The sequence below is a fragment of the Macrotis lagotis genome, chromosome 5, assembly GCF_037893015.1.
Source record: "Macrotis lagotis isolate mMagLag1 chromosome 5, bilby.v1.9.chrom.fasta, whole genome shotgun sequence".
Classification (NCBI taxonomy): Eukaryota; Metazoa; Chordata; class Mammalia; order Peramelemorphia; family Peramelidae; genus Macrotis; species Macrotis lagotis.
The window spans coordinates 225,042,091-225,291,490 of NC_133662.1; the positions used below are offsets into that span (position 1 = coordinate 225,042,091).

Below are 249,400 nucleotides of genomic sequence, written 5' to 3' on the forward strand. Positions count from 1 at the left end.
CTTTCCCCTCTCTGACTTCCTATGTCATAGATAACATTCAAAAACTTCTAATGAAATCAGAAACTAGGGCTACAAATATTTTCAAGAAGAAAGAGGACTTGAAACCACAGAAGAGGGAAGTAGAAGGAGAGAACAGTTTCTGATGACACGTATTGGTGTGAATGCAAGTAAAGGAAAGAATGTTCCTGAAACAACATGAAAAAGGTGGAGAATAAAAGACCAAATTTTCTATTAGTGTTTTTTTAATGTGATCCCTGAGCCTAGAGAATGATTACTTCTTGAAAGAAGTTTCCCAAGTTTTCATTTTCCATCTAAGTGCAGGGCAATTGCATCACGAGGCAAAGATTCTTATTACAAGAGGAAGGAGGTTTAAGAAGTGGTGAAGTCAATATGGTGGTAGAGGAGAGTAAGGGGGTAGGTATCAGAGTGCAAGGAGGGGTGGACCAAGGCTTTGGTTGAGACTGAATCCAAATCTAAATGATTCCTATCTGATCAAAAATGACCACTTTGTGAAATACATCAAGAAAAATTCCTTCCTCGAAGAGGCTTCTGCAGACATTCATGACAGCTGTTGAAAGAGGAGAGAGAGAGAGAAAGATAGGAGGGAGGAGACAATAAACATTTATAAGGCACCTACTGTTTACCAGGTACTAAGTGCTTTACAAATCTTATCTCATTTGATCTTTACAGGTACCCAAGGAGGTAGATAATTTTATTAACTCTATTTTGCATATGAAGAAACTGAGGCAAACAAGTTAAGTGACTTGCCTTGGGCAACATAACTGGTGTCTGAGATTATATTTAATTCCAGTCTTATGCAATAATAATAATTATTATTATGCAATAATATATAATATATAATAATTATGCAATAATAATACATTTAAAAATCCCTGTTCCCATGGAATTTGTAGTCTATCTGTGAAAATAGCAAGTACATACCTAGATAAATACAAAGATGACAAACATATGTAGAATAAATACACAATAACTTCAGTCTCAGTTTAATCATTTTTCTGTTGTGTACAACTCTTTGTGACCCCATTTGGAGTTTCCTTGGCAAAGCTGCTGGAGCATTTTGCCATTTTCTTCTTCAACTCATTTTGCAGATGAGGAAACTGAGGCAAACAAGGTTAAGTGATTTGCCCAAGATCACAGAGCAAGTGAGTATCTGAGGCTAGACTTGATTGAACTCAGGAATATGAATCATCCTGGTTCCAGATCCAGTACTGCATGCATTAAGACACCACCTAGTAGCCCCTAATAAATACAGTATACAATATTTTTGTATATTAACTAATAACTATTTAATTATAAGTCTATTCAATTACAAGGTATTTCTGAGGGAGGATTGGGAATAGAAATTTGGTTGAGAAGGTGGTATTTGTGCTACAGCTTGAAGGAAGTGAGGGATTTGGTGAAGTAAAGGCAAGGAGGGTATACATTCCAGAAATGGTGGACACGTGTATTAGAAATGACACGTGTATTAGAAATGGAGGTCTTCATGTAAGGAAAGAAAGAAGGTAAATTGACTGGATCACAGAGAGCCCAAGAGACTTAATGTGTGACAAAGCTAGAAAAATGAGAATGGGAAATCCCAGATTAGAAGTGTTTTAAAAGCTAGAGTTTCTATTTTTCCTAGGAACACTAGAGAGCCAATGGAGTTGAATAAGGGTATGACAAAACCATATATGAATCTGAGGAAAATCACAGGACAGATTTCTCTAAGGTCTAAAATCTTCTTGCCCGTCACCTGATAATAATATACATTTGTCAGTGAATATGTTTATTTAGGGAATGGTTGATGAATATGTTTTTGACATTTTATATTTCATTATTTTATCCAATTAAATGCCTTTGTTTATTCTAAGCTGTTGAAGCCTGCAGTTTTCATGATAATTGGCCTGTGTCCTGATTAGAGCTCAAAGAATGTGTGGTGAAAGTAGTACTTTGTGAAGGAGAGACTTCTGGGTTGGGCCATTGGAAAGTAAATTATGAGAAACAAAATGTTTCTTTTTGCCACATGTTGGACAAATATAAAGTCATTGACAAGATCATAGTTCTCATCAATTGTCCCTCACCCCCATCCCCCCCAAAAGACAATTGTCATGATCAGACTCCAGAAATTCCTAGCTGCTACAATCAGTATATTGTAAAAGGTCATATCCCCTCAGAAGCAAGGTGAATGGGCTACCTGACTGGCATCACTGGTGCCACAGAAACAATTCCTTTAGAATCTTGAGGTTGGCGTGTGTGGAAGTCTTACAGGATCTTATATGACCTTGGTTATATAGATAACTTATATTTGATTCAACAGGCAGTAAACTTGTGTGATTAACAATGAATTCATAAATGTCTTATCTAAAACAACCAAAAAATTAGTTCTCTAAGAGACTATCACCGTTGAATTTATTTTAGCAATGCTTATATTTGTAATGGGAAGAACCATTCCCACTTTGCAAATAATGCTATATCTGTTATCTTTTCTTTACGACCCTTAGAACCCAAGGATTTCATAGAGAAGCAATTTTCCTATGTTGCCAAATCTAATAACACCCTCATAAAATGTATAACTTTTAAAAACTATTTACACATATCTTTGACCTCTTGTCTATTGAAAAATAGTTTTCTCCTTCTCCTCCTCCTCCTCCTCCTTCTCTTTCTGCTCCCCCTCCCCTCTTCCTCTTTCTGTTCTTCCTCCTTCTTCCTCCTTCCCCGCCTTCTGAACTATCAAACAAATAAAATAAGGTAATGAGGACCATCACCACTTGTGTATTCTGCCTTATTGAACTGAGTTGTGCTGAAATACTTCAGGATGATGTGGCAACCTCGTAGCTCTCATGATAGCAGCAGAGGTGGGTGTTAGATCAAAGAGGACTGGATAATGAGCCAGAAAGAGAGATTCTTTCACCAGAACTTAGGAGTGACCCTGTCCTCTGGTACTCTCTCTCTTCCCATCTGTTAAGAGACTAGAGGAGGCCCTTCCTCAGACTTCCCATAAGGAAAGTGAGATGGGCCCCTCTCCCTCACCTCAGCCTCGATGATGCCTGCTTATACTTGGCAACACTCCCATGGGCTACCTATCAAATGAGATAAAATTTGTAAAGCACTTAGTACCTGGTAAACAGTAGGTGCCTTATAAATGTTTATTGTCTCCTCCCTCCTATCTTTCTCCCACTCTCTCTCTCCTCTTTCGACAGCTGTCATGAATGTCTGCAGAAGCCTCTTTGGGACTCAAGCAATCTAACTACCTCTTCTTTATGTTCATTTCCCAGAATGTAGGTGATCAAACAAAGATCTTGAGATGGTTATTTCTAGCCTATATGGGCAACCTTATGAGTTCAAGATATTCTTAGTACCTCCAGTTCATTAGGACTAACCATCAGCAGGGAGAATTTTCTGAATTTTCATTGTTTTTGGAGAAGGTGAGTCCAGGAAGATGAAGTGAGGTTGAGACCTGCCTTGTCAAAAAACTTGGACCTTGAGGGAGGTATCTGGAAAATGTACATCTGAGGTAAAGCTGGCTGTTCAGCATCTCATGAAAATGCATCACATTTTGATGTTTTGAGTATAATATGAACAACATAAGTTATTATTTCATAATTTAAGGCTCTGCCAATGCAAACTCATTTGTTTTATGATTTTTTTCTTACAGCAGAAATCAATAGCTGTCATATGTCTATCCACACTGTAAAATGAGAAACCCTCTGTTCCCCTTTGATAAAACTCAAGACTGAAGTCCTCAAACTTAAGTTGTCTTTAAGTGATTTTCCCTGGGGTAGTAGTTGGCTGTAGGAGAATAAAGAGTCAGAGGAAATGAGGAAATGATTCTGACCCTTTTCTTTAGAAGCCAGACTCCCCCCAGGACTGAACATGGTTCACACATGAGCAGTGCCCTTATCTCCAGGCATTACTGATCTATTATTAATAGAAAATGTTCATCAAAAATGGAAAATTGGTAATGTCAATGATATAAATACTGAACAAAAATTTTACATATACGTAAAATAAATGGAAATTAATTGCCACATAAGACTAAAAGAGAAGACAACCTGGTCAGCAAATATCTTACTTACCTAACAGAGGGAGATAACTTGTCAAAAGCTTGGAAAAAAAAAATCTCTGACCCTATTATTATCATCCCCCAAAAAGTTAGCAAGAGAATATTAGTAAAAACTGACTCACATGCCTATTTTTCCATCTAATACAATTTTTATGAGAATAATCTATGCTGCTGAGTGCAGGTGGAGATGCAAATTATAGAAAAACATATACCATATTCCATGAACCTTCAAGTCTAGAAATGGAATAAGATTCAAAGTATTTAAATGTTTGTTGATTCAGTAACATCAATAGGGAGACAAACTGAATAATAGTAGTTGACCAGTCTCTCCTGAAAGGTACTGAGGAAGATATTTGTAAAATAATAAAAATGTTAGGCATCTAGAGTCTTCCCTGGATGCTCATCTAAAATAAGACAGTTCCAGGATTGTCAAATTATGACAACTTCAATGCAGGGATTGATTTGAGCATGAATTACATACAGAAAGGTAGAAATTTTCTAAATAACAAAAACCTCAAAGTCTTGGATAGAGGGAATGTTTTTATGATTACTGCCTACTGAAGTCAGTGGCAGATTTAGGAGGTAAGCAAGTGATTAAGAAAATTATTTCTGAAAATAGGATCTGGATCTCTGGATTTACAATTGAAGATGACAGATGGATAAGTAGATAGACATATAAAAAAGATGGATGGATGGATGGATGGATGGATGGATGGATGGATGGATGGATGGATGATGGATAGGTAGCTAGATAGATACATAGAGGGATGATAGATAGATATATGATGGATGGATGGATAGATAGATAATGATAAATTGGTAGACAAGATAGATAGATAGATAGATAGATAGATAGATAGATAGATTGATGATAGATGGATAGATGGATAGATAGGTAGATAGATAGATAGATAGATAGATGATAGAGCATTTGAGTATTTATTATATGTCAGACAAGGTACTAAGACCTAGAGATAAAGAAGGAAATAGAAATGAAAGAAAGAAAGGGAAGGAGGGAGAGAGGAAGAAAGAAAAAAAGAAAGTTCTTTATCCCTCTCAAGAAGATTATTCTCAAAAGAAAAGCAAAAGTATAAAAGGAAGCTACAAAGGTGGAGGGTACCCATGTCAATACAAGGTAGTTAGTGTGGAGGTCAAACAGATCTGAGAGAAAACATGAAGTGGGCTGGAGTTCCTCAAAATATGAACTGTCCTGACCAGGGATTCCATAATGAAAGAACATCCCTCTGAATATAAGAAATATAAAAGACAAAAATTCAGGCCAGGGATGGAGTGCATCTAGTATTGGTAATACACATACACACATGTACATCTATAACTCTATATGGAATACTCTTGACTAGAGTATTCCAAGTCCAATAAAAAGACTTTACACTGAAAATGACAGGGAAGGGGGAAAATTGCTTATGTATATCCACCAAAGTGGATATATGAAGAATATATAATGATATATAAAGAATAGCAGAAAACATGTCCCAAAACTCCGCAGAAGACAAAAATCCAAGAAAAGATTCAATGATAAGAACTATCACCTCAAATATCTATACTTGAATACATAGCATGTGAATATCAAGCAACGTGAGCTAGCCTTCTTAACTCAAGGAGATTTCTCTGATCTCACGTGTATCTGAAAGTTGAGCGGATAAAACCCAAGACGGGAATAAGGCTCTCCTGGAGAAGCATATTATATTGAAAAGAAATAAAATGGGGTAAAAGGGAATAGGGTAGAGTGCACCATATTTTAAGAAATTCTCCTGGGAGTAAATCCAGAAACCAGGATTCCTCTTCAGGATATACTATTGATTTATCTCCACTTTATCTCCTTTGCCATTAAAAATTTCTTCACCTTTGGCAGCCTGCTCCACCTCTGTACTACTTCTCATACTGGACATAGCCTGTGACTTTTCCATTTGGTTACTGGTTCCTCCCGGCACCCCTATTCTTCTTCAAGTTTCACTCTTGACTCAGCTCCACAAGACTTTGTCTGCTGCATCCGTGAACTCAATCCTGCAATTTTCCCCAATTTCCCCCTTCCCCCTTTCAGCTTTCTTTGAGGCTTAACTTCACCGATTATAATGTAAACTCTTCTCTTTCTTTCAGCTTATATTTTTATTCCCAGCACTTAACACGTCAAATGGCTTATATGCTTTTTTGATTATTGATTGACTGACTGAATAACTGAAATGGTGGAGAGAACCAGAATTTGAGTCAAGAATAATTAAAGCAGAAATATTGTCATTGCAATAGACTAAAGATGATCATGACAGAAAGAGGAAGTATGGGAGGGATCTGGGAGACAAATCCCAAATCTGACTAAGGCTGTGGTTGCAATGAGAAATTTTAATCATTCAAAAATCTGTTCTCTCTCTCTCTCTCTCTCTCTCTCTCTCTCTCTCTCTCTCTCTCTCTCTCTCTCTCTCTCTCTTTCTGCCTGTCTCTCTATGTCTCTGTCTGTGTCTCTCTGTGTCTGTGTCTCTGTGTCTCTGTCTGTGTCTCTGTGTCTGTGTCTGTGTCTGTCTGTCTGTCTGTCTGTCTGTCTGTCTGTCTGTCTGTCTGTCTCTCTGTCTCTCTCTCTCTCTCTCTCCCTCCCTCTCTCCCTCCCTCCCTCCCTCTCTCTCTTTCTCCCTCTCTCTGCCTCCACCACTCACCTAAAACGGTTCTCTGCAAGGTTACTAATGCTCTGTCTCTTAACTTCTAAATCCAATGACTTTTCTTTCTCAATCATCATTCTTCTTGACCTTTCTTGCAGCTTTCAGCACAATCACCTCCTTTGTCTTCTCACACTGTTTTTTTCCTAGAATCTTCTCCTATCTATTCTTTTCATTCTCCATTGGGATATCATCCTTCTACTGCCAACATAGGAGTTTACTCTTTATTTTACTCCTTTAAGCCTTCATTTCTCCATCTGCAAAATGAGATGAATAAACCCTGGATTCTTGAACTCATAGAATTATTGCAAGTAAAGTGCTTTGCAAACCTTAATCAGTCAATCACGATGCCATCTGGTGTTGTGTTCTAATCAATAAGCATACTGGGAGGCAGCCATTATGCGAGGCATCAAGCATAAATATAAACTGATGAGAAACAAATATATCAAAAATAGCTAAATACAAGATACTTTGGGAGCACAAAACTAGTTGCTGGAGGGATCAGAAAAGGTTTTATATAGTATTTGATATGCATCTTAAGGGAAGAGAAGGACTCTGAATCAAAGGTGAAGAGGAAATGCATTCCACACATTGAGGATGGCCAGTGAAAAGTCACCAAAACAAATGCCAATATTTCCAGAACATTGCTAGGGGTGGGACAGTAATGTCCAAATGACACTTGAAAGGTCAATTGGGGCCAGCTTGTGAAGGACTTTATAAAGTAAACAGAAGGTTTCACATTTTAGTAGGCAGCAATGCAGATAGATCTACACTTTAAAAAGAAAGCACTTTAATGATAGTTAACATTTATAAGCAATTTACAATTACAAGAAAATTATCCCATTTGATCCTCAGAACAATCCTGGGAGGAGATGTTATTACTCTCCTTTTGCAGATAAGAAAACTGAGCCAAACTGCAGTTCAGTGACTTGGCCAGTGTAACACAGCTAGTAAGAGTCTGAGACTAGATTTGAACTCAGGTCTTCTTTGGTCATAAATTTCTCCCCTTTCCATAGATCTGACAAAGTATTTCTTTTTTTTCCCTGACAGTATTTTGATCTGTTAATTGGTCTTTGGTATCACCCTTTATATCTAAATCCTAAACTCACTTTGACCTTATTTTATTTTTATTTTATTTTAAGGATTTTGCAAGGCAAATGGGGTTAAGTAGCTTGCCCAAAGCCACACAGCTAAGTAATTATTAAGTGTCTGAGGTCTGATTTGAACTCAGGTACTCCTGACTCCAGGACCAGTGCTCTATCCACTGTACCACCTAGCCACCCCTGATCTTATTTTAGTATAGGGTGTGAGATGCGGGTCTATGCATAGGTTTTGCCATACGATTTTCCAGGTTTCTTAACAATTTTTGTCAAATAATGAGTTCTTATCCAAGAAGCTAATGTTTTAATGTTTTTTCAAACAATATATTACTGTAGCAATTTACTACTGTTTCTTTTGTTCCTATCCTAATTTACTAGTCCATTACTCTATTTCTTAACCAATATCAGGCAGTTTTGATGATTGTCACTTTATTTTTTTTACATTTGCAAAAAATGTATAATTTTATTTAATCAGTTTTCATATTCTAGATCCTTGAGGGATAGAGCATCACTCGGATCCTGTGTCCAATGGCCTTAGCAGGAAGATTACTTCTGAATTTGGTTCAAACCATTCCACTATTTCCATGAGCTCAAGTAACTTTTCCCCAGATAATTCTTGTTTTGTTGAGCTTCCCACCAGGAGTCACTGTGTTGTTTTTGGCTTTGTATACATAAGCACATCTCTTGCCCAAATAGAATTCAGTTTCATCCCAGGCATAGACTCCTTCAATTTTCAGAAGAGCTGTGTGTTCTCTCTGATTTCATAGGCCTCTCTTGTAGCCAGCAAAAATGGCCTTGGACCACAGCCTTCCAGACATTGTGCTGTTGTAGAAGTCCTGTTTCCAGCAGGCCTTTCCAGCTCTAAGATGGCGGAAAGAGGAAATTGATTGTCACTTTATAGTATAACTTTAGATCTGGTACAACTAGGCTACCTTCCTTTACATTTTTTTTTTCATCTATTCCCTTGATATTCTTGACATTTTGTTGCTCCAGATGAATTTTGTTACTATTTTTTCTAGCTTGGTAAAATAATTATTTGGTAGTTTGATTAGTATGGCACTAAATACGTTATTTGAGTAGAATTGCCATTTTTATTCTATTAATTCGATCTAACCATGTGTAAATGACATTTTCCCAGTTGTTTAGATTTTACTGTGTATGAAAAGTGTTTTGTAATGGTGTTTATGCAGTTTCTGGATTAGTCTTGGGAGTAGATTCCCAAGTATTTTATGTTGTCTACAGTTACTTTAAACAGGATTTCTCTTTCCTATGTCTAGTCCTTGGGCTTTGGTGTTCATATACATATAGGAATGCTGATGATTTATGTGGGTTTATTTTATATTCTGTTACTTAGCTGAATTTCTTATTTGTTTCAAATAGTTTTTAAGATGATTTTCTAGGGTTCTTTAAGTATAATATTCTATCATCTGCAATGAGTGAGTTTTCTTCCTCATTGCCTATTCTAATTCCTTCAATTTCTTTTTCTTCTCTTATTGCTGAATATTTCTAATATATATTGAATAATGATGGTGATAATGGGTATCCTGGTTTCACCCATGATTTTATTGAAAATGATCCTATTTTATCCACATTATAAATAATATTTATTGATTGTTTAGGAAAAGTTTATTTATTCCTATGCTTTCCAGAGTTTTCAATAAGAATGGATGTTGTATTTTGTCAAAGACTTTTTCAGCATCTATTGAGATAATTATGTGACATGTTGGTTTTGTTATTGATGTGTTCAATTATGTTGAATGTTTTCCTTAATGTTGAACCATCCCTGCCTATTTAGTATAAATCCTAACTGATCATGGTGTATTATCTTAGTAATAACTTGCTGTAATCTCTTTGCTAAAATTTTATTTAAGATTTTTACATCGGGGGGTGGCTAGGTGGTGTAGTGGATAAAGCACCAGCCTTGGAGTCAGGAGTACCTGGGTTCAAATCCAGTCTCAGACACTTAATAATTACTTAGTTGTGTGGCCTTGGGCAAGCCATTTAACCCCATTTGCCTTGCAAAAACCTAAAAAGAAAAGATTTTTACATCAATATTCATTAGGAAGATTGATTTATATTTTTGCGTTTGACTGTTTTGATACTTCCTGGTTTAGGTATCAGCATCATATTGGTGTCATAAAAGGAATTTGGCAGAACTCTTTTTTCTCTTATTTTTTAAATGGTTTATGTAGAATTGGAATTAATTGTTCCTTAAATGTTTAGTAGAATTCACTTGTAAATCTATCTAGTTCTGGAGACTTTTTCTTAGGGATTTTATTGATGGTTTCTTCAGTTTCTTTTTCTGAAAGGGGGGTAGGTTATTTAAACATTTTATTTTCTCTTCTGTTAATCTGTGTAGCTTGTATTTTTGTAAATATTCATCCATTTTACTCAAGTCATCAAATTTGTTGACACGTAGATGGACAAAATAGCTCCAAATTATCTCTTTAATTTCCTCCTCATTGGTGATGAGTATTTTTGATACTGGTATTTGGTTTTCTTCTTTCATTTTAAAATCATATTAACCAAAGATTTGTCTATTTTATTGTGTTTTTAAAAATAAAACCAGCTCTTAGTTTTATTTATTAGATTGACAGTTTTCTTGCTTTTAATATTATTAATCTCTCTTTTGATTTTCAGAATTTCTAATTTAGTATTTAATTGGGGATCTTTAATTTGTTCTTTTTCTAGCTTTTTTTAGTTGCATACCTAATTCATTGTTCTCCTCTTTCTCAATTTTATTCATAAACACATCTAGAGATATAAAATTTCCCCTAAAAACTGCTTTGGCTGCATTTTGTAAATTTTGGTATGATGTCTTATTGCTATCATTTTCTTGTTAATTATTTCTGGAAATGATTGAACATTTCTATGATTTGTTGTTTGATCCACCCATTCTTTAAAATTAAGTTATTTAGCTTCCAATTACTTTTTGGTTTATCTTTCCAAGACCCTTTGTTATATGTAATTTTTAATTGCATCTTGATCTGAAAATTGTGCATTTATTATTTCTGCCTTTCTGCATTTCATTATAAGATTTTTATGCCCAAGTACATGGTTAGTTTTGGTATAGATGCTATATACTGTAGAGAAAAAGGTCTATCATATCTAAGTTTTCTATGATTTTATTCACCTTCTAAACTTCCTTCTTGTTTATTTTGTGGTAAGATTTATCGAGAGAGAATGAGAGGGGGGGGTGTTGAGGTCCCCCACTATTAATTCATTCAGCTTCTCCTCTAAGAATCTGGATGCTATTCCACTAGGTATTTATAGGCTTAATAAGAATATAACTTCATTGTCTATGGTGCCTTTTAAGAAGATGTAGTTTCCTTCCTTATCCCTTTTAATGAGATCTATTTTTGCTTTTACTTTGTCTGAGATCAGGATCACTACCCCCAATTTTTTAAAATTTCTGCTGAAACATGTTTTTCGCTCCAGCCTTTTACTTTTACCCTATGTATAACTCTCTGCTTCAAATTTATTTCTTGTAAACAATATATTGCAGAATTTGGGTTTTTAATTCGTTCTGATATCTGCTTCTATTTTATAGGAGAGTTCATTCCATTTGTATTTACAGTTAAGATTACCATCCTCTATTTCCTTTGATGCTTTCTTTCTCCTTTTGTATTTTTTCTCTTTCCTTTCCTCTTATTCCTCCTCACCAATGTTTTGCTCCCTTTCCCCTTTAACTTTTCTTTCAAATTTTAACTTTGTTAGTTTTCACTTATAATCTTTATTTATACCTTCCCTTTTATCAGTTTCTTCTTCCCATTTCCTTCCCTCCCCCCCTCCCCACTTCCCTATAGGGTAGGTTAACTTTTTAAATCCAATTGGGAATCTATGTTATTCCCTCTCTGGGTCAAATCTATTGAGTAGGATTTACTCAGTTTTCACACCCTCCCATCTTTTCCTCTCCTTTAAGAGTCTTTGTGACTCTTCACCTGGTGTTATCCACTAATGCCTAGCCTTCTCCTAGTATAGTCCTTCTTTTAATGTTTTTTTTATTGTTTTAACTATGTCTTCTATTTACATCCTCTTTGTCAAAATATACTCCTTTTAACTAATAGAAGTACTATTCTCAAGGGTTGCTGGATTGATAAGCAGCTTTGCCTGATAGTCATTTAGTACCCTTCTTTCTTCTCTCATTAGCAACATGCTTCTCAAGAGTCATGAATCACATCAAATTATAATCACGTTATACCTTACCCCCTTTTCAAGTACCTTCCATGGACACACAAACCTCATGAGCCAAAGTATCAGGCAAAGCCAAATCATTTCATGAACCATTTATACCACCCTCCCAAGCAATTGTGTTCAGTCCATGTCCAGTTCTTCTAAGTATACTCTCTCCCTCCATCTCTACAGTACTCTAACCATAGCCTACAGCCCTTCCAATCAAAGTACAGGGTATACTCTTGCCCACTATCCCTTTGGTACCCCAACCATGATACTAAAACTCATTAACCCTCATGGATAAAGGTAAGATAAGATCACTTCCTGATCTCTTGATGTTCAACCCTTCTACATATGCTCCCACTCTTGCCTCTTTTGTAGTACAAACCTCTAGGTATCAAGTAAAGCCACTTCTGATTTAATTATGCAAAGAGTCTCTAAATACTCTTAAGTACTGAGATATCCTGAAGGTCTCCCTTAACTTTAGAACTGATTGTAAGGCATGGAAAACACTGACACAGGACTACCCAACAAAGGGTGCAGTCATCTGAGAAAGTGCTGAGTTCTATGAGCAAGGCACAACTAAAGTAGCTCAAAGGAAATGTGAGATCTAAAAGTTTAGAGTAAATACCCTAGATGTTCACTTGGACTATTTGTGTCCAACGTGTGGAAGAGCATTCTGAGCTCATATTGGTCTGAGCAGTCTAATGCACTGTAATTTGTCTCAAACATAGTGATATCATTTTAGTCTTCTTCAATAAGGAAATACAAGAACCATTAATACCCCTATCCTTTAAGCACAATCTCTTCAACTATATTCAACCCTTTAACTATCCTAAGAGAAATACAATTCATAAGAGTTAAGTGTCATCTTCCCTAGGAGGGTTGTAAACTATTTAATGATTTTAATTAACATTTGGTTTTGTCCCCCTTTCTATTTGCCTTTTTTTTGTATCTCTTGAGTCTTGTATTTGAAGATGGAATTCTCTGTTCAGTTATGATATTTCCTAGGAAATTTTGGAAATTCTCTATTTCATGAATATCCATCTTGTTCCCTGACAGAATATGCTGAATTTTGTAGGGTAGTAAATTCTTGGTTTTAATCCAAGGTCCTTTGCCCTCTGAAATATCATATTCCAGGCCCTCTGATCCTTTAATTTGAGGCTGAGTCTGGTATAATTTGATTTTGCTTCCTAAGTATTTAAATTGCTTCTTTTTGGCTGCTTGCCATATTTTCTCCTTTATTTGAGAATTCTGGAATTTGATTATGATCATCCCTGGAGGCTTTTATCCTGGGTCTCTTTCTGAAAGTGTTCTGTGTTTTCTTTCAAGGACTATCTTGTCTTCTTGATCTGGTATATTGGGACAGTTTTCCCTGATAATTTCCTGAAAGATATTTTCCAGGCTCTTTTTTTTTTTGATCCAGGGTTTCTGATAGACCAATAATTCATAAATTTTTTTCCTGGATCTATTTTCCAGGTCATTTGTTATTCCTAAAATCTACATTACATTTTCTTCAGTTTTTTTAGCCAATTGATTTTGTTTAATGGAATCTTGGTGTCTTATAGATTCATTAGTTTCTGTTTGTTCAATTCTAATTTTTAAGGTTTTATTTTCTTCATTTAGCTTTTGGGTTTCCTTTTCTAGTTGGTTACTCTTACTTTCTGCTGAGGTACATAACTTTTCCAGTTGGAGATTTTATTTTTTCTTTATATTTTTCTTTTTCCAGTTGGTTATTTTTACTTTTAAAGAAGTTGATTCTTTGGTCAATTTTTCATAATTTTCCTGCATGACTCTCATTTCTTTTTTCCATTTTTCTTCTTCGCTTCTTTGGTTTTTAAATTCTTTTTTTTTTTAAACTCTTCTATGAGTTTTTGGATTTGAGTAAATTCATAGACTCTTTTGAGACTCCCCCGTAGGTAATTTTTCACTGTTTTCTACTTCTGAGGTGGCATTGTTTTCATCTTTATCTGCACAGTCACTTTCTATAGTGAGCACTCTTTTAGCTTTTTTACTCATGTTGAAATGTCTAAGCTCTAATCCTGGGGTATAGGGACTATAGACCCAAGCTTTTCATGCTGGGACTGGGGTCTGATGCCTGACTTGTTGTTGGCCAAGATGATGCCTATGCATCCCAGGCATTGTCTATACAGAGGTTTATTTCCTCTTTTATGTTCAGGTTCTGCCAATGTAGTGGTTCCCAACCCAGTCCTGTCCTTTGCTTCAGTGTTCTCAGGGTTCAGACATTATCTGGGATTGGAATCCTCCCTGCTGACTTGTTCTCTGGCTGCCAGGACCTGGGTTGCACTATGGCTAAAAGTCTCTCACTGGCCTTCCCACTCTCCCACCTAGCTGGGCTTTACTTCCCCTTTTCCCCCAAAGAGACAGACCTTCACAGAAGATTCTTCATGATGCCTACAGTTGAAAACTTATTTTGATCCTTTTTTGTGAGATCTGTAGCATCAATGTCTGTGTAGAGGTTTCATTTAATGTTGCGTGGGAAAAGCTCTAAGAGCATGCTAGCTTCCTACTACCATCTTGGCTCCCTCCATGACTTTTCACTGGCCATTCTCAATGCCTGAAGAGTCAGTAGTAGAGAGAAACCTGAGCCAGAAAGACCAGTTGGAAGGCTAATGGGATAATCTGAGAGGTAATGAAAGCTGTACTAAGGTCACAACTGGGTGAATAAAGAGAAAGTATTGGCTATAAGATGTTGCCAAGGTATCTTAAAGCTCTCTTCGTTATCCTTTATTGCATTTAAACATAGTCTCATCAAATCCTCTCCACATGAACTGTCATCATTAGGTGGACGTTCTTAAAAGAGAAGCCAAGTAAGCATTAAGAAGAGATAGAAATAAAGGTCAAACTCCAAGAGGATCAGGGGAGGCTCTGTCCCAAATGGCTCAAGATCTTATCAGTGTTCTATGATCTGCAGGCAGCAGTTATACACAAATACTTTCCCCACCCATTCCTGCTTCTAAGAACAGTCAACCAGCTGGGATTCATTTGATGAAAGAACATAAGGTATAGATGCAAAGGTCATGCCAGCCTTCCCAACCTGCCTAATCATCATCATCATCATCATCATCATCATCATCATCATCACCAGGTAACTCTCTTTTTGAGAAGTCAAGGTTTTCTAGGCCAGGGAGGTGGAGTAAGAAACAGGGCAATAGGAAGAGAAATTCATTGGGCACTAACCAAAATATTATATAACATGAATAGATTTCAAAGAGTAGTCCTTATGGTATAGAATTTTTAAAAATTTTTTATTTGTACCTTTTAATAGTATATTATCTTGATTGGATTGTGAGCTCCTTGAGGAAAGGAAAATTTTGGCCACTTTTTATGTCTCCAACACTGAATACAGTGCCTAGCCCATAACAGATACTTAATAAATGTTTAGAGTAACTAGGTGATTTTAATTAATGATGAATGTTGCAAAATTACAATGACCATGCATAACCCCACAGCAGAGATATGAGAAAATCCCCTCTCCCAACTCCTTTGCAAAGAAGAAAGTTTTATGGATATAGAATGTTCCATATATGTTCAGATTTTTTTCAATATATTGAATATACTTGATATATCAATATTCTCAATATTTTTCAATATATTTTAATACATTTCAATTTATCAGTTTTTCTTTGTCCTCATTTTCTTTTTCTTTGAAAAATTGTTTGTTATATCAAATGGCTCTCTTAGACAAGGAGAGTTATAGAAGGAAATTTAAGCCATGTAAAAAAAATAAGTAAAATTAAAAAAGGAAAGCCATCATTTATAACTATATAAACACTCAAATTTTTATAGAAGTAAATGATTGGCATATAGGTGAGGAATTTATGACATCTTCTGAAATACCATCTTTTGGTAATAATATTTTTGTGCTTTTAACCCCAAATTTTCAGTATCTTTAAGATGCTTTACAAAATAGACCTCTTAATGATTTCAGAATTATATTACTTCTGACACAAATTTCTTCAATATACAGTTGACCCCATTCAATCATTCTTTGCCAACTTCATTTTCTTGACATCTATTTCTTGACATCATTTTCTTGACATCTTATTTATTTGGCACACAGGTCTACTGAGTTGTCAGAGTTCACATATCCTCAATGATGTAAATAGATGACTATAGTATGCAGATGAAATATAAGCTATTTTTTCAAATATTTGTGTTTCATGTATAAAGTTCTTGAAATTTCATGATATTGGGGTGGCTAGGTGCTATAGTGGATAGAGCACCATCCCTGGAGTCAGGAGTACCTGAGTTCAAATCCAGCCTCAGACACTTAATAATTACCTCATTGTGTGGCCTTGGGCAAGCCACTTAACCCCATTGCCTTGCAAAAACCTAAAAAAAAATTTTATGATATCTTATGATAATAGGTTCATTTCTCTCTCCACCAATTTTCATTATTTTCCAAGGTAATTTTCCAAGCTCAGTTATCTTTTTATTCTTCTGAAACATTTTCTAAATGAACCGCCACATAAATAGTTTGGCAAGTTTGGCAAGAAAATCTAATGTTTGACCACCAAAGCAGTTTCTAGATAATGTAAATCCTTTTAAATGATGACTGTGGGGCAGCTAGGTGGTGAAGTGGATAGAGCACCGACCCTGAAGTCAGGTGGACCTGAGTTCAAATCTGATCTCAGACATTTAATGATTACCTAGCTGTGTGGCCTTGGGCAAGCCACTTAACCCCATTGCCTTGCCAAAAAAAATGATGACTGTGATATAAGGTATTTTGGTGTAGAGGGAGAACTAGCACTTCTAGTGTGAGGACTGCTGAGTTCTTTTTCAGCCTTAGTTTTGATTCATTCAATTCTCACCAGTGGCTCCAAGAAGCTGTAGCATGTATAGTAACTATACCTTCTAACATACTTTTGGCAGACAAACTAAACTGGTTTACAGGTAACTGGTTCTCAAACTTACCCATGAGGTAGAGTGAAGACTTTCCAGTGAAATAGGCAAATGTAAACAATTTGTTCCAACGGACCATGAAGGATGTGAAAGTTGTGGATCACCTAGACTTAGAGGTTGGGCAGACATTGGAGATGCCATGGTCATCCACTGCACCCCAAGTCATCACCAGTAGTCATGACTTTTACCTTGTCACTGGATTCCAATTACTCTGGAAGAGGGAGCAAAACCAACAACTTCCCACAACTCTGCCTCACTTAAATCCAAGTTATGCCTGAGTCAAGAGATCACCCATGTCATTTTATCATTTTACCTTACCTTGAAGTCCTCTGTCAATGTGAAGCAGCAAGAGCAGATACACAGAGAACTAAAGTCACAATCCCTGCACACAGGCGGCTCAGACTCTAGGGTCTGATAATCTTCTCACTGGACTGAAGGAGCAGTAGAACTTGGTATGCTCACCTTCTGGCATGAGGGAGGGGCAAAAAGGTGCCCTAAATTATCTACTTTGCCTAATTCTGGCTTACTGAGGGATTCTCACCCTGAGGTCAGCCTAATATTATGCACTTGGTATCATAGTGAAAAGAGAATGGGGCCAGGACTCAGGAGTTCAAATCCAGCTGTGTGATTCTAGACTTAATCTCTGTTTATCTCAGTTTCATCACCTGTAAAATGAGGATAATCAGAGTACCAACTTGTCAGGATTGTTGCAAGAATCATGACATAATTTATAAATAGCCTCCTTAACATTGCATTTGACATAATAATAAATACTTGATAAATGATTTACTCCCTTCTTCCTCCCCTTCTAATATCAATTTTTTTCATTCTCCCTGATCTATCATATTCAAGTTATGGTGATGTGGTAGAGAGCTAGACCAGAAGTCAGAAAGAAATGAGGTTAAATCTGGCCTGGAATTTTATTTGCTTTGTAACCCTGGACAAGTAACAACTTCTCTGTGCCTCAGTTTCCCCATATGTAGAATTAGGATTATAAAAAACACTTCTCTCCCAAGATTAGTGAGAGGGTAAAATTTGATAATATTTGTACAGTGAAATGCAAATTCTACAGCACTATTTAAGTTCCAGTAGTAGTGGTCATGGTGGTGGTAGTATTAGTAGTATATGTTGTTATGGTTTAGAGTAGGGGTCCACTGATCCTTTCCAATGAGTTTATGATGGAAAAATATTACATATTTATTTCAATATGATTTCTTTCCATTACAATCCCAAGTGTTTTCTAAAAACATTCTTAAAAGAGATGCATAGGTTTTTTCAGTATATCATAGGAATAACAACACAAAAAAGACTGAGAACCCCTAGTTTAGAAAGGAAATCTTGCTATGTTCCTATAATTTCACTAATTCTACATCAATATCTTGGTGTGAAAACATGCTGAGTATTCACTATATTCCTTCTTTAAGTTACATATTACAAAATGTTAGTAGTATAGACTGAAGCCCTTCATATAATCTGAATGAAAAACCTTTCTCTTTAAATTATCAGTTCTGAAAAAAAATTTCCTACTCTAAATAGTTTTTCTCTCATACCAACAATATAATCATTGTTTATGAGTTGGTAAAAAGTACAAGCAGAAACTCTAAATTCCTGGAAAATGGATTAGGTAGTAGATTTATGGAGAACTTCATTACTCTTAATTCATCTCTACCCTTGATCCAAAGATAGTTTAGGAAAAAAATATTCTCAAGGATTCAAAGCCATAAATGACTACTGTTTTGCTTAATGAATTGAAACTGTTAACTGAACTTACACCTGAGTTTTTAACTGTCATTTATCTTGTGAAATTTTGTTCAGGATTACTAGAAAATATAACTCAAAAATTATTTCTTTCAGAGATTTTCAAAAACAAGAGGGATCCTTTTGGGAGAGTTTCTCCTTCTGGGATTTCAGATTTTTATGATCCTGTTTTTCTCTTCTTAGCTATCTGACCTGTCTTTTATCCTTATTTATCTCATGGTTTATTACCAATTTACTAATGACCCTACTCAGACGAGGAAAATTCACTGGACATTGGCAAAGAAAATTTCGGGATCATAGAATTAAAGAACTAGAAGAGGCATAAAAGATCATTTGTTCCAAACCCTTCATTCTTTAGATGAAAAAACTACCAGAGATGCCCATGCATGGAATTTAGAGTTATGGGTTTCTCTAGAACATAGGTTTCCCTATTCAAGTGCATTAATGCTAGATTTCTGCAAGTTTGTGTTCACTTACTCCATTCACTCAAACACTGAGTATATTGGTAAAACAGTGATCCAAGTTTATGGGTTGATTTATGCTCTTATTATCCCTATTTTTGCTTTCATTAAATAAGTTATGTTATAGGGGCAGCTAGGTGGCACAGTGGATAAAGCACCAGCCCTGGAGTCAGGAGTACCTGGGTTCAAATCCAGTCTCAGACACTTATTACCTAGCTGTGTGGCCTTGGGCAAGCCACTTAACCCCATTTGCCTTGCAAAAAAATATAAAAAATTAAGTTATGTTATAATCTTTTTTTCCTTGCCTTCTCATTTGGTAATTTCATAATTAAAGTCATGCAGGTCATTGAGATTGATTTTTATAAATGAAAAGCACACTAATTGGGCTCAGAAACTATAGTTGCCTGTGTAGGTTGAATGTGACTTGAAGTCAATCCCTACCTCCACTCTGGGAGGAAAAAACCTGACACCTGCCAGAATGAATTCAAATTAGAGTCTGTGTGTCAACCCAGAAAGACACAAATAGAGTGGAGATACCATATCGTTTGGTGTTGAGACAGAATTCCAATGGAACTAGGGAGACTTGAGTTAACTCCCATTCCGGTGACATTAACCAGAGCTATTGTGAACCAAGATATCAAGAATATAGTGTGTGTGGGGGGGGGGGGTTCTGAACCAAACTAACATTCAAACTGATGTTGATAAAGGAAAGCTTTCTCTAATGTATTCTTGGAATTTTCTGATAAATCTATTAATTTGGAGGTTTGACAGGCAAATTGGATTCCTTATTGTTATTAGTTATAGGACAAAGAGAATATGCATGGGCAAGCCACTTAACCCCATTTGCCTTGCAAAAATCTAAAACAAAAAGAGAGAATATGCAGAAAGTGGGACAAATAGCCACATTTCCCATTTTAAAATGTTTATTTTCCAATAAAAGAAAATAAACTGAGAACATCTATCTCTGCAAAGTAAATATGTGAGATGATCTTGTCTGTAATTGCTCAAGGAAGGCCCAAGTTATTCTCTCTCTGTTCCCTTTGATGATAATTCTTTGCCTTTTTAAAATGTTGAACTATTTACTTGTTTTTAGGAGACCAGTATCCACTGACACAATGCCACAAAGGATGCAAGAAAAGCAAATTGATTCCACTTTAGCTCCCTGGGCCCCTCCCATTTTGAGGGAGGTCCACTATCAATGCTTCCTCCATAGCCAGGCTCTGAGCAGAATGGAGGGGTCCATCCAAGGAAACAATGGCAATTCCTCCTGTTATTGCACACCCCTTGATGATTGCACTTCTGTGGGACACAGTCATAATTGAGAAGTGAACTACTCTGACAAGACTTGTTAATACAGATGAGTCCCTTGCCACAAATAGTCCCATCTTTGACCTCCCCCATATCAGGTAAATTAATAGTTGCCATTGCAGCATGATAGTCTGCTCCCCAGCATATAATATTGCCTATTTGGGTCTGAACTATTGAAGTGTGATCAGGCATAGAGGGAATACCCCCTACATTGACACACTGCACTCTTCCACACATTATGTCCTGAGGTTTACATCGTTTATATTTAATGTCCTTGAACCCACAATTGCCAAAGCGGTCACCTCGGTTGATTTGTGAATAGCAGCAAGCTGGGCCATTCTGGGCTCTACGGCCAAAAAGTCTTCTACATTGTTGGAGATGAGAATGACAACTACTATGGTAACAAAGACCTGTCTCATTATAACCACATGGAGTGCCATCTTGTTTATAGAAGTCATCTGGGCAAAGATTGGTGGTCCCATTGCAGAACTCATCAAGGTCACACTCAGTCCTCTTGGGTCTACATACATTTCCAGATGGAAGAAAATGGCAGTGTTTACAGCAAAGACCAGAAGTACATTGGGCCTTTTGTTTAAATTTGCAAGTTGGCCAACAACATTTGTCATACCTACATTCTGCTTCAGAGCCACAGTCGCAATCTTCTCCCCGCTCCACCACTTTATTGCCACACTTCTCTATCCTGTACACTGTGTCTGGGATGTTATAGAGACATTTTCCTTTCTTGGTAACAAAATCAAAGTAACTGTCAAAGCTACAATTACTGAACATCTGTCCTCCTGGGGAAGCTTCCATGAGGCACCTTTTTGCTCCACAAACACAGAACTCTGAATCGTGAGCCATGCCAAAGCCATGACCCATTTCATGAACAAATGCTGAAGCATAATCAAGACTGATTTCCCAGGGTAGGCTGCTTACCGAAGATGCTGTAAATGCGTTACAAGCACCGGAAACCCAAGCCCATCCTGCAGCATCCCCAAACTGCTTGCCAACAAATAAGTGAGTCCAATCCGGGGAGATCCGAGGATAAAGAACATGTTTTTTATAGAAAGAAAATAATTGCAAAACTTGTATTAATCTGTCCCCATTTTCATCAATTTTATTTCTGTCTGTCCAAATTTCAATGGCAATAAGACGAATGTGAGCATTTAGGGTCTTAAAGCTTGTGTCTGCTATTCCTGTCAAGGTAAGGCAATCAACAATTGTCTGGGTCATATTGGAGTCTCTAGTCAGATACCTGTTGTGGTCCATCACAAGCATCAACTCTATATACTTTAGGTGTATAGAAGACTGAGAAAAATCTGTCTTGCTGAGGATCTCCAGGCCCTGGCTCTGGTCTAACTGGCGGGCTATTTCTTGGTTAGTTAAGCCACAGGTCTGGTTTGTGATCCCCTCTTTCATCAGGTGATATAATATGTGTTCAAATTTGGTCGAGGCTTTCAAGGGCTCCACTTGGTAAAAATTTCCATTCGTATTCAGTATCCCTTGGAGTCCCCCAAAGCAGGTGCTTAGGGTAACCTGGGAGTCTGGAGAGCCCTCCACGTAACCCCCATAGATACAGTCTTCAGGGATGTAAGGTTGGTCCTCCAGTCTGGCCCCCTGCTCTGTGAAGGAGAAAACCCGCAGGTGTCTAGACAACAGAAGCTTCTTGACGCGCAAACGAACAATGTGCTTCTTGCCCTCCATGCGCATGAGGTAGGACACCTGAGCCGCCACCTCGGGGTGCCGTCTGCGGGGCGCCAGCTTCCTAGGGATGATCACTTCGTAGGAGGAGAAGGCCCTTTCTGAAGGAAAAATGAAGTCCTGAATGAGGCAGGAGAGGCCAGGGAGGAGCATCACCAGGCGGAGGGGTAGAAGCGAGTCGTCCAGGGAGAACACAGCGCTCGTGGTCCACATCCCGTGGTCCTCGCCGCTCTCAATCTGTAGCTTCAGTCATGGAAATAAGAGCCAGAGGGAGCCACAGATGCTCTTGACCGCCACAGCAGCCAGTAGTAGAAGGAGCAGGGAAAGCAGAACCGAGGTTATCACTGTCTTGTCTGCGAAAACGCAGTGGTAGTGAACTTGTCCAGGAGACTGGGAGGTAGCGGGGGTGGACTGGTGGATAGGGGTCCAAACCAGACCAGGGAAGAACCCCAAATCAAGAGCTAAGGAACTACAGCGGTAAAGACTGCCTCTCTATAGGCTGGAGGGGATTGGAACCCGGGCAGGAATTCAAGTCTAGTCTTCTCCTTTATTACGCAAGTGACAAAGGTAGGTGATAATGCAGCATCTAATAATGACCTGAGAGGCTGTGTGGTATAGTGTATAGTATAACTGGATTCAAATCCTGCCTCCTGCACATTCGGGCTTGGAGTCCCTAGGCAAGTCTCTTAACTTCTCCAGGAGTCAAACAACTCCTAAGACTATAAGTCCCTAATCTTCATCAATAGAGGGAGTTTCCCACACTAAAAATTATTCCAAAAAATAATAATATAGCAACAGCTTAGTGAGGGGGGGTACATCATCCCTCTTTATAAGAAGATATTACTGATATCTCTCATTTGATTGGTTTTTGAATTTTTTTATTAAATATTTTGTTTGTTTTTCCAACTACATGCAACAGTAGTTTTTTACCAATCATTTTTACAAGGTTTTGAGTTTTACATTTTCCCCCTTCCTCCCTTCCCTCTTCCCTCCCCCTGACAGAAAGCAAGCTGATATAGGCTCTATATTTATAACCATGTTAAAATTAGATCCATATTGATCATGTTGTGATAGAAGAATCAGATCCAAATTGAAAAAAGAAAACAGAGGGGGGAAATGACATAATACATAAGGCAACTTTTAAAAATTGAGAATAAGCTTTGATATTCACTTAAACTCCACAGTTATGGATGGTATTTTAGATTTTTTTAAATTGCCTTTGATTATTGTATTGCTGAAATGAACAGGTCCATTAAGGTTGATCATCACCCCATGTTGTTAGGGTGTACAATGTTCTTCTGGTTCTGCTCATTTCACTCAGCATCAATTCATGCAAGTCTTTCCAGGCATTTCTGAAATTCCATCAGAAAGTAGATTATTTGTAATGTACCTACCTAGTAGAATCCAGCTAAATTTTCGGTGTCCTTGTTAAAATGTCTATCTTCCTGTGAAGGTTTGTCAAATCAACTATGCTCTGAGAGGAGTTATAACTGAATTGGGACTTGCAGAAATTTTTCTTTCCTCCTCTATATTTCTGCTCTAAGATAACCCTTTATATTGCAGCTATACCTACTGCTACTTTACCTTAAGCCTTTGGAACTGCAGTAACATTAATGTGTCCTTCATTGTCTTGGCCAGCTGAGTACTGACATAACAGTGAGGTACTGCCCAAATAGTTCATCAGAGGTCTATAAATACACTCCCTCAACCTAGGTTATTTACATTTCTGCAAAGGAAAAAAGGTAATGTTTGAATGAAGCAAAGAAAAAGCTTTAAATGTAGAATTAATACTCCAGAAGGTAGAGTTTTAGAAAGGGGAAAACGATAGAGAGAGAGGAACTTTCCTCCTGAGTTACACCTACTCATAGAGGCTTTCTGCTGGCTTTCCCCACCATGTCTGGAATTTTCTTCTTCCTCCTCTCCATCCCCTAGCTTCCTTAGCTTCCTTTGAGTTCAATATAAAACTATCTTCTACAAGAAGCCTTTCCCTTTCCCTTTAGTGCTAGTGATTTCTCTCTTGTTTCTCTCCAATTTATATGTATTTGTTTGTAAATATATTGCCTTCTCCAATATAATATGAGTTCCTTGAATAGTTTATCTATCAGATCTATGGAGAGGGAAGGAGTTTATGACCTAACAGATGGTGAACATTGTAAAATACAAAATGGATAATTTTGATTACATTAAATTAAAAATATTTGTGCTAATAAAACCAATGCAACCAAGACTAAAAGGAATGCAAAAAGTTGGGAAACAATTTTAACAAGTGGCATTTCTTTTTTAAAAAAAATTTAGAAAGGTTTTATTTCTTTTGAGTTTTCAAGTTTGACAATTTTCCCCCTGATAAAGGACTCATTTCTTAAATTTATAAAGATTAGAATCAAATTTAAGGATACAAGTCATTCCCCAATATGAACAGGCAATTTTCAAATGAACAAATTAAGGCTATCTATAGTCATATGAAAAAATACTCTAAATCATTTTTGATTAGAGAAATGCAAATTAAAACAACTCTGGGATAACACTTCATACCTATCAGATTGATCAATAAGACAAAAAAGGGAAATAATGTTGGAGGGGATGTGGGAAAATTGAGATTGTAATGCATTGCTGGTGGAGTTGCAAACTGTTCTGGAGAACAAACCCCAAAGGGCAAAAAAATGTGCATACCCTTTGATCCAACAACTAGATCTATAGTCCAAAGTTATCGTAAAAATGGAGGAAAGACCCATATGTTCAAAAATATTTATAGCAGCTCTTTTTTGAAGAGCAAAGAATTGGAAATTGAAATGATGCTCATCAGTTGGGGAATGGCTGAAAAAATTGTGATATATGAATGTGATGGACTACTATTGTTCTATAGGAAATCATGAATGGCAGACTTCAGAAAAACCTGAAAAGACTTAGATGAACTGATGCTAAGTGAAGTGAGCCAGAACCAGGAGAGCATTGTACAAAATAACAACAGCATTATGAACAAAGGCAATTCTAAAGGACTTGTGATGAAAAATATAATCCAAATCCAGAGAAGGAACTATGGAGTCTGAATGCACACTAAAATTTACTATTTTCCATTTTTAAAATTTATTTTATGCTTTAAGTATTTTCTCTTATTGTTTTTTCTTTTTATTCTGCTTCTTCTTTCACAACCTATGTTTGACATGATTATACCTATAACCTGTATCTGATGATTCACTGTCAAGGGGAAAGGAAGAAGGGGAGGGAGAAAATGTAGAATTCAAAAATCTTACAAAAAATGAATGTTGAAAATGCAGGTAGTTGGAAAAATAAATTTATATTTTAAAAAATAATACTAACTCCTTGGAAACAGGATCCATCTTTTCTATTCCTTTGTATCCCCAATGCTTAGACAATGTTTGGAACAAAGAGGTACCTAATAAATGCTTGTTGATTAACATATATGTGTGTGTATATATATATATATATATATATATATATATATATATATATAAGTATATAGTGATCATTAAGAGGAATCTTTTATAACATCCATTTCTTCTACCTGGAATATCTCTTTTTCACAGAAATTCTATCTGTCCCTCAAGTCTTAAATGAGATGTCACAATCTTTCATGAAACCTTCCCTGGTTGTCACACTCAGAATTGATCTCCCCCTTATCATAACTCCTTTCTTCCCCTTCTGTACTCTTAGGGAGTACCCAGAGAGAATCAAATAGCAAGTATGTGAGAGGATTCCTACAGGGGCAGCTAGATGACAAAATGGATAAAGCACCAGTCCTGGAGTCAGGAGGACCTGAGTTCAAATCCAACCTCAGACACTTAATAATTGCCTAGCTGTATAACCTTGGACAAGTCACTTAACCCCATTGCCCTAAATAAAAATTAAAAATTAAAAAAAGAATCCTCATACAATATCCCTAAGTGATTCACCTTCTTTCCCTTGAATATCTGTAGTGATACAGAACTCATCCTCTCCTAAAGCTACCCCCTTTTATATTTGAATGGGTCTGAATTTGTAACTTTTTAAAAATTAGAATCTTTACAATTTCTACTAATTATTTCTAATTCTATCCTTTGGTTTCAAGAAAACAAATGCATAAGGTCTCAGAGAACCGTTTTGAAGTTCTATGATTCTTTTCCTCTCCTAGATTTTCTAGGCAATTCTTTTTTTAATTTTATTTATTTTAGGCCATGGGGTTAAATGACTTGCCTAAGGTCACACAGCTAGGAAATTTTTAAGTGTCTGAGGCTGAATTTGAAATCAAGCCCTCCTGACTCAAGGGCTGGTGCTCTATTCACTATGCCACCTAACTCCCTCTAGGAAATTCTTAAAAAACATTCTGAGGTATAATGGCTAACACTCAGATAACAACTACCAAGGGTCTCAGTCAAATAAACATCAAGTACCTACTATGTGCAAAGGAGTATAATAGAAGTTAGAGAAGGAAAAAAGACACCAATCAAACAATTTCTGTGAAAAGCTTTATTCTTCTAATGATATACCATGTGCACAAATATATAAATTTGAAGCATTTTGAGAAGATAAAGAACCCTAATCCTAGAGGAGTTTAGGAAAGATTTTCTAGAGTAAGTGACACCTTGAGCTGAATATGTTTTTAGATGATGCATGGTTAAGCAGCAGAATGTACTCCCACCGGGGCTAATTCCCATAATTGGGAATTCCTGCTAATTGGAAAATTTTACTCACTTCCACTGGGGAGTTGGATTTAAAGAGGGCAGCTAATTACTTCTTTCCCCAATAGGCTTTTTAGGGGTCAAAATAAAGGACTGAGATTTTTAATACTATCACTCTTAGGGGAGTAGGATTAAACTTAAAGATCCCATGTGTCCAAAGGGTAAACTCACTGTGCTTTTTTTACTAGAAGTTATTTTCTCCCTTCCTGGAGTCCCTATTAAATTCTCCTTAGACATCATTCTCTTCTAGGCTTCAAGGGAGTTGATTCTATGTCCTCACAGAATACTAAAACTGACTTTTGTTATTATGTTGTAAGTTTTTAATATATCTCTCAAATCCCAACCAATACAGATATAGTAGAAACCTGGTTTAGGAGTAACCTGGTTTATGTATGCTTCACTGGACCAGAAAAATTTTTTCGCAACATTTATCCTGCAGAACAAACAAAAAATCTGAAGTACAAACATCATGTTTGGACTAGAATGACTTGTAAAGAAATGACACTTAACTAGAGCAATGTTTGTTAGTTTTTTTTAATTTGGTTTTTTTTGCTTTCATATTTTTTTAATTTATTTTTTATTCTCATTTTGTACAAATATTTTTACATTAATAAAATATTCTTGTTTACAAGTAAACAAAATACCCCTCCTCCCCCATGAATATAAATAGACTTGCTTAGGCGAAAAAAGTAAAGGGGAGAGAAAAAAATTAAAATAAAAAAATAATAGTAATAATTGTAGGTATGGCCAGGTGGCACAATGGACGAAGCACCAGCCCTGGAGCCATGAGCACCTGAGCCCATATCCAGCATCATAAACCTAATCATCACCCAGCCATGTGACATGCAAGCCACCCGATCCCCACTGCCTTGCAAAAACCAAAAAGAAGAAAAAAAAAGACCCAAAATAAAATAAAATAGTAATGATAGTAGGGGTGGCTGGGTGGCAGACAGAGCATTGGCCCTTGAGCCAGGAGCACCTGGGTCCAAATCCGGCCCCAGACACCCAAAGATCACCCTGCTATGTGGCCCTAGGCAGGCCACCCAGCCCCACTTGCCCTGCACCCTCCCCCAAATAATAATAACAAAAAATGTGCTTCAGTCTTTGTTCCAACACCAACAACTCTGTCATGGGTGGATCTCATTCTTTATGATAAGTCCATCACAGAAGTTACTTCCATATTTTTCCACCATTGCCATTGCTGATCGCAACTCCCTCCTTTCTTATTTCTCCACTACCATGTACTCTATTTTCTCTCTCCTTTCATTCTGACTCTGCTGTAGGGTCATTGACTGGCTCAGCAGACAGATACCTAGTCCTGGGGCCAAGAAGCCCTGAGCCCCCATACCACCCCTTAGGCCCAGAATCCACCTGGCCCTATGGTCCTGGGCAGGCCTTCCAATCCAAGGCCCTTGCATGAAGTAAGAAAGAAAATGTGTTATATCTGGCCACTCTCCCCCCCATGGTCCATCCTCTCCTCCTTTATTCACATCCCCACCCCTTCCCCCTGCTCCCCGCTCCTTCTTACTCCAGATGTCTATACCCCATTGAGTATATTTGCTGTTTCCTCTCCTAGCCATCTCTGATGAGAGCAAAGTTTCCCTCATTCCCCCTTGCCTCCCCCTTCCATATCATTGCAATAGCTCATTGTAATAAAAAAAATCTTAAGTGAAATATCTTGGACTATTCCCCCTCTCCTTTTTCTTTCTCCCATTCCATTTCCCTTTTTTTCTATTGACTCCATTTTTACACCATATTTTATCTTCGAATTCATCTTTCTCCTGTGCTTCAACTATAAAACCTCTCTCTACCTGCTCTATTAACTGAGAAAGTTAATAAGAGTATTATCAGTGTCATTTTTCTATGCAGGAATACATGCAGTTCATCATCATTAGGTCCCTCATATTTCCCCCCTCTCCTCCAATCTCCATGCTTCACCCGAGTCCTGTATCTGAAGATCAAAACTTCTGTTCAGCTCTGGCCATTCCAAAAGGAACATTTGAAATTCCCCTGGTTCATTGAAAGGCCATCTTTTTTTCCCTGGAAGAGGACATTCAGCCTTGCTGGGTAGCTTGGCTGCATTCTAAGTTCTCTTGCCTTCCAGTATATTGTATTCCAAGCCCTACAAGCTTCCAATGTAGTTGCTGCTAAGTCCTGTGTGATCCTGACTGCAGCTTCACGATATTTGAACTGTGTCCTTCTGGCTGCTTGTAATATTTTCTCTTTAACTTGGGAGTTCTGGAACTTGGCTATAATATTCCTAGGGGTTGGTTTTTGGGTATCTCTTTCTCGGGGGGGAGGGAATCAGTGGATTCTCTTCATTTCTATTTTGTCCTCTGCTTCTAGAATATCAGGGCAATTTTCCTGTAGTAATTCTTTGAGAATGATGTCAAGGCTCTTTTCCTGATCATGACCTTCAGGTATTCCAATAATTTTTAAATTATCTTTCCTTAGTCTGTTTTCCATATTATTTGATTTTTCAATGAGATATTTCACATTTTCTTCTAATTTTTCATTTTTTTTCTTTTGAAGTATTGATTCCTGATTTCTGGTAAATTCATCAGTCTCCCTGAATTCTATACTTTGTCTGAAGGATTTGTTCTCCTCAGAGAGTTTTCTTATCTCTTTTTCCATCTGGCCAATTTTGCTTTTTAAAGCATTCTTCTCCTCAATAACTTTTTGAACTGTTTTATCCATTTGACCTAAGCTGGTTTTTAGGATGCTATTTTCTTCAGCATTTTTTGGATTTCCTTGACTAAGCTGCTGACTTCATTTTCATGTTTTTCCTGCATCTCTCTCGTTTCTTTTCCCAGTTTTTCTTCCAACTCCCTCATTTGATTTTCAAGGTCTTTTTTTGAGCTCTGTCATAGCTTGAGCCCAATTTCTGTTTTTCTTGGAGTCTTTAGATGCAGGAGCTTGTGCTTCCTCATCTTCAGACTAAGTATTTTGATCCTTCTTGGGTTCATTTGCAAAATATTTCTCAATAGTCTTCCTTTTGTTTCTCTGCTTGCTCATTTTCCCAACCTAAGCCTGTTTTGGGGGGTGCTTCCTGTGCTTTTTGGGACACTCCCACAAGGGTCTCAGTGTGTGAGGCTCTGTCCTCCCTCCTGGTCTGTGAATGACCATAAGCACCCCCCTCTGCCATGGGGCTGGGGGGGGGGGCTGCTGTTCTATGGGTGGGCCTAGGCTGCGATCAGGATCTGAATGTGGTCAGAGCCCCAGAGTCCTGTTCCAGGGGCAGAGGACCGAAGTGGCAGTTTCTCTTCACTCCCCTCCCTCAGCTCAATGGGCTCATGCCCTGGGGTCTCCTGCTTAGGGCACCGCCTGCTTCTGTTTCCGGCTCTGGGCTGCAGAAAGACCAACCTGCTCCCTGTGTGCCCTGAGGGCTGGGCTCCACATGCTCACTCTGGCAGAGGTCCCCCGCTGTTCCCCCACTTTGTGCCCGGTGCTCCTCAGGGTGCAGCTCAGGAGACTCCCCTGCTGCTGTGAGCTGAGACTCCCAGCGCCCTGGGGCTGCCTGTGGGAGGCTGATGTTCTTTGGCTCTGGCGAACCACCCCTCTGGCAGGCCGCCTCTCTGATCCTGGGGAGCAGAGCCTTTCTGCTCTTTTCCAGGTTACCTTGAGTAGGAAAACTGCCTCACTGGGTCCCTCTGTGGGTTCTGTCTCTCAAAAGTTTAGATCTTAGCTGATGAGTTTTATCAGAGAGCTCCTAAGACTCGATCCCTTCTTGTGGCCATCTTGGCTCTCCCCCTCAAAACTTGCTTTCATATTTCAAACAAAAGAACTTCACTCAACACACATTGTCCATTTCTACTTCAATACTAACTCCATGGACAGCCCCCTTCTAATTATTCACAATCTTCCCATTTGCTAATGCTCTCATCAACTCTTACCTAGACTGTTGCATAGCCTCCTAATTGGTCTACCTGTTTCAAGTACCTCCCCTCTGCAATTTACTTCGAAGTGAATGTAAAGGGAAAAAAATCAGTGAGTCAAAACATGAAAGTGATTCTAAAAAACAAAAAATCAGTGAGACAGTAGTGTTAGTCTTACTATTAGTGGAAGTAGCATAAGAGAGAACACTCCCCACATTGAAATCCCCAATGTTCTTATGGAAGGAGATTCTCTTTCCAAGCAATAATCTTTCCTCCTCCTCCTCCCCCCTCTTGTTTCCCTAACCTCTTCTCAAAGGTAAAGTGCAGATTAATTTGTTTTATTTTCGATTGGTATCATGTACTAATCAATGCCATCGTATTTCAAGTGCATTAGGGACAAAAAAACTCCCTTAACATTATAAATAATTATTTTATATGAATATTTTGCAGATGTGGTACCAATCATCCAACTTTATATTACTTCTTATGGGAACATTCACTTTGCAATATAAACAAATCACAAGATAAATAGAATCTCAGAACAAATTAAATGTGAAAATTGAAGTTCTACTGTACTTCCAACAGTAGTGCTGCACCTAGGACACTGCCACAAAGATCATCATATTAGTGCCAGACTTGATGTGAAAAATCTAACTTCTGAACTCAAACAATCCATCAGTCTCATCTTCTCCAACAGCAGGGATTATAGATATGCAAGAGTATTCCCAACCTTTCATTATTTCAATGCATGAGATACTTAGAAAGGAAGGGAGGATGTTTTCCATTATTTATTTATTTTAGCATTCATTTTCTTAAAAATTTGATTTTCAAATTCTCTTTGTCCTTTCTGTCCCTCCTCCACCCACTGAGAAGATGAGCAATATAATAACAATTATACATGTGAAGTCATGAAAAATATATGTCCTTATTAACTGTGTTAAAAATAAATTAAATGAAAAATTTATGCTTCTGTTCATTTATCTCTAGATGTATACATTTTTTTCATTTCTTGCAATTATCTTCGATTATCATACTGACTAGAGTAAATAAGTTTTTAATCATATTGCAATATTACTATGTATAATTTCTCATCATTCGACTTACTTGACTTTTCATCAATTCACATTGTCTCCCTAGATTTTTGAAACTATTCCCCTAGTCATCCTATATAGCACAATCCATCACAAACATCTACCAATAGCCTGTTCCAACACTTCCCAATTTTCAATTCTTTGCTACCACAAAAAGAGCTGTTATGAATATTCATGTACATATAGGTCTTTTTCCTTTTTCTTTCATCTCTTTGGGACACACCCTTAGCAGTGCTATTGCTGGGTCAAAGGGTCTGCATAATTTTAAAGACTTTTGGGCATAGTTCTAATTTGTTCTCCAGAATTGGATTAGTTCACAACTCCACCAACAATGGATTAGTGTACCTTTTTTCCCATATGTCCTCCAGCATTTGTCATTTTCTTTTTCTGTCATGATAGCCAATCTGATTGATATTAAGTGATACTTCAGAATTAGTTAAATTTTCATTTTTTCTAATTAGTAGTGATTGAGAGCATTTTCATATGAACATTCAAAGTTTTGGTTTCTTCTTTTGAAAATTGCCTATTCATATCCCTTGACTTCTTTAATCAATTGAGGAATAGAACTTATTTTTTAAATTTGCCTCAGATTCATATATATTTGAGAATTGAGGCCCTTATCAAAGAAATTTGTTATATACTTTTCCTATTTTCTGCTTTCCTTCTAATTTTGACTACATGATTTTGTTTGTTATATGAAACTTTTAATTTTCATTTAACATCACATTCATAGATCCTGACAAGAAGCTAAGGCATACAAGGAACATACCTTCAGAATTCCAAAAAATTATGCTATAAAAATCCTTGTAAAAGATAGTACTTTTCTTTATTGATAACACTTTCAAAATATACTAATAACAATGAAATTATTAGATCAAAGGGTCCAATTACCTTTATAATTTTTATCACATCCTACCAGATTGCTTTCCATTAAGTTTCTACTAGCTTGCCCTTCTACCAGCAAGAAATGAATATATACCATTTCAGCAAAGCCCTTCTGCTAACGAATTTGATTGATTTTAATAGTTTTTTGCCAATTTGTGGATTGTGACTTAATATTTCTGAATAGTCTCAATTTGCTTCTCTTGGATAATTGGTGAGATTGAGCCCTTTCTCAAATGTTTATTTAAAATTTTTATTCCATTTTCTGCAAAGAATCTGTTTATGCCCCTTGACCATCATCCATTACAGGCTGAGTTGCTTTTTAAACTTTTTAAATTTCTCATGTATTTTAGATATCAGAGTTTTCTGACATATTTATCATAAATACTTTTATAAACTTTTTTTATTTAATCATGATGCTCTTTGTTTAACATGTTTTTCTTTGTGGAAATCAAACATTCTGTCTTTACCCCTTTTAGAATCTGTTTCTCTTGATTTAATAGGAATAAAATTATCTTAATTCCATAATTGAGATAATAAATATCTTATTTAATGAACACTGGCTATCCTGGAGAGCTAAGTTTTTAAAGAGAGCCTCAGGAGGGAAGAGGATCATAGAAAGAGCCAAGCAGGATTTTTCTGCAGGAAAGAGGGGTGAGAGAGCTGCAGGATGAGGGGTGAGAGATCAATAAATATAATTATAAAACTCTAAATACTGAAATAAAGAAAATCCTAAATAGAGTGGTCTGATGTGGCCCAATAAGATCAATATAGTAAAAATGAAAATTTGTTCAAAATTAATTTATTTATGAACACAATATCAATAAAGACAGCAAAAGATTTCCTCTTAGAACTGAATGAAACTATAATGAAATTTATGCAGAAAAACAAAATGTCAAAAATATCAAAGGGTAGCATATAAAAAAGAAAGTACAAAAAGAGCTGATGATGGAAAACTTTTACTTCTAGATTCTGAAACATATTAGAAATAAGTTATTAAAACCTAATATTGGGCCCAAAAAATGAACAAATGCACATAGTGCAGCTATGGTGAGCATCTAACTAAAAATATACAAAAAGGATTTAATTAACCTAAAAAAGCAAAACCTGGGAAAAAAACATTCATTACTTCTTTTATATTCAATTCAATAAATTATTTCATTATTCATTCGTTTCAGTCATGTCCTACTTTTTGTAACCCCATTTTGAGTTTTCTTGGCAAAGATACTGGAGTGATTTGCCATTTCTTTCTCCACTTCATTTTACAGATGAGGAAAATAAAGCCAATAAAGTCAATAGCCTATGGTCACACAGTTAGTGATGCCTAAGACCAGATGTGAACTCAGGAAGATGAGCCTTCCTAACTCTAGACCTGATACTCTCTATCCACTGTACCACATAGTTGCCCTAAACAGTTTAATGGAGAGGTGGGGAGAAGATGCAAATATCTATATAGTCAGCTATAAAAAGGATAAATAGGAAATAATTAACAGAGAGAAGGCATAAGAATGAAGAGAGGTTGTGAAGTCTTCCTGTAGAGAGTAGGATTTTAGTTGGAACATAAAGGACGCCAATGAGGATCAGTAGATGATGGAAAAGGGAAAGCATTCCAGGCATAAGGGACACTCAGAGAAAAAGCCCAGAGTCAAGAGATGAAATTTCTTGTTTGTGGAATAGCCAAGAGGCCAGGTCACTGCATCGAAGAGTACAGGTTGGAGAGTAAGGTAAAAGAAGATAGGAAAAATCGGTCTTTCAATGCCAAACAGAGCTTTTTTGTATTATTAATTCTTCAGTTACTAACTCCCTGTTTTTTGTCAATCACTCTGTATGGTTTTGATTCCCTGAGTATCCATGGCTCCCCATCACCTGAAATCGCATCACCAGCAGATTGAGCTAGCTACGATTCTTTATACCTTCTCAGCATTCTCAGTTGCCTCTGTCTTCTAATTGGAAGACAGTAGAATGAAGCAACCAACTCCTCTCAAAGCCTTCTCTTACAGAGGGCTCAGAACCTTGCAGAACCTTTCATTCTCCATCAGTGTTTCTACGCCACAAACTTCATGGCTTTCATCAGTCAATGGGTCACATATTGATTGTCTTTGGGGGCAATAATGCCATCTGTGATTTTGCACTCATTTTATAGCTTTTCCTTTTCAAAATGTCTTGAGTTCAGTTCATGTGTCACATTCTATAGGATGCTCATTCTCCTAGTTGTCAGTGTTCTCTCTCTGCCAGGATTATAATGCTACTATTTTTCTTTTCAAGTTGTAACTATCATAGATGCAAGGTACTTGAATGCAGAAACTGTTTCTTTTTATGTGTATCTCCATAGTACCTTATGTGGTCACTTAATAAATATATATTGGGTATAAGAACAATGTCTATTCCTTCAAATTTGTGCCATTTTCAGTATGGTTATCTTCCATGCATACTTGGTCTTGTCCAGCTGTTCATCCCTTCTTTTCTTTTAAAGTAACACTTCCACTGCTTCACATCACGTTAGATGCTGGCATATTAGAATCCAGTATTCTAAATCTTCTTTGATAAGAATATTGTGTTATCAAAATGTAGGCAAATCCATTTCATCTTACATCTTGTAGTCATCCTCCTTCTTTTCTCTGTGATCAAAACTTTTTTGGATGATGTGGTTTAGTTCTCACATCAATTTGTTTGCAGATTTACTTTCCTTCCCACTGCTTTTTACTATTTTGTCAGATGAAACTGCTAATTATTTCTATCCTTCTCCCTGTTCCAAAAATGAATCTGTATTTTGAAATGGTACAACTTTGACCATCATATCTTTTTGAGCTCTTTTGTTTTCCTTTCGTGGTAATCACTTTATATCAATTTACCTTAATGGTAATAATCAGAGGAAATGTATTTCCTATTTTAATATTAATAGTTTTTTAAAAGGCCAAGTTGGTGCCATTTTAATTGTCCATGTCATCACCATCTTATCTTAATGTTCTTCTAGTTTGGTGTTAATTTTTACCTTTGCTGCCATGCATCAGTGGTTTAAATGTACACAAACAGCAAATATGGAAACCAGTCATTTCCTGCCTGAGTAAACTTTATGTAAAGGGTTTTTTTTTAACTTTATGAAGTGCAAATATGATTTTATTTCAATAGTATTCAGTTCCCTCATTTGACAGGTGAAGATAAATGACCTGCTCACAGTCACATAGTCGTAGATCACAACCTTCCATTGTTATAGATCACAACCTCATCATACATGAGTAAAGGATTTAATGTGTTGCTGAGGTAAAAACCAAAACCAAAATAAAATCTTCCCTGAATAGCTAACCCTCTTGTCACTGAATACGGTTCCAAACTGGAAATCTTTCTAGCTCAGAAGGACCTACCAACACATCTGATCAGCTAGTGTCCAAAATCACAGGGTGATGTCTCTACCGTGAAGAGGAATCAGTGGAGGGCCCTAGCAAGAGAGTTGCTTTAAGAACCTCCCCAAAAGACAGTGATGATGATGATGATGATGATGATGATGGTGATGACGATAATTCATATCATTAACAACTCTGTGAGATAGAGATAGTACAATGTTATTATCCCCAGTTTATGACTGAATGATGTAAGAGGAGTTAAATAAACTATCCCATGGTAATCCAACTAATATGGACCAGCATGGAAGAATAAGCAAAACAAGAAAACAGGCCATCACCTTACAAAATTGTGAAAAGCAGTGGAGGGGAAAATAAGTCTGTAAGCAGGTTGATATGAGAACTAACTAAGCCACACCATCCAAATAGTATTGATTTAGGGAACTCAATGGAAGGTGACCAAAAGGTGCTGGCCTAAATGGAGTAGAAAGAAATAACAGAACCATACGAAGAAAGAAAATAAACAAACGGACAGAAAAAATATTAAAATTAAAAAGGAAATATTTTTGAAAATAAAGTAGAAACTAATGCAAGAGTTTAGTTGGAGGCTGTGAATAAACAAAATCCAAGGCATATTGAGTTTTCTACCTACAGAATAGGCACTCCCAAGGAATCAGATAAATTATATCACTAAAGGATTTTGCAAACATCTAATATTTTAAAACACTGTTTGATGTCATCAAGCAGGGTGGTTTTCTTGTTTATTCAGTCTAGCTATCTCTCTTCTATGAATTACAACTTAAAACAAATAGCTAAGACCCAAGTAAGTCTGGAACAAGCATCAATTTAGTGATTTTGTGACTCATCCTCCCAAGTTTCCTGTTATCTTTAGATACCTCTGCAGTCTACCCGAATTCCACCTGGTGGGAATTTGGGACATACCAGCCACAAACTGGTGAAAGAGTGGCAAGTAGGGGACCTTCCTGTATTGCTCAAGCTACATTCCACATACATTCTTTTATTCTGCTCACAATTAATAATTATTCATTAAGCATTTATTAAGGGTTTTATAAATGTTATTTCATTTGAACCTCCCAACCCACATTTTACTTAAGTAGACAGAGAATTAAGTGTTTTGACCAAGGTCATACAACTAATAAATCTCTAAGGCCAGATTCAGATTCACTGTAACCACCGGGTCACTTAGCTGTCTCTGTGATAAGTACTAAGAACTAGAAATACCAAAAAACCCCTAAAATAAACATGGTACCTCCTCCTTTCATATAGCTTATATTGGAAGGGATGAGACACCATTCAAACAACCATGTAACAAACAAATTATATGCAGTGTGACTAGGAGGTAACCCCAAGGAAAGTTTCAGGTGGAGAGGAGGAGAGGACTGGAAAAGGCTTCTGCAGAAAGGGGGATTTGAATCAAGTAAGTCAAGTATTGAAGATGGCCAGGCAAGCCCAGGGGACAGAGATGAAGAAAGAGACCATTTCAGGCATGATGAACCAAAAAAACCCCCACTAAATCAAGTTATGTTGTTTCATATATGAGAAATAGCAAGGCAATTGGTGTCATAGATCTTTGAGTATATAAAGAGTAAATTGTAAGAAGACAGGGAAGGAATAATGGGAACAGTTCAAAAAGAATCTTAAAAGTCAAACAGAGGATTTTATATTAGATTCTGGAGGTAATAGGGAGTTTATGGAGGGATGTAGCAGAGAGGCAAGAATAGAGCCATTCCTAGGTCTTTCTCATGAATTTGAGGGCAGCATAATATTTTAAAAATCCTATGGGTCTTTTTATAGAGAAAAGGGGAAAGAAAGGACAAAGTAAGAAGGTTGAAAAGAAATAAGGAAAGAAAATGGACAGAGCACCTGTCCTGGAGTCAGGAGGACCCGAGTTCAAATATAACCTCAGACACTTAATAATTACCTAGCTATGTGACCTTGGGCAAGTCACTGAATCCTATTGCCTTAAATAAATACATTTTTTTTAAAAAATGGATTTATAATCATTGCATGAGGGATAGATTTGAGAGCATAAGAAGATACTTCCCCCACACACACACATTCCTCAGACCCAAGTTGGGATGTGCTGGGGCCAACTGCAACTTGTCAAAAATTGATTCTTAATTTTTTGAGTGAGGAGGTATACCTCTGAAATCAACAAATTGCAAATCAGGTCTTGATTTATTGTTTCATTGAATATCAGACTTAAGAACTTGAGAAAATATTAATAATGAGGATTAAACTGAAAAATGTGTCCTGGTACATTTTTTTCATTCAGAAAGTGGGTTTTTAGAAATTTCCCATGGGCTAAAAGGTCTTGAAGAAAAACAATCTCAAATACAACTCTGTTTGCAAAGTAGGAGTGGCTCTTCCTCTGTCTGACATACACAAGGTTTATATAAATTAATCATCAATCTTCCCCCAGGATCTCAGAAAAATCTTTAGATAAGTTTTTTATGGATGCACTGTTAATTATAAACAGGTTTACTGTTTTCTGAGTAAAATAAAGATCATCACACCTGGAACAGAAGGTTTATAAGAATCAATGAATGGGACACACTTTCCAACTTCAAGAGGCCCTTAGGGAGAGGACAGACAGAGCTTTTGATACCACACAGGTAGGTAATTCCCATGTACCATGAGAACAATAGCAGCTCCCTTTGAGCAGTACCTAATTCAATAGCTGTTCACATATTCTGAGAGTTTAACCTGTTAGCTAGAGGTTATTTTCTAGAGTGGACAGTTTTGTTTCTGAGCTTAACTAGAGCCTTTGTAGGGACTGAAATTCAGTGTAAGGGAGTTTTCTCAAACTAAAATAAGTTGCAGCTGATAGTAAGAACATAGAGCTCAAAGAACTAATTTATCTCCCAAATTGAAAGATTGAAGATTGCACCATTCTTTGGAATTTGGATGATACATGACTTTCTACTATAATGGGTGGGAGTGGGGGGTGGGAGGCTAAAGTCTAAGCATATGAATGATGATCCCTTCTCCCAGGTCTACCACAATGCTACCTTACTGTCATCTCCTCTTAGACTATGTAAGGCCTTTCACTGTTATTCTCTGAGCAAAGTTTCGGAAAACCTTTCATTTCCCCCCATTAAAAGGCACAAATGTCAGCAAATGATAAATATACCTAGATCTGTGCTTCATATCAATTCAATTCAATAAATATTTATTAAGGAGCCACTGTAAGCCAGGCAGTGGGGCTGCAATGGCAAATTGAAATAAGTCTGGCCTTCAAGGAGTCTATCTGGTTCAGAGAAGTTATAACATTTATTGAAATATGCATAGTAAGAAGTAATTTAAGGAGAAAGGGGAGCATTTCTGAGGTAGGAGAAGACCCATGCATGACTTTCAGTAGGGATTTAAAATAAATGACAAATTAGTTCCAGAGGAGATGAACACAAAAACAAGATAAAGATTTTGAGAGACAGAAGCATGAGGAAATGGTACATGCCATTGACTGAGCAAAGCTAATAGCTGAGGCTATGGGGAATGAGAGAAAAAGAAGAGGCAAAGATGACTGAGGTTGGAAATCTGGGTAATTAAAAAGATATAAAATTAAAAAGCAGAAATAGCAATGTGTTGAGGAAGGACTTATTTGGTGGAAAGATTGTCAATTTTGTCTTGGACAGTATTGAGTTTGATGTGCTAATAAGACATCCAATTAGAGATGTTCATCAGGCATTTGACAATGTCAACCTTCACTGTAAAATAAATTAAGGGGCAGAAAGAAAAATTGGGAAGTCATCTGTATAAAGATGATCATTGACACTATGGATTCCAAGGAGCTGGCTTAATGAAGAACCTCAAAGAGCCTCCAGATTAACAATAAATATTTATTAAGTATCTTCTATGTGCCAGGTTCTATGCTAAGTATTGGAGATACAAAGAAAGTCAAAAGATAATCCATAAACTTGCAATCTAATGGGGAGGAAAAAATACATAAGAAGTTAAAAGTGGGAAGGACAGGAAGGCAAAGAAAGAGATCCAGCATGGCATTCTATTGAAAAGTCCAGAAGAGAGCACCTATGTGGAAAAGAAATGATTGACCAGAGCCCTTTCTTAGATGGAAATTCTGGAGGGTCTAAGATTATAGCTTACAGAGAAGGTGCTTATCAGTATTGATATATGGAATTTCCTCTTTGGGAATTCCCAATATTAGTAATATCAAGGTCTAATCCAATCCAATCCAACCTAAGATTTAAAAGGAAAAAAAAAACTTTTTGTTTTAGTGCCATGTCATTGTCTACTAAAATTCCCAGATTTTTTTGCATGACTTATTGTCTTGCCATACCTCCTCCCTAGTTATATCTTGTAAAGCTGATATTTTAAACCTAAATGAAAGACCACTTATCCCTATTAAATTTCATCTTAATAGATTTGGCTCATCTTTCTTGCCTATGAAGATCTTTTCAGGATACCAATTCTACTTTCTACCATGTCAGCTAGCTCCCCTAAGTTTATGTTATCTACCAGAATTAAATTAATCACGTCTCACTAAAATTTCAATTTCTAGCTAGGTTTGAGGCCATATGATTTTGACAATGTCTTTTTCCATGATTTAATCAGAACTCAAAGCTGAGTTGTGACCTGCATCTTCTTCCCATATAGCTCATTTGTAGGTATGTAATAAAAGAAAACCTCCCAGTCATTGTTGCATACAAATGATTTTTCTTGGTCGGTCTCAAGCACTCAGACCACAATCTCTTTGTCTTGCTATTGCCACTAGTAATAATAATAATAATAATAATCCCTCGTTCACTAATCTCCATGAGAGAATGGAAGAGACTCAGGATTTTAAAACTGGGAATTGGGAAATCATAAACTCTAAAGCTCCTTAGGCATTATTGATTTCCCCCAGAAATTAAAATTGAGATGTATTTGGAATGCTTATTATGAATTGCAATGGGGTTGCCCATGAGGACCTCAAGTCTAATGACCAGGAAGTATACTTCAAAGAAAAGATTGTTGAAGCTAGTGTGGAGAACCCTTCTCTTTGTGTACATGACTGAGAAACTCTTGTAGTCAAGGTGAGAAGCTTCACAATACAGTAATCAAAGACAATTCTAAAAAGACCTGTGTTGTAAAATGACATCCACATCCAGAAAAAGAACTATGGGATCAGAATGGAGATCAAAACATACTATTTTCACTTTTTAAAATTTACTTTTCCTTTTATCCTTCATGTGGTTTTCCCTTTTGTTCTGATTTTTCTTTCACAGCATGATTGGAAATATGTGTAACATGATTGTACATACATAACCTATATCAGATGGCTTGCTATCCTAGGGTGGGGAGAGGAAATGATGGAAAGGAGAAAACTTTACAAAATGTAGGGATTCTTTACCTGTGATTTTATGGAATATGGAACACAGAGTACATTGAACTTACCATAATTGTCCCCCCAAGGAAACCACTCTCTAACTTGGGGTAATGAATGAGAGTTTGCTAGTCAGAACCAGGAATCAAGAGACCCTATTCAAGTCTCAGTTCTACCACTAACTAACTCTATGACTTGGTCTCCACTTGCATGAGCCTTATTTCAGTTAGCAATGAAATGGTGGGGCTGGTCTATATCTTGTCTAAAGCTCTTTTAGGTTCTAATACCCCGAGATTAATTGTTAAGGGGCTCAGAGTTCTGGGATATTCATTGTCCATTGGGTGGTCATGGCACACCCCCCCCCCCCCCGCACTGGTTCTTGTGAAACTGCATGGGGAGTGGACATCTGTCAAAGAGAAGCACCTACACATATAACAAAGGATTTATTTATAAAGCCTAGAGTTTGGGTCTCTGGTCATTTCTCTAATCCTGAGAGGTCAAGTGTCTGTGATACAAGTTAGGAAATATGGAAGATAGCCTTGTTCTCAGCTATGATCTCCCTCTCCCAATCTCTCTCATCTAACAAATGACCAAGTCCTGTTCATTCCATCTATGTAAAATCTATTGAATCTTTCCCCTCTCACTACCTAGATGGATGTACTTCTGATCTTGTCTTCTCTGAGGCATGCCCTCCCTTCCACTGCCCTTCATACTGCAACTGAATTAACCTTCTACTATTGTCTCTCTTCCACTCAAGATCTTCAATGGATCCTTATTATCTTTAGAATAAAGTCCAAACTTCTTACCCTGGCATTCAATGTTCTCCATAACTTGGATTTAAGCTATCTTTGTGGGCATTCTGTTGTTCCTCTGTTCTCCCAAGCTGCTGTCAAACTGCACTCCTTAGTATTCCATAGACAAAACCTATGCCACCCACCCTGTATTTAGGCTTACTTACATTATTTCCTCATATTTGAAATGTTCTCTTTTCATCTCAGTGGTTAAAATCCAACCATCCTTCAATACCCAGGTAAAATACTGCCTCTTCCATTCCACCTATTCTACCCAGTCTTAAATTCTTTCCAATGAATTCAGTTTGTACCTTTCAGAATTCTAGCATCTGTATTATTGATTTCCCCCAGAAATTAAAATTTGGAGGGGAATCTCAAAGAGCATCTAGTCTTAACCTGTGCCTAAACAGGAATCCCCTTTCCAACATTTCCAACAATTAGTCATCCAATTTTGCTTGAAAAGTCTCCACTGAGGGGGAATTCATGACCTCCATCTTTTGTATAGCCTAAGTGCATGGGCAGCAGCTCTGCATTTAATATCTATTTAGCATTACAATTGTTTTTCATGCCTTTCTTATCTTCCCCCCTTAGACTCTGAGTTCCTTAAGGACAAAGTTCAGGTATTACTTATCCTGATATCTACCTCCTGCACCTGTCCCTTCCATAGTTAACATGTTGCTTTGCATGGATATGTATGCTGAATGAATGAAAAATAAATGGATGAATGAATAAATGAAAGAATTTTGAATGGGAATTTACTATTCTTCAGAACAAGGGATTCTCTAGTTCAGCAGGTCCAAATAGAAGATGACATACTTCCTTGCCCTTGGAAAAATCCTGAAAGAAGCTGGCTCCTTCACATCTCAACAAATATGCTTACATTGCAGACTTTCAGAATCTACAAGGACATAAGAGGATCCTTTGATCCTGTGAGGAGAGGAAGAAGATGCCTTCCCCAAACTGGCTGCTCCTGCTCCTGAGCTGCGCCTCAGTCACAAGCATCCTAGGAGGTAAGCTGCATCTCTCCAAGTATAACTATTTACAGCTTCAAAGATCAAAGCCTCTCTCGAAGTGACCCCCACAGAGGCTGACTAAAGAGAAGACCTCAGAAGCAAATAAAAAAGCCAATGAATACGGGATGAGGTAGCCAAGTGATAAAAGAGTACAAAACAGATCAAGTCTAAAAGAAAAGGGTCCAAGTGGAGGCTCAGAAATAGAAACTAGTAAACAGGAAGGAAGATATTGACCAAATAGGAATTATACTTTTTATTTTTGAGAAAGATTTTATTTATTGTGAGTTTTACAATTTTTCCCCTACTCTTGCTTCCCTCCCCCCACCCCCCACAAAAGGTAGTCTGTCAGCCTTTACATTGTTTCCAAGGTATACATTGATCCAAATTGAATGTGATGAGAGAGATATCAAATCCTTAAGAAATAAACATAAAGTATAAGAGGTGGCAAAATTACATAATAAGATAACAGGTTTTTTTTTAAATTAAAGATAATAGTCTTTAGTCTTTGTTCAAACTCCACAAATATTTATCAGGATACAGTTGGTATTCTCCACTGCAGGCAGCTCAAAATTGTCACTGATTGTTGCACTGATGGAATGAGCAAGTCCATCAAGGTTGATCATCAACCCCCTGTTGCTCTTAGGGTGTACAATGTTTTTCTGGTTCTGCTCATCTCACTCAGCATCAGTTCATGCAAATCCCTACAGGTTTCTCTGAATTCCCATCCCTCCTGGTTTCTAATAGAACAATAGTGTTCCATGACATACATATACCACATTTTGTTCAGCCATTCCCCAATTGAAGGACATTCACTCAGTTTCCAATTCTTTGACACCACAAACAGGCCTACTATGAATATTTTTTTACAAGTGATGTTTTTACCCTTTTTCATCATCTCTTCAGGGTATAGACCCAGTAGTGGTATTGCTGGATCAAAGGGTATGTACATTTTTGCTACCCTTTGGACATAGGGAATTATACTTTTAAAAATCTTTCTGGGATTCTCTTTTTAATGCACAGATGAAAACATGAAAGTACTGGAGAGGACAGAGACTAATAGAGTGGTTGCATAGTTGTTATTCAATAGAGATTCTCAATATATAAATGAGTGTTGATTAAACTCAATCTGTATTGTGGCACTGTGCTAAGCGCTGGAGTTACAAAAAAGGGAAAGACAATCTCTGCTTTCAATAAACACATTCTAATGAAGGAGACAACATGTAAATAGATGTATGTATGTACAAGATATGTTTGGTGTCAGTGGAAAGTCATTTCAGAGGGAAGACATCTATGGAGGCAAGATGAGGGGAGGTGGGGGCAGAAGACTGGGGATGATCTCTTGCAGAAGGTGAAATATGATCTTAGTTTTAAAGGGTAAGTAAGGAGAGAAAGCATTCCAGCTTTAAGGGATAATCAGTGGAAAGGCATGGAGTGGTGTGTGTGTGTGTGTGTGTGTGTGTGTGTGTGTGTGTGTGTGTGTGTGTGACAGACAGACAGACAGAGACATACAGAGAGAGAGAGAGAGAGAGAGAGAGAGAGAGAGAGAGAGAGAGAGAGAGCTGGAAGGAACCCTAAGAAAACTAGTATGTCTGGATCATATTGTACATGGAGGGGAATAAAGTATAAGAAAACCAGAAAAGTAAGATGAGGTCATCTCTAAAGGACTCTAAAAGCCAAACACAGAATAAGAATCGGACCTGGGCTTTTATCAGTATAGGAAAAATTCCAGATAAAGAAAATATCTCCACTAATGTAGGCCTGGGGTGACCAGGTGGTTCAGTAGATAGAGCACTGAGCATGGAGTTAAGAAGATCTGAGTTCAGATCTTGCCTCATACGCTTACTAATTGCAAGTCACTTAACTCACTGGGAAAGAACATGGCAGGTCACTTCAATATCTTTACCAAGAAAACCCCATGGAGAATATTGGCATGATATAGCTAATCAGGGTTGAATAGCAACAACCATGCAAGTCTCTGCAACTAGTCTAGATCATGGAAAGGTTAAATCATTTCATCAGATTACATGGAAGAAAGGCATCAGTAGCAAAATTGGAACCTCTCTCTACATGTATTTCTATGTATATGTTTATATATATATATATATATATATATACATATATATGTGTGTGTGTGTGTGTGTGTGTGTATTTGTGTGTGTGTGTGCCTTGTAGTTAAGTCAGTAATAAGCATCTAGTAAAAATTTCTTGTGAGCCAAACACTGACAAAACAAATACAAACAGAAAGACAGACCCCTGCCTTCAAGGAACTTACACTCTGACTGATACATGCCAGACTCTCAGAGTTGGAAAGCACCTCAAAAATCATTTCCTGAATATGAATGCCTCTGTCTACAATATACCATCCAGTCCCTATTTAAACACCCATTCTACTTCTTAATAATTTAATTATCAGGGGTGGCTAGGTGGTACAGTGGATAGAGCACCAGCCCTGGAGTCAGGAGTACCTGAGTCCAAATCCGGCTTCAGACACTTAATAATGACCTAGCTGTGTGGCCTTGGGCAAGCCACTTAACCCCATTTGCCTTGCCAAAAAACCTAAAAAAAAATTTAATTATCAAGACTTTTTGAAAATTGGTCTGAATCTGCTTCTGTTTCTTCTACCCCCTTATGTCTATTTTTATCTTATGGGGTGGTAAAGGTGAAAAAGAAGCTTCAGATGGATAAATCATGATTATAGATATAGAAACCTAGTTCCTTGAGAGTCGGGGGCTGTCTTTTGATTTTCCTGGTCCTCCCCTGTGCCTGACCCTTTTGCAGATATCTATTTGTATTGAATTAATGGTCATTTCTTTTGACAATCCATTTGTTTTTTCATCATTGTTCCTAACTATAAACAGGAATGTCCAGGAGGTAAAAGACCTTTAAAGATCTTAGAGAGATGTAGGGTGACTGGGACAGCACTGTAAGGTAGAAAGAAAGTAGGGTAACAAGAAACCAGCGTTTCAGACCTCCCACAAATTTTTCATGATGGAAACTATTTTATCAGAAACAAGGGGAGAGAGAGAAAGATAGAACTAAGACAAAAGAGAATAAGAGAATGCCAAAGGACTCATCTTTAGGGACCAGACTCTACCCCCAATAGAGGCTCAGATGTTAACAGTACCTTGCCCAGTCTGGACATATTAGGACTTGAGCCCTTGACCTAACCCCACTGTGGATTGCAAGTAAACATTTGACAGGTTACATTAGGGAATTCATTCCTTTTCTGATTAGACTGCCCTGATGTTCTCAGCTTAATAAATATTAATCTGCTCTGAACACTATGACCTTATGTCCATATTGGAGTTTCTGAATGTTCTATTTGGGAATCAGAGGACATCAAGAGGAATAATTCTACCTAACATTTTTTCTTGTCAATGGAGGGCCTCACACAGACTTCATTGGAATTATTATATTAAGTATGCTAACTGTGAAGCAATGATTTCTTCATTTTTTTTTGGCAAGGCAATGGGGTTAGAGTGACTTGCCCATGGTCACACAGTTAGGTAATTATTGTCTGAGACCAGATTTAAACTCAGGTCCTCCTGGCTCCAGGGCTGGTGCTCTATCCATTGTACCGCCTAGCCATCCTCAATGATTTCATTATAATAATCCTTCAGCAATCTCTAAGGTCAGTGATAAATGCCTGTTTCAACATCAAATCACTTAGGTTGGCTAACCCAAAAGAAATTCTTCATCAACACCAAATAAACTGGGTTTTTTTGGTTGAAAATCACTCATTTGTAAGCCATCTTTTATAAAAATGAATAGTTCACACACTCCTTTAAAGTCCTAAAAATGACCCATTCATACTTAAATATTTGTTAATACTGCAAGGACCAGACATTTCAATTAATATGGAACTATAATTTTACTTTGAAATAAAAATTCTCATCCAACTAGCTAAATTTTCTTTACATCATGAATTAAATAAAACAATAATTCACTGTGTCGATTGACACAGATTTGTCCTTTCTAGTGTTAAGCTTCCCTCTACCTTTTCATCTCCAAATTGAATAACCTCATAGGACTTCAATTCTTTAATCAACCAGATTTCCATTTCTCCTTGTCAGAAATCAAAGATGAAGGCCAAAACTGACATAAACTTGTGAATATAGAGGAAGGATTACTTCTTGAAACTAATGGGCCATACTTATATGAATATAGTCAAAGACTATTTCCTAGATGGTTAAATGATTTTTATAATAAATATTAAATTCAGTGACAAGAGCAAATGATGAATTTAACACAACTATCAAATAAATAAAAGATATTATGTATAAAAAACTGAACATTTTAATAAAGTAAAACCAAATTAGCAATATAAAATTATTTTATTTTATGGTACACCTCCCCAGTCTGTCTAAAATCTCCTTCCCTTTGTATTCTGTGTATTCTGATTCTGATTGAGCATTGCATCACTTCATATCAATCTTTACAGTGTCTAAAATTAGATTTTTAATTAATAATTCTCATTGTATAGTGATTAGTGTTTATAAGTTCTTCTCAACAACCCTATGAGATTAGAAGTACACATATTATCCCTGTTTTATATATTAGAAAACTGAGACTTTTAAAAAGATTACCCAAGGTTGCCCAAGTCAGAACAGAGTCACGACTTAATTAAACCAAAACACAGATTTCAAATCCAGTGTTCTTTCTACTGTTATGCCACCCTTTGACTATCTTGACAAAATAATTTGCTTAAGATATCTATGATCCCTATGATATTTTTCTTCCATAGTTGTGCTAAATTCATCATTTTCTACCATTGGCCCATGTCAGAGACCCCTCCTGAGGTGAGAGGGCTGAGTGTAATCTGAAGTCTTCTTTTCTGTAGCTCATTGTCTCTAGCCAGATAATTTAATAACTGAAATGCCCCAACTCCTCTTATAAGCTGTCAAGGTACAAAAATGAATTTTTTTTCATTTCTTTTTGTTGGAGGAACAAGCAAGCATCACAACTGAATCCATAAAAAAACCACAATTCTTCTCAGAGACCTATATAGGTTTAAAGTCATTATTTTTGATAATCAGGAACTATTTGTATAACAATTAAACCTCTATAAGAAATGATATTGACCAAAATCAACATAAAAATGTCCAATTTGGAAGTTAATAGTTATAAGGATAAATGTAAATTTTGACATACTTTCAAGTACAGGATAAAGGTAGATTGCTGCTAGACAGTTTATGCAAAAATGACCTGGGCCTTTTAAGAAATTTCAAATTGGAGGGCAGCTAGGTGGCGTAGTGGATAAAGCACCGGCCTGGAGTCAGGAGTACCTGGGTTCAAATCTGGTCTCAGACACTTAATAATTACCTAGTCGTGTGGCCTTGGGCAAGCCACTTAACCCCATTGCTTTGCAAAAACCTAAAAAATAAAATTTCAAATTGAATAGGAGCCAATAAGGCGATATAAAACTAAATAGAATAATATAGAAAATGATAAATTAAATCGGCATTGGCCTCAGGGTGAATAGCCAAAAGCAATGAGTAGAAGTCAGAGATAGATTGCATTTTAATTTAAGGGTATATATTTAATATTTGTGGTGGTTGTTGAGTTCTTTCAGTCTTGTCTAACTCTCCATGACCCCATTTGGAATTTTCTTGCCAAAGATACCAGAGTGGTTTATTATTTCCTTTTCCAGCTCATTTTACAGATAAGAAAACTGAGATAAACTAAGTGAAGTGACTTGCCCAGGATCATATGGCTAGTAAGTGTCTCAGGTTGGATTTAAGTCCCCCTGATTCCAGGACCAGAGTTCTATGCATTACACCATATAAGGGTCTTGTATTTATTTGAGAATATGCAATACTTAAGAGATGTTCAAAAGTGGAATAGAGAAGGGGATGGATAATCAGGAAGAAATGGGAGACCCCAGCCTCCAAGCTTTACTTTCATGATGATTAATGACAATCTTTTATTTACATGAAGACATCATCTTGAGACCCAGCTGCAGCACAGGATGGTTTTACTTCAGATCTCATTGTTACGGATATTTTCGCAAACCTCAAACTTGGTCCGATGCTGAGGTAAGAAATTTATGTAACTTTAGGACAATTTCTCCAGTGTCCTTTGGAATAGTTCCAGGCAATTTGCCTTAAGCATTGGGTTCTCTAAAGGACCTTGAGAGAAAAATGCAATGTTGATTATGTGTGTTTCAACATAGAGAGGAGACAGCTGTTTGGAAAAGAAAGTCAGGATCACAAAATATCAGAGCTGGAAGGGACCTCAGATGTGATTTAGCACACTCATCATCTCAGAAAGAGTTCCCTACTACAATACAACCAACAAGTCATAATCCAGCCTTTGCTTAAGAAGCGTGTGGTGATGAGGGAAATCCCACTTTAGAACTGGAAGGTGGGGGTCTTTGTTTACTTTAATGTCACATATCCTGTATTACAATTTCCAGTTTCCATTGTTTTTAGCTTTGTTCAGAATAAGGACTGGAGGCTAAATATCCCCAGTTTTTTCAATCCATTCTCAAATACCATGACCTTGAAGGTCCTTCAACATTCTGGTGGTGTAAATTCTTCTGGTCTCAGTTTAGTTTACCCATGTTCTTATATGGAGTGCCAAAAATTGAAAATAATATTCCAATTGTAGTTGGATGAGGCATAATATAGCAAGACTGTCTATCACCTCCTTAGTTCTGGAATTGCACTTTTCCATACAGATAAAGTTCACATAAGTTTTTTTGCCTGTTATATCACATTGTTTCTTGACACCAAGCTTGCACCCCATTAAAATTTCTAGACTTTCTTTAGAACAGCTGCTATCTAGTCAGACTTCTATCCTTTATTTGTTAGTGTTGATTTTTCAATTCAAGGGTAAGACTTTTTTTATTCCTATTAAATTTCATCAGTCTATCAAGGTCTTTTTTAGATCATCCTGCTAATCATTCCTTCCAACTTGGCATCATCCAAATTGGATAAGCATGCCTTTATTCAAGTCACTAATAAAAATGTTAACTAGTAGAAGACCAACTCCAGACCTTCAACACTCCATTGGAAACATCCCTCTCTCATGTTGACAATGGAATTCTTTGAGTCAGGGTATCAAGCCAGTTTTGAATCAACTCAACTGTATTATTAGTGCCTAATTCATCTCTCTCCATCATGTTTACTAAATTGTGTAATTTTTTTCCAAATGATTTGTTAAAATCTAAGTAAATTGTGTCACAATATTTCCTTGATCATTCACTTCAAGAAATCAAAATGGGGTTAGTCCAATGAGGTCTGTTCTTTAGGAAACTATTCAACAACTATGTTGACTCCTTGAAATGTTTACTATTTCTCTCTCTCTCTCTCTCTCTCTCTCTCTCTCTCTCTCTCTCTCTCTCTCTCTCTCTCTCTGGCTTTTGCAAGGCAATGGGGTTAAGTGGCTTATCCAAGGCCACACAGCTAGGTCATTATTAAGTGTCTGAGGCTGGATTTGAACTCAGGTACTCCTGACTCCAAGGCTGGTGCTCTATCCACTGTGCCACTTAACTGCCCCTTCTAGTCCATTTTTTTAAAACAAATCAGGACACAGTTTGACCCTGTCTCCACCATTCTAAGATCTTTCACAGATGACTCAGGGTGTACCTGAGTCTTTCCATATTTGAGGATGTAATTCATCTGAGCCTTCTGACTTAGAATCTTTAAAGGCCTGTAGATTTTTGTTGTTGTTCAGTAGTTTTCAATCTTGTCTTTCTCTTCGTGACCCCATTTAGGGTTTTATTGGCAAAGATACTGGAGTGTTTTGCCATTCTCTTCTCAAGTTCATTTTACAGATAAAGAAAACAGAGACACACAGTGCTAATGACTTGTCCAGTGTCTGGATTTGAATCAGGTCTTCCTAACTCCAGACCTGGTACTCTGTCTATTGCATACCCTAGGTACCCAAGAAAGGCAGATTGGTGCTTTCTTACTAATTTCTTACTTTATCCTTTCCAGTCTAAAAATACTTCTCTTTTGCAAACAAAAATAATAATTAAGCCTTTCTGCCTTCCATTATCATTATCTCACCCACACCAAATGGTGGCCCTGTCCCTACTTTGATGCTTCATCTTTTTCCAAATATTTTTTTAAAAACAGCTTTTTTTTTGTTTTTAATCTTTTTCTTAACACCCCAACTTTTTCTGAGTTTTTTTTTACTTTCTCATACTGTTCTTACAGAGCATGCATTTTAACTTGAGCTTGTTCCTGATATAACCACACTAATCTCTTTAACCAATATCCATTCATCAGAATTGCTTCTCTACATGTCTTTTGGAATTTCATTCTTAAAAATTTTCCGATCCCTACTGGACTGACATCCCTCCTAACTATACTAGTTAGATGACCTTGGTCTAGTCACACACACACACACACACACACACACACACACACAGACACAAAACATGTGTTCCAGTGCCCCTAGGTAACTCTCTACAATTATGAGTTCTATAGGTGAATTACCTCAACAGAAGTAGTTTCTGATTTTCATCAATGAAACCACAGATAGGAATTAAACCACAAAATGAAAGCTCAATCATTTCTAATGTTCTGCATTGTCCTTGAGGCATATAAAATTTTATATATGATCTATTATTCAGGACACAGAAAAATTGATTGTATCTTTAGTGCAGATACTTCTTCCACCACCATAGACCCCAACTATGCACATGTTAGCAGATGGTGTCATGTATTACTATGGTAAAAAATATTTGCCAACTAGTGGTCAGTTTTCTGGTGGTGAGAATTACCTGACTTGGCTAAGACAAAGTTTGTTGGATGATCTCCAGTGGACATAGCTATGCACGTTTTATAGGAGTGAGAACTATGAAAAATGCAATGAGAGATAGGAACTTAATTTTTAAGTGGTAACACATGCACAAGTTGCACACCCCCTCTTGCTGTCACTAAATTGGAAAAATTATCTCTATTTCAAGTTCAAAGTCCATCACTGCTGAGGAAAAACAAAGAACAACCAACAAATATTTGTCTTAGATATACTTTTCTTAAAGGCGACCTGAAAATATGGTGGGCCACATTGTCTACCCCCAGTAAGAAGATATTCCTATTCTCCTGTTAGGTCCAATCCTCTATTGGGAGGGCATTCTTTGAGTTAAGCACCTTTATCTTCCTTTGGGCTCAAGGTCATTTTTTGGTCTATGGTTCTAATAAATCCTAATTTTCTGTGTGTGAATTAAAACTGTTGAAACACAACTTCATAGTTGGGAACCTGAGGTTTCAGTGATGACTAATGGAAATTTCCTTCCCTGCAGCTGGAATGCCAGGCCTTTGGCAATGGGGCCCACCTGGCCTCTGTCCTGGATCAAAAGGAAGCCAGAATCATAGCCAAGCACATCAAGGGCTATCAACGAAACCAGCCTGTCTGGATCGGTCTCAATGACCCCCAAAAGGTAATCTTTGAAGGGGATTTTTCACTGCCTTCTTAGAAATGGCTTCAACCCTCAATCTAGAAACTGGCCAGGTTTCCCTCTGAGAAGGTGAATAACCACCGGTTTACCTTGGTAAGTTTGCAGGGATGTTCTGGGAAATGATTAACAGTGAGCCCTTGAACAGAAAAAAAAAAAGTACCTACAACATGCATACTTTTAAGTTTAATTTGCATTCTTGAATAGACAATCCACAAAATAAAAAAACCAGCCCTAATTCATTTGCTGATTCTGGGGTCTAAATGCTCACTCTGAAAAATGTAATAAGCCCTGAGCTAATGTATAATTCACATAGAATACAATGAGTAGGATGTTGACGTCCATGTATGAGAAGCTTATTCAACTCTGGGAAGGAATGGTAAGTTGTGAGTAGAACATCTCTGAGGGCAGGGGAAATTTTACTTTTTGTAGTCTCCGGGTTTATTACAGGGCTTAGTTTATAATAAGTACTTACTTCTTCTTGTAACAACAAGAATTGATCCTATTTGGGGCTTTCGTGACAAAGATACCAGAGTGGTTTGCCTTTCCTTCTTTACTTCATTTGATAAAATTGGAAATTGAAGCAAACAGGGTTAAATGACTTGTCTAGGGTTACAAAGCAAGGACCAGATATGAACTCATGAAGGTGAGTCTTCTTGACACTGGGCCCAGCACTCTATCCACTTTGCTACCTAACTGTCCCAATGATTAATATTTATTATTTGAATGAATCCAGTAGAAAAATAGAGCTTCAAAAGAGGACTGGTGATTAGACATGATGTTTCTGGGTTCAGTGGAGGTCAAGGTTCCAATGAGACACAGATACACACAAAAGCTTGCAAACACAAACACACACACACACACACATATACATATATATATAAAGATTTGACTCTCCTTTTTTATTGACTCACTATATCCAAGAATGTACTAAGGACCAGATATACAAAGAAAAAGCAAAACATATCTACCTTAGGGCTGACATTCTCTGGGAGAGGAGATTGCTTAGGTAAATCAGACATCTTAATAATAGGAAACATTTATATACTGCTTCAAGATTTGAAAAACACTTCATATATGTTCATTCCTTTGATTATCCCTAGAGCTCTGTTATTCTGTTTTTGCATGTGAAGAAAGTGAGACACAGAAAGATTGAGTAATTTGCTTGGGGTTACAGACCTCTGTCTGGGATAGGATTCAAAATCAATTTTTCTGATTCCAAGTCTGCATTATATCCACTGTGCCACCAGTCTGTCCCCATAAGACAACAGTCAACCAATGAAGATTTATTAAGCGACTTCTAGGGTTTTGACACTGTGCTAAGCACAGGATATACAAAAAGAGAAAAGACAGTCCTTAAGGAGCTTACCATATAGGAGTGGATGGAAGGTGAATAGTCTCCCAGAGGAGATGTTGTTTGAGATTGAAATGGGGAGAAAAATATGATTAAAAAAGAAAAGAAAGATTGAGAGAAGAGTTCTTATAAAGCCTTATGCTTTTGGTTGGGTCCCAGAATAGATATAGTCAATAAACAGCTTTTCATTGAAAATTTGCATGTTCCTGGTTCAATGCTCCATGATAGAAATTGAATGAGTAACACATGTTTCAAATGTCATTCAAATCTCCTTGGTGGAGATCAGTTATTCAGTATTGTCCATTTGCCTGAGGACTAGAGCCAGTGAGTTTAAGAGGAAGGAGATCCTGTCTTCTGACTTTTAGTTTCAAGATAGAAGACAGGATATTCTGGGCTCTCTTCAGGTCCCTAGGAAGAAGCTGACTTGTAGTCTTTGATCCACAGGTTACTTATATGTGAATAGCTGGGACTGAGATCTAGGAGATGGAGGCAGGAGGGTGCAGATCTAATATTTTCTCGTTTACTTTATCCTTACCTTTCTTTTAGACATTCAAAGGCAGACTGGGATTACTAGGATCTCAAGTCACCTTCACTTTCCAGTCTCCTTATCACAACAGGGAGTAATGAAAGTAGAAAATAGAATGATTCCATCCCAGAATCACCAAATTTATGTAAACCATGGGAGGCAGTGGTCTCAAATTATAGGTGCTCAAATACTATTTGTTGATTTGATTAAATAAAAGGTACAAGGACTCCAGCCAAACAAAACAAACAGCATCCGAAATGAAAAAAAAAATACCATTTAAATAAGGAAAGGCATCAGGGGCCTTATTCAGTTACTACCAAGTTGTACCCAACAGTTTCTAGTTAAACGGTATGAGAGACTGACTGCATGAGGACATGATGATAAATACATATGAGAAAGCACAAGAAGAGTTGGAAACAAGGGGCAGCTAGGTGATGCAGTGGATAAAGCACTGGTCCTGGAGTCAGGTGTACCTGGGTTCAAATCTGGTCTCAGATACTTAATAGTTACCTAGCTGTGTGGCCTTGGGCAAGCCACTTAACCCTGTTTGGCTTACAAAAATGAGCTTGGTCTGTTGAAATTATCCTAATTAGAAACAGACATTCTCTTTGCTACCTCTGTGCCTTCAGTCACCACATCCAATCAGTTGATGAGTCTTATTTACTCTATTTCCTCAATATTTCTCATCCTTCCCCCTTCCCCATCACCTACACTACTTCCACTCTGATATATTCCTCACCTTCCTCACCTTTAGCCTCCTAATAGCTCTCTCTGCCTTCAAACTCTCCCTTCTTCCTTTACACAATTGCCCAAATAGCTTCCTGTCACATAGGCCTGACCCATCATCATTCCCCTACTCAAATACCTTCAAGGACTCCCTATTAGTTATTCTAAAAATTGTTTGACTATTCTACTATTTTAAAAATTGTTTGACAGTGTAAAGGAAAAGAAATATAGGAAGTCAATTTAAGGGAAAACTGGAGTCAAGGCCAGGTGATCTTTCATTTGGGTGTTTAAGACAATAGTAGTACCTATCTAACACTTGAAGGTTGGCAAAGTACTTTACAAATATTACCTTATTTCTCTTTACAACATTTCTGGCAGGCAGATGCCGTTATTTATCCACATTTTATAGTTGAGGTAACTAGTGAAGTCATTTTCCCAGAGTTCCCTCATCTAATCAGTATGAGGCTAGATTTGAACTCAGGTTTTGGTGACTCAAGTCCAACTAGCTCTGTTCCTGGAGTCAGGAAGGCCTGACACTTAGTAGTTGTGTGACCCTGGGAAAGTCACTTAAGCCTACTTGTCTCAGTTTCCTCATCTGTAATATGAACTAGAGAAGGAAATGGCAAACCACATCCTTTAGTTGCCATGGGAAGATCTGAGAATGCTTGTATGCATAATGGAAGGAGCCAGATAATGCAAGCTATTGATTTATAGAGTAAGGTCCCAGAGGAGACAGGAAAGGATGAGACTCAAGGACTCTGAGGGAAGGATCAGTCTTGGCAAAGATGCAAATCACTTCACTCTAAGATGGGAGAGAACAAAATGTTTGAAGACATTTTTATCTGTTGCTTACAGAACAATCAATGGAAATGGATTGATGGAGGCATATTTCTCTACAGAGCCTGGACTGACAAGTCTTATCAGAGAAATAAGTCTTGTGCTGAGATGGCTTTTGAGAACAGTAAGTACCAATGATCATCTAAATCAGCTTTTCATAGTTGTTAGTTCTTCCCTTATGGGCAGTTAGACGGTATAGATAGGATGCTAGATTTGAAATCTGGAAGATTCATCTTCCAAAATTCAAATTTAGCCTCAGACACTTACTGGCTATGAGGCCCTGGGCAAATCATTTAATGGTGCTTGCCTCAGTTTCCTCATCTGTAAAATAAGTTAGAGAAGGAAATGGCAAACCACTCCACTATCTCTGCCAAGAAAATTCCAAATGGTATTTGAAAGAGTCAGACATGACTGAAATGATTGAACAACAACTAAAACTTCTAATAAAAAAACAGTGGAGACAGCTAAGTGGTAAAGTGGATGGAGCACTGGTCTTGGAGTCAGGAGGACCTGAGTTCAAATGTGGCCTCAGACACCTACTAGAGGACTGATGTTTGGGTGTGTGGTAGGAGATGGAGGCATGTGTTTGTGTGTGGCCCAAGAGTAGGGGTTTGGGGATGTTTTTATGTAAGGCAATCATGGTTAAGTGACTTACCCAACTAAGTCCTTTCTCTCAGAAGAAAGGAAGCACATTTCATCACTAGTCCACTGCATTGATCAGATTTCCTAAGTCTTTCAAAACTGTCTTTACAGTATTGTTACTATTTTATAATAGTTCTCATCACTTCACTCTCTATCATTTCATAGAAGTCTTCCCAGATAACTTTGAATTTCTTCCTTCATAATTTCTCCCAACATCATAGCATTCCATTATTTCCATATTCTATGATGTGTTTCCCAAATGATGAATAAGCCCTTACTTTCCAGTTCTTTACCACTACCAAAAAACTATCTCACTGTGCTATTGTTGCTTCCCTTTCCAGTAACACTAAATACCTAAATCTCCCATGTGAATCAACATAAAAAATTTCATCTCTCCATACATCTTCCCTTAAATTGGGAAATATATATATATATATATTATGTGCATGCCCTCCAGGTTTTTCTACCAGTAGTGGTGGCTTTATTGAAAGCAAAAGAACGATAAGTACATGGATAAGGTGCTCTCCACAAATGTCCTCTAAACCTGAAGAGTCGCATTTCACTGTCCCCTAGACATGGTCATAGTGATGACTAGAAAAGACTTCTCTGAGGGGAATTGAAGGGCTTTCCCTTCTACTTCCCACCAGTTTAAGATATTACTGACCTCACAATCTAAAATTACTATTCCAGAATGATGATTTTTAAAAAAAAATAATTGAGCTGGGGGTGGCTAGGTGGTGCAGTGGATAAGAGCACTGGCCTTGGAGTCAGGAGGTACCTGAGTTCAAATCTGGCCTCAGACACTTAATAATTACCTAGCCATGTGGCCTTGGGCAAGCCACTTAGCCCTATTGCCTTGAAAAAAATCTAAAAAAAATAATTGGGCTTATATCAATGAAACAACAAAATAAGCAATCTTTTTTTTTTTTTGGTTAGAAGGGAGAAGGAGCAGCACAAGCAAAAAGAATATTTTATAATTGATTAGTTACTTCAGTTAGCATTTAAAAGTAGAGATTGAAATTCAGTGTCTCTCCCCATAGACCAGTGGTATTACCCCCCCCCCCAAAAAAAAACCCCACACATGTGAGATACTTCCACTCTGTTAGGCAAGGAGCAAGGCTTTGTGGTCATTCAGTAAACAATATAGAGGCAGAACTGATATTTTTGAGATTTTTCTCTCTACTTTTGATGATATAGGGTCAATGGTAGGACTGATATATGAAGGTGTGATAGAGTTTATGTGTTTATGTGTGTCCCAAGAAAGGGTTTGGGGATGCTCTCTCTTTTTTTAAATGGAAGTCAATGGTAGGTATCAGGATTCTTACCATTCCTATCCATTGTCTCCAGGTCCCTAATTTATTAAGGAAGAAAGGCCAAAGAGATTAGAATTAACCTTACAGGGACTTGTCAGTAGGTTTAAGGCAGAGGGGAAAAAAAGGAGTGTTTTTATGTTTCTTTGCAGATTTCTTAACCTGGAATAGAAGTGAGTGTACCAAGCGACAACATTTCATATGCAAGTATCGACCTTAGAAGCAAGGCTAAGTCCCCACACCAGCCTGATGTTCTTTTTCATCTCTGTCTTATTGGGAACATCTCATGAGCTACCAGAAAGTCCTTTCCCTCTTCAGCCTTTTTTGGCTAGTTTTTATTAGCAATATATCAGTTGTGATGCCAAATGGTTTCTGAAGAATGAACTTCTCAATTCTCATGTTCTCCCCTTTCCTCCCTCATACCCTTATCTTTAGTCTTTGGGCTGAAGCTAGGGAGAGAAGGAAAGACACAATCCACCCATCCCCCCAAAAAAGATGTAGGATGATTTTGACTTTAAGAAGTAGAAGATACAGAAGTGGAGAAAAAAGTTTTCTGAGTGGATGGACTGCTTACGCCAGCTCTATGGGATCTTCCTTCTCTAGGTTCACTTACCCTGACCCTTGTACTCTGACATAGCCTCCCAACTCTTGTCAGGAGGATATGTATCCAATGTAAAGCACAGACTGTCCTCTAGCATGCTACATCTAGATCATGAGCTCTGCTATTTTCTTTTAATAAATAGCTGTGTGCATGAAAACCGACTTTGTTTCATTTGGGGTTGTTGAGGGTTCAAAGACCACACTCAGACTTTTATGTTACAAACCTTTCCTCACAGGCCATCTTTCAAGTGCCAAGTGTGGATATAGACATTTGAATATATGTGTGGACATACATGTACGTGTGATATGTATGGATATGAGTATGTGTATATACATATATAATACACATACACATAAAGAAATAAAATTGTTTTTGTCTTTTGGGTGTGAATTCCTTGAAAGCAAGGACAGGTTTTTTTATGTCTTTCAATCCATGGCATCTGGCATGGTGATTGATCTACAATAAGTGCCTAATAAATACTTCATGATTGATTTATTGCCGAGTCCCTTTCTGGTTCTAACATTCTAGTACTCTACTGGCCCAGGCCACATAAAGATGGCAATTGATTGAGATTTTAAAATTGTCTCAAGATTTTATATTACTTAGAGGAAACGCATTTAATTTGCAAAGCTTCTCTCTCAGTCTTTCTCTGTGGATTTGTTAGAAATAAGCCTATTTGGCATTTTGCTTGATTAGAATTTTAGAATTACAAGAACATTTTATCCCAGGGCTCAAGCAACATGAAGACTTGAAAGAGCATTGCCTCATTTGTACCATCTCAACTAGAAGGACCTTACATTTCTTTGTCTACATCACTCATAACTATTTCTGGTATTTTATTTGAAAAAAATTTCTGTATTAGGTCTGACAGAGTTCATCTTTGAATACAGTTTTGTCCTGGAGAGAAATGGAATTTCCTGTCTACCCCATCCTCCAATGAACATATCAGTATTAGCCAAAGGCACTGGTTGCTAGGGATATAGCAGGAAAATCTCTGTCTTCATGTTATTTTCATTCCATATGCATAAAATTATAAATAAAACAAACAGAAAAGAATGGGAGTGGAGCAGAGTCACCAACAACTGCAAGATTTGGGCAATGGAGTTTGAACTGGGTTTTTAAGGAAGCTCTGGAGTACAAGAGAGAGAGGTGAGGCAAACATTTCAGAGTGGGTGAAGAGTAGGGGGAGCTAAGCAAAGGTATGAAGAAGGAAAATGGGACATACGTGGTGCTACACTATGCCCTCTGTCCAAGCACAAAATAAACATTGTTGGAATCAAAATGAGCTGGAGTTCTTTCCTTAAGTAAGACAGTACAAAAAAATAGAAAGCTGAACTTTGGAAGCAAGAAAACCTGGGTTTGTATCCTGCTTCAGACACTTTTTGTAATTGTGTGACATTGGACAAATTATTCTAGCCTCTGTTTGCCTCAGTTTCCTGCTCTATAAAAATGGGGACAATAATAGCCCTGACTTCCCCAGGGTTGTTGTGAGAATCAATGAGGTAACATAGAGAAAGTGGTTTCAAACCTCTAAGTCCTAGAGAAATACAAGCTATTATTATTTTGGAATCATTGCTTCACCACCCAAGAAGAAATGCAGAACAGACTTTGTTCTAATTTAATGGTTTGCTTAATCAGAAAGAGAGACACAATGTACCCTTTCATAAGCTCCTGATAATACACACCAGGTTACATAGCCCAGAGATTCAGGGTAGCATTACCCCAAAAAATGTTGCAATAATTTTCACATTAATTCAATGACTGTTAAATGGATTTCAATGTTGTTTTTCTATGCATTAAACAATACAATGAATCTGCTATAAAATACAGATGCAGTTTGAAGGAGGTAGAGATAATGTCTTTATGACTCTTTAGAGATATCAGAAATCATCCTGTGCTTTCCAGACAGGCCACATTCTTAATGATGACAAGCCCAACTCCAAGGAGATGCAAGAAGAGATTTTTGGTCCTTTGTTTCTATTCGTTCCTGTGAAAAATGCAGAGGAATATCAACCTGCAAGAAAATCCCCTGATCCTGCATATATTTTCTTATAAAAATAAAGTGTTTAAAAGAATGATAGAGGAAACCTCCAATAATGAGGTTACCTAATAGCAATGATGTCATCATGCATTTCACTCTCAACATTTCATTCTTTGCCTTTTGGATGAGTTGGTAATAGTGGAATGGATGCATTTCATGGAAAATACAATATTGATATCATCTCTCTTCGATGAATATGTCAAAGTGTTAAAGGTGCCAACAAGATCAGACACCTCTCAAATAGCCAATCCAAGGTAGACTGACCAAACTTCTGACTCTTGAAATGCTTCCCAAAAGGAAGAATTGGTATCTTCTTACTGACTTTTCTGGGTGGCCCTGTAGCTGTCATTATCAAATTTCAAAATTACTAAAGATGACTCAGGTTCAACTTGAAAGTTGTATTTACTGAATTTCTACTATTGTTACAAAATGATTCCTGTTAAAAACATGAATACAAAAGTATAAAGGTTAACCTTACAGCAGGCTTCTATTCTCTAATAGTTCATGTCTCCAAACCAATTCTAGCAACAGGGTCATTTGGGATCGTCCAGATTTGAGTTTGTTATCGATTGAAATTGGTATAGGATAAAGGAGAAAGAGAGGCAACTCTTTGGTTCCCAGTCTCTTCCTCCCTGCACCTACTCCCAAGCTCTTTTGGAACATAAAGGGGAAAGGTGTGGGCTCTTTGAAAGAGCTCCTCAGTTACTGAGAATCAATCCCTCTTGGCCCTGGAGACCTTGAGTATGGTCATGAAAATTGGTTTTATTCAGTATAACTCAGTAGAAAAGCAATCTTAGGTTAATTCCTTATTATGCTGCCTGGTACCAGATTAGAGGCAGAATATAGAATCTTCCCCTTTGCCATATCTGAGGGAATTAGAGCTGTAGACATCAGAGAACCAAGGTAACTTTTAAACTTGACCATCATCAAGTGTAGAGTTCCTCCCCATCTTCAAACTGAAAACATTTATTGGAACACAGTCTCACAGGAGGATTAAAATTTTCCTTAGAGACTCACTGAGTTCTCCAACAGATTGACAGTTTTGCTGGAATGAATCCATTCAGGAGTAGGTGTCATTTGCTGGTAGAACTTCATGCACTACAAATAATCATTAGCTTGTTTTAGGGGACTGGTGGATTAAATGGTGACTTTTAATTATTTATATCTTGAAAATGTTAGGCATGGAATTTAAAATTAATTTGACTTAGCATAGCAAAAGGACGTGTTACATTTGTCTTTTTGGTAAAAATGAACAGCTGCCTGGTTACTAATTTACAGTTTTTAAAAATGATTAATAGAATTAAAATGAGCTTAAAAAAGAAAAAAAACTAAAGCTAAAACATTGACTGAAGAATGTGGGGGAGTTAATAGAATGAAAGAGATTGAGTCCCATAAAAATGAAATGATAAAAAAAAGGTTGCCTTAAACTCAGAAAAGTATATTTGCAGAGGAAATTAGCAAAATTTTGCAGCAGAAGCTTTCTCTCATGTCTTATGGATACAAGATGGTAAATATATATATATATATATATATATATATATATATATATATATATATATATATATATATATATATGGGATCTTTCACAGTCAAACCATCAAGTCTTGTCTGACTTTTTCTTGTTATAAATGAGTCTTTCTGTCTCTTCACTAAGATCTTTTTTTAAAAAAATATGCCTTTTAATGTAACCCTACAGCATACTTAAACAGTTTGAACTACTGTTTCTACCGTGTAAAATTTTTATCCTCAGTAAAGTTCTTATTTTTATGTGAAATTTTTCTGTCTTAAAAACAACTTTGTCTGTGAGAAGAAAACAACCAATTCAGCAGAGGGAAAAGTTACAGTTAATTGGTTTCAGGCAGAATCAAGGACATTAGTATCAGGAAGAAGAAACCAGTGACTGCAAGGCTTCCTATCTAGGAAGATAAGGAGGATGGCAGCCTCACTACTCCAGCCTTGGCACTTCTCTGCCCCTACTGATATCTCATTTCTGGCCCTATACTCTCCTCTACAACCTTCTCTAGCAACATCAGTATTTTATTTTCAGAATTCCAAACCTTTTCCTTGGCTTTCTTTTGTTGATCCTACAGCCCCCCAGAAATTGTCCTTTGGTGAGCCTTGTCAAAACATTATTGTTGTTTGTCCTTCATTCTCTTTTTAAATTTTTTTAGGTTTTTTTTGCAAGGCAATGGGCTTAAGTGACTTGTCCAAGGTCACACAGCTAGGTAATTATTGAGTGTTTGAGGTCAGATTTGAACTCAGGTCCCCTGACTCCAGGGCCGGTACTCTATCCACCTAGCTGCCCCTTGCCCTTCATTCTCAAAGAGGACCATGACATCAGGGATGTGATGCCACGGCATGCAAGTGATTTAGATTTAAATGAGGGAAAGATGGCAATCATAAAGAGGCAAATAATTGATGTCAGATAGGGCAATTAGGGATACAGTGGATAGAGCGCTAGCCCTGAAGTCAGAAACATGTGAGCTGAAAATCTGGCCCCAAGTATTTACTAACTGTGTGACCCTGCACAAGTCACGTAACCCTAGTTGCCTCAGTTTCTTCCTCTGTTAAATGATCTGGAGAAGGGAATGGCAAAGCACTCCAGTATCTCTATCAAGAAAACCCAAAAAAAGGATCATAAGCAACTAGGACCTGGTTTGAGCTGAAATTCCTCTCTCCAGTGTTTCCAATGATCTCTTCAATGTCAAATTTGATTACCTTTTATCATCCTCATCCTTCTGGAATTCTCTCATCATTTAATGCTTTTACCTGACCCCCTCCTCCTAGATTTCCCTTCTCCTTGAATTTTGGTGACACTAACCTCTCTTGTCTATCCTCTTATCTGTCTGGCTGATTCTTATTAGCCTTCTTTGTCACAGCCTCCATGGCTGATCCTGAGTATTGTCTCCCTGTTCCCTCCTCTATTTTTTTGGTGATCTCATCAGCTTCTATGGGTCCAACCACTATTCCTATGCAGAGACTCAATCTTGTGTCATAAATCCCCTATTAAACATTTCCATATGGCTGTCTCTTAGGCATTTAAAAATCAACACATCTAAAACAAAACTTTATCTTTCTTCCTAAAACCTTACTCTCTTTTGAACTTCCATATTTCTTTTTAAGATAGAACTGTTCTTTCAGTCACCCCTTTTTGTATCCTCCAGATCATCTAATAGCATAAGGTCCTTAAGAGGACAGACTCCTACACTGTTTTGTCTTTGAATCCCAGGTGCTAGTTCAGTGTGCAGCACCTAAGAGGACCTTAATAAATGCTTATTGGTTGATTCATCTTTCACTTGAGCCATCTCTAATTTCTCATAGGCAACCAGGTACTAAATCACAGTTGTACTTCCACCATCTATCTCATATCTGCCCTTTCTGTCTGCTCATCCAACCATCAGTCACTCTGGCTCATGCAATTGTTGCTTCTTGCCTGGACTTGGCCAAAATCCTCTTCACTAGTCTCCCTGCATTCACTCTCCCTCCTCTCTAATCCATTCTCTATGCAGCTGTAAGATTGATATTCCCAAAGCACAGGTTTGTCCATGTTCCTTCTCTGTTTAAGAGGCTTCAGAGGATCCCTCTTTCCTCAGGACTAAAATACAAAGATGTCTGTTGAACTTTTAAAGTCTTTCCTACTCAGTCTCTGACCTACCCAGATTTATTGCATATGACTTTCCCCTACCACCACTGGCCTCCTCAACTTACCTCATTTACAACATTTTTTTTGTGCCTGAAACGCTAATCTTCAAAAGGACTCCTTCCACTTTTAATGAAATCCCTAGCTCCCTCCAGGGCTCAGCTCTGGATCTGCTAACAAAGCCCATCTTGATCCCAACCATATCCTAATTGCCAATATCCTCTCCAAATAAATTACTACATATTTCAGTTTGTATTGTCACCTTGAGAAGGTAGTGTTTCTCTCACCTTGAAGAAAGGATTGTTTTATTTTTCATCAGTACATAGAGTTTGAGAAATACTTTTCTAATGAATTATTGAAAACAACTGAAGAAGCCACATCCCCTCGTTCTTTCCCTTCCCCATATCATTCTTGACATCAGTTTCCTAATCTAACATGTAGGAACAAGAGTAGCCCATCTTTAAGGTCCTTTCAGTTCCAAATCATGTGAACACACACGTGCTTCCATATTACTTGGCATAGAACTTTAGGGTCCTTATGGCCTAGAGAATAGGGAGAAAAGAATAAACATTTATAAAGTGACTACAGCTTGTAGGCTAAGCACTCCTCAAATACTATCTCATTTGATCTTTACAACAACCTTGCAAAGTAGATGCTGCTATTATATCTGTTTTATACCTCAGAAAACAGGTTAAGAAACTTGTCCAGGAGCACATAACTAGTGTCTGAGACTAGATTTCAACTCTATTGTTCCTGACATTAGATTGAAAACTCCTTGAAGACAGGAACTGTCTTTGCCTCTTTTTATATCAGTACAGTACCTGTAAATTCCTAATCAGTGCTAATTGATTGATTACCTCCAGGACCAGTGATCCATCCACAGCACTCCCTAAAGGAAAAGGTTTTAAATGAAACATGATTGTTTTCAAGTATTTCCATGCTGGGTCCTAAGTGCTGAGAGCTTAGTCAGACATGCATTAAAGACTCCAAGGTCCTCCCCTACAGCCTAGACCATTGCCAGTTATCTTGGCTTTTGTCCTACCACTGAACTTTGAAGACTCTGGAAGAGAGAATGAGGCTGACTATGCATAATTCTACTTCTTTAATCTAATTTATGCAAGGAAAGATATTTCCCATGATGTTATTGGTCCTCTTAAAAAACAAAGGACAAATAGCAACAATCCAGGTCCAGTGTTCTATGTCTCTATATGAAGGACTATCATGTGGAAGAAAGACCTGACTTCTTTTGCTTGATGTCTTCAGGACAGAGCAAGGACCAATGGGCAGAAATTATGAAAAGTTTTTATATTCTAGTGCTGGGCAGGATTTAATGAGAAACAATGCCTATAAGAATGAAACCATATCACTGAATTACTGAAAAGTGATAGTGATACCTCCCCCATAGAAGGTAAAGCTCTTTGAGGACAATGACTGTTCTATTTTTGGCTTTGAATTGCTAGCAAAGTGATTTAAGTACCTTACAATAAATACTTTTTGATGAATTAATTGATGATAGCTTACAAAAATAATGGACAACAAAACATTTCATGCCAGCAAGAATATCCTATGTAAAAGAATTCTGTTACCTCTTATTTCTACCCAGCTGATTTGTTTGAGCTTAAATTAAAGCCTTTGAGTTAATGCTGAAAAGATATAGCTTGCGAAACATCAGGAAACCAGAACAGTCTGTTTTTCATGAAGCTCCCAGGACAATGGTTTGCCCTTTCCCCTAGTTTATTCTGAAACCTCTCACCTAGCTGGAAAGTGATCTATGGAGGTTGGGGATTGGGTAGAGGTGGAGGGGGTGGGGAGAGAATGAGACTCTCTAGTCTTCCCTCCATGAAAATTCTGACTCTTTGGAATTATCTTTTGCATATCTCATGAGGCAATCACAAAAACATGAATTAACAAGAGAAGCTTTGGCCTGACACCAAGATAGCAATATATGTTAGCCTTCTCCACCCACTCCAGAGGACCACAGCCAACTCACAGATAAATAAAAGGTTCTTCTCTAAAAAAGTGGAGATTTGCTCCTAGGTCTGCCCTTACCTGGAGAAATGTCTACCCCTTTCCTTCTAGCTCTACCCCAACCCTTTGCCCTTACCCAAAATTTTACAATGATAGCTTTAATCCTTTGTATTAATGTTGGAAACTTTGTTAAAAAGCAATTATTTTGGGGAAATGAAAAAATAACTGTTGAATTCAAAATGAACTGGAGAAATGGAAGTTATAAGACATCATAGAGAAAGAGATTCTTTCTTCTTAGATTTCCTGATCAGACATTTACTATAGAAAAGTAGCCTTTCAAAAATCCAAACAAAAGATTTCCCCATGATGAGACACTAGAAAAGTGAAGATAGTTGAAGACAAATTGGAGGTACTCAAATATGAAAAATTCCGACCATAAAATTAGAATTTATCCAGATGAGAAAGAAAAAGAAATAGCAGCAATAGGAAAAATGTGACTGCACAGGGAGCTCTCAAATAAGTTCATATTTAAAAAGTCATATAAAAGAGATTGTGAAAGGGGGCATATAACTAAAAATGATTATTTTCAACCTAAAGCTAAAGTCCAGAATGAGTTCAAGACAAAGGGATAAGGGCCATTGATAAAAAAAAAAAAATTCCCATAAATATAGAAAAATGTTTATGAGTACTTTTTGTTTATAGCACAACATGAATTGAAAACAAAGTAGATGTCTATCAGTTGGAGAATGGCTAAATGAATTGTGAGCAGTTAGATGACACAGTGGATAGAGTATGGGGCCTGAAGTCTGGAAGACTCATCTTCCATAGTTCAAATCCAACCTCATTAGTGGTGTGACCCTGGGCAAGTTATTTAACTCTATTTGCCTCAGTTTCTTTATCTGTAATATGAACTGGAGAAGGAAATGGCAAATCACTCCAATATCTTTGCCAAAAAAAATCACAAATGGGATCACAAAGCATTGGATATAACTGGAATGACCAAACAGCAACACATGAATGTATTGGAATATAACTACTCTACAAGAAATGATCAATATAAAGTGGCCTAAAATCTTAGCAGATATTTATACTTCAATAGCTTAAATCTAGAAAAGCATACAAAGAACTTTATGAACTAATGCAGAGTAAAGTAAGCATTTGCAATGCTACCATCAGGTAAATAGAATTAACATAATCACACATACAGGTTCAAATATGAATGCTACACAATTATAAAGAACAAATATAACTTGAAAGAAGAGACAGAAGATATTTCCAGTTCATTGCTTTTCAATGGTGGGAAGTCCACAAGAGTAGTACATTGCATTTATTTTCACTTTTTCAATGTATGAATTAGTTATGACTTTTTTTCCTTATTGTTTTTTCATTCCCTATCTTTGGGGGTAAAAACCAATAAAATACCAGATGAATGTTTGTTGATGTCAGGAGGTCGCATAAGGAAAGCTACCACCAGACTTGATACCTGGGAAACCAGAAAAGGTCCAAAGGGCCTACCTGCTAGTTTCAGGGAGTTTGCCTTTTACCAAGATGACTCCTGCCTTCTTATATAAACACACCTAGTCTTATGCACAAGCTCTGCAAGCAACCAGTGGTCATCTCTAGCCCAGAAGCAGCTTTGAAAGCATTTGGGATGGGTCTGTTCAGTATGATCAACTTTTGGTGCAGTGGAGCAAGAGTGAGTGAAGAGATGACTGTTAACTTATATGAAAGGGTATGTGTGGAAATGTGCAATGAAGTGCTTAAACAAACTTAGTTACAGACAATAGGTGTTGCCTCCTTGGCTTGATGCATGAGATCTGAAGTATTACCTCTAGGATAAAATATTATCCCTGTGTGGCATTTAAGCATAGCATCTTATTTCTGCAGTCTTCTTAGATTCTGTTTCCCTCAATATACTCTACAATCCAACCATATTGACCTATTTCTTATTCCTCAAAGGCAACTCTTTAATTTCAGTGGCAGTTTCCCATTTCTGGAATGTTTTCCCTCTTCACTTCTACCTTTTTTGATTCCTTGAATTCCTAAAAAACCAAGTACTGCTTCATGATTGCAAAGTTATTGTTTTTATTCCTGAATATATAATGTGTTTAGGTCTAGGGTCTTAAGTTCATTTAAAGTGGCAGGATTATTACTATCTCCTTATGAATCTCTGATTTTAATTTTTTCCTAACCGTGTTTAGTCTACTCTTTTAAATCTAAATCAGATCCTTGATAGTAAATTAGTTTCAATTTCTTTTTTTGGCTGTTAACATTATACCATATGTCTAAGCAATGTTTGTTCTTCCTCTAGAAACAACAGTAATAAATTCTGATATTTTATATCTGCCTATTAGCTACAGAGTGAGAGGTATACTTTAATGTTCAGGATGGTAATAGATAAACCCCCAAATAGGAGACAAACTAGAGCTCGCAGTTTAAAATGGCACGACTATAAAATGATTATAAAGGTGGGAGATTTCCCAAAGGAACAGGAAGATGGAGTTTGTGGCTGTGGGAGCAGGAGAGAACAGAACAAAAGAAACTGATTTTTTGAATTTTTTGAATTTTACTTAGCAGAAAACTTCTTTTCTTCCTACCACCTTCCTCTCCTATTGAAAAGGAAATAGAAAAATAAAACCCATATAACAAATTTGCTTAATCAAACAAAACAAATTCCGATGTTCAAAATCAATGTCTCATTCTGTACACTGAGTCCATCATCACCTCTCTGCCTGGTGAAGGGAGAGTAATATACGTCATCATGTGACCTCTGGAATCCTGGCTGGTCATTACATTGATCATAGTTCCTAAGTCTTTCAAAGTTGTTTTTCCTTTTTCCTTTTTTTTTTTTGATATTTTCTTTTTATTTTTCTAACTACATGTCATGAAAGTCTTTCAACATTCATCGACCTGCAAATTCATGTTACATATTTTCCCGCCATCTCACCTCAGCAACAAGCAGTCCAGTAAAAAGTTGTGCATGTACACACATTGTTCGACATAGCCACATATTAAGTCATTTTGTGCATGAGGAATTAGGACCAAGATGGGGGATAGAAAACCACTTGGTTGGAAAGAAAAATATGATGTTTTTACAAAGTGAACTTAGCATCCATTTAGATTCTGTAGTTTTGTTGTTGTTTTCCTCTGGATGTGGATGGCATTGTCCACAACAGATCTCCCAGGAGCCGCATTCATTATAGTTGATCAACTCACAATGTTGTTGTTAATGTGTACGATATTCTTTTGATTCTGCTCCTTTTGCCCAGCATCAGTTTGCGTAATTCTTTCCATTCTTCTCTAAAGTTCTACCATTCATTGTTTCTTATAGAAGAATAGTACTCCGTAACATTCATGTACCATCATTTGTTCAGTCATTTCTCAACTGTTGGCTATCCTCTCAATTCCCAATTCTTTGCCACTACAAAAAGAGATGCTATAAAGATTTTTGAACATTTGGGACTTTCCCCATTTTTAAATGATTTGGTATTGCTGGATCAAAAGGAGTGATCATTTACTGTCCTTTGGGCATAGTTCCATATTGCTCTCCAGAATGCTTGGATTAGTTCACAACTCCACCAACAATGCATCAAAGTCCCAGTTTCCCACACCCTTTCCAATATTGATCATTTTTCCTTTTTTGTCATCTTAACCAATCTGATAAGTGTGAAGTAATTTTAATTGCTTTTCTCTTGTTTTAATTTGCATTTCTCTAATCAGTAATGATTTGGGGCATTTTTTCATATGATTGTATAAAGCTTTAATTTCTTTGTTTGAAAACTGCCTGTTCAAATCCTTCGATCACTTATCAGTTGGGGAATGACAAAGTTGCTTTTCTTTTATAATATTGTTGTTCTTGTATAAACTTTTTTCCCTGGTTCTACTCACTTCATTCTATGTCAATTCACAAAAGTATTTCCAGATTTCTCTAAAAATATCCCTTTCAACATTTCTTTTGCCACAATCCTCTTCCATTAGACTCATAATTTGCTTAGTTATTTCCCAATTAATGGGTATTCCTTTAGTATTCAACTGCAGAAAGAGGAGAGAGAAAAACAGAAAAAGAGAGAAAGAGAGAGAGAGAGAGAGAATATATACAAACATGCAAATTTGTACTTATATATACATAAATACATATAGGTGTAAATAGGTATTTATACATACATGTGTGCCTACTTATATAAATATATACAAATATATACATATACACATACAAATATAAATATACATATATACTTATAAATATAATATACATACTTATATATAAATATATACAAATCAATAGAAATATATATATATGTACACAAATGACTTCTTTTTCTTCTTTTTTTTTTGATCTCTTTGAGGATAGAGTCCTAGGAGAGCTATCACGGGGATGAAAGGAATGAATAGCTTAATATTTTCTCAGGGTTAGTTCAAAATCACTTTCCAGAATGACTGGACTAATTCACAATCCACCAACAGAACATTAATGGCTGTATTTTGTATGGGACAGCTTAGGAATTAGGGAAACCTGTTTTCAAACCTTGCCTCTGACTAATACTATTGATCATGAATAAGTTGATAAACTTTTCAATGTACAAGATAATTCTCTAAGCCCATATGTGTCAAAGTAAATGTTTATCTGGTGGAGGGAATTTTCTATTAGGCATTCTAAGTGCTAATGAAAGCACACAGCTGAGTCCTTTCCTTCTTCCCTTTACCCCACCAACCAAAAATAAATTTTAACTGAGGAAAAAAGCAAAATAGAATAGTTCAATGACTTGCTCATACTGTGTGATGATCAACTATGGCAGACTTAGCTCTTCTCAGTAAAACAGTAATCTAAGACAATTCTAAAAGACTTGCGATGGAAAATGCTATCCACACCCACAAAAAGAACTATGGAGTCTGAATGAGAATCAAAGCATACTGTTTTAATTTTTTTAATTTGTTTTTTGTCTTTTCTTTCTCAAGGTTCTCTTCTTTTGTTCTGATTCTTCTTTCATAGCATGACTAATCTGGAAATATTTGTAACATGATTATATATATAACCTATATCAGATTACTTGCTATCTTAAAGTGGTGGGGGTGGAGGGTGGTAGGAGGGAGAAAACTTTATATAAATAAATTCTGAAACTAACTTTACATATGATTGGAAAAATAAATAAATTTTTAAAAACAAACAAAATAAAGTGGAGTACAGGAAAAAAAAATGAATGACTTCCTCATAGCCACATAAAACTAGGTGCTGTAGTCAAAATTTGAAACCAGGTTTCTTATTCCAAATCCAGTTCTCTCTTTTCAGCCAAACTATACCACTAAAACTCAAAAGATGTCCATCAATTTAGGGAATGTCTGGACAAGCTATGGTAAGTAAATGTGGCAAGATGCTAATGTGCTTTAAGAAATGATGGAGGAATTACCTAGCCGTGTGACCTTGGGCAAGTCACTCAGTCCCATTGCCTTGCAAAAGCAAGCAAACAAACAAAAAAGACAAGCATGTGCTACCTAATAATAAAATTGTGTGACTTATCTAATGTCCAAAAATGTATTGAGAAGTCATGTGTGTGACTCCACAATTTAGCTTTCACCCTTGTATGCTAATGTTGGCTTTCAATAATTTGTTTAGTCTAATTATTTAATTATGCTCTGTACTTCAAGGATCCAAAATTTCATTTTTGGGGAGTCTCTCTTGATGCAGATCACAAACCAACCCCTATGCAAGCCTTAGTAGATGGTTTCATAAATTGTACTCTCTTCCCCTCCTTCTCAAGAATGCATACATTGGTCAACTTTCTAGCATTTTGTCCCTCCGATTAGATAGGCTCATGTCTTAGCAACAGAGAGACATTGTCTCCAGATCCATTCTTGGAGCCTTTTTAGCTTGTTATGGCTAGAGTTTGGACTCTTGCTGGTATGACTTTGAGGGACTACAGTCTTCATCAAATCACAATAAAGCATTGAAGGAAGAAGTTCTATTCTGTATTACATATTTAATTCAGTTTAATGATGCTCATAAATATCCTGCAATAAAGTAATTTTTCCCAGATTTAAAAAAAGAAAAGAAATGATGGGGGGGAGGGGATAGTTTCAGAGAAACCTGAGAAGATTCCCATGAATTGATGCAAAAGGAAGAGAACATAAGTAGGTGAACAATTTATGCATTACTAACAAAACTATAACTGCAAACAACTTTTTTTTTAGATTTTTCAAGGCAATGGGGTTAAGTAGCTTGCCCAAGGCCACACAGCTACGTAATTATTAAGTGTCTGAGGTCTGATTTGAACCCAGGTACTCCCGACTCCAAGGCCGGTGCTCTATTCACTGAGCCACCTAGCTGCCCCTTGGAAACAACTTTAAAAGACTTAGGAACCTACTTCTCAACGGAGAGGTAATGGACTCACAGAGCACATTGAAAATATTTGGGAATGGGGGGAAGATATGATCAGTGTGGGAATTTGTTTAGTTTGTGTACACATATTTGTTTTCCAAGGGTTTTGTTTTTCTTTCCTTTTCAAGAGTTTAGGAAGATTTTTTTCTTAATTAAATGGAAACAAAATTACTGAAGGAAATTGTACTATTAGATACCTGATGTCTTTCTTCATCACTTTCTTTGATGCACTCATTACTTACCTTCACTTCCATTAGAATTCTTCTCTATCTTCAAGGCTTAACTCAAATACTTCTCCTATATTAAATGCTTCCCTGGGGTGACTAGGTGGGGTGGTGGTCTGACCTGGATTTAGGAAGACCCATTTTCCTAAGTTAAAATCCAGCCTCAGACATTGACTAGCAGTATGACCCTGGGCAAGTCATTTTACTATGTTTGCCTCAGTTTCCTCATCTGTAAAATGCAAACTACTCCAGTATTTTTGTCAAGAAAACCCCAAATGGGGTTATGAGTCAAATATTTCTTAAATGAATGAACAATAAAAAAGTCATCCCTGAAGCATCTCCACCTTATCCTACCAATTAAAAATATCTTTCTCTTCTTCTGTTTTCCTAATGAACACCATGGCTACATGTCTTTTGTCATTATTACTGTATCTTGTATTATACTTATTCATGCATTTTTTTGAAATCCTCCCCTTTTTATGCCATAGTTTCCTTTGGCAGTCAAGTAAAACCTATTCTTAGAATCATATTTTCAATGAATAAAGTAAAATGCATAGGAACACAAAAGAAACCAATTCTATTGAAATAAAAGTCCAAGTTCATGAGCTGAACTGAAATCTAGATGAAGAACCTTTGCGCTTGAAAGCTCCTGTAGTCTTGGACTGGGCTGTAAGTCACTTTTGGAACTCCCTCCCCACCCTCAACCCCAGCAGCCTTCATGCAGAATTGGTACTAAACCAATGTTTGTGAGTTGAGTTGAATTTCCTCCTGACCAGATATGAGACCAAATGGTTTATGGAAAAACAAGTTCTGACTAGAAGTTCAATTCCAGAGTTGTGAAAGAAGCAGAAACTTGTGTTTATTGTCATGCTAGACTATTTGGAGCTATATATCCCAGAGCAAAGAAAATGAAAGAATCTACTGCAGACAAATATACCTCCCTAACTAGATGATAAGACCCATGGCCCACAAAGCTCCCTGTCCAACTCCAATTTGCCACATTGCAAGAATTTTCCTATTAGAGATTCATTCATTTGGATTTTAAAATCTTCTCATTCCTCAAGAAACTGGATGACAAAGGAGATGGGAGAATATTCTCTCTTGCCCAACTGTTTTCTCAGGGTCTCTCCTATCTTACAAATTTCTGTTTTGTTTTGTTTTGTTTTGTTTTTTTGAGGAGTGGGTTCCCCCCCTCCTATGACTGCATTGCTAAAAAAGGAAAGGGGAGCCAGGAAGGATTCTCCAGGTTCTGCTTAGGTGAGTAAATCCCAAAAGTAACCTCTGTCTTCCTTTCCCCACACCACCAGACAAACAAAAAACTCCAAAGACCAGCACCTTGATACCTATGGGAGACAACGTTTTATTTAGATGCCTCATTTTTGGCTCCGGTACAGTGAGACCTTTGATCCAGTTTTAGAAAATGAAGAGGTTTTATTCTTGATAAACATGGGGTGGAGCTTCCCTAGGGCAGCAGTCTGAGAAGTCTATATAAGACCTATCTAACAGAAACAGGAGCACCCCCCAGCTGTCCTGTGAGCTGAAAATTTTCATCTCTCTTTCGGAAAATGTTTCGGCTACTCAGGACCGTGAAGCAGACCTTGCACATGAAATCAGTGCTGCAGAGGCAGAAGACCCTCAGTCCAACATCTCTCCATCCCACTGTCCACCAGAGGTGAGTCAGACCCTCCTGGAAGAATCTCCTGGGCTTTCCCTTCTCCCCTGTTTCAGATACACGTTCCCTGCCATCTTGGTTCAGGAAGTCTTCAACTGATTCCCTGTTATGAACTAGTTAACTATGTATGTGCCTTTGAGTAGGTCACTATCTTCAGTTTCCTCATATATAAAATGAAGGAATCTCTAAGGCCTCCTCCTTAGGGATTGTAAAAAAATCAGCTTGTGAAAAATCTTGTGATTCTAAATCAAGACTATGATGTACTCCATGGAGAAGAGATTCTTAATCTAAGGATGGTGAATGTGTTTTTTCAAAATATATTGATAATTATATTTCAATATGATGAGGCAGTGGACAGAGTATCGACCTGGATCAGAAAGACTTCTTTGTGAATTCAAATTCAACCTCAGACACTTACTAGCCATATGATCCTGGTCATTTAACTGTTTGTCTCAGTTTCCTCATCTGTAAAATGAGCTTGAAAAGGAAATGACAAACCACTGTCAAGACTCCAAAGGGGTTCACAAAGAGTCAGACACGACTGAAGAACTGAACAACAAAAATAACAAAATTTCCTAAGTTCATAGACATTCTTAAACAACTGAGCAAAATACTGCAATATAATGGACCTCCTTTGTCATCCTACATATTTTTATTTTATGACTTTAAAAACATCTTTCTGAGAAGGGGTCTATGGGCTTCACTAGACTGCTGAAGGAGAGGAAAATGGGACACAGAGAAAGTGAAAGACCCTTGCATTAGAGGGTACTGTTCTCGTTTTTGTTCTATTTACTTTATAAGCACAATTGTGTTCTTTGGGTTCAATATTTTAGATAAAGTTGATTGAGAAGAATCAATAAAATCAAGAATCAATAAAATCAATGATGCTGATTCTTTAATCCTTGAACTAAGTTTATGTCATCTAGGGGGATTAGGAGTGGGGAGTAGCTAAGGGTTCTCCTTTCCGAAGAAATAAAATGATGCCTATACATTGACCTCACATATGGTGAGAAAGTAGGGCTGCAGCTGAGCAAGAAATCTGAACCCCCTCTAGGCATCTATAGGATGGTACCAAATTGGCTGTCAGAACTTGAAATAGATTGAGCCTTATCAATTGTATGTGTAAGATTATGCTAATGTATCATATTATAGAATGTGTTGTTTATGCATCAATAGGTCAACCCAGGATGGAAAATGTTATCCATCTCGAGAGAGAGAGAGAACCAAGGAACTCTAAGTGCAGATTGAAGCAGGCTTTTTTTCAGGTTCTTTATGTTTCTGGTTATTTTTATTATTTTTCTGTAAGGTGGTTTATATGGAAATGTTTTACATGACTTCATATGTATGAATGATATCACGTTGTTTGCCTTCTCAATGGGTGGGGAAGGAGCAAGAAGGCATGAGAGAAAGTGGAATTCAAAAAGAATTTTAATGTTATAAATAAATATTTTTAAAAAATCAGATTGGCGGGGCAGCTAGGTGGTGCAGTGGATAGAGCACTGGCCCTGGAGTCAGGAGGACCTGAGTTCAAATCTGACCTCAGACAGTTAATAATTACTTAGATATGTGACCTGGGTCAAGTCACTTAACCCCACTGCCTTGCAAAAACGAAAAAAGAAAAAAAATCAGATTGGCTATGAGTGCATAATATAGGCACCCAAAAGCAGGGTGATATGTGGAAAGAACACTGGCAGGAACAGCTAGTGGAGCAGTGGATAGAGCACTGGCCCTGGAGTCAGGAGGATCTGAGTTCAACTATGACCACATATAACCAAATATATATCCCTAATTGGATGACCATGGGAAAAATCACTTAACTCAGATAGTTAAAAGAGAGACAGTCAGACAGAGAAGGAGGGAAGGAGTGACAGAGACAAAGAAAGAAAGATTTAAAGGTTGCAGTTTCACCCTGGCATTCATCCTGGGAAAACCTCCCTAAGACTCAATTTTACCATTTATTGAATTTGATGAGAGGAGAAGAGAGGAGAACAATTCATGAATTACCTATTTTAAAGAACTTTTGTGAGAAAAGTGATTTAATAAATTATGGCATACCCTAGAAATTTGAGCTGTAATTATTATTACAGGGGACTCTGGCAAAGAGGATAGTGGCTACCCTTAATGGAAAAACCACAAATCCTGTTGAATGACATAGTAGGTGGGGTATTGCCTTAGAGTCCAGATAGTATAGGTGACCATCAACAAGTCCCTAAGCCTCAATTTCTCATCCATAAAAATGGAATCAGGGAATCCTAGATCTAGGAGGGCCATGACTATGCTGCTAAGGGAGAACACACTAAAAGAACCAGGTGCCTTCTCTTCCACAAAACCATGCTGCTGCTGCTAGACGGCCTCACAGGTTGTTTATATATAACATAAGATAATATTTAACAAGCTCTTTGCAACCTTAAAGCACTCTATAGAGATTGGCTATTATTATTTACCAAGGACACTGTTTGACAGAATGAGATTTTAAACTAGTCCAGGGTCCAGCAGGTATGGATATAGGACAGGAAGTCATCTGACCTATTAAGTCTTTCTCATTTCTCCTAATCCCCCCCTTTCCAGACCTTGTTAAATAATCATTTCTTTAAACATTACAGAAAATAAGAATTTGGATTCTCCCCACCTACCACCATAGAGTCACTCCCTACCACGACCTTGAACTCACCAGAGCTCAAAAAGGGGAGTACATGAGAAAGAATCCAAAGAGACATTGGGTTTGGGAAAGTGGTTTATTAGGAGACATTGGCTGAGCTAAAAAAAATCATATTTTGACTAGCCATTGATTCATTGATGAGTGTGTGTGTGTGTGTCTATATATGTGTATGTGAGTGTGTGTTCACACAATTATCCCTTCTACATCATAGTAGTTAGGCTTTCTCTGTTTACCAGAAAAAAGTCTAAATTATTTTTTCTCTTATGGGATATTTATAGTACCTTATTGTAAAATTTGGGTTAAATATTTGCAAGCTTTGTATCATCTTGCTGGCCTTCTCATGTCATCTGTGACTTATACAAAACTCCCCCCGCAAAATTCCCATTTAGTTTCTATGCCAACCCATGATATATCCATTGCATGGATACCTCGATGGGGAAAGACACAATGTGGAAAAAAGAACTGAATATACACATACATACATACATACATACATACTTTATTTTCACATATGTGTGTTCATATATACTTATATACACATAAGTATATATTTAAGTCTATTTAATATCTATTTTATACATACATTGTCTTTAAACATCTGAAATTGCAAGCTAATGAGAAGTAGAATTATTATTTTTTTTAGGTTTTTGCAAGGCAAATGGGGTTAAGTGGCTTGCCCAAGGCCAAACAGCTAGGTACTTATTAAGCATCTGAGACCAGACCGGATTTGAACCCAGGTACTCCTGACTCCAAGGCCGGTGCTTTATCCACTACACCACCTAGCTGCCCCAAAGTAGAATTATTTTCAAAAATTCTTTATACCCCAGGACATCAGGCAAACTTAATCACTGCTTTTCAATCATTTTATGCCTTTTCCCTTCACACAGATATGAGTTGAAGAGGGTATCTCAAGGTTCACAGTACAATGCAAAGTGGGCTAAATATGAAGTCAGAGAAACTAGGTTTCATTTAAATTCAGTTAAATTCATTTGAATCCAGTTGAATTTTTAACTTATTTTTACTTTTACCTTCTATTCTTCCATGAATCTAGCCCCCTCTCCTTCCCTTCCCATTAAGTGATACTCCATCTCTCAACAGCCTGTTTTCCCATGCATGGACTGGCTCTTCCTCCTCACCTCTTCTTTTGATTTCTTTAAAGAGTCAACTCAAATGCCCTATATGCTAGAAGCCTTTTCCATCACTCCCTTCCTCTCTCCCTCACTGCTAGAACCTTCCATTTATACTGTATTTATCTTGTTGCTCAGTTTGGGGTTTTTTTTTTTGTTTTTTTTGTTATTTTTACAAGATGTCTCCCTCAGTATAAAGTAGGCTTCTTGGGGGTACTGTTTCTGTGTTTCTTGGTTTACCCCGTGGTTTGCATAGTGTTTAATAAATATTTGTTTACCAACTGACTGAAAGAGAAGGGAAGTGAGATAGCAGTTCAGCAAAATTAACCTTCAATATTGGGGAAACAAAAGCAAAGTGGGCTTACTCTCAAGTGGCTTACATTCTAATGGGTGGAGATGGTTCACATATGTCTAGGTCTGGACAAGACATATTCAGAACAACACAAGATAATCTTGGAAGAGAATTCATTAGTAATGGGGAGGGATCAAAAGTAGCCTTATGCAAAAGGTGTCAGAGGAGCCTTGAAGGAAAGGAGATGTTCTATGAGAAAAAAAGGAAAGGAGGTATCTGCCAAATGTGGGGCTCTGCCAGAGCAAAGACACAGAGGCTAGGGAAGATGGGGAGAGAAACAGGGAGAAGGACCAGCAAGTAGTCTGGTTACACATTAACTGTAGCTGAATTGTAATGGCTGGAATTAACCTAATAAATAGAATCTCAATAAGCAAGAAAAAGGGCAACTATATGGCACAATGGATAAAAAGCCAGGCCTGGATTCAGGAAGACTTATCTGAACTCAAACACTTACTAGCTGTGTGACCTTAAGCAAGTCAGTTAACTGCTGATTGCCTCAGGTTCCTCATCTATTAAAATGGCACTTCCTTCCCGGGGTTGTATAGGTTTGTTGTAAGGCTCAAATAAGATATTTGTAAAGTCCTCAGTATAATATCTGGCAAATGGGGAGGCTTAATAAGGCTTGTTCTCTTCCTTCCTACTCTTTTTCATGTAAGTCTATCTTCCAGTTAATCCAGACCATCATCTGTTTTTCTTTCTTGTTCCTCATTCCACACAATTTCTATCATCCATTCCTCTTGCTTAGAGTCAACTTAAACTAGTAAAATTCCTTCCTTTTTCATGGCTCAATTCAGGTACCTTCTTCTCCATGAAACACCTAGAGTCATCTCCAGCCATCCTGATTCATATCTGGCCACTGGACTGAGATGGATCTGGAGGAGAAAGTGAGACTGGTGACTTAGAATAGCATCCCCTCACTCAGATCCAGTTCAATTGCACTTGCTGTTATTATGGTCTTCCTTGAGAAGAAAGGACAAACATCATCATCATCATCATCTCCATGAAGCCCTCATTTTTCTCTATTCCCCACCATCACAAATTGGTTGAAAGAGATACTTTCTTAACTAATTACCTAGCTATGTGACCTTAGGCAAGTCACACAACCCCATTGCTTTGCAAAAATAAAAAAAGTAATTTATCAGAGATACTTTCCCTAAAAATTTTCACAGCATCTTACCTAGACCTATCTTTTATACTTTATCATAAAATCTTAGGAGTTTAGAGGTCAGAGTTATAAGTAGTCAGATTGTTACTATTCTTTAGTTGTGTCCAACTCTTTGTGTTTCTATTGGGGATTTTCTTAGCAAATACACTGGAGACCAAATTTGAACTCAGGGCCTCCTGTCTCCAGGACAGGCATCTCTAGTCACTCCACCACCAAGATCCTTAATTAATCAGATAATAACCATTAAGGAAATTTAATGATATTAGATATTTAGCTATCATTCTGGATATCTAAAGATTAAATTTAGTTGTTTCTATGTTTCTGTCAATACCCATCTAAATTTTACTGCCTTGAAGCACAGTCCCAGCCAACCTGCCCTAGATACACCTTTTTTATAGACTATCTACTTCATACATCTATTTTATTTGCCTACCTTATTTGCAGTGATTGAGTTGGATTGCATTGGGTTCATTCTTTTTACCTCTCATTAGATTTGGGAGACAAACAAAGATGGATGAAAACTGAATGGTAGCAAATTGGATAAAATGTGGGACCTGGAACCAGAAAGATCTGAATTCAAATGTGACCTCAGACCCTAACTAGTGGTGTGTCCCTGGGCAAGTTACTTACTGCTGTCTCAATTTACTCAACTATAAAATAGATTACCTCCCAGGGTTGTGGTGAGAGTGAAATGAGATAATATTTGTCAAGTGCTTAGAATAATGCTTAGCATGCATTAGGAGCTGTATAAATGCTTATTTCCTCCCACCTCTGTCCTCTACCACATCCCCCCCCCTCCAAAAGGAACATTATGAAATTCATCAAATGAATACAAATGTTATCTTTTATAGACTAAATAAACTTGATAAATAAGAGGCATTCTAATTGTTTTCTCTACTACAGATTTTTCACAGCCTCTGCTGTTCCCCTGGCAAAAACGGATGCTTGGCCAAAAGATGTGGGCATCCTTGCCCTGGAGGTCTACTTCCCTGCCCAGTATGTGGACCAGACTGAATTGGAGAAATATGACAGTGTGGAAGCTGGCAAATACACAATAGGCTTAGGCCAGACCCAAATGGGTTTCTGCACTCTTCAAGAGGACATTAACTCCCTGTGTCTGACAGTGGTGCAGCGGCTGATGGAGCGTACCAAGCTCCCTTGGAACAATGTGGGGCGACTGGAAGTGGGCACAGAGACTATCATTGATAAGTCGAAGGCTGTCAAGACAGTACTCATGGAGCTCTTCCAAGAATCAGGGAACACAGACATAGAAGGCATTGATACCACCAATGCCTGCTATGGAGGCACTGCCTCCCTCTTCAATGCTGCCAACTGGGTGGAATCCAGCTCCTGGGATGGTACGTACTAATAGCTGTCCTGGATCTGTTACTGACTACCTGTATGTTCTCAAGAGAGTTTCTTCACCTGTTTTAGCATCCATTTCTTTATCTGTAAAATAAGAGAGTTGAACTAAATAATCTGTGAAGTTAACCAGTAGGATCTCTTCTTATTAATGGATACAAATGAAGAAGAAACAAGAGAGAGAGAGAGACAGAGAGAGACAGAAACAGAGAGACAGACAGAGACAGAGACAGAGAAACAGAGACAAACAAGTAGAAGGAGGAGGAGAGGAGATGAGACTGGAGAGGAAGGGAAGGAAGGAAGGAAAGAAGGAAGAAATGAGATTCCCTCTCCCTAATCATCAACATTTAAATGATAGCATAGGGTTTTGTATTAAGGACACTGCCTCTAGTGGGTGTAGTGAGACAAAAAAAATAGTAAAATGATCCATGTCTTCAGTGAACTTTCATTCTACTGGAATGGCAACTCTTCTGCCATTTATAGTCTTAGAGAGCTTCCTGGAGCATCAAAAAGATAGACAGAAGACTTTCCTAAGATGATCACATAGTCAATAGGCATCAAAGCCAGATCTCAAATTCAGGTTCCTGAGAGAGGTCCTCTACCTGTCTATGGGGCCAGGCTGCTTCATTATCATAATTATTAAAATTCTAATTCTAATTAATATTTCTATGTGAGCTATAGTTATATGTATTTATATGTTAGTTTAAGGTTTACAAATAGCATACATTACCTTTACACCCAGTATCTCAATGGATCATCATTAAAAACCCTATGAGATGTTGTCTAAGTGTTTTATAGGTAAGGAAACAGAAGCCCAGAGGGTTTCCAAGAAAAATATGCTTAATGCTAGAAGAAACCTTATCTCAACCCCTTTTTTTATACATGAAGGAACTGAGAACCAAGAAGGATGATTGCCCCAGATCCCATAGGTTATAGGTACTATGGCAGAATATGAACCCAAGATCTCTGATGGTGCTGTTTCCACTTTATCTACAAACTTTCAAGTTAACTTGACCAAGAGGGTTTTTCTACTCTACAGAAAGCATTCACTTTCCAAATGTATTTAACAAGCACTGTCTATCTACGCAAATGATAGGTTGATAATGATTTGAAAGGAACACCTGAACAAAGTGGGAGGGGGTGTGGAGAGAGGGGAAAAAGAAAAGGGAAACTCTGAAAGAAAAACAGTAAGAGGATAGCCAGGAACCTACAGAATTCACCTCTATTCTCAGTCACACCACGTCCTAAGCTCAACCACTGAAGCATTGTCCAATGAGGGCTGAGGGAAAGGAACAAGCATTTTATTAAGTATCTACTATATTTCAGAAACTTTACTAAGTCCACAAATTCTGATCTCAAAGAATTAAAATAATATCTCATCTCCTATGCATATATAGAGATAAAGCAGCCCTTTTATTAGTTAATGGAATAAACTTCATTGCATTATGGGCTACCTTGGATCAGGAAGAAAAGCATTGACTTGTAAGGGTAGTGTGACCCCGGACAAATTGATTCATCTCAGAATTCCAGTCTTTATGCTTGTGTTGGTGCTGGTGTTGTTACAGATCTTGGTCTTGGTTTTGATGTCAGTGCTGATCTTGGTCTTGGTGCTGGTATTGGTTTTGGTCTTGGTCTTGGTCTTGGAATTGGTACTTGTCTTGGTCTTTGTGCTGATACTGGTCTTGGTCTTAGTGCTGGACTTGGTCTTGGTCTTGTTGTTGGTGCTGGTCTTGGCCTTGGTGCTAGTACTAGTTTGGGTCTTGGTACTGGTCTTGGTACTGGTCTTGGTGCTGGTCTTGGTGCTGGTATTGGTCTTGGTCTTTGTGCTGAAACTGATCTTGATCTTGGTCTTGGTCTTGATCTTGGCCTTGGTCTTGGTGCTAGTGTTGGTTCTTCATTCTCTAAGAGGATCAATGACATCACAAAAATGATATCTTGACTAGCATGTGAATTGGATTTGAGTAAGGCAGGACTGTGTAAAATCATCAACCCCAATCTCTCTTCCAGAGTCATCAGAGTCCAATGACAAGACAAAAGTTAAGAATGGTAATGTTTTAAGACTAAGTTTCAGGATAGCTACCAATCTGAATCCTTGAAAGAAGTTTTCTCATTGATTTCTCAGGATTTAATTCCTTTTTAGCCATTTTTATTTTGCTCTGTACCTCCCAACCAAAAGATGGTTTTCCTTAATGAAGAAAAAAAGCCAAAGCATAAGATAAGCAATTTAATGTTTTGGCTATAACATTGTCTAGCTAGTAATATTATAGAATGTAATGAATAACATGAGCTAGTCAAGACTGGTCAGAAAATATCAGGTTGTTCAAAGAATGTGATGCTATCCAAAAATTAATAATAATGGAAGGATTTCAAATGAAATTCAAGCCTGGGAGAAAAAAAGATAAGCAGTTTTGCTTTCTGTTACCATTTTTTTCTTTTATCCAAAGTCATCTTCATGTCATGATTTAGCATCAGAGCAGGAGATTAGGATAGACATGTTATAATCACAAATAAATAATATTTGACTACTTTTAAAAAATCTTATGAGGCATCTACTTACAAAAAGAGTTATGGTTAGTATTGTGCACTTTACTTTTATAATATCATTTCATCCTCATAATAGAGATAGACTCTCTTATTATCCCTATTTTCATTTGAAGAAACTATGATAGACAGAGGTTAAGTGACTTGCCCAGGGTCACTCAGCTAGTAAGTGCCTGAGGTTAAATTTGAACTGGGATCTTCCTGACTCCCAGAGTACTATCCATTATGCTAACAAAATGATGAGCCAGATGCTATGAGTAAAAGAAAAGACTCTAGATGATAATCTGATCCTTTCCAGAGGCCTTCAAAGTTTCCATTTACTCTTTTTTATTTCCCCTTATAGGGCGCTATGCTATGGTGGTATGTGGTGACATTGCTGTCTATGCCAGTGGGAATGCACGCTCTACCGGTGGAGCAGGGGCTGTAGCCATGCTGGTTGGACCCAATTCTCCTCTGGTCCTAGAACGAGGTGAGTAAATAAGCAATGTATGGGGGCAGGGGATGGCGGAAAGGCATAAATAAGGACTCTTCTCACTTAGAGGGGATCATATTATTTATCTACAGGACAGCTTAAACAGACAAATAGAGAACAAAAAAAAAAGATGAGGGCTAATGGAACTTGATACTGGCTCATAGGATCAGAGATTTAAAAGAGGGGATCTTAAGGGGATCCTTCCTTTTACATCCAAGGAAACCGAGACCTGGAGAGGTTCAGTGACTTGTATTTTTAACATGGCTTCTCTGACTCCAAATTCACTATTTGTGATGAAGGATAACAAAATAGGAATTGAGTAATATAAATGCTTTGGGGGATTTCTGGGGAACTGAATGGTTAAAATCAGAGGGAAATAAATTTCTAAGCTTATAGTGAATTTTTTGAGACTTATTTGAGACTTCATTGAGGGATAAGGAAGAGTCCCTGTGAATAGAATCTATGTATTGATAAGAGGGAAGAATTTTTTCATTCTCCTTGGAACATGAGCAAGCTTGGTTTAGGGATAGATAGCAGCCAATGTCGCCTTAGTATCCTGCCATCCTTTCTCTCCATCTCTGCCCTGTGTCCCTCACACTGTCCTTTCTCAGACTTCCTTCCATTGAATCTTTCTAGGACTTAGAGGAACCCATATGGAGAATGTATATGATTTCTATAAACCTGACCTGGCCTCAGAGTACCCTGTGGTGGATGGGAAGCTCTCAATTGAGTGTTACCTTCGAGCCTTAGATCGATGCTATGCCAGTTATCGAAAGAAAATCCAGAATCAGTGGAAACAAGGTAAGGGGTCTTAAGGGCAGATAGTATAGAATATATATGTGTGTGTATGTGTGTGTGTGTGTGTGTGTGTGTGTGTGTGTGTGTGTGTGTGTGTGTATATATATATATATATATATATATATATATATATATATAAAGTTTCTCCTTAATAAAGATATAAAAAGAAATAAAAAGTTTCTTCTTAAATGGTCGTTTCTCTTTCACAGAATCACAGTATCTCAGTATCAAGAGGAACCTCAGCCAATTAATCCAACTCATATACAAATTCAGTTTATAATGCTCTGTCCCTTAGGCTTCTCTTCTCCAAAATATACACCCCCAGTTCTTTCAACTAATCCTAGTAATACTTGTTTTGAGGACTAAGATCTTTCTCTAATTTGTCAATATTCTTCCTAATGTCAAAACTCTTCCTTCCTGGAGCCACCATGTCAGAAAATGCTCAGGACACCCATACCCACTTCTCTCTCCATTCTATTTCTGACTCTCCAGACTTCTAGTCCTTGCCCCTATTGGAAAGTAGGTCCTCTCTCCTCCTACAACAACCTCTTTTCAATAATACCCTTTTAGGCATTATCTTTCCCCATTCAAATGTAAACAACTTCAGGGAAGAAACTGTCTTCTGTCCTTGTTCCCAGCTCTTCAAACTGACTTTGGAACATGGAAAGCAATTAATAAATACTTCATCTATTAATTTATATAATCAATAACCATTTGTTAAGTATCCATTACAGATACATCCATATATAGTAGTATATATACCATATATAGTAAGATAGATAGATATAGTAGTATATAGCATAGTACTTAGTAAAAATAATGTTCAGTGATTATATCCAGCATTTTGTTTAGTGATAGATAGTTCCTTGCCCTCCATTGAGAGTAGTCAAAATGTACAAATAAATATAAACTATGTGGGAAATAAATATAAGGTTTTTGTACTCGCTGTATCCTTCCCAAACCCTAACTCTTATGTAAAATATAAGCTTCTTGAGGGCTTTGTCTTTGCATACCTAGTACCTTATAGAGAGTAGGGACTTAGCAAAAATTTATTGAATTGAATTCAATGTTATTTTCTTCTCCCTCAATATTCATTCAACATATTCAATCAAAATGTATTAATTGCTACAGGGTGCTCCTCTGACATCCAATAGTTCTTTGTACTACTTGATATAATCTACATCCATTATAATTATTCATATGCAACTTTCTCTCCTACAAAATTATAAGTTCCTGAGAGTCGAGAACCATGAGTTATTGATGATTGTACCCCTCATAGCACTTTGCATAGTGACTTTCACGTACGAAGTGATCTGCAGACTCAAGTAACTAATCCCTCTCACATTTTTCTCTCTCCCAGCTGGCATTGAGCGACCTTTCACTCTGGATGATTTCCAGTTCATGATTTTCCATACACCTTTCTGCAAGCTCGTCCAGAAGTCTGTGGCACGCTTATTGTTTAACGACTTCCTATCAGCCAAGAGTGATGTTCAGAATAGCCGCTACAAGGGGCTAGAGACCTTCAGGTAAACTTTCATTAATGAGAAACCTATTGATCTTGGAGAGAGCAGGGATAAGGGATAGGAATCCTCATCTCCAAAGAAACACTTGTTTCACATGGGAACTAAAAATGGAAAGGCAGGTGAGTGGCCAATAGCTACACAAGTGCAGTCCCTGCATTGGGACCAGGTGGCACTCTTGGATGGATTTATGAAGAACCCTAACCTGTCCATCCACTGCTTCCAGAATGAGTCCTTCACCTTTGGGCTTGTAATGGGCTGGGCTCCCCCTTGGCTCCCATGGTACTAGGGACACAAAAATCAATCCATTATCAATATGGTTTCATTTAATCAGAGGTTAAAAAAGTAAAACTTATAATAGCTTATTCCATAACTTCTTAAACAAGCTCAGTCTCTTATATTAAGATACTCATCTCCTTCCCAACATTCAAATTGCTTAGTAAAGTCATTCTGGTAAAAGCATGAAATTTCCACTTCCCAGTGGTGGCAGGCCTTAACCCCCATTGAAATGGAATTTGGAAGTATAGAATCATAGACTTGGAGATAGAAGGAACCACTGGAGTCACTTTACAGTTGAGAAAACTAAGGAGTTAAATGACTTGACCAAAGTCCCACAGTGGCAGATGGAACTTAGGGTCTCTGATTCCAAATCCAGTTCAACTGGTCCAGTACAGGAAGACCCAAATTCGAATCCAACCTCAATCTTACTTACTGTGAGATCATGGGCAAATTACTTAAACTCTCTCTGCCTCAGTCTCCTCATCTGTAAAATGGAATCATAGCACCCGTGTCCCAGGTTGGTTACAACAATAAAATGAAATATGCTTAAAGTGTTTTGCAAGCCTTAATGTACTAGATCAATGATATGCATTATTAGTAGTAATAGTAATAGTAGTAGTAGTAGTAGTAATAGCAGTAGTAGTAGCAGTAGCTGTAGCTATAGTAATAGTGCTATAGTAGTGGTAATAGCAGCAGTAATTAGTAGTAGTGGTAGTAGTAGTAGCAGAAGCAGTAACAGTAGCAGTGGTAGTAGTAGTAGTAGTAGTGCAGCTGTAGTAGTGGTGGTAGTGGTAGTAGTACAGTAATAGCAGCAGCATTAGTAGTAGGAGTAATAGCAGCAGTAATAGCTGTACTAGTAATAGTAGTAGCAGCAGTAGTAGTTGTAGTAGTAGTAGTAGTAGTAGTAGTAGCAGCAGCAGTAGCAGTAGTAGCTGCAGTAGTAATAGTGGTACAGTTGTAGTAGTAGTAGCAGCAGCAATAGTGCAGTAGTAGCAGTAGTAGTAGTAGTGGCAGTAGCAATAGAAGAAGCTGTGGTAGTAGTAGTAGTAACAGCAGAGTAGCAGTAGCAGCAGCATCAGGAATAATAGAAGTAATAGTAGTAGCAACATCAGCAATAGTTGTTCTTGCTGTTGTTGCTGTCATGTCATCATCATCATCATCATCATCTCCCCTTGCCCAGGCCCTACCAACTGTCTGAGGATGGGCATCTTCACCCTGCTCTCTACCTCTCTTCAGTATCTCTCTCCCTTTGATTCCTTATTCATCTTTTAGGGATTTGAAGCTGGAAGATACCTACTTCAACAAGGAGGTAGAGAAAGCTTTTCAAAAAGCCTCTCTTGATATATTCAACCAGAAAACCAAATCCTCGCTCAACCTCTCCACTCTAAATGGGAACATGTACACCTCTTCCCTGTACGGGTGCCTGGCCTCCCTTCTTTCCCAGTGAGTATTTTTTTTCTAAGAAACATGCTCTTCCCCCAAATGCTATTGCCCTGGGTTGAATTCCATCTCTGGTCTTTGAAAGAATACCCAGTGATTCTATCCTGAGCTATCTTTCCACACTATTCTCTTTAAAAAGAATAGTTTGTGTAGATCCAGAAGCAGACTGCAAGCTTTCTGAGGATAGGAGTCATATCATAGATCTTTTTTTGCTGTCTAGCAAAATGCCTAATAAATATTGTTTGGTTTCTAGCTGGAAACAGGAGAAGGAATTATTGAGTTTAATATTAATGTATGGAAAAACACCAAGGAAGTAATTAGATATCATTTAAAGAAAGAATAGCTCCCATAATAGTATGTTCTCAATAAATAATCATTTATTAAGCCCCTACTGTGTAACACGCACTGTCCTAGATACTGGGTATGAGAAGACAAGAGTGAAAGACTTTCCCATCGACGACCTTGTATTCTATAAGAGAAAACAATATGTATATTTCTACATGCTTGTCTGTATAGATGTGTGCATGAATACATTTAGGTATTGTGTACATACAAAATGGGAAAAGAAGGTATTAGTCATTGGGAAGATCAGAAAAGACTCTTCCCATGTTCAAATCTGGCCTCAGATACTTACTAGCTGTGAGACCCTAGGCAAGTCACTTATTTTTGCCTCAGTTTCCTCATCTGAAAATGGGCTGGAGAATGAAATGGCAAACTACTCCAAGGAAAATCCCAAATGGGTTCATAAAGAGTCAGATACTTGTGATCTTGGACAGTTAGCTATGGGAAGGAAGTACATTGCAAGCAAGATGAATAGCAGTTCAGTTTGACCAAAAGAACAAAGCATTGAATTCATTTCAATTCTACAAATTTAATGAAGTTTCTGTTATGTGCAAAGTACTGGGCTTCCGAATCCACATTACCTTCTTTTCCCAAGGCAGCAAATGTACAAAGACAAAACTAAAGACAGTCTTGACTATCAAGGAGCTTATAGACTAGAAGGTGGGCAGAGATATGAGAGGGTCACAGGTGAGTAAATACAAGAAAAGAATTCTTATTCCAGGCTAATCAGAAAATGCTTCCCATTGAAGGTGGTGTGTATGAGTTCAGTCTCGAAATAAGCTAGGGACATTTAGAGACTCAGATGAGAACAGAGTATATTGAGACTCCAGGCAGGAGTGATATAATCTATGCAAAGGGTAAAGACAGAGGGACAGAAGGACTACCAGCATTACCAAGTAAATGAGGTTGACTTAAACATCAAATATAGGGATGAAGAGTAATGTGGACTGTGTATAACTGATTTCATATGGACTGCCTTCTCAGTGAGGGAAAGAAAAGAATTTGGAACTCAAAATGTAAAAACAAAAGAATACAAAAATAAATAAATAATAAATCCAAATGTTAAAGGCAGGGGGGGAGAATAATGTGAAATAGCTTCAAAAGAAACCAAAGTCAGATTGTGAATGTTTTTAAGTTCCAAGCCTTGAAGGTTGGGTCAGAAGCAATAGGAAACCCATTCTGGAATGGGAGAGTGACATGTGATAAAGGTTCATGATAAAAAAAAATTTATATATACACACACATAAATATGGGCACATAAATGCCTTGACCTTGAGAGAGACTACTTTGCCTTTGTTCCTCTCATTCTAATGCTCTCCCATTTCCTCTGTTTCTTGGGGACATAATGCAGTTTTTAAAATATGAGATAACTGGGGTTAAGTGACACATCCAGGGTCTAACAACTAGTAAGAGTCAAGTGTTTGAGGCAGGATTTGAACTCAGGTCTTCCTGACCCTGGAGGCAGTGCTTTATCCGTTGTGGTACAAAGCTGCCTCAACATAATACCTTTGCTGCTCCCCTCAGCACTGTCCAGTCCCTGGGTTTGTCTCCTGACTTCATATCTAATTAATTAGGAAGGGCAAGTGAGTTTGGGCAGGAGCAGAGGCCTGAGGGGGCATGAGTCCAGGGGATTAAATGTTAGTACTTGCCTGAAGGTAATTTCTTTTTTTATGGAAGGCATACTCCCCAGCAGTTGGCTGGGACCAGGATTGGTGCCTTCTCCTATGGCTCTGGCTTGGCAGCAAGTTTATTTTCAATCCAAGTTTCCCAGGATGCCAGTTCAGGTAAGTCTCACTTTTCCATCAAGTCATACCCCTGGCAAAACATAATTTTGAATAAAAAATAATAGTTCTTATGTTTTTAGCATTTTGAGATTTGCAAAGTACTTTCCCCACAAGTATTATTTATCTCAAAATAAGCCAAAGTAATAGATGAAGAAACTGAGTGTCAGAGAAATGAAATGTTGTACCATGTGCTGGTCCTTATTGCCCTGCTTAACACTAAGTTAACATACTATTGAAAAACTACTATGTGCTGGATGCTATGAGGTATTCATATTATTTAACTTCGTAGAGAAAAGTAGCATGACATTATAGAGAGAGGACCAGCTTAGGAATCAAAAAGACTTGGGGCCAGGTGCTGCCTCTGACACACACTGACTATAGGGACCTGAACAAATCACTCTTAATCACTTGATGCCCCATATTAGAAAAGAGTGTTCAATCTTCATAGGTGGAGAGACTTTCCCCCAAAATGAAGCAATTACAAGTCCAAACAAAACAAATGGAACTTCGTGTTTACAGACTTGTTTTTAGGATTAAAAAACATTTTCACATACACTAATTATCTCCTTTGATGCTTACAACAACCAATTAACAAGTTTTTATTAAGGGCATATCACAATGATCCAGACACTGTTGAAATCCCTGCCCTTAAGAAGAGATAGCCAAGGGAGATGTTACAAGGTATATGGACATACACACATATATGTATATACTAGATAGATACAAAGATAGACATAGATAAATGTATGGAAGGACAGATGAATAGAAAGATAGAGACAGAGATACACAGAGACAGATAGACAAATTAGATCTATAGCTAAATAAGACAGACAGACATATATACAAAGAAAGAGATAGAAAGATAAATGGATGGATGAATGGACAGATAAATAGAGAGATGGACATACAGATAGAGACAAACAAATAGAGAGAGAGAGAGAGAGAGAGAGAGAGAGAGAGAGAGAGAGAGAGAGTTGAATGATGGGCTGATCCCTTCCAGCTCTAAATTCTATCATATAATTATGAGTGAAATGTAAGTTCCTCAAGGGCAAGGACTTTCTTTTTTCTTATAATTGTAATCCCAATTCTGGGATATAGCAAACAATAAATGATTCCTGACTTGACTTGATAATGATGTTACAATCTGGGTTTAGGTTTTGTTTCTGCTTCTTATTAGTTATGTGATCATTTAACTTCTCTGAGATTCCATTTATTCATCCATAAGATGGAGATGATAATATCTGTCTGACCCACCTCAGAGTTGTTATGAGGTTCAAATAAGTAAATAGATGTATGCACATTTATTGTGATCACCAGGCTAACTTAAATAAGTGTAATCTGTGATTATGCTAGTATGGTAGAACCCTGGTACACAAGTCATTGCCATGAACACTGTAGTCTCTTTCCAATAGCTAGTAGAGTTCCCCATAATAGGTTTTCTCTCCCCAATTTTTTCTCTCAGGTTCCCCCTTGGAGAAATTAATGTCTAGTATATCAGACTTGCCAAAACGCCTGGCCTCCCGCAAGCGTATGTCACCTGAGGAATTTTCTGAAGTCATGATGCAGAGAGAGAAATATTCTCATGAAGGTGAGGGAAAAGGGCAGGGGAAGAAGAAAAGAAGAAAGAAGTACCTCAATAACCTGTGTTGGGTCGGGGAGAGAGCTGGGACATATGCGAGTGTGATTATGTCAGGGCAGAAGAGTTTTTAGTTGGAGAGAGTTGGTTGGGGTTTTAAGCTTCTGCAGGTTGTGGTTGAGAAGGGAACTCGTTGGGGGTCTAGGAAGATAGGAGGGACAAGTAAGCAAATCAAGACACAGAAAGGAAGACATGTGAATGTGGGAAAATGAGAACTGATGTGGTCCAGAGTAGAGGCAATATAGAACTTCCCAAAGAAGTCAGCATCAAGGCCTTGGGAGATTGTTTTAATAGACTTGATCCCAAGGAAACCAACGGTGAAAAACCCAGGACAAGGTCAAGAGCAGAAACTGAAAGCCAAGGGAAGGAAAGAATGCAGCAGAGATCTATAGGGTATCAATCTCACCTAGTGAAGTGACAGTTTAGAACACACTGAAAAAATAATGGAGCCTTCAAAATGAAGGGAAAATGTTTTCCTCAGAGCAAGTCTCTCAAGGGTCACATGAAATCACTGTTAAATGCGAAAATTAAGAAAGCAAAAGTCATATAGAGGGGAAAAAAGGAAATACAAAGGAATCTCAACCTAGAAACACTAGCAATGAGTGCAACGACTTTTGGTGGAGGAAGAGAACAATTAATCAGAGATAACGGCCAGATTCTAGGACATTTTTCAAGTAACTAAACCACAACAGCAACAGCCTACTACTGGGCTCCCTGTGGACAGTACAGTTAGGTGACAAAGTAGATAGACATTGAACACAGAATCAGTGAGATTCATTTTCATGAGTTCCAATATGGCCTCAAATCTGACCCTGGTCAACACGGTCTCAGTTTTCTGTAAAATAAGTTGAAGAAAAAAATCTTTGCCAAGTAAACCCCAAATGGGGTCATAAGAGTTGGACATGATTGAAATGAATGAATAGCAATAACAACCAACTATATGATCTCCAAAATATCTTCTACCTTAAAATCTAAGACCATAAGAATGAAGATACTTCAGAGGTCATCATGATGATGATGATGATGATGATGTTTGTCCTTGGTTCTCAAAGAAGAACATAACATCAGGGAGGTGATGCCATGACAAGCAGATGAATTAGATTTGAGTGATGGGGTGCTGTGCTGTCACCAGCCTCATTTTCTCCTCCAGAGTAGCCACATATGGATCAGGATGACTGGAGATGACCCTGGATTTGAGGCAATCAAAGTTAAGTGACTTACCCAAGGCCACATGGCTAGGAAGTGTCTGAGGTTAGATTTGAACTCCAGGACTGGTGCTCTATCCACTGCACCAAGTAACTGCCCCAAGATTAAGTGATTAAGAGATCATCCAGGTGGTACCTTCAATACAGACAGCATCAGGGAAAACTGAGTTGAAATCCTGTCTCAGACACTTATTAACTATGTGACTATGAGGAAGACACTTGACCTCTCTCGACCTCAGTTTCCTCATCCATAAATGAGGATAGTGTACCTACTTCATAGGGTTATTGTAAGGATCATTGAGTTAATATATGACTTTGTAGACCTTTATAAATGGTAACTATCATTGTTATTAAAATTCTCTTACTTTACAGTTGAGGAAAGGCCTAAGGGATTAAGTGACTTTCCCCTAGCACAGTACCTTGTTTGTTTTTGTTGTTCAGTTGTGTCCAAATCTTCACGACCCATTTGGGATTTTCTTGGTAAAGATAGTGGAATGGTTTGGCATTTCCTTCTTTAGCTCATTTTACAGATGAGGAAACTGAGGTAAACAAAATTAGATGACTTACCCAGGGCCACACAATTAGTGTCTAAGGCCAGATTTGAACTCAGGAAGATGAATGAACCTTCCTGACTCCAAGCCCATGTCTCTATCTACTGTGCCACCTAACATGTATAGTATTACTTAATAAATGATGGCTGAGTTGAATTGAAATACCAAAGTCCTTTCGCAAGATCCTGGCACATTGCAGAGGCTTAATAAATGTATATTGATTGACTAGTAAGAGGTCAATATTTGAACCCACCCCTTCTGACTCCAAACACAATGTTTTTTGTACCACAGCACCCAATGATAGAGCCAGTGCTTTGGTTCCTTCATTAAATAGTCAATCAACAAACATTTATTGGGCACTTTCTTGCCAAGTTCTAGAGAGACAAAGAATAGTTTAAAAAACTGTCCCTGCCCTCAAGAAGCTTCCATTCTAATGCAAGAGAAAACAGGTAAACTTCCACTTTGAGTTTATAACAAATTCTTAATCCTTCCTATTCCCATAATTCCCCTTTGATAGTGTTTTGTGTGAATGTTTCCTTTCTTTCTCCCCTCAGTGAATTTCTCTCCTCCTGGAGACATAAACAGTCTCTTCCCAGGTACATGGTACCTGGAGCGAGTGGATGGAATGTACCGCCGGAAGTATGCACGGCGGCCTCTCTAAGGGGACACAGATGGACCAAGCTGCTCATGGTGAATCATCAGGTTTGTTGGAAAATCCATGGTCTAGAGCCCCCTAGGATTCTATATCCTAGTTTGGTCACTGCCCCTCAAGAAGTCATGATAGTGCTGAAGAAAGGGAATGGCTAAGATATGGAAGTATAGAACAAAATCTGGGACTCTTCATCCTAGAAAAAGGTCTGTGAAGGGATATGTTCAAAGTCTATAAGCTGACAAAGGGAATGGACAAGCTGGCCCCCATCTTCTTTAGAGTGAAGGCTACTTTCCATGATCACTATCCTAGGAAATACAGTTAAACAGCTTCCCAAAAAGGTCTGAATGCATTCAGAATGTGCCAGATTCATGAGTGAAACAAGGCCATTTGATGTATTCCTATCTCTGTCATATTCTAACTGTATATTATAAAGTCACAGACTTTCAATATTCTAAGATTAAAAGTTGTAGAGAAGGTGCCAGGAGTTCTCTGAACCAAGGAAATCACAGGTCCAATCTTACTTCCTATCCAAATCCTTTGACATTGACTTTGTGAGGAGTAAACAGACTTTTCTATAACACATCTCTTGATGGCACTGTCAGAGACAGAAACTTGGGTGAGGTAGACGTGGGGCTGACTAATCTGAAATATTGTGACATCACTAATAACTAGGACTTTGTATCAATGTACTGAATTTAAGGGGGAATAACAGAAGTTGCTTCCCTTCATCAAAAATTAGTTTAGTATTTAGTTGGCAATAATTGGTAAAACTAGGTAATCATGAGACCACCTCTTACTGCCCTGCCCTCCTCTGCTGTTCCAGTGTCTCACCCCACCACCCTATAGTGCCTCAACATGTCATCCATCCACCCACACTGAGAATGTGTTTCCTGCTTTTTTTCAGATAGTTTGTGGAGGACACTCCAAGTATCTGTATTCCTAATTATAGTTCTGCTGATAGGTCAAGACTAAGGGCAGTCAGATGGTGAAATGGATAGAGTACTGGGAAGGGAGTCAAAAAGATGAGTCCTTATGAGTTCAGATCTGACCTCAGATACCTGCTAGTTGTGTGACCCTAGACAAATCACCCAACTCCATTTGCCTCAGTTTCCTCATTTGTAAAATGAGCTTCAGAAGGAAATGGCAAACCAATCCAGTATTTCTGCTGAGAAAACCCCAAATGGAATCGTTAAAAAGCTAGGTACAACTGAAAACAACTCAACCACCACAATACTCTTGCAATACCCTGTGTTTTCCAAAAGAAAAATGAAAGAATTGGAGAAATTCTTGGGAACAGCACAAGCGTAACTTAGCTGCATTTGCCCTGGAGACAAAGTTGCTTGAGAATGATAGTATCGGGTGTTAGTAAAATTAATGTGTTTTCCATTCAAAAAGCAAAATAGACTATAAGGACTTCTAATAAAAATGATCTAAAACTATTTCCATACTAAGATATTTTCAGTCCTACTCCACTCCTTTATAAATTGAAAGATAAATCAGCTTCCTCAATCCAATGATAACAAGGTTGGTCGGGTGGTACTGATGGAGAAAGGAAAGAGGATTTGAACAACTAGCCCTTGAACAGTTGAACACTAGCTCTTTAGGAGCCAGGTGATTATCAGCAGAGGTTTTAGCTAAAGTGTGGTATAGGGCAGTGGTTCTCAAAGTGTGGTTCTGCTAACCCAAGGATCGTCAAGTTTTTCTCAAAGGTTCCTGAAGGTCAAAACTATTTTCATACTAATAATACTAAGACATTTTCATTCTAATATAGTAAAAATATATCTATATATTCTTGTGTTTATATTATATATCTATATAGATATATAGATATATATTTCTATACAAACACACACATATATGTATGTATATCTGTCTATATCTCCCCTTCTGGACCTTCTGGACCTTGTCATGACAAAGGAGCTTGCATAGCTCAGTTAAACTATGAGCTCTGCCATGCAGGGTTGTCCAAGACAGATAAGTAATAGATGAAAGTTCTGACAAAAGGTGAACCAGTAAAAAAGGAAATGGTGAAAACCTCCAGTATCTTTGCCAAGAAAACCCTATGGAAAAGCCTGGCATGCTATGGTTCACAGGGTAATGAAGAGTTAGACATAACTGAACCTCTGGAGAACAACAATGGATATATATGGAACTAGTTATCTATATAGATGTGTATGTATATATGTAAATATATATACACACATATAGGTGTAAATAGATATATTTACATATGAAAAGGATGTACAATAATTTTTAATAGTGTAAAGAAGTCCTAAGACCAGCAAAAGTTGGAGAACTGTTGTTTTAGGGTGTCTTAGAGGTCTCTAGAAACACTGTATGTATGATTGAATTGTAGACCCTAAGACCTTACCTTACAGAGATTTTTGTGTATCCTTTGTCAGAGCTGATATAACCCCAAAACACCCAACCCATTTGCCACTGGCCACTGTTATATCTGATGTCCCAAATCTGGGCTATTATCGAGGCAAATCCACTTTTAAGGACTATGGAAATCCACCCCTACCCTACTCTATTCTACAGAATTAGTGGTAGTTGCATGGATCCATTTTATGGAATCTGCCATTTTGGCCAGTTTTGAGAAAGAGTATGAATCAAACAGGTAACTAATCTTCGATTCCTATTTGACATAGGGTAGGAAGATAGAAATCTCTATAGACAAACTCAGGATGAGACTGGGCAATGCCCAGGTGAAAATCAGTTCCAGAGTTCTGTTATTCTGCCTTCTAAGAAGGCTGAGGCTTCATGGATGGTGACTGGTGGAGACAACATGGCTAAAGTTTCTTCCTTCTATTTCTCCAGACTTATCCAGGCACAGGGTGAAGTGGACTCCAGGAGACACTGGCCATGAGCAATGCAGAAAATCCATAGCAAATACCTACAACTCAACTGTCAAAGCACCATATGGGCTGGACAAATGGTCAACATGAGCTCATGGCACGGAGCTTACCCTAGCAATGCATCCCAGTGATGAACTGTTTCCAGAGTCTTCCCCACCTTAAAAGACAACCAGCACCATTCCAGATGCACACACACACACACACACACACACACACACACACACACAGAGCAGCCTGGCATATGAAGCACATTTATGAAGATGAGTATAAAGGACCTCTTGGTGAAGGGGATAAAGATGGAAGACAAAGTGACATCTACCATTTACTCCCAGGAGAGTAATTTGGGGAAACCTTTACTGTACTCAATTTGATTCAACAAGCATTAAGTATATACCCATGTGCCAGGTAACCAGACTAGGATTAGAAAGATTTTCAAATAAAAAACATGCTTTGCCCTCCAGGAACTTACTCTCTAATGGAGAGAGGAGATGTTTACAAATAAATACATTATTAGTTAGAATGAGGGCAGAGTAGGAGTCTCAGCAAATAATAATGCATTTATACAGTGATTTAAGATTCACAGAATGCTTTCCCTATAATAGCCATGTGAGGAAACAGGCATTAGAAAAAAATACGAGATATAGGGAAAGAGAATAGAAAGCATGACTAAGGAAGCAATCTCAAAATCAGAGAATCGTAGAACCAAAGGGACCCAATTCAAGCCCTAGCCCACCAAAGAATCCCCACTACATCATATCTGTCATAGTTGGACTTCTACATCCAAGGTTTCCAATGTGACACCCACAGTGCCAAAGTGAATTCATAGGGCACAAAGGGATTTTTGACATAACTATTTAATGCATGGAACTGTAAGTATTTACTTGAAAAATTTACATGAAAAATTTACCTGAAAAATATTACCAAGGCATTGAGGGTTCTATGAACATAGGAAGTTTGGAAATCCATGGAGACTTTTGTAGAGAGACCCCATACCACCAACTTCCCAGGTTTCCTATTCCATTTGAGGATACCTCTCATTGGTAGGTGATATTGACTGAGATCACACCTAAATTTGCCTCTCTGTAATTTCTATTATTGCTCTTGGTTCTTCCCTTGAGCTTCAAACCAAATGAGTCTAATCCCTACCCAATATGGCATCCCTTAAATCCCTGAAGATATCTATCATGATGGAGAAGGGGCCTTGAAAGAAGTGAAGAAGTTGAGGAAGGAAATTCCAGGTATAGGAGATTAGATGTATGAAGAATCAAGAGAAGCCAGGGCAAAGATTCAGGTATAACTAACAGATCTAGGGATTCATCTCACAAATATGTCTCACTGGTCTGAAATTCCACCATTTTCTTTTTTGTTATTTGATCACATCCAACTTCTTGTGATTCTTGGCAAAGATCCTGGATTGATTTACCATTCCCTTTTACAGCTCATTTTACAGATAAGGAAACTGAGGTAAACAGGATTTAAGTGACTTGCCCAGCATCAGACAGTGTCTGGGGACAGAGTTGAAATCTGATTCTAATCGCTGAAACCCAATTCTACTATTAGAGATCTGCCATTCTAGGTAAAATTGTTGCCTTCCAAAATGCCAATATCCAAGAGAAACTGAAGTAGCATCAATATGCTGATGTCAGATGTGTGAATTAATTTATCAGATACACTTATTCTAAGAAAGTAGAAAGATGGGTCCAAAAAAATGAGTTTCATTGAGGAGAAAGAAGGTTTGGGGATATTCAGCACTCATGGCCAAGGTAGGTGGATATGAGCAGGCATCATAATAAGCATAAAACCAACCCTGAATTTCTAGATGTCTATGACAATAGGGAGAAGAGAGCCATCGCCAATTGCACATTTTTGATAAAAACTGATCCTATCTTTGGGTTGAGATGACACTAGGCAAGGCTTGTTGTGTTGGAGCCACTAAACCAAAACAAACTAGTTATTGTAATCTCTAATCTGAGATCAGTTGACCTTTATTCTACTGAGGGACTCTGGAGGGGGGGCTCATAATTCTAACTAGCCTCACTGGTTATGGCTTGTCTGCCTATCTGTATTACAAGCCTACCTAGAAACTTCTTTTCAGTGGTACCTCTCTCAACCTCCTCCTTCAAGTAGACTGTTCAAGGGCACTCAGGTCTAATTGACTTCCCCAAGTGAGGCAGCACAGGCAGCTAAGTGGTATAATGGATAGAAAACCATGTCTGCAATCAGGAAGACCTAAGCTCAAATCCAGTCTCATGATGTGTAACCCTGGGCAAGTCACTTAACCCTGTTGCCTCAGTTTCCTAGTCTATAAAATGAGATGGAGAAAGAAATGGCAAACCATTTTAGTATCTTTTGTCAAGAAAATCCCAAAAGGGCTTCATGGAGAGCTGTTCATGACTGAAAAGAACCAAACAAGAAGTAAAGCAGTGTATGTTGCACTCTGTCCATTCCTCCTCCTCCTCCTCTGTTTCATTCTATCCTTTCTTCTATCCTTCTATTCCTCTCCTTCATGCTATTCCTCATCTCTTTCTCTCTTCATTCCTTTCTTTCTCCTTCCCTCTTTACCTAGTTCCATTGCTTCCTTTTCCCTTTTTGTATTATGAAAATTAGCAATTAGAAAAAAAGCAGCATTATCTAAATTCAGAGCATTTCAGATCTGGAAAATAATTGAAATCACGTAGTTCAGTCCCCTATTTCTAAAATTCTTGAAGGTCTACAAATGAAAATTCTTGAGGTTGGAGTATATTTTGACAACAGAAACTCCAAGAACAAGAAAGCAGGGATATTTCCAAAAATCCACTCATTCCAACTTCTCACACAAAGTATTGATTCTTTTGCTCTTTGCTTCCTTCCCTGTGCAGGTGACGAGTGCCTCTAAGTACTTGGGGACCAGTCCACTTATCACCAAAAGGGCAAACTAGGTTGTATCCTCTCTAGATTTTGCAGCGATTCCTATGGTTTTTCTTCTTTCCTGGAGAAGAAACTTTAAAGATGCCACCTGATCATTGAGAAAAGGATATTAAAGAAGGTCTGTCCCATGCTGAATATCAATGTCTGTGTCTCAGGGTCAAGCATCTCTTCCTGGAGCTCTGCTTCTCCTCTGTATCTCTCTTCCATCTGTCCTTTCTCTTCACCTTCCTTTTCTTGCTTTGTCCTTAGTTCCTTCTCTCTTACCTACATCTTAGAACTGCCTTTGGAATTACTGGGCACGGCTTTACCCCAATGACAAGCACCAAGGGATAAAAAGGCTAAACTGAGGATCATGTGTCTCATGGACCTCAATCTATTAACTTGAAGCTCCAGTCTAAGAAAGGTTTTTTGGATCCCAAAAGTCATCAGCCAGCATTTTACCACTTGATCACAAATACATACAAGCGGATGGTTTGTAGTGACCATACACAGATAGAGGAAGCATTACTCGTTCCTCCTAAAAGTCTAAATAAGAAGTGTAAAAAGAAAAGGAGGGAGCAGGGGTACTAGAAGTCAGGAGAAGCAAATGAATGATCCCAATATCAGTGAGTTCAAATATTCTCTAAAAGGACTCATGTCCATGGGTCGCTGATAATAAATAGTACCATTTCATAAATCAAGGTAGCAAAAAAAATTCCCCAGCTTCACACTGGTTGGAAATTAGTCTTACTTTCAACATTTCCATTCTTCCATTCTCATTGTAAATACACAAAGCATAGTAATCAGACCAATATAACAAATAAGGAGACTTCTTGTTTGAACCTTTATGATATCCTTAGAGACTCTCCTAGAGATATGTAGAAGAGATGGCAATACAAGAATACAGATTTGGAATAGGAAGGAATCCGGTCTTAAACAATTCAAAGAGCATCATGTGAAAGTAGAGTTAGTTGTTTGACACCAGAAGTTATGAAATCTAAGACTTAGGTTCAGAAAAAGAGCAAAACTTTTTAACATCTAAATCAATCCAAAAGGGGTATGGTCTGTCTTGGAAGGTAGTGAGTTGCCTGACAATGGAGATAGTCAAGCAAATAAATTCCCTTATAGTTTCATGCTGGTCTATGTGGCCTCCCAAGCTCCTTCCAGCTCTGTATATGTTTCTATGACAGGGTCAATATGCATTTGATTCCCAGATGCCACAAACCATGAACATAATAGCAAGGCTGCCCTTCAGCCTTTTCTGCAATGGGAACCTCTCCTCATTTACCTTGTAAACTAGCACAGATCAGATAGATTTTTACCTCACTGGTAGCACATTACATTTGGTGCCAGGAAGTCTTGGGCTGGATTTCTACCTCCCACTTACTAGCTGTGTGACCCTAGGCAAGTCACTTAATCCTGTTTGCCTCAGTTTCCTCATCTGTCAAATGAGAGTAGCAGCAGCACCGCCTACCTCCAAGACTATGAGGATCACATCAGCTAATATATATAAAGCATTTTGCAAGTCTAAAAAAGCCCTAAACACATGTCAGCTGTTATTATCTTAAATTAGTGTGGGAGAGGACATGTAAAAAGCCTTTGGAGAGAAAGCACAGTACCTTGTTTTATATGTCCTCATCTCTGGATAGTATCTAGAAAAAAATATATTTAAGTGCTTAATAAATAAGATCTCATTACCTGCCACAAATCTCTGGTTTTGGGGGAAAAACACCATTTCCCAAAGCATAAGAAGAAGGTATGCTCAGAACTGAGACAACTAAGTGAAACAATGGATAGAGCACAAGACTTGGAGTGAGGGAGACCTGAGTATAAATCTGACCTCAGACTCACGCTGTGGGATCCTTGGCAAGTCACTTAACCCTGCTGGCCTCAATTTCCTCATCTGTACATTAAGTTGGAGAAGGAAATGGCAAACCACTCCCATTTCTCTGCCAAGAAAAGCCCAAATGGGGTCACAAAGAGTCAGACATGACGAAAATGACTGAACAACCAATACTCAGAGTATCCTTCCTCACCATCATTCCCTGCCCTCATGAGTAGTCTTGCCCTATTGAGTGGGGGGAAAATATCTACCATAATTGGGAGGAATAATTAGGTCAGTGACAGAGGCAAAATCAATTCACTAGACTCGGGTTCTTCTTTGCAATTCATCACACTCATCCTTCCTTTCAGGAACACTCCATTTATTCATGAACCACAATTTATTCAGCAGTTCTCTAATAGATGGACTTCTTTGTTTCCCATCATTTTCTATCACCAAAAGTACTGCTATAAGTATTTTGTTTCATGGAGACTTTCTCAGTACAAGCCTAGTGGTAGACTATCAGAATCAAAAGATAAGGGTCTCTATTTGTATTACAGTAGCCTTCTAATTGATCTCCCTGCTTCAAGTCTATCTCCACTCCAATGCATCTTCCATTCAGCTGAAGAGCAGATCCCATCATGCCATGTACCCTACTCCTTTTCAATAAACTTCAATAACTCCCTATTACCTCCAGGATCAAAAATAAAAATCTCATTTGGCTTTCAAACCTCTTTACAATCTGGTCCTTTACTGTCTTTTGAAACTTCTAATACCTTCTTCCCCTCTATGTATACATCAGGTTACTAACATTGGCCTTCCTGTGGATCACATGTCTCTCCATTTCCTATGTCCATGTTCTGGCTACCCTCCATGCTTGGAATACTTTCCTCCCTTCTACTTCCTGGATTCTCTGGCTTCTTTCCAGATTCTACTTAAATCCAATCTTCCCTTAAGATTAAGGGACTTTATCATAAGAGGACTTCCCTTGTGCCCATTTACAAACACACACACACACAAACACACACACAGTTACACACACACACACACACACACACACACACACACACAAATATGACTGTTTCAGTGAAGGACCATATGGAGTTCAATAACAATATTTTGCAATGTACCTACTCAATACAATTGTAGACTTTATCCAACTCTCTTCTCCCATTCTCATTTCAAAATCTCTTTACTAAGACTAATCTGATATTACTATAATTGCTGTGAAACAATATTTGGATCCTGGATGTGGGGGGGGTGGGGGTTGCAAAGGGGATGTACTCACTAAAAGGCTTGGGGGCTGAGGAGAGACAATGTGGAAATAGTATATACAATGCATACCTGTACATACTATAAATATATGTGGAAATTGCATACATTATGCATGTGTGCATTTCCTTTGAAATATAATGGCTCTAGAGAAATGGTTCTTAACCATAAATCCATGGACCCTTAGGGTCTATGGATTTTAGGGATTCTTGGAAACTTGGGTAGGAAAGAGAACTCCATCTTTACTTCAATATAATTGATTTCCTTTGTAATCCTAGTATTTTATACAATCAATCAAGCAAGCCATATGCATTTATTAAGTTCTTAGTATGTTCTAGGCACTCAGGATATAAATACAAGTAAAGACAGGGCCTGCCCTCAAGGAGCTTACATACTAACGGAAAAAGGAAATACATAAAAGGGAGCTGAAAATGGGTGGTGTACCCACAAGGTATGGTGTCATGATGAAGACTAATATGTGTCCTTCTGCAAAATGGAGGTTCAGGGAGAAACTAATAGGAAAAGGAGAGGACAAGGGTAGGATAAGTCAGGAGAAGCAAAGTAAACATATAAAGATGATTTGGAAAAAGAGTCCGTAGTACTCCAATCTAGGGTTGCAAAAGAGGTTCATAACAAAAATGGGTATGAACCTCTGCTCTAGAATACAATAAAGAATGTGAGGCAGAAAGACAAGTCACTTCAAAATCTCCACCTACCTTCCTCCACTCTCTTACCAAGACAAGATTGTTCCCCCACCATAGGTTCAAAAGAAAGAGGATTTATAATAAGAGCTCCTGATTTCAAATCCAGGTTCTACCATTTACTATCTATGGAACCTTGGATAACCTACTTTATCTCTCTTGGCCTATTTCTTTATGAGTATGGAAGGGCATTAAATTAGATAGCCATCCTTTCCAGCTTAATTCATAGTCTATGACCTTTCCAATGTTTTGGAAGCACAAGGACACTTGACTAACTTCTAACCAAATGATTTATTTCATGATTACTTCCAAACTACACTGAAGGTCACATTTGGGAGTGTGTGCAATGATGGAAACCATTATCAGAGCCCAGGGGAAACAGTCCAACTCATGAGATGAGCTTGAGCTTATCTTCTTTCCAAGTTATTCAGAAGAAGCCAAATATGATGGCAAAAGGGAGCAAGTTAAACAGAGATGAACTGGAAGGCTTCTGTCACGTGCTGCCTCCATGCATCAAGGTTGGAGGGGGAAGAAGAGATGCCCATCACATGCCAGAATTCCCCATCCAACAAGCTGGCAAAATAGTGTTACTGAACTTCAATAGCAGCTGTACCCCTTCCTTTGCCAAGAGTTCTGGGGAAAAGAAACAAGAAACTTCATTGACCTGGGGAGGGGATGCACTTATTTGGATATATTTCCTGGGGGATCCAGCCTCACTGATGTTTTTTATCATGCTAAGTCACTTGGTCACCATGGTCCTTAGTTTTCCCCTCTGTAAAAAAGTGGGGCCTTCCTTTCTTCCCTCAGAGGGTTTCTGGAAAGATGAAATGAGATCCATGGATCCATGAAAGCATTATTACAATATATAGCTAATATGAATGCATAGTTTGCCTCAAAGCTAAGAAATACAGGAGACCAAAGCCAACAAGGAACAACATACATTGTCCAGCCTCTTGCATCAGAAGCTTCACATTCACCAAATTTACTTTTGTCTGGGAAGTTGTTTCCTTCATCAAGCTGACAATGACTACAGGGCTCAGAGAGCTCTCTGCATTCTTCAGAGATGATCCTAAAAACAAAGGAGGGAAAAACTGTTCTCTCTTAAGTTGTGGATGCATCTCAAGTCAATGGCAGCTGTCATTCCAGGGAAATATGAGGCAAGGGGAAAAACCCTGTGCCAGGGCTATCCCTAGGAATTTCTGTGTTGGGAGCAAGGGATGGTGAGAGAGAAGGGAAGAGGTTCCCCCAAAAGAGAGAGTATACCCCAGGTCACCATGAAGTTCTAAACTGCTAAAAGATATACTACTATTACAAGGTTACCCCTGCTGCAGAGTGGGATGAAGCAGAGCAGATCCCTCTATGCTTTCTGCTCTAGGGCAAAGCTCTGTACACTTTACTGTAGTCTTAGTAGAGTGGATGTTGCTCTGATGAATGACAACTTCTGAGAAGAAGCAAATCCTTGTCACAACAACTGGTGACCCAGACTAGAGGCCATGCAACTCCCTAAAATTTCCAACATCATTTCTTTCAAAAATATCTTTTCCTCCCCTTCCTCCTAAAGTTTCAAAACCAGGTCTGGAGACAAACATAAATCTTGGTCTAAGCCACAAAGCTTATGATCTCCTAATCCCATTCTCTAAAAAAAGTAACATAAGAATCATGAGGACTTACAGCTTGCTGCCATTGGCTTTGGTTCTGCCATGGTAACCAATCAGACAAGCCATTGGTCATTTAAGAGCCTGAGAAAGAAGTGTCCATCAGATCACCCCATTGACCAGGTCTTGATTCTCCCCAAAGGGCCATCAAAAGGCACAGACAGGGAACAGGTCTGAGTAAGAGAAGACTCAGGGGCATTGTCATAGCTGCTTTCAAATATTAGAGTATTGCTATACGGAAAGGGAATTAAATTAGAATTTTTCAGCGTAGATTTCACAGTGGAAACCAATGGACTGAAGTATTCAGAAGGTATATTTTGGCTCAAGAGAACTTTCTAACCCATCAGTGAATTAAATGGTCCCCATACTACATAGAAGGGAAGAAATTCACCAAATAATCATCTTTGTCAAGGATAGCACACACCCCTGCAATCAATTCAAGAGATATTTATGAATATTGAACTGTGTAAAGAAAATTATGCCAGGCTCTTGGAAGACTGTATATAAAATAGACAATCCTTGACTTCATGAAAGGTAGTCTAATAAGTGGTTCAGACAAAAACTGAAACTATTCTATATAACACTGCATACATTCATTTGAGAGTTGTTCAACAAAAAGTGCTAGAGCTTAGAAGATCCTAAATGTCAGGTTAGAGAGAGAACTTCGAATTCCAGGAAAGGAAATTGAAATTTTAATTGAAAAGCAATACATAAAGGGGCAGCTAGGTGGTGCAGTGGATAGAGAACCAGCCCTAGAGTCAGGAGTACCTGAGTTCAAATCCAGCCTCAGACACTTAATAATTACCTAGCTGTGTGGCCTTGGGCAAGCCACTTAACCCCCATTGCCTTGCAAAAACTAAAATAAAAAAAAGCACTACATAGAGAAGATTATTTTCTCCCTCAAAGAATGAATAGATATGTATTACTCAACTAAATAGATCAGAATAGATACCTATTTACATAGGTTTTTAGCAGAGCATTTATCAAAGAGTTTATTAATATTGAAGTCCTCATCCCCTCTCTTCTGAACTAATAATATCACCTTGCTAATAGATCTGCTTAATTCAAGTCTCTACTCACTCTTATCTATTCTTCACACAGATGCCTAGCTCTTACCATGTCTCCTTCCTACTCAATCAACTTCAATGGTTTCCTACTTTAGCATGACTTAATTATTTTTTTCATCTTCAACTCAGTTTTTAAAAAATTATTTATTTTTGCATGCAAATTGAAGTATAATATTCTCACTTTATTTTTTTGCTTTTTTGTATGGGTGATATGGCTAATATGGCAAAGTCTTCTCAGTAAGTAGGTCAGGGTGTGGAGGGAGGGAGAGAATTTGAAAAAATTTAGGGGTGTTAAAAATAAATAATATGTGATAAATATGATAAATAAGTAAATAGTAAATGAAGTGTAATAAATAATAAAACTAACAAATAATAAAATAAAAAATAAATTTTTAGACTATAGATAAATCTGGTTTTGTATAGATTTTATAACATTTATTAGTATAAAAGTACATTCTATAACATATATAAGAATACATACATATATTATTATATGTATATACATATATTTGAACATTACTTCTATACATATATACAAAAATATGTGTATGTATGCATGTTTTTAAGACATGCTCTAAGAAATATATTTTAGTGAGAGCAGTACATCATGAAAAAACTTTAAAGCCATTAAGCCAAAGATGCCCACAATCCTACATTCTTCCCTAACATGATGACCAAGTGCATTGACCCAGTCACTCCTTCCTTAGGTGGACACTCCAGGTATTTGTTGAAGGAGAGGGGAAGTTCAAGGATTGTTTTTTCCCAGTTGGAATCAGGATTTCTTTATAAGCAGTACTTAGAGAAACCAGGTAGGTGACTGCTGCCCTCTGTTGGGGCTAACAAATTCCAGAGGCTCATTGTCACCCAGCTCCACCCTAATCAATCCTAGTCAATCTGCTGTGCTGCAATACCCCACCTCCACTAGATGCAATGCCTCCTTCCCCGAAAGATACAAATACATCACAAAGACTTCCATGACTGTCATTCAGTTATGATCCCTGCCACCCGATCCCTCTAACACATGGAGGCCACCAAGAATCAAATGTTCAATATTACCAACACTAGATTCGTTTCACTCCACAGTTCCTTGATTAGTTATAAAATGGATTATTCTCTCACCACCAAAATCAAGCTCAGGTTCCCCACCAGAAATCCTTTCAATAATCCCCCAGAAGCAAGCCCACCTTAATCTTGAAGTCCAGCCTTTGTCTTGCATTGCTTGTTAGATCACAGAGATGTTAAGTATTTTAGACAGTTTACAGTAATGAATAGACTTCTAGATTTGAGAATCTACAAGACCTAAGTTCCAATCCCACTTCATATACTTCCTAGCTGTGTCACCCTGGGTAAGTCATATAAACTCCATCTGCCTCATTTTTCTCATCTATAAAATGAGGTTAATAATAGCATCTACCTCACTGAGTTATTGAGGATCAAATGAGCTAATGACTGTAAGGTGCTTTGCAAACCCTGGAGTCCTACATAAAATGTTACTATTGTGGGTGTTACAGTTGTATTAAAAGCCCATTTCAGTATCATAAGAAGAGAATTGTTCTACCAAGAGTCTTCTGAAACACAAAGGAAAACAAAAGTACACATCTCAAGGATTTTAAATCTCCCTCCAACTTCTAAAAGTTCACATTCATGATTCCATTGATTGCCTCATTTCTCCACTCTCCAGAAGTAGTCAAGGGGAATTTAAATCCCACACCACTGGATTCCATTTATAATTCTCTGCCTTCCACATATCACACTGGGGCTCAATACTCTGCCATGATTCTGTTCCTTTGGGGCTATTGGTTACCTCCCCTAACTGAGCTATGGGAATTTAAAGAAAGAAGGGAAGAGAATAAATATTTATTTTAAAAAACTATTACGGGGGGCAGCTAGGTGGCATAGTGGATAAAGCACCAGCCTTGGAGTCAGGAGTATCTGGGTTCAAATCCGGTCTCAGACACTTAAAAATTACGTAGCTGTGTGGCCTTGGGCAAGCCACTTAACCCCCATTTGCCTTGTAAAAAAAAAAAAAACTATTACGTAATGGGTACTGTCCAGTCACTTTATAAATATCTCATCAGATCCTCACAGCAGTCCTGAAAGGTGGGTGCTGTTCTCCCCATTTTTAAAGCTGAGGTAACTGAGGCAAGCAGCATTTTTAGCCCTGGGTCATATGGCTATGAAGTGTCAAAGTCAGATTTGAAATTAGGTCTTTCTGACTTCCCGGACCAACACTTTATTTGAAACTAGGTTCACTTGATCTGGCCCTCATCTCTTATTAGACTTTTTCATCTAGTTAGGTTATTCTTGGAGAGTAGAAAGTTAGTTCTCCCCCCCCCACTTCTTAGAAGTCACTAGATTCCTTTCCCTAGTCTTTGAGAAGGGCTTGACCCCATTCATTTTCCTATATGTTCATGGAGTGAGGCTCTGCACCATTGGTTTCGAAAGGGTCTACTATAATTTCAGGACCATGGACATCAGTACATCAACACTTCAAGGAATTCAGCGTGGGGGGGAGAGGTTCTCCTTGCTCTTGGGGACCCCTGCCATGGTAGACAATCCTCCAGAATTATCCTTAGCAACAACCCCATCTCCCAGTCTGCCTCTCCAATTCAGCTACAGTCAGCACTCATTACTAATCTCTCTACCTCAGGAGGACCTGATAAACAAATCATTAATATCTCCAACCAGGTCACCAATATGTTAAATGTAACAAGGCTACAGAATTCATTAGCAAACTCCCTCAAGGCTGACATCCCAATTAGAGCTCTTTCATAAAGCTGAGCTGTCCCCTAACCCATCTGTTCTAAGCCACAATTTTTATATGGGAGTTTTTTATGGGGGGGGGCGGGAGACTATAACTGGAACAGACCAAGGATTGGCCTTCCCCTCCTTCTTTACTATGACCCTTATTTCTTTACCAGCTATAGACAAAGCAGAATCTAGGCTCACCCTATGTCACTACTGGGATGGTTCCTTTGGGTGACACAGCCCAGGCTCAAATCAATGCGTCAAACCAATCCAGGGCCTGATGTTGGGGGGAGCAGGAAGACACTAGTGAGGTACTGGGCATTCACCTGTAAAGAGAAAAGACAAGCAACTGAGGTTGGCCTCTGGCAAGTTAGGAACCCAACCCACCAAGTTCAGATCTCTAGTCATTGCCTCCTCAATAGAGGCAATTAAGTCATACAGTAGAGAGAACACTGGAACTGAACTCAAGAAGAATTGAGTTCAAATCCAGTTTCAAACACATAGTGGCTATGTGACCCTGGATAAGTCATTTAACCTTTGTCTCAGTTTCCTTATTTTAATGGGAGGAGGGGTCATCATCATTATTATAGCCCTGTCTTCCAAGGTTGTTATGAGGAATAAATAAGATAATCACTGTAAAATGCTAGTAGAGTGCCTGGAATGTAAGTACTCTATAAATGTTAACTATCATCATCATTTTCATTCCTGGTAGCGGCAGTTAGGTGGTGCAGTGGAAAGAATGGCCATATTTGAAGTCAGAAAGATCACAGTTCATATCCTACTTCAAACATTTAATTAGCCAGGTAACCCTGGGAAAGTTTCTTAAATCTCTCAGTGCCTCAATTTCCTCATCTGTAAAATGGGACTAATAATGATAAGAATAAAATAATAATAGCCTCTACTTCACAGAGTTGTTGGGAGGATGAAATGAGATAAGACGTATGAAACTCTTCACAAATATTAAAGTACAATATAAATACTAGCTAGTATTCAAGATGAGAAATGGTTAGTTATTCTTCTCAATGGGAGTCAGGTCCACCTAGAAAGGTGGGAGTAATAATCCCTGATTCAGAAGGACTTATTTGGCATGCAATCACTCACCAGTTGTGGTCAGATGGGATCATAGGCTCAGAAATCTAGAGCTGGACTTCAGAGATATTATTTTACAGATAGGGAAACTGAGGCACAGGAAGGATAAATGACTGAACCAAGGGACACAGAAGTAGCTTCAAAGACAGAATGTGCCAGGAGTCTTTATACTGTACTAACACCCTCTCCTTGGAGTATTCCTTACCAGTAGTTTTGGAGGATCCAGGCTATTGAGAGAACATAACTTAGGTCATAAGAGTTATATGAATAGAAGAAAACCCTTTTCTACACTCCACAGAAGGGTCTTCAAACAAGCCCTGGTTCCCCTGTACTGAGAAGATGGCAAGATTTGCCAAGGACCAAACTAAATGTCCTCTTGGGTCTGACCAGCTGTCTTTCAGAGGGTTCTTCAAGAAAAATCACTTATTCTCTTTTCTATACATTCCTTTGAATTTGTTTTGGTTTGGGTTTTTTTTTTTGCAGGGCAATGGGATGAAGTGACTTTCCCAAGGTCACACAGCTAGGCAATTATTAAGTGTCTGATGCCAAATTTGAACCCAGGTACTCCTGACTCCAGGGTCAATGCTCTATCCACTGCTCCACCTAGCTGCCCCTATTCCCTTGAATTTAAGGGATCAGGTCCTTTCAACTAAAACCACTGGTCAAAGAATAACAAGTTCCTAGCAAGAGCTGCAGTTGCTCCATTCTACTTTCTTATGATGGCATTTATCAATCAATCAATACTGATTAAGGACACTGCATGCAAAGCAATGTACTCACACTCTGCCTTGTATTACATTGCTTCTTCATGCCTGTGTCTTACCTGCCCCATACCCACTAGGCTGTAAGCTCTTTGAGGGTAGGGATATCCCCCCCATACATAAGCATAGAATTTGCTGACAATGAACTCTCCATTCTCCCTACACAAAAAGAGACTCCCAGTCTCTACACCTTCTCATTCAGAACAAGAAGTATTTGCATGAATAGAATAAAACCCAGAAAATTAGATATTTCTGGAATTAGATCCCCTGGCCTGTAGCCATGAAGACTCTAGCCAAAGTTCACCCAATACAGTCTTCTGGCCCTAAGGGAGACAGAGAATTGGAGAAGGGTTTTTCATAGAGAACTGTCAGGTCTTAGAAAATGGCACCCATTCTGTGTCTTGAAAGACAATGTAGCAGGAATGTACCTGCCGCTGCCTCCTTCCAGTCCCAAATCTAATATACAACATTTCCCAATTCATGGCCCCAACTCAAGGAAGGAGACAATCTCCACTTTCAGTGGCCAGGCAGTTTCCCCAAATTTTGGGGAGGTGTTTCAGTTACCCCAGACTCAGCATTTGTTCCAGGTCAGTCTATCTCTTCTACTACCCCCATCTCTCCTCTCCCTACTGCTCCTAAGTTCAGATTCTTTTGTTGTTCCACCTCTTGGTTCCCCTTCCCTCTGATCTCCACTTCCCCAGGTAAGGTGATACCTACAATCCCAGACACCTTCATAATGTCCACTGGACTGCGATTTCTTCCCCACAATGACCCTGGGCTTCCTTGGTACATGCACCAAAGTGGGAGCAGCTGATGACATTCTCGTGGTTCACCAGGGCCAGGTCTTGAGGGGGCTTCTACATAGAAAAGCCATTTCCATCAAAAATAGCTTGTGGTGGGCTCTCACATGAGCTCATATATAGAACAGCAAAGGAACAGCAGGCATCCTGTACCACCCCAAGCCCCATAGTAGGCCCCCAAAAAGGAGATATATATATGTGTGTGTGTGTGTGTGTGTGTGTGTGTGTGTGTGTGTGTGTGTGCATTTACTGCATTGAACAGTTGAGTGACCTGCCTGAGAAAAGTATCTGGTTGCACCCACTGGAATCACAGACATACTGCCCATAGACCTAGAGAACACCACAAAGTAGTGCGTGTGTATAGAACATTGTCCTTTCCGGTCATATAGGCCAGTCTGAGAGGTGTGAGGTAGTACCTCAGAGATGCTTTAATTTGCATTTCTCTAATAAGTAGTGATTTAGAGCAATTTTTCATATGACTATGGATTGCTTTGATTTCCTCATCTGTAAATAGCCTCCACATATTCTTTGACCATTTGTCAATTGGAGAATTTTTAAATTATAATTTTGACCCAGTTCTCTATATATATTTTAGATATGAGTCCTTTGTCAAAAATGCTAGTTGTAAAAATTGTTTCCCAATTTAATACCTTTATTTTGATCTTGGTTACAGTGGTTTTGTCTGTGCAAAAGCTTTTTAATTTAATGTAATCAAAATTATCTAGTTTGTGGGGTGGCTGGGTAGCACAACGGATAGAGCACCGGCCCTGGAGTCAGGACTACCTGGGTTCAAATCTGGTGTCAGACACTTAATAATTACCTAGCCGTGTGGCCTTGGGCAAGCCACTTAACCCCATTGCCTTGCAAAAACTAAAAAAAACAAAATATCTAGTTTGTTTTTAATGATATTCTCCATCTATTCCTTGGTCAAAAACTGCTTCCCTTTCCATAGAACTGATAGGTAGTTTGCTTATAATATTGTCTTTTATGTCTAAATCCTGTACCCAATATGATCTTGTCTTGTATGAGGTGTTGGCCTAATCTAAGTTTCTGCCACACTACCAATTTTCCCAATAGTTTTTATCGAAGATATAGTTTTTATCCCCAAACCTGGACTCTTTGGGTTTATCAAACAGCAGATTACTATAATCATTTACTGCTTTTGCACCTAGTCTATTCCACTGATCCACCACTCTGTTTCTTAACCAATACCAGACAGTTTTGATGACTGATGCTTTATAATATAAGTGTAGATCTGGAAAAGCAAGGCCAACTTCTTTTGCACTTTTTTTTTCATTAAATCCCTAGATATTCTTGACTTTTTATTTCTCCCTTTGAATTTACTTATAATTTTTTCTAACTCATTAAAGTAGTTTTTGGGGATTTTGATTGGTAGGGCACTAAATAAGTAGTTTAATTTAGCTAGAATTGTTGCTTTTATTATATTCGCACAGCCTTTCTGTGAGCAGTTGATATTTGCCCAGTTTTTAAATCTGACTTTGTGAGAGAAGTGTTTTACAGTTATTTTCATAGAGTTTTTGAGTCTGCCTTGACAAGTATTTTACATTGTCTGAAGTTATTTTGAATGGGATTTCTCTTTCTAGCTCTTGCTGCTGTATCTCGCTGTTAATATATAGAAATGCTGAGGATTTGTGAGGATTTATTTTCTATCCTACAACTTTCTAAAGTTGCTAATTCTTTCTAGTATTTTAGATGAGTTTTTTAGGATTCTCTAGGTATACCATTATGTCATCTGCAAAGAGTGAGAGTTTTATTTCTTCCTTCCCAATTCTAATTCCTTCCATTTCTTTCTCTTCTCTTACTGCTGAAGCTAACATTTCTAACACAATATTGAATAGTGGTGATAATGGGCAACCTTGTTTCACCCTTGATCTTATTGGGAATACCTCTAGCTTATCCCTATTGCATATAATACTTGTTGATGGTTTAGGTAGCTACTGCTTGTCATTCTAAGGAACAATCCATTTATTCCTATGCTCTCTAGGGTTTTTAGTAGGGATGAGTGTTGTATTTTGTCAAAGGCTTTTTCAGCATCTATTGTTATAATCATGATTTCTGATAGATTTGTTATTGATACAGTTAATTAAACTAACAGTTTTCCTAATATTAAACCAATCTTACATTCCTGGGATAAATCCTACTTGGTCATAGTGTATTATCTGAGTGATAACTTGCTGTAATCGTATTGCTAAGATTTTTTTTGTTACTCTTCTGTTTTTTTAATTTATTTTTATTCTCATTTTGTACAAATTTTTTTTACATTAATAAAATATTCTTGTTTACAAGTAAACAAAATACCCCTCCCCCCATGAATATAGATAGACTTGCTTGGGTGAAAAAAGTAAAGGGGAGAAAAAAATTAAAATTAAAAAAATAATAGTAATAATTGTAGGTATGGCCAGGTGGCGCAATGGACAAAGCACCAGCCCTGGAGCCATGAGCACCTAAGTCCATATCCAGCCTCATAAACCCAACAATCACCCAGCCATGTGACATGCAAGCCACCCGATCCTCACTGCCTTGCAAAAACCAAAAAGAAGAAAAAAAAAGACCCAAAATAAAATAAAATAGTAATAATAGTAGGGGTGACAGGGTGGCAGACAGAGCATTGGCCCTTGAGCCAGGAGCACCTGGGTCCAAATCCGGCCCCAGACACCCAAAGATCACCCTGCTATGTGGCCCCAGGCAGGCCACCCAGCCCCACTTGCCCTGCACCCTTCGCCAAATAATAATAATTTAGTAATGTTTAAATAAAAAATAAATAAAATGTTTCTTAAAAAAGAAAGAAAATAAACAAGTGTCAAATAAAAAAATTATTAGCATACAGTTGGGCAAAATATTTCCTCATTGTTACTTTAATATCCTCATCATTGGTGGTGAGTTCTCCTTTTTCATTTATGATACCGGTTATTTGGTTTTCTACTTCCTTTTTTTAAATCAAATTAACCAGAGATTTATCAATTTTATTGGTTTTTTTCATAAAACTAACTCTTGGTTTTATTTATTAATTCTATAGTTTTCTTAATTTTGATTTTATTAATTTCTCCTGTAATTTTTAGAATTTCTAATTTGATTGGGGGTTTTCAATTTCTTTCAATAATTTTTAGTTGCATGTTTAATTCATTGATTTTCTCTTTCTCCAATTTATTCATGTAAGCATTTAAAGATATAATATATTCCCTGACAACTGCCTTGGCTGTATCCTATAAGTTTTGGAATATTGGCTCATTATTATTTTTATGTAGGATGAAATCCTACATTGATTCTTTCTATAATTTGTTGTTTGATCCACTCATTCTTTAAAAAGAGCTTATTTAAGTTAGCAATTAGTTCTAGGTCTATCTTGTCCTGGCCCATTATGGCATGTAATTTTTATTGTATTATGATCTAAGAAGGATGTATTCACTATTTCTGCCTTTCTGCATTTGATTTTAGGTTTTTATGGCCTAGTGGAAGGTAAGTTTTTGTAAGTGCTATGTACCGAGGGAAAAAAAGTATATTCCTTCCTATCCTCATTCAACTTTCTCCAAAGGTCTATCATATTTAAGTTTTCTAACATTCCTTTTACCTCCTTAATTTCCTTCTTATTTATTTTATGGTTAGATTTATCTAAATCTGAGAGTGCGAGGTTGAGGTCTCCCACCAGTAGAGTTTTGCTGTTTATGTCATCCTGTAACTCATTCAACTTCTCTAAAAATTTGGATGCTATACCACTTGGTACACACATATTTAGTATTGAAATTGCTTCATTACCTTTTAGGAGGATATATTTTCCTTCCTTATCTCTTTTAATGAGATCTATTTTGCAGCTGCTTTGCCTGAGATAAGGATTGCTACCCCACTTTTTTCACTTCAGCTGAAGCAAAATATATTGTGTTCCAACCTTTTACCTTTACTCTGTATGTATCTCTCTGCTTCAAATGACTTTCTTGTAAGCAATATATTGTAGGATTCTGGTTTTTAATCCAGTCTGCTATTTGATTAAGTTTTATGGGAGAGTTCATCCCATTCACATTCAGAGTTTTAATTACCACCTCTTTATTGCCCTCCATTCTATCTTCCCTCAGTTTGTATTTTTCCCCTTTTTTCACTTTATCCATATTCTCCAGTATTTTGTTTCTGAATACCACCACCACCATCAGTATATTTTCCCCCTTGTATCCAACCCCTCCCCTTTCTTTTCCCTTTCCCTTTGCCCTTTCCTCCTTCTGTTACTTCCTCTTTTCCTCCCCCTCCCCCTTTCCCCTTTTAAAACTTGAAAGGTAAGATAAGTTTCTCAACTTAACTGAGTGTGTGTATGTTAACTTTAGGCCTAATGTGATGAGAGTGAGATTCAGACTGTTCTCATCTCCTCCCTTCTTCCCCTCTATTACAATAGGTCCTTTGTACCTCTTTATGTAATGTGATTTACCCTATTCACTCTCCTCCATCCTTCCATCTCTTTACTGTCCCCTCTTTCTAATGAGATATTGTTTTTACATCATTCTATCAAAGTCAAGGATAAGTCATGAATGTCCATCACTTCTGGCTAAGTATATTCTCTCTAATAGAGTTTCAATTCTCAAGAGTTATGAGGAGCTTTCTCCCAGTTGGGGATATAGCCAATTTCATCTTATTGGACAACAGTTTTTTAACCCTTTTTTAACCTTTTCACATGTCTGTTGAGTACCCTGTTTGATGTCCAAATTTTCTGTTTAGCTTTGATGTTTTCATCAGGAAGAGATGTTATATGTCCATCTTTTCCTCTGGTAGAGAAGGCTCAGTTTTGCCAGATAGTGGATTCTTGGCTGCATTCCAAGCTCTCTTACTCTTCAGAATATCTCATTCCAAGCCCTTTGATTCCTTAATATTGATGCAGCCAGGTCCTGTGTAATCCTTACAGTGGCTCCTTGGTACCTAAATTGTTTCTTTCTGGCTGCTTGCAGGACTTTCTCTTTTATCTGAGTTCTGGAATTTGGCTACAACATTCCTTGGTGTTTTCACTTTGGGATCCCTTGCTGGAGGGGATCAATGTATTCTTTCAATAACTATTTTTGACCTCTGGTTCCATGATATCAGGGCAGTTTTCAACATTAAATCCTGTAATATTAATTCCAGGCTTGTTTTTCTCTTCAATGTTTTCAGGAAGCCCAGTGATTCTTAGGTCAGTGGTTTTTGCCAATGAGGTATTTTACTTCTATTTTTTTCAATTTTTTGGCTTTGTATAACAGATTCTTGTTGTTTCATGAGGTCATTAGTTTCCACAGATTCCATTTTTTTAGAAAAGAATTTTCTTCATTTACCTTTTGTAACTCCTTTTCCAATTGGTCAGTTCTATTTTTGAAGTTTTCCATTTTTCAAGCTTAATTTTGAAAGAATTATTTTCTTTTTGCATTTGCCTGGTTGAGGATTTTAGAGAATTATTTTCTTTTTTTACTTGTCCAAGGATTTGTTTTCTTGTTTCAAGATGTAAATTTTCTCTTGCAAAGTGTTAATTTTCTCTTGAGATTCTTTTTCTAATTCTTCCTATTTATTTCCAAACTCCTTCCTGATCTCTTCTAGGAAGTCTTCCTAGGCTGGAAACCATTTCATATTCTCCTTAGAAGTGCTAGATCTCTCTGAGTCAGGATCTTTGTCTTCAGGGTAATTTTCTATGGACCCCCTTTTCCACTGGCTTTTTTTTATTTTCCTAGTATCTTGTGTTGGGGAAGGGGCTGGCTCACAGAAGTTTGTTTTTGAAACTCCATGTGAGCCAGCCAGTAGAGGGTGCTGGTTGCTTCTAGAGTGTCTGTGGTCTTGATTTGACACCCTCTCCCTAGGCCTGGAGTGGTTGAGGGGTGGCAGCAGGATCTGAATTATCCTTGAACAATGTGGGCTGGGCCCTGGTGAGAATGTTAATCTCCCTATTCAACTGAAGGAGTTCTGTTGTCCAAATCCAAGTTGGGGGGGGGGGGTGACTGTGTTTGTTCTGGGAAGAGGACTCAGGTAAAAGTATGGAGCTCACACCCAGAGATGTCCAGTCTCACTCTGCAACTGTCTGTGCTGGGGCTCCCCAGACCTCTGCTCCCATGTTCAAAGCCTCTGTGGCCTTGGACCCTGGCTCCCACAGAAAAGCCTCCATGGCTGATCCTAGACTAATCTGGCTCTTCCCCATCCCTGCTGGCTCTCTGTCCCCAGTTTACCTGGGATCCCAGGAGACAGATCTTTTGGTAGATGTTCTCCTAGCTTCTCTTTCATGGTTTTGTTGATAGTATTTCTGTTAAGAGGTTCGTTTCATGTTATTTGTGAGGGGAAAGTAGTGGGCCTTCACTCAGTGCCTGTCTTCTCTCCACCATCTTGGTCAGAAGTCCTGATTTATCTTCTTGATTGAAAGGCAATCTATGATTTGAACAAGACCCTATGCAATGGAAATAGCTCCCCTGGGTCCTCAGGGGCTTCTCTCCCACCAAATTCTCAGGATCCAGGTTTGAAAACAGATGTAACAGAAGAAAAAGGATAACTGATTTCAATGTTGGGGACACAGAAAGTGCCCAGGAGCCCAGTACTTTTTCCTAATATCAAATCACAAAGGGAGAAGTAATTTGAAAGTTGAATGGTGGTAAATAGGTATGGATATAGGACTTTCAATTCACCCCCTAGTGGCCAGTCCACTTGGAGTTACTAAACCCGGTCAGCAAAGCCTCTAGGGCTCTCAAAACCAAACTTCTGTGAGTTAGCCCCTCCCCCAACACAAGATCCTAGGAAAATGAAGAAAGGCCAGAGAAGAGGGGGGTCTATAGAAAACTACCCCAAAGACAAAGACCCTGACTCAGAGAGATGCAGAACCTCTGAGGAGAATATGAATTGGTCTCCAGCCTAGAAAGACTTCCTAGAAGAAATCAGGAAGGGGTTGGGAAATCAGTTGGAAAAACTGGAAAAAGAAACTCAACAGAAAATTAACATTTTGCAACTAGGGTATAGATGATTGAAATCAAAACCTCTATTAAGTATAGGGTTTAATTGGGTTGGAGGGAATAGAGAAGTGAGAGAAAAATTTCCTGATTGTGACACTTTGACCTAGCCACAGCCATTCATTTTGGGAATGTCCATGCACTCCTTGATATCTCTGTCAAAGTTTTATGATGCGCTGTCAAGTCCTCTTTAAGGATGGACCTCAAGACTTTAAGAGGTCTGGAGCACTCAGTCCACTTGTCTCTCTGGATATATCCACCTGGTTCTGATTTAGTGAATCATTTAATCTAGTTATTTTTCTAATCCTTACTGTGTGCTACAGATACCACTGTGACTAAAGATAGCCTACAGTAGCCAATACTCGATTTATGAAGGAGTATATATTTCTACTTACCTGCTGTGGAAGGTAGGAGAGGTATGTGTACTGTGAGGAAATCACAGAGAGGCCACATCTGCTCCAGGGGCAGCTGCTGAACCCCAAAGGATGTTGAGGCCTCTGGAAGGATGATAGGATCAAATCTCTTGATTTGATTCAGGGATCAAAGTAGCACAAACTGATGAAATCAAAATAGTGCTCACCAGTGTCACCAAACAGAACAAGCGATGAGAAACAGTTCTTGGGCACCCACAGATAAATCTGAACCCCAAATAATCTGTCATCAATCAACAAGCCTTTTGAAGCTTTTTTTATACCCAAAGCACAATGATAGGCAGTAGGGTTAAAGAAAAAAAAGATGTAAGAGCCTTCACATTCTTTATATTGTCCAAGTAGATACAAAAGTACAAAGACTAAAAAAAGGAAAAGGAACCTCTATGTACAAATATTTATAGCAGTTCTTTCTGTGATTGCAAAGAATTAGAAGTCAAGTAGATTTCTATCAATTGAGAATGTCTAAACAAGTCACAGTATGTTATATGATTATGCTGTAAGAATGATGATGATGTTTCAGAGAAATTTGTAAAGACTTGTATGAACTGACACAGAATGAAGTAAACACTTTATATAATTAACAATAACATTTGGCACCTATTAAAAATTGACCATGTATTAGGGCATTTAAAAAACTTCACAATAATATGCAGAAACATTAAATACATCTTTCTCAGACCATGATGCAATAAAAATTACATATAATAAAGGGCCATGAAAAGATTAATTGGACTAAAAATTAATTGGAAAAAATAACCTAATCTTAAAGAGTGAATGGGTCAAATAACAAATCATAGAAATAATCAATAATTTCATCCAAGAGAATGACAATAATGAGACATGCCAAAACATATGAAATGTCACCAAAACAGATCTTAAGGGAAATTTTATAATTCTAAATGAATACATAAATAAAATTGAGAAAAAAGAGATCAATGATTTGTGTGTGCAACTAAAAATAGCTACAAAGAGAACAAATTAAAAGTCCCCAAATAGGGATGGCTAGGTGGCGCAGTGGATAGAGCACTGGCCCTGTAGTCAGGAGTACCTGATTCAAATCCAGCTTCACACACTTAATAATTACCTACCTGTGTGGCCTTGGGCAAGCTACTTAACCCCATTTGCCTTGCCTTTACCAAATTACTAGTATCAAAAATTAAAAGGGTGAATTTACTATCAATGAAAAGGAAATTAAAGCATTAATTCAGAGCTATTTTGTCCAACTACATGCCAATAAATCTGAAAATCTAAGTGAAATGGATGAATATCTACAAAAATACAAATTGCCCAGATTAACAGAAGAGGAAATAAAATACTTAAACAATCCCATTTCAGAAAAAAGAAATTGAAAAAGCTATCAATGAACTCCCTAAGAAAAAATTCTCCAGGACCAGGCAAATTCACAAATGAATTCTACCAAACATTTAAAGAATAATTAGAGGCAACTGGGTGGCACAGTAGATAGAGCACCAGCCCTGGAGTCAGGAAGACCTGAGTTCAACTCCAACCTCATACACTTAATAATTACCTAACTGTGGCCTTGGGCAAGTCACTTAACCCCATTGCTTTGCAAAAACTAAAGAACAATTAATTCTAATACTATTTAAGTTATTCAGAAAAAATACCAAATTCCATTTATGACGCATATATGGTACTGATACATAAACCAGGAAGAGCCAAAACCCAGAAAGAAAATTATAGACCAATTACCTGAACAAATATTGGTTCAAAAAGTTTAAATAAAATATTAGAAAAAAGAATACAGGATAATTCACATGACCAGGTGGGATTTATATCAGAAATGAAGGATTGGTTCAATATTAGGCAAACTGTTAGCATAACCAACCACATCAGTAACAAAATCATTAGAAATCATAGGATTATCTCAATAGATGCTGAAAAGGCTTTTGAAAAAATACAGCAGCTATTCCTAAAAACACTAGAGAGCATAGGGAATTAATAGATTTTTTTCTTAAAATGATAAATAGTATCCATCTAAAACCATCAGCAAGTATCATATGCAATGGAGATAAGCTGAAAGCCTTCACAGAGGTGAAACACATATGCCCATTATCACCATTATTATTCAATATTGTATTAGATATGTTAGCTTTAGCAATTCTGTTACTTCATAATAGGTGAAAAAAAGGAAATTAAAGGAAATGAACCAATGAGGAAATAATAACATAAATAAATTTCAACAAATATGAAAGACTTGGGAACTCTGATCCATTCAGTGTGACCACTTTCAATTCCATAAGACTCGTGATGACATCTCTAGATAAAAAAATTGAAGTATAGATCAAAGCATCTATTTTTATTTTGGATATGACTGATATTGGACTTTGTTTCGCTTGACCATATGTGTTTTGTTGTAGAGCAGTTATCAATCTGTATTGGTAAAAGATGATTCCTCACTAAGGAGTTCCCTATTTCAATGAATTCATAGGTCCAAACAAAAGCAAGATAAATTCAGGGTTCAATATTAAGTAAACCATTAAAATATTGGGGGTGGGGAAGAGAGGAGGAACTGGGAAGGCACTAACATCCAGCCAATTAAGTTGGGCTTTCAAGGAGACTCTAAAAAGCAGGATTGAGAAGAGAAAGTATTTTAGTTATGGAGGCCAGTCTGGTAAAGGTACAAAGAGATTTAGGCAAGTTTGACTGATCTATTGAGTGTTTGAGGAGTAAAGTATATTATATCTGTAATGGAAGACTGAAACTAAAGTAAGATGAACACAGAGTGATGATGCATAGGAAGAAATTTTAGCTAAAGATTTATCCAGAAAGGTGGGACCTTAACTGGAAGTAGCAATGGCTTAGATTAAGTCATGGTTACTTTAGGATTAAGGAGAAAAAAATTCTCTTCTTTTCCAGGGAAACATAGAGCTTGACTGAAAGGGACCATATTAGGGGTGACTAGGTGGTGCAGTGGATAAAGCCCTGGCCCTGGAGTCAGGAGTACCTGGGTTCAAATCCGGTCTCAGACACTTAATAATTACCTAGCTGTGTGGCCTTGGGCAAACCACTTAACCCCATTTGCCTTGCCAAAAAAACCTAAAAAAAAGGGGGACCATACTGACTCCTTTATTTTGTCCCCCGAGAGACCACAGCCTGTCATCTGCATCACCTATTCCCACAGAAAGACTTCAAGGAGGCAGATTAATATTGATCCCAAAAACAAAATAATTCTGTGATGGAACCTCCAAGCAACCAGTCGAGCTGAAAAAATTTCTAAAAAATCCTAAAACCTCATTGGTGCCAGGCCAAGTCTTCATTTATTCATTCATCCATGATTGGGGAAGTGGGAGATCTGGGAATCAATACCCACAGAGATTGATGAGGTGAGATGCAGTCTGGCAACACCCTCAGCAAAAATCTGTGGAATCATTCTTAGATCAAAATTGAGGTGAGAGAAGGAGGAAATCACTGGTGCCAACCCTCTCCCACACATGAACCCAGGCATTTCTCTTCTCCATAACTTCTATGATTTTAAGCAGGGATTCTTAACCTGGGGTCCAGGAACTTGCTTTTAATATTTTGCTATTTCAATATAACTGGCTTTCCTTATAGTTTTATAATTTTATTCATTTAAAAAAAGATTCTGAATAGAAGTCCATAGCATTCACCAGAAGGCCAAAGAGATACATAACACAGAAAAAAGATTTAGAATCCCTGCTTTATTTAAAGGGTCCCTTTTAAAAAAGCAAATACTTTAGTAAGTGTTACAACATAGCTATCAAAGACTATATTAAGTATCAGTTAACATTCAAGATCCTTGAAGGCAGGGACTGGTTAATTTTTCTTTTTGTATTCCCAACACCTAACAGTGTCTGCCACACTGTTGATGCTGAGTGAATGTTTGTTGATTGATTGATAGCGGCATACCTATGGAAGATCTAAGCTGGAATCATACTTCAGACCAGCTTTTTGACTCTACACAAAACACTGAACATTTTTCAGCCTCAGTTTCCTTATTTATAAAATGAGGACGATAGTAGCTCCTACTTCACAGGAGCATCATAAGGATCAAAGGAGATAACATTTATAAAGGACTTTGAAAACTTTAAAACATGGAATTTTTCAGGCAGTTTCAAGACAAGGAAGCAAGAATGGAGCATAGAATAAGATTCTCATCAAGTAGGTAAATAACAGATGACAAAATGAGTCAGTCCTGGCAGAGAATCACTATTTGAACCTCCTAAGAAAGGAGGAAGTGATGTTAACATCAATTTCACTACTACAATTTCTTCCAGGAAAGGGAAAAAAACAAAAACAAACAAACAAAAAACAAGCTAGCCTTGGAAAAAGAAACTTTGAGTTCCCAGTCATTGTGGTCATTGTTGTAAACCTTAGCCTAATGAAATCAGTCATCCTGTGTATTTCTCCTCGATCTGGATTTCAATTATTAAGCAAAGAGACTTATCTTCTACCAAAGTCAGATATGGTCAGCAAAAAGTGATAACTGTGAATAAGATGTCATCACCTTGATTGGACAACCTGTCTAAATGAATATCATTTCCTTCCTGAACCTCATTTGTCTATACCAATTTAGTGGGAACAAATTTAAAGTAGGAAATTTAATTTTAACTTCTAAACCCTATTCTCAGAAGCTCAGGAATACTTCTTTTGAATTCAGTATTTTTTAATTTTATAATTAATTTTAATTTTTAAAAAAGACCTGACAAAGATGACTTACTAAACCTCATTTATCTATATCAATATGGTGAGAACTAAGTTCAAGGAGATCTGGCTGCTTGTAATATTTTCTCTTTGACTTGGGAGTCCTGGAATTTGGCTATAATATTCCTAGGGGTTGGTTTTTTGGGATCTTTTTCTCGGGGGGATCTGTGGATTCTCTCCATTTCTATTTTGCCCTCTACTTCTAGAATATCAGGGCAATTTTCCTGCAGTAATTCTTTGAAAATGATTTCAAGGCTCTTTTCCTGATCATGACTTTCAGGTATTCCAATAATTTTTAAATTATCTTTCCTAAGTCTGTTTTCCATATCAGTTGTTTTTTCAATAAGATGTTTCACATTTTCTTCTAATTTTTCATTCTTTTGGTTATGAAGTATTGATTCCTGGTTTCTTGTAAATTCATCAATCCCTGAATTCTGTTCTTTGTCTGAAAGATTTGTTCTCCTCAGAGAGTTTTCTTATCTCTTTTTCCATCTGGCCAATTTTGCTTTTTAAAGCATTCTTCTCCTCAATAACTTTTTTGAACTGTTTTATCCATTTGACCTAAGCTGGTTTTTAGCATGCTATTTTCTTCAGCATTTTTTTTGGATTTCCTTGACTAAGCTGCTGACTTCATTTTCATGTTTTTCCTGCATCTCTCTCCTTTCTTTTCCCAATTTTTCTTCTAACTCCCTCATTTGATTTTCAAAGTCTTTTTTGAGCTCTGTCATAGCTTGAGCCCAATTTCTGTTTTTCTTGGAGTCTTTAGATGCAGGAGCTTGTGCTTCCTCAACTTCAGACTAAGAGTCTTGATCCTTCTTGGGCTCATTTGCAAAATATTTCTCAATGGTCTTCCTCTTGTTTCTCTGCTTGCTCATTTTCCCAGCCTGAGCCTGGTTTTGGGGTGCTTCCTGAGCTTTTGGGACCCTCCCACAAGGGTCTCAGTGTGTGAGGCTCTGTCCTCCCTCCTGGTCTGTGAATGACCATATGCTCCCCCCTCTTCCACGGGGCTGAGGTCGGGGGGCCCTGCTGTTCTATGGAGGGGCCTAGACTGCGATCAAGATCTGAATGTGGTCAGAGCCCCAGCATCCTGTTCCAAGGGCAGAGGAGAGAGCTCGGCAGTCTCTCTTCATTCCCCTCCCTAGGTTCAATGGGCTCATGCCCTGGGAGCTCCTGCTTATGGGCTCCACCTGCTTCTGTTTCCTGGATCTGGGCTGCTCTGTGCCCTGAGAGCTGGGCTCCATGGGCTCACTCTGGCAGAGGCCCCCCGCTGTTCCCCCACTTTGTGCCTGGTGCTCTCCCGCTGCTGTGAGCTGGGGCTCCCAGTGCCTTGGGACTGCCTCCGGGAGGCTGAAGTTCTTTTGCTCTGGCAGGCCGCCTCTCTGACCCCGGGGAGCAGAGCCTTTCTGCTCTTTTCCAGGTTACCTTGAGTAGGAGAACTGCCTTCCTGGGGCCCTCTGTGGTTTCTGTCTCTCGAAAATTTGGTTAGAGTCCTTAGCTTATGAGTTTTATGAGAGAGCACCTAAGACAGGATCATTCTTGTCGCCATCTTGGCTCTGCCCCCTAACAAGAACCCATTTAGAAGTGTCCCAGTGTGCTTTAATGATTTTTCCCTTGTACAATCAGACAAGTGGGTGGAAAGAAAAAGAAAAGATGGTCCAGAGCCACAAGAAACATGACCAGAAGACAAAACTTCATAGAAATCCCAAATGATTGCACAATGGGGAAGATTTCTCCTCTTCCCAAACCCAGATAAGGAAGACTTGGAGACTCCAGAGCAGGAAGAAGCAGGGACAGGGATAAAGCAGAGGGAAGAATGAAGGAGAAGACAAAAGAGAGCCCACAAGCTTAATCAAATAAAATCCTTAGAACAAGTTGGGTACACAGTAGGAGCTTAATAAATGCTTGACTCCTTTCCACTTCTTTTTTCCCCAAGGTAGACTTCTTACCTTCATCCCAATGGATAGCATCCTGGTGGCTACCTCTCTCCCCATTCTACCCAGTCCCAGAATTCCTTGGGCTTTCCCATACAGCTCAGCCCCCATGAAAAGACTCAAAAACAAAATATTTCCACTGAGGTCAAAACACCTCACTCTCTGAAAGAAGGTGGGGGGGGGGGAGGAAGCAAGAGTTATCTCCAGAAGAGATTATCTTTTTCTGTTCCCATTTTCCATTCTTCATTGAGGCTGTGGCAGGTTCGGCTGCCCCTCACATCACTTTTTTTTTTGTTGTTGTTTTGTTTTTTTAGGTTTTTGCAAGGCTTGCCCAAGGCCACACAGCTAGGTAATTATTAAGTGTCTGAGACCATTTTTGAACCCAGGTACTCCTGACTCCAGGGCTGGTGCTTTATCCACTGTACCACCTAGCCGCCCCCCTCCCATCACTTCTTAAAAGATCAGACACACTCCAAACCTCTGCAACCCCAACCTCTCACCTTCCTTCATCAGAGACAGTGAGAATCTAACCCTCTAAGCCTACTATCTTACAAGAATGAGTTTAGAGACCAAGCTCACAGCCTCTGCAGTACTGGGCCAAGCAGGGGAAAGGGGGTTTAAAGAGAGAAGAGAGGATCCTTATGTATAACTACTAGAGACATCTGGGAAGGATGGGAGAAGCTTAAGTAAAATAGATTTAAGGATTCCTAGCTGAGAGACCTGGATTTTAGACACAGTCTCATCAAAATGATCAGTATGACTTCAAATAGACCAAATTCTTTCCCTGTGCCTCAATTTTTTCATCTGTAATATAGGCATAATGCTACCATCTCTAGGGATTATTGGGTGAATCAAATAAAATAATGGACATTAGGTGCTCATCCATGGAAAACCTATGATCTATCTTCCCATTCAAATGTAACTTACTTTTGTGTTCTGATTTCATTCATAGGGAAAATCTTAAGATTAATATGATTCCATTTCTGCTGCTCACAAGACAAGGATCTCCCACCCTCTTCATTTAATTCCTGTGCTGCACTTCTTTGAACTTTCTCAACCATAATGTCAGCACCAGATCCTCATCACCCTGAAAACATCACTTCAACCTTGGAATCACATCTCATCACTGTCCTCAACCCCACTGATAGTGACGAACAAAGAACTTTTCCCAGATCCTCCATTTAAGGAAGGAACTAAGTCAACCATCTCTACATTTCCTACCTACACTCCTTTAAAATCCTCAGTCATGCTGCCTTGATGGTTTACCAACCCTTTCCACTCCCTCAGTTTTTTAGCTTCCTTTTATATTGTGTTCCTTCAATTGCTTGTAAACTTGAGTGTTGGAACTATCTTTCTTTTATTTTATTCTCAGTGATTAGTATAGTTCTGTAGCTTAATAAATGAAAAGTGAAAGTAACAAATATTTGTTGACTGATCTACAGAATCAGTAGCTAAATCAATGATTATGGGTGGTCAAAAAAATCTATAATCTTTGGCACCACTTTCTCACAATCACTGCAAGATTGAGGGCCATTGCATAATTTGCTTTCTGGGTTGTCAATGGTCAAAAATTCATCACCATCTTGTGCTGGAGAAACTACATTTGGAAAAGATTTTTGCTGATCTTAGACATCATATTGCTCCTTTGATGAACACTGTGCAGAGGGAGTATTCTTAGCATGGGCATGGCAGCAGGGGTAGCCTCTTCTTTTCATCAGCTTCTCTATAGATCTGTACACCCTACTGAAATTCCTCCACTTTCTCTTCCTCTAGATTCTAGGTAGCAGGGATCAATTCTGATCATTCTTTTTGTCCCTTATTTTGTCTCTCTGATGCATGCAGAAAAAAATTTACATGAACTGATGCAATGGGAAATGTACCTTATACAAAGAAATATCAATGTTGTAGAATGATCAGCTGTGAATGACTTATCTTCTCTGAGCAGTGCTATGACCCAAGAGAACTCTGAAGGCCTCATAACAAAGAATACTATCCATTACAAAGACAGAGCTGATGGTATCTGAATACAAACTTTTTTTAACTTTATTTTTCTTGAGATTTCTTTTCTTGGGGGGAGAGGATATGTTTACTTTTATAAGATGATTATTGTGGTAATGTTTTTCATGACCATACACTTCTACCTAAAAAGATAACTTCTTTCTCAATAAGGGAATTGGGATGGAAGAAGGGAGAGAATTTGAAAAGTAAATGTTGAAGCTTGTTTTTGCATGTCAACAGGAAAAATAAAATGAAATATAATTAATGTTATTTTGTCTCTCTGCTATTTAAAAAGTTCTTGGTGGGGGTAGGGCATCACTGATGTGCTGGGTTACACATAGAAATCTCACCTCAGAGATCCTGAAGGAAGCCATCTTAGGTGCCAAGGGTAGGAATTGCCTTCAACTAAACTGTTTGTATTCAGTACACACCTTAACCTAAAGGTGACCAGTCAAGGTCACCCAACTCCTACACTTTAGCACCTAGCACCAGGTCTCTCTCTGGCTCTGGCTCTGGCTCTCTCTGTCTCTGTCTCTCTCTCTTTTTGTCTCTCTGTCTCTCTTTCTCTGTCTTTCTCTCTCACTGTCTCTGCCTCTCCATCTCTGTCTCTGTCTCTCTGTCTCTCTTTAGCACCAGCAGAGGTCACCAGTCTCTTTTACTGACAAAGATGAGGCTAGAAATCAGACCTTCTGACCTCCTAGATTCCTCACATCACACAACTTCTCCTTCCTGGACATCTCTAAAAACATGGATGTGCCCATACTTTTTGGAGGAGGAAAGACTAGAGGAATGGCTAAGAATTACATGTTTTCTCTCTCTACTCAGTTTCATGTAATTAGAAGTATCTTCTTTATCTTTTGTAATTGCTTCTCTCCCTTATATCATCACCTACCCAAAGATAGAAAAGGTATTCATATGGTAATTCCTTTTATAGAACAACCTTTATTATTAAGGTCATGTATCCAATTAGAGTATATTGTGGAATATAGTGTAAGATTTTAGTCTAAGCCCGATTTCTTCCTTACTATTCTCCAGTTTTCCAAGATTTTGTTTTTGTTTTTTGTTTTAGCTTTTTAACAGATAGAGTTTATCTTACCTAAGTAATTTCTGTTTTCTGGTTTATTGGACACAAAGTATTGAGTGCCATTGTCTCTGATTATCTCTTGCATAAACTGTTCTATTAATCCACATTTCTATATTTTAACCAAATCCAAATAGTTTTGAGGACTGATGCTTTATAAATGTGGAAGCGCCTGTCTCTTTTCATTATTTCCCTCAATATTCTTGATATTTTAATCCACCCCATTGTCATAGTTTCGAAACCTAGGGGAGAATACCCTGAGAACATCTTCTACACATTCCCATGCCTTACGAGAGACTCCATCAACATTAACTAAACAACAAGAGTCCTGCCATTCCAGAACAAGATGACAATAATGACTGAAAGGTCTGCATTTCCCTTCTCAGTGTAACTGATTGACAACCTGTGAATGGACATGTGAGTCTGCTGGTATTACCTGGCCCAACATAGGATCATCCCACAAGTGAGCTCAGCAGCACTGAGGCTATTCCCATTGGTGATGCTGAAAATTCAAAACAAAGAAAAGCTCATCGAACTAGTAACCCAATATAAATGTTCCCTTGCAAAGCAAATTGAAAACACAATCCAGTCTCAGTCATTCATCCCAGGTTTTCTCTCCTGCTCCATGAGCTAATCCTTTCTCACCATATTCTCCTAATCCTGTGGAATCTAAGAAATTTTCTCTGGATTCCCACACCCCAAATCCTAGACAAGTATTATTTTTGTACTTTTTTACAAATGCAGAAGAAGGTGGAGAGCTAAGAAGTCCTATAGAAAAAAGTCAAATAAAACAATTTAATAAATGATTTAACTTGAGGAAAGAGGGCAAGGGTGTAAAATCTGCCCCTCTCCTCTCCCTCAGAATAATGACAGCTACAAGGAAGAGAGAAGATCTGGGCAAAATGAAGCCTTATGAAAGCCCAAAACTAGGAATGGGTAGACACATGGTTCCAAGCAGAATACAAACTTGAGATGGTGCTGCAACAATATACTTAGAAACAGACATTCCTACAAAAGCGCAGTCTAATCTGTGATCCGATAAATGTTCCCAGACATGACAAGAGTCATATGGTAAGAAGGGGAAAGAAGGAATTTAATTTCACTCATATAGAGAACTGTTTGAAATACATATTATTTCTAGTGGTGCATATGGCACCTTCTCTGAAATTCTGATCTCAAGAGAAATGTCTAGAGGATTCAGATGATCAGTGATGTGCTCAGGGGTCATCTAGCAAGTTCATTTCAAAGGTGAAACTTCCAGATTTTCTGAGATTGAGATCCATACTCCATCCACTCTGCCTCTTCTGGTTTGGAAAAAAAGCATCTATTTTTATGTCAATTTTTTGAAACTTAGGGAAGGTTTCTTTTTTCTCTTTAAGCAAGGGTGTCAAGTACAGGTTTTTCCAGCAATGCAATGAATAATTTTTTAGGGTACTAGAATACTGCCTTTCACACTCAACTTTCTAGGTTAAACTATGCTCAAAAAGTGAATTTCATAAAGAAGACTGAGGAACACTGAATTGATTTTACCTCTAAGTTTTGATTATTGCAAAAGAGGAAGCAAGAATTGTTTCATTAGAAAGGAACAGAAGAAAGGAGGAAGGAAGGAAGGAAAGGGAAGGGAAGGGAAGGGAAGGGAAAGGAAAGGAAGGGAAGGGAAGGGAAGGGAAGGGAAGGGAAGGGAAGGGAAGGGAAGGGAAGGGAAGGGAAGGGAAGGGAAGGGAAGGAAGGAAAGGAAAGGAAAGAAAAGGAAAGGAAAGGAAAGGAAAGGAAAGGAAAGGAAAGGAAAGAAAAGGAAAGGAAAGAAAAGGAAAGGAAAGGAAAGGAAAGGAAAGGAAAGGAAAGGAAAGGAAAGGAAAGGAAAGGAAAGGAAAGGAAAGGAAAGGAAAGGAAAGGAAAGGAAAGGAAAGGAAAGGAAAGGAAAGGAAAGGAAAGGAAGGCAAGAGAGAAAAGAAACAAGAAAGAGAAAGAAAAGAAGAAAGAGAGAAAGGAAGAAAGAAAAAATAGAAAGGAAGGAAGGAAGTCTTCAGGGTAAAAATGAAGAAAAAAGATCCACAGAGGGAGAAAGGAATCTTGACCTTTAATATAATAATAATAACTGACATAACTGCTTTATGGTTTGCAAGAACTACTAAATATAGAATCTCATTCGATGCAGCTGAGCACATTTATTGTTATTCCCACCTCTTACAGATGAAAGTAGTGTCAGAAGCTCTAAAGTAATAAGGAGCTCAACAGTAGAAACTAATTGGAAAGATGACAAAAAGGGGCTTACTTGCTTTTTTTTTTAACTTTCTTGGGGCAAGAGAGAATTAAGGAAGGAATAGGGTTCCTTTTCAAAGGAGATAAAATAATAACAGGTGACAGGAAATTCAAACCTCTTCAAATCCTATTTTGTTTGTTTTCCCCTTCAAGGAAATGAACTTCAAACCTAAGAAAGGATAGACCAGAACTAGCTCATTTGAAATTAAAACCCCCAAGTAAGGAGATATTAAGAAAACGTATAGAAGCCTTTGATTAATTTAAATCATCCAAGAGACCCCTCCCCATCCTGACCGCCTACTCAAGGCATTGTCTTACAATTCTCAATGTCATTTTAAAATATGACTCCTACTTGCTGAGGCATATGAGTGTCACAGTAGAGAGATTCCAGACTTCAAGTCAGGAAAACATTAGCTCAAATCTTGCCTCAGATACTCACTTGCACTGTTGTTATGGATAACCCCTAGAAACTTCAATGTCTTCATCTGTTAAAATGGGAAAGTTGGATTTGATGGTCTCTAAGGTCGCTTCGATTTCTCAGCCCTGTGGTCCTTTACTATAAAATTCAGTCACTGTTTCTCTTGCTTTTACCTCTAAAGTTTGGAAATTACAAGAGATGAAGATGGCCATTGTTTCATTACATATCTTTGTAAGCCCAGCAATTAATAAATATTTGTTTGCATATGTGTGATATTTAACTCAAATAGTCATCCTATTTTTACCTTGATCTTTTTTTTCTTGATCTTCTTTTCCTCCAGGAAAGCTTAAAATAAACTCTTTTAGTTGTTGTTAAAACTAATCTCTCTACTGTTCAGCTCATTCTGAGTTTTAGTGCTTCTGACTATTCACAGTCTACTTATCTATAAGATGGGAATAGTAATAGCATCCACAAGCCTCAAATGAGACCATATGTTTGTATGTATACATATATGTGTGTGTGTAATAAATATATATATATATGAAATGTGTGTATGCATTTGTGCATGCATATGTGTGTATATGCATAAATCTAAAAGATATATTATAGAGGAAGGTGTTCGCAGAGGACAGCTGTGATGGAAAAACAAATGGTGTGGAAAAAGAGTTTGATTTAAGTAAATGAATGAATGAAGCATGGCTCCCAAAATTGAATAACAATCAAATTACTGCCTTCCATAATCTTGGGCTAAATATTCTTCTAGAAATTGTTATACAGAAACAGTCCTATTTCTACATGTGTCCAGACCTATATTTAACTAAAGCACTGATGCTCTTGGTTCCCTAGATAATATATATCTGATGGGGAAGGGGGTGGGGTGGAGAGACTGGACCAGATAACCTCATGACTCTCAGATTACTTTCAACTCTGAGCAGCAGAGAGAGATATAGCCACCTTAAGTCAATTATAAATGTTGGGGTATTTTTAAAAACTCTGTGTGTGTGTGTGTGTGTGTGTGTGTGTGTGTGTGTGTGTGTGTGTGTATGTTGCCAATCCCAATCCCATTCATTACCCATACTCACTTCATGACCAATATGCCTTTTCTTGTTGCCATCTCCAAGTCCACATTGTCCACCCCAGCGCTGACCCTGCCCACTACCTGAAGCTTCTCAACAGCATTGATGATGTCCGAGATCACTTTGGTCCCTGAGCACACAATCAGCCCCTCACAGCCTAAGACACAGAAAGAAATCCTGAAGTTGGTTGTGGGGTTACATCATGACTTACAGCACAAACAAGTTACAGAGATAACTAGTGGACTGATTGCCCTTACATTCTCTCTTTCTTCCTTCCTTCACACCTCTCTCTCTGAATGTGTGTGTGTGTGTGTGTTTGTGTGTGTGTGTGTGTGTGTGTGTGTGTGTGTGTGTGTGTGTGTCTGAGTCTCTGGCTCTGACTCTGGCTCTGGCTCTTTGTCTGTCTGTCTCTCTGCTCTCTGTCTCTCTCTGGCTCTGGCTCTCTCTGTCTCTGTCTCTCTCTCTTTGTCTCTCTGTCTCTCTTTCTCTGACTCTCTCTCTCTCACTGTCTCTGTCTCTCTGTATCTCTGTCTTTCTCTGTCTCTTTTTTTTTAGGTTTTTTTTCAAGGTAAATGGGGTTAAGTGGCTTGCCCAAGGCCACACAGCTAGGTAATTATTAAGTGTCTGAGACCGGATTTGAACCCAGGTACTCCTGACTCCAAGGCCAGTGCTTTATCCACTACACCACCTAGCCTCTCCCTCTGTCTCTCTTTGTTTCTCTGTCTCTCTCTCCTCCTTCTCCACTTTCTCTCTTCTCCTTCCTCCCTTTCTTCTCCTCCTTCTCCTCCACTTCCATCTCTCTTCCTCCTCCTCTTCCACTTTTCTCTTTCTTTTCTCTCTCTTTCCTTCTATCTTCTCTTCCTCCTCTCCTTTTCTCCTTTTTCTTCCTCTCTCTCTCCTCCTCCTCATTCTGTCTCTTTCCTCTTTCCCTCTCTCTCCTCCTCTTCCCCCCTCTTTCTCTCCTCCTTTCCTTTCTCTCTCTCTCTCTCTCTCTCTCTCTCTCTCTCTCTCTCCCAACCAAGGCTTCTAGAAAGAAGGAAAAGGAACAATTGCTGTCTCAGATTTACATTTGGGGAAAGTAAGGCACACAAATGCCAAGAATTTTTAGATACATGGTCACATAGCAAGTGACAAGGCCAGGACCCCTGATTTTCAGGTACACAGCTCAACACAGGAATGATGAATTGAAGTGGAACAATGCTTCCACCTCTAGCATGAAGGGAGTTCAGCAATACCTACTGGCAGGAATATGCTGAAAATCACCTCATTTGTGCTCTAGAGAGCTGACTATTAGATTTTCAGGGTGAGCCTTTCTATCTCAGAAATCAGCAAGGATGACATATCAAAGCTCTATTAATTATTGTTCTTGGTTATCTAGACCTAAGAAAGTGATCAAGAAAATGTTAATAAAGTAAATTCCTATTTTGGGAGGGGGGAGGGGGGGAGATGGACATTAACCTTTTATCAACACACTTTTGCACTGTCTATTATGTCTAGATGTGTCCAGAAAAGGTCAGCTAAGACAGCAATCAATGCAAACAACTTCCAAAAGGAAAATATTTCCTAAAATAGAAACGGTTAGGGAAAGAAAAACAGCAAGAGAATTTGAATGGAAAGTTATCATAATTGACATACCTCTTCTCAGCAATAGAGTGAACAAAGGGAGGTGGAGCCAAGATGGCAGAATGAAGGCAGGAATTCCCAGAAACTTGTTCCCTAAAAAACTCCAAAAGCCACCAAATTATGACTCTAGCCAAAATCTAAAGGGGCAGAACCCACTGAGTGATACAATTTCCCAGTCCAAGACAACTTAGAAGTTCCACAGAAAAGGTCTGTTTCACCAGGACCAGGGGTTTGAAAGAGCCCCAGCTGCAGCTCAGTGCAGCCAGGCCAAGGGCTTGGGTCCGTGGCAGAGAGGGTACTTTCCAGACCTCTTGACCCAAAGATCATCTGGAAGGAGTGATGAAAGAATTCTACCACACCAGAGTGGAGCACCAGCCTCAGAGCAGCCCTGCGGTGAGAACTTGCAGTGGGAATCAGCAGAGTCACCCAGGACTTTCAGAACACTCAACCCACAAACAGTAAAGGAGTCTTAGGAGATTGCAGAGGTCTCTCTGATATTCCTGGTGCAGGACTCTGCTATTTGCCTACACTCAGATCCAGGTCGAAGTCTGGGCCCCCATGCTACCATAGCTGAGCAAGGACCCTCCTCATAGTTCCAGGGCAGAGAGGAGTGACTGTAGTCATCCACATACCAAAGCAAAGGCAAGAGAGAAGTAAGAGCTTCTCATAAGGCCTTGGAGGAATTAAGGTGGGTTGTCCCCAAAACACCCAAATCCTTGAAAGTACAATAAATGAGTCATAGGCTAAGGAAATGAACAAACAACAGAAAAAGAAGAATTTGACCTAAGAGAATTACTTTGGCCCCTTGGAGGACCAAATTATATACTAAGAGATGACAAAGTTGAAGCTCCTATATCTAAAACTTCCAAGCTATGGATGAGCTCAAAAAAGACTTTGAAAAGCAATTAAGGGAGGTAGAGGGAAAATTGGGAGGAAAAATGAGAACAATGAAGATAAATCATAAAAACCAAGTCAACAGCATGGTGAAAGAAATACAAAAAAAAATACTGAATAAAATGCTAAAAACAAAATGTAAAGACCAAATGTAAAAAACAACACAAAAGGCAAACAAGGAGAAGAATGCCTTAAAAAAGCTGAACTAACCAGTTGGAAAAGGAGATAAAAAGCTGTGTGAAGAAAATAACTCCTTCAAATGCAGAATGGAAATAAAGGAAGCCTATGACTTCACAAGAAATCAGGAAGAAATAAAACTGTACCCAAAAACAAAAACAAAAATTAGAAGAAAATGAGAAATATCTCATTAGAAAAACAACTAACCTCTAAAAACAGATCCAGTAGAGATAATTTAAAAATTATTGAGATATCTGAAAGTCATGACCAGGAAAAGAGCTTAGACTTCATTTTTCAAGAACTAATACAGCAAATTTGCCCTAAGATTCTAGAAAAAGAGAGGGAAGTCACCTATCTCCTGCTGAACGAGATCCCAAAAGAAAAACTTCCAGGAATATTATAGCCAAATTCCAAAACTTCCAAGTCAAAGAGAAAATACTACAAGCTGCTAGAAACAAACAATTCAACTACCATGGCTCTATAGTCAGGATTACACAGGATCTGGCAGTGTCTACATTAAGGTCTCTAAGATTTGGAATATAATATTCTGGAATGCAAAAGAGCTTAGAATGCAACTGAAAATCAACTACCTAGCAAAACTGAACATCCTCTTTCAGAGGGAAAAGATGGACTTTCAATGAAACAGGGGACTTTTCAAACTTTCCTATTGAAACAACCAGAACTGAACAGAAAGTTTGATCTCCAAGTACAGGACTCAGGTGAACCAATTGTGAGGAATTTAATGATGCTAAACTGTTTGTATTCCTGCATGGGAAGAAGATACTGATAACTAATATGAACCTTCTCATTTATAAGAGCAGTTAGAAGGAGCACATATAGATAAGGCACAAGAAGGAGTTGAATATAATGGTATAATATAGTAAAAAAGTGGAGTCAATGTGTGGCAAAGGAAAGTACTGGGAGGAAGAGAAAGGAGAGGAAGAAGGGGCTAAGATATTTCACATAAGAATCAAGAAAAAGCTTTTGCAATGGAAAAGAATGAGGGAAGGTGAGGGGGAATGAGTGAGCCTTCATTCTTATCAGAAGTGGCTTAGACTTGAGATGAGCAGAACGAGAAGAACCTTGTACAACCTAACAGCAACATGGGAGTTATGATTAGCTTTAATAGACTTGCTCATTGCATCAGTGCAACAATCAGGCAAAGTTTTGGGATATCTGCAATGGAGAATACCATCTTATCCAGAGAAAGAATTGTGGAGTTCAAAGACCAAAGACTATTACCTTTAATTAAAAAAAAAATTATCAAAGATGGCAGAGAGAAGACAGGTACCATGTTAAGTGTTCCTGGTTCCCCCTCAAAAATAATATGAAAGAAACCTCTTAACAGAAATTCAATTGACAAAACCCAGAAAGAGAAGCTAGGTGAAGAGCATCTACCAAAAGGTCTGTCTCAGGGGACCATGGGTAAACTGTGAATGGATAGCAGAGGGCCAGCTTCAGGACAGCAGCAGGGTGAAGCCAGAGGACCAGCCTCAGCCACAGAGGCTTTGGTGAGTGACAGGTCGAGAACCAACTTTATCCAAGGAATCTTTGGATGGGTGGAGAGGAGGTCTAGTGAGCCCTAGTCAATAGAAGGGTGAATTCCAACATGGAGTATGCCTGGAAAATGACCAACTGGGCAAGGGACCTGAGCTCCATACTTTCAGCGGAGCCCTCTTCCCAAAACAAACCATAAACACCCCCACCCCAGCCCTCATGCTCAGGTGTGGGCAGCAAAGCTCACTCAGCCAAGAGGGAGATTAACTCCCTCCCACAGGACCCAGACCATTGTTCAAGGTCGACTCAGACCCTGCTGCTGAGGGCCTCAAACACTCCAGAGAAAGCAACCAGCACCCCTTACTTGTCGGCCCTTAGAATTACTAAGCCAAGTGAACAAAGCATCCAGGATTTTCAAAAGCAAACCTCTGAGAGCCAGCCCCACCCCCAACATAAGATCCTAAGAAGATGAAGAAAGGTCAACAGAAAGGGGGAACCATGGAGAAATGCTTAGAAGAAATAGATTCTAACCCAGAGAGATCTAGCACTTCTGAGGAGAATATGAATTGGTCTCCAGCCAAGAAAGTCTTCCTTGAAGAAATCAGGAAGGAGTTTAAATATCAATGGAAAAATTGGGAAAAGAAACTCAAGAGAAAATTAACATGTTGCAAGAGAAAATTAACATCTAGCCACAAGAAAACAAATCTTTGGACAATACAATTGGACAAATACAAAATCAGAATAATTCAGATCCTCAATTGGGCAAATGCAAAAAGAAATTAATTCTCTCAAAACCACACTTGGACAAATGGAAAACACCTTCAAAAATATAATTGACCAACTGAAAAAGGATTGTAAAAGGTAAATGAAGAAAATTCTTCTCTTAAAAAAGGATGGAATCGGTGAAAACTAATGACTTCATGAGACAACAAGATTCTGTTAAACAAAACCAAAAGATCAAAAAAACAGAAGAAAACATAAAATACCTCATCAGCAAAACCACCGATGTAGAGAATAAATCAGGAAGGGACAACCTGAGAATTATAGGCCTTCCTGAAAACATTGAAGAGAAAAAAAGCCTGGACTTAATATTACAGTATTTAGTGATGGAAAATTGCCCTGATATCATGAAACCAGAGGGCAAAATAGTTATTGAAAGCATATATCAATCCCCTCCTGAAAGATATCCTAAAATAAAAACACCAAGGAATGTTGTGGTGAAATTCCAGAACTATCATAAAATAGAAAATCCTGCAAACAACCAGAAAGAAACAATTTAAATATCAAGCAGCCACAGTAAGGATTATGCAGGATCTGGCTGCATCAATATTAAGGAATCAAAGGGCCTAGAATGAGATATTCCGAAGACCAAGGCAGCTTGAAATGTGACCAAGAATCCACTATCTGGCAAAGCTGAGCCTTCTCTTCCAGGGGAAAAGATGGATATTTAACAAAATTGGAGACTTCCAAAATTTCCTGATGAAAAGACCAGAGCTAAATAGAAAATTTGGACATCAAACAGGAGGCTCAAGAGACACATGAAAAGGTTAAAAAAGGGGGGGGGGTAAAGAAAAAAAACATGCTATACAATAGCAATAAGCTGGCTGTATCCTCACCTGGGAGAAAGATTCTCATAACTCTTGAGAATTGTAATTCTGTTAGAGAAAATATACTTAGCCAGAAGTGATTGACACTCATGACTTTTCTGTGACTCAGATAGAATGATTTGAAAACAATATCTCCTTAAAAAGGGGGACAGTAAGGAGACAGGAGAACAGGAGTAAATGGGGTAAATCTCATTATGTTAAGAGGTACAAAAGAGGTATAAAAGACCTATTGTAATAGAGGGGAAGAAGGGAGGAGGTGAGAACCACCTGAATCTCATCAGACTTGGCTTAAAGTTAACTTACACACACTCAGTTAAGAAACTTATCTTACCTTTCAAGTATTAAAAGGGGGGATAGGGAGGGGTGGAGGGGAGGGGAGAAAAGGGGAACTAACAGAAGGAAGGGAAGGAAGAAGAGGAAAAAGGGAAAGAAAGAAGAGGGTATCAATATAGGAGGGCAAGTGCTCTGAAGGTGGCAGTATTAAGAAACAAAATACTGGGGAATATGGATAAAAGGAAAAGGGGGGAAATACAAACAGAGGGAAGATAGCATGAAGGGCAATAAAGAATTAGTAATTATAACTTTGAATGGGAAATGGATGACTTCTCCCTTAAAATATAAGTGAATAGCAGAGTGAATTAAAAACAAAAATCCTAATATGCTGCTTACAAGAAACTCATTTGAAGCAGAGAGATACATATAGAGTAAAGGTAAAAGGTTGGAGCAAAATATATTTTGCTTCAGCTGAAGTGAAAAAAAAACAGGGATAGCAATCCTTATCTCAGACAAAGTAGCTGCAAAAATAGATAACCTTGAAAGAGATAAGGAAGGAAACTATATCCTCCTAAAAGGTACCATAGACAAAAAAAGTAATTTCAATACTAAATATGTATGCACCCAATGGGATAGCATCCAAATACTTAGAAGAGATGTTGAAAGGGATACAGAAAGACATAGACAGCAAATCTCTACTAGTGGGAGACCTCAACCTCCCACTCTCAGATTTAGATAAATCTAATCATAAAATAAGCAAGAAGGAAGTTAAAGAGGTAAATAGATTGTTAGAAAACCTAGATATGATAGACTTATGGAGGAAATTGAATAGGGATAGAAAGGAATATACTTTTTTTCCTGCAGTACATGGCACTTACACAAAAATTGACCATGTACCAGGACATAAAAACCTAATGATCAACTACAGAAAGGCAGAAATAGTGAATACATCTTTCTCAGATCACAATGCAATAAAAATCATATGCAATATTGGGCCAGGGAGATATAGACCCAGAATTAACTGGAAACTATATAATCTCATTTTAAAGAATGAGTCGATCAAGCAACAAATTAAAGAAAGAATAATTATTTCATCCTAGGTAATGACAATAATGAAACAACATACCAATATATATGGGATACACTCAAGACGGCTTTCAGAGGATGTATTATATCTTTAATTACTTACATGAATAAATTAGAGAAAGAGGAAATCAATGAAATAAATATGCAACCAAAACAATTGGATAAAGAACAAAGTAAAAAACCCCTAATTAAATACCAAATTCAAAATTTTTAAAATTAAAGGAGAAATTAATAAAATCGAAAGCAAGAAAACTATTGAACTAATAAATAAAACCAAGAGCTGGTTTTGTGAAAAAACCAATAAAATTGATGAAACTCTGGTCAGTTTTATTTAAAAAAAGAAAGAAAAAAACCAAATTGTTAGTATCATAAATGAAAATGGTGAACTCACCACCAATGAGGAGGAAATCAAAGTAATAATTTGGGAATTCTTTTGCCAAACTCTATAACAATAATTTGACAATCTAAGTGAAATGGATGAATATTTACAAAAAACCCAAGTTGCCTAGATTAAATAAAGAGGAAATTAAAAGCCTAAGTAACCTTATCTCAGAAAAAGAAATTCAACAAACCGTTATTGAACTCCCTAAGAAAAAAATCTCCAGGGCCAGATAGATTCATAAGTGAATTCTATCAAACATTCAAGGAACATTGGTTCCAATTCTATATAAACTCTTTGGAAAAATGGGTGAAGAAGGAACTCTGCCTAACTTTCTATGACACCAATATAGTGCTGATACCTAAACCAGGAAGAGTTAAAACAGAAAAAGAAAATTATAGACCTATCTCACAGTCCCATGAGATGAATCCTCCCCACCAGGCTTGGCATTCCAGGCTAATTGGATGCACCCCCCTGCTCCTCCATACCCCAAGACTGCCCAAAGCTCCATCATCCCACACAGTGGACTCCTCAGGGATCAGACTTAGAGCAAGGAGAGCTGGCACTGAGGAGCATTCCCCCTGAAAATCCACCCAAACAGGATCACCTTTGGTTAGAAATGAGGTACATATCCCCCCATTCCAAACCCCCCCAGGTTCACAAGATGCAGCCTGATGGGCAGATGCTGCCCAAGGCCAAGGCTGCCCCTAAGCCTGGGCTTGTCCTGGGGATGGGGGAGGAGGGCAGTGGGGGCAGCTGCTCCTGGTTGAGGTTTGGTCTCTCCACCACCTGCAGCCCCTGGGCCTCCAGGATCTGGCAGCAGCAGGGGTCCAGGCTGTCATTGATCAGGACCTTCCAGAGGCTAGTCAAGGACATGATCAGACTCTGCCTCTGCTTCTGCCTCCTCCTCCAGGTCAACAGGACCCCAAAACTCAGTGGACAAAAACTCTTCCAATCTTCATAGCCCTGCCTCTTCTTACCCTACTCTCCTCCCCCCATCGAAGCTCTCTACTTACTTTCCTATTTTCATAATTTTCCTAAATTTTCATTTCAGTTCTTTTCTGAACCTGGTGCCCATGTAATGGACAAACTATTGTCTCCCTATCCAATTGTCTGAATTAAATTGTCTGAAATCAAAGGGGAAAGGGATGACCTCAGTTGGTTCTTCTAAGAGAAAATGAGTCACATGCCATTTCTTTGCTCCTAAAAGGTCAGACATTATTCATTCATTCATTCAATCATCCAGCTAATATTTGCTCAGCTTCCCTTACACCCATAACTGGCAGAGGGAAGACAAAGGCAGGAATTATCCCTGCTCACAAGGAAAAGACCCAAGAGCTGAGATTCTTTTTTTTATCAGACAAGTTTATTTTTTTTGCTACTTTATTTTTGTTTGGGATTCAGTTTTGGATACCACACCTTTAAAAAATAAATTTTAAAATTAGTAAATCAATACATTAGTTAATTCAAAATATAAGAATGAGAAATGAAAATATGAGAAATTTAGAGTTTGGGAAAGTATATCATATAAGAAATAGGTTCAAAGAATTGATGATGTCTTGCTTAAAGATAAAACAATTTTTAATATAAAACAATTTAAAGTATAAGGTCCTCATCACCCTTTATAGATCATCCCCTTGCCCATAGGAGTATTCTTCAATGGAACTACCTCCCACCACCAAAGCAACATTCCTCCTCACTCACTTCCCAATTACCTGCTCCCCTCTATTCCCCTGCTCCTTTCCCTCCCTCTCTCATGCTCTCTCATGTTGTAATGTAGTTCCCTGTTCTATTCCCCTGTTACTTTCCCTTTCTCTCTTGTACCTTTTCTTATGTTGCAGTGTAATTCCACAAGAAACCATTGAACCATTTATAGACAAGGTGTTGCCAGATTCTTTCCATAATATCCTGTGTCTGTGTCTTCACCATTAACCTCTACCAGATTTGTCAGAGACTCTTAAAGGGCATATAAGCACAAGATTTCAACTAAATAACAGGACCATTAAGCATTAATTATCAAAAGACAGATAAAGACAATAATCAAGAAATCAGTTAAGTATGTATTCAGCTCCTGCTACATGTCAACCACTCTAGACTAAAGAATGCAAATGCAAAGAATGAAACAATACCTGCCCAAAAGGAGTTTGCATTCTAATGGAGAAGAAAACAAAGTTTACACAGATATAGAGAGATATAGAGAGATTTATACATATAAATTTATACATATCTCATACAATATAAATGTCATTTAGTCATGACCCCATTTGGCATTTTCTTGGCAAAGATACTGAAATGGTTTGCCATTCCCAGCTCATTTGCCAGATGAAGAAATTGCAGTAAAAAGGGTTAAGTGACTTGCCCAGAGTCACAAACTAGGAAGTATTTGAGGCCAGATTTGAACTCACATAAGATAAATCTTCCTATCTCCGGGTATGACATTCTATCCAGTGTATCACGTAGCTGCTTCTACAGCATAAAGATAGAGTTAATAAATGCAAGCATGCAAAATATTAAAACACAAGGTAGTTAGAGAGGAAGTTTAGGGGTAGTAGGAAAGTTTTCATGTAGTCCCATGCCTTGGATATTCAAGACTCCTCCAAACAAGGGGTCCAACATGATACCAAAGAAAGAGATCAGGAGTTCCAGATTGATTAGATAAATAGTCTAATAATCAAAGTGGGTTACTTACATTCAGAGCAGTCTGGGTCAGTTCCCAGACAACACATAGGATCTTCACAAAATACCCCCCAAAGTCCTGTTGTAATTGTAGAAATCAGACAAAAGGAGTAGGAGTTAGAGAGTATGTTAGTATGGATTGGATGACATTTTGGTGTTTACTTTGCTCAGCTTTGCTTTTGGGCCCTTACATCTGGGTACCATATCAGTGCTATTTTGGTTGGAGTCCTGGACATGCAAAGCAACAGATTATCTACTTGTCATTCCATGGTCAGTAAACCTTTTGGGGTACATTAATCTTGTTTTATATTATTCATGGTTTTCATTAATAAAGACTTTATCATCATCATCATCATCACCAAGAGGACCCCACAGTACTTGAATAAATTGAGATCTCTACAGCCTTTTATACTGTCAATCACCCTTTTTTCTTTGATATTCTCTTCTCTCTAGGAGAAGATTGTCTACTCCTACTTCATCTCTTTTGTTGAATCTTTGTTAAGGTCATACTCACCAACAGTGAGTGTCTCCCAAGTCAGAGCTCTCTTCTCTTCTCTTTCTCAACTATTTCAATGGGTAGTTTTAATAGTTTCTAATTTCATCATCTCTATGCTGATGATTTTCAGTTCTACTTATCTGGTTCTTATTTCTCTGCTAACCTTTAGTCTCTTATCTCCAGCTGCCCATTGTATATCTGGAACTGTAAGTCCTATAAACATTTTAAATGTTGCATATCCAAAACTGAGCTCAACTCCTCAAACTCTCCCCTCTTCCCAAGTCCCCTATTACTCTTAAGGGTCTCACAATCCTCCCAGCCAAGCAGACTCACAGTCTAGGTATCACCCTAAACGCTTTACTCTCTCACTCATATTCAATCTATCATCAAGTACTTTCAATTTTACCTTTATGCCATTTCTTACAAACACCTCCTTCTCTCTGATGCTGCCAGCACCCTAGGACAAGTCCTTATCATCTCACATTTGGACTGTTGCAATAGCTTTCTGGTTAATCTTCCTGTTTCAAATTTCTCTCTATTCCAGTTTATCTTCCAATCAGATGCTGAACAGATATTCCTAAAGCCCAGAGCTGATCTTGTCAATCCCTTTTATTCAATAAACACCAGTGATTTCTAATTCCCTCCAAGATCAAATATTGTTGTTGTTCAGTCATATCAGTCGTACCCAACTCTTCATGGGCATATTTGGGGTTTTCTTGGCAAAGACACTAGAGTGGTTTGCAATTTCCTTCTCTAGCTCATTTGACAGATGAGGAAACTGAGGAAAATAGGGTGAAGTAATGAATCATTTCACACAGCTAGGAAGAGCTTGAGGGCAGATTTGAATTCATATAAAATGAATCTTTCTGACTCCTTGCCTATTATTCTATCCGCTATACCACCTAGCTCCTCAAAAAAGAAAATCGTTTCCAGCAAAGTCCTTGGCACTATCAAATATTTCAACATCAGAAGCAAATATAATTTTATTAGTAGAAATGATATTAAAGAAGAGATATTAGCAACAGCTTTCCCACTTGCAATAGAAACCTTCCAGATGGGTTGTCTTTCCCCATTAGAAGAGGAGCTTCTTAAGAGCTAGGGCAGTTTAGTTTTCTTTTTTTATCTCCATGTTTTAGTACAGAGTAACAGCTATTTATTCATCTCTTCATTTTACTAATAAGGAAATTAAATCCTTGCCCAAGGTCACACAGGTAATAGAAGCAGATCCAGGGTAAAAAACCACTTGCTCCAATTCTGAGTTCAGTCTTCTTGCCAATACAATTAAATCTTCTTGCTCTACTCCCTTGGTAACTCCTGTTTTCCAGATTAGAAAAATGAATTTCAGAGAGGTAAAGGTTTTGACCCAAGATGTCCTTAAGTCAGAGCCAAGGATAGAATTATAATTCCAAAGGGCACTCTTATGCAATTTGTAAATTTTTCTAACTTTGTTGTGTTATTAATATGACATCTCATTCCCTCAGCCACCTGGACTTAATATTTGTGGAATTCTGAAATTTTCTGATTGTAAGCTAATGAATTTGAGATGTGAAATGACACATTCATCTATATTTTTATGTACAGTCTTTGAAGGAATTTGTTTTGCTTGATTATGCATATTTATTATAAGAACACATTTTTCTTTTCTTTCCCCAATGGACTGGGGCAGATGCGTCCATCCTGAATTTGACCCTCAAAGTCCATTTATATAATAGGAAAATTAAGGAACAGGTGAGCTCTTGTATCAAAGTTGCACCATCCAGGGCAGCTAGGTGGCGCAGTGGATGGGGCATGGGTCCGGAGTCTGGAGTACCTGAGTTCAAATCCATCCCCAGACACTTAATAATATTTGCCTAGCTGTGTGGCCTTGGGCAAGCCACTTAACCCCATTTGCCTTGCAAAAACCTAAAAAAAAAAAAAAAGTTGAACCATCACAGACCACTGTAATACTTAACTAACAGGACTTGACTTTTTCACATAAGTAATATTTTGTGGGCTTACAGATTGCTGGAGGATTTTTTTTAACAAAAAATATGCATATGGGAATTAGGATCTTTATTTTAAAACATTACATAACTCATCATAACTGTAACAGATGACTTGAATTAATACTTTTGTCATAGGACTTTGAGAAGAGATTTCAAGATTTTAGAAAAAACACCAACACCAACTGCATTTCAGAATATTTGTTACTCTATTCTCAGTTGACATCAACATGTTGCCTGCAAACTTGCAAATAAAATTCATAGTTACAATGAGATCTGCAACTTAAAAAAACTTCATTCAGGTGTCTTTATTGGACTTTTGTAAGTTGTACCTGCATTTCACAAACATGTCCTGTTCATGATGTCTCTTGGAGAATATGTATATTTGCAAGCATAAGAAGCATACAAAAAATAAAAAATAGAATAAAAACTTTTAGAAATATTCTTTGCACTGCTTACAACCTCTATCAAACTAGATATAGATGCATTAGTAATGAAAAAGCAGGCTCAGTGTTCACTTTAAAAATGGCATGTTCTTATTTTTTGTTTAACTATTAAATGTTCTATTATTAAGCTCGTTGTTTTTATTATACTTTATTCATTTTATTATTATTTATTACTTTATTATATTTTATTATATTAATTGACAATATAGGTTACATTGTCATCATAAATAAAAATTAAATTCTATATGAAGCAGTTTTTGTTGGGCAAGATGAGCTAAAAGGTTGGAGAGGACACCCATGGACTAGGGGATAGGAGAGAAAGAAAATAGATTTCTCTTCCTTCCAAAAAATAGGAGTGGGGAAAGTGTTAAAGATGTGGAATGTTACATGTATTTTCAGATGAATTCACTAAATTGTGGTATAGATTATTCACTGTATACTTCTACTTTATTAAAAGTGATCTCTCATGAAATGAAAGCAATCCATAAGTGCATGTAATGTAAAAAGGAAGCACACACAAAACTGAAAAGGTCAAAAACCCTTCAATTGCTTTATAAATATATGTGTATTATAAATACATATATATATAAAATCATTCTAAAATACTTTTTACAGTTTTTTCTCTGGATGCAAATAGTTTCTTCCTTGATATGACCTTTGAAGTTAATTTAGGTATTTATAACAGTCAAAAATGCTTATTCATTCAAAATTGTTCTTAAAACAATATTGCTATTATTGCATACATCTAACTTTATTACAAATATAAAAGGAATAGCAAGTTCTACATAATAGATTTTCAATTTCATGTGTAATCATCTACAATTCCACTATGTTTTGAAAATGGTTTTTTATTTCTTAAGTTCAGAATAGAAGAAATAATTTTTATAATTTAAAAAAAACCTTATCCATGTCATCCAAATTGTCATGTGTAGAACTATGGTCCTCAGGTCATACTCAGAGTCCTATATCCTGTGGTCCTTAGGGACTTCTTAGGTTCTGTGTAAAATTGGTATTCCCAAGACATGGACATATTACACAACTATCACTTCCAACCCAATTTTTTACCACAGTTTGTTATTTCATGCTTATGGTCTTATTGTTAATGCTTCTTTCAAAACAAGTCCTGGTATGTTAGATTTTCCCAGCAAATTGTGCAATTTGCCTGTTATTGAGATGCCAAGAATCATTTGGCAGCTATGTGGAGTATAGAGAACTGACTCTTTACCAAGAATATAACTGAGGCATAATAGACATGAGGAACACCTCATATTCAGAACTAAAGTTGTGTTTTCTTTCCTTTAGCTTCTCAATGAATGTTTAGCTTATGAATAGGAAAGAGAAGAGCAGTGTGGGAGGGAATTCCTATAGGTTGATTCAACATCCTTGAAAATCAGGGCTCTCCCAGTAGCCTTGGAAACCATCCTTAACTCAAGATGGACAAGAGAAAGCATTTGCCAAGAGGGTTTTCATTAATCAAGAATAAAAGTCAGAGGGGTGACTAGGTGTCTCAGTGGATAGAGCACCAGCCCTGGAGTCAGGAGTACCTGGGTTCAAATCCAACCTCAGACACTTATTAAGTACTTAGCTGTGTGGCCTTGGGCAAACCACTTAACCCCATTGCCTTGTAAAAACTAAAACAAAAAAAAAAGAATAAAAGTCAGAGATTTGAAGAGGATCAGATATTGTCATAATTCCAATCATCAACTATGTAAATTAGCTTTACAGTGGCATTATTCTCATGACCCCTGGGCAGCTTCCAGGAAACCCAAGTCATTGGATTCCCAGGGGAATATATTGCAGAGTTGAGTAGCATAGATCATCAAGTGACTGATTTAGCTTATATCACTGAGCATATGTAGACCATCGAGAGACAGATTAGCTTTACTGTAATATCACAGATTTGTCTCCAAAAACACCATACTGTTGCTTAGCATTAATGCATCACAATGGTGCCTTTATTACAAAGGAAGGACCACATCAATCAAATGATCAACGCTTCCCACTGCATCCACATCAATCCCCAGTAGTCTTGTTTCCTAGACTAACAGACCACAGGGTGTATATAGTTCTAGAAAAGGCAATGGGAAGGAATCTTTACACAATATTTCCCACGCTTTAATCAACACAATGTGCAGCTCATGCCATCATTGAACTGATGTCATGGTCTTCAATTATAATGTGATTTTGGAAGAAGAAAACTATGACATCAGGGAAGTGATGCCATGACAAGAACATGAATTGGATTTTGAGTGAGAGGGTGCTGTGCTAAGTCACCAGCCTCTCTTTTTCCTTCAGAATATTGACTCAGGTTGACTGGAAATGGTTCTGGATGCCAGGCAATCAGCGTTAAGTGACTTGCCTGGGGTCACACAGCTAGTAAGTGTCAGTTCCACTATGCTACCTAGCTGCCCTTCAATTTATCAAGGTCAACAATCAATCAATCACAATAACTGACTCCCTTCCCACCACCAGTCGCTATCTGTTTCCTCCTGGAATCCCTTTTATATCTAATACAAAATTCCCCATTGTCCTCTCACCCCATCATCATTTGTCTGCTCCATCCCTTAGCCACAGTCTGTCTCCAGAATACAAACCCAGTTCAATCCAAACCACCCCCCCCTTCTCTCACCAGCTTTAAAATTAGTGTAACCCTTGTCTCTTCTCAACTATCATGACATTTTATATCCCCCACCTTAGAGTATATTGGGGTGTAAATGCTTTGAGAATACATACTCTGTCATTTAAAAATCATTATATGTTTATTTTAAGCACATAAAAAGCACTTAACAAATATTTGTTCATCACCCTCAGAGACCAATAAATTCCAGAGTCTCCTTGTTACCTCCAGGATCACTTAGGTTCTTTACAAGTTTGCCTTCCCACTTTTCTAATCTTACTCTTTACTCTTCTGCCTAAGGCCTACCCATATTGACCTCCTTCTGTTCCTCACCAATGTGCTCTGTATAATCAGGATGGTTTTCTTCAGTCTAGTCTCTTACAATTCCCTGACTTTCAAGACTTAATTCATGTTTTGCATGAGATCTCAGTTAGTCCATAAGCACATACTTTACTATGTACCTGATATTTCTCTCTGAATCTACAGATGAGATCCTTGGCCATTAACCTTCCATCTACTTAGTAATTATCTCATTTATTCTTGCTTGTAGGGGCATTTAAGTGACTCAGTGAGTAGAGCAAAGGTTTGGAATCAGAAAGACCTATCTTTCTGAGTTCAAATCTTGTCTCAGACATTTACTAGCTATGTGACCCAGGGTAAGTCACCTAACCCACACCTTCCCTCAGTTTCTCATCTGTAAAATGAGAAGAAAATGGCAAACCACTCCAGTATCATTACCAGGAAAATCCCAAATGGGATCATAAAGAGTTAGACATTATTGAACAAAAGCAGCAGTAAACCATTCCTATTTGTGTCCATGTCATTTTGCTACATTAAAAATTAATTTCATTGGAAGATTTCTTTTTACTTTTCCTTTGTATTCCTGACTATTAGCAAAGTACAATTAGGATTGACTATTAGCACAGATTATGCCCTTAAAAAATTGCTGATTGACTCATTGATTTCATATTTTATCTTCTTCCAGGATACTAAAAATTTGCCAACCCTTACTTGACCCCCAAAACAATGTTTCCTAGGTATGAGTGTGCTGTAGATACCTTGTTGACTGACTGAATAAATAAATCAACTGTGTTGATTCAGAAAGAACTGCTTTGTGTCCACATTTCTTTGAAATGAAAATTCAGTTTTTCCAAGTTGTTTTTTTTACACACATAGTTATATTGGACTATTTGAGGTAGAAAGAGAAAAGTCCTGGATCACTCTCAAGGCATTAGAAATAGGGATACGAACAAAATAACTCAAACAAGTCATGTGGAAGAGAAATTCAATTTCTTAGTCATCCCAGGAGGCAGAACCAGAAGCAATAAATATTGAAAAGTAACAGAGGCACATTTAAACAGTCATTAAAAATTCCATTTAAATTTCTAATTGGTCTAGCTTTCCTTATTGAAATTCTTGTTATAAAGAACATCCCAAAAGAAAGTGTTTATCATTACAAATATGGCTGAGAAGCAGAAAAGGAGATTCTAAGCTGTCAAGAACTTAATGTAATTACCTGAACTAATTAGTGGAAGAACCAAAAATCAAATAATCGAATTTGACTTTTTAGTGATGATAATAACTATCAGGAAAATAGATCAAATTCTCAGACAAGAAAGAAAGAAAATGGAAGTTAGATTATTAAGTGATAGCAAACCTCTTTCCCAAATACATAGACTCACAGGCATATATGTATATATATATATATACACATATGTAATTTTCTTTTTTTTTTTTTTTAGTTTTTTGCAAGGCAAAATAGGGTTAAGTGGCTTGCCCAAGGCCACACAGCTAGGTAATTATTAAGTGTCTGAGGCCAGATTTGAACTCAGGTACTTTACATATGTAATTTTCATTCCAACAAAGCAACAATTTTTCATTATGTAATGGAAGTACAGTATACTTTGACCCTAGAGTAAAAAGACCTGAATTCAAGTTCCAATCTTGCCACTAATTAGCCATGAGTAAATCATTTCACCTATAAGAACTGGGTTTCCTCATTTGTAACAATCTCTTAGGTTCCTTCCAGTGTTATAAAATGTAAGGCTTATGAAATGTTCTAGTAAAAGTTGTGTGGAGCAGGAGAGAAACTTGGTACTCCTGAGCCAGGATGTGGGTCCAACCACTGTGACCAGCTCCATGGCTGGTCTACCAATGTAGTCAGAACAGAAGGTGGGATATGAGTCATGGTTGGGACCTTCTCTGCCTCTCTCCCCCAACCCTGCTTGTCACGGCTCCAGTCATGTGGAGATTGTAACCAGACTAGAACTGCCCTGACAGCCACAGAACAAATTTCTCCAACTGGCTCCTTGCCTTCTTTGATCTTAGTTATCTTTTGGGAGGCCCGGGGGACACTGATAAAAAGGAATCAAAAAGGGATTTAAAGGATTTTTCCTTTTCTTCTGGTGCTCCTCATTTCATTACCCTTTTAGTCAGTAGTCATGACTCCCTGGGATAATTTTCATTCTTGGGTATTTCACCCTACTTATACCCTGTAATGAATGGATCCTAGGCAGGAAGTAGGAACAGCTCTTAGAGTCAAATTCCAACCTCAACCCCAATCCCAGTCCCAGCCAATTTAGGATTTTCTTATATATATTTTTTAAACTCTGCCTATGACCTTTAAAACTTAAACTTTTGAGGTAGAAGCATCCCTACTGATACTAGTCTCTAGGGAATTATAAAACCAAAGAATCTCAAACTTGGAAAAGATCTCAGAAATCAAGTCCAATTCATGAAAACTTATTTCTTCTACAACATCTGCAAATCATCAACCAACCTTTGCTGGAAAACCTCAAGTGATGGAGAAACCACTAGCTTTATAGGCAAACCATTTCTAATCTTATGTGTTTTTACATAGATAACTCAGGGATTTTGATATTGGGTGAAAATGATGGTGCCATATACAAAACCTGAGAAAGTTGAGATAAGAATAAAGTGTGAATGAAAAAGTGTAGTATCAGTTTTTGTGATATGCCAGTAGATATAGACCAAAAGAGATTTTCAGATATGGGACTGAGGCTTGGGGAAGAGATTAAGTCTATAGATATATTATTAAATACTAGTATTATTGTGATCACAAAAGGAGAATCTCTCTCTCTCTTTTTCATCATTAACCTTGCCCTCTTTATTGGAAAAATGGAAAAGAAGCTAGGGCTGACAGTTAAGGGATGGCAGCCGATAGATCATGATGAATCTTTCAAGGTAAGGTACTTCACTCAATTGCATCAACTAAAAGTGTCCTCAATACTTGTCCTTGTTCAGTATCCTCCTCCTGATATGGTTAAATAAATCTCATTTTTGTCAATTGCTGAATGACTCAGTAGTGTCAAATTTTGTTCTAATATCAAAAGAATCTCAGAAACTTTCTAACTGTGTGACCTGGACAAATCACTTAACTTTTGTATGATTCATTTTCTTCATCTATACAATGACACTAGTAATAGCACTTCTCTTCCAAAGTTGTTGTGAGAATCAAATCAGATAATATCTATAAAGTGTTTGGCACATAGTAGGGGTTCAATAAATGCTTGTTTCCTTCAATTCTATGAGAGCTGACAGCTAGGATCTGATTTGTCCATAAGTATTCAAGCAGCTGATTATTCAAAGTGATCATAGAATGTTGGTTATCAATGTGGTGCTATATAATATGCTTTGAAAGGCTCCAGGAAGTCCTCCCATCATCCTCCATCTCTATCTACTTTCTGCAAAATTCTGTCATTATAAATTTATACCTCAAGGTTTGAATGACTCTGAGTCACCTTGAAGTGTCCTCTAGTAACTCCCAAGTGAGAAGTATGACCCTTGCTGAGAAAACACAGCCTTGAGAGAATGAGGGAAGAGGAGAAACATGACAGAAGAAGGGAGTTGGGGAAACCCAAGAAGAGGATGTGGAAGAAGTCAGATGAATTTTACCTATTTCACAATTTTGTATTGGCCTTAACCACTCTGGAAATTCTTGAACATGTATGGAAGTGGAGGAAAAGGAGAAGATATTTAAAACCATGTACTCTTGTTGTAAATAATAAATTCTGGATTCTTTCTCTGTAGAATTCAAGTTTCCCCCTCAATAGACCTATCTGAAAAAAATTGCTAAGCAATCAAGATGGAAAATATGAAACTTGATGACACCTGATTTTTTTTCTCAGGTCAAGGGCAAAAAAAATCATAGGAACCATGTTGATCCGATATCCTGTTTTCAAATGCATATAATGATAGACACTGAATATTAAGCAACTTTTCTGCCCCTAGGTACTATCATACATAATATGCATATTCAAGACTCCAAAATTCATTTGGTGACCCATTCAAGGGTATCACTTGGAGTAATAATTTATTTCTCTATGTCTTAGTTATACATTCAGTTGTTCAACAAACCTTTTTTTTACATTTTTAATTTCATATATTTTTATTTAGATCATTAAACATTTCCCAATTATGTTTACATTTTTTAACATGGAGAGAAGAGATACTCAAATCATCATGGATTCTAAATCAGCATACTTATAGGAAAGTCCAACAAGGCATGACCAATATTTCTTTAAATAATTTCAGCACTGATTTGAATTATTGATTCAATAGAAATGTATATGCAAATTCCACACCAAGTCCATTTCTCTGAGTTATTTAATCAACTGAGGAAGTAGGAGTGGCTTGTCAGTTGTAACTTTGAATCTGAAAGAATTGTTTAAAGCACGGAGGTTAAATGAAATTCCTAGGAGCATACAATAGAGTATTAATTAAAGGAAGGATTTGAACCCAGGTCTTCCTATCTAGCTCTGTAATCATTTTCCTGATTTTGTATGCCATAGATATCATGGCATAGAACTCTTAGATGTGGGGGTGGGAGTAAAAAAGGAAAGGAGAGAGGAAAGAGGACAAAAGAGGGAAGAAAGAAGATACAAGAGTGATGATCACAGCAGCAAAAAAAAAATTCTTCTTGACCTCCTTGTATCACTCGATATTGTGAAACATACTCTTTTGATTTCTATGATACTCTCTCTCCCTCTCCTCTCTCCCTCTGTTCATCTATCTTTTGATAAAATGTTCAATATCCTTTGGTAGATTATTAGGCATATAATTCTTCCTAACTAAATTCTTTCTTGTGCCCTGTACTCTATCACTTAACAACCTCATCAGTCTCCATGGGTTCAATATTTCTCTTTTCAGATGACTCTGATATCTAATAGGTTCAATTCTAATCTCCCTCCAGAGCCCAGGTCTCATATCACTAATTACACAATGAACAGTTCAAACTGAATTATCTCAAAGCAATATGTCCAAAATGATATTCATTATCTTTCCATCAAAATATAATTCTCATTCAAACTTTCCTAATTTGGTCAATTGTATTTCCCTCAGTTATTCTTGATTCCTTATTCTCATTCATTCCTCAATTCCAGTTTCTGAATCTTGTCATTCCTATTTCCATAATGGCACTTGAATCATCATTCCTCAAGTGTTTTCTCCCCTCAATCCATCTTTCTCACAAAAACAGATAATTTACTGTTAGGGGCTGTTTTATGTGGGAGCACTGTAAATTATCTTCACCTGGTGTCCTTGAGCACCAGAGCCGAGGTTTACTAAGTGCCATGGGAGTGGGAGTGGATCAAGGGACTGGGAAGGATATTTAAGCACTGGTATTTGGTTCAATAAAGGGAGACCTTAGTGTATAGGGAGAAACTTATCTTCCTTGTCACCTGCCCCTCCAATGCTCACTTGGGAAAGATTGAGGGAGTCCAGACAGGGACTCAGCATATGACTCCTGAACTGGGACTCAACGATTTACCTAAAGTATAAATCTCACCATATCACCCTGGCTTCACCTTTATCCCTACCCCTAATAAGTTTCATGAAATCCTGATTAACTCCAGGGTCAAGTATAAGCCCCACTTTGGAACTGAAATCTCTCCAAGCTGGTCCTAATTTACCTATATAGCTTTATTATATGGAGCAGAATGGAATGGTACTCCACATACAGAGAAAGAGGATAATAACCAGCTACCCCAGCTCAACTGAGAGAATTGAATTTCTACACATAAACTTAATTGGACCAATGTTATAAAGGGACTGAGTTAAATTTTTAATTTAATCTCTTCCCCCATCCCCATTCCCAAACTGAGGTAGTATAAGGCAGGAATTAGGCCTGCAAGGGGATAGAGAAGTGTTTGTATGTCTATGTATACAACTGTATCTGTACTTTATATATTCATATTCATATATATGTAATATATACATATATATGTGTATGTGTGTATGTATGGCACTGTGGAAAGAGTACCACATCTGGACTCAGGAAGACTCATCTTCCTGAGTTCAAATCTGTCCTCAGACACTTCCCAACTGTACGTCCCTGGATAAATCATGGAACCTAGGTTGTCTCAGTTTCCTCATTTGTAAAACGAGTTAGAGAAGAAAATGGCAAACCACTCAGTATCTTTGCCAAGAAAACCCCAAATCAGGTACAAAGAGTCAGACACAACTGAAACAAACAACTGAACAACAACAAATATATATATATATATATACATATTATATATATACACATAGATATGCATAAATTTGTACATATATTTCACGCACACATATATACATACTTCCAGAGAAATGTATATTTATATAGAGATAGAGAGAGAGAGAGAGAGAGAGATAGAGATAGAGATAGAGATAGAGATAGAGATAGAGATAGAGATAGAGATAGAGATGGAGATGGAGATAGAGATAGAGATAGAGACATATAATTAGAATATTTAGCACTTTTGGGCTGGTTGAAGTTATTGGCATAATAGAATACATGAATAAATCTAGGTTACCTCTAAATTACTCAACTTGAAGGACCGTGAGAGACAGAGACAGAGAGAGAGAGAAAAAGAGAAAGCACAACCTTAGCAGCTATGCATAAGCTGGGCAAGGATGATTCATATATCAATAGCCAAGGCAAGCCAAAGCTTCCCAGTACCAGCAAATATATAAACTTGAGACCTCCCAATCATGGTCAATTATCCCTTTCATGAACCTGGTTCCTTTATATCACTGAAGTCATTTTTCATATTTGGCTATTCCTGCAGAGAAAATGTGAAAGATATATCTGGGGGCAGCTAGGTGGTACAGTGGATAAAGCACCAGCCCTGGAGTCAGGAGTACCTGAGTTCAAATCCGGCCTCAGACACTTAATAATTACCCAGCTATGTGGCCTTGGGCAAGCCACTTAATTACCATTGCCTTGCAAAAAAACTAAAAAAAAAAAAGATATATCTGAACAAGATACTATTCTGGCAAACAGGAGTTAATCTTCTCCCTGAGTATAAGCTGTAACTGTTCTATTCTAGGGTAGGGGCTACAGTAAGCACTTCAGGACAATATTTAGTATATGTGTCTCTAGGAATACAAGATAACATTTGGGAGCCCTGATGGTCTACTATTGTTGAAAATTAAAGGTTCTCAGGAGATATCCTCACCTTGGTAAAGTCACTGATAATATAATTGTTGGTTAATAAAATTAGACATTGACTCACAAAGTATTGTTTCATGAGACCTTACTCTTTTATTGTGTTAGGTGAAGCACTAAATGGTTTGTTTGGTTGTTTTGCCCCCAGGATTAAACTGGAATAGAATGGTGAATCCCTGACAGGTATAAGGAAGATAGGAACCTTGAATAGAGGGCCATGGATTCAGGATAAAAATGGGTATCTCCACACTCCTACTAGTAACTTAAAAATCAACTTGAATCTTTTTTTTTAATTTTACAATTTTCCCTCCAATCTTGCTTCATTTCCCCTATCCCCCACAGAATAGTCTTTACATTGTAAGAATCAACTTGAATCTTACAGAAGCTTCAAAGAAATCTGAATTTTTTTTCAAATTAACAAGCATTTATTTTCTCTTCCTCTTACTCCCCTGTAGATTTATTACAAGGAATTTTGAATAACTTTAATATTAGTGGCACCATGGATAGAGAAATCTACTAATCTATATTCATCTCCTCCTTAATATCAAAGGAATGTGCAGAACTTCTCTCTCTCTCTCTCTCTCTCTCTCTCTCTCTCTCTCTCTCTCTCTCTCTGTGTGTGTGTGTGTGTGTGTGTGTGTGTGTGTGTGTGTGTGTGTGTGTGTGTGTGTTTGGAGGAGTGGGGTAAGACTGATTGAATAAATACACTCACACTTGATAGCAGTCTGAGGGAAGCTGACATGTGATAGCTAAGAGGCATGTCTTGAGCATGCAAACTGGGGGTTCTACCCCTCTCTCATTTGAGAATGTCGCCATTATATATTTACTAAAAAATCAAATGTCATTCTCCCAGAATTCATTACCTTCCTTATCTCACATCACTCAGATGCCTTCTGCCAGTTTTCCTTTATCCTGTTTCACATGAAGAAGAGGCCCTTCTCCTTTCCAGATCAAACCCCTCTATATGCACATGTGATCCCATTTCATTGGATCTCTCCAAGGACCTCCTCCATTCCACCAAGTCATCTCCAGCAGATTGTCTCTTTTCTCTTTTCCATATTCTCACAATTTCTTCAATATACTATCTATTTCCCTTAAGAAGGCTATCTACAATAAGTATTTCCACTGTGTTTCCTTTCACTTTCTTAACTCTCTGACCATTCATTCAATTGAAATTGCCCTCCTCAAAATAAAAAAAAATATCTCTTAAATCATCAAATCATATAATCTTTTCTCAGTCTTCACTGTTCTGGACTTCTCTGTAGCCCTGAACACTAATTACTCTGTTTTCCTTCTCTAGGTTTTCAGAGGACTTTACTCTCTTCTGGTTCTCCTCTCAGTTTAACCACTCTTTTTTTTGGTGTTTTTTTTGCAAGGCAATGGGGTTAAATTACTTGTCCAAGGTTACACAGCTAGGTGAGTCTGAGACTGGATTTGAATTCAGGTCCTCCTGACTTTAGGGCCGGTGCTCTACCTCTGCACCCCCTAGCTGCCCCTTGACATGTCTTCTAAAATTCCTTTGCTTCATCTTCATTCAGGTCATGACTATTAAATGTGGGTGAGCAGCTAGGTAGTACAGTGGATAGAGCAGGAGGACTAGAGTTCAAATCTAGCCTCAGTCACTTGACACATATTAGTTGAATGACCTTGAGCAAGTCACTTTACCCTGATGGCTCTGGATGAGAGGCAATCAGGGCTGGATTTGAACTCTAGTCTCTGGACCCAGATGACTCTGGAGGAGAAAATGAGACTTGTGACCTTGCAAAGCACCCCCTCATTCAAATTCAATTCACTGGCTTCTCCTGGCATCACCTTCCCATTGTCATGGTCTTCTTTGAGAAGAAAAGACAAACATCATCACCATCATTGAATGTGGATGCTCCCAGGGCTCTGTCCTCTTTTCCCTCTTTTGCTGGATGATCTCTTCAACTCCTATTGATTCTATGCACTCTATTTCCCTAGATTCTCTCTGTTTGTAATATAGATATTTGCTTTTGCCTCTCCAATTAGATTGTAAACTTCTTTAGAGCAGGGACTTTGTGATTGTAGTTTTTTAGTTTGGGGGGTTGTTTGTTGTCTTTCTCTAGAATATTGTATCCAGCACATAGTAAGTGTTAAATAATTGTTTGTTGACTTGACAATAATATTGCCAGAGAAAAGGAGGGTGGAACACCCAGTGTCAAGGCAACTGTAGCCAAGGTGTTAAACAGGTAGAAAACAGAACTAACCAATTTAGATTCTCAATAGAGAAAGAGAAACCCTCTCAACAGTATTTACAGTAATCTCATTCTAGTGATTTTAACAATGTCTTGCTCTAAATTGGGGGCACGTGACAGTTCCAGCAGGTAGCAGCAGTAGTTTGGAAAGAAATAGGGAAAAGACAACTTCTGGGGCAGAAGGGAATAACAATTGGGGAGGCAGGAGGACACAGAGAAACAGCAATAAGGCACAATTAATTGCTAGACAATGGACCCTCGAGAGGTATTCCAGCCAATTGGGAAGCAGCATGATGTGGAACAGTGGTATAGAATGGTTCAACTCAAATAGAAGCAGGGCCAGTAATCTGAACATAAGGATCCCTGTGAGGCCCCTGTTGACTTAGTTTTAAAATGCAATATCTATGATTTATTTTATTTTTATTTTTGTAAATATTTCACAATTACATTTTAATCTCATTCAGGCTGCACTTAGGAGTATTGTGGGCCACATTCCCATAACAGAGTTGTTGATAGGGTAACGTAAGATGTTTGTCTAGTACTGCCACCTAGTAAGTGAGTTATTGTTATAATTAACAGCTAGGTGGCAAAGAGCACCAACCCTGGCGTTAGAAGAATCTGAGTTCAAATTTGATCTCAAACACTTACTAGCTATGTGACCCTGGGCAAGTCACTTAACCCTGTTTACCTCAGTCTCCTTAACTGTAAAGTGAACTGGAGAAGGAAATGACAAGTCACACCAATATCTCAGCAAAGAAAACCCCAAATGGGGTCACAAAGAGTCAGACATTTCTGAGCAATAACTATCATCCTCATCATCTTCATTATCATTATTTGACCTGACAGTTCTGGTGTAGAGGATAGCATCTTGGACTTTTAATCAGGAAAAGTTGAATTCAAATGTTGCTTCAGATGCTTACCAATTGTGCAATACTTGACTAATTTCTTAACTTCTCTAGCCTCTCCTATAAAAGGAGAGTGACTTTAAGTCACCTTTCAACTACAAATCAATTATTCTATGTGTATGAATTGTTCTGAGGTGTGTCCTTTCTCCTACCTGTGTTTGAGACTGTAAGCAGTTATATGGAGCATTTCCCTTGTGTGTGGAGCATTTTCCCTTGAGTATTTCTTTTTTATTATGTGATCCAAGGTTCCAGGTCTTTTGATAGAAAATGGACTTCAAGAACTACCCCCCAACTTCAGGGTTGTCTAGGGACAATGACATTTTTATAAATTCATCTCTGGCAGCAAACCTACTCTATACCTACTGGTGTCAGGCTACCTGTTACTTTTCTTGGTTATTCTTAACAAATCAAGATTCTCTTTAGAGTTTTGGTTTTATTACACACTAAGATCTCACTTATCTAATCAGTTCTACTAATAAACTTTTCTGGGTTTTTTAAATCACAAAAAATGGGATAAGAGACAGGAACGAAAATTTCTTACTAATACACAAGGCATTGTGCTAAACAATTTGTAAACATTGTCTCATTAGATTCTCAAAATAATCCTGTGAAGTAGGTGGTATTATTATCCTCATCTTAAGTTGAAGAAACTAAAGCAGAGGTTAAGTGACTTATCTAAGGTCACATAGCAAGTGTTTGAAAATGAATTTAAACTCAGATCTATTCTGACATGAGGTCCAGTGCTCTATCCACTAAACCAGCTAGCTACTTTTAGGATAATTTCATTTCTGGTAGTATTTAAGAACACACATGTTTCTTGAAGTATAAGAAGCTTCTTCCTCAGGTTTCTATGGACAATGGGATTTTAGTTGTTATTTACAGGGAGTCAGGGAAGTCAATAAGCACAGGTAAGGAAGCATTCTAAACAGGCAGTGAAAATGCCTAGTCAGGAGAGTCAGTGACTTGTTCAAAGAAAGGGAAAGAGACTCCAAGACACTGGATTGTAGAGTACACAACATGAGGTTTAAAAGGATTAGAAAAGTAGAGGAACCAGATTAAGAAGAGTTTTGGATGCTAAACAAGATTTTGTATCTGATCCAGGAAGGGATAGGGAGCCAATGAAATTTATTGAGTAGGGAGTGGGTGATGGGTAAAGTGACATGGTCAGAACTGTGCTTTAGGAAGTTCAACACTTGAATGGTAAATTGACAGGAGATTGATTCGTGACAGGAAGATCCACCAGCAGATTATTGCAATAGTCCAGGTGTGAGATGATAAGGACCTGCATCAGGGTGGTAGCCATACCAGAGGAAAGCTGTTACTAGAGTAAAATCCACATGATCTGGCAAGAGATTGGATATGGGGGGATGCAGTGGGGTAGAGGGAATAAGGAAACATCATTAATAACTAGGTTTCAAGCCTGAATGATTGAAAAGATAGTGATACTCTCAATAGTAATAGGGAATTTGGGAAGAAGAGAGATGAATTTAGTTTTGGAAATGTTGAGCTTAAGATGTCTATGAGACAGTCAGTTACAGATGTCTAATAGGCAATTAGAGATGCTAGACTGGAGGCCAGCAGAGAAATAGGGCTAAATCATTATTATAGAGATGATAACTGAATCCCCTCATTATCTGACTCAATATTTGTCTCTCTCCCACTTCCCTATATGTGACCTCCTAGCCTTCCTTCTGTTCTTTTCTGTGCATTAAAAATGTTTCAACAACTTTTTAATTTCCTTTCTTTTTATTTTTCTGATCAACCTATTGAAACTTTCCTCTCTTTGTCATTTTCCTCCAAGGAAAAGGGAAAAAATACAGTTCTTAGTGCAAATATACATAGTAAAGCAAAATAAAATCCCATATCAGGTGTATCCAAAAATAGATGTCACAATCTTCACCCTAAATCTATTACCTGTCTGTTCAGAATAGGTCACATGTTTCATCATCCATTCTCTGGAATTGTGGTTAGTGTTGGCACTGATCAGAATTCTTAAGTCTTTCAGGTTATTTTCCTTTAAAACATTATTATATAAATTGTTCTCCTGCCACTAACCTCTCCCCTCTATATTACTTTAATATGAGACTTGCCAAGTTTCTCTGCTACTATCTAAAGGCAGGATCTTTTAGTGGTATCCACATTTTGGTGGTAATATGACCAATGATCAAACTAAGACAGGAACCTGAGAAAATACAGTCAGATAATAAGAAAACTAGAAGAGAGCAGTGTTACAGAAGCCCCAAGTAAGGAAAACATATCCAGTTTATTGAGTAGTGGATGGGTGGTGAGCAAAGTGACATAGTCAAAAGAGGGTTTCCAAAGTATTTCTTTAATGGATGCTTGAATTTAATCAAATGTGTTCAATTGAATTTAGGTAGGTTGGTCAACAATGTCAAATTCTACAGGAAGGTCAAGGAGGATGGCGACCAAAAAGATCTGTTGAATCTGGTAATAAGAGAATCATTAGCTATGACCTGGGCGGGGGGGGGGGGGGCGGGAATTTCTGTAGAGTGCTGGAGACAGAAGCCAGATTGTAAAAGGTTGAGGAATGGGTGATGAGGAAATGCAGGCACAGTTGTGAAATACTCTTTCTAAAAATTTGGTAACGAATGGGCTAGGGAAGGAGGACAATTTGAAAGGCAGGGTCCAAGGAAGGTTTTTCTTTCTTTTAAGGGAGAATTACATTTGTTTATTGGTAGTTGTTGCTGTTTGTCCTTCATTCTCAGACATGATTTGAATGAAGGGGTCCTGACTCCAGGACTGGTTCTCTAACTACTCTACCACCTAGCTGTTCCCTGAGATGATTGCTGGGGAAAGGTCAGCAGAAATGATGATGATGTTTGTCCTTCAGGCTTGAAGAAATCTGTGACATCAGGGAAGTGATTCCATGACATGCACATGAATTGGATTTGAGTGAGAGAGGCTATGCTAAGTCACCAGCCTCACTTTCTCCTCCAGAACCATCTGGGTCCAGTGGCCAGATATGAATCAGGAGGACTGGAGATGGCCCTGGATGGGAGGTAATCAGGGTGAAGTGACTTGCCCGAGGTCATCCAGATGGTAAGTTTCAAGTAGCTGAGGTTGGTTCCTGACTCCAAGGCCAGTGCCTATCCACTGTGCCACCTAGCTATCATAATCACACATATATGTGCATATATATTCTCACACATATCTAAGCAATCCAAGTGCATAGGAGAATTCTCTAGAGGAAGAGGACGGTTTCTCCAGTACCCTGGACTCTAAGATTCTGTGATTCATTCAGCAGTCAGCGTTGCCTACCTTCCCACCCACCCCCTTCTTCCTTGGTTTCCAGCATTCTGAAGAGGGTAGTAAGTCTATTTTTAGAGGTGCGATATGAAAGGAGGCTGCACAGCAGGTCCCTCAGGATTCCAGCCCTTCAGCATTCTTAGGGTCCTTGGCAACAGTCAGATGGGAATGCCAGAGGGTAGGAGGCCGGAAACAATCCGGTCTGGTAGTCACAGGAAGCGAGGAACCAGGAGATTCCCCAACCTGATTCCTTTAGCGGAATCCCACAATTACTTGCCTTTTCACTCTTCACGACAGCCCCGCTCCTCTCCTAAAGCAGGACTTCTGTGTCTTTAGTAGAAAATCAAAGATTAAAACTCATGAAACCAAACTAAAAAAAAAAAATACCCCCGGCTTTGCAGTCCCGCGGGGAAGAAAGAAAGGGCTCCCCGTAGGACACTGCGACAAGCCCCGCAGCTGGGACCCCCGCCCCACCCCGGCCCCCGGCCCGGGCGCGGCGCTGTCCATCAGCCGCGGCCGCAGAGGCAGGGCTGGCGCAGGGCTCGGGAGGCGTGCGCGGACCGGCCCTGCGGGACCGGGGGCTGCGGGGCCCAGGGGGGCTGCGGGGCCCAGGGGGGCTGCGGGGCCCAGGGGGGCTGCGGGGCCCAGGGGGCTGCGGCCGGGAAGGCCCCGGGAACTACAAATTGAGGCATGCTGGGAGCATTCCCACGCCCCTCCCAGGAAATGTCCTTTGTCCAGTCCGACAGGAAGCCCCAGTGAGGAGGCAGCCCGCGGCCCCGCTGCAGCCCCGCACCAGGCAGGCGCTCCGCCGCCGGGGCAGCTCCGGGCTAGGGCTGCTCCGCTGCCTTCCTCTCCTCCTCCTCCTCCTCCTCCTCCTCCTCCTCCTCCCCCCGCCGCCAACGCGCAGGTAAGCCGCAGGATGCCCGCGCCAGGTGGGAGTCCCCGACCCCGCTCCCAAGGATGGGCTTCCAGTGGGGAGGGGGCGCGTGGAGCTTCCTGGCTGCAGGGGTGGGGGCGGGGGCGGCAGGGTTGGCCAGGGTTGGGGCAGGGGTGGCAAGCGCCAGGGAGCTGGAGGGGGGTGCTGCTTGCCACGGACCACCGAAGGGGGCATGCGAGACCCTTAGAAGAAGAAGGGCTCCCGGGAGGAGCTTGGCACGCAAGGTGAAGGGCTTTGTGTGCGCCCCTGGAGTTGGGGACGGGCTGCGCTGCCCTTGTCTCCCCCCCGGCGGGACCCAGGGTACCCGGGGAGGGCAAGGCGGCTGCATTGCAGGGTCCCCTCTCCTTTCCCCCCTCCCATGTCTTCCCCCCCACGCTCTTCCCTTCCCCTCTCCATTGCCACCTCTACGTCTATTCATCTCTCATTTTATTCTCAGCCTTTAACCCTCCCGCTAGCTGGCACGGGGGGGGGGGGGGGGGACTTGATTGCCTGGGCGAACAGTGCCCCGGGCACTGGAACCCAATCGGGATGCAGCAGAGAGGGATGGGGCTAGGGGCCGGGGGGAGGGGCACCGACGCATTCCTCTGTTCCAGGTGGGCTCCTTGCCCCCGAGCAGGAGCCCTAGGGGCGGAGTTGGGATCCTCACCTTGGGAGGCCGCTGGGTTGGGGCCTGGAGAGTGGAGCGTGAGCCCAGAGGCTTGGGGAAACCATTAGTGAGAGAGGCAATTACTTCTCCATTCAAGGAATAATTGATAAGTGTGTCTCCCCTGCGCCCCGGAAGGATGTAAGAGGATGAAGGAGGATGGGCGCAGCAGCTGAGTAAGCTTTTGGCCAGACTTGATCATCATTTAACCTTCTAAGATTCTTCTGGGTTGGGGCTTGGGGAATTGAACGTGATCCCCAGGGCTGAGTTGGGCTCTTTACCTTGGGAGGCCGCTGGGTTGGAGTTGGGGGGGGGGGGGTTAAGCGAGAGCCCTAGGGGCTGAGTTGGGTTCTGCACCTTGGGAGGCGGCTGGGTTGGGACTTGGGGAGACTGCGACTGAGTGAGGCAATAATTTCATCTCCATTCTACAAATATTGATAAGTGTCTCCTATGGGCCCCGGGAGGATGAAGGAGAATGGGCGCCCCAACTGAGTAAACTTTTGGCCAGACGTGAGCCTAATTTCATCTTCTAGCCTTCTTCCACCCATTCATTTTTTGGAACTCTGGGAGGTTTTTCTAAAAATTATAATTTTTGAATTGACATTGATTTGTCAAACAATTATATTTTAAAAATCAAAACGATTTCTTAAAAAATTTTAAAAGCGTGACAAATTTTAAAAAAAATTAATTCCTGGTCTTAATGTGTAAAAGCTAGGTGCTTTTGAAGACTGTTTTGGGGATAGGGAGGAAGAGAAAAGAATCACTAAGTTCCTAGATTGCTTCTCTTCCCTTTTCTACTCCCATCCTCATCATGGTTCTGATAGAAAAAAAAAGTTCCACACCGTAGTCTCTAATGGGGAAAGAAAAGTACCTGGTTGACTTCTCTTGGATGAACATGATTGTGGGTTGAAAATAGATTCATGGGAAATGAAACATTTCAGGCTCTCCCCCCCCCCCTTTGCAGTGGAGGGCTATTTAGGCTAGAGAAGAGGTTCTGTAGATGTGAATGAGGAGTGATTTCTTGGTTTGGAGAGGATCTCTATTTCAAGAGGGAAAAAACATAAGACTTAATTCTTTGCAGTTGGAAAAGTAAAGCAAAAGAGTAAACCAGAAATTGGCTGGAGACAAAATCCAAAGTGAAAGGAACAGCCTCAGATAGTTATACATAAATGCAGAAGTATGAGTAATAAGCAAAATAAACTAGAGTCTAATGAAAGAAGGCAAAGAGATTTGAGGATAGGTTGGACTGGGTGTGGGGATGAGAAAACTGAATAGAAGGCTGTGGATCAAGAAACTAAATTGATTACTGCCTAAGCTATTTTAATACAAAATCAACAAGCCACAGTATTTAAGGGTCATATTATGTACCTGGTACTTTACTAAGGGCTGGGAATATGGCAAGAGGCAAAATACAGCCATTGAGCTCAAAGAACTCAATCTAATGAAAGGGACTAGGAACCAACAATCATAGAGAAATTAGTTATATATAAAATAATCAACAGAGGGAATGATCGAGCTTTAAAATGAACCAGAAAAGTCTTGTGAAAGATGGGATTTTAGCTGGGTCTTGAAGGAATTAAGGAGGTGAGAATGAGGAGGAAAGTATTCCAGGTATGGGAGACAACTAGAGAAAATGCCCAGAGAGTCTTAAGAGTGGATGCCAGTGTCACTGAATCACAAAGAAGATGACAGGTGGGATGATATGTAAGAAGACTGGGAATTAGAGGGAGGTCAGGTTTGAAAGACTTTAAATGCCAAAAATGATTTTGTATTTGTTCCTGGAGATAAGAAATTTACTAAAATTTATTGAATGAGGGAGAGAAATAGAGTGGATGGGACTTTAGAACTCACAGATGCAGCAACTCAAAAGCCACAGGCCAAACGTGACTACAATTCTCCTATACAATGGAACCAGGTTAAGATGTAAATGGGAAATATTTAGCAAAGTAAATAAAATAGATAATATGTGTTTTTCTAAGTCATTATGTAGTCTGCAGTGATCCTTAGGTACTTTTTTGGGGGGGGGGTTGGTGACCCTAGATTCAACTTCCTCATTTTACCTTATAGATAAGAAATTGATGCCCAGAGGGCCAAAGTATTTGATTGAGGTTAGAGGTACTAAAACGAATAGGGTTGGGATTTAAATTCTGATTCTTTTGTTCACTATATAACATTGTTTCCTTCTGTATCACCAACCTGCCTCATTTTATGGGGAAAAAATTGAACTTTCTATCTCTTCCTAAAATTGTCATACCTAGTTTTATATTGGTGTGTATGTGTATGTATTCATACATGTTTATTTGTTCCCTGTAATAAAGTTCTTTTGAATTGAACATTGGTTTGAAAGTTTTTCCAATGTCAATAGACTATAACCTTCCTGAAGGCAAGGATTATATCTTTGCCTTAAATTGTAGATAGAATACTCTGTAATGGGGGGAGGGGGGGTGAAGAGAATGAGATTTTCTGAAAAGCCTTAGGTCATAGGCAGTTAGGAACCAGCTCTCTCTCTCTCTCTCTCTCTCTCTCTCTCTCTCTCTCTCTCTCTCTCTCTCTCTCTCTCTCTCTTCCCCACCCTCACTCTAAACCTGAATAAATCAAAATGGATGAATGAGAGTGTGGGTGGGTGTACTTGTATAGCATTTCTATTTCCCAACACTTACTTTATTCTGCCCTTAAGGGTCATCTAAGCTTCTATGAGTTACAGGAATCTTTTTACTGCCAGCCCCTCCTTCCTTCCCCATCTCACTAATAGTTAACATCCTTCGGTGGGGGAAGTCTCATGGGAGGGGAAAGTCTGATCTGCCAACAGTTTTCAAACCTCTACCTAGTTTGTCATCTGAACCATTCTATCCTCTAATTGGATGGGAAGATAATCACTTCCTTTCGAGAGTCTGAGTTATTTTTAACAACAAATGAGGGACTTCTTTTTCCTCCTACACCCCCTCACTCTAGCTGCTAGTTGGATGAGAAATTCTACTGCCCCTTTGCAACTCTGAAGGGTGGGCAGCTGTCTGTTGCTGTCAGGAAACAGAGAGCAGTCGTTATCCTTAGATCCTTGGGACTGGGAGTGAGAGACTTGATGAGGCTGGGGAAAAAAAACCCATATGGTTCAGTCAAACCTGATAAGGGATGACATCCCTAGATACTGTGTGGCTAGAATTGGTAGGATTTCTTCATTTCTTCATTTTCCTCCTCCCCATTTAAATAATGTTTCTCAAGAATCAAAACATTTACCTAATTACAAGCATCAGAAGGGAATAAAACTTGACAAAGCTTGTTGCATGGACAAGTTCAAGTGAAGAACTGGGTCTCTTTCTCCCTCCTCCTTGTTGCTAGTTCCCTGATCCAGGAAATTCCCTGTTATATATTTTGTATTTAATTGTTTAGGTAGATATTGCTGCTTCCCTTCTATAGGATATAAACTCTCTGAGGCTGGAGACCGTTTCATTGTCTTTCCCTCCTTGACCAATTTTTATCAGCTTTGCTAATCTGATCCATGCAAAGGGGGCCTTAAAATTAGTCATAAAAGTGGTAGAGTGACTATCTTACTGAAACTGGAGCAGACCATGAAATGAATCCTGCCTTACCTGCTAACTAGTTGCATGACCCCTGGCAAGTAAGTCACTTAACCTCTCTAGGTTTCTATTTCCTTATCTGGACCTTGGAGATAATAGCCCCTTGGTTGGTATCTAATCCATCTCCCCCTTACTTTGCAAATGACTGAGACTCCTTAGACTTGCCCCAGGTCACAAAAGTGATTCAGTGGGAGTTGAATTTTTGGGGGGAAAAGATTCTATTATCTTTCTCTTTTGTTCAGATCCCGGAACTTCCATTTTAGCTAGAGTCTGGAAGCCAACCCTGTATGGATTCCCCAAGACCAAGGCACTTTGGTATATGCAAACCTGATGCTGGCCATTTGCACACTTTAGTCATGTCCTATAATTGAGACTCATGTTTAGCCATCTGTAAAAAGAAGAGAGAGGACTAAATGATCCTCAAAGTTTTTTTGTTTTTTTTTTTTAGCTCTGTATTTTTGTGACTGAGGATTGGGAGGCAGGATGTTTTCCTAATAAGAATAGACTCAGTAGATTTAAAAAAAAACTAAGAGAACAATATTTATTGAGCATCTCCTGTGTTCTATGATATTGTTTTGGTAAATTCTTTTTTAAAAAAATTTTGTACAAGTGATTTTTTTAAATATATTACTAAAATATTCTTGCTTAAAAGTAAACATAATGCCCCTCCCCCAAAAAAACATAGACCCTCATGAGAAATAAAGTAAAAGAAAGAGAAAAAAAATGTGTTTCAGTTTGTGTTCTGATACCATCAGCTCTGTCTCAGGTGGGTCACATTCTTTATGATAAGTCCATCACAAAAGCTACTTCCATATTTTTCCATTATTGTTGCTGATTGTAATTCCCTCTGTCCATACCTCCCCACTACCATATATTATATTTTCTCTCTCCTTTCACTCTGTCCCTCTTCTAAAATGTGCTGTAGGGTAGCTGAGTGGCACCTTAGACTGATCACTGGCCCTGGGGACAAGAGACCCCAAGCCCCCATACCACTCCCAGAGACCCAACAACCACCTGGCCCTGTGGTCCTGGACAGGCCACCCAATCCCAGCCCCTTGCAAGAAGTAAAAAAAAAAAGTGTTATATCTGACCTCTCCTTTGATCTACCCTCTCCTCTATCACCCACATCCTTCCCTTCCCCCTTTCCCCCTTCTCTCCTTTTTCTTCTAGATTTCTATGCCCTATTGAGTGTACATGCTGTTTCCTCTGAGCCATTTCAACTCAGTAGATTTTGAGCATGGTGTTGGAATATCAGTGAGGACTTCCAGGAAATAAATCATCTGATAGGAGCCCTGATTTCTCTATGTCCAAAACACAACATAGTGAACAGTTAGGAAATAGGAACTGATGAACATCCAGGCAGTGAAAACCATTTATCTGTTCCCTGCTATATGATGCAGCTCACCCAAAGGTAAACAGGTGAAGGGGATCTGAACATTTTCTGGGTGTGGAATCCAGGTGAATTGGAGGTGCTTGTCTTTCTAGCTTCTCTTCATTTCTGGCTATCCAGCTTTCAAAACAGATCAATCAATGCCTTCTGGAAATCAGCCCAGGAGAATCTGCCACAGTTTATTCTCTTGAATAATATGATCAGAGAGCTTTAATGGGAAGTTTCTGTAGCTTAGGCAGAGCTTTCAAGTAGGAAGTATGTCATTTCCACACATTGCAATTTTATTCTCCTGCCATTTATTCCAGGAAAGGCCTCTGAATTGGGTCTGAAAGGAAGGAGGAGAAGGTTTTTCTCTGACCTTTCAAGTGTGAGTGTTTTAAATCACAGTGATGGGGAGAAGCCTTAAAGGGTGGGGAGGAAGGGGGGGAGGAAGAGCATCACATTGGTTTCTCCATGAGCAAGCTAGGGAGAAAGATAATGTCTAGCTTTTGTCCAGGCTTTAATCATAGTCATATGTCATGGCAAAGGGGAATGGTACTGAAATCTGTCCTAGCCCTGGATCTTCAGTCAATCAGTTACCAAATATTTATTAATCACCTTGTGCACGCCTGGACTAAAGATACAGTTCCAAGGAAAGAAATAGGTTGTACAAGAACTGTATTTTAAATAGCTTCCTTCTCTTCCTCCCCTTTCCTTTAATCATGGTAGGCCCCAACATCCCTAACTACTGTTGTCCCAGCAGGGAGATGATGTATAGAGCAGACCTTTGGAAGGGAAACCTGGGACTATGGAGGTGCCTACCCACCTCCATAGTTTATTTGAGCCCCTGAATTACAGGAAAGGGATTGGGTGGGTGGATGGAGGCTAACCCAAGGTTAGCCCAAGGTTTTTGATGTCCTTAAGTCACAGATGTTGTTTTTATTGGTGTTGTTCCATGCTCCAACTTTGGAATTTGAAAAGGAAAGGAGCAATATTTTGGTAACAATTCTATATACATAGTCTTCTGGAAGTTTCTATAGGATTGAATAAAGATTTATAGAGCAAACCATTCCTATTGGGACTCTAAGTAGATACTCTCCTTGTTAATTGTCTTGTAAACTTTGGTGATGATTTAAGGAAGTGGGGGAGGGAATGTGTATTTGAAGAAAGGCAAATGTATGCATTACTTTTACTGGGAATGAATTTCAAAGAGTAATTGCGTGAATTTAAAAGAGTATTTGGTGTGATATTTGTCCTTCCATCAAAGAAGACTGATATCAGGGAGGCCATGGCTAGATAAGCATGTGAATTGGATGGGGGGGGCATGCTAAATCACCAGTCTCATTTTTTCCTCCTGATACTGTAGTCACAGCATCACTGTTCAATCTGCTACCTTCTATGTCTCTCTTATTGCTATAGCTAGCATTTCTAGTTCAATACTGAATAACAATGATAGTAACAGACTTGCTTCACTCCTGATTTTATTGGGAAGGCTTCAGGTTTATCCCCTTTACAGATAATGTTTGCATTTGGTTTTAGATAGATACTACTTATTTTAAGAAATGCTCCAGTGATTCCTAAATATTAAGAAAACTGGTCTATAGTTTTTTTTTTGCTTTTCCTGGTTTAAGCAGTAAAATTATATTTGTATCAAAAGAAATTTAGTAGGATTCTTCAACCTATTTTTCAAATACTTTGTCTAGATTGGGGATTAAGTATTCCTTAAATATTTCATAAAATTTACTTATGAATCCTTCTGATTTGGGGATTTTTTTCTTAGGGAAATCTTTGGTGATATATTCAATTTCTTTTTCCAAGACAGTATTGTTTGTAATATTCAAATTCTTCTGTTTATATGGGAAGCTTATATTTTTGTAAATATTCATCATTTCAGTTAGATTGTCAATTTAACTAGCATATAATTGGGCAAAATAACTCCTAATAATTGCTTTAATTTCATCTTTATTGGGGGTGTATTCATCCTTTTCACTTTTGATATTAGTAATTTGGTTTTCTTATTTCTTTTCTTAAATCAAATTAACCAAATAGTTTATCTGTTTAATTTTTTTCCATAAAACCAACTCCTAGTTTTTGAACTTGTACTATTAACACTATTTCCTGGATTTTATTTCAAACAACATCTATTACATGACTTCATTAATAAAAAAAAAGCATTGTGTGCTGGGCTCTGTGAACGAATGAAAAGCATTTATTTAGTGCTAAGCAGGTCCCAAGTTCTATATAACCAGGTCCCAGGTTCTTCCCTTAGGGAGTTTACATTATAATAATGGGAGACAGCACATAGAGAGTGGTAGTCTGGGAAATCTTGGGGATGGCAAACAAACTGTAGTGGAACTGATTGTGTTGCCTTTTCTGTTGGTATTGATGACCTTGATTTGCAATATGTAGAGGGCAGAGATGACACAACAATGGCAAGAGTGGCCGACTTGAAGGCATGGGAAGAGAGATAGAAAATAAACATTAATTTGTCCTTGAAAACTTCCAGGAAGGGGGCACCTTGCCTCTTATTAAGGCAGCCACATCCCATTTTTGGATAGTACTCTTTTTTAGAAAACTTTCCCTATCAAGCTGAAATCTCCTGCTTTTGTGACTTCTACTCATTTTTAATAACTGTCCTTTGGAGCCAAGCAGAAAAAGGCTAATTCCTGTCTCTTCTAACATTCTTTACATGCATGAAGACACCTATCAGTCACAACTTTCTCCTCTTCACCCTACTAGCATCCTCAAGACCAAGATAAACATCCCCATTTCTAAAGAAAATCCCAATATGACATGCCTTCTGAAGGTTCTTCACCGTATTGTTTGCATAATCAGTAGTTTTTCAGGGTCTTTCCTAAGACATAGTGTCCATTATTAATAGTGTTTCAGATTTTATCTGATGGGTCATTATTCAGATTATCACTTCCCTGAGTCCTCTCTTAATGCTCCCTAATTTTTCATTAGAGTACTTTGCCAGTCATATGGCATTGTCGACTCATTGTGCACACAGTTGACTAAACACTCCACATCTCTTTTAAGATGAATTTCTATCTAGCCAAATTTCTCCAACTATGTATTTCTGACTTTTTTGTAGAACTTTACATTTATCCCTATTTTATCTAATTAAATTTAATCCTATATTCTTGTCAAATATTTTAGAATCCTGACTTGTCAACTTAAGTCTTTAAGTCATTGGTCAGTTTTTTAACCCAGGAATGAGCACAGATTCCTGGGCTATTTTGATGGAGACCTTAATCTAAGTTGACATTGAACATTAATAGACCAACTACTCATTGACTGGGTTCAACCAATCAATCAACAAATATTTATTAAACACATTCTATTTCCTAGGCACTAAGACTACAAGTACAAAGAAGGTAACAGTTTATGCTAGCAAAGATCTTATGGTCTAATGAAGGAAGACACTGAGAGTCCTGGATACAACCAATCAATCAGCAAGTATTTATTAAACACATTCTATTTCCTAGGCACTAGGAATGTATGTATAAAGAAGGCAACAGTTTCTGCCAGCAGGGATCTTATGTTCCAATGGGGAAGACACTAAAAATCTGCCTAATTATACTGTGATCTTATCCATATTTCTCCATATTTTCCAAAAGAATTGCATGGAAGACTATCAGATATTTTACTAAAATTTAAATAAACCATATTTACAGCATTCCCCTTATTTACTAGTTTAGCCATCTTCTCCAAAAAAAAGGAAGAGAGGTTAACCTGGCATGACCTGTTCTCAGGTCATCTTGGGTCTTTGTAATCAATCAGTTTCCTTTTCTAGATGGCCACTTCCCTTTCGTGATATATTTTAGAATCTTGCCAGGACTCATAGTCAAATTCACTGCCCTCTAGTTGGAAGGTTTTAGTTTCTTCTGCATTTTAGAAAATTGGATGATATTCCGCTTTCTCCAATGGTAATGGTCCCATTCTCCTCAAGCTTTCAGAAATCCCTGGAGAGCTCAGCAGTTGCTTTCAATACTCTAGATCACAGAGTTCAACAGGACCAAGGAACCTGAACTTAACAAGAACAGTCAAGAGTTTTCTTTTTATTTCTTATTATTTTCTTATTAATTTTGGGTATCAGCTTCCCGATGGTCATTTTTATCCCAGGCTGTCCAGTGTGAAATTCACTGCCCTTGGAATACAATCACAATACAAGCAGATTAAGACTTGAGCTGTTCTTCCTTCCATCAAAAGTAACATTGTCCTATCCACTTAGAGCAGCAACTCCATCTTTAATTTTCTTTTTTTTTTTTGTCAAGGCAATGGGGTTAAGTGACTTGCACAAGGTCACACAACTGGGTAATTATTAAGTGTCTGAGGCCAGATTTGAATTTAGGTCCTCCTGACTCCAGAGTTGGTGCTCTATCCACTACACCACCTAGTCACCCCTCTATCTTTTCTTTGATGTTTGTTTTATCTACAGTATAACTCAATTTATGTTATATTTGAAATTTAATTAGCATATTGTTTGTCAAGAAGGATTGAAGGATGTCTCTTTTGTCCATCTTTCTAAAGACAGTCCCAGGGGCTCTGTTTCCTAGTCATTGTTAGCAAGCTCCTTGCCAGAGTCCTCTAAATGGCTGATTAATTATCTGGAAAATGGCCCCCTATCTGAGAGTCCCCAAGGCTTCATAAAAGCCAAAGAACAATCAATATCATGGTTGCTACCCAAAAAGTCCAGGACATATGCCCTCTTTTCTCAGAGGTCTGTATCCAATGTTTGTCAGCTTAATTAACACCTTTGATATTGTCAATCGTGAGGGTCTGTGCGAGATCAGGGTGAAACTGGGTTGCCCAGAGAAGTTGATCAACATTATACATTACTTTCATGATGGCATTCCAATGGATTCTGGATTCAGGATGAGGTTCTCATTCTTTCCCAGTCATCAGAGGAGTAAAGCAGGATTGGTTGTTTGCTCCCATGCTCTTCAGGATGTTTTCAGTATTGTCAGGTGAGGATAAAAATGCTAACCAGATCGGTTTCTGCCTTCAGGGTAAACTGTTGAACTCGGAAAGGGTGCAAGTCATGTTGAGGAAGGTCTCTCTGAAGATCTTTCATATTGACTGTAAGACATGGGAAATGCTGGCACAGGACCATGCAGCATGGTGTGCCCCCCGTCAAAGAAGGCACTGTGCTCTATGAGCAAAGCACAAAGGAAGTGTGAGCTGTGTGAATCCAGAACCACTTCCATCCTATATGTTCTACTGAAGCACCTTAGAAGCCTCCCATATGTGGAATCACAAGATAGATTTTTTTGTTGTTGCAATATTATGTCCAATGTTTAACAAATGTATCCTGTCACCCATCCTTGCCATCATCTTCTTTATGTGTCTTCAAAACATTGATTGATGTATCCACCTTGCTCCCTTTGACAACTTAGCCATGAGTCTAAGAATTTTTTTGTGTCCCTTTTCATAAAAGGAAAGGGTTTTATGAAAGAAAAGGTCGACTTTTGGTAACCAAATGTTGTTGTTACATAAGTTAGTGCTTAATAAATATTTGACTGGCTGTTAAAATTTTCTAACAGGTCTAATAGGAAATAGAAATCTTTTTATCAAATATAGCCTGGAGAGGCTCTCACAGGGACTTAAGTTCAAGTCTAGAGTCCTCATTATATAATGAATTACTATGGTGGACCAAATATTTAAACTAAATGTTTTGGGAAAACTGAGCCTCAAATTTAAGTTCTCAGCCAAGAATGCTTTCATAGTGGCTTGTGTCTGTGATCTAGAAAAGTAGACTGAACTAGGTGATGGGGTTGTTTAGTTTCCAGTCTGCCAGGTCAATTAATCTAATATATGTTAAGCTGCTGCTCTGTGCAAGGTCCTGGGTTAGATGTTGGAGAGAGAGAGAGGACCCATCCCATCCTCCAAATCTTACAGCCTAATCAGAACATTTAGCATGTGACATGTGCACAAATAACTAGTATGTAAGGGAGAATGTGCTAAGTGACAAGAGGAATTTAAAGAGGGAGAGATTACAAATCCCGCTAAGTGACCTTGAACAGATAAATCACTTAATTTCTTTCTAGTCTGTAAGACGGAGACTTTCCCCTCACCCACTTTCCTTTGCTTTGGGATTTAATTGGGGGGGTGATCTGTTAGTAATATTTATTACAGCAGCAGTATATTAGTTTGTGTCATAATCACAGTATTTTTACACCATGGTAATGCTTTGCTAAAGGAACTCCAGTTTTGGTTAATTTTCTCTTGGTTTTTGCTATTGATGGTGATTTGCTATTTTTCAGCTTTGCTATCTGAAATCCTTTGAAATCATCCTATTTCCTTGCTTCTTTGTTAATAGCAAAAGTAGGGAGAGGCCTTTTCTTAACCCTATCTTTGATTAAAAATGTTATTTCATTTCATATATATTTTTTAAATGACTTGGCTTTCCTCAGACTTCCTTTTCCAAGGAGTACCTCAATACCCATTTCATCTCAAATTTGTGTTGACTGTTGACTGTACATCATTTAGAATCCTTTGGTGTCCAAGAAGATATTCTAAAAGCAAAACCTTTTTCCTGCCTTCCCCTTTGGGGAACATCACCATATTTATTTTTTTTTAATTTTTGGTACATCATTTTTAAAGAAGTCAATCCACCTTAAAGTATCTGAATAAAAAGACATTGCTACCATATGTTCATAAAAAACAGGGCTGAAAAGAAACTTACCAAGAAAAGTGTTAGTTGGTTGTTGTCCTTTGTTTTCAAAGAGAACCAAAATGACATTGCCATGTTGGGGTCAAGTTAAAATTGTTTCTACCTGTGGCTGATCAGATCAATACAAGTTTAGAAGGCTCTACCACAGATTAGGGACAAATTGTCCATGTGAATATTTGGAGTGGAAGTGTCTTTAAATCTGTGCATTTCTGGGGCAGCTAGGTGGCGCAGTGGATAGAGCACTGACCCTGGAATCAGGAGGACCTAAGTTTAAATTCAGCCTCAGACATTTAATAATTGCCTAGCTGTGTGACCTTGGGCAAGTCACCTAACCCCACTGCCTTGCAAAAACAAAAAAAAATACAATTGGCAAATAAATTTGTGCATTTCACGTTTCTTTTGAGGTACCTTGATTCTGCTTTGCTCATACAGCAAAATGCCAGTGTCTCCTATGTCATGCTATCGATTCCAAAGTTCTTCAGAGAGACCTTGAGAGTGTCTTTGTATCCCTTCTGACCACCAGTTGAGTGCTTACCCATTCTAAGTTCTCCATAAAATTATTTTGGCAAAAGTAAGTTTGATATTTGAACAACATAGCCTGCCCATCAGAGTTGTGCCTCTGCAGTTAGAATTTTAATAATGCCATTTAGTTTAAGAAAGGCCCTCAGTGTCTGGTACCTTATCCTGCTTTATCTTCAGAATCTCCCTAAGACAATTCAAGTGGAAGTGATTCATTTTGCTGGCATGGCACTGGTAGACTCTCAGGGTTTTCACAGCAATGAGGTCAGCAATGGCCCTGGAGACTTTCTGTTTGGTTGTCAGTCTGATACTCTTCTCTCTAAGATTGCTTTGAGTCAACCTCCTTATCCTTGGAAAGTATATAGCCAAGATAAGTGAACTTATCCATAGCAATCAAAATTTCTCTGCTTATTGTGACCAGTGATTCTATGAATGATGTGGTACTAGCTTGGGGAGAATCTATTTTTTTTTTTTTAGTTTTTGCAAGGCAATGGGTTAAGTGCCTTGCCCAAGGCCACACAGCTAGGTAATTATTAAGTGTCTGAGGTCAGATTTGAACTCAGATACTCCTGACTCTAGGGCTGGTGCTCCATCCACTGCACCACCTAGCTGCCCCAAAGCTATCTTTTCTTGATGTTAATCATTAGGCCAAAATTTGTACAGACAGCAGAGAATCAACCCAAACTTTGTGGCACTTTAGTCTGTGAGGTTGCATTGAGTGCACAATTACCTCCAAACAAAAAAAAATCACGCACCACTTCTCCCTCCACTTTTGTCTTGGCTTGTAGCTTTACTTTAAACATACTGTAATGACTTATCCAAAGGAACCTTATAAGCAAAATATTAGTCATCCAATAATAATGATAATATAACCCTTAGTGTACATGGCTATATTGCAACTATATGCAACTATGTTAGGTTGACTGTGTCACAACCACAGACAGCATTTTTCACCATATCAATGTTTTTTTCTCAGGGTAAGCTTACCAAAGCTCTCTGTTGCGTTATTTTCACTGGATCTGTTTGCCATTCCACTATATCATGCCGTAATATTAACCCAATTAAAAGTAAACATGAAATTCAACCCAATAAAAATTAAACATGAAATCGTCATTTTGAACTGGAAAGGGGGCTTTAGAGATCAACAGGACCAACCAACATTTTATGAGTGAGGGATACAGAGTTGCAGAAGAGCAGTGATTTTGCCCAGAGTCACATACCTAGTTATCCTCAGTCTAGAACTGAAGCATAACACAAGAAAATCCATGAATTGGGTGACAACTGTAATTTTTAAAATTGGGATACTGTGGGATACTCTTAACAAAGCTGTCTATGGAGAGGGATTACTTACCTCTTACTGGAATGAATGCATGGGGCTGGAACACATCTGCCATTCTTCTCTATCAAGGCTCCAAAGTTATTTTAAGCAGAGAATTAGAAGAACCTTTTCTCTGCCTGAAGGTACAGTGAGAAAGCCAGGTCACCTGAATATATACTCTTCTCTGTTTCCCTTCTCCTTCTCCTTCATAAACAAAAGCTATAGTTGTATAAGTGTTTCTGTCTTCTCATAGATGACTGTCATTTTCTTCTTTCCCCGACTAATAAAAGTTGTCTTTGGAAGCCAATCATTCCAATGGAAATTTGATCACAGAATTGTTTGGATTAGAAAAGATTTCTTGAGGTTACCTAATCCCATCTGGCAGCTTTGACAGTTTGATTCCCAAATAATTCCAAAACAGGGTGGTTTTTTTAAAGTTATCCATGGAAGCCTCCTTGTTAACAACTTAATGGAGGCTTATATTTTATAAACTTATATAACCTATTTATTTGTAAACTTATATATAAGTTTAAGAAGCAATTAGCTATGAGAGAGAGAGAGAGAGAGAGAGAGAGAGAGAGAGAGAGAGAGAGAGAGAATAGAAGAGAACCTATAATTCTTGGGTGAGTTGTTGTTATTGTTGAATTTAAAGGTACAGTAGACTATTAAATTGTGAACATTACTTGAGCTCTTCAAGTAATTTCCTGTAGCTTGATTAGAGGATGGTCTCAAAATACTCCCTTGAGATAGCTACCCATGTTTTTTTCCTCCTAAGTGCTAGAAGAAAATCAGTTGACACAAAAATATTATGATTTTATTTTTAAAATAAACATTTTCATCCTATTGTCTGTATTGGCTTTGCCTTGTGAATTTAAAAGGGAAAAAAAAACCCAGCCCACCTATAGCTTGGTCCTATGCCTACTTATAATAATAATAATAATGGATGAGGTCCAACACACTGGCCAGGGTATAAATATTATAAAGCAAGGTTCTTAGGCTCTTGGAATCTAGTATATTCAGCACACTTAAAATTTCCCTGTCCCTAGGGATGAGTAAATGCTATTTTCCTTGATGTAAATGAAAGAGCTCATGATATTGTGGGTTCTATGGAAGTGAGGGAGTAGATCCAATTTTATGTGCAGTGTGGGTACTTGGGAATTGGAGGGTGGAGGGTGGAAGGTTGGCAGCTGTGACTGACTTGGGCTTTGGGCCAAACAGAGGGGTCTTAACTCAACCAGTTTGATGGGAAATGCCTTATCCTCAAAGACATTATTACTATTCCCAACCCAAGACTCTTGGAAGTCTAAGAAAAGCCAGTAACCAGATAAGCTATAAATTGACTTCATTGTTGCTATGGATTTGAGTCTTCCCTTTTGCTAAGTATATATTTCAGTCCTCAGATAAATGAGAGAAAACCACCAAGAGGACCATCTAAAAATAGCAGAGTTTTCTGGACCTGAAGTTTGATAAATACCTGGCTGCAGCAGAATGACCTTGGATGACCTGAATGATAATGCTCTGCCCTGTCTGGCCTTGCCCAGCTCTGTAGACTGGGATTCACTTAACCAAATAGATATATGCCTGGAAAAAGAGCCTTGAGGAAAACTCACCTACCTTTTTTAAAAATACTATCACCCATGGGGGCAGCTAGGTGGTGTAGTGGATAAAGCACCAGCCCTGGAGTCAGGAGTACCTGGGTTCAAATCCGGTCTCAGACACTTAATAATTACCTAGCTGTGTGGTCTTGGGCAAGCCATTTAACCCTGTTTGCCTTGCAAAAAAAAAACCTAAAAAAATACTATCACCCAACATAATAAGAATAATAATATTTATCTGGCATCCTATAATTTGCAAAGTATTTACATAAATTATCATTTAGTTCTCACAATAACATTGTGAGGCAGGTACTATAATTATTCTCATTTTCCAGATCAGGAAAAGAAGAAAGGTTCAATGACTTGGTCAGGGTCATGGAGTCAATTAAGACCAGGATTTCTGCTAGGGTCTTCTTGACTCCTATGTCAGAATAGCTTTGTATTCCCTAGGCCACCTAGCATAAGCATATAAAGTTGTCCAGTTCCTGAAAATGTGTTAATGGGTTAATGGGACTCTTACCCTGACCAGATGGATGACAGTCTATATAAATGGAAGGAATGATCTGACCTGGAGAATAAAAGACTGTGACTACTTTTTTCCTCACAAAGAACAAGGTTGATTTTTTTTTAACTTCCTTACTTTCAAGACTCAGCAAAATCCCATCTTTTACTAGAAACCTTTGCCAATCCTTCTTAATTCTGTGCCTTCCCTGAGTTAATTATCTCTTATTTAAACTATGAATTCTTTGCACGTTGGTTCTCCCATTGGATTATGAGCTCCCTAAAGGGCAGGGACTGTCTTTTGCCTCTTGTTGTATCCCAGCTTGATTAGCAAGTAGGGAGTCAGGCCCATAGTAGGGGTGTAATACATGCTTATTGATTTGATTCAATGCTCCAGAAATGACAATTGATTTAAACTTCGTCATCCATCTCTGATCAGACTGAGTTGTGATTGTGACTGAACTAAAGGCAGGAAGTGTGGTGATGGAAAAATAATGTTAGTGTACCAGCTGTAAAACAAATCTAACATGTGAATGTCCAGATAAATCAGAATTTACTATTGCTGTATGAAAATGTTCACCATTTTATGGAAAGAACCCCAATTGATTTCCATTCAAAGTAAGCATCTTGTGATGTAATTAAAAGATTTTTTGATGTGCAACTCTTTTAAGAATTATGCCTCTTTTGGTGGGGTATACTGGCCTTTTTTCTGTCATCTTCTTAAGCTAATGAAGCAATGCTGTGTTGTCACTGGCTACTAGATGATCCAATGGATAGAGCACCTGGCCTGGAATTAGGAAGAACTGAATTCAAATTTGCCCTCTCATATTTTTTTCTTTTTTTTTTTCATTATTTATTTAGGCAATAGGGTTGAGTAACTTGCCCAAGGTCACATAGTTAGATAATTATTAAGTATCTGAGGTCAAATTTGAATTCAAGGTCCTCCTGAGCTTCCCTGCCCTCCCACATTTCCTAGCCCTTGGAAAGTCATTCAACCATATTTGCCTCAGTTTCTTCATCCATCAAATGAGCTGGAGAAGGAAATGACAAACTACTCCAATATCTTTGCTAAGAAAACTCCAAATGGGATCATGAAGAACCAGGCATGAAGGAGACATGAACAACAAACATAGGAAATGGGCTCTAAGAGTGGTTTTACTTATGGGTTACAATCATATCTAGTATATGAGGAAGAATTTGAACCTATACCTTCCCAATTCCAGGACAGAAACCCTAAATAAGTGGACTCAGGAAACACTGAAACATATTGATATATTATTTTTTCACATTTCTATGTAATAAATATGTTCCTCTTCTTCCTTTACTAAGAAAATAAATGGAGAGGATGAGGGGAACTGCTTCAGTAAAACTACCCACACACAGAGTCTGACTTATGTTTTCCACAACCAAGATTCCTCACCTTGGCAAAAGAAAGGAGAGAGGAGCATGAAGGAAGATTTGTATCCTATTGAAGGGCTCATTGAGCAGGGAGCAGAAGAGGTGGTCAGAGCACCCGGGAGGGATCGGTCAGAGTCCTGCCACTAACCCAGGAGAACTCTGCCCCTGCCTGCTCTCCGGAGCCAGCTCTGTGAGGACAAGGGCAGGTAAGGTAACAGGGAGCCTGGGAGACCTTGAACTGCTGCCACTGAGAAGTAGGCTGGTAGTGGAGAGAGAGAGGAGGGCTATGTGGTGAGGTAGGCTCTTAGACAGGAAAGGAGCCAGAGCCGTGGAGGAGGCCAAGGACAGCTGGTTTTGGATGACTGCCCAGAGCTGCTTCCTTCTCCTGACTGCACGGCTGCCTTGGCTGCAGGCCATCTCTCAGTGATTGTGAGCCATGATTCTTTTCCTTGCTCTCCCTCCTCCTTCCCCACTCAGCTATATGCATGGGCAGGAAGGGTATGGGGAAGGCACCCTTAAAGTCTCAGAGGCTTACTGGGGGGAGGCGCACTCTCTCCAACCTCCTGCCTGAGTCACCACAATCCTTCCTTTTCTCCCTTCAGGTAGTCATACTGGTTCTTTTCTTCCATTTGTGTCCTGTGTACCACAGACCCTCTCATTTTCCCCGAAGCTTACTTGAAGGCTCACACAGAGTTAGAGCTGAAGGTGCCTCCCAAGCCAGGTGATTCAACCTCATTGAATGAACAGGAATCCTGAGACCAAGAATTGAGTAACTTAGTCACACAGAGCTGTAATTTGAACTGAGGTCCTCTGACAGACAACCCGGTACTATCCTTTCTGCTCTTTATGAATCTATGGTTCACCCCAACAATGTTGATCAGTCATTTTTTTCAGTTGGGGGGGCGGTTCTTGGCAAAGATACTACATTGCTTTGTCATTTTCTTCTCCAGCTCATTATGCAGATGGGGAAACTGAGACAAGTTTAGTTCAGTGACTTGCCCAAGGTCATACAGCTAGCATGAATCTGAGGCTAGATTTGAACTCTGAAAGATGAGTCTTCCTGAATTCCAGATCAGTGCTCTGTGGCACCTCAACAATAGGAAGCTCCTATTTGCTAACACCATATAAAGGAGGCATTCTTTATTTGGGGATACCCTTAGCTTGTTCCAGGGCCATGAAGTGGGAGAATATTCAAATTAATGTGGTCTAGAAGAATTGGCTTATTTGTCTTCATTTACCCATCAAAAGGTAGGATGGCTGTAATTCTTTCCTCTTTTCTTCTTGAGCTTTCTTTCTGATTGATCAGATGATGATCATAAAGGGAAATTTTCAAGTGCTACTAAGGTAGTATCCCCTCAACTGATTGTTGTGAATCTGACCCAGGCCACAGGTGTCTGATACTCTCTTGTGTATACATTTTAAGCTTGGGAATTCCAACCTAGGACTTCGTCAATCCACCCTTGAGCTGACTCTTCAATTGGGAATCAGATACTATTTGTTTTTTAATAAGACAAATGACCAGATGTACCTTTGCACTGATTATAGATATTGAATGTGTTACCGTGTGAGATAAGTATGATCCCAGACCCTCCTCCTGAAATACCAAAGTCATTTAAAAGACTTTCAGATTTCTTATAGGCAATTGGAGTATATTGTAATACCCCTTTGGCTTCTGAAATGCCACCACAATTTTTCAGTCATTTATAAGCACCATTTTCCATGGTCTTTGGATTAGTCAGTATTAGTCTCTGAGCATGTATCTATTGGTCTGTTTGTCTATCTATCCATCTATTCTTTTAGGTCCAAACTTCCAACTAGCACCCTATCTCATCTGGACTATCTACTTGTTAGTCATTCAGTTTTTTTGGTTGTTTTTGTAAGGCAATAAAGTGACTTGCTCAAGGTCACACAGCTAGGTAATTATTAAGCATCTGAGGCCAAATTTGAATTCAGCTTGATTCCAGGGCTGGTGCTGTATCCATTGTGCCACTTAACTGCCCCCAGTCCTTCAATTTCCAAGAGGATCAATGATCTCATGGGTGATATCTTGACCTACAAGTAAATTGTATTTAAGTGAGACAGAGTTGTACTAAGTCTTTGAAGTTCATTGACAGGACAAAAGTCAAGAAAACTGGCACTGGCCTGGAATAAAGTACATGGCCTTGGCATCTTCAGTACCTGACCAAAGTTAAGTGTAATACAGTGCCTGCTTCATTGAAACAAATTGTTCTCATCTGCCCATTCCACTGAGGGAATTCTCCACCTGCTTGGGGTAGATGTCCCTTAACTCACCTATGGACTTGACTCCTGTTGGTCATCCTTAACTTGGTTTGACCTGTCTGCTGAGGTGGTTTAGCTGGGTGTCCTGCTGTGCATGCTTCCATTTCTTGGAGCCACAGGTGAATTGGGTGAAGCAGGTGGACACCAAAGGTCCTGAGAAGGGCTTGACTGCCCTCACACTGCAGGTGCTGGTTTCCTGAACACCTCCAAAATAAAACATGTACTCCACATAGGGCTGTGACCCCTCAATCTCCTGATCCTGAATCAAGTGCCCCATCTTTTAGGCCTATTCTGGAACTTTAGAGCACTTAAGTCTCTTACATTTGTCATGTGTGTTGAATGGGTTTTGTTGCTTATATCTAATGGACTTAGCTTAATACTGATAACCCATCTCTTCAACACTGGGGGAAGACTCTTTTTGATGAGACTAAGATGAAGTTGTTGAGTCTCTTATAAGTGGGATTTTTTTGTGTATGAATTGGACTAAATGGCCTCTGGAGTCTCTTTTAGATCACACCTATAATTCTGTGATGCTGTTATCCTATCTGCCTTTGGATTCTTGCTAGTTTCCCAGATCTAGTTCAGTTGCTGCCTCCAGGAACCTTTCTGACTTCCCCCCCCCCCCCGTAGTAGGTAATGATCCCATTCCTCGACCTCACAGAGCACTTGTTTTATATGTCTCCTGAATTTGTCATATATGACTTTGTCTGCCCCATTCCCCAAGTGAGTTGTAAGCCCCACGATAACACTTAGTAGGAAATTTGGTCATGTCAAAATTGAACCTACTTGCTCACATGCTGATGTGAGCTTTGTCACTTATGCCTAACCAAACCAAGGCCATTTTGGAGACTCTACCATCCAAGAAGGGAGGGGAAAGCATAATCTATGGATCTCACATCCTGGAAATCAATCTCTCTAGAAGTGGCTTGCTCAGCGTTACCAAATTCATTATTAAAAGTCAGTCAGAGGGGTGGCTAGGTGGCACAATGGGTAGAGCACGGGCCCTGGAGTCAGGAATACCTGAGTTCAAATCCAGCCTCAGACACTTAATGATTACCTAGCTGTGTGGCCTTGGACAAGCCACTTAACCCCATTTGCCTTGCAAAAAAAACCTGAAAAAAAAAGTCAGAGAGACACTATGTCTAATTTCCCTCTGCCATCTCTGTAATATGATAGGTTTTTCTTTATTTCAGTCGGTTCTGGTTTTTTTGCTGTCCACAACCCTGGCTACTCAGAAGATCCCTTTGACCTAGTTCCTTCCTTCCTGTCCTTCAGCCTTGTCTCAATTCCTGAGTATTCTCTTGGTTTTAATCTACTGCAGCATTCACTCATTACTGTTGTTGTTACTGTATTGTTTTTATCATTTTGGTTGACTCTTAATTAACTGACAAGAAATGAAGCACAGTCCTGGGACCATACCCCTTGTTGCATCTTGTTAACTTCTTTTATTTGGGCTTCCAGTCCCAAGAATAAAGTGAGTCAATTTCCTGGCTTCCTCAAAGAAGTTGATGGAAGGTTTGAGTATGTTTCTGACTCCTTTACAATCTGTTTTTGGGACTCCCAGAAATTGAAGTCATCTCTCTGGGCCCTAATTTCTCCCCTTTCTAAAATGGAATTGATGGCATATTACCTCACAATCTTCACAACAACCCTACAAAGTAGATGCTATTACTATTCCCATTTTATAGATATGGAAACTGAGGCAGGGGTAAAGTGACTTGTCCAAGGTCACACAGATAGTAAATGTCAAAGGCCATATTTGAACTCCAGTCCTCCTGACTCTGGATCCAGAGTTGTCTATATCTAACTACCATAGTCAGCAAAACTTACACAGTAGACAATTTAATTTTTAAAAAAGTTGGTAAGGCCTGTCATTGGTACTCTTATTGGGGTAAAAAATCAGAATTCTTTCACTGACTATTCAGAAAGGCCGCTCCTATCTTAGAAGGAAACTTGAGCCTAATTCTCAGAGATTCTTAGACCAGGCACCATATCACATTCATTTCTAGGATATGTGGGATGTTGTGTGTTGGGGGGGGGGAGGTGATATTGTATTGATTAATAAAATGAGTGGAAAGGGAAAGAGCTGGAAAATATCAGAAGTGGCATCTCTCGCCTGAAAATTTCCTAGTGAGATTCCTTTGAGAAATATGTCCAACCTGCCACATAGGCCTATTCTTCCAAGGAAATAAGCATGTAGTCTGGGTGAGCTAGGGCATATTCCTATTGACCACAGCTCTCATCCAATTGCCATCTGTCTATCAGACAGTCACCAAGTATTTTTAAAACAGCTTTTATTTGCCTAGCACATTACTTGGCCAATAATAGGTGCCTTCAAAGGGACAGCTACAAAGCCAAGAGTGACAGTTTCCACTGTCATGGAACTTAATATTCTAACAGCCCATTGGAATTTCTGTTCTGTCATTAGCAAAATACCCTTTGTATTCTTGTATTTCTTTTAGCTGTTTGATTGAATGTTGCCTTTCTAAGAACTATATTCTTACAACCCTATCTGGCACTGCCCATTCTGTGCCTTACTTTCTCAATGGTCCTCCAAAATCTCTTATTTTTCTTTTGCAACACCTCCATATTTAAAGTTTGTCACTCTCATAAATCACAACATTCAGATTTTCAGTGACATGCCCAGAATCCAAGTCCTCCTGACTCCAGGGCTAGGGATCTATCTACTGTTCCTGGCCCTCTGAAGTCATTTTTTTTCCCCCCTGAGGACCTTCTTTGTTCATATCACCCCTGTTCATCAATGCTCTGTTGTCTAGCAAAGAAAATAAATTTCATAATCTTGCACGTGTAAGATTGAGATTATAGAATTAGCTCTAGAGTGACCTCAGAGGCTTTCTGGTCTGATTTCTTCTTTTTTTTGGAAAAAATATGATGAATCAGACTTAAAGAGTGACTTGTCAAAAGCTTTGAGCAGATTTTAAATGGTGGGTGGAAAGGGAGCAGAAAGGGGGAAGGGAAGACAATGATGAAGAATTAGAGAGGAATGCAGCTTTGTGAAAAGGAAGAGATGCCTGCCTGGGCACTCTCCTTAAATGGAGAGGTTAGTAGGAGCTCTCCAATTAGAGGAAAGGGACCCAGGGTCTTGAGATGTCAGTTATAGGATTGAAATGTTCTTCCTAGATAAAGAGATTTTTGAGAAATATGGAGAAATTGAGCTTCATAATAAATCTACTATAAAGTTCTTATTTTGGTATAATTAGACTGGATTGCTACAGAATTCCTTATCACCTTTTCAGATTCAGTAGGTTCCCATGCATGCTGCATTGGCTTTCACTTCCATTTATCTGCTATAGTTCCACCACCACCCCTCCCCAACTTGGGTGCCATTTCCTTCTTGAAATCTTTCTCTCAGCCTTTTTGCTCACCTTGAAGTAAGCTTTTCCTCCTAGCACCTTGGCCAGATTTCTTTGCGCTTTTCAAATTTTGCTTCGCATCTTAACTGTACATTTATATCAGAGATGCTAGGTTGCTTAAAAGTAGTGACTGTAGGGGATAGCTAGGTGGCAGAGTGGATAAAGCACTGGCCCTGGAGTCAGGAGTACCTGAGTTCAAATCTGGCCTCAGACACTTAATAATTCCCTAGCTGTGTGGCCTTGGGCAAGCTAGTTAACCCCATTGCCTTGCAAAAATGTTAAAAAAAAAAAAAAAGAGTATTGACTGTGTCTAGGATTGGTGGAATTTTGTCAGTATATATATATATATATATATATATATATATATATATATATATATATATATATATATATATATAATCTCCAGTCCCATTTAGAGCAAATTTGGTGCTCTGATAAAGCCGATTCACCTTTCATGTTTAAGGGGTTGGTTCATTGGGGTCAGGTTCTTTTGTAGTTTTAACTCTCATTCAGCTTCTCTTTTTATTATTGATATCTTGAGCCATGTTGTTCATCATGTTTGAAGGTTCTGCTTCCAATCCACTTTCAGTAGAACATCTATATAAATTCTAACATTTCTGGGTAAAAATCCAGGTTTGGGATCCACATATGTGCTGTTTGGTATACTGTACTGACCATATAACTAACTCTTCCTGCTCATTTACTTCCCCACAAAATTGCTACTTAATTGGCTGTTGATGAACCATTTTGACCACAAACTTAGTCCTTGTCTTTTTGTGATATGCCTTTACCCATTAATAGCTGCTAAATGGATTGGAAAAACAGCTACCACAATTGATAGGTCTGGCTTTGGCTGTCCATGTCATTTTTCTTCTCTCATCAAGGATGGACTTACAGAACTCAAATAATAAATTATTTTTCTAGTTTAAATATGAGAATCAGTGTTCCCGGCTTTGTCCCCTAAGATTTACTAAATAGCCTGTTTTTGTTCTGATCGTTCTTTACTGGAGTCATTCCCCTCTCTCCCCTGCCCCCTATCCTTGGCTAATAATAATTTGCTTTATTGCTGGCAAATCACTTAACCTTCCAACCATTCTATAAAACAAGAAGTAGAAATTGTCATTCTCATTATTAATTAATAAGTAATTTTAGTGAGACCCAGAAAAAGTTAAGTAACTTGCCTAATCACAGATCAGCATTGCCATCCATAAAAGACTAGTAGCTCCCATCTCCTTCTGAGTCCGATAATTGTTCCTGTAACACCAATTCAACCAAGTCTGTAACCCTGATCTGATGGAGGACTGCCCATGGATTGCAGGAATCCACTTCTCTCCAAATCTCATTGTACATTTTATTCTGCCATTTTTCCTAACCACCATTTTTTGTTTGGGAGTGGGATAGAACACAGAGAATTTCTAGTGCTTGTTAACTTGATTATACTAGATCTTATTTACTATATTCAGAGAAGGGGAATTTTGATTCCTTGTTCTTGTTGATGTTACTTTACTTGGCAAAAAATTGATTGTTAGACTTTGTCTCCCTCTGCTTAGCCTTTAGTTTGGCCAAATGATTTTTCAGAGTGCTTATATTTTCCTTCCTTTTTTTTGTATTTTTTCTTGAATGCAGCTTCTGAGAAAAGATTCCCATCTCCCAGGAAGCAGACTTGCAGGTGTTAGAAAAGGAATCACTCATTGCTTCTAAGGGTGGAGGACACGGGTAAGCATACACTAGATAAAAATTATTATAGATCATTATTGGTTCATGGTAAAATTCATGTGGGCTTTCTTCTAATAGAAATGAAGTTACAAATTTGATGCAAAAAGTATGGGATTGAGAATCAGAAGACTCTTACTACAGGTGTGACTGATTTAAAAAAAAAATCCCTTCTCCATGGGTTTTAGTATCTTCTTTTTCTATCTAGGAAGGAAGGGATGGAGGAAGAGTAAATTATCTCCAAGATGCTTTTTAGCTCTAAATTTTGAATCTTGAGAAAAACTTAATGAGTTCTTTAAACTGTTCTTACAGTGTTTTCCAATGTTATTAAAACTGAAATGAACACTTTAAAAAATTGGAGCCAGCAAGGTGTTCACCAAAGAGAAAGTTAGATCAGAATAACCTAATTTTCCTAATTTATAGGAATATAAAACTCATTGAAGAGAATGCTACTGACCTAGTGTATCTTTAACTTCAGAAGATATTCTAACAGAATGCCATGATAAAAGACACTCGTTATGAAGTGGATGGAGAGAAGAAACCAAGGTACTAGCAGACAAATGTATTGGTAACCAGTCAGGGACTAATGGATCAGCAATGTCAGCCTGGAATTCTATCTTGAATGGTTCCTCTTTGACACTTATTTACATTGTGCTTTTATACATCATATAAAGGATGAAAAGATTTATAAATCAAATTCTTGCATGACGTAACTCCAAGAATATTCATTTGACTGGGTTTAAAAAAGGTCTATGACAATATGCTGAAGAAATTTAAAAGACGATCAGTGTTAAATTATAGAACTACAAAGGGACTTTGAGATAATTGAATCTAAGTCCCTGATTTTCTTTATGCATAAAGCAAAACCCATGGGAATATCTTGATGAAAGTACAGAACCATGAAGGTTAGATCCCATTTAAGAGTCTTGTCTTCCCTTTTGAGTACTTGTTAAAAGAGACATTGCCAACCAGAGCTTGTACAGAGGAGAACAACTAGGGACAAGAAGAGGACACAAGAAGAACCCTTGAAGTTCCCAGGGAGGATGACTTATAGTGAACATGATAGCTGTATTGAAATCTTTGGAAGGTGTTCATGTGTTTATGAAACTAAACACTGATGGTCTTCTGATGTTCTGGCCTATAAAAATGAAACAGATTCTACCTTCAAGGAGTGGGATTCTGTTCTCCTAGGGAGGTTACAACATGCACAAAGACTAGTGTAAAAACAATTTCTGGAAGGGGGAGAGCACAACATCTTCAGGAAAGAGAAGAGGTTTCACTTAAGAGATGGTGCCTTCTAACAAGTTAGGCGGGGATAAGGAGGAGTTGTGTCCCAGGCCTGGGGGTTGGCTAGTGGATCCAGAAACACAGATATGAGTAGTGGATGCCACCTTCAAGCTCTTCACGTGAGCTACAGCCAGTTTGGCTTGAACCCTGTGTGTAAAGGAGAAGAACTTGAAATGTGTCAGAAAAGTGATGAGAAACAAGAAGTCTTTGAACTCTAGGCTTAGGAGTCAGTAATTTTTCCTTGAAGCAGGGAAGAGCCACTGAGAAATTTTGAGCAAAGGTGAGTAGTGTGTTCTAGATCATGATCAGGAATATTAGTTTGGCAGCCATAAAGGGATGGATTAGAGGGTTGTGAAACCACAATAGGAGAGACTCTTTAGTTGACTGTTAAAATAACCCAGCATGAAAGGAAATTTGGGAATCTGAATTAGGGTTGTGGTTCTGTTAGAGAAGAGTGGGTGAGATACTATAAAAGCTGACCCTACAAAACTTGGCAAATGATTTTATACTAGGGATAGTGAAGATTCATGGATGACAAATCTGGAACACAGTCCTTGACACATAGTAGGCACTTACTAAATGTTTATTGATTTGAAGAGCGGGTAGACTTGGAAGAGGGTAATGAGTTTTAGGAGAAATAGTTCTTTTTTGGGGGGACATGCCAAGTTTGATAATATCAACAAGACATCTATGTAGAAAAGTCCAGTAGGAAACTGATTTAGGACTGGAGTTGAGAAGAGAGATTAGAATAGGATAGGTAGTTAGATAGATAGTGCCATTTAAATATATAGTCTCTGTAAAGGGGGTTTTCCTTATGGCCTCCAAAATATTGGACTCTTACCAGAGAGTCTCTGCCTAGCTGCACATAATATCAGCTTCTTCCTGGCCCTAGAACATATTCTCCATATTCTCAGTCACTCTGACACAAATAGATAGATATAGCTATATAGAGATATAGATATGAAAGTCATTTATTTGTATATAAATAATTGAATCCATGAGAGCTATCTAATGAAAGACTAAATGTAAAAGAGGGGCAGAGGAAGAGTTAGAATGATAAACAATTGTTGATTAATTGTCTAGGGCTAGGGAAGAGTGTGTGGGGAGGATATTGGAGGGAGAGTTTTTTTTATCTTAGAAGACTTCAAGCAGAGAGTTTGCCCACCATAAATAAGGGAAGAATCAGTGGGCAAGGGCTTCCCTGCTACCAGGTCCTGTATTATCTGAGTCCAGAATCAGTTTGGGTAGCTGAGTCAGCTAGTCTACTTGAGATGTAGAGGTGCTTACTAGATAAAATACTTCCCAGGCACCTGGATCAGGGAATAATTGCTTGACCACCTCATAGAAGAAAAACTATATCTTTATAGTCTACTTGGCTCCAGAGCAAAAAGTATTGATATCAAGGGGTTATAAAAAGGATGGCAGTATTTCAATTTGTTTATAAGGAAGTGATTGTCAGGTAATGGACTGACTGCTGCCTTTTCATTAGAAGAGTAGGACAGATGGACTTCCAGTGGGATGTGTCGGGAGCTTCAAAAACATCCATTCGTGTCAAAACTTGCACTTCATTTCCTCCACCCTTTTCCTAGATGGTGATTATTGGAGTCTCAGAGTGTGCCATTTAAATATACAGTCTCTGTAAAGGGGGCTTTCCATATGACCTCCAAAATATTGGACTCTAACCAGACAGATGGTCTCTGCCCAGTTACACAGAAAATCAGCTTCTTCCTGGCCCTAGAACATATACTCCATATTCTCAGTCATTCTGACACAGAATTAATCTGAGAATTATTCACAGTTGTTTGATACCCATCCTCCATCCTCACTCTCCTGATAACAATGAGAACTGGGGATGAGAGGTTTTTGCACCCAGAGACCTATTTTCCCTCAAATATCTTCACTCTCTGGTTTGCAATTCCCATTCTAAGGGACCCCGGCCACTGACTTGAGCTTCCTTCTGTACTCCTTGCTCTTTCACCAACATACCCATGGCCTGGGACTTTTTCATCATCCCACCAATTCCTGGACATGGTGTCACCTTGCCATTTTTTTATAGCCCTATTATTTAATCTGCATCAGGATGATGAATGCAGCCTTGTCTCTGTATTAATTTAATCTCTTTGTAAACACAAATCTATTTGTAATTTCTAAATCACAGTTTGCTGCAAGAAGATTAATGATTAATTACTATTACCTTCCTTTCGTCTAGGAGGTTGCCAGTCAATTAAATGAAGGTTTTCATATATGCTAGGAACTATGCTTAATGGTGGGATTATAGAAATAGATTCTGTCACTAAGAAGCTCACCCCCAGATGGTGGGGAGAGTACCTTGAAAGCAACTCTGGACCCAGAAGATGTGGCTAAATGGGAAGGCATCAACTAGCAATGGAGATACCTGGAAAGATCTCTTATAGATGGAAGGAAGGTTGACTTGGAGCTGAGTCTTGCAGGAAACTGGGGTGAGGGGCAGAAAGGTGAGTAGGGAAAGCATTCCACTGGGGAGTGTTCTTTGTCAGGGTAACTAGATTGTTAGTCTCTGTGAAGGAGAGGAAGATGCAAGACTGGTAATAGGGCCAAGCTTGATCCAAAAAAATAGAAAACCTAAGTAAAAAAATGCTAGCACTTAGTAGACACTTAATAAAAGTTAGATTCACCTGTCTACCACTGTCCATGGGAAAATGCAGGGACTTGCTGAGAATTCCCATCAAAGGCATTGCAGTTTTAAGATGCTATAGACTAGTATCTAGGTGGCACAGTGGATAGAACACTAGGGCTAGCAGTAGGAAGACCTGAGTATAAGTCAAGTCTCAGATCAAGCTGTGTGACCCTAGGCAAGACACTCAGCCCTGAGTTTCCTCATCTGTAAAATGAGTTGGAGAAGGAAATGCAAATTGCTCCAGTATCTTTGCCAAGAAAACCTTAAATGGGGTCATGAAGAGTTGGACACAACTGAAATGACTGAGTAAAAATAGAAAAAAAATAATATATAGTAGATGCCTAATAAATGCCTATGTCCTAGGCACTGTGATTAGGGTTAGGGATAGAAAGGCAAGGTAGTCTCTGTTCCTCATTTAAGTAATGGAGAAAACATGCAAACTACTGAATAATTTGGAAATAACTAATGGAGGGAGAGCACTAGAGTGAAGAGGGATCAGGAAAAGTTCCTGGTAGAAGTTGGACTATTTGCTGGGATTTGAAAGAAACCAGGAGTTGGAGATGGGCAGGAAGAGAATTCTAACCATGAAAGACAACTGTTGAACCTACTCAGAGTTAGAAAACAAGATGTCTTGTATGAGGAGCTGCTAAAGGATCATAGGAGTTGGTCTTATAGAGCAGGGATATCAGATCCACAGCAGGTTGCCTGCAGAGGTTCCAAGTATAGTCCAAGCCAGATTAAACCATAAGAAAACTGTATGCAGAAGTGTTTAATAAAATAGGCAAATGTACAATACAAAATAACATTAATCTCTGGTTTTCTAAGTCAGTGAACCAGCATCAGGGATGTGTTTCTATTTGAGTTTGGCATACTATGTAGAGTATATGGAATATGAGATGAGATGTAAGAAGATTGGAAAGTGACAGACCACCCGAAAGTTTTTAAATGACAAACAGAGGCTTACCAATTACCTCTGAAGGTAATTGGAAGCCACTGGAGTTTATGAAGTGGGGAGTGACAGGATCAGATGTTTAAGTCATTAGAAAGAACACTTTGACAGCTCAGTAAAAGTTGGACCAGAATGAGAAGAGACTTGAGATAGGCAGACCAACCATATGCAATTTTAGTAGAGGTAATAAGGACCTGCATCAAAGGATGAAGTGTCTGAGGATTTTTGTTGTCATCATTCAGTTGTGTAATGGACTCTTTGAGTCCACTTTTGGGGTTTTCCTGGCAAAGGTTTATCATTTTCCTTCTCAGGTCATTTTACAAATGAGGAAAACCAAGGCAGACAAGGTTAAGTGACTTGCCCAGGATCACACAGCTTGCATGTAAGAGAATAAGGCCAGATTTGAACTCGAGAAGAATCTTTCTGACTCTAGATCTGATATCCTATCTGTCTTCTGTATCACCTAGCTGCCTCTAGCTGTCAGAGGATACAAAGGGTATGAGACATGTTACAAAGGTAAAAATCATAAAACTTTGGCAACAGATTGTTGTGAGAAAATAGGACAGAGATGACACCTAGATTTTCAAGACAGCACAGTGTTAACGGTAACTTCAACAATAAAAGTGATATTAGGAAGAGGGGGATATTAGGAAGAGGGGGAAGCATTTTATTATTTTTTTAGTTTTTTTTTTTTGCAAGGCAAATGGGATTAAGTGGCTTGTAGGTAATTATTATGTGTCTAAGGCCAGATTTGAACTCTGGTACTCCTGACTCCAAGGCCAGTGCTCTAGCCACTCTGGGGAAGCATTTTAAAGGAAAGATAATGAATCTAGTTTAGGATTTGTTGAATTTAAGATGTCTATTGGAAATACTCTATTGGTAGTTGGAGATAGGAGACTAGAGGTCAGCAGAGAAGTGATAACTCCAGCTGAATGAAGACTGGACTGGAATGAGAAGAGACTTGGGATAGACCAACCAGTAAGTTACTGTAATAGAGGTAAGGGCTGAAAAACTAGATTTTGAGAATCACCCACATAGAGGTGATAACCAAAATAGGAGCTGATATCAAATGAGTAATAAAGGGAGAGTGGTGTGGAGGGAGAGAATTAAGAGAATACTGTCATGAAAACCTAGAGAGAAGGTAATGTTAAGCAGAAGAGGGTGATCTCACAGTCTCAAAGGCTGCAAAGAAGCCAGGGAAGAAGAGAATTGAGAGAGAAGAAACAAAAAGAGCACTTTGGGTTGATTGATGAGGTTGGAATCCATATTGTAAGAAGAGATTAAGAGGAAAGGAAGCAAGACACATAGCTATTTTAGAGGACTTTTTAAGGACTGTCATGTCAAAGGGGATAAAAGTTTATTAAGAACTAGATGGATCAGTCAAATAAAGGTATTTTGAGAATGGAGTAGATGGTAGGCATCAAGGAAGCAGCCATTAAGCAGGAAGAGATTGAAGATTAGTGAAGGTGGGATGATAGATTGGTCTGTCTGCCAGAATGGGATCCTTTGTACATGGGGAAGGAGAAGGGATGTGCCATTTTGAGTAAGTGAAGGAAGAAATAGTGATAGAAGGCATCCAGGTAATAGGGAAAGTGACCTGAACCAGGAACCCTGTGATTTCTAGGGTCTACCACTGACTTGGCATTTATTCTTGTTCAGATAATTTCTCTGTGACATGACTGGGTATTTAATGTTTTTAAATTCGATGAGATGTAAATTTTTTTTACCAATTAGTATAAATACAAACTATTATTATCATTTGGTTTTTATCCTCTGTCCCTTCCACTATCAAATTTTCTTTCCCCATTAATCATGATCTCTTTCTCTTTTGCCTTTCCTAATTTAATTAGGAAACCTTAGCTTCATACTATGGAATTACTTCCCTTTGCCAAAAAATTTTCTTTGATTATTCTGTGTTTCAAGTTATCATCTCCTTTCCTTTACTACCAGACTTCAAGTAGGAATACTTTACCCCTCATTTCTCCTATTTCCTTAATGTCCTTCATGTCTGACTTTCCACCTCACAAGTACTGAAAGAGTTTCTTTCCTGTAAAATAATCCACTTGTCTTTTTTACTAACCTCATCATACTTAACCTCACCACAAAGTGTTCTTTTTTCTATCTGTATTGTTATCAACATTAGTACTGAATAGCTATGTTTTGCAATAGGAGATAACATTAGGACTTCCATTTGGTTAATTGGACAGAGAGTGAATACCATGACAAGAGAATATTAACAGATTCTGCTTTTATAAGCACATTTCAGTCTTTATTAATTTTGTATTTGCTCTTAATGGCCAACATCACTAGAAAATCTCTTTAATGTTATTTCATTTTTTCAATAACTTCCAAAGATAGTTTTCAGCATTCATTTTTGTAAACTTTTGAGATCCATATTCTTCTACCTTTCCATGACAGTAAGTTATCTGATATAGGTTAAATATCACACTGCATTCTTAAACAGTTTCTCTACTTCTCTGACATAGGTATTCACATAAGATTTTACATTGCCTATTTTTGTAATCTCATCTGTTCCCAAAGTTTCAATCATTCTCTCTGTTATCATTATTGATAACTTTTCCCTGGCACCACTCCTGTAATGTCCAATTTACTTCTAGAGTTCCACTTTGATGTGAACTGAATCTGTTGTATCCAAGACAGAGTTTATTATCTTCTCCTCAAGAATATATCTCATCTTCTGAATTTCTCCATTTACCACTAACCCTCAGCATTCTAAGCTTGTAACCTTGGATTCATCTTTGATTATTAATTCACTCACTCTTCATGGATCCCTTCCCTTTTCCCAATTTCAAAACCCTGTTAGGATGTTTTGCATCCAGTGTGCTACACCATTTCCACCACAATCACGCTTGCTTTGGCCTTCATCTCTTTTCACCTAAAATGTTATACTTTTTTTTTCCTTGTTGCAAGGCAATGGGGTCGTGATTTGCCCAAAGTCACAGGTAATTAAGTGTCTGAGGCCAAATTTGAACTCAGGTCCTCCTGAGTCCAGGGCATGTGTTCTATCCACTATGCCATCTAGTTGCTCCAGTAGTAGACTTAATTAGGCCAATTCATCTTCTCTTATTCCACATGTTCCTTCTCCAATCCATCCTCTGCTCAAATACTACACAAAACCATTTCTAAAAAACCACTACAGTCATGTCATCTCCTAGATTTTTGTTGCTCATGATCCATCTCCAACTTATTTCTCCAGGATGACTATTCTTCATTACCTACTGTATATTCTTGCCAAACTGGCTTTACTCTGCACCTCCATCTTGCTTATCTGTTCACCATTCCTTTGCTCACTTTTTTCCATCTCTGGTCCCTATTTTTATTTACTCAGGCCCTACCCAGATGCCACTTCTTCCAAGAAACTTTTTTTCACACTCTCCCCCTCCCTATCTCCCCATTGCTTAGAATGTCAGCTTTTCCTCTTCACATCCCTAGAACACTTTCTTCACATCTCTCCTTGGTGCTTTTCTTGCCCTCCCTTCTATATTTGTATATTTTTTATCTCTTTCCATCTTCATTAATTTGTTTGTTCCCTAGAGAGCAGGACCCATGTTCCTTCTATCTTTACATCCCTAGCACAATGCCTTGCCCATAGTACAATAATAAATGTATGCTGAGTTGTTGAACTGAATGAATAAAATCCTCCCACAAAGTGATTTAACCTTCTATTTTTGTTTGTTTGTGTGTATTTTCATCCATGAGCAGAAATCCCCGATCAATTCCTGGCCTGGTTTTCCCGGATGGAACAAGAGGAAGAACTGGGTGTGTCTGAACTCCAAGACTCGGGGGACAGGGGGATGGGCTCAGATATCGAGGACTCGGAGGAGAGGGGGATGGGTTCAGACCTGCAGTACATGGATGAGAGAGAGGACGACTCGCAGGAGAGGGAGGTGGGCTCGGACCTGCTGGACGAGAAATACAGAGAGGAGGACTCAGAGGAGAGGGAGATGGTGACAGACATCTACACAGGTGAGGAGTGCATTCTATGTAAAGCTGGAATTTCCGTGGAAGCTGCCCTGAGTACATTCAGTTCTAACTCCTCTAGTATTGTAACCAGCAGTTGCATTAGGTGTTGAATGAGGCCTCTGGGGGAGACTGAGGCAATATGGGCTACAGTACCACCAACATGCTGTGGAGACCCAGCTTGGCATCTCCTTCCGTAACACCTGGATCCTGCAGTTTCCTAGCCCTTTCCAGTGTCGGGCCGAGAGTGGATCCCTATCCTCAATCCAGACCTGATTGAGGTGATGCCGGTAGGTATGGGGGAAGAGGCTTAAGTGGAAGGAAGTTATGACTGCTTCCTAGATGGAAGGGGGTACGCTTTGCCTTAGTCTTCCTATGTTTGTGTCTTGGAACACTGGCTGGCTTCATTCCACCTCCTGGATTCCCAGGGTATGGAAGTTACCGAGAAACCTCGTGGCTGGGATATTAAGATGATGTTCTTTCCTCTAACACATCCCTAGCCTCTTCTTCCAACCCTTCAATGCAGAGAGGCATGCAGCTTTTTTCTAACTGAGCAGCCTTGGGCTTAATTCTTGTAATACCTTCTGCTTGGGAATAAGAAGCAAGAAACTGGAAGAAATCTGGCCTGGATCTTTAACCTGGGCCTTTAGCTTTGCTCTTTTCTCTTCACTTTCTAGCTCTGTTCTTCCCCCACAGATGAAGCATTTTGCAAAATATGCTTCACAGCTGTTTTTGGTTTTGTAATGGTTCAGTTCAATATGGGAAGGAGACAGTGACCTGGGGTAAAGTTGGTCTGTCCCCTGATCATGCTTGCCAACAAACTCATTTCTCTCCTTTTCCCCTATCTTTGTGGGTGAAGAATTAGAGGCACAAAATGGTGAAGTGATTTCCCAAAGGTCACCCAGTATATGAATGGCCAAAGACCTGAGCCGAGATTTTTTGACTTTTCAATTCCAACTATTTCCAACTAATTGCATTTTTTTCATTTCTTCTTTATTTTAGCCAACTAATTGTATTTTGCAAAGTGCTCAGTACTTCCTATTGCTTATTCCTCTGTTAGAGCAATGGGTGGGATAACTGTATTATCTGATTCTCAGTGTTGGGACTACCTTGGAAAGATGTGGAGAGGCTTTTTGAATAGTCACTCCTGGAACTCCCTCTCTACAACTCCTCCAAGAGGCCAAAAGGGGAAAATAGGAGTTGAATCTCCTCTAGTTCTCATGGAGATAGCAGGAAGTCGAATGGATGGGACAGAGTAGTCTTGCAGCGTCAAGGCCTTTCCTTGGGTCTCATAGGCCCATGATGGGAGTTGTCTTCCTCTGGCCCTTCTTCAGTAGGATTTGCTGGGAGATTGAGGTTGATAATAGCGCTTTGGAGACAGGATTGAAATGGTCCATGATTGCAGTAGAGCACCCTAGTCTGAGATTGTGTGATCTTTCTCCCAAGTACAGTGTCCTAGCTTCTTTTCCCATGTAACCTTGGATAATCTTTTTAGTAGAAACTCAAATGGCATCTTCCACTCTATGCATTTAAATTTTTTTTTCAAAGCAATGGGGAGCCCGAGGCCACACAGCTAAGTTATTTTTTTTTTCTGCAAGGCAGTGGGGTTATGGCTTTCCCAAGGCCACATGGCTAGGCCATTATTACTGTCTGAGGCCGGATTTGAGCTCAGGTCCTCCTGACTCTGGGGCCGGTGCTCCATCCACTGTGCCACCCAGCTGCCCCCATCAAATGACCATTTAGATGTGTCATATTGGGGCTCCTTATTTTCCATTCATTTTTGAGTGCCTGCAAGGCAGTGGGGTTACGGCTTGCCCGGGGCCAGTGGGCTAGGTCACCCTTAAGCATCTGAGGCCGGATTTGAGCTCAGGTCCTCCTGACTCCGGGGCTGGTGCTCCATCCCCGGTGCCACCCAGCCGCCCCCATCAAATGACCATTTAGATGCGGCATATCGGGGCTCCTTATCTTTCACTCATTTTTTTTAGTGCCTGCAAGGCAGTGGGGTTACGGCTTGTCTGGGGCCACTGGGCTAGGTCACCCTTAAGCATCTGAGGCCAGATTTGAGCTCAGGTCCTCCTGCCTCCAGGGCCAGTGCTCCATCCACTGTGCCACCCAGCCGCCCCCATCAAATGACCATTTAGATGCGGCATATCGGGGCTCCTTATCTTTCACTCATTTTGTAGTGCCTGCGGGGCAGTGGGGCTGGCTTGCCGGGCCCACACGGCTAGGTCACCGTCAAGCGTCTGGGGCCGGGGCGGCCCCGTGTGTCTGCAGGTGCCCGCGTGGCTCCGCTTGGCTCGGCCAGCAGCCCCCCACGCGAGGCCCACCCACCCCACCCGCCTCTTTCGTTGTCCCCCCACAGGTGCCCGGCTGCTGGGCGAGGAGGCGGAGGCGGCCCAGGCCGGCGCGTTCGCGGGCGGCCCGGCCCCGAGCCCCGCGGGCCGGCCCCGGCCTGCGCCCTGGAGGCGGCGCCTGGCGCCCGGCCGCCGGCCCCTGGAGGGTGCCCCCGCGCCGCACCCCGCGGCGGCGGGCCCGGCCGGGCTGGCCTGGGCGGCCGGCCTCCTGGAGGCGCCCACCATCTGCTCCGACTGCGGCCAGAGCTTCGGCGCCGGCCCGGCCTTCCTGCGGCACCAGCGCGCGCACCGGCTGGCCCTGGCGGCGGCGGCGGCCGGCGTGCGGCCCTACGGCTTCGGCCCCGAGCGCGGCGGCCCGGCGGCGGCGGCGGCGGCGGCGGCGGGGGGCCCCGGCTCGGCGCCGGCCCGCGCCCCGGCCGACAAGCCCTACCGCTGCGCCGAGTGCGGCAAGGCCTTCAGCCGCAACGCCTACCTGAGCAACCACCTGCGGCTGCACGCGGGCGAGCGCCCGCACGCCTGCGCCGACTGCGGCAAGAGCTTCAGCTGGCGCGCCGACCTGCTGAAGCACCGGCGCCTGCACACGGGCGAGAAGCCGTACGCCTGCCCCGACTGCGGCGAGGCCTTCAGCCTCAGCTCGCGCCTGCTGAGCCACCGGCGCGCGCACGGCGGCGCGGGCGCGCCGCGGCCCTTCGCCTGCCCCGAGTGCGGCAAGGCCTTCCTGCGCCGCTCGCACCTGGCCAACCACCGGCGCGTGCACACGGGCGAGAAGCCGCACGGCTGCGCCGACTGCGGCAAGCGCTTCAGCTGGCGCTCCGACCTGGTGAAGCACCGGCGCGTGCACACGGGCGAGAAGCCCTACATGTGCTCCGAGTGCGGCGAGACCTTCAGCGTCAGCTCGCACCTCTTCACGCACAAGCGCACGCACTCGGGCGAGCGGCCCTACGTGTGCGGCGAGTGCGGCAAGGGCTTCGGCCGCAACTCGCACCTGGTCAACCACCTGCGCGTGCACACGGGCGAGAAGCCCTTCGGCTGCGCGCAGTGCGGGAAGCGCTTCGGGGACTTCTCCACGCTCACGCAGCACCAGCGCACCCACACGGGCGAGAAGCCGTACGCCTGCGCCGAGTGCGGCAAGAGCTTCATCCAGAGCTCGCACCTGATCCGCCACCGCCGCATCCACACGGGCGACAAGCCGCACAAGTGCGCCGCCTGCGGCAAGGGCTTCCGCTACAAGACGCACCTGGCGCAGCACCAGAAGCTGCACCTGTGCTAGGCGCGCGCGGCCCGGGCGCGGCGCTGCTTCCGACTGCGTGCCGGGCCCCGGGCGCCGCGGCGGCTCCGGGCGCCGGGGCTCCGCCCGCTGCGCCGCCCGCGCCCTTCACTTTGCAAAGGAGACCACGACATGCACGGGAACTGGACCCGAACGAGAGGCCGCGCTGTGCCGAGTCACTGCCCTCACGCGCTCTCTTTTTTTAAAGATTTTTTTTTACAAGGCAGTGGGGTTAGGTGACTTCGCCCAAGGCCACACAGCTAGGTCATTATGAAGCGTCTGAGACCGGATTTGAGCCCGGGTCTTCCTGACTCCAGGCCTCCATTGCACCATCTAAGAATATTTTTTATTTAATTTTATCCTTTTAGGTTTTTGCAAGGCAATGGGGTTAAGTGGCTTGCCCAAGGCCACACAGCTAGGTCATTATGAAGCGTCTGAGACCGGATTTGAACCCGGGTCCTCCTGACTCCAGGCCTCCATTGCACCATCTAAGAATTTTTTTATTTGATTTTATTTTTTTTAGGTTTTTGCAAGGCAGTGGGGTTAGGTGACTTCACCCAAGGCCACACAGCTAGGTCATTATGAAGCACCTGAGGCTGCATTTGAACTCAGACACTCCTGACTCCAGGCCTCCATTGCACCATCTAAGAATTTTTATTTGATTTTATTTTTTTTAGGTTTTTGCAAGGCAATGGGGTTAAGTGGCTTGCCCAAGGCCACACAGCTAGGTCATTATTGTCTGAGTTCGGATTTGAACCCAGGTACTCCTGACTCCAGGCCTCCACCACACCATCTAAGAATTTTCTATTTGATTTTATTTTCTTAGGTTTTTGCAAGGCAATTGGGGTTAAGTGGCTTCACCCAAGGCCACACACCTAGGTCATTATTAAGTGTCTGAGACCAGATTTGAACCCTGGTCCTCCTGACTCCAGGCCTCCACCACACCATCTAAGAATTTTTTTATTAAATTTTATTTTTTTTAGGTTTTTGCAAGGCAGTGGGGTTATGTGACTTCACCCAAGGCCACACACCTAGGTCATTATGAAGCGCCTGAGGCCGCATTTGAACTCAGGCACTCCTGACTCCAGGCCTCCATTACACCATCTAAGAATTTTTTTATTTGATTTTATTTTTTTAGGTTCTTGCAAGGCAATGGGGTTAAGTGGCTTGCCCAAGGCCACACAGCTAGGTCATTATTAAGTGTCTGAGGCCACATTTGAACTCAGGTACTCCCAACTCCAGGGCCGGTGCTCTATCCGCTGCTGGGTAGGTCTTTGGAGTTAGGGCGAGGGCTAAAAGAAGAACCCAAGAATGTTTCATGGGTTTGAGTACAGGGGGATTTTTCTAGTAGGACTATAAACATTTTTCAAGATAGAGATTTGTAATTGCCTCTTTTCTCCCTCTCTTGAGAAAGGCAGCTAAAGTACGCCACAGAGTGAAGACCTTTGTGGAAAACAACCTATACACGTGGCTGTTTTAGGGCCACCAAGATAGAGGATGGGGGCTGAGGGAAGGGAAGAGAAAAGTAGAATATTGAGAGAAGTGATGAAAGTAGGAGAATAACAGATAGGGATTCCAATCAGGGAAGCCTGCGATAGGCACAGAGATGAAGGGAGAAAAAAAAATTGCAACAAGGAAAAAGGGAGGCAGCGATCACTCTCCTAGTCTAGGTGCCTCCCTTAAACAGGTGTTCCAATTACCCTCCCCTCAGGACTCCCCTACCGCCACCTACAAATCCTTCCCCTTCAGCTTTTCCTATGAGCCGAGAAAAGTTAAAGTGTCCGTCCCTTCAGGACTGTGGAAGGAAGAATGTTATTCTCCTCATCCATCTCTTTTTCCCCTGGGCCATATAGAGCTGCTATTTTGAGGCTACAAGGGAAAGGACAATGAAAAGTAGCACATTTCAAGAGAGAAGTGTCTACGGAAAGAAAGCCACTTCATTACTTGCCTTCAACTTCCAACCTGGTTTTTGCTCCCAGTTTTCTGGTAGCCTCACTGGGTCCTCATCAAAGCCCTCCCCTCTAACCCATCTTCTGGCCTGCATTGGAGTACTACTAGTTCCATGATTTTTATTAGACTACCCTAATCTGAAACTGTGACGTTGCTTCTCCTCATTACAGTGTACTAGCTTCTTTTCCCGGGTAGACCTCAGAGAATCTTTTTAGTATAAACCCAAATGGCATATTCCATTCTCCTTACTGGCCTCCTCTGAGGATATATAAAACTGTATATAAAATATACAGTTTATTGTCCTTTGGTTCCTCTTTCATTTGCTTACCACTTCCTGCCTCCCTTAACTTGAAAATAAAGGAGAAACCCTGATCTTCAACTTCTTCACAATCCAGCTTTTCTCTGTTGTTGGTTCCTGAAATAAGACCTTGTTTATGTTACCCTTACTGGGCAGTGATTGGGGAAAGGATAAACGCAAACAATTGCCTAGCACCAACAAAGACTACATCCTGTAGGTGCTAATCAGAATGCCAAATAGCCCTTTTATACTTAGAAAGGTGCATTATCATTTTTCTTATTAAACCATTCATAACATTGCTTGTGAGATCCATCAGTATTATAGCCCCTGTCTTCAAGAAGACTGAGGCATCAAAAATTGATCTCAAGAGAGGCTCAGGAATGTCAAATATGTCTAGTCTGGACACTGTGCTTATCATTTTAACCACTGGAATACATTGTTTCAAGAACTTTTTTCTAAATTCCTACTTAGCTGGAAAAAATCTAGGAAAGAACAGGGAAGGTATTCCTTCCATTATAAGACTGGCCAATGTGAGCCATGTAGTAATAAGTTGAGACTAAAGGATTGTGGATCAAGGGTGCTGTGTTATTGATTCCACCCTTTTTTGTTCCCCTACCCCAGAAAAGTCTTCAGAATGGGAACAAGAAGTAAAGTGGGGCTTCTGAACCTGTACTCTGTCTGTCCCATGGACTTACTTCACAGACCCTTTTGTTTGAGAAATCCAAGCTTGGGGAAGGAAGCTCCAAGATAGTCAGTCCTTTACAGTCTTGTTGAAGGGTATCTAAGGATTTCCTTAGAATTCATGTTCTATCCTGGGAGAACTTTGGGGGAATTATAGGAAAAAAGACATGTTTACACTGCTACAAACAAAACAAAAGCATCTACTTTAAAAGCATATCATTTTTAATTGAATTCTTAAGGAATTTCCTGGCTTCTCTCTGCCATCTTGACTTTTTCCTTCCTTTAACTGACTTCTTTTGAGAATTCTGGTCTATTGTACATGCGTTGGTGACTTTGTACCACTTAACATCTCACAGATAAATGAACATTTGAATTATGAATATAGTTTTGGCTTTTTTTCAAAACAAGAGATAATAAAAGCAAAACAGGTGTCCAGTAATTATTCTGACCTAATAGTCTAAATTTGTACCTTTAATGGAGGAAAAAAAAAAGAACTTTTCTAGATGCCTCTTGGTCACCTTGTTTATTCCTCTTTACTAACAAGCCCTCTTGATCATAGGACATGTCTCCAGTTTGGGAATCAAATCAACCTTTTGCTTCCTTGCCTTTATAGAATTATCTTTAGGTGAAGGGAAGTGGTAAAGAAATCAGTTATCATCTCCTTCTCTGGAATTTTTTTTGGGGGGGAAAGGCAGGGAAGAGGGAATAGAGAAATTAGAAATTTATCATTGAAACAATTTGGGAGGAAAAGTTGCTTTAAATCTCATTTATCTATACTTGCTTCTTTCCCACAGAAAAGAGTCCACTACAACTTGAACACTGGTAACTCTATGTTAAACAAAACCTTTTAAATTTCAAAAGGGGTGGGTTGGGGTTGGAGGGCAGGGACAAAGGTATAATAATAGCTTCTCTCCAGATTGAATGCATCTGTATAGAATATGCCTATTTTAGATCCTCCCAAAGATTTTGGTTTCTTGTCTCTTGTTTTCTTATAGAATGTTCTTGAGCATACCCTCTCTGTGGCACCCTTAAATGTGTTATGCACTATGAAAATAGTTATTATCCATTGATCCATTTGTCACCACAGGGTCATTTTTTTTTAAATCTGGATTCCGTAGGAATTTAGTCAAGTAGTTTTAACTGAGATTAAGTGGTTTTTTTCAAAGCTCGTGCATGGATTTGGAAACAAACAGATGAGAATTTCTACCACTACTCTAAGCCCGGAGCTGTTGCATAGCCCCTTTGTGGGATCTCTCCAGCTTCATCAAAGGCTATGCATGTGTCATATAAATTAAAGATTTGTTTTTTAGACAATCTAAACTGTCATTTTTGAACTTGTGCACATTTGAATGCAGTGTAATTTGTGAAAATGATTATTTAAAGAGATTCAGGATAACAGCTTTTGTGTTGGGGGGTGGGTGGGCATGTAATTTCCTTACAGGTTGTTTTTAATTTAATAATGGTTTTCTGGACAATGTTCTGGTATTTGGCACCAGTACAATGAATTTGTCATTAAATTCGTAAGATGTTGATCACATGACTCTAGCTGCAGTATTTGTCATTGAAAGTTTGTATTCTGATCAATCCAAATACACTTGTTCTCCTATGCTCAAAGGGGGGGGGGGGGAGTTCTCCAAACAATTGACTGGTGGGCGCTTCAGAGGATTTCAAAAACAGGTCATTCAGTGTCTCACTCTTGTCACAGAAATCTGGAAGAAAGAACAAATGCTGAGTTAAGGTCAACACATTCAGCTTCTATTTCTTGAACCCACACTCTAGGCAAGGCATTGCTGAGATGTAAGTTGAATAAATTGAATATTGAAGAATGGATGTTCACTTTTTTAAGATCTCTGTCTTTCCGTCCAGGAGAAGGAAGCCACATTGTGCTTGCCTTTCTTATTCATTCCTATTTCTGAATTATTTTCCTCTTTCTCAAGTTGACTTGCTGGAAGAAAACAAAAGGACTACAGCTAATTTTATAGTTTGAGAAAAATCTCATCATCTAGAGATAATGATTTTTTAATTCAAGTTAATAGTGCAAGGTTAGGTCTTCCTAAAACGAGCCAGCTCTCTTATGTCAGAAGGGATTAGAGATATTTTCCTACTAACCTCAAGAAAACTCATTAAGAATTTTGAGGGTGGGAATGGAAAGAGAAGGAATGGTTGAGAAAGTGATACTGCCTTCTTTTATTGGTCAACATTTTATTGCTTAACATGAGGGTTCAATTGAAGTCCCAACAAAGCCAACCAATGCTCTTCATTTGTTTAGTGTTTTATTGGTGCTTTTTCTCTTTTATGTCAGTCATTTCTAAACTTTAAATTCTAAATTCAGTACCTTCCCTGCAGTCTAATAATATATAATATTAGTAGTAGTAGCCTTTCTTCTCTCTGTGGGGTAGGAGGTTTGCCTTACCTGTGAATGATTCTTTTATTTTCATTGTTATGGTCATTGTATACATTGTTCTTTCAGTTCAGCTTTTCTTGCATCATTTCATATAAATCTCATGCTTCTCATTTTTTTTTGATGTTTTATGTTGTTCAACAATATTGTATTCATATGCTTTTTTTTAGCCATTCCTTAGTTGAAAGACAAATGCTTCATTTCCAGTTCTTTACTATCACAAAGAGTGCTACTGTGAATAATTCGATATATGTTGGACTTTTGTTTCTTTATTTGACTCCCATGTGGTATATGCCCAATAGTGGAATAACAGGGTCCAAAGATTTGGACATTAAATAGTACTATAGTTTCCCCATGCTCTCCCCTCCCCTTCCCTCTTCTACCCCTTTCCCTAAAAACTTCCATATAATAACTTTTTAAAGATAAAAAAGGAAAAAAAATCAATAAAAATGACCTGATACATCAAGAAAATGTGAAATATGTATACCCAACTAGTGGACCTCCCATCTCTACAAAGAGGTAGAGTAGAATCTTCTTAGATCTCTTCTTTGGATCCCTGATTGTTCTTTGCAATTTTTTTAAACAGTCACTTCTGACTTTTTTTTAAATGGTTTTTTCCTTTTACATTAGAATAAACATTATGTATATTTTCCTGGTTCTTAACTTTTCTTGCATTAGTAATCTCTGCTTCTCATTATATTCATGTATCCCATTTTGTTTAGCCATTCCTCAATAAGTGAATATCTGTTTCCAATTTTGTATTAAGGGGGCTGACTTTTTGTTATCCTCATGTGGATATCAGAACTCTAGAGAAAGACTAAAATTGCTATAGTTTGGGACATTTTCATTTCCCTGTAGCCTACTTTTATGGTAGACTGATGAGATTTTTCAGACCATATCTATGTTGGTTTCTGTGTCCTGGTTAAAAGGAAACTGGAAGGCATTTGAGTGGTCCTTGAGAGAAGAGCTATGCACAGAGAGCCCAGTCTTACAATCATTCAGTTAGTGCTGTCTGCCCTGAGCAGGCCAGAATCTAATGGAGTTCATGTTCCTAGACCGATAGTGACTTACAGAGATAATTGTTGACCAACTATAGCTGTCCCACTTTTTTCTATAAAACTAAATTTTAATTTCAGTGATTTCACTAATATCTTGGATACCTGAAGGCTCTGTAATTTAATTAACTGGATTCTACCAAAACAGTTTACAACCCTGATGACTTGGTAGATGGTCTTTAGGAATGGCTGAGGCCTAAAGTTTCATCATTCTGAGGCCAGCCTGTTTGATGTTGAACCTCTAGGACCTTAGCTAAGCTGGTCCTGGGTTGACATAGTTCATCATTTTGTACTTCACAGTTGGCATTGCCTTGGTGACTGCTGCCACCAGGTAAGTGACTATCTAGGGTCCTATGGACCACCCTGATTGTTTTTCCCCCTTTAAGATGTCCATAAATGGAATGTCTCCAGGAGCACTAGGTACTTCATTGTTAGAGACTTTCAAGCCAAATGAATGCTTATAGGTTGTGTGTTGTCTTTCTGAAAATAGTTGAGAGCAGAAGGCCTCTGAGGTCTCTTAGAACATTTTTACATCTGTGGAGAAATTGCCCTTTAGAATTTGTTCAATAATGTCTCAAACTGCAGAGTTTGAGTAGAAAAAATTCATTGGATTTAGCACTTAATAGATGGTTGGCAGGGTTTTAGCAGTTTGACAATTAGTGGGATTGGAGGCCCACTTGCAAAAATTAAGGAAAAGAAGAGTAGGAGATGAGAAATAACAGCGATGACATTTCCCTTTCTAAGAATTTGATTGTGAAAGGTAAATGAGATTGAAGATAGTAGTTGAGGTCATGGTAAGGTCCAGTTTATAAAGAGATGGTCGTTCAGGAGAACAAGTATGAGTGAATTTGTGAATTTACTGGAATGTTACAAGAGGGAGAAAGAACGGGTAAGAAGCTGACCTGTCTCCTGTTATCCTTATTTGCTTCAAAGTGACTGCTGCACCAGGAGACGGATTACCAAACCCAATTTAGGCTAAACTCCTTGACTAATCTCCAATGAATTCCAAGAATGGAGACTCTGACCAGGGCCTCTTTGCCTGGATTAGCCATCCTAGATCCCTACACTCCCCAGAATGGCTATTGGAAAACCCCTCTCCTTCTGGAAATCTCTTGCAGCCCTGCCCAGTATGGCAGACTTTGATTCCACTCGTTTGGTTGACACATTCAGATTCCTACCATCCCCAAGCTTTCACTTCCAAGTAGAAAATGTATGGACAGTTATAACGTCAATGACTCCCTGGATCTTCCCCTTTTGGAGAACAGCACCAAAAAGATTTGGGCTTGCCCTGCCTTGCCCCTGATGCCTGTTTCCCCCAAGCCTCTCTTTGATCTAATGGTCTAAAAATGCTCTCAAAGCTGCCAACATTTTATTTTTAAAAAAAAGTTTGTTTTCCCCCCCCTCCAATGAGCTATTAATCTACCACCTTCCCATTAGGGCAAAAGTGAGGAAAAGAACTTTTGTAACATGTACAGTCAAGTTTTCACCAAAAAAAAGTAAGGCGTGTGAATGATATATGAAAAAATTGTGATTGAAGAGAAACTTCAGTTTGTGTCAGATGAAATAACACAGTAATACATCCATACTCATGAATTTCATAACTTGTCAAACACAGTACTTGTTGCATTTTGAAGAGAAAAAATAATGCTCACCACCTCCCCACTCCTCTCTGGATGAAACGGGTTAACCATTCAACAGTCCTAGCAGAACCTCAGGCTTGAACCTCACTTGCTCATTGTTTGGACTTGGATTGGATCAGAGTGAATGTAAATAGAAATTATTTCTACCTCGACCAGAAAACTTAAGGGCACACCCCCTCCCAGATTATTATTTTTTTTAACTATGAAAAAGTCTTAATTATTTGCCTCTATCACTGAGAAACCCATATGGTCTTGCCCTCTGAGTTTAAGCAACAGTCCTTCCTGACCTGTTTGCCTATCTTTCTCTTTGTACCTAGTCTTAATCACTGAATGGGCTTTGACTCAGTCAAACTGATCTGGAAAAGACAGCTTTAAAAGGCCAAAGGCTCCCACTGCATCCTAGGCCATCTCTAGTCCTCCTGATCCATATCTAGTCACTGGAGGAGAAAGTGAAGCTAGTGACTTTGCAGAGCATCCCTTTCAGTTGAATCCAATTCATTTGTCTGTCATGGCCTCAACTCCCTGCTGTCATGATGGTCTTTGAGAACATTATACCAGGAACTCCTCTCAGTACAAGTAAAGTGAAGTTAAATTTTTATTTTATTTTACAGAATTGCTTTTTTATCCAAGTCTATTTAGTTTTAAGGTAGAAGAGGGTACAAACTTTCATACAAGCAACAAGATAGCAATCTATTTGCTTGTTTGTTTCTTTATCTTTAAGTTTTTGCAAGATAAATGGGGTTAGGGGCTTGCCTAAGGCCACACAGCTAGGTAATTATTTTTTTTTAATTTTTTTTTTTGCCAGGCAGTGTGGTTAAGTGATTTGTCCAAGGCCACACAGCTAGGTAATTATTAAGTGTCTGAGACCAGATTTGAACCCAGGTACTTCTGACTCCAGGGCTGGTGCTTTATCCACTAAGCCACCTAGCCACCCCAACAGCTAGGTAATTATTAAGTGTCTGAGGCAGGATTTGAACTCAGGTACTCCTGACTCCAGGGCCGGTGCTCTATCCACTGTACCACCTAGCTGCCCCAAGATGGCAATCTAGACATTTTCTCCAGTCCCCATGCTCTCTCAAACCTCCCCAAAACAGAAATGTGCCAGAAATAAAGCAACATTAGTTATTTCCATGATCTAGGACATCAAAATCCAAAAGAAGATTTAGGAAAAAACAACGAACAATTACCAACAAAACCCAGCAGCAAGAAATAAATTCCATTTAAAGTAACTACAGACAACATAAAATACTTGGGAGTCTACCTGCCAAGACAAACCCAGAAACTATATGAACACAATTACAAAATACTTTTCACATCTAAATAATTAGATCTAAATAATTAGAAAAATATCAATTGCTCAGAAATAGACTGAGCTAATATGATAAAAAGAATTCTACCTAGATTAAATTACTTATTCAGTGCTGTACCAATCCAATTAACAAAATTATTTCATAGAGCTAGGGGAAAAGTAACAAAGTTCATCTGGAAAAAACAAAAAGGCAAGGCTATCAAGGGAATTAATGAAATAAAAAAATGGAAAGGAAGGTGACCTAGTTACATCAGATCTAAGCTATAATATAAAGTGGCAGGCATAAAAACTGGTACTAATCAATGGAATAGATTAAGTACAAAAGAAACAGTAGTAAATGACTATAGGAAAATTCTAAGGCTTCCAAGGTATACTATTTGCACTTTTTTAAAACTTTTTTTTTCTTTCATGGTTTTTCAGTCCCTTTAGGTCTGATTCTTCTTTGACAACATGACTGATAGGGAAAATATGTTAAAACATGATTGTCTATGTTTAACCTATATCTGATTACTTAATGTCATGGGGAAGGGGAGGGAGGTCAAAAAATGTGAAAATCAAGGCAGCTAGGTGGTGCAGTGGATAGAGCACCAGTCCCGGAGTCAGCAGTACCTGAGTTCAAATCTGGCCTCAGACACTTACTAATTACCTAGCTGTGTGGCCTTGGGCAAGCCACTTAACCCCATTGCCTTGTTAAAAAAAAAAACTAAAAAAAGAAGTGAAAATCAAAAGTTTACAAAAAGATGAATGTTGAAAACTATCTTTGCATGTCATTGGAAAAAATAAAATATCATTCAAATAAATTCCCTCAACAATCCAGAAACTGAATGTTCACTCATTCAGGATATCTCCCCATCTCTCTCTTTCTACCAGCATTGAGGCAGCACTAGCAAAACCAAGGACAAAGCAGAACCTTCATCAAACCCCTTCCATACATGTCCCTCCTAGTGCCCTGGAGAACAGTGAGTGGAATAGATTTCTAGGATAGGAGACCACATGTAGGGAACTCTGCACACTCCACCAAAGGCGAGGAAAGCCCAGCATCCAACTGAAGTCAATTCTGATCACCCAAAAGGCAATTGAGGCAGAGACCTTTGTTGACCATCCTTGCTTGGATTGCCTGGTGTGTGAGGAAACTTAATCAGAGGGAAGTCAAAAGTCAGTGATGAGGGAAATAAGGCAGCATGGGCACTGAAACTGCCAAAGATCCCAGGAAGGAATCTCAAAGACCTTAAACATAAATAATAATAAAAAGGAAAAATAGTAATGGCAGAAAGAAATATGATTGCTAAATCTAGTAAATGGGTTTAGGCATCTGTGGATAAATACTGCATAACTAAAGGAAATGATTCAACAATTTATGAGCAGAGGAGCTTGGAGCCTCAATATATGTCCCTAAGGGGTTTAAAAAAAGAAAAGAGAATTACTAGAGTAGAATTTGTGTCCTTCACAGTAAAAAGAATAGAATGAAAAAAAAAAACCTGAGGATATAATGGCAAGTCTCATCAAAAAAACAAAAAGAGAACAATACATTGGAAATGCAAATAGAGCAAAAATCAATATTAAACCTCTAAGCTAAATGAATGGATATAGAAAGCAGGACACATAGAGACAATCTAAGGATCAAATGTCTCCCAGAAGAATATTGCAGGACAAAAAAACCTTGTCACCACAATGAAGGAAAAATAGAAGAAAATTGTCCAGAGCTTCTGAACATAGAAAATGAAATTCCAAAAGAAAGAACCCAAGGCTGTAAATTCCAAGACACATTAAGTCAAACAATTCAGAAACAAGTTTTTTAGGTCATCAGGAGAAATACCTTCAAAAACAAATGACACTCAAAAACAGACACTCAAATAATACCAGACTATTCTGCATCTACTAGAAAAAGGAGGGAATAGAATGAGTTCCGAAGAGCAGTGGAGCTGAACTTGAAGTCAAAGGGGACTTAGGTAGCAAAATCTGTACTTCACTGTTCAGGATAGATGTTCAAGAGTGAAGAAGCTTTAGAAAGAAAACCAGAATTGAAGAAATCATTTCTATCTCAAACACCTAGAAATAGGAGTGAATAAATGAAGACTGGGACTACATTACAACATGGGGGGGGGGGTTGAGGAAAGGGTAGGAAGGAAGCACAGGGAAGAGAGGATGCACTGGTGTCAAACTCACGGCTAGTAAGGAGGGAAAGGTGACCTTTGGTTTCAGAAAGAGAAAAGGCTATATGGGATTGTGAGGAAGAAAAAAAAGGAAGACTTTCTTGGGAGTTAGGAAGGAGTTCTACTCCTGTGGGTGAAGAGACATGAGGAATTTATACTACATAAAGTCGGGGGGGGGGGGTTGATGCCTGAAAAGACTACTTGTCCTGGGATAGAGGGAGTCGGATCCCTTGGGGACAACTGGCACCTGAAGGAGTGGAAAAAGTATGGACCCAAGGGGGAGATTTCTAGGCAAATTTGGGGGAAAGGGTCAACAAGAGATGATATCAGTCAAGGAAGGAGTGAAGAAGGGATGTGCCCTGCCATGGAGTGGGGTTCTCTCTGATACCTGCAATAATCGTCATTCTGAGAATGAGGCAAAATAGAAAAAAGGAATCCATGGAGCAAGCTCTTCAAGGCAGTGGAAGAAATCACCTAGAGAGCAGAGTCTAGAATGAATGCCTTGATTGAAGAATATTGAGAAGAGAGAGAGACCAGATGATTATAAGGGTCATGAATTAGAGAATGAAAGTCTAAAGTAAACAAAAAAGATAATAAAAAGTCAAATCCTTTTTTCAAAAGGGATACAAAATTTAAATGATAAAAAAAACCCAATAAACAGGACTACTTAGAGTGGAGGAGAGGAAGGGGGAATCTACCTGACTGAGAAGCAAAGAAAGAGTAGAAATAGGTAACCAAATAAAAGTAGAAAGGAACTAATAAAACCCTAAAAAGAAAGGAGTAACAGTTGAGAGGAGGGGATCTAGGTTGAGGGGGAAGAGAATCAGTGGGAACATGGCCACCTAAAAAAATTTAACTGAACATTTATTTTACAGGGGACAGGAAATGATGAATAAAGTCCAATTTTAGAAATATATGGAGGAAAATATAAACCTAACCAACCTCAAATGTGAATATATTAAAATAATATAAAATGTAAAAAATAACATTAAGTAAGAAAACAAAATCCTGAAAAGGAACAAAATTTAAAAGCAAAGATATACACAAAAAAAGTTGATGGAATGGGGGGGGGAAAGCAGCAGTTGTTATGCTATAATAAAGCAAAAAATATTAAAAAAATTTTAAAGATAAATAAGGAAATTGAGCTTTAAGAAGATAGTAGCATAAAAATGACAGGAGATTCTAATACCCTTTTATCAGTTTTAGAAAAGAAAATGTGGAACTCAACACATTTTAAAGTTAAAGGGTTATAGCATCTTCCAAATGGGACAGCAAAAGAATATACATATTTCTCTACATCACATGTAACTTTTATAAGAAATGACCATGTACTAGGCATGAGAAATTGCAAACAAATGTAAAAAAAAAGCTGAAATAAGACTTTCTTTACACACCATAGTGTAATAAAAATAGAAATTGGTTCAGGGGCCACAAATGATTTCTAATAAGAGTGTCTCATCACATTCATATGCCACAGTTTGTTCAGCCATTCCCCAATTGATAGACATCCACCCAGTTTCCAGTTCCTTGTCACTTCAAAAAGAGCTACTATAAATATTTTTGTACATGTGGTTGCTTTTCCCTTTTTTACAATCTCTTTGGGATACAAACTTAATCATGATATTGCTGGATCAAAGAGTATGCTTAGCCCTTTATATATTAAAGATAATCATAATAATGGGAAAATATTCCAGAATTTCTGGGGTGCAGCTAAAACAGTTATCATGAGGGAATTATAGTCTTAGAATTACATATTAATAAAATAGAAAAAAGATCAATTGAAAATAGATTTTAAAAGAATCAATAAAGAAACCAAAATTAAACATATTTTTGTGATAGCTAAGAAGTGGAAACAAAATAAATGCCCATTGATTGGAGAGTGGTTAAATAAAATATGAATATAATGTAATACTACTGCACTAGAAGAAATGATGAATATAGAGAAGTAAGTATATGCAGATTGAAGTAAGCAGAACCAAGAAAACAATATACTGGTAACTACAATAATGTAAATAGAACAACAGACCAAAAAAATTAAAAATACAAAAATTATAAATATCAAGTGGGACTTGAATGATAACCTACTCAACCTATTAACAGCCTGGAAGCAGAACCCCACCTTAACAAAGTGTTAAAATCAAATAGGCTGGGGAAATGAGTAAGCAATGGAAAAAACATAGATTATAGACAGTTACTATGGTCATATGGAAGATCAAAATACACAGAAGATAAAGTCCAAGTTTCTACATCCAAAGGCTCCAAGAAAAAATATAAATTGGGCTTGGACTATGGAAGAATATTTTGAAAAAAGGACTTTGAAAATCAAGTAAGGGAGAAAGAGGAAAAATCTGGAATAGAAAAAGAGAGGCATGTGGGGAAAATCATGAAAACCAAGTCAGCAGCTTGGTGAAGGAGATACAAAAAACACTTAAGAAAATAACATCTTAAAAACCAGACTGGGTCAAATGGAAAGAGAGGTCCAAACAGTCAATGAGGAGAAGAATAGTTTAAAAAACAGAATTAGACAAATGGAAAAGGGGATACAAAAACTCACTGAAGAAAACAATTCCTAAAAAATATAGAACTGAATAAAGGAAATCTGATGACTTTGTGAGAAATCAAGAAATAAAACCAAAAAGAATGATGAAATATCTCATTCACAAAACAATTGACCTGGAAAACAGATTAGTGAACTTACTGAAAGCCATGATCAAAAAAAAAAGCCTAGACAATCATTTTTCAAGAAATTATCCAGGAAAACAGCCCTGATATTCTAAGAAGCAGAGGGTAAAATAGCAACTGAAATAACCCAATGGTCACCTCCTGAAAGAGATCTCAAAATTAAAACTACCAGGAATATCATAGCCAAATTTCAGAGCTCCCAAGTCAAGGAGAATATATTGCAAGCAGCCAGAAAGAAACAGTTCAATTATCATGGAGCCATAGTCAGAATGATACAAGATTTAGCAACTTCTGCATTAAAGGGCTTGGAATATGATATTCTAAAGGAAAAAGAGCTTGGATTATAAAGGTCAACTACCCAGTAAAACTGAACACACTCATTCAAGGACAAAAGATGGACATTCAATGAAACAGGGAAACTTCCAACTTAACTGTTGAGTTAAGTCGGAGTTGAACAGAAGATTTGATATTCAAATACAAGACTTAAGGGAAGCATAAAAAGATAAACAGGAAAGTTAAATCATAATGGACTTAATGATGTTGAACTACGATATTCCTGCATGGGAAGATGGTAACAACTCATGTGAACTTTCTCATTTATTAGGGTAGTTAGAAGCATATGCAATGCACAGGTGGGAGTTAAATTTGAAGGGATGCTATATTAAAAATATGGAGTTAATAATGGGGGAGAGAGGAATATACTGAAAGAGAAAGGGGGCAGGTAGAATGGGGTTAAATTGTTACATAAAAGAGGCAAGAAATAGTTTTTGCTATGAAGTGGAAAGGAGGAGTTTGAAGGGGAGTTGAGAACCTTCCTCTCATCAGAATTAGCTCAGAGAGAAGATAACACACTCATTTGGATATAGAAATTTATCTTATCCTAGAGGAAGGTAGGAGAGGAATGGAATGGGAGAAAGGGGCCAGGAGTGGGGGTAAATGATAGAAGGGAGGGAAGATTATGGGATTGAGTACTCAAATAAAAAACATTTTTGAGGAGAAAATGGGTGAAAGGAGAGAGAGAAGAGTATAAATGGGGATGGGGGAAATAGGATGGAAGGAAATACAGTTAGCAATAGTAACTGTGGGAAAAAATATTGAAACAAGTTTTTCTGATAAAGACTTCATTTCACAGACTTGGAGAACTGAGTAAAATTTTAAAATAAGAGTCATGAGCTAATAAATGATCAAAAGTTTTCAGAATAAGTATATCAAAAGTATCTACATAAATCACTTTAGAGTTTTTGCAAGGCAATTGGGTTAAGTGACTTGCCCACAGCTAGGTAATTATTAAGTGTCTGAGGTCACATTTGAACTCAGGTCCTCCTGATTCCAGGGCCAGTGCTCTATTCACTGCACCACCTAGCTTCCCCCTATTTAAATTCTTTTTTAATATGTCCTCACTATTGACAGAAGTGTGGGTTGGAACAATTCTGAGGTACTATTTTATACCTATTGGATAACTGATCGCAGAAAAAGAAAATGACACGTTGGAAGGGATGTAGAAAAATGAGACATTAATACATAGTTGGAGTTGTGAATGGATTCAACAATTCTGTAGAACATTTTGGAATTATGCTCCAAGGGCTATAAAAACCATGCCTACTCCTTGACCTAGCAATGCTCCCTACTAGATCTGTATTCTGGAAGAGTTAAAAATGGAAAAACAGGAAAGTAAGGACCTATATGTAAACAGATTATTTATAACAGCTCTTTTCTGGTATCAAGGAATGAGTTGAGGAATGACTGAACAAATTGTGGTATGTGACCAAGATGAAATGCTATTTTATTATAAGGGTTAACAGAATGCTTAGCAAAAAACTTACATGAACTGATGTTGTAGGATGATCAGCTGTGAATGACTAACCTTTTCTCAGCAATGCTATGACCCAAGAGAACTCTGAAGGACTTTTTTAAAGAATGCTATCTGTGCCAAAGACAAGAGCTGAAGGTACCTGCATACAAACTGAAGCATATTTTGTAATTTTTCTTGAGGTTTCTTTTTTTCAGAGGGAGTGGTTATGTTTACTTTTACAACATGACTAATGTTTTTTCATGACTAGACATTTTTAACCTATATCAAATAACTTGCTTTCTCAATGAGGGAGAGTGGAGTGGGAGCAAGGGATAGAATTCAGAAATCAAGGTTTTAAAAATGAATGCTGAAACTTGTTTTTTGCAAAGAACTGGGGGGGGGGATACAATTTAACAAAATGAGCAGGCGAATTTCAGAAAAACCTGAGAAGACTTACATGAATTGATGATGAGTGAAATAAGCAGCACCAGGAGACTACTGTACACAGAAATTAGTAATATGTTGATTAACTATGATAGATAAAACAGTGATCAAAGACAATTCTAAAAGACTTGTGATTGCCATCCAGAGAAAGAAATAAAAGTCTGAATATTGTTCAAAGTCAAAGCATATTGTTTTCACTTTTAAAAACTTGATTTTTTTCTTTCCCATGGCTTTTCTCTTTTGTTCTTATTCTTTATAGCAAGACTAATATGGAAATGTGTGTAATATGATTATTCATGTATAACCTATATCAGATTACTTTCTATCTTAGGGCAGGCAAAGGGAAGAGTGGGAAGAAGAAAACTTTACAGGAATGAATGTTTAAAACTATCTTGACATATAATTGAAAAAATAAATTAAACAAAAATAAAATACAACTCAATCACCCTCTACTACCTCAAACCTTTTCTTGATTCCTCACCCTCTGCCAAAGTCTCTTCCTTTCCAAATTTCCAAAGTACCTTATCTTTATCCAATTTTATGTCTTTATTATTAGCTTATATTTATGTTTTGTATGTTTTTATACATACCTGTTACCCCAATACAAAACAAACTTCTTGAAAATCGGCATAGTTTCATTTTTTGCACTTATATTAGAACCTAACACAGGAGCTGATATAGGAGCCAAGAGAAACACTTGCCAATAGATGGGTTTTTGTTGTTGGATCACATTATCATATAGTGTGTATAGTACAGTAGTCTGAGGCTTGATTTAAATCCATGTCTTCCTGACTACAGAGCAGGTATTCTTCTGTTGGAACTCCTAGCAGCCCCTAAAAATGAATCTTTCCCAATTGTGATAGGGATTATTGTTGTTCAGACCTTTTGGTCATACCTGACTCTTTATGAGCCCATTTTGGATTTCTTTATTTTTGGCAAAGATAATGAAGGGGTCTGTCATTTCCTTCCCCAACTCATTTTGTAGATGTGTAAACTGAGGCAAATAGGGTTAAGTGACTTGTCTAGGGGTTACACAACTAGTGTCTGAGACCAGATTTAAAAACTCAAAGAAATGAATGTTCCTGAATCCAGACTTGGAACTTTATCCATTGTGCCCCTACTAACAGGACACAATGCTTGTTGTATTAAAATAAGGTCACCATCTGACAAGCATCCATCTACAAGTGCCAGTTACAAGCTTCTTTTGGTTTCCTCTTCTCCCATCCTACCCTACCCAGCAACACCTTAATAAAAATAAGTTCTAAATTATAAAATGTATTATTTAGTATTATGATTATTATGCTTTGTAAAGTACATTTGATGTAATTTACTTTCACTTATTTCTTTTCTACACCAAAAAACTAAAATCCAGCAAGATGAACTGAGTTGTTCAAGCTCACATGTCCTTTGCTTCTATTCATATTGCTCTGAGCATTAAACCGTACTTTTTTTTTGGTTTCTGTAGTTTGAAATGTTGAAAATGATAGTTCTGCCAACTTCCTTCCTCAATCTCAATGTTCAAAGTTTTGCCTAATAGGATTCTCTAATCTTAATGAATGAGGCAGATCAAACTCTTACCATATTTAAAAATCTCATTAGGGCGAAGGATCTTTATTTTCTGATAAAATACATAAGCTAAGAAAATTTAGCTTTGCATGACATTGGTGCAGTTAATGGTTTTTATGAGTCACTGTTTCAAGAGAAAACTTCAAGGTCTTCCAAGTCAGATAACATAGATGAACCTTATTCAGCAGTAATGGTGTTTTTGGTTTGTTTGTTTGCTTCTTACCTGGACTTCTTAATTTTCTAACCAAAGAAATGATGGATAACAATTGCTACTTTACCTACCACAGATAGAAACCCTACTCCAGCTAAAGCAAAACACCTTATAAGCAGTGACCATTTGGTCACTGTTACAAATGTATTCAGGTGAGTCCTTTCCCATTTAGGGGGAGGGCCACTGTCAATACTTCCTCCAAAACCATACTTCTTACAAAATGGAGGGGCCCATCCATAGTCACAGTGGCAATTTCTATTATTGTTGCAGACTCCTCTCTTGGTACATGTATCTACGGTACAGTCAAAATTAAGAACATTCATATTTGTACAAGTCTTGTTTATAAATAAAAGTCCCTCCCCACAGGCAGTGCCTTCTTTTACTTCTCCAATGTCCAACAGTTTCATGCTTTTCATTGGAATATGATAGTCTATTCCCCAGCAAGTAAGGTTGCCTTGGCTGACAAAATTCATAACTATTGTATAGTGATCTGACAAGGGAGGAATACCCTTGACATTGACACACTGTAGTCTTCCACACAGCACATTATCAGGTTCACACTTGGAATAACTACCAGACATAAACCCACAGTTGCCAAAGCGGTCCCCTTGATTGGCTTCTTCGTAGCAGGCAAGAGGTCCTGATGTTGAACTGTGTCCAAAAAGTCTCTTGCACTGCTGATTCCGAGAGCTGTATGATCCTTTATAACAAAAGCCATGGTCAGAGCATGGGGTGCCATCTTGAATATAGGCATTATAGGGGCACTGCCCAGAGGTGCCATTGCAAAACTCCTCAAGGTCACATTCATTATTTCTGGGCCTACACAGTTTCCCTGCCAACTGAAATCTACAGTTATAGCAGCAAAGACCAGAACCACACTTTGCTCTAGCCGTTAATTTACACATTGGCTCACATCTCTTCCTTACAGTCCTTTGCTGTGCCACAGTCACACTCTTCATTTCCTTCTACCACTTTGTCACCACAAACAGAAACTTTGCTTTTCCCGAGGTCTGGTATATTAGTCATACACTTGGAATAGCTGTTTAACTGATCAAAATACTGAGAGTAACTGCAGTCACTGAGACCTCCATTGCATGGGGTTGGGTCCATTATGCATCTATCAGGACCTGCACACACACATCCATCAGAATCGTCATTTAAACCTATAATATGGCCCAGTGCATGAAGAAACTCAGGAATATTTCTCAAGTCCTTTTCAAAAAGGCTGCTCACCGAGGCACTACTTCCTTTTTCACAGATAGTTCCCGTCTTCACTTGTGTCTTACATGGTCTAGCTAAAATTAAATGTGCTCAATCTGATGGGATACGAGAGTCTAGTTCCTTCTCTTTGTATTTTATAAACTTTTTATAAACTATATGATCCTCAAAGTTGTCAGTGTTCAGTTTGTTCTCACTACACCAGATCTCCATTCCCACCAAATAAATTCAACAGCTGAATGCCTGAAAAATCATGTCTGCCACAGCTATCAATGTAAGGACTTCATTTATGTTAGCAGTCATATTGAGTCCCAAAATTAAATGTCTCCCTAGAGTTTCCACAATAAAGGTCTCTACATACAAAGGGTGTAAATAGGACCAAGAAGACTTGGAGTTAATTGTTAGGTTCTGGTCCTTGGTCAAATAAGGAACTATTTCATCAGTTGCCTGACAGGTGCGACCAGCTGGAACCTTCCTTCTCAGGTGATATGTGTTCAAATGTAGTGGAGTCCTTCAGGGGTTCCATTTGGTAAAGGCTTCCATTTATGTTCAATATCCCTTGGAGTCCCCCAAAACAGGTGTTGAAAGTAGCTAGGGAATTGGGGGCACCCTCCTCATACCCTCCGTAGCTGCAGTCATCAGGGATATAAGGTTGGTCCTCCAGGATGGCTCCCTGCCCGGTGAAGGAGTAAACCCGCAGGTGTCTGGACACCAGGAGCTTCTTGGGGCGAAGGTGGATGACCTGCTTCCTGCCCTCCACGTGCAGGAGGTAAGATGTCCCACCGACCACCTCAGGATGCCCCCCACGGGGACCCAGCAGCCTGGGGATGATTACTTCGTAGGTGGAGAAGAAGTCCTCCCCGGGCTGGATCCTGAAGGTCTGAGTCAGGCAGCCTGGGCCCAGGAGGAGGATGCTCAGGTGGAAAAGGAGGGAACCAGCCAGGTGCGAGACAGTGGCTCCCCCACACCTCATGTCGGCTTCCTCCCCCCTTTCCGCGAAACTGGGGAGCTGCCCCGCCCCGATCTAGGCTGGAGATTTGAAGGAGCTGGAGAAGCACCCCGGGGGCTCCGGGAGCCAACGGTGTAAAGGGCTGGGAGCTGGGCTCCGCTCCTGGGGCGCCTTCCAGAGCACTGACCCAAGCACGCTCCGGGGCGGTTGGGGAGCGGGGGGTGGGCTCGGTGATGCTGTCCGTTGGAGGAGGTCCAGAGGAAGGGGCTGGAGGGATACCAAAAGGCCACGAGAAACCTCCTGGGCCCTGGTGGCGGGGATGGATTGGCTGAAAGGAGCGGCGGGAGCAGAAGGGAACAGGGAGCCAGGTGGAGGAGAAACCACGCTGAAAGCTCGCTAATTAGTCTATCTGTAGGCTAGGTGGCACAGTGGATGGAGCCCTGGAGTCAGGAGTACCTGAGTTCAAATCCGGCCTCAGACAATTAATAATTACCTAGCTGTGTGGCCTTGGGCGAGCCACTTAACCCCATTGCCTTGAAGGAAAAAAAGTCTATCTGTAGCTAGAGCTTAACGACAGAAATGTCTGCAACATCTAGATATCTATCCTCTATCAACATATCTTTCTAGTCATAGGAAGGTCTCTACATCTACCTATAGCTAGACATCTCTATAGATAGCTAGATAGCTATAGATATCTCTATAGATAGCTAGATATATGATAGTTATCCATATGGATATGGTATAGCTTAGGGATATGTACCTAAGCTATACCATATCCATATGGATAACTATCATATATCACATTTGTCAGATCTATAGATATGGATATCTACTATAGCCATATATCAGGGAGATAGCTCCATGCTGTGAACACATCATTATCATATATATGATATGTGCTATATTTGGTACAATTTTAAGGAGAAGGAAAAATGGAAATGGCTTGAAGAGACTAATATGCAGATACAGAGGGCTTACTTACCAGCTTGGATTTTGGAGACTCACTTACCAGCTCAGATGATGGAAGCAAGTGAAGGTAGCAGAGGATGCATACAAAAGAATAGCATTGTACTATAATGATAATGATGTTCAAGATAAACAGAAACTGGAGGGCTAAATGAACAAGAAAAAAGGTTTATGTAAAGCTATTGGGGGTGGGAAATCAGATTTGATGATGATCTATGATCTATGATCCTTGACCTAGAATTGGAAAGGACATTAGAGATCATCTAGTCCAACACTTATTTTACAGAAAAGGAAATGGCCACCCAGGAAGTTTAAGTTCAATATAGCACAAAGAGTAAATAGTGAAGCCAGGACATGAACTCCAGACCTGTGACTCCAGTTCCAACCCATTTTCCTGCTGTAGTACAATAAAAGGGAAAGACAAGTTTGCTCGAAATTCCTAGGACAATAATGAATGATAAAACAGAGAAGAAAAAATTATGCTTAATTTAGATAGCCCCTTTGGAGAGAGAGTCAGTCATCACCACCAACTGCCAGGCAGTTGTCACCCACCTGATGAGAAGACCAACACAAAACTGAGGCAGCAGGGCACCATGAAGGAGAGATGGGAGATAGCATGAGCTAAGTTAATCAAACCACCACCTTCACTTTGGCTACAATCATCCCTTAGATTCTAATGGAGACAGGAGAGGATCTTGAAACAAAGAGACAGTATTCCCCCAAACCATTGAACCTGCTTGTAGTTCAGCCCCCATAGCCATCACTGAGGGGAGAAAAATTTGTGGAGAAGGAGGCTCCCTTTCCCCATTATCACCAGCAAAACTGTTTACCAATGATCACCAATAGGCAGAAGAGCCCTAGTAATAGCAAGACTACCAGTTCACCTCTCAGCTAAGACCTCCTAGCCAAATAGCTCTTATGTAAAGAAGTTAGTCATCCCCACCAATTCCAAATTCTCTTTCTCCTCCTCTCTTGAAAAGATAAGAAAAACAAAAACTCATTAGAAACACAGGAAAATAAGTTCCACATTAGCCATGTTCCCAGAAAAGGTGGGGGAAGAAGGAGAGAGAAAAAAAGAGAAGGGGAAGTGAGAAAAAGAAGGAAAAAGAAATATGCTTCTTTCTGTATTCTCAGTCTATCATCTCTGTATCTGGAAGGGGACAGCATATTCATTTTAAGTCCTTTGGAATTGTGATGAGTCATTTTATTGATTAGAATTCTTTTTTTTATTTATTTTTTCAACTACATAAAAAGATTCATTCAACATTCATATTTTTTGTAAGGTTTGAGTTCCCCATTTTTCTTCTCTTCCTCTTGATAGCAATCTAATATAGATTATACATGTGATGATGTTTATCCTTCACTCTTGAAGATGACCATCATTATATCAGGAAGGTGATGCCATGACAAACACATGAATTGGATTTGAGTGAGGGGATTCTATGCTAAGTCACCAGGCTCACTTTCTCCTCCAGAACCATATAGATCCAATGACCAAATATGAACTAGTACAACCAGAGATAGCCCTGGATTTGAGGAAATTAGAGTTAAGTGACTTGCCCAACCAAGGTCACACAGCTCATCAGTGTCAAATATCTGAGACTAGTTTCAAAGTTCATCTTCCTGACTCCAAAGCCAGTGCTCTGTACACTGTGCCACCTAGCTGCCTATATATATATATATATATATATATATATATATATATATATATATATATATATATATATATATATATATGACATACCTGTGTTAAACCTATTTCCATACTAATCAGAACAAAGCGGGGGGGTCATGAAATGAAAAAAAAATAAAACAAATTTTAAAAACTGAAAATAGTATGCTTTGGTTTGCATTCAGACTCCATAGTTCCTTCTCTGAATGTGGATTTATTTTCATCACATGTCCTTTAGAATTGTCTTTGATCATTGCACTGTTGAGAACAAGTCCATCACAGTTGCATCAAACAGAAATTGCCTTTCATTGTTGTTTGTCTTTGCACTATTTGTGTTGTATAAATTAGAGACAGATTGGTTGTGCAGTAGATAAAATCACTGGACTTGGAGTCAGGAAGACCTGAATTCAAATCTAGATTCAAAATACTTAGATTTGTGACTTTGGAAAAGTCATTTAATGTTTGCAATGATGTCTTCTCCCAGAAATCCCTATGAGTGTTTCCATCTTTGATGATCTGAGTGGGTGACAGAGCCAGGTTATACTTCTACATGATTTTTCTCCTCCATTAGATTGTGAGTTCTTTGAGAGCAAGTACTGTCTTATTTTTCTATTTGTATCCCTAGCACTTTGCACAGTGCTTTGTACATAATATTTTTTGTCATTTATTCATTCATCTAATTCTTATTTTGCTTACATTCCCTACCAAAGAGAATGACCTTTGAACTGGAAAGAATCAAGGAGTCCTCATTTATAATAAAAGAAAAATAACATAGTTCAATAAAACTATTATGTCAATCTAGTTTGATGGCATATTCAGTTTTCCATACACACAGTACCTAACTATTGAATTTTTCTCATGTCTTTTTTGGATCTAAACTGGGTCATTACAATTATACAAGATTAAGTTTTTTAATTATTCTTTCCATTTACATTGTTTTATATCTGTTCATATAAGTCTTTCAATGCTCCTTTTAATGCTTCATGTTCTTTTTTTATCATTTTATATTATTTCATGATATGCATATACTTTATTTCACCTAACCATTCCCTAATTAATAAACATCTTTTTTTTCCTCATCCTCACCAGACCACTTTCTGCTTGACTTACTTTCTGCCACTCTCCAAACAGAGACCATGCCTATGAGGAACATAGTCACTAGGCTCTTGTAGTGTCCTCAGAGAGATTATCCATCCCCCTTCCTCCTCACCTCCACCTCTCACATCTTGCTAGGAAAACTGTAATCAAATCAACACCAAGATTTCTTCCAAAATTGTTCATTGGTTGCTTTATTACTCCACTCATAATTTTTGTGACTTCTCATATCAAATCACTTTCCCAGAAACCACTCCTTTATATTTGTTATTGTCCCACTTATAATGTAAATTCTTTAAAAACTGTCTTGATTTAGTATTGATATCTGGCATTCAAAACGCTTTATAACTTGGGGTTTTTTTGTAGTTTTTGCAAGGCAATGGGATTAAGTGGTTTGCCCAAGGCCACACAGCTAGGTAATTATTAAGTGTCTGAGTCCGGATTTGAACCCAGGTACACTTTACCACCTAGCTGCCCCTATAACTTGTTTCCTCCCCACCCTTTTCCTATCTTCTTATACATTATAGGTGGAAAAAACAATATAGATTTCTACACCTTTTTGGAGGGTTAGAAATAGATATTTGACAAGTTCTCTTCAAACAAAAATTATCTTAATTCCTTTCTTTCACTTTTTTTTTGTCTTTCCAAAATTCTTTCCATCTTTCATGGTTTGGTTTTAGTTTTTTATTTTTACTCACAATATAATACTCTAATACAATGATAAATCATAGTTGATTTGACTATTTCCCAGATACTGGTACAACTTTTAGTTTGATCCTAGTTCATTTTGTCTTTACAAAGATATTGTTATGAATATCTTTAAACAGCTAGTTCTTTTTTATTTTCTAATAAAACTGTTAGGGTTTATTCACAAAAATGGGATGACTGGGTCAGAGAATGTGATTAATTGAATGACTCATGCAATGCTAGAAGATCACAAATATCATGCTAATTTGCAATCTAATCAGAAATGTATCTGATTCTTCCCTAGCTTGGTTTTATCTCCTACATTTTTTTAGGCAAGTAATTTCTTTCCATCTCAACTTCCTCACCAGTTGTAAGACTAGGTAATTTACCTCTAAGTTCCATTCTACATCTAAAAGTCTATAATTTAAAGTGGTATCTCAAAGTTTTAGACCCCATCAGGCATATTTTGTTCACTACTAGTTTCTCTCCTACCCCCAGCTTTAAGAAAATCTATGTGTTCAGTGTCTAGATGAGAGAAGCCAATTTGGGGAAGGGCCTTGAAAGCATGCTGTGTAGTACCCTAACAGGTCTGTGTATGTGTGTGTCAATTTGAGTATGTTCACATGCAAGATATGACACCAATAAGAGATAAGGAAAGGGGAGGGTCTTTTACTACACTAACATCATGGTAATAGCACTCACATACTGACTGGTACCAGAGGGTCTAATCAGATTAGTTGTGGGGAAAAAAACAACTTTTAATTAACAATGCGCTAGTTACATGCAACAGGATCATGAAGAGCCAGTCACCACTGAATGACCGAGTATCAACAACCACATATTGTTAGGTGGTTCTCATCAATAAAAGTTTCTGTTCAAGGTTGTTAATTAAAAATTGTTCTTTTCCACACAACTAACCTGAGGCCAGTAATCAAATTGTCTGTCACTAATAACTGGGGGAGGGTATGACATTCCTTTAAATTTAGCTCCTGTCTCCATTTTGGCTCTAACTTTTGATGCTACATGAGTACTATTTGAAAGAATTAAGGACAATTGTCCTGAAGAAGAGAATATTTAGGGAGTGAGAATGTGCCGTCCTTAAGTTTTTGAAGAGTTTTTGGTCATATGACAGAAGAATTAATTTTGTCTATTTGACTCAAGGAATAGAAGTAGAAGCAGAAATAGAAGTGGAAAATTTCAGCTTGGTTTTCATTTCTCCTGTGTGTTCCTATTTTCTTTATTTTCTTCTATTTTTTCATGTTTTAGATTTTTGGGGGGTTTTTGGGGTTTTTTCTGTTTTCTTTTGTTCCTTTCTTATATCTTCAGGCATAGATTTGTTTTTGTTGTTTTTTTTTAATTTATGGTGGCATATATAATTACTGGTGGCATCTCCTTCTTCCATACAGGTGAACAGCAATTCTGTTTTCTGTGAATTCATAGTTACTCAAAGTGATAACTCATGAGCCTCTTTGGACATAGATATTTTTGAAATAGTCAACTAGGGAATATATTTAGTTCAAAATACAGGCAAATAGAAAATAGAATGGCTATAATGATAACCACGAAATTAAAGAGATTTGATAGGAAGCAATCTGTGATGCTGAACGAGTCACAACTTCTCAGACTCAGTTTTCTCATTTGTAAAAGGAGGATTTTTTTTTCATAAAATTTTATAATTTTTGTAAAATAGGATCTACCTTACAGGGTTGTTAGATGGATCAAATGAGATAGTTCTTGGCATACTTTAAAGGGGGTTATAAAATATTATTAGTGAAATATCTGGCAAGAAGATTTGCAATAACTATTCCTCCATACACAAATGGCATAATGTCTCATATATATGTATATACATATATATATATGTGTATATATATATATATATATACCATCAATAAGCATGCAGAGAGATCACACATGAGAAGGTTACTCTTGAGAAGGTTATTCATGGACTTTCCCACCTCCAATACAGCAGAACAACTGGATGTTTTTTGTTGTCATTACCTGTGACATTAAAAAACTTGAGAAATATAATTTCTGAGTGATTTAATCATTTTAATATTAAAGTCAGCAAGATTATTAATAAAATTTGCCTGTCTCTCTTAGACCAAAGACAATCATGGCAGTGGGCTTGAGGCTTATTTGTTCTTTTGGAAGCAGAGTGTTCAAGAAGGTGGCAAATAACTAGTGTTGGTTAACAGTGAGAAAATGAATATTGCAATGAGTGATATCGTGTCACCTTTGGGTAGAGAGACTATGTCTACCCAGAGCACCCCCAGACTTGGACAACTTAGACAAAAGAGTCTGTCTTCACCTAAACTTGATTGTTAGATGGATCAAATTCACCTTTTTTTCAAGGCAATGGGGTTAAGTGGCTTGCCCAAGGCCATACAGCTAGGTAATTATTAAGTGTCTGAGGCCACATTTGAACTCAGGTACTCCTGATTCCAGGGCCAGTGCTCTATCCACTGTGCCACCTAGCTGCCCCTCACCTTAGACTTTTGCTAGCAAGATTGAGTGGGACAGGATAGAGGAAAAGGTTAACTCGACCTTCAGAGACTGAGGCCTTAAATATAGAAAAAGGGGGAATACTGTGACTCTCCCTAAATCATTAGTTATTGATAATCATATCACACTGCTTCTTGCAGAGTATGGGGTTTGGGCTGGACATGCATCCTTGTTGGACCTGCTTCTCACTGGCTAAGGGGTTTCTGCCTTGTCCAGCCTTCAGTCGGCTAGGATGTGTTGGCTTAAAACAAGTCCTACTAAGAGCCAGCTGACCACGATTTGGTAACAGCCACTACTCTTCAGTTAACAAAAGCCAGGCAGAGCTTTTTGACTAAGATTAGATCTGTCCTTTTTGATCTCTTTGTCTGAACTGGAGCTCAAAGCTTTTTGCTATAACTACTTACCTGATTTATCATTAACATTCAGCTATGACTGAATTTGAACCCGGACAAAAAGTAACTTAAATAAGAAATTTGAGCATTTATTTCCTCACACACCTAACTTCCTTTTTTATTTTACGCAATGAGGTTGTGACTTGCCTAAGGTCACACAGCAAGGCATTTATTAAATGTCTGAGGCTGGATTTGAACTCAGATCCTCCTGACTCCAGAGCCAGTGCTCTATCGACTGTATCACCTAGCTGCCCCTTGGACTTCATTCTTTAGTCTCAGTTCAATCTTTACACTAGCAGAATGCTTTGCCAAAAAAAAATCACTTCCTCTCTCCTGGCTGTAATTTCTTCACATGTAAAATGAGGTTAGGTAAAATAAGTAGATAGGTGATCCTGCTGCTACCTGTTTTGCCAAGGCTCACAAGCTAGGAATGATTTTCCCATTTTGAAATATTCATGTTTTGCAGATTTCTAATAAATAAAAATCTCCCCATTGAATCAATGTTCCCTGGGTGCTGTTGACATCCTAGGGAGGCCTTAGCATAAGGCACAATGAGCCAGAGCTGGAAAGAATTATTTCTTCAGGTATGTCCTCCTGGTAATACTTCCTAGGAGACATGTCCAGCTCCATCCTGAGTTGAAAGCTGCTCCCTTGAAATCCAGAGGCATCTTTTTCAGATTCCACTCTGATAGTGGAATTTTATAAGAATTCCTCTCCAAAATTCCATTTTAAGGTCTGGTTTTTCAGCTGAGCCCACACACACACACACACACACACACACACATGCCTATACAACCAGCAAGCTTAAGAAAAATATTCATAAACGTGTATATTAACCCAATTTTTTTCTTTCTTGATACAACTTCTGAAAGTTAAAACCATGTCTAAATTATTTTTTAAGGTCAAACTCATGGAGGTGATCAGTTTTAAAGCTTTTACTTTATAACTTTATTTAAAGGTATAAAAGTCATTCTTACCTTTGCTCAGTGAATTATTCTCTTGAATTTTTTGCCCCTTTATCCTATCAAATATCTTGTCCTATTAAACCTCAACCTTGGATTTGTTATAAATGAGCATAATAATAAAACTTAGACTGGAGTGGTTGAATAGCTTTTATTCAACATTCATGCAGGAACAGGCAATTCCCCTAAGTGGGAAAATTATGACAATGTCCAGTCATAATTGTATAGGAAGGTTTTTGTTCCCCTCCCTTCTGAGGCCTGATAGGTCCTCATCATTAGGGATACAATCTTTATCCAAGCTGTCAGCTGCGAGCATCTCCCAGGCTCTATTACCATGCCTCTTTTCTTTTCTATATACTTTTTCATTTAGTGATATCAACTTCCACAGATTCAATTTTTATCTCCAAGCTGATGATTCTCTAATCTATTCATCCAACCCTAACCTCTCTGATGACCTCTAGTCTCCCATCTTTGATTGCCTATTTGCAATCTCAAATAGATCTCATAGATACCTTAAACTTAATATATCCAAAACTAAATTTATTAGCTTTCCCCTAATATCAAGAATAACAACTGCAAAGCTGCTTTTGGTTGAGAAAGACACAATTTTTTATTCAAATAGAGGATTCTGGGGGCAGTTAGGTGGCACAGTGGATAGAGCACTAGCCCTGGGTCAGGAGGACCTGAGTTCAAATCTGGCTTCAGATACTTAAGAATTACTAAGCTGTGTGACCTTGGGCAAGTCACTTAATCCCATTGCCTGACCATAAAAAAAAGGAAAGGCAAATAGAGGATTTTCAAGCATGTCTGATGAAAAGATAAGCTATGAATAGGAATTATGAAAATCAAACACAAGGATCCAGAGAACCTTAGAAAAATAAATTTTTGGAGCAATCAAAGGAAGGCAATATGACCATACAAGGCTAACATTCTTGTAGGAAAAACCATTCAGAACCTTATTGCATTCAAAAATCATTGAGGGGACTTCTGGGAGTGATGCCAAGATGACAGTGTGAAGCTAGGATGCTCCAGGAGCTTTCCTCAAAATAACTTTAAATGCAGTCTCTAAACAGACCCCAAAGTGATAGAACCCACAAAAAAAGAGAGAGTAAAATAAGTTCTCAACTAAGATATCATGGAAGAACTTCAGAAAGGGTCTGTCTTTTGTGGGTAAAAGAGGAGTATAGCCCAGCATGGGTAGGAGAGCTGGAAAGCCGGGGTGATCTTAGCCACAGAACAGCTCAGGTCCAAGTTCAGCAAGCCATCAGCAGGCCAGCTGTGAGTGTCCCAACTCTAGGTCAGAAGACAAAGATCAAGACCAAGCAATATCAGCGCAACAGGTGGGACTGGGTTGGACTACCCTAATGCAAGGAACAAAATGCTAACACTGGGAACACTACAGGCAAGTAGTAAGCTACAGATATCTGGTCCCAGCACAAAAAAATCCTGCACTGAACTCCCTTTACCCCAGAAGTAGAGCTCTGCTATCAAAATGAGTAAAAAAAAGCATTAATCATAAAAATTTACTATTCTGAAAGGGATGATAAAAACCACCATCTCAGAAAATGAAAGCAGTGACAAATGCCAAACTGTGAAGCCTCAAAAGGGTTTTTCAACTGTTCTCAAATCTAAAAATACCTCTTGGAAGAGCTCAAAAAGGAGTTTAAAAACCAAAGAAGAAAAATGAAGAAAAGAAATGAGAGTTGTGCAGGAGAATTATGAAAATTTTATTGAAGAAAATAATACCTTTAAAGTAAAATTGGCCAAATGAAAAAAGAAATCAACTCTTCTAAAAGTAAAATTAACCAATTGAAAAAGGAAATACAAAAATAACTGAAGAAAACAATACCCTAAAAATTAGAATTGAACAATTGGAAACTAATGACTCTATGGGACAACAAGATTTCATCAAACAAAACCAAAAGGCTAAAAAAAGTAGAAGAAAATGTAAAGTGCTGTTTTAGAAAAATGGCCAACCTAGAAAATAGATCCAGGAGAGACAATTTACAAATGTATTGGTTTACAACAGAGCCAGGGAAGTAGGAAGGGGAAAGGACAGAATGTGGCAGGTGGTAATAAGAAGCAAAACAATGGTGATCCCACACACATGCCTATACAACCAGCAAGCTTAAGAAAAATATTCATAAATGTGTATATTAACCCAATTGTTTTCTTTCTTGAGACAACCTCTGAAAGTTAAAACCATGTTTAAATTATTTTTAAGGTCAAAGTCATGGAGGTGATCAGTTTTAAAGCTTTTAAAGGAGGGAAAGGGGGAAAGAAAGAAGAAAAATACAAATGGGGAATATAGATAGGAAAGGGGAAAGGGAAAAGAAACGTACAAATGGGGGAAGATAAGAAGGAAGGAAATAAAAAGTTTTTTTCACAAATAAAACTAAGATTAGAAGAAATGCAGAAAGTTGGGAAACAATTTTCACAGCTAGTGTTTCTGATAAAGGATTCATTTCTAAAATATATAAAGTACTAAGTCATTCCCCAATTGATAAATGATCAAAAGATATGAACAGGTAATTTTCAAAAGAAGAAATTAAAGCTATCTATGGTCAAATAAAAAAAGTTCTAAATCATTATTGATTAGAGAAATGTGAATTAAAACAACTCTGAGGTGCCATCTAACACCACCTTTCAGATTGGCTAAAATGACAAAAAAGGAAAATGATCAATATCAGAAAGGATGTGGGGAAAACTGGGACACAAATGCACTGTTTTGGGGGCTATGAACTGATCTAATCAATTTGGAGAGCAATTTGGAACTATACCCAACGTGCAATAAAACTGTTTATCCTTTGAGCCACAAACCCACTACTTGGTCTATGTCCCAAAGAGATCATAAAAAGGGGGAAAGACCCACATGTACAAAATATTTATTTCAGCTCTTTTTGTTGTGGCAAGGAATTAGAAATTGAGGAAATGTCCATCACTTAGGGAATGGTTGAACAAATTGTGGTATATGAATGTGATGGAGAATTATTGTTCTGAAAGAAATCATGAGTGAGAAATACTTGCATGAATTGTTGCTGGAGTGAAGTGAGCCGAACCAGGAGAATATTGTACACATTAATAACAACACTGTGAGATGGATCAACTATGATGGATGCAGCTTCTCAGTAGTTCAGTGATCAAGAACAATCCTGAGAGAACTATTACGGAAAATGCCATCCAAATCCAAAGGAAAAAGAAACTATGGAGTTTGAGTGCAAAGCATCTAAGATCACTTTTTAAAACTTCTTTTATGCTTATCTCTCATGTTTTCTCTCTCTCCCCTCATTCTAATTCTCCTTTCACAAAATGACTAATATGGAATTATGTTAAACACGATTGTACATGCACAATCTTTTTCAGATTGTTTGCTGCCATGAGGAAGGGGAAGGAAATGAGGGTGGAACTCAAAAGTTTGCAAAAGAATAAATGTTGAACACTATCTCTCCAGTAATTGGGAAAAAATAAAAAGAAACTAAAACAAAAAACTAAACTAAATTTTTTTTAAAAAAAAAGTTATCGGTGGCACAGTGGAGAGCACCATCCCTGGAGTCAGGAGGACCCGAGTTCAAATTCGACCTCAGACGCTTAATAATGACCTAGCTGCATGGCCTTGGGCAAGGCACTTAAATGCCATTGCCTTGAAAAGAACTAAAATAAAAAAAGAGATAGAGTTCGAGAAATATTAATTTCACACACTCCCGCTCCCTCTGAGATCTTCGAGCTTCTGTCGGGCACGTGAAGAGGAGGGGCCCTGGGAAGGGGAGGGGGAAGGGAGAGTCGTTTCCAGGATGGAAAGTTCCAGAAGACCTGGGGTCTCCACAGGTCTGCCGCTTAGCTCTTTCCTCCTTAAACTTGACCTGTCGGCCTTCCCCGATTATAGGGTTCCCCCCATTTTATCTTTCTAGTCTCTCCTTCCCCCTCCCTCATGGGAGGGAACAACGCCGCCATTTTCCTCTTCCTCAACCACCCAAGAGGCGCGGCATGCGCAGAGGCGCAGAGGCCGCACGAGGCGGCAGGGCGCATGCGTGGCGGCAGGGCGCATGCGAGGCGGCAGAGCGCATGCGTGGCGGCAGGGCGCATGCGAGGCGGCAGGGCCATGCGTGGCGGCAGGGCACATGCGAGGCGGCAGGGCGCATGCGTGGCGGCAGGGCGCACGCGAGGCGGCAGAGCGCATGTGTGGCGGCAGGGCGCATGCGAGGCGGCAGGGCCATGCGTGGCAGCAGGGCATATGCGAGGCAGCAGGGCGCATGCGTGGCGGCAGGGCGCATGCGAAGCGGCAGGGCGCATGCGTGGCCTCGCTCTGGCCCCACCCCGCCCCTTCCGGGCAGCGGTTGGCCCCGGCACAGCCTCCCTTCGCGCCCGGGTGGGCAGCGGCCGACATGGGAGCCGCCTCCCGCGGAGGCTCCTTCCTGCTGCTGGGCCTGGGGACCCTCCTGGTGGGCTGGGGCAGCCCGGGCCCGGAAGTGGTGCTGACCCCGGAGTGGGGCTTCAGCTCGTACGAGGTGATCATCCCCCTGGCGCTGGTGAGCCGCGGCGGCGGCCCCAAGGCCGCGGGGAGCAGGTCGTACCTCCTGCGCATGGGCGGGCGCCGGAACATCCTCCACCTGCGGCCCAAGAAGCTCCTGCTGCCCCGACGGCTGCGCATCTTCACCTTCGCCGAGGACGGCAGCCGAGTGGAGGACCAGCCCTACGTGCCCGCCGACTGCAACTTCAGGGGGGCAGTGGAGGGCTCCCCCGGGTCGGAGGCGGCGCTGAGCACCTGCCTCGGGGGCCTGCGAGGGATGCTGAAGATCGGGGACAGCTTCTACCAGATCGAGCCGGTCCAGGCCTCCTACACCTTCGAGCATGTGGTCTACCACCTGACGGAAGAGCCGATGACCAACTTCACCTGCGGCCTGGCCGACGAAGAGATCGACAGGCAGCTGCTGCGCCAGCTGCAGAGCCAGCCCACCCCCCGAGCCCACTCGTGGACCACGTCCTACGTCCACCAGAAGTACCTGGAGATGATGGTCGTGGTGGACAAACACCGCTTCAACTTTCTCAAGTCCAACTTGACCAAAGCCATCAGCGACACCATCGTCATGGCAGGGATAATGGATTCCTACTTCCAGGTTTTGAACATCAGGATACAATTAGTGGCCATCGAGGTGTGGACAGATGTCAGCAAAGTAAATACTAATGTCAAAGAACTGACACAAGTTCTTGTACAGATTAGCAACTATAGAAGAAATGTTCTACATCCTAAAATTGGACACACAGATTGGACACACTTATATGTGCATAAATATTATCCTGATGCATTGGGTTGGGCCTATGTCGGAGAAGTCTGTCACAGACGTTTTGGGGTATCAACAAGCACTTTACCAGGCAGTAACCTGGTTGCTCCTTCTACATGGTCCGCTCATGAATTAGGCCATGGTGTTGGCATGCCCCATGATAAAAAAGGCTGTTTTTGTAAAGGTAAAAATAACTGTATCATGGGCTCTGCTGGGAGGTCTGGTTTCAGTAATTGTAGCTTTATAAGTTATTTTGATCATATTGCTCTTCGAGGTGAGTGTCTAGATAATATTCCAGGAATTCCGTATACAGTGAAGAGATGTGGAAACAAAATACTAGAGAATGGAGAGGAGTGTGACTGTGGAACAATAGAGGAATGTAAAAAGGATGTGTGTTGTCTACCCAATTGTAAATTGAAACCTGGGGCACAGTGTAACACTGGTTTGTGCTGTAAAGCTTGTCAGTTCAGGCCATCTGGACATATATGTCGAAACAAACACAATGACTGTGACCTTGAAGAGTTCTGCAATGGAACTTCAAATCTATGCCCAAATGATTTTTACAAGCAAGATGGAACCCCATGCAGTGATGGAGCCCACTGTTACCACAGGAGATGTTTTAATCGCTTTTTGCAGTGCAAAGAAATTTTTGGATCTGGTGCCAGGGATGCTCCACATGTATGCTATGAAGAAGTGCATAGAAGAGGTGATAGATTCGGTCACTGTGGCTTCCAAGGCCGGGGTTATAAAAGGTGTAAAATGCAAGATGTATTGTGTGGAAGACTGCAGTGTGTCAATGTGAAGAACGTCCCTGACATGCCTGATCATACCACAGTCATTTTTACACATTTGAAGGAGTTTAATATTCGGTGCTGGGGGACGGACTATCATTCCTCAATGGCCGCGATGGCATTACCCGATGAGGGAGCTGTGAAAGATGGCTCTTCCTGTGGTACAGGCTTGATCTGTGTTAACCGCATTTGTCGCAATATTTCAGTCCTCAAGTATGACTGTATACCAGACAAGTGCAATAAACGAGGCGTTTGCAACAATCGGAAAAATTGTCACTGTAACTATGGATGGTCCCCTCCCTTTTGTGAGTCTCCTGGTTATGGAGGAAGCATTGACAGTGGACCTGCAGGAAAAATGAAGACGGTTTCCAAACCAGTTAAAGTTGTTCCCATTATGTTTATTCGACTTGTTTTATTAGTTATCTCATTGGTTCTGGTAATTCTGAAAGAATTGTTCAAAAAATGCTTTAAACGAAAGGTGAAAAGCGAAGGTGAAAGTGAAAAAGATAGGTCATTATAGGCAAAAAAAAACCCTCCATGATTTAGCAAAGAGGAGAAAAGAAAAAACTTCCTTGAGAAATATTTCATATTTCACAGATGAGATTATTTTTAAATCAGCTTTAATAAAAAATGAAAAACTTCATTTTAATATCCTCTATGGAAGGCAAGAATGATTTCTAACTTAATTTTATACCTTGACATTCCAATTCTCTTTGCCATCTTGGTTTTTCTTCAGGTTTTGATTTTCAAATAAAAACTGACTTCCTATTTGAACCAATCAAGGTTATTAATTATATTTTTGGAGCAATCAGTCGGTCCTGGAGTTTATATTGAGAATTTGGGGATGGAATTTGTTCTTGGGATGCTTACCTGACCCTCTAAAACTGCTTGGAAAAAAGCTTCTGGGCTTTAGCTTCAGGTGTTACTTTTCCGAGCTGGTTCTATCCATCAACTCTGGCACTTATGTTTGATTTTGTGAGAATCCTTTCTATGACTATTCTGAACAAATAGAAGATTTTACTCTTCCTTCTTTATAACACCTGCTTTCTTTCCTACATAAAAGAGAAAGCTAAAAAAGATATTGAACAACAGAGAGCTTCCAGTGTTGTTGGCATAAATGTTGCTCTCAGAATCCTAACATTGAGGAAAAACCAAAGAAAACTCATATCAATTCATAGAAGATGTTTTCATCCATTCTTTTCATTTTGAGTCACTTTGGAAACTTCTATACCACTTCCCCCAATCCCCAGAGAATGATTGGTATGTGTCCAACTCTTAACAGTTGGAAAAGATATAAAATGCAAAGTGAACCATGTACATAGGCATTTGGTTGTGCTATTAGAGCAACAATTGATCTCACTGCCCCAGACAAGGTTACAGACAAGTTGCCAATCTGCATTTGTGGAGAGTTTCCATGTTGTGCATTTTCTATCCAGAGGAACTCACAGGTTTAGATCAAAAAAAGAAAGGATGAGGAAACAATACATTCATATAATGAATATGTAAAGATCTGGTCAGAATTCTAAAACAGGTGTTTCCAATATTGTCCTATATTTAAGCCTAGATTATATCTCAGAGGTTCTTAATTCATCAAGGACAACTTATATTTTAAAAATTAAAAGAACTCTTTCATGTTTTGCTTTATGGTAAAATCTCTTAAAGTCTTGAAGAGGTGACTGAACCTTGCCTCCTCACCTGGACCCCCATGAAACAAGATAAGCCCTCTATCAAAAAGGTAATGATTTCCTGCTAAACCTATCAACCAGACTTCCTGCCAAGATAAGCCTCCTTCAACTAGATGATAATTTCCTTCCACACAGGATATATCTGGGCTAATACCCCTTGTCTGCATGTCCCTGACCATCTTAACTCTGCTCTTTAAAAAACTTACCCCCCCCTCCCACTCACTTAGACTGTTTACTCCTTTTGAGGAAAGCCTCCTGGGGAGCATGAAACCCCATCAAATTAAATGCCTTTTACTTGAGCTTGGAGATAGTCTGAATTCTTTTGAGAGACTATATCTTGTACCTCATCATTTTTTATGCCCATGGGGCAGCAATTCTAGGTTTGACTCACTCCAACTCAAGATAAACTCATAAGCTCATCCCTAGTGTATCAGCAGCTGGTCAGATAGGCTAAGGGAAATCAAGGGACCCCTGCATCTGCTGGTACTTTATGAGAGTTGCCCCCTTTGAGTACCTGGTACTCTGTTCCCTATGAGCTCGAGGTGGGGAGTCATGATTTCAGTGTCATGAGAAGTGCTACTATTCTCTCAAGTTCTGTTGAAGAAACCACCAGGCCCATGCCCTGTATGCAATCAGGATGGATGCTGGATAAGAGACTGCCCACAAGGGGGTCACCTCCTTCCAATAGCCGGAATTCCAATCTTCTCAGGACTCAGAGTGACAGGGACCAGGATCTGGTTAGCCACCCCCCCCCCCCCCATCACCATGGCTGAACCAAAGGTCTCATTGATGTAGCAGGTAAGACTCTTAGTTTTCTTAATGCTATGGGAGTCATTTACATTGTCCTTCTCCAGCACTCTGTCTGTACTCATCCATCCTACCACCAGACTGTGGGGATTAATGGGAAATTTAGGAAATGTCTTGAGATTTTCACTCTGCCTTCACAATTTAAGAAACCTGTTTAATCACTCCTTCCTTGTTCTTTCCTGCTTGTTGGAGCAAGATCTGTTGATCAAAATGGTGACCCACTTCATCAGTTTACCCAAAATGCTTTTGTCACTTTTCTTTAAGTCTTTTAGTAATTCACCTGAAATTTGGGAAGGGATCGATTTCCTCAATCTGGGACCAGGGGCCAGGCTACTCCTGTTACCCTGGTTCTTGTCCACAAGACCTTAATGCATTCCCCTACCAATACCAGTATTCAGTTAAGGAATGATTACTATCCCTAGATGAGAACTTCTTTAATAGACTTCTATTTCTATGGTACAAGACCTCAGAGCAGTCAAATGAGGCTGTCATTCTCATTCTTCCTTTAGTGCCCAATCCTATATCATCCTTGACACAATATCAGGACATACTCAATGGTTTTACACTTTGCATGTCAAAACTGCCCTCTTTTGCATCCCACTCCATAAGGAGTTCCAGTTTGTTTGGTTTTTTTACTTTTGAAAGGGGAAACTGAATCCACACCAGCTGATGTGGATACTCTTGCCCAGGTGCTAATGAGATGGGCCCTACCTATTCAGACAGGCTCTAAGAAAAGATCTGAGGGATCTGGAACTGACCAACAGTGGTCCAATCCAGTATGTGGACAATGTTATTTGTAGCCTGACCCAGGAGGTTTCTCTTGCCACTGCTACATGGACCCTCAATTTTCCAGGCAGCAGGGTTAGAGTTTCTTTGACCAAAGCCCAAATCGCCTGCCAATTTGTGAAAAATTTGGGCCATGAACTCACTCCCACATGAAAGCAGGCAATTCTGTTCACCCCCCCCCCCACCCAAGGTACTAAGAAACTACTATACACTGGGTTTGGTCGAATTTGGATCCCCAACTGTGGTATTCTTGCAAATCCCCTCTATGATTCCACCCAGGGCCCTAACTCTTCATGCCAAACTTTTCAAGACCCCACCCCAGCTTTGACTCTGCCCAAGCTAGAAAAACCTTAAAGCTTTTAGAGATGGAACCAAGCCTTTTGAGTCCTTACTCAATCCCTAGGACCCAACTCCAAAACAGTAGCTTACTTCTCTAAACAACTTGATTCTGTTGCCTCCAGTAGCCCTTCTGCTTCCAGACAATAGCTACTATAGGTGTTGTGATCAAGGAAGCCTCCAAGCTCACTTTACGTCAATCTTTGAGAGTTCTCAGTCCCCACAGGTTCATCTTAGAAGTCAAAGGCCATTCATTACTAGTTCTACAGTGGTAGGTTCACTAAGTACCAAGTCCTTTTTTAGACTCTTCTGACTTGACTGCTAAAGAGGAAAATTATTCCCTTTGGGACCTTCACCCACAAAGTAGAACTAATAGCACTTACTAGAACTGGGGAAAGGAAAGAGGGAAAAGATTTTTTTCCCCAACCCAAAATATGCCTTTCATGTCTTATACACATATGGGGATATCTGGAAGGAAAGGGGATACCTGCACAGAAAATTTTGCACCTCTTCCAGATCATCTAAGAACCACCATCTAAGAACCATCAAAGTCAGTCATCTTCCGTAGAGGTCACTATAAAGGGGACTCAGATCAAGCCACAGGGAATCAACTTGATGATGCAGCTGCTAAAAGGGCTGTCTGTCAATCAATTACACTAGTCCCCCTAAATCCTCCACTCCCTGAATTATAGTTCTTGGGAATAAGCTACTGCTAAAGAAAAGGTATATAATCTCATCCTGTCTGGTTGGTATCAGATCCCCACCCCACCCCCAGACTCCAGAAGATAGCCAGATTTGAAGGCCTTTCTAGCTGGAAATAAAGCCTTTGGCTTTTCCCATTCTTCTTTTGAGCTCCTGGGGAAACGTCTGTGAGCCCATTGAAGACCTGAAACTATTGTTTCAGAAGGCAACAGGAGAACAGTGAAAGCATAGGGTTGACATCCCCTAGGTTACAGGTTTTCTCTTCCTTGACACACTGCTTATCATATTTGTTTTCCTACAGCACAATTGCCTTTTGCCCCCACAGTTCAACTATTTTCTCTGTCCTTGAAATGATTTCTCTTTTTACTCCTGTTAATCCTTTTAAATCACCCACCATTGACTCAAGACTCATTTCTCCATAGAGTGAGAACTCTCTTATCCATTTAGGTGAAGCTGTGGCTAATGCTGATCATTGTGATTGTTAGGTGTGCCACCCCCACTCCCAAGGTGTCTATGTGGATCATCTACAAGTTTGTTTTCTTGTTTCCTCCTTTCCACAAAGGGAATTCCATTTGCATGGGAGTCACCCCTTTTTATTCTTGGGATCTCTTTATGGGACATATTACTAACACTACCCTTTGCTTCAATGCAGATATGGTCCCCTCTATTGTGATTAGGTATGCTTCTGACCCTTATTATATAATATTTTATAAAATTTTCCATACTTGTTTCATCTCAGATGGAGGAGTCCATTTCCCTTCCATGGATCCACTCACTATTCCCTCCATGACCCCCAAACTCAACTCATATCTATTGTACCTTTTGTGCCTCTTTTGATCTAGTCACAAGATGGGAGGGTTCCTTCAACCCATCACCATGCAAGAGGGCTCTCTATATGCCCTATCAGCTCTTGCCACTCAAGTCCCTTGTAGGCCATTTCACCCCCAGGGATGTATAGATGACCTTACATCCTACCAGTCCCCTTCCCCTAGGATTCCCCCCTGCTTATGTGACACTGACAGCTCCTTGCTCCAGAGAGTTAAAACACTCCTCAATCACACCCATGGTTTTTTTTATTTATCTCAGGGATATGCATTTGTCTGTGGGTTTGACAACACTCCACTTAATTGCTCCTAGGGCTCAAGTCTGAGCTGAACTAATTCACTGGCAAGCTTCTTAAATTCCCATTTGACTCAATATCACAGTATCTTGATGCTTATGCACTATATGGTAGGATGCTCTTTAGGGACTCCTGGCCCTTCTGTTGAGATCTTTAATGCCACCTTCCTCCCATCTCTTTTCATATCACTCCCTACAGGAACCCCTGAATTCCCTTACTAATATAGTTCTGGATGATCAAATGACCCCCAACTACCTCTTAGCTTTGGAAGGATGTAGAAACCATTGTCAATAGTTCACATAATGATCATATCAATTAATCAAGAAGGTTGAAACATACATTGTGAATATTTTGGATAAGGCCCAGTGGATTCAAGTTACTTCCTACTGGATCACCAGACTAGGATTCCTAGTTTTTTTAACCTTCTCTCACCTCTTCTGACCCCCCTCATTATTATTTTCCTTATGATATTGAAGCTTGCTTGTTGAATTCCCTAATCTTATTTGTCTCTTCTGACTAATCTTTATTAAATTCTAGGTGACTCTGATGGAAGGATACCAGCCTATATCAGACCCTCTTCCCTTAGAAGTTGCTTTTTCTCAATTCAAGTCACCCTCCCCTGGGACCCAGTGAGACAGGAACATATCTATGACCCTTTTCAGCTGGAAGCAGTTACAGAAGATGAGCCTGTGTCCCTGTTTCTCAAATAAATTTGGGTTCCCACTCCTTGAGAGGGGGAAATGATGAGAGGACTGAATTCCAGTGTAGGACCTTGCCTGCTGGCAGGTTTTCAGTATTTGCCCTGATGCCCATGAAATAAGGTGAGCCTTCTGTCAGCAAAGCAACAACTTCCTGCCTCATAGTTAACAGGATTTATTGCCAAAATAAATACCTCATCAACTAGATAAACTTCCTTCCACCCAAGATGTCTCAATTAATGCCCCTTTATCCTCATATCCCTCATATCACCTCATCTCTGCTCTTTAAAAAAAGTTGACACCCAAACAATTAGGCTGCTTATTCCTTGTGAGGAAAACCCAATGGGGTATATATGAAACCCTATCAAAATAAATGGCTTTTACTTGAGCTTGGAGATAGTCTCAGTTTGAATTCTCTCAAGAGACCACTTGTGTCATATACCTCATAATTCTTGATAATACTACATCATAGCATAGAGAAAAACTCCAGTTTCTTGAAAATTATTTCAGACCCATTCTGCCATTCTTCCCCCAATGTGACTATACCCCAAAGTCTTTGGGTATAGTCACAAAACAGACTGTCAGACACCCAAGAAAAAGATTGTCTCAGGACAGTGAGACCTATCACAAGAAGGTTGTATCCTGGATGAAGAAACTTCTGGCTATAGTAGATTAATAACATAATAGTGTTGGAGTGGTAGAAAAAAAGGTATACAGTGATAAGAATCACTGAATACTTAAACCATTTGCAAAAATTACCTGTTATAGAAACTGTTCAATGAATACTTCAGGATGAAATGAGAGAATGTAGGCAAGGTACTTTGTAAACCCCAAAGCATCATTTAAATATAAAATATTATTGTTTTATTGATTGATATGGAAATGTACAAAAAATACAGTGTCTATCTTCATTCTTTATATACTAAATGCCCATTTCATGGGTATTCATGTTATCATTTGAAAAAAACTTAAAAGTATTGCAAAAAAATTACCTGTTAATATTTAACAAAATTTTAATTCAATAGACAGTATATACAAGGTGTTGGGGTTCAAAGATCAAATGAAAGCTAGTTCCTGAACTCAAGGACCTTATAGTTTACTTGGAGAATTATAAAATATATGTAATTTGAAGGAGAGAATACTAAAAACTTAGGCAACCAGAAAAAGCTTCTAATGTCAGCTAAACTTTGAAAGAAAGATTTTAAAAGGTAAAAGCAAGGAGGGTAGAACATTCTAGAAATAGGTGATAAATTGTACTTCAAGTAAATCAGTTTCACTGGAATTGTAAAGGAAGGGAAGTAATTTGGATTAAGTCCAGAAAACTGGTTGGAAGAAGATTATGATGAAACAGGGAAAGGACAAACAACTTAAAATAGTCTCTTAAAATAGTACAGGTGAAAGAAGATGAGGGGTTGAAGTAGCCCTCTTCCCTTCTACACTTTTTCTTAGTAAACTCATCAACTCTCAGAGAATATTTGTTTGTTCTTTTCCCAATTACCTGTGAAGATAGTTTTCATCATTCATCCATTTGCAGGCTTTGAGTTACACATTTTTCTACTACCCTCCTTTCCCTCCGTCCTCCCCATGGCAGAGAACAATATATTGTATATCTACAGTGATGTTTAACATATTAGTTATGTTGCAAAAGAGAAATTAGAACTAAGGGGAAAATACCATAAAAAAGATGGAAAAACATAGACATAAATTTTAAAAAGTGAACATAGTATACTTACCTCTGCATTCAGACACCACAGAGTTTTGTTTTTCCTGGATGTGGATGTCATTTTCCATAACAGGTCTCTCAAAATTCTTCCATGTGTTTTAACGATCATCTCTATAAAGATGACTTCTGGAAATAGTATCTTCTTCTAGTATCACCTTTGAGCTCCAGTCCCATAGTCATTTGCCTTTTGGATCTTTCAAACTGGATGTCCTGAAGATATCTTAATCTTAGCATGTCCAAAATAGAGCTCATCTTTTCCCCTCTCCCAAACAATACCCCTGACTAAACTGCTTGATTTCTATAGAAGGCATCACTATTCTTCCAGTCTGTCAGGTATTAATTTTGTTATTATTTTCTTTCACCCCACATATCCAAACAGTTGCCAAATCAAAGATGTATTCCCTCTCACCTAGATTATTGCAACAGCCTCCTAATTCTCAATTCAAGTCTATACTTCAGACTTTTCTTCAAATTGCTGCCAAAAAATTTTCTCTAATTAGCAATGACTCAGCTTACTGTACTGGCTACCTCTTGCCCCTAGGGAAAGATATAAACCACTCTTTTTTTTTGCAAGGCAAACAGGGTTAAGTGGCTTGCCCAAGGCCACACAGCTAGGTAATTATTAAGTGTCTGAGACCGGATTTGAACTCAGGTACTCCTGACTCCAGGGCTGGTGCTTTATCCACTACACCACCTAGCCACCCCTAAACTTTTATCTTTTGAAGTTTACACAAATTGGCCCCAAGAGACTTAGCAGCCTCATTTGACACTTTCACCCCTCTGCACTCTGTGATCCAGCTAAACTGACTTTTTCTCCCACAGAACCCCCTATCTTTCCTCTCAAGGCTCTCCCATGCTTGGAACATATTCCTTAACTCTGCCTCAAAGAATCCTTTACGAAGCTCAAATATTGCCTTAAGGTCCCAATTGCTTGTGCCTTCCCTCCCAAATTACCTTGTATTCAACCTGTTGTTTAGCCATTCATTCATGTCTGATTCTGTGACCCTATGTGGACCAATTGTCTATGGGGATTTTCTTGGAAAACATACTGGAGGGTTTAACCATTTCCTTCTCCAGTTCATTTTACAGGTGAAGAAATTGAGGCAAACAGAGTCAAGTGTCTTGCCCAGGGTCATACAGTTACTAAGTGTCAGAGGTCAGATTTAAACTTTGGTCTTTCTAACTCCAGGCCCAGGGTTCTATCCATTGTGCCACCTACTTGCCATTTTATTCACCTATTTTGCATAAATTTGTATTTACGTTTATGTTATACATATTTCTATATGTAATTGTTGTTTTCCTCTTTAGAGTGCAAGGTCATTTAAGAATGGGAATTGCTTCATCCTTTAAACTTATATTTCCCAAAGCTTATCATAGAGACTGGCATATAATAGGTGTCTAATAAATATTTGATAGATTGACTGGCTTATGAATACAGAGAAGGACAAAAGATGTGGAAGCATAATTTATAAGACTTAGACATTAATTGAATATGGGGCATGAGGAAGAGAACAGGATTGAAGATGAATTGTAATTGAAAACAAAAGTGACTGGAATATTGGTGTTGTCCCCAGTAGAAATAGGGAAGCTTGGAGGAAAGGTTGGATTAGAGGGAAGGTAATGGAAAGGACTTTTGCATACATTGATTTTGAGAATCAGAATATCCAAATGAGAATGGTTAAGGGTGCATTTGGCAATTCTGGGAGTGAAACTTCAGCAAGAGATTAGGGTTACAAAAATAGAGGGTGTAGAGAAAGACAAGAAGGCAGCTTGGGACAATGCCTTGGAGAGAAGAACCATATCTAATAGGCAAAACATGGATGATGTTCATGCAAAAGATATGGAGAGGAATGCTAAGAAAGGTAGGAGGAGAGCCAGGAGAGATCAGCCACAAACACTGTGGCAGGAGAGATGACCCAGGAGAAAGAACTGGTCCACAGAATTCAAGAAGAATGAAGAGTGCTGTTTTATAAACCCAAAGACTCAAGCTACTGAAATAAGAACTTGTTATTTGATTAAAAACTTCTGGGAAAACCAGAAAATATTATAGCAGAAACTAGGCATACATCAACATCTCACAACCTATTCCAATATAAGATCAGAATGAATACAGGATTTGGATATAAAGGGTAATACATAAGCCAACTAGGAAAACAGGAAATAGTTTGTCAGCTTTTTAGAGAGGGGAGGAGTTTATGACTAAATGAGATGGAGAACATTATAAATTGCAAAATAGATAATTTTGATTACATTAAATTTAAAAATTTCTGCACAAACAAAACCAATGCAACCAAGATTAGAAGAATGCAGAAAGCCAGGAAATAATTTTCACAGTGTTTTCCAGGGACTAATTTATAAAATAAATAGAGAACTGAGTCAAATTTATAACAATAAAAGTCATTCTTCAATAGATAAATGGTCAAAGGATATGAACAGGAATTTTCAGATAAAGAAATTAAAGCTACAATAAGAAAAAAATGCTCCAAATCATTATTGTTTGGAGAAATGCAAAGTTAAACAGCTCTAAGGTACTATCTCACACCTATCAGATTGATTAAAGTGACCATAAAGGAAAATGATCAATTTTGGAAAGGATGTGGAAAAACTGGGTCATAATGTGTTGTTGGTTGAGTTGTGAACTGATCCAACTGTTGTGGAGAACAATTTAGAATTGTGCCCAAAGGACAAGAAACCAATATCTACCCTTTGATCCAGCAATACCACTACTAGCTATATGCTCAAAATCGATCATAAAAAAGGGGGGAAGACCCACATGTACAAAAATATTTATAGTAGCTCTTTTTTTTTGCAGTGATAAAGAATTGGAAATGGATGAAATGCCCTTAAATTGGGGAATGGCTGAATAAATTATGGTATATGAATGTGATGAGTACTTATGTTCCTAAGAAATCATGGTCAAGGGGCAGCTAGGTGGCACAGTGGATGGAGCACCAACCCTGGAGTCAGGAGGACTTGAGTTCAAATCTATACTCAGACACTTAATAATTTCCTGGCTCTGTGACCTTAGGCAAGTCACTTAATCCCATTGCCTTAAATAAATAATATTTTACAAAAAGAAATCATGGTCAGATCTACAAACATTGTATGGAGATCTCTGTTCTGCTCTTGGAATTTTTCCTGGAGTTGTTGGAAAGCAAACACCATACCAATTGTTCCTTTCTGCAGCCACACAGGCTCTCAGAGAGATGGCCATCTTCCAGGTGAAGAATCAGCCTATTGAAAGGATTCTGGCAAGAATCTTACCAGCAGTGACTTAGAGACAACCCTTTGATTGTCACAGGACAATCTATTCCCTTGGCTTTTATAGAGATGGATGATGGAGACAACCTTGAATTCCTGCAGCATAACCTCTTCGTGCCACATAACCTGGAAAATTTCAATCAGTTCTTGTATTAACACTGGACCCCCCCGCCATCACCTTGAAAATCTCAGCAGGTCCAGAATCAGCATCAGGTCATTGCCTCATGAAAGGAGGATGGCATTCAAAATCTTTTCTTCAGTCAGAACTTCAACTAGGGACAAATTGACTTCAGCTAAATGGTCAATAGCTTCTATGTTGATTGATGATGGACTATTAAGAACACTATGGAAGTGTTCAGCCCATCTCTCCAGAATCATGTCCCTGTCACTAATCAATGTGACTGCATCAGCACTGAGTAGCTGAGATGCATCATATATTTTTGGCCCATGAATAGTCTTCAGGGGGTCATAAAAGCACTTTGAATTGTAACTATCCACATGAAACTGAATTTCATCTGCCTTCTTACTGAGTCAAGAAACAATCTCTCTGTTTCATTTATACTTTACTTGATGGAATTAAATGCTGCCTTCTTATTAATGGATGAACTAGCTTGCTGATAAACTCCATGATATTCTCATTTTTTTCATGTAGTAGCTTCTGTATTTCCTCATCATTTTCATCAAACTAGCCTTGATGTTTGTGAATGTTCTGACACAGATGCACATATGCAGTACTATACACTAAATCTCTGAAATCTACACACTCCTTTTCTCCTCCATTATTGCCAACTATGTGCTGGCTTAACTTTCCCTCCAAGTTTGCAATAAAGTGTGATTGCTCAGAGAAGCACTCTAATCTCTTGACATAAATTCTTCTGGTAGTTACTTTGCCTTGGGGTTGCCACTTCAGTTGCATGTGAATATTTAGCTTAGAGAGGATAAGTTTGTGATCAGTACAGCACTCTGCACCACACATTGTCTTTATCAGTCTCATATCCTATTTGCCTCTTCTCCTTACAATCAGTCTTAGATGCCAATTATTTGCTATACAGGGGTATCTAGGTATTTAGGTAAATAGAAGATAGTATTTATGAAGAAGAGATCATGAAATGCACAAGTCTTGAGTATAAGTGACCATCACTGTTGCTGTTTCTAATTCCATTCCTCCCAAGGACTCCCTGCCATAGTAGTCTTAGCCTATTCGAACAATAAAATCACTCAACATTATTAGCTTTATGATAAGGGTCTCCAGTTCTTCAAAAACTTTGATCTTGAAAGAAATGAAATATTTTGTGTTTCCATAAAAGGAAGAAGAAATTTATTTATTAGTAAAACACAAAGGTGGTAGCTAATCTATATAAGTGCATCCTGACTGAACAATACCAAGTAGATAACTAGATGTATCAAGACAAGATGATTAATGTAGAGGTAGGGTGACTTGGGTTCATTATTCTGAGCATCTTAATAAGCTCAAACATATTACCTTATTCACTCCCAGGAGAAGGTTAAGATTTATTATAACATGTGATATATGGTGAGGCATGACTGGGGGCATATCAAAGAGTAACATACAAGAGGTGGACAGGGAAATTGAGAATTATCTAATCTTCAGTCAATGATGGCATGAGGGGAAAGAATTGCAATTTCATGGGAAGAGATAAAAGTTGCTTGTTTTCTGCTCTGTGTGTGTTTGTCTTTGATAATGTGAATGCTTAATGTAGTTCATTCAAAGTTTTTTCATTCACACAAAGATTGGAGTCTTTGTTTTCCCTTTAAGATTTATTTCTAACAATTGGGGGCTCACTTGGGATCTACAGTATCAGAGGAGAGAACAAGTACCACCAAAGGATGGAGGGGGGGCCCTGCTGAGTTTCCGAGTCTGTGGACCATGGGTGAGTGCCTTCTCCATCTAATTGCAGACCCAGAGACTTTCTGGTTTACTTTATTTCTCATGAGGTTTTATATTTTGTGGGGAAAGGGGTGTTATGTTTACTCTTAAACAAGAATATTTTAGTAATGTATAAATAAAAATAAATAAAATCTTAAAAGAAACCTCTTTGTTGCTTTAAGTTCTAAGACATAAAATTTCAGCATGGAGACATTATGTCTTATTTGGGATGAATTTTATGTTGGAACATTTGAAATTTAAGAACTCCTATGGAACTATATGTAAATTATTTGCAAGTCATCTAAAGATGTTCTCATTGTTTTAAAGAATCCTGGAAGCAATGGTTTGTTATTTGTGTCTGTTTGAATCTGGTTATAGCTGAACATATTAATAGAGAAAATTGTTCTTATAGAATTTGTTTCTATATGCAATCTAGGATTATTCTGTTTCTATTCTCCCCACATTGTTTGTTGTTAGCTTTGAAGAAAAAATATCTATGCAACATGGATGAAAATAAATTGTTATTTTTCTGTGATAATCTTTTGCTATTTCCATTGTGAGATTATAATTGATATTTAAACCTTGTGAGTTGGGCTCACTTTAAGTTTTGATTATTTGGAATTTGCTTTTAAGATCTTATGGGACTATTGAATTGGCATCATCTGTGTCTGACACCAGGTATGAGGAGCAAAGGTATTGATGTTGGGTTGATGTGTTCTGTTGACGCCAGTAATCCTATGAGGCTTGAGAGAAGACACCATAGGTGGGAAAGGTTGGGAAAGCAATTTTCAACAAGTTTTGAAATTGAACTTTCCTGATTTGGTTTCCCAAATGTGACATTTGGAAAATGTCTAAA

General features: G+C 38.7%; 8 protein-coding genes and 2 pseudogenes across 9 annotated transcripts; 5 read left to right on the forward strand and 5 right to left on the reverse strand.

Moving 5' to 3' along the window:
* Positions 1–8,257: 8,257 nt before the first annotated feature.
* LOC141490076 (large ribosomal subunit protein eL33 pseudogene) lies at positions 8,258–8,674 on the reverse strand (annotated as a pseudogene).
* Positions 8,675–20,061: 11,387 nt separating this feature from the next.
* LOC141490077 (disintegrin and metalloproteinase domain-containing protein 30-like) lies at positions 20,062–22,661 on the reverse strand. The gene has a single exon (XM_074190341.1). The coding sequence runs from the start codon at positions 22,367–22,369 to the stop codon at positions 20,237–20,239; it is 2,133 nt and encodes a 710-aa protein (XP_074046442.1). The 5' UTR covers positions 22,370–22,661; the 3' UTR covers positions 20,062–20,236.
* A 15,882-nt stretch (positions 22,662–38,543) lies between these two features.
* REG4 (regenerating family member 4) lies at positions 38,544–58,661 on the forward strand. The gene is made up of 6 exons (XM_074190342.1): positions 38,544–38,654; positions 43,041–43,163; positions 49,104–49,201; positions 52,420–52,557; positions 56,034–56,139; positions 58,120–58,661. Exons 2-6 carry the CDS (start codon positions 43,100–43,102, stop codon positions 58,185–58,187), a joined length of 474 nt encoding a protein of 157 aa, XP_074046443.1. The 5' UTR covers positions 38,544–38,654; positions 43,041–43,099; the 3' UTR covers positions 58,188–58,661.
* Positions 58,662–59,000: 339 nt separating this feature from the next.
* Positions 59,001–60,980, forward strand: LOC141489482 (aldehyde dehydrogenase family 3 member A2 pseudogene; annotated as a pseudogene).
* Positions 60,981–74,318: 13,338 nt separating this feature from the next.
* On the forward strand, positions 74,319–103,097 carry HMGCS2 (3-hydroxy-3-methylglutaryl-CoA synthase 2). Its single transcript, XM_074188575.1, has 10 exons — positions 74,319–74,486; positions 80,693–81,147; positions 84,036–84,161; positions 84,801–84,965; positions 86,323–86,488; positions 88,034–88,204; positions 90,221–90,327; positions 91,790–91,915; positions 94,274–94,421; positions 97,192–103,097. The coding sequence occupies exons 1-9, from the start codon at positions 74,380–74,382 to the stop codon at positions 94,378–94,380; spliced, it is 1,530 nt and encodes a 509-aa protein (XP_074044676.1). The 5' UTR covers positions 74,319–74,379; the 3' UTR covers positions 94,381–94,421; positions 97,192–103,097.
* A 6,543-nt stretch (positions 103,098–109,640) lies between these two features.
* Positions 109,641–141,272, reverse strand: LOC141489483 (D-3-phosphoglycerate dehydrogenase-like). The gene is made up of 6 exons (XM_074190079.1): positions 141,151–141,272; positions 138,690–138,706; positions 132,867–133,017; positions 129,541–129,606; positions 110,675–110,696; positions 109,641–109,706 (listed from the first exon to the last, which is right to left on the reverse strand). The coding sequence occupies exons 1-6, from the start codon at positions 141,270–141,272 to the stop codon at positions 109,641–109,643; spliced, it is 444 nt and encodes a 147-aa protein (XP_074046180.1).
* A 21,970-nt stretch (positions 141,273–163,242) lies between these two features.
* Positions 163,243–200,843, forward strand: ZNF697 (zinc finger protein 697). Of its 2 annotated transcripts, none has more exons than XM_074188576.1 (4): positions 163,243–163,355; positions 188,260–188,349; positions 196,962–197,225; positions 199,582–200,843. In XM_074188576.1, exons 3-4 carry the CDS (start codon positions 196,997–196,999, stop codon positions 200,841–200,843), a joined length of 1,491 nt encoding a protein of 496 aa, XP_074044677.1. In that variant the 5' UTR covers positions 163,243–163,355; positions 188,260–188,349; positions 196,962–196,996. The 2 variants fall into 2 exon arrangements, with proteins under 2 accessions (XP_074044677.1, XP_074044678.1); XM_074188577.1 differs by lacking the exon at positions 163,243–163,355 and adding an exon at positions 171,014–181,185.
* A 4,320-nt stretch (positions 200,844–205,163) lies between these two features.
* LOC141488486 (disintegrin and metalloproteinase domain-containing protein 30-like) lies at positions 205,164–221,425 on the reverse strand. Its single transcript, XM_074188579.1, has 2 exons — positions 220,861–221,425; positions 205,164–205,478 (listed from the first exon to the last, which is right to left on the reverse strand). The coding sequence occupies exons 1-2, from the start codon at positions 221,211–221,213 to the stop codon at positions 205,469–205,471; spliced, it is 363 nt and encodes a 120-aa protein (XP_074044680.1). The 5' UTR covers positions 221,214–221,425; the 3' UTR covers positions 205,164–205,468.
* Positions 218,859–220,132, reverse strand: LOC141488484 (disintegrin and metalloproteinase domain-containing protein 30-like). The gene is given in 2 exon segments (XM_074188578.1): positions 218,859–219,937; positions 219,939–220,132. Coding segments are annotated over 2 exon segments (1,080 nt in total). The 3' UTR covers positions 218,859–219,051.
* A 12,146-nt stretch (positions 221,426–233,571) lies between the features above and the next one.
* Positions 233,572–237,176, forward strand: LOC141488487 (disintegrin and metalloproteinase domain-containing protein 30-like). Its single transcript, XM_074188580.1, has one exon. The coding sequence runs from the start codon at positions 233,587–233,589 to the stop codon at positions 236,056–236,058; it is 2,472 nt and encodes an 823-aa protein (XP_074044681.1). The 5' UTR covers positions 233,572–233,586; the 3' UTR covers positions 236,059–237,176.
* Positions 237,177–249,400: the final 12,224 nt, after the last annotated feature.

Coding starts and splice junctions, on each gene's coding strand:
- HMGCS2 (XM_074188575.1), top strand. CDS start 74,380: ATGTTTCGGCTACTCAGGACCGTGAAGCAGACCTTGCACATGAAATCA. Junction 74,487..80,692: donor CATCCCACTGTCCACCAGAG/GTGAGTCAGACC, acceptor TCTCTACTACAG/ATTTTTCACAGCCTCTGCTG. Junction 86,489..88,033: donor AAGGGGCTAGAGACCTTCAG/GTAAACTTTCAT, acceptor TTCATCTTTTAG/GGATTTGAAGCTGGAAGATA.
- LOC141488487 (XM_074188580.1), top strand. CDS start 233,587: ATGCGAGGCGGCAGGGCGCATGCGTGGCGGCAGGGCGCACGCGAGGCG.
- LOC141489483 (XM_074190079.1), bottom strand. CDS start 141,272: ATGTCCTTGACTAGCCTCTGGAAGGTCCTGATCAATGACAGCCTGGAC. Junction 129,607..132,866: donor AAAGGCATATTGGTCATGAA/GTGAGTATGGGT, acceptor TTGAATTTTCAG/CATCACCAATGGGAATAGCC. Junction 109,707..110,674: donor TGGATCCTCCAAAACTACTG/GTAAGGAATACT, acceptor TTCTCTTTACAG/GTGAATGCCCAGTACCTCAC.
- REG4 (XM_074190342.1), top strand. CDS start 43,100: ATGCCTTCCCCAAACTGGCTGCTCCTGCTCCTGAGCTGCGCCTCAGTC. Junction 43,164..49,103: donor AGTCACAAGCATCCTAGGAG/GTAAGCTGCATC, acceptor ATTTACATGAAG/ACATCATCTTGAGACCCAGC. Junction 49,202..52,419: donor AAACTTGGTCCGATGCTGAG/GTAAGAAATTTA, acceptor CCTTCCCTGCAG/CTGGAATGCCAGGCCTTTGG.
- ZNF697 (XM_074188576.1), top strand. CDS start 196,997: ATGGAACAAGAGGAAGAACTGGGTGTGTCTGAACTCCAAGACTCGGGG. Junction 197,226..199,581: donor GGTGACAGACATCTACACAG/GTGAGGAGTGCA, acceptor GTCCCCCCACAG/GTGCCCGGCTGCTGGGCGAG.
- LOC141490077 (XM_074190341.1), bottom strand. CDS start 22,369: ATGTGGACCACGAGCGCTGTGTTCTCCCTGGACGACTCGCTTCTACCC.
- LOC141488486 (XM_074188579.1), bottom strand. CDS start 221,213: ATGAGGTGTGGGGGAGCCACTGTCTCGCACCTGGCTGGTTCCCTCCTT.